The following is a 288358-nucleotide window of genomic DNA, read 5'->3' as shown; positions in this document are numbered from 1 at the left end:
CGGAATTCGGGTGAAGTTTAAAAATGCTTCGGAACTATTCTATTGTTCTCGGAATTCCGCTGAAGTTTAAAAATGCTTAAAATCTCTACCATTGTTCTCGTAATTCTGCTCATGTTTAAAAATGCTTCGGAACTCTTCCATTGTTCTCGTAATTCCGCTGAAGTTTAAAAATGCTTCGGAACTCTTCCATTGTTCTCGGAATTCCGCTGACGCTTAAAAATGCTTCACAACTCTTCCATTGTTCTCGGAATTCCGCTGACTTTTAAAAATGCTTTGGAACTCTTCCATTGTTCTCCAAATTCCGCTGAAGTTTAAAAATGCTTCGGAACCCTTCCATTGTTCTCGGAATTCTGCTGAAGTTTAAAAATGCTTCAGAACTCTTCCATTGTTCTCAGAATTCCGCTGACGTTTAAAAATGCTTCAGAAATCTTCCATTGTTTTCAAAATTCCGCTGACGCTTAAAAATGCTTCAGAACTCTTCCATTGTTCTCGGAATTCCGCTGACGTTTAATAATGCTTCGCAACTCTTTCATTGTTCTCGGAATTCCGCTGACGTTTAAAAATGCTTCGGAACTCTTCCATTGTTCTCGGAATTCCGTTGAAGATTAAAAATGCTTCGAAACTCTTTCAATGTTCTCGGAATTCTGCTGAAGTTTAAAAATGCTTCAGAACTCTTCCATTGCTCTCGGAATTCCGCTGACGTTTAATAATGCTTCGCAACTCTTCCAGTGTTCTCGGAATTCCGTTGAAGTTTAAAAATGCTTCGAAACTCTTCCATTGTTCTCGGAATTCTGCTGAAGTTTAAAAATGCTTCGGTACTCTTCCATTGTTCTCGGCATTCCGCTGACATTTAAAAATGCTTCGGAACTCTTCAATTGTTCTCGGAATTCTGCTGAACTTTTAAAATGCTTTGGAACTCTTCCATTGCTCTCGGAATTCGGGTGAAGTTTAAAAATGCTTCGGAAATCTTCTATTGTTCTCGGAATTCCGCTGAAGTTTAAAAATGCTTAAAATCTCTTCCATTGTTCTCGTAATTCTGCTCATGTTTAAAAATGCTTCGGAACTCTTCCATTGTTCTCGTAATTCCGCTGAAGTTTAAAAATGGTTCGGAACTCTTCCATTGTTCTCGGAATTCCGATGACGTTTTAAAATGCTTCGGTACTCTTCCATTGTTCTCGGAATTCCGCTGACGTTTAAAAATGCTTCGGAACTCTTCCATTGTTATCGGAATTCCGCTGAAGTTTAAAAATGCTTCGGAACTCTTCCATTGTTCTAGGAATTCTGCTGAAGTCTAAAAATTCATCTGAACTCTTTCATTATTCTCGGAATTCGTGTGAATTTTAAAAATGCTTCGGAACTCTTCTATTGTTCTCGGAATTCCGCTGAAGTTTAAAAATGCTTAAAATCTCTTACATTGTTCTCGGAATTCCGCTGAAGTTTAAAAATGCTTCGGAACTCTTCCATTTTTCTCGGAAATCTGCTGAAGTTTAAAAATGCTTCAGAACTCTTCCATTGTTCTCAGAATTCTGCTGAAGTTTAAAAATGCTTCAGAACTGTTCCATTGTTCTCAGAATTCTGCTGACGTTTAAAAATGCTTCGGTACTCTTCCATTGTTCTGGGAATTCTGCTGAAGTTTAAAAATGCTTCGGTACTCTTCCATTGTTCTCGGAATTCCGCTGACATATAAAAATGCTTCGGAAATCTTGCATTGTTCTCGGCATTCCGCTGACATTTAAAAATGCTTCGGAACTCTTCAATTGTTCTCGGAATTCTGCTGAACTTTTAAAATGCTTTGGAACTCTTCCATTGCTCTCGGAATTCGGGTGAAGTTTAAAAATGCTTCGGAACTCTTCTATTGTTCTCGGAATTCCGCTGAAGTTTAAAAATGCTTAAAATCTCTTCCATTGTTCTCGTAATTCTGCTCATGTTTAAAAATGCTTCGGAACTCTTCCATTGTTCTCGTAATTCCGCTGAAGTTTAAAAATGGTTCGGAACTCTTCCATTGTTCTCGGAATTCCGATGACGTTTTAAAATGCTTCGGTACTCTTCCATTGTTCTCGGAATTCCGCTGACGTTTAAAAATGCTTCGGAACTCTTCCATTGTTATCGGAATTCCGCTGAAGTTTAAAAATGCTTCAGAACTTTTCCATTGTTCTCCGAATTCTGCTGACGTTTAAAAATGCTTCGGAACTCCTCCATTGTTATCGGAATTCTGCTGAAGTTTAAAAATGCTTCGGAACTCTTCCATTGTTCTAGGAATTCTGCTGAAGTCTAAAAATTCATGTGAACTCTTCCATTATTCTCGGAATTCGTGTGAATTTTAAAAATGCTTTGGAACTCTTCTATTGTTCTCGGAATTCCGCTGAAATTTAAAAATGCTTAAAATCTCTTACATTGTTCTCGGAATTCCGCTGAAGTTTAAAAATGCTTCGGAACTCTTCCATTGTTCTCGGAATTCTGCTGAAGTTTAAAAATGCTTCAGAACTCTTCCATTGTTCTCAGAATTCCGCTGACGTTTAAAAATGCTTCGGAAATCTTCCATTGTTTTCAAAATTCCGCTGACGTTTAAAAATGCTTCAGAACTTTTCCATTGTTCTCCGAATTCTGCTGAGGTTTAAAAATGCTTCGGAACTCTTCCATTGTTCTCGGAATTCCGCTGACATTTAAAAATGCTTCACAACTCTTCCATTGTTCTCGGAATTCCTCTGACTTTTAAAAATGCTTCGTAACTCTTCCATTGTTCTCAGAATTCCGCTGAAGTTTAAAAATGCTTCGGAACCCTTCCATTGTTCTCGGAATTCTGCTGAAGTTTAAAAATGCTTCGGAACTCTTCCATTGTTCTCAGAATTCTGCTGACGTTTAAAAATGCTTCGGAAATCTTCCATTGTTTTCAAAATTCCGCTGACGCTTAAAAATGCTTCAGAACTCTTCCATTGTTCTCGGAATTCCGCTGGCGTTTAATAATGCTTCGCAACTCTTTCATTGTTCTCGGAATTCCGCTGAAGTTTAAAAATGCTTCGGAACTCTTCCATTGTTCTCGGAATTCTGCTGACGTTTAAAAATGCTTCGGAACTCTTCCATTGTTCTCGGAATTCCGTTGAAGTTTAAAAATGCTTCGAAACTCTTCCATTGTTCTCGGAATTCTGCTGAAGTTTAAAAATGCTTTGAAACTCTTTCATTGTTCTCGGAATTCTGCTGAAGTTTAAAAATGCTTCAGAACTCTTCCATTGCTCTCGGAATTCCGCTGACGTTTAATAATGCTTCGGAACTCTTCTATTGTTCTCGGAATTCCGCTGAAGTTTAAAAATGCTTAAAATCTCTTACATTGTTCTCGGAATTCCGCTGAAGTTTAAAAATGCTTCGGAACTCTTCCATTTTTCTCGGAAATCTGCTGAAGTTTAAAAATGCTTCAGAACTCTTCCATTGTTCTCAGAATTCTGCTGAAGTTTAAAAATGCTTCAGAACTCTTCCATTGTTCTCAGAATTCTGCTGACGTTTAAAAATGCTTCGGTACTCTTCCATTGTTCTGTGAATTCTGCTGAAGTTTAAAAATGCTTCGGTACTCTTCCATTGTTCTCGGAATTCCGCTGACATATAAAAATGCTTCGGAAATCTTGCATTGTTCTCGGCATTCCGCTGACATTTAAAAATGCTTCGGAACTCTTCAATTGTTCTCGGAATTCTGCTGAACTTTTAAAATGCTTTGGAACTCTTCCATTGCTCTCGGAATTCGGGTGAAGTTTAAAAATGCTTCGGAACTCTTCTATTGTTCTCGGAATTCCGCTGAAGTTTAAAAATGCTTAAAATCTCTTCCATTGTTCTCGTAATTCTGCTCATGTTTAAAAATGCTTCGGAACTCTTCCATTGTTCTCGTAATTCCGCTGAAGTTTAAAAATGGTTCGGAACTCTTCCATTGTTCTCGGAATTCCGCTGACATATAAAAATGCTTCGGAAATCTTGCATTGTTCTCGGCATTCCGCTGACGTTTAAAAATGCTTCGGAACTCTTCAATTGTTCTCGGAATTCTGCTGAACTTTTAAAATGCTTTGGAACTCTTCCATTGCTCTCGGAATTCGGGTGAAGTTTAAAAATGCTTCGGAACTATTCTATTGTTCTCGGAATTCCGCTGAAGTTTAAAAATGCTTAAAATCTCTACCATTGTTCTCGTAATTCTGCTCATGTTTAAAAATGCTTCGGAACTCTTCCATTGTTCTCGTAATTCCGCTGAAGTTTAAAAATGCTTCGGAACTCTTCCATTGTTCTCGGAATTCCGCTGACGCTTAAAAATGCTTCACAACTCTTCCATTGTTCTCGGAATTCCGCTGACTTTTAAAAATGCTTTGGAACTCTTCCATTGTTCTCCAAATTCCGCTGAAGTTTAAAAATGCTTCGGAACCCTTCCATTGTTCTCGGAATTCTGCTGAAGTTTAAAAATGCTTCAGAACTCTTCCATTGTTCTCAGAATTCCGCTGACGTTTAAAAATGCTTCAGAAATCTTCCATTGTTTTCAAAATTCCGCTGACGCTTAAAAATGCTTCAGAACTCTTCCATTGTTCTCGGAATTCCGCTGACGTTTAATAATGCTTCGCAACTCTTTCATTGTTCTCGGAATTCCGCTGACGTTTAAAAATGCTTCGGAACTCTTCCATTGTTCTCGGAATTCCGTTGAAGATTAAAAATGCTTCGAAACTCTTCCATTGTTCTCGGAATTCTGCTGAAGTTTAAAAATGCTTCGAAACTCTTTCATTGTTCTCGGAATTCTGCTGAAGTTTAAAAATGCTTCAGAACTCTTCCATTGCTCTCGGAATTCCGCTGACGTTTAATAATGCTTCGCAACTCTTCCAGTGTTCTCGGAATTCCGTTGAAGTTTAAAAATGCTTCGAAACTCTTCCATTGTTCTCGGAATTCTGCTGAAGTTTAAAAATGCTTCGGTACTCTTCCATTGTTCTCGGAATTCCGCTGACATATAAAAATGCTTCGGAAATCTTGCATTGTTCTCGGCATTCCGCTGACATTTAAAAATGCTTCGGAACTCTTCAATTGTTCTCGGAATTCTGCTGAACTTTTAAAATGCTTTGGAACTCTTCCATTGCTCTCGGAATTCGGGTGAAGTTTAAAAATGCTTCGGAAATCTTCTATTGTTCTCGGAATTCCGCTGAAGTTTAAAAATGCTTAAAATCTCTTCCATTGTTCTCGTAATTCTGCTCATGTTTAAAAATGCTTCGGAACTCTTCCATTGTTCTCGTAATTCCGCTGAAGTTTAAAAATGGTTCGGAACTCTTCCATTGTTCTCGGAATTCCGATGACGTTTTAAAATGCTTCGGTACTCTTCCATTGTTCTCGGAATTCCGCTGACGTTTAAAAATGCTTCGGAACTCTTCCATTGTTATCGGAATTCCGCTGAAGTTTAAAAATGCTTCGGAACTCTTCCATTGTTCTAGGAATTCTGCTGAAGTCTAAAAATTCATCTGAACTCTTTCATTATTCTCGGAATTCGTGTGAATTTTAAAAATGCTTCGGAACTCTTCTATTGTTCTCGGAATTCCGCTGAAGTTTAAAAATGCTTAAAATCTCTTACATTGTTCTCGGAATTCCGCTGAAGTTTAAAAATGCTTCGGAACTCTTCCATTTTTCTCGGAAATCTGCTGAAGTTTAAAAATGCTTCAGAACTCTTCCATTGTTCTCAGAATTCTGCTGAAGTTTAAAAATGCTTCAGAACTGTTCCATTGTTCTCAGAATTCTGCTGACGTTTAAAAATGCTTCGGTACTCTTCCATTGTTCTGGGAATTCTGCTGAAGTTTAAAAATGCTTCGGTACTCTTCCATTGTTCTCGGAATTCCGCTGACATATAAAAATGCTTCGGAAATCTTGCATTGTTCTCGGCATTCCGCTGACATTTAAAAATGCTTCGGAACTCTTCAATTGTTCTCGGAATTCTGCTGAACTTTTAAAATGCTTTGGAACTCTTCCATTGCTCTCGGAATTCGGGTGAAGTTTAAAAATGCTTCGGAACTCTTCTATTGTTCTCGGAATTCCGCTGAAGTTTAAAAATGCTTAAAATCTCTTCCATTGTTCTCGTAATTCTGCTCATGTTTAAAAATGCTTCGGAACTCTTCCATTGTTCTCGTAATTCCGCTGAAGTTTAAAAATGGTTCGGAACTCTTCCATTGTTCTCGGAATTCCGATGACGTTTTAAAATGCTTCGGTACTCTTCCATTGTTCTCGGAATTCCGCTGACGTTTAAAAATGCTTCGGAACTCTTCCATTGTTATCGGAATTCCGCTGAAGTTTAAAAATGCTTCAGAACTTTTCCATTGTTCTCCGAATTCTGCTGACGTTTAAAAATGCTTCGGAACTCCTCCATTGTTATCGGAATTCTGCTGAAGTTTAAAAATGCTTCGGAACTCTTCCATTGTTCTAGGAATTCTGCTGAAGTCTAAAAATTCATGTGAACTCTTCCATTATTCTCGGAATTCGTGTGAATTTTAAAAATGCTTTGGAACTCTTCTATTGTTCTCGGAATTCCGCTGAAATTTAAAAATGCTTAAAATCTCTTACATTGTTCTCGGAATTCCGCTGAAGTTTAAAAATGCTTCGGAACTCTTCCATTGTTCTCGGAATTCTGCTGAAGTTTAAAAATGCTTCAGAACTCTTCCATTGTTCTCAGAATTCCGCTGACGTTTAAAAATGCTTCGGAAATCTTCCATTGTTTTCAAAATTCCGCTGACGTTTAAAAATGCTTCAGAACTTTTCCATTGTTCTCGGAATTCCTCTGACTTTTAAAAATGCTTCGTAACTCTTCCATTGTTCTCAGAATTCCGCTGAAGTTTAAAAATGCTTCGGAACCCTTCCATTGTTCTCGGAATTCTGCTGAAGTTTAAAAATGCTTCGGAACTCTTCCATTGTTCTCAGAATTCTGCTGACGTTTAAAAATGCTTCGGAAATCTTCCATTGTTTTCAAAATTCCGCTGACGCTTAAAAATGCTTCAGAACTCTTCCATTGTTCTCGGAATTCCGCTGGCGTTTAATAATGCTTCGCAACTCTTTCATTGTTCTCGGAATTCCGCTGAAGTTTAAAAATGCTTCGGAACTCTTCCATTGTTCTCGGAATTCTGCTGACGTTTAAAAATGCTTCGGAACTCTTCCATTGTTCTCGGAATTCCGTTGAAGTTTAAAAATGCTTCGAAACTCTTCCATTGTTCTCGGAATTCTGCTGAAGTTTAAAAATGCTTTGAAACTCTTTCATTGTTCTCGGAATTCTGCTGAAGTTTAAAAATGCTTCAGAACTCTTCCATTGCTCTCGGAATTCCGCTGACGTTTAATAATGCTTCGGAACTCTTCTATTGTTCTCGGAATTCCGCTGAAGTTTAAAAATGCTTAAAATCTCTTACATTGTTCTCGGAATTCCGCTGAAGTTTAAAAATGCTTCGGAACTCTTCCATTTTTCTCGGAAATCTGCTGAAGTTTAAAAATGCTTCAGAACTCTTCCATTGTTCTCAGAATTCTGCTGAAGTTTAAAAATGCTTCAGAACTCTTCCATTGTTCTCAGAATTCTGCTGACGTTTAAAAATGCTTCGGTACTCTTCCATTGTTCTGTGAATTCTGCTGAAGTTTAAAAATGCTTCGGTACTCTTCCATTGTTCTCGGAATTCCGCTGACATATAAAAATGCTTCGGAAATCTTGCATTGTTCTCGGCATTCCGCTGACATTTAAAAATGCTTCGGAACTCTTCAATTGTTCTCGGAATTCTGCTGAACTTTTAAAATGCTTTGGAACTCTTCCATTGCTCTCGGAATTCGGGTGAAGTTTAAAAATGCTTCGGAACTCTTCTATTGTTCTCGGAATTCCGCTGAAGTTTAAAAATGCTTAAAATCTCTTCCATTGTTCTCGTAATTCTGCTCATGTTTAAAAATGCTTCGGAACTCTTCCATTGTTCTCGTAATTCCGCTGAAGTTTAAAAATGGTTCGGAACTCTTCCATTGTTCTCGGAATTCCGATGACGTTTTAAAATGCTTCGGTACTCTTCCATTGTTCTCGGAATTCCGCTGACGTTTAAAAATGCTTCGGAACTCTTCCATTGTTATCGGAATTCCGCTGAAGTTTAAAAATGCTTCGGAACTCTTCCATTGTTCTAGGAATTCTGCTGAAGTCTAAAAATTCATCTGAACTCTTCCATTATTCTCGGAATTCGTGTGAATTTTAAAAATGCTTTGTAACTCTTCTATTGTTCTCGGAATTCCGCTGAAGTTTAAAAATGCTTAAAATCTCTTACATTGTTCTCGGAATTCCGCTGAAGTTTAAAAATGCTTCGGAACTCTTCCATTGTTCTCGGAATTCTGCTGAAGTTTAAAAATGCTTCAGAACTCTTCCATTGTTCTCAGAATTCCGCTGATGTTTAAAAATGCTTCGGTACTCTTCCATTGTTCTCGGAATACCGCTGACGTTTAAAAATGCTTCGGTACTCTTCCATTGTTCTCGGAATTCCGCTGACATATAAAAATGCTTCGGAAATCTTGCATTGTTCTCGGCATTCCGCTGACGTTTAAAAATGCTTCGGAACTCTTCAATTGTTCTCGGAATTCTGCTGAACTTTTAAAATGCTTTGGAACTCTTCCATTGCTCTCGGAATTCGGGTGAAGTTTAAAAATGCTTCGGAACTATTCTATTGTTCTCGGAATTCCGCTGAAGTTTAAAAATGCTTAAAATCTCTACCATTGTTCTCGTAATTCTGCTCATGTTTAAAAATGCTTCGGAACTCTTCCATTGTTCTCGTAATTCCGCTGAAGTTTAAAAATGCTTCGGAACTCTTCCATTGTTCTCGGAATTCCGCTGACGCTTAAAAATGCTTCACAACTCTTCCATTGTTCTCGGAATTCCGCTGACTTTTAAAAATGCTTTGGAACTCTTCCATTGTTCTCCAAATTCCGCTGAAGTTTAAAAATGCTTCGGAACCCTTCCATTGTTCTCGGAATTCTGCTGAAGTTTAAAAATGCTTCAGAACTCTTTAATTGTTCTCAGAATTCCGCTGACGTTTAAAAATGCTTCAGAAATCTTCCATTGTTTTCAAAATTCCGCTGACGCTTAAAAATGCTTCAGAACTCTTCCATTGTTCTCGGAATTCCGCTGACGTTTAATAATGCTTCGCAACTCTTTCATTGTTCTCGGAATTCCGCTGACGTTTAAAAATGCTTCGGAACTCTTCCATTGTTCTCGGAATTCCGTTGAAGATTAAAAATGCTTCGAAACTCTTCCATTGTTCTCGGAATTCTGCTGAAGTTTAAAAATGCTTCGAAACTCTTTCATTGTTCTCGGAATTCTGCTGAAGTTTAAAAATGCTTCAGAACTCTTCCATTGCTCTCGGAATTCCGCTGACGTTTAATAATGCTTCGCAACTCTTCCAGTGTTCTCGGAATTCCGTTGAAGTTTAAAAATGCTTCGAAACTCTTCCATTGTTCTCGGAATTCTGCTGAAGTTTAAAAATGCTTCGGTACTCTTCCATTGTTCTCGGAATTCCGCTGACATATAAAAATGCTTCGGAAATCTTGCATTGTTCTCGGCATTCCGCTGACATTTAAAAATGCTTCGGAACTCTTCAATTGTTCTCGGAATTCTGCTGAACTTTTAAAATGCTTTGGAACTCTTCCATTGCTCTCGGAATTCGGGTGAAGTTTAAAAATGCTTCGGAAATCTTCTATTGTTCTCGGAATTCCGCTGAAGTTTAAAAATGCTTAAAATCTCTTCCATTGTTCTCGTAATTCTGCTCATGTTTAAAAATGCTTCGGAACTCTTCCATTGTTCTCGTAATTCCGCTGAAGTTTAAAAATGGTTCGGAACTCTTCCATTGTTCTCGGAATTCCGATGACGTTTTAAAATGCTTCGGTACTCTTCCATTGTTCTCGGAATTCCGCTGACGTTTAAAAATGCTTCGGAACTCTTCCATTGTTATCGGAATTCCGCTGAAGTTTAAAAATGCTTCGGAACTCTTCCATTGTTCTAGGAATTCTGCTGAAGTCTAAAAATTCATCTGAACTCTTTCATTATTCTCGGAATTCGTGTGAATTTTAAAAATGCTTCGGAACTCTTCTATTGTTCTCGGAATTCCGCTGAAGTTTAAAAATGCTTAAAATCTCTTACATTGTTCTCGGAATTCTGCTGAAGTTTAAAAATGCTTCGGAACTCTTCCATTTTTCTCGGAAATCTGCTGAAGTTTAAAAATGCTTCAGAACTCTTCCATTGTTCTCAGAATTCTGCTGAAGTTTAAAAATGCTTCAGAACTCTTCCATTGTTCTCAGAATTCTGCTGACGTTTAAAAATGCTTCGGTACTCTTCCATTGTTCTGGGAATTCTGCTGAAGTTTAAAAATGCTTCGGTACTCTTCCATTGTTCTCGGAATTCCGCTGACATATAAAAATGCTTCGGAAATCTTGCATTGTTCTCGGCATTCCGCTGACATTTAAAAATGCTTCGGAACTCTTCAATTGTTCTCGGAATTCTGCTGAACTTTTAAAATGCTTTGGAACTCTTCCATTGCTCTCGGAATTCGGGTGAAGTTTAAAAATGCTTCGGAACTCTTCTATTGTTCTCGGAATTCCGCTGAAGTTTAAAAATGCTTAAAATCTCTTCCATTGTTCTCGTAATTCTGCTCATGTTTAAAAATGCTTCGGAACTCTTCCATTGTTCTCGTAATTCCGCTGAAGTTTAAAAATGGTTCGGAACTCTTCCATTGTTCTCGGAATTCCGATGACGTTTTAAAATGCTTCGGTACTCTTCCATTGTTCTCGGAATTCCGCTGACGTTTAAAAATGCTTCGGAACTCTTCCATTGTTATCGGAATTCCGCTGAAGTTTAAAAATGCTTCGGAACTCTTCCATTGTTCTAGGAATTCTGCTGAAGTCTAAAAATTCATCTGAACTCTTCCATTATTCTCGGAATTCGTGTGAATTTTAAAAATGCTTCGTAACTCTTCTATTGTTCTCGGAATTCCGCTGAAGTTTAAAAATGCTTAAAATCTCTTACATTGTTCTCGGAATTCTGCTGAAGTTTAAAAATGCTTCGGAACTCTTCCATTTTTCTTGGAATTCTGCTGAAGTTTAAAAATGCTTCAGAACTCTTCCATTGTTCTCAGAATTCCGCTGACGTTTAAAAATGCTTCGGTACTCTTCCATTGTTCTCGGAATTCCGCTGACGTTTAAAAATGCTTCGGTACTCTTCCATTGTTCTCGGAATTCCGCTGACATATAAAAATGCTTCGGAAATCTTGCATTGTTCTCGGCATTCCGCTGACATTTAAAAATGCTTCGGAACTCTTCAATTGTTCTCGGAATTCTGCTGAACTTTTAAAATGCTTTGGAACTCTTCCATTGCTCTCGGAATTCGGGTGAAGTTTAAAAATGCTTCGGAACTCTTCTATTGTTCTCGGAATTCCGCTGAAGTTTAAAAATGCTTAAAATCTCTTCCATTGTTCTCGTAATTCTGCTCATGTTTAAAAATGCTTCGGAACTCTTCCATTGTTCTCGTAATTCCGCTGAAGTTTAAAAATGCTTCGGAACTCTTCCATTGTTCTCGGAATTCCGCTGAGGTTTAAAAATGCTTCACAACTCTTCCATTGTTCTCGGAATTCCGCTGACTTTTAAAAATGCTTCGGAACTCTTCCATTGTTCTCCAAATTCCGCTGAAGTTTAAAAATGCTTCGGAACCCTTCCATTGTTCTCGGAATTCTGCTGAAGTTTAAAAATGCTTCAGAACTCTTCCATTGTTCTCAGAATTCCGCTGACGTTTAAAAATGCTTCGGAAATCTTCCATTGTTCTCGGAATTCCGCTGAGGTTTAAAAATGCTTCACAACTCTTCCATTGTTCTCGGAATTCCGCTGACGTTTAATAATGCTTCGCAACTCTTTCATTGTTCTCGGAATTCCGCTGACGTTTAATAATGCTTCGCAACTCTTTCATTGTTCTCGGAATTCCGCTGACGTTTAAAAATGCTTCGGAACTCTTCCATTGTTTTCGGAATTCCGTTGAAGTTTAAAAATGCTTCGAAACTCTTCCATTGTTCTCGTAATTCTGCTCATGTTTAAAAATGCTTCGGAACTCTTCCATTGTTCTCGTAATTCCGCTGAAGTTTAAAAATGGTTCGGAACTCTTCCATTGTTCTCGGAATTCCGATGACGTTTTAAAATGCTTCGGTACTCTTCCATTGTTCTCGGAATTCCGCTGACGTTTAAAAATGCTTCGGAACTCCTCCATTGTTATCGGAATTCTGCTGAAGTTTAAAAATGCTTCGGAACTCTTCCATTGTTCTAAGAATTCTGCTGAAGTCTAAAAATTCATGTGAACTCTTCCATTATTCTCGAAATTCGTGTGAATTTTAAAAATGCTTCGGAACTCTTCTATTGTTCTCGGAATTCCGCTGAAATTTAAAAATGCTTAAAATCTCTTACATTGTTCTCGGAATTCCGCTGAAGTTTAAAAATGCTTCGGAACTCTTCCATTGTTCTCGGAATTCTGCTGAAGTTTAAAAATGCTTCAGAACTCTTCCATTGTTCTCAGAATTCCGCTGACGTTTAAAAATGCTTCGGAAATCTTCCATTGTTTTCAAAATTCCGCTGACGTTTAAAAATGCTTCAGAACTTTTCCATTGTTCTCCGAATTCTGCTGACGTTTAAAAATGCTTCGGAACTCCTCCATTGTTATCGGAATTCTGCTGAAGTTTAAAAATGCTTCGGAACTCTTCCATTGTTCTAGGAATTCTGCTGAAGTCTAAAAATTCATGTGAAATCTTCCATTATTCTCGGAATTCGTGTGAATTTTAAAAATGCTTTGGAACTCTTCTATTGTTCTTGGAATTCCGCTGAAATTTAAAAATGCTTAAAATCTCTTACATTGTTCTCGGAATTCCGCTGAAGTTTAAAAATGCTTCGGAACTCTTCCATTGTTCTCGGAATTCCGCTGACATTTAAAAATGCTTCACAACTCTTCCATTGTTCTCGGAATTCCTCTGACTTTTAAAAATGCTTCGTAACTCTTCCATTGTTCTCAGAATTCCGCTGAAGTTTAAAAATGCTTCGGAACCCTTCCATTGTTCTCGGAATTCTGCTGAAGTTTAAAAATGCTTCGGAACTCTTCCATTGTTCTCAGAATTCTGCTGACGTTTAAAAATGCTTCGGAAATCTTCCATTGTTTTCAAAATTCCGCTGACGCTTAAAAATGCTTCAGAACTCTTCCATTGTTCTCGGAATTCCGCTGGCGTTTAATAATGCTTCGCAACTCTTTCATTGTTCTCGGAATTCCGCTGAAGTTTAAAAATGCTTCGGAACTCTTCCATTGTTCTCGGAATTCTGCTGACGTTTAAAAATGCTTCGGAACGCTTCCATTGTTCTCGGAATTCCGTTGAAGTTTAAAAATGCTTCGAAACTCTTCCATTGTTCTCGGAATTCTGCTGAAGTTTAAAAATGCTTTGAAACTCTTTCATTGTTCTCGGAATTCTGCTGAAGTTTAAAAATGCTTAAAATCTCTTACATTGTTCTCGGAATTCCGCTGAAGTTTAAAAATGCTTCGGAACTCTTCCATTTTTCTCGGAAATCTGCTGAAGTTTAAAAATGCTTCAGAACTCTTCCATTGTTCTCAGAATTCTGCTGAAGTTTAAAAATGCTTCAGAACTCTTCCATTGTTCTCAGAATTCTGCTGACGTTTAAAAATGCTTCGGTACTCTTCCATTGTTCTGTGAATTCTGCTGAAGTTTAAAAATGCTTCGGTACTCTTCCATTGTTCTCGGAATTCCGCTGACATATAAAAATGCTTCGGAAATCTTGCATTGTTCTCGGCATTCCGCTGACATTTAAAAATGCTTCGGAACTCTTCAATTGTTCTCGGAATTCTGCTGAACTTTTAAAATGCTTTGGAACTCTTCCATTGCTCTCGGAATTCGGGTGAAGTTTAAAAATGCTTCGGAAATCTTCTATTGTTCTCGGAATTCCGCTGAAGATTAAAAATGCTTAAAATCTCTTCCATTGTTCTCGTAATTCTGCACATGTTTAAAAATGCTTCGGAACTCTTCCATTGTTCTCGTAATTCCGCTGAAGTTTAAAAATGGTTCGGAACTCTTCCATTGTTCTCGGAATTCCGATGACGTTTTAAAATGCTTCGGTACTCTTCCATTGTTCTCGGAATTCCGCTGACGTTTAAAAATGCTTCGGAACTCTTCCATTGTTCTCGGAATTCCGCTGACGCTTAAAAATGCTTCACAACTCTTCCATTGTTCTCGGAATTCCGCTGACTTTTAAAAATGCTTTGGAACTCTTCCATTGTTCTCCAAATTCCGCTGAAGTTTAAAAATGCTTCGGAACCCTTCCATTGTTCTCGGAATTCTGCTGAAGTTTAAAAATGCTTCAGAACTCTTCCATTGTTCTCAGAATTCCGCTGACGTTTAAAAATGCTTCAGAAATCTTCCATTGTTTTCAAAATTCCGCTGACGTTTAAAAATGCTTCAGAACTCTTCCATTGTTCTCGGAATTCCGCTGACGTTTAATAATGCTTCGCAACTCTTTCATTGTTCTCGGAATTCCGCTGACGTTTAAAAATGCTTCGGAACTCTTCCATTGTTCTCGGAATTCCGTTGAAGATTAAAAATGCTTCGAAACTCTTCCATTGTTCTCGGAATTCTGCTGAAGTTTAAAAATGCTTCGAAACTCTTTCATTGTTATCGGAATTCTGCTGAAGTTTAAAAATGCTTCAGAACTCTTCCATTGCTCTCGGAATTCCGCTGACGTTTAATAATGCTTCGGAACTCTTCTATTGTTCTCGGAATTCCGCTGAAGTTTAAAAATGCTTAAAATCTCTTACATTGTTCTCGGAATTCCGCTGAAGTTTAAAAATGCTTCGGAACTCTTCCATTTTTCTCGGAAATCTGCTGAAGTTTAAAAATGCTTCAGAACTCTTCCATTGTTCTCAGAATTCTGCTGAAGTTTAAAAATGCTTCAGAACTCTTCCATTGTTCTCAGAATTCTGCTGACGTTTAAAAATGCTTCGGTACTCTTCCATTGTTCTGTGAATTCTGCTGAAGTTTAAAAATGCTTCGGTACTCTTCCATTGTTCTCGGAATTCCGCTGACATATAAAAATGCTTCGGAAATCTTGCATTGTTCTCGGCATTCCGCTGACATTTAAAAATGCTTCGGAACTCTTCAATTGTTCTCGGAATTCTGCTGAACTTTTAAAATGCTTTGGAACTCTTCCATTGCTCTCGGAATTCGGGTGAAGTTTAAAAATGCTTCGGAACTCTTCTATTGTTCTCGGAATTCCGCTGAAGTTTAAAAATGCTTAAAATCTCTTCCATTGTTCTCGTAATTCTGCTCATGTTTAAAAATGCTTCGGAACTCTTCCATTGTTCTCGTAATTCCGCTGAAGTTTAAAAATGGTTCGGAACTCTTCCATTGTTCTCGGAATTCCGATGACGTTTTAAAATGCTTCGGTACTCTTCCATTGTTCTCGGAATTCCGATGACGTTTTAAAATGCTTCGGAACTCTTCCATTGTTCTCGGAATTCCGATGACGTTTTAAAATGCTTCGGTACTCTTCCATTGTTCTCGGAATTCCGCTGACGTTTAAAAATGCTTCGGAACTCTTCCATTGTTCTCGGAATTCCGCTGACGCTTAAAAATGCTTCACAACTCTTCCATTGTTCTCGGAATTCCGCTGACTTTTAAAAATGCTTTGGAACTCTTCCATTGTTCTCCAAATTCCGCTGAAGTTTAAAAATGCTTCGGAACCCTTCCATTGTTCTCGGAATTCTGCTGAAGTTTAAAAATGCTTCAGAACTCTTCCATTGTTCTCAGAATTCCGCTGACGTTTAAAAATGCTTCAGAAATCTTCCATTGTTTTCAAAATTCCGCTGACGCTTAAAAATGCTTCAGAACTCTTCCATTGTTCTCGGAATTCCGCTGACGTTTAATAATGCTTCGCAACTCTTTCATTGTTCTCGGAATTCCGCTGACGTTTAAAAATGCTTCGGAACTCTTCCATTGTTCTCGGAATTCCGTTGAAGATTAAAAATGCTTCGAAACTCTTCCATTGTTCTCGGAATTCTGCTGAAGTTTAAAAATGCTTCGAAACTCTTTCATTGTTATCGGAATTCTGCTGAAGTTTAAAAATGCTTCAGAACTCTTCCATTGCTCTCGGAATTCCGCTGACGTTTAATAATGCTTCGGAACTCTTCTATTGTTCTCGGAATTCCGCTGAAGTTTAAAAATGCTTAAAATCTCTTACATTGTTCTCGGAATTCCGCTGAAGTTTAAAAATGCTTCGGAACTCTTCCATTTTTCTCGGAAATCTGCTGAAGTTTAAAAATGCTTCAGAACTCTTCCATTGTTCTCAGAATTCTGCTGAAGTTTAAAAATGCTTCAGAACTCTTCCATTGTTCTCAGAATTCTGCTGACGTTTAAAAATGCTTCGGTACTCTTCCATTGTTCTGTGAATTCTGCTGAAGTTTAAAAATGCTTCGGTACTCTTCCATTGTTCTCGGAATTCCGCTGACATATAAAAATGCTTCGGAAATCTTGCATTGTTCTCGGCATTCCGCTGACATTTAAAAATGCTTCGGAACTCTTCAATTGTTCTCGGAATTCTGCTGAACTTTTAAAATGCTTTGGAACTCTTCCATTGCTCTCGGAATTCGGGTGAAGTTTAAAAATGCTTCGGAACTCTTCTATTGTTCTCGGAATTCCGCTGAAGTTTAAAAATGCTTAAAATCTCTTCCATTGTTCTCGTAATTCTGCTCATGTTTAAAAATGCTTCGGAACTCTTCCATTGTTCTCGTAATTCCGCTGAAGTTTAAAAATGGTTCGGAACTCTTCCATTGTTCTCGGAATTCCGATGACGTTTTAAAATGCTTCGGTACTCTTCCATTGTTCTCGGAATTCCGCTGACGTTTAAAAATGCTTCGGAACTCTTCCATTGTTATCGGAATTCCGCTGAAGTTTAAAAATGCTTCGGAACTCTTCCATTGTTCTAGGAATTCTGCTGAAGTCTAAAAATTCATCTGAACTCTTCCATTATTCTCGGAATTCGTGTGAATTTTAAAAATGCTTTGTAACTCTTCTATTGTTCTCGGAATTCCGCTGAAGTTTAAAAATGCTTAAAATCTCTTACATTGTTCTCGGAATTCCGCTGAAGTTTAAAAATGCTTCGGAACTCTTCCATTGTTCTCGGAATTCTGCTGAAGTTTAAAAATGCTTCAGAACTCTTCCATTGTTCTCAGAATTCCGCTGATGTTTAAAAATGCTTCGGTACTCTTCCATTGTTCTCGGAATACCGCTGACGTTTAAAAATGCTTCGGTACTCTTCCATTGTTCTCGGAATTCCGCTGACATATAAAAATGCTTCGGAAATCTTGCATTGTTCTCGGCATTCCGCTGACGTTTAAAAATGCTTCGGAACTCTTCAATTGTTCTCGGAATTCTGCTGAACTTTTAAAATGCTTTGGAACTCTTCCATTGCTCTCGGAATTCGGGTGAAGTTTAAAAATGCTTCGGAACTATTCTATTGTTCTCGGAATTCCGCTGAAGTTTAAAAATGCTTAAAATCTCTACCATTGTTCTCGTAATTCTGCTCATGTTTAAAAATGCTTCGGAACTCTTCCATTGTTCTCGTAATTCCGCTGAAGTTTAAAAATGCTTCGGAACTCTTCCATTGTTCTCGGAATTCCGCTGACGCTTAAAAATGCTTCACAACTCTTCCATTGTTCTCGGAATTCCGCTGACTTTTAAAAATGCTTTGGAACTCTTCCATTGTTCTCCAAATTCCGCTGAAGTTTAAAAATGCTTCGGAACCCTTCCATTGTTCTCGGAATTCTGCTGAAGTTTAAAAATGCTTCAGAACTCTTCCATTGTTCTCAGAATTCCGCTGACGTTTAAAAATGCTTCAGAAATCTTCCATTGTTTTCAAAATTCCGCTGACGCTTAAAAATGCTTCAGAACTCTTCCATTGTTCTCGGAATTCCGCTGACGTTTAATAATGCTTCGCAACTCTTTCATTGTTCTCGGAATTCCGCTGACGTTTAAAAATGCTTCGGAACTCTTCCATTGTTCTCGGAATTCCGTTGAAGATTAAAAATGCTTCGAAACTCTTCCATTGTTCTCGGAATTCTGCTGAAGTTTAAAAATGCTTCGAAACTCTTTCATTGTTCTCGGAATTCTGCTGAAGTTTAAAAATGCTTCAGAACTCTTCCATTGCTCTCGGAATTCCGCTGACGTTTAATAATGCTTCGCAACTCTTCCAGTGTTCTCGGAATTCCGTTGAAGTTTAAAAATGCTTCGGTACTCTTCCATTGTTCTCGGAATTCCGCTGACATATAAAAATGCTTCGGAAATCTTGCATTGTTCTCGGCATTCCGCTGACATTTAAAAATGCTTCGGAACTCTTCAATTGTTCTCGGAATTCTGCTGAACTTTTAAAATGCTTTGGAACTCTTCCATTGCTCTCGGAATTCGGGTGAAGTTTAAAAATGCTTCGGAACTCTTCTATTGTTCTCGGAATTCCGCTGAAGTTTAAAAATGCTTAAAATCTCTTCCATTGTTCTCGTAATTCTGCTCATGTTTAAAAATGCTTCGGAACTCTTCCATTGTTCTCGTAATTCCGCTGAAGTTTAAAAATGCTTCGGAACTCTTCCATTGTTCTCGGAATTCCGCTGAGGTTTAAAAATGCTTCACAACTCTTCCATTGTTCTCGGAATTCCGCTGACTTTTAAAAATGCTTCGGAACTCTTCCATTGTTCTCCAAATTCCGCTGAAGTTTAAAAATGCTTCGGAACCCTTCCATTGTTCTCGGAATTCTGCTGAAGTTTAAAAATGCTTCAGAACTCTTCCATTGTTCTCAGAATTCCGCTGACGTTTAAAAATGCTTCGGAAATCTTCCATTGTTTTCAAAATTCCGCTGACGCTTAAAAATGCTTCAGAACTCTTCCATTGTTCTCGGAATTCCGCTGACGTTTAATAATGCTTCGCAACTCTTTCATTGTTCTCGGAATTCCGCTGACGTTTAATAATGCTTCGCAACTCCTTCATTGTTCTCGGAATTCCGCTGACGTTTAAAAATGCTTCGGAACTCTTCCATTGTTTTCGGAATTCCGTTGAAGTTTAAAAATGCTTCGAAACTCTTCCATTGTTCTCGTAATTCTGCTCATGTTTAAAAATGCTTCGGAACTCTTCCATTGTTCTCGTAATTCCGCTGAAGTTTAAAAATGGTTCGGAACTCTTCCATTGTTCTCGGAATTCCGATGACGTTTTAAAATGCTTCGGTACTCTTCCATTGTTCTCGGAATTCCGCTGACGTTTAAAAATGCTTCGGAACTCCTCCATTGTTATCGGAATTCTGCTGAAGTTTAAAAATGCTTCGGAACTCTTCCATTGTTCTAAGAATTCTGCTGAAGTCTAAAAATTCATGTGAACTCTTCCATTATTCTCGAAATTCGTGTGAATTTTAAAAATGCTTCGGAACTCTTCTATTGTTCTCGGAATTCCGCTGAAATTTAAAAATGCTTAAAATCTCTTACATTGTTCTCGGAATTCCGCTGAAGTTTAAAAATGCTTCGGAACTCTTCCATTGTTCTCGGAATTCTGCTGAAGTTTAAAAATGCTTCAGAACTCTTCCATTGTTCTCAGAATTCCGCTGACGTTTAAAAATGCTTCGGAAATCTTCCATTGTTTTCAAAATTCCGCTGACGTTTAAAAATGCTTCAGAACTTTTCCATTGTTCTCCGAATTCTGCTGACGTTTAAAAATGCTTCGGAACTCCTCCATTGTTATCGGAATTCTGCTGAAGTTTAAAAATGCTTCGGAACTCTTCCATTGTTCTAGGAATTCTGCTGAAGTCTAAAAATTCATGTGAAATCTTCCATTATTATCGGAATTCGTGTGAATTTTAAAAATGCTTTGGAACTCTTCTATTGTTCTCGGAATTCCGCTGAAATTTAAAAATGCTTAAAATCTCTTACATTGTTCTCGGAATTCCGCTGAAGTTTAAAAATGCTTCGGAACTCTTCCATTGTTCTCGGAATTCCGCTGACATTTAAAAATGCTTCACAACTCTTCCATTGTTCTCGGAATTCCTCTGACTTTTAAAAATGCTTCGTAACTATTCCATTGTTCTCAGAATTCCGCTGAAGTTTAAAAATGCTTCGGAACCCTTCCATTGTTCTCGGAATTCTGCTGAAGTTTAAAAATGCTTCGGAACTCTTCCATTGTTCTCAGAATTCTGCTGACGTTTAAAAATGCTTCGGAAATCTTCCATTGTTTTCAAAATTCCGCTGACGCTTAAAAATGCTTCAGAACTCTTCCATTGTTCTCGGAATTCCGCTGGCGTTTAATAATGCTTCGCAACTCTTTCATTGTTCTCGGAATTCCGCTGAAGTTTAAAAATGCTTCGGAACTCTTCCATTGTTCTCGGAATTCTGCTGACGTTTAAAAATGCTTCGGAACGCTTCCATTGTTCTCGGAATTCCGTTGAAGTTTAAAAATGCTTCGAAACTCTTCCATTGTTCTCGGAATTCTGCTGAAGTTTAAAAATGCTTTGAAACTCTTTCATTGTTCTCGGAATTCTGCTGAAGTTTAAAAATGCTTAAAATCTCTTACATTGTTCTCGGAATTCCGCTGAAGTTTAAAAATGCTTCGGAACTCTTCCATTTTTCTCGGAAATCTGCTGAAGTTTAAAAATGCTTCAGAACTCTTCCATTGTTCTCAGAATTCTGCTGAAGTTTAAAAATGCTTCAGAACTCTTCCATTGTTCTCAGAATTCTGCTGACGTTTAAAAATGCTTCGGTACTCTTCCATTGTTCTGTGAATTCTGCTGAAGTTTAAAAATGCTTCGGTACTCTTCCATTGTTCTCGGAATTCCGCTGACATATAAAAAAGCTTCGGAAATCTTGCATTGTTCTCGGCATTCCGCTGACATTTAAAAATGCTTCGGAACTCTTCAATTGTTCTCGGAATTCTGCTGAACTTTTAAAATGCTTTGGAACTCTTCCATTGCTCTCGGAATTCGGGTGAAGTTTAAAAATGCTTCGGAAATCTTCTATTGTTCTCGGAATTCCGCTGAAGATTAAAAATGCTTAAAATCTCTTCCATTGTTCTCGTAATTCTGCACATGTTTAAAAATGCTTCGGAACTCTTCCATTGTTCTCGTAATTCCGCTGAAGTTTAAAAATGGTTCGGAACTCTTCCATTGTTCTCGGAATTCCGATGACGTTTTAAAATGCTTCGGTACTCTTCCATTGTTCTCGGAATTCCGCTGACGTTTAAAAATGCTTCGGAACTCTTCCATTGTTCTCGGAATTCCGCTGACGCTTAAAAATGCTTCACAACTCTTCCATTGTTCTCGGAATTCCGCTGACTTTTAAAAATGCTTTGGAACTCTTCCATTGTTCTCCAAATTCCGCTGAAGTTTAAAAATGCTTCGGAACCCTTCCATTGTTCTCGGAATTCTGCTGAAGTTTAAAAATGCTTCAGAACTCTTCCATTGTTCTCAGAATTCCGCTGACGTTTAAAAATGCTTCAGAAATCTTCCATTGTTTTCAAAATTCCGCTGACGCTTAAAAATGCTTCAGAACTCTTCCATTGTTCTCGGAATTCCGCTGACGTTTAATAATGCTTCGCAACTCTTTCATTGTTCTCGGAATTCCGCTGACGTTTAAAAATGCTTCGGAACTCTTCCATTGTTCTCGGAATTCCGTTGAAGATTAAAAATGCTTCGAAACTCTTCCATTGTTCTCGGAATTCTGCTGAAGTTTAAAAATGCTTCGAAACTCTTTCATTGTTATCGGAATTCTGCTGAAGTTTAAAAATGCTTCAGAACTCTTCCATTGCTCTCGGAATTCCGCTGACGTTTAATAATGCTTCGCAACTCTTCCAGTGTTCTCGGAATTCCGTTGAAGTTTAAAAATGCTTCGAAACTCTTCCATTGTTCTCGGAATTCTGCTGAAGTTTAAAAATGCTTCGGTACTTTTCCATTGTTCTCGGAATTCCGCTGACATATAAAAATGCTTCGGAAATCTTGCATTGTTCTCGGCATTCCGCTGACATTTAAAAATGCTTCGGAACTCTTCAATTGTTCTCGGAATTCTGCTGAAGTTTAAAAATGCTTCAGAACTCTTCCATTGTTCTCAGAATTCCGCTGACGTTTAAAAATGCTTCAGAAATCTTCCATTGTTTTCAAAATTCCGCTGACGCTTAAAAATGCTTCAGAACTCTTCCATTGTTCTCGGAATTCCGCTGACGTTTAATAATGCTTCGCAACTCTTTCATTGTTCTCGGAATTCCGCTGACGTTTAAAAATGCTTCGGAACTCTTCCATTGTTCTCGGAATTCCGTTGAAGATTAAAAATGCTTCGAAACTCTTCCATTGTTCTCGGAATTCTGCTGAAGTTTAAAAATGCTTCGAAACTCTTTCATTGTTCTCGGAATTCTGCTGAAGTTTAAAAATGCTTCAGAACTCTTCCATTGCTCTCGGAATTCCGCTGACGTTTAATAATGCTTCGCAACTCTTCCAGTGTTCTCGGAATTCCGTTGAAGTTTAAAAATGCTTCGAAACTCTTCCATTGTTCTCGGAATTCTGCTGAAGTTTAAAAATGCTTCGGTACTCTTCCATTGTTCTCGGAATTCCGCTGACATATAAAAATGCTTCGGAAATCTTGCATTGTTCTCGGCATTCCGCTGACATTTAAAAATGCTTCGGAACTCTTCAATTGTTCTCGGAATTCTGCTGAACTTTTAAAATGCTTTGGAACTCTTCCATTGCTCTCGGAATTCGGGTGAAGTTTAAAAATGCTTCGGAACTCTTCTATTGTTCTCGGAATTCCGCTGAAGTTTAAAAATGCTTAAAATCTCTTCCATTGTTCTCGTAATTCTGCTCATGTTTAAAAATGCTTCGGAACTCTTCCATTGTTCTCGTAATTCCGCTGAAGTTTAAAAATGGTTCGGAACTCTTCCATTGTTCTCGGAATTCCGATGACGTTTTAAAATGCTTCGGTACTCTTCCATTGTTCTCGGAATTCCGCTGACGTTTAAAAATGCTTCGGAACTCTTCCATTGTTATCGGAATTCCGCTGAAGTTTAAAAATGCTTCGGAACTCTTCCATTGTTCTAGGAATTCTGCTGAAGTCTAAAAATTCATCTGAACTCTTTCATTATTCTCGGAATTCGTGTGAATTTTAAAAATGCTTCGGAACTCTTCTATTGTTCTCGGAATTCCGCTGAAGTTTAAAAATGCTTAAAATCTCTTACATTGTTCTCGGAATTCCGCTGAAGTTTAAAAATGCTTCGGAACTCTTCCATTTTTCTCGGAAATCTGCTGAAGTTTAAAAATGCTTCAGAACTCTTCCATTGTTCTCAGAATTCTGCTGAAGTTTAAAAATGCTTCAGAACTCTTCCATTGTTCTCAGAATTCTGCTGACGTTTAAAAATGCTTCGGTACTCTTCCATTGTTCTGGGAATTCTGCTGAAGTTTAAAAATGCTTCGGTACTCTTCCATTGTTCTCGGAATTCCGCTGACATATAAAAATGCTTCGGAAATCTTGCATTGTTCTCGGCATTCCGCTGACATTTAAAAATGCTTCGGAACTCTTCAATTGTTCTCGGAATTCTGCTGAACTTTTAAAATGCTTTGGAACTCTTCCATTGCTCTCGGAATTCGGGTGAAGTTTAAAAATGCTTCGGAACTCTTCTATTGTTCTCGGAATTCCGCTGAAGTTTAAAAATGCTTAAAATCTCTTCCATTGTTCTCGTAATTCTGCTCATGTTTAAAAATGCTTCGGAACTCTTCCATTGTTCTCGTAATTCCGCTGAAGTTTAAAAATGGTTCGGAACTCTTCCATTGTTCTCGGAATTCCGATGACGTTTTAAAATGCTTCGGTACTCTTCCATTGTTCTCGGAATTCCGCTGACGTTTAAAAATGCTTCGGAACTCTTCCATTGTTATCGGAATTCCGCTGAAGTTTAAAAATGCTTCGGAACTCTTCCATTGTTCTAGGAATTCTGCTGAAGTCTAAAAATTCATCTGAACTCTTCCATTATTCTCGGAATTCGTGTGAATTTTAAAAATGCTTCGTAACTCTTCTATTGTTCTCGGAATTCCGCTGAAGTTTAAAAATGCTTAAAATCTCTTACATTGTTCTCGGAATTCTGCTGAAGTTTAAAAATGCTTCGGAACTCTTCCATTTTTCTTGGAATTCTGCTGAAGTTTAAAAATACTTCAGAACTCTTCCATTGTTCTCAGAATTCCGCTGACGTTTAAAAATGCTTCGGTACTCTTCCATTGTTCTCGGAATTCCGCTGACATATAAAAATGCTTCGGAAATCTTGCATTGTTCTCGGCATTCCGCTGACATTTAAAAATGCTTCGGAACTCTTCAATTGTTCTCGGAATTCTGCTGAACTTTTAAAATGCTTTGGAACTCTTCCATTGCTCTCGGAATTCGGGTGAAGTTTAAAAATGCTTCGGAACTCTTCTATTGTTCTCGGAATTCCGCTGAAGTTTAAAAATGCTTAAAATCTCTTCCATTGTTCTCGTAATTCTGCTCATGTTTAAAAATGCTTCGGAACTCTTCCATTGTTCTCTTAATTCCGCTGAAGTTTAAAAATGCTTCGGAACTCTTCCATTGTTCTCGGAATTCCGCTGAGGTTTAAAAATGCTTCACAACTCTTCCATTGTTCTCGGAATTCCGCTGACTTTTAAAAATGCTTCGGAACTCTTCCATTGTTCTCCAAATTCCGCTGAAGTTTAAAAATGCTTCGGAACCCTTCCATTGTTCTCGGAATTCTGCTGAAGTTTAAAAATGCTTCAGAACTCTTCCATTGTTCTCAGAATTCCGCTGACGTTTAAAAATGCTTCGGAAATCTTCCATTGTTTTCAAAATTCCGCTGACGCTTAAAAATGCTTCAGAACTCTTCCATTGTTCTCGGAATTCCGCTGACGTTTAATAATGCTTCGCAACTCTTTCATTGTTCTCGGAATTCCGCTGACGTTTAAAAATGCTTCGGAACTCTTCCATTGTTTTCGGAATTCCGTTGAAGTTTAAAAATGCTTCGAAACTCTTCCATTGTTCTCGGAATTCTGCTGAAGTTTAAAAATGCTTCGAAACTCTTTCATTGTTCTCGGAACTCTGCTGAAGTTTAAAAATGCTTCAGAACTCTTCCATTGCTCTCGGAATTACACTGACGTTTAATAATGCTTCGCAACTCTTCCATTGTTCTCGGAATTCCGTTGAAGTTTAAAAATGCTTCGAAACTCTTCCATTGTTCTCGGAATTCTGCTGAAGTTTAAAAATGCTTCGGTACTCTTCCATTGTTCTCGGAATTCCGCTGACATATAAAAATGCTTCGGAAATCTTGCATTGTTCTCGGCATTCCGCTGACGTTTAAAAATGCTTCGGAACTCTTCAATTGTTCTCGGAATTCTGCTGAACTTTTAAAATGCTTTGGAACTCTTCCATTGCTCTCGGAATTCGGGTGAAGTTTAAAAATGCTTTGGAACTCTTCTATTGTTCTCGGAATTCCGCTGAAGTTTAAAAATGCTTAAAATCTCTTCCATTGTTCTCGTAATTCTGCTCATGTTTAAAAATGCTTCGGAACTCTTCCATTGTTCTCGTAATTCCGCTGAAGTTTAAAAATGGTTCGGAACTCTTCCATTGTTCTCGGAATTCCGATGACGTTTTAAAATGCTTCGGTACTCTTCCATTGTTCTCGGAATTCCGCTGACGTTTAAAAATGCTTCGGAACTCCTCCATTGTTATCGGAATTCTGCTGAAGTTTAAAAATGCTTCGGAACTCTTCCATTGTTCTAAGAATTCTGCTGAAGTCTAAAAATTCATGTGAACTCTTCCATTATTCTCGAAATTCGTGTGAATTTTAAAAATGCTTCGGAACTCTTCTATTGTTCTCGGAATTCCGCTGAAATTTAAAAATGCTTAAAATCTCTTACATTGTTCTCGGAATTCCGCTGAAGTTTAAAAATGCTTCGGAACTCTTCCATTGTTCTCGGAATTCTGCTGAAGTTTAAAAATGCTTCAGAACTCTTCCATTGTTCTCAGAATTCCGCTGACGTTTAAAAATGCTTCGGAAATCTTCCATTGTTTTCAAAATTCCGCTGACGTTTAAAAATGCTTCAGAACTTTTCCATTGTTCTCCGAATTCTGCTGACGTTTAAAAATGCTTCGGAACTCCTCCATTGTTATCGGAATTCTGCTGAAGTTTAAAAATGCTTCGGAACTCTTCCATTGTTCTAGGAATTCTGCTGAAGTCTAAAAATTCATGTGAAATCTTCCATTATTCTCGGAATTCGTGTGAATTTTAAAAATGCTTTGGAACTCTTCTATTGTTCTCGGAATTCCGCTGAAATTTAAAAATGCTTAAAATCTCTTACATTGTTCTCGGAATTCCGCTGAAGTTTAAAAATGCTTCGGAACTCTTCCATTGTTCTCGGAATTCCGCTGACATTTAAAAATGCTTCACAACTCTTCCATTGTTCTCGGAATTCCTCTGACTTTTAAAAATGCTTCGTAACTCTTCCATTGTTCTCAGAATTCCGCTGAAGTTTAAAAATGCTTCGGAACCCTTCCATTGTTCTCGGAATTCTGCTGAAGTTTAAAAATGCTTCGGAACTCTTCCATTGTTCTCAGAATTCTGCTGACGTTTAAAAATGCTTCGGAAATCTTCCATTGTTTTCAAAATTCCGCTGACGCTTAAAAATGCTTCAGAACTCTTCCATTGTTCTCGGAATTCCGCTGGCGTTTAATAATGCTTCGCAACTCTTTCATTGTTCTCGGAATTCCGCTGAAGTTTAAAAATGCTTCGGAACTCTTCCATTGTTCTCGGAATTCTGCTGACGTTTAAAAATGCTTCGGAACGCTTCCATTGTTCTCGGAATTCCGTTGAAGTTTAAAAATGCTTCGAAACTCTTCCATTGTTCTCGGAATTCTGCTGAAGTTTAAAAATGCTTTGAAACTCTTTCTTTGTTCTCGGAATTCTGCTGAAGTTTAAAAATGCTTAAAATCTCTTACATTGTTCTCGGAATTCCGCTGAAGTTTAAAAATGCTTCGGAACTCTTCCATTTTTCTCGGAAATCTGCTGAAGTTTAAAAATGCTTCAGAACTCTTCCATTGTTCTCAGAATTCTGCTGAAGTTTAAAAATGCTTCAGAACTCTTCCATTGTTCTCAGAATTCTGCTGACGTTTAAAAATGCTTCGGTACTCTTCCATTGTTCTGTGAATTCTGCTGAAGTTTAAAAATGCTTCGGTACTCTTCCATTGTTCTCGGAATTCCGCTGACATATAAAAATGCTTCGGAAATCTTGCATTGTTCTCGGCATTCCGCTGACATTTAAAAATGCTTCGGAACTCTTCAATTGTTCTCGGAATTCTGCTGAACTTTTAAAATGCTTTGGAACTCTTCCATTGCTCTCGGAATTCGGGTGAAGTTTAAAAATGCTTCGGAAATCTTCTATTGTTCTCGGAATTCCGCTGAAGTTTAAAAATGCTTAAAATCTCTTCCATTGTTCTCGTAATTCTGCACATGTTTAAAAATGCTTCGGAACTCTTCCATTGTTCTCGTAATTCCGCTGAAGTTTAAAAATGGTTCGGAACTCTTCCATTGTTCTCGGAATTCCGATGACGTTTTAAAATGCTTCGGTACTCTTCCATTGTTCTCGGAATTCCGCTGACGTTTAAAAATGCTTCGGAACTCTTCCATTGTTCTCGGAATTCCGCTGACGCTTAAAAATGCTTCACAACTCTTCCATTGTTCTCGGAATTCCGCTGACTTTTAAAAATGCTTTGGAACTCTTCCATTGTTCTCCAAATTCCGCTGAAGTTTAAAAATGCTTCGGAACCCTTCCATTGTTCTCGGAATTCTGCTGAAGTTTAAAAATGCTTCAGAACTCTTCCATTGTTCTCAGAATTCCGCTGACGTTTAAAAATGCTTCAGAAATCTTCCATTGTTTTCAAAATTCCGCTGACGCTTAAAAATGCTTCAGAACTCTTCCATTGTTCTCGGAATTCCGCTGACGTTTAATAATGCTTCGCAACTCTTTCATTGTTCTCGGAATTCCGCTGACGTTTAAAAATGCTTCGGAACTCTTCCATTGTTCTCGGAATTCCGTTGAAGATTAAAAATGCTTCGAAACTCTTCCATTGTTCTCGGAATTCTGCTGAAGTTTAAAAATGCTTCGAAACTCTTTCATTGTTATCGGAATTCTGCTGAAGTTTAAAAATGCTTCAGAACTCTTCCATTGCTCTCGGAATTCCGCTGACGTTTAATAATGCTTCGCAACTCTTCCAGTGTTCTCGGAATTCCGTTGAAGTTTAAAAATGCTTCGAAACTCTTCCATTGTTCTCGGAATTCTGCTGAAGTTTAAAAATGCTTCGGTACTTTTCCATTGTTCTCGGAATTCCGCTGACATATAAAAATGCTTCGGAAATCTTGCATTGTTCTCGGCATTCCGCTGACATTTAAAAATGCTTCGGAACTCTTCAATTGTTCTTGGAATTCTGCTGAAGTTTAAAAATGCTTCAGAACTCTTCCATTGTTCTCAGAATTCCGCTGACGTTTAAAAATGCTTCAGAAATCTTCCATTGTTTTCAAAATTCCGCTGACGCTTAAAAATGCTTCAGAACTCTTCCATTGTTCTCGGAATTCCGCTGACGTTTAATAATGCTTCGCAACTCTTTCATTGTTCTCGGAATTCCGCTGACGTTTAAAAATGCTTCGGAACTCTTCCATTGTTCTCGGAATTCCGTTGAAGATTAAAAATGCTTCGAAACTCTTCCATTGTTCTCGGAATTCTGCTGAAGTTTACAAATGCTTCGAAACTCTTTCATTGTTCTCGGAATTCTGCTGAAGTTTAAAAATGCTTCAGAACTCTTCCATTGCTCTCGGAATTCCGCTGACGTTTAATAATGCTTCGCAACTCTTCCAGTGTTCTCGGAATTCCGTTGAAGTTTAAAAATGCTTCGAAACTCTTCCATTGTTCTCGGAATTCTGCTGAAGTTTAAAAATGCTTCGGTACTCTTCCATTGTTCTCGGAATTCCGCTGACATATAAAAATGCTTCGGAAATCTTGCATTGTTCTCGGCATTCCGCTGACATTTAAAAATGCTTCGGAACTCTTCAATTGTTCTCGGAATTCTGCTGAACTTTTAAAATGCTTTGGAACTCTTCCATTGCTCTCGGAATTCGGGTGAAGTTTAAAAATGCTTAAAATCTCTTCCATTGTTCTCGTAATTCTGCTCATGTTTAAAAATGCTTCGGAACTCTTCCATTGTTCTCGTAATTCCGCTGAAGTTTAAAAATGGTTCGGAACTCTTCCATTGTTCTCGGAATTCCGATGACGTTTTAAAATGCTTCGGTACTCTTCCATTGTTCTCGGAATTCCGCTGACGTTTAAAAATGCTTCGGAACTCTTCCATTGTTATCGGAATTCCGCTGAAGTTTAAAAATGCTTCGGAACTCTTCCATTGTTCTAGGAATTCTGCTGAAGTCTAAAAATTCATCTGAACTCTTTCATTATTCTCGGAATTCGTGTGAATTTTAAAAATGCTTCGGAACTCTTCTATTGTTCTCGGAATTCCGCTGAAGTTTAAAAATGCTTAAAATCTCTTACATTGTTCTCGGAATTCCGCTGAAGTTTAAAAATGCTTCGGAACTCTTCCATTTTTCTCGGAAATCTGCTGACGTTTAAAAATGCTTCGGTACTCTTCCATTGTTCTGGGAATTCTGCTGAAGTTTAAAAATGCTTCGGTACTCTTCCATTGTTCTCGGAATTCCGCTGACATATAAAATGCTTCGGAAATCTTGCATTGTTCTCGGCATTCCGCTGACATTTAAAAATGCTTCGGAACTCTTCAATTGTTCTCGGAATTCTGCTGAACTTTTAAAATGCTTTGGAACTCTTCCATTGCTCTCGGAATTCGGGTGAAGTTTAAAAATGCTTCGGAACTCTTCTATTGTTCTCGGAATTCCGCTGAAGTTTAAAAATGCTTAAAATCTCTTCCATTGTTCTCGTAATTCTGCTCATGTTTAAAAATGCTTCGGAACTCTTCCATTGTTCTCGTAATTCCGCTGAAGTTTAAAAATGGTTCGGAACTCTTCCATTGTTCTCGGAATTCCGATGACGTTTTAAAATGCTTCGGTACTCTTCCATTGTTCTCGGAATTCCGCTGACGTTTAAAAATGCTTCGGAACTCTTCCATTGTTATCGGAATTCCGCTGAAGTTTAAAAATGCTTCGGAACTCTTCCATTGTTCTAGGAATTCTGCTGAAGTCTAAAAATTCATCTGAACTCTTCCATTATTCTCGGAATTCGTGTGAATTTTAAAAATGCTTCGTAACTCTTCTATTGTTCTCGGAATTCCGCTGAAGTTTAAAAATGCTTAAAATCTCTTACATTGTTCTCGGAATTCTGCTGAAGTTTAAAAATGCTTCGGAACTCTTCCATTTTTCTTGGAATTCTGCTGAAGTTTAAAAATGCTTCAGAACTCTTCCATTGTTCTCAGAATTCCGCTGACGTTTAAAAATGCTTCGGTACTCTTCCATTGTTCTCGGAATTCCGCTGACGTTTAAAAATGCTTCGGTACTCTTCCATTGTTCTCGGAATTCCGCTGACATATAAAAATGCTTCGGAAATCTTGCATTGTTCTCGGCATTCCGCTGACATTTAAAAATGCTTCGGAACTCTTCAATTGTTCTCGGAATTCTGCTGAACTTTTAAAATGCTTTGGAACTCTTCCATTGCTCTCGGAATTCGGGTGAAGTTTAAAAATGCTTCGGAACTCTTCTATTGTTCTCGGAATTCCGCTGAAGTTTAAAAATGCTTAAAATCTCTTCCATTGTTCTCGTAATTCTGCTCATGTTTAAAAATGCTTCGGAACTCTTCCATTGTTCTCGTAATTCCGCTGAAGTTTAAAAATGCTTCGGAACTCTTCCATTGTTCTCGGAATTCCGCTGAGGTTTAAAAATGCTTCACAACTCTTCCATTGTTCTCGGAATTCCGCTGACTTTTAAAAATGCTTCGGAACTCTTCCATTGTTCTCCAAATTCCGCTGAAGTTTAAAAATGCTTCGGAACCCTTCCATTGTTCTCGGAATTCTGCTGAAGTTTAAAAATGCTTCAGAACTCTTCCATTGTTCTCAGAATTCCGCTGACGTTTAAAAATGCTTCGGAAATCTTCCATTGTTTTCAAAATTCCGCTGACGCTTAAAAATGCTTCAGAACTCTTCCATTGTTCTCGTAATTCCGCTGAAGTTTAAAAATGGTTCGGAACTCTTCCATTGTTCTCGGAATTCCGATGACGTTTTAAAATGCTTCGGTACTCTTCCATTGTTCTCGGAATTCCGCTGACGTTTAAAAATGCTTCGGAACTCCTCCATTGTTATCGGAATTCTGCTGAAGTTTAAAAATGCTTCGGAACTCTTCCATTGTTCTAAGAATTCTGCTGAAGTCTAAAAATTCATGTGAACTCTTCCATTATTCTCGAAATTCGTGTGAATTTTAAAAATGCTTCGGAACTCTTCTATTGTTCTCGGAATTCCGCTGAAATTTAAAAATGCTTAAAATCTCTTACATTGTTCTCGGAATTCCGCTGAAGTTTAAAAATGCTTCGGAACTCTTCCATTGTTCTCGGAATTCTGCTGAAGTTTAAAAATGCTTCAGAACTCTTCCATTGTTCTCAGAATTCCGCTGACGTTTAAAAATGCTTCGGAAATCTTCCATTGTTTTCAAAATTCCGCTGACGTTTAAAAATGCTTCAGAACTTTTCCATTGTTCTCCGAATTCTGCTGACGTTTAAAAATGCTTCGGAACTCCTCCATTGTTATCGGAATTCTGCTGAAGTTTAAAAATGCTTCGGAACTCTTCCATTGTTCTAGGAATTCTGCTGAAGTCTAAAAATTCATGTGAAATCTTCCATTATTCTCGGAATTCGTGTGAATTTTAAAAATGCTTTGGAACTCTTCTATTGTTCTCGGAATTCCGCTGAAATTTAAAAATGCTTAAAATCTCTTACATTGTTCTCGGAATTCCGCTGAAGTTTAAAAATGCTTCGGAACTCTTCCATTTTTCTTGGAATTCTGCTGAAGTTTAAAAATACTTCAGAACTCTTCCATTGTTCTCAGAATTCCGCTGACGTTTAAAAATGCTTCGGTACTCTTCCATTGTTCTCGGAATTCCGCTGACATATAAAAATGCTTCGGAAATCTTGCATTGTTCTCGGCATTCCGCTGACATTTAAAAATGCTTCGGAACTCTTCAATTGTTCTCGGAATTCTGCTGAACTTTTAAAATGCTTTGGAACTCTTCCATTGCTCTCGGAATTCGGGTGAAGTTTAAAAATGCTTCGGAACTCTTCTATTGTTCTCGGAATTCCGCTGAAGTTTAAAAATGCTTAAAATCTCTTCCATTGTTCTCGTAATTCTGCTCATGTTTAAAAATGCTTCGGAACTCTTCCATTGTTCTCTTAATTCCGCTGAAGTTTAAAAATGCTTCGGAACTCTTCCATTGTTCTCGGAATTCCGCTGAGGTTTAAAAATGCTTCACAACTCTTCCATTGTTCTCGGAATTCCGCTGACTTTTAAAAATGCTTCGGAACTCTTCCATTGTTCTCCAAATTCCGCTGAAGTTTAAAAATGCTTCGGAACCCTTCCATTGTTCTCGGAATTCTGCTGAAGTTTAAAAATGCTTCAGAACTCTTCCATTGTTCTCAGAATTCCGCTGACGTTTAAAAATGCTTCGGAAATCTTCCATTGTTTTCAAAATTCCGCTGACGCTTAAAAATGCTTCAGAACTCTTCCATTGTTCTCGGAATTCCGCTGACGTTTAATAATGCTTCGCAACTCTTTCATTGTTCTCGGAATTCCGCTGACGTTTAAAAATGCTTCGGAACTCTTCCATTGTTTTCGGAATTCCGTTGAAGTTTAAAAATGCTTCGAAACTCTTCCATTGTTCTCGGAATTCTGCTGAAGTTTAAAAATGCTTCGAAACTCTTTCATTGTTCTCGGAACTCTGCTGAAGTTTAAAAATGCTTCAGAACTCTTCCATTGCTCTCGGAATTACACTGACGTTTAATAATGCTTCGCAACTCTTCCATTGTTCTCGGAATTCCGTTGAAGTTTAAAAATGCTTCGAAACTCTTCCATTGTTCTCGGAATTCTGCTGAAGTTTAAAAATGCTTCGGTACTCTTCCATTGTTCTCGGAATTCCGCTGACATATAAAAATGCTTCGGAAATCTTGCATTGTTCTCGGCATTCCGCTGACGTTTAAAAATGCTTCGGAACTCTTCAATTGTTCTCGGAATTCTGCTGAACTTTTAAAATGCTTTGGAACTCTTCCATTGCTCTCGGAATTCGGGTGAAGTTTAAAAATGCTTTGGAACTCTTCTATTGTTCTCGGAATTCCGCTGAAGTTTAAAAATGCTTAAAATCTCTTCCATTGTTCTCGTAATTCTGCTCATGTTTAAAAATGCTTCGGAACTCTTCCATTGTTCTCGTAATTCCGCTGAAGTTTAAAAATGGTTCGGAACTCTTCCATTGTTCTCGGAATTCCGATGACGTTTTAAAATGCTTCGGTACTCTTCCATTGTTCTCGGAATTCCGCTGACGTTTAAAAATGCTTCGGAACTCCTCCATTGTTATCGGAATTCTGCTGAAGTTTAAAAATGCTTCGGAACTCTTCCATTGTTCTAAGAATTCTGCTGAAGTCTAAAAATTCATGTGAACTCTTCCATTATTCTCGAAATTCGTGTGAATTTTAAAAATGCTTCGGAACTCTTCTATTGTTCTCGGAATTCCGCTGAAATTTAAAAATGCTTAAAATCTCTTACATTGTTCTCGGAATTCCGCTGAAGTTTAAAAATGCTTCGGAACTCTTCCATTGTTCTCGGAATTCTGCTGAAGTTTAAAAATGCTTCAGAACTCTTCCATTGTTCTCAGAATTCCGCTGACGTTTAAAAATGCTTCGGAAATCTTCCATTGTTTTCAAAATTCCGCTGACGTTTAAAAATGCTTCAGAACTTTTCCATTGTTCTCCGAATTCTGCTGACGTTTAAAAATGCTTCGGAACTCCTCCATTGTTATCGGAATTCTGCTGAAGTTTAAAAATGCTTCGGAACTCTTCCATTGTTCTAGGAATTCTGCTGAAGTCTAAAAATTCATGTGAAATCTTCCATTATTCTCGGAATTCGTGTGAATTTTAAAAATGCTTTGGAACTCTTCTATTGTTCTCGGAATTCCGCTGAAATTTAAAAATGCTTAAAATCTCTTACATTGTTCTCGGAATTCCGCTGAAGTTTAAAAATGCTTCGGAACTCTTCCATTGTTCTCGGAATTCCGCTGACATTTAAAAATGCTTCACAACTCTTCCATTGTTCTCGGAATTCCTCTGACTTTTAAAAATGCTTCGTAACTCTTCCATTGTTCTCAGAATTCCGCTGAAGTTTAAAAATGCTTCGGAACCCTTCCATTGTTCTCGGAATTCTGCTGAAGTTTAAAAATGCTTCGGAACTCTTCCATTGTTCTCAGAATTCTGCTGACGTTTAAAAATGCTTCGGAAATCTTCCATTGTTTTCAAAATTCCGCTGACGCTTAAAAATGCTTCAGAACTCTTCCATTGTTCTCGGAATTCCGCTGGCGTTTAATAATGCTTCGCAACTCTTTCATTGTTCTCGGAATTCCGCTGAAGTTTAAAAATGCTTCGGAACTCTTCCATTGTTCTCGGAATTCTGCTGACGTTTAAAAATGCTTCGGAACGCTTCCATTGTTCTCGGAATTCCGTTGAAGTTTAAAAATGCTTCGAAACTCTTCCATTGTTCTCGGAATTCTGCTGAAGTTTAAAAATGCTTTGAAACTCTTTCTTTGTTCTCGGAATTCTGCTGAAGTTTAAAAATGCTTAAAATCTCTTACATTGTTCTCGGAATTCCGCTGAAGTTTAAAAATGCTTCGGAACTCTTCCATTTTTCTCGGAAATCTGCTGAAGTTTAAAAATGCTTCAGAACTCTTCCATTGTTCTCAGAATTCTGCTGAAGTTTAAAAATGCTTCAGAACTCTTCCATTGTTCTCAGAATTCTGCTGACGTTTAAAAATGCTTCGGTACTCTTCCATTGTTCTGTGAATTCTGCTGAAGTTTAAAAATGCTTCGGTACTCTTCCATTGTTCTCGGAATTCCGCTGACATATAAAAATGCTTCGGAAATCTTGCATTGTTCTCGGCATTCCGCTGACATTTAAAAATGCTTCGGAACTCTTCAATTGTTCTCGGAATTCTGCTGAACTTTTAAAATGCTTTGGAACTCTTCCATTGCTCTCGGAATTCGGGTGAAGTTTAAAAATGCTTCGGAAATCTTCTATTGTTCTCGGAATTCCGCTGAAGTTTAAAAATGCTTAAAATCTCTTCCATTGTTCTCGTAATTCTGCACATGTTTAAAAATGCTTCGGAACTCTTCCATTGTTCTCGTAATTCCGCTGAAGTTTAAAAATGGTTCGGAACTCTTCCATTGTTCTCGGAATTCCGATGACGTTTTAAAATGCTTCGGTACTCTTCCATTGTTCTCGGAATTCCGCTGACGTTTAAAAATGCTTCGGAACTCTTCCATTGTTCTCGGAATTCCGCTGACGCTTAAAAATGCTTCACAACTCTTCCATTGTTCTCGGAATTCCGCTGACTTTTAAAAATGCTTTGGAACTCTTCCATTGTTCTCCAAATTCCGCTGAAGTTTAAAAATGCTTCGGAACCCTTCCATTGTTCTCGGAATTCTGCTGAAGTTTAAAAATGCTTCAGAACTCTTCCATTGTTCTCAGAATTCCGCTGACGTTTAAAAATGCTTCAGAAATCTTCCATTGTTTTCAAAATTCCGCTGACGCTTAAAAATGCTTCAGAACTCTTCCATTGTTCTCGGAATTCCGCTGACGTTTAATAATGCTTCGCAACTCTTTCATTGTTCTCGGAATTCCGCTGACGTTTAAAAATGCTTCGGAACTCTTCCATTGTTCTCGGAATTCCGTTGAAGATTAAAAATGCTTCGAAACTCTTCCATTGTTCTCGGAATTCTGCTGAAGTTTAAAAATGCTTCGAAACTCTTTCATTGTTATCGGAATTCTGCTGAAGTTTAAAAATGCTTCAGAACTCTTCCATTGCTCTCGGAATTCCGCTGACGTTTAATAATGCTTCGCAACTCTTCCAGTGTTCTCGGAATTCCGTTGAAGTTTAAAAATGCTTCGAAACTCTTCCATTGTTCTCGGAATTCTGCTGAAGTTTAAAAATGCTTCGGTACTTTTCCATTGTTCTCGGAATTCCGCTGACATATAAAAATGCTTCGGAAATCTTGCATTGTTCTCGGCATTCCGCTGACATTTAAAAATGCTTCGGAACTCTTCAATTGTTCTTGGAATTCTGCTGAAGTTTAAAAATGCTTCAGAACTCTTCCATTGTTCTCAGAATTCCGCTGACGTTTAAAAATGCTTCAGAAATCTTCCATTGTTTTCAAAATTCCGCTGACGCTTAAAAATGCTTCAGAACTCTTCCATTGTTCTCGGAATTCCGCTGACGTTTAATAATGCTTCGCAACTCTTTCATTGTTCTCGGAATTCCGCTGACGTTTAAAAATGCTTCGGAACTCTTCCATTGTTCTCGGAATTCCGTTGAAGATTAAAAATGCTTCGAAACTCTTCCATTGTTCTCGGAATTCTGCTGAAGTTTACAAATGCTTCGAAACTCTTTCATTGTTCTCGGAATTCTGCTGAAGTTTAAAAATGCTTCAGAACTCTTCCATTGCTCTCGGAATTCCGCTGACGTTTAATAATGCTTCGCAACTCTTCCAGTGTTCTCGGAATTCCGTTGAAGTTTAAAAATGCTTCGAAACTCTTCCATTGTTCTCGGAATTCTGCTGAAGTTTAAAAATGCTTCGGTACTCTTCCATTGTTCTCGGAATTCCGCTGACATATAAAAATGCTTCGGAAATCTTGCATTGTTCTCGGCATTCCGCTGACATTTAAAAATGCTTCGGAACTCTTCAATTGTTCTCGGAATTCTGCTGAACTTTTAAAATGCTTTGGAACTCTTCCATTGCTCTCGGAATTCGGGTGAAGTTTAAAAATGCTTAAAATCTCTTCCATTGTTCTCGTAATTCTGCTCATGTTTAAAAATGCTTCGGAACTCTTCCATTGTTCTCGTAATTCCGCTGAAGTTTAAAAATGGTTCGGAACTCTTCCATTGTTCTCGGAATTCCGATGACGTTTTAAAATGCTTCGGTACTCTTCCATTGTTCTCGGAATTCCGCTGACGTTTAAAAATGCTTCGGAACTCTTCCATTGTTATCGGAATTCCGCTGAAGTTTAAAAATGCTTCGGAACTCTTCCATTGTTCTAGGAATTCTGCTGAAGTCTAAAAATTCATCTGAACTCTTTCATTATTCTCGGAATTCGTGTGAATTTTAAAAATGCTTCGGAACTCTTCTATTGTTCTCGGAATTCCGCTGAAGTTTAAAAATGCTTAAAATCTCTTACATTGTTCTCGGAATTCCGCTGAAGTTTAAAAATGCTTCGGAACTCTTCCATTTTTCTCGGAAATCTGCTGACGTTTAAAAATGCTTCGGTACTCTTCCATTGTTCTGGGAATTCTGCTGAAGTTTAAAAATGCTTCGGTACTCTTCCATTGTTCTCGGAATTCCGCTGACATATAAAATGCTTCGGAAATCTTGCATTGTTCTCGGCATTCCGCTGACATTTAAAAATGCTTCGGAACTCTTCAATTGTTCTCGGAATTCTGCTGAACTTTTAAAATGCTTTGGAACTCTTCCATTGCTCTCGGAATTCGGGTGAAGTTTAAAAATGCTTCGGAACTCTTCTATTGTTCTCGGAATTCCGCTGAAGTTTAAAAATGCTTAAAATCTCTTCCATTGTTCTCGTAATTCTGCTCATGTTTAAAAATGCTTCGGAACTCTTCCATTGTTCTCGTAATTCCGCTGAAGTTTAAAAATGGTTCGGAACTCTTCCATTGTTCTCGGAATTCCGATGACGTTTTAAAATGCTTCGGTACTCTTCCATTGTTCTCGGAATTCCGCTGACGTTTAAAAATGCTTCGGAACTCTTCCATTGTTATCGGAATTCCGCTGAAGTTTAAAAATGCTTCGGAACTCTTCCATTGTTCTAGGAATTCTGCTGAAGTCTAAAAATTCATCTGAACTCTTCCATTATTCTCGGAATTCGTGTGAATTTTAAAAATGCTTCGTAACTCTTCTATTGTTCTCGGAATTCCGCTGAAGTTTAAAAATGCTTAAAATCTCTTACATTGTTCTCGGAATTCTGCTGAAGTTTAAAAATGCTTCGGAACTCTTCCATTTTTCTTGGAATTCTGCTGAAGTTTAAAAATGCTTCAGAACTCTTCCATTGTTCTCAGAATTCCGCTGACGTTTAAAAATGCTTCGGTACTCTTCCATTGTTCTCGGAATTCCGCTGACGTTTAAAAATGCTTCGGTACTCTTCCATTGTTCTCGGAATTCCGCTGACATATAAAAATGCTTCGGAAATCTTGCATTGTTCTCGGCATTCCGCTGACATTTAAAAATGCTTCGGAACTCTTCAATTGTTCTCGGAATTCTGCTGAACTTTTAAAATGCTTTGGAACTCTTCCATTGCTCTCGGAATTCGGGTGAAGTTTAAAAATGCTTCGGAACTCTTCTATTGTTCTCGGAATTCCGCTGAAGTTTAAAAATGCTTAAAATCTCTTCCATTGTTCTCGTAATTCTGCTCATGTTTAAAAATGCTTCGGAACTCTTCCATTGTTCTCGTAATTCCGCTGAAGTTTAAAAATGCTTCGGAACTCTTCCATTGTTCTCGGAATTCCGCTGAGGTTTAAAAATGCTTCACAACTCTTCCATTGTTCTCGGAATTCCGCTGACTTTTAAAAATGCTTCGGAACTCTTCCATTGTTCTCCAAATTCCGCTGAAGTTTAAAAATGCTTCGGAACCCTTCCATTGTTCTCGGAATTCTGCTGAAGTTTAAAAATGCTTCAGAACTCTTCCATTGTTCTCAGAATTCCGCTGACGTTTAAAAATGCTTCGGAAATCTTCCATTGTTTTCAAAATTCCGCTGACGCTTAAAAATGCTTCAGAACTCTTCCATTGTTCTCGTAATTCCGCTGAAGTTTAAAAATGGTTCGGAACTCTTCCATTGTTCTCGGAATTCCGATGACGTTTTAAAATGCTTCGGTACTCTTCCATTGTTCTCGGAATTCCGCTGACGTTTAAAAATGCTTCGGAACTCCTCCATTGTTATCGGAATTCTGCTGAAGTTTAAAAATGCTTCGGAACTCTTCCATTGTTCTAAGAATTCTGCTGAAGTCTAAAAATTCATGTGAACTCTTCCATTATTCTCGAAATTCGTGTGAATTTTAAAAATGCTTCGGAACTCTTCTATTGTTCTCGGAATTCCGCTGAAATTTAAAAATGCTTAAAATCTCTTACATTGTTCTCGGAATTCCGCTGAAGTTTAAAAATGCTTCGGAACTCTTCCATTGTTCTCGGAATTCTGCTGAAGTTTAAAAATGCTTCAGAACTCTTCCATTGTTCTCAGAATTCCGCTGACGTTTAAAAATGCTTCGGAAATCTTCCATTGTTTTCAAAATTCCGCTGACGTTTAAAAATGCTTCAGAACTTTTCCATTGTTCTCCGAATTCTGCTGACGTTTAAAAATGCTTCGGAACTCCTCCATTGTTATCGGAATTCTGCTGAAGTTTAAAAATGCTTCGGAACTCTTCCATTGTTCTAGGAATTCTGCTGAAGTCTAAAAATTCATGTGAAATCTTCCATTATTCTCGGAATTCGTGTGAATTTTAAAAATGCTTTGGAACTCTTCTATTGTTCTCGGAATTCCGCTGAAATTTAAAAATGCTTAAAATCTCTTACATTGTTCTCGGAATTCCGCTGAAGTTTAAAAATGCTTCGGAACTCTTCCATTGTTCTCGGAATTCCGCTGACATTTAAAAATGCTTCACAACTCTTCCATTGTTCTCGGAATTCCTCTGACTTTTAAAAATGCTTCGTAACTCTTCCATTGTTCTCAGAATTCCGCTGAAGTTTAAAAATGCTTCGGAACCCTTCCATTGTTCTCGGAATTCTGCTGAAGTTTAAAAATGCTTCGGAACTCTTCCATTGTTCTCAGAATTCTGCTGACGTTTAAAAATGCTTCGGAAATCTTCCATTGTTTTCAAAATTCCGCTGACGCTTAAAAATGCTTCAGAACTCTTCCATTGTTCTCGGAATTCCGCTGGCGTTTAATAATGCTTCGCAACTCTTTCATTGTTCTCGGAATTCCGCTGAAGTTTAAAAATGCTTCGGAACTCTTCCATTGTTCTCGGAATTCTGCTGACGTTTAAAAATGCTTCGGAACGCTTCCATTGTTCTCGGAATTCCGTTGAAGTTTAAAAATGCTTCGAAACTCTTCCATTGTTCTCGGAATTCTGCTGAAGTTTAAAAATGCTTTGAAACTCTTTCTTTGTTCTCGGAATTCTGCTGAAGTTTAAAAATGCTTAAAATCTCTTACATTGTTCTCGGAATTCCGCTGAAGTTTAAAAATGCTTCGGAACTCTTCCATTTTTCTCGGAAATCTGCTGAAGTTTAAAAATGCTTCAGAACTCTTCCATTGTTCTCAGAATTCTGCTGAAGTTTAAAAATGCTTCAGAACTCTTCCATTGTTCTCAGAATTCTGCTGACGTTTAAAAATGCTTCGGTACTCTTCCATTGTTCTGTGAATTCTGCTGAAGTTTAAAAATGCTTCGGTACTCTTCCATTGTTCTCGGAATTCCGCTGACATATAAAAATGCTTCGGAAATCTTGCATTGTTCTCGGCATTCCGCTGACATTTAAAAATGCTTCGGAACTCTTCAATTGTTCTCGGAATTCTGCTGAACTTTTAAAATGCTTTGGAACTCTTCCATTGCTCTCGGAATTCGGGTGAAGTTTAAAAATGCTTCGGAAATCTTCTATTGTTCTCGGAATTCCGCTGAAGTTTAAAAATGCTTAAAATCTCTTCCATTGTTCTCGTAATTCTGCACATGTTTAAAAATGCTTCGGAACTCTTCCATTGTTCTCGTAATTCCGCTGAAGTTTAAAAATGGTTCGGAACTCTTCCATTGTTCTCGGAATTCCGATGACGTTTTAAAATGCTTCGGTACTCTTCCATTGTTCTCGGAATTCCGCTGACGTTTAAAAATGCTTCGGAACTCTTCCATTGTTCTCGGAATTCCGCTGACGCTTAAAAATGCTTCACAACTCTTCCATTGTTCTCGGAATTCCGCTGACTTTTAAAAATGCTTTGGAACTCTTCCATTGTTCTCCAAATTCCGCTGAAGTTTAAAAATGCTTCGGAACCCTTCCATTGTTCTCGGAATTCTGCTGAAGTTTAAAAATGCTTCAGAACTCTTCCATTGTTCTCAGAATTCCGCTGACGTTTAAAAATGCTTCAGAAATCTTCCATTGTTTTCAAAATTCCGCTGACGCTTAAAAATGCTTCAGAACTCTTCCATTGTTCTCGGAATTCCGCTGACGTTTAATAATGCTTCGCAACTCTTTCATTGTTCTCGGAATTCCGCTGACGTTTAAAAATGCTTCGGAACTCTTCCATTGTTCTCGGAATTCCGTTGAAGATTAAAAATGCTTCGAAACTCTTCCATTGTTCTCGGAATTCTGCTGAAGTTTAAAAATGCTTCGAAACTCTTTCATTGTTATCGGAATTCTGCTGAAGTTTAAAAATGCTTCAGAACTCTTCCATTGCTCTCGGAATTCCGCTGACGTTTAATAATGCTTCGCAACTCTTCCAGTGTTCTCGGAATTCCGTTGAAGTTTAAAAATGCTTCGAAACTCTTCCATTGTTCTCGGAATTCTGCTGAAGTTTAAAAATGCTTCGGTACTTTTCCATTGTTCTCGGAATTCCGCTGACATATAAAAATGCTTCGGAAATCTTGCATTGTTCTCGGCATTCCGCTGACATTTAAAAATGCTTCGGAACTCTTCAATTGTTCTTGGAATTCTGCTGAAGTTTAAAAATGCTTCAGAACTCTTCCATTGTTCTCAGAATTCCGCTGACGTTTAAAAATGCTTCAGAAATCTTCCATTGTTTTCAAAATTCCGCTGACGCTTAAAAATGCTTCAGAACTCTTCCATTGTTCTCGGAATTCCGCTGACGTTTAATAATGCTTCGCAACTCTTTCATTGTTCTCGGAATTCCGCTGACGTTTAAAAATGCTTCGGAACTCTTCCATTGTTCTCGGAATTCCGTTGAAGATTAAAAATGCTTCGAAACTCTTCCATTGTTCTCGGAATTCTGCTGAAGTTTACAAATGCTTCGAAACTCTTTCATTGTTCTCGGAATTCTGCTGAAGTTTAAAAATGCTTCAGAACTCTTCCATTGCTCTCGGAATTCCGCTGACGTTTAATAATGCTTCGCAACTCTTCCAGTGTTCTCGGAATTCCGTTGAAGTTTAAAAATGCTTCGAAACTCTTCCATTGTTCTCGGAATTCTGCTGAAGTTTAAAAATGCTTCGGTACTCTTCCATTGTTCTCGGAATTCCGCTGACATATAAAAATGCTTCGGAAATCTTGCATTGTTCTCGGCATTCCGCTGACATTTAAAAATGCTTCGGAACTCTTCAATTGTTCTCGGAATTCTGCTGAACTTTTAAAATGCTTTGGAACTCTTCCATTGCTCTCGGAATTCGGGTGAAGTTTAAAAATGCTTAAAATCTCTTCCATTGTTCTCGTAATTCTGCTCATGTTTAAAAATGCTTCGGAACTCTTCCATTGTTCTCGTAATTCCGCTGAAGTTTAAAAATGGTTCGGAACTCTTCCATTGTTCTCGGAATTCCGATGACGTTTTAAAATGCTTCGGTACTCTTCCATTGTTCTCGGAATTCCGCTGACGTTTAAAAATGCTTCGGAACTCTTCCATTGTTATCGGAATTCCGCTGAAGTTTAAAAATGCTTCGGAACTCTTCCATTGTTCTAGGAATTCTGCTGAAGTCTAAAAATTCATCTGAACTCTTTCATTATTCTCGGAATTCGTGTGAATTTTAAAAATGCTTCGGAACTCTTCTATTGTTCTCGGAATTCCGCTGAAGTTTAAAAATGCTTAAAATCTCTTACATTGTTCTCGGAATTCCGCTGAAGTTTAAAAATGCTTCGGAACTCTTCCATTTTTCTCGGAAATCTGCTGACGTTTAAAAATGCTTCGGTACTCTTCCATTGTTCTGGGAATTCTGCTGAAGTTTAAAAATGCTTCGGTACTCTTCCATTGTTCTCGGAATTCCGCTGACATATAAAATGCTTCGGAAATCTTGCATTGTTCTCGGCATTCCGCTGACATTTAAAAATGCTTCGGAACTCTTCAATTGTTCTCGGAATTCTGCTGAACTTTTAAAATGCTTTGGAACTCTTCCATTGCTCTCGGAATTCGGGTGAAGTTTAAAAATGCTTCGGAACTCTTCTATTGTTCTCGGAATTCCGCTGAAGTTTAAAAATGCTTAAAATCTCTTCCATTGTTCTCGTAATTCTGCTCATGTTTAAAAATGCTTCGGAACTCTTCCATTGTTCTCGTAATTCCGCTGAAGTTTAAAAATGGTTCGGAACTCTTCCATTGTTCTCGGAATTCCGATGACGTTTTAAAATGCTTCGGTACTCTTCCATTGTTCTCGGAATTCCGCTGACGTTTAAAAATGCTTCGGAACTCTTCCATTGTTATCGGAATTCCGCTGAAGTTTAAAAATGCTTCGGAACTCTTCCATTGTTCTAGGAATTCTGCTGAAGTCTAAAAATTCATCTGAACTCTTCCATTATTCTCGGAATTCGTGTGAATTTTAAAAATGCTTCGTAACTCTTCTATTGTTCTCGGAATTCCGCTGAAGTTTAAAAATGCTTAAAATCTCTTACATTGTTCTCGGAATTCTGCTGAAGTTTAAAAATGCTTCGGAACTCTTCCATTTTTCTTGGAATTCTGCTGAAGTTTAAAAATGCTTCAGAACTCTTCCATTGTTCTCAGAATTCCGCTGACGTTTAAAAATGCTTCGGTACTCTTCCATTGTTCTCGGAATTCCGCTGACGTTTAAAAATGCTTCGGTACTCTTCCATTGTTCTCGGAATTCCGCTGACATATAAAAATGCTTCGGAAATCTTGCATTGTTCTCGGCATTCCGCTGACATTTAAAAATGCTTCGGAACTCTTCAATTGTTCTCGGAATTCTGCTGAACTTTTAAAATGCTTTGGAACTCTTCCATTGCTCTCGGAATTCGGGTGAAGTTTAAAAATGCTTCGGAACTCTTCTATTGTTCTCGGAATTCCGCTGAAGTTTAAAAATGCTTAAAATCTCTTCCATTGTTCTCGTAATTCTGCTCATGTTTAAAAATGCTTCGGAACTCTTCCATTGTTCTCGTAATTCCGCTGAAGTTTAAAAATGCTTCGGAACTCTTCCATTGTTCTCGGAATTCCGCTGAGGTTTAAAAATGCTTCACAACTCTTCCATTGTTCTCGGAATTCCGCTGACTTTTAAAAATGCTTCGGAACTCTTCCATTGTTCTCCAAATTCCGCTGAAGTTTAAAAATGCTTCGGAACCCTTCCATTGTTCTCGGAATTCTGCTGAAGTTTAAAAATGCTTCAGAACTCTTCCATTGTTCTCAGAATTCCGCTGACGTTTAAAAATGCTTCGGAAATCTTCCATTGTTTTCAAAATTCCGCTGACGCTTAAAAATGCTTCAGAACTCTTCCATTGTTCTCGGAATTCCGCTGACGTTTAATAATGCTTCGCAACTCTTTCATTGTTCTCGGAATTCCGCTGACGTTTAAAAATGCTTCGGAACTCTTCCATTGTTTTCGGAATTCCGTTGAAGTTTAAAAATGCTTCGAAACTCTTCCATTGTTCTCGGAATTCTGCTGAAGTTTAAAAATGCTTCGAAACTCTTTCATTGTTCTCGGAACTCTGCTGAAGTTTAAAAATGCTTCAGAACTCTTCCATTGCTCTCGGAATTCCACTGACGTTTAATAATGCTTCGCAACTCTTCCATTGTTCTCGGAATTCCGTTGAAGTTTAAAAATGCTTCGAAACTCTTCCATTGTTCTCGGAATTCTGCTGAAGTTTAAAAATGCTTCGGTACTCTTCCATTGTTCTCGGAATTCCGCTGACATATAAAAATGCTTCGGAAATCTTGCATTGTTCTCGGCATTCCGCTGACGTTTAAAAATGCTTCGGAACTCTTCAATTGTTCTCGGAATTCTGCTGAACTTTTAAAATGCTTTGGAACTCTTCCATTGCTCTCGGAATTCGGGTGAAGTTTAAAAATGCTTTGGAACTCTTCTATTGTTCTCGGAATTCCGCTGAAGTTTAAAAATGCTTAAAATCTCTTCCATTGTTCTCGTAATTCTGCTCATGTTTAAAAATGCTTCGGAACTCTTCCATTGTTCTCGTAATTCCGCTGAAGTTTAAAAATGGTTCGGAACTCTTCCATTGTTCTCGGAATTCCGATGACGTTTTAAAATGCTTCGGTACTCTTCCATTGTTCTCGGAATTCCGCTGACGTTTAAAAATGCTTCGGAACTCTTCCATTGTTATCGGAATTCCGCTGAAGTTTAAAAATGCTTCGGAACTCTTCCATTGTTCTAGGAATTCTGCTGAAGTCTAAAAATTCATCTGAACTCTTCCATTATTCTCGGAATTCGTGTGAATTTTAAAAATGCTTCGTAACTCTTCTATTGTTCTCGGAATTCCGCTGAAGTTTAAAAATGCTTAAAATCTCTTACATTGTTCTCGGAATTCTGCTGAAGTTTAAAAATGCTTCGGAACTCTTCCATTTTTCTTGGAATTCTGCTGAAGTTTAAAAATGCTTCAGAACTCTTCCATTGTTCTCAGAATTCCGCTGACGTTTAAAAATGCTTCGGTACTCTTCCATTGTTCTCGGAATTCCGCTGACGTTTAAAAATGCTTCGGTACTCTTCCATTGTTCTCGGAATTCCGCTGACATATAAAAATGCTTCGGAAATCTTGCATTGTTCTCGGCATTCCGCTGACATTTAAAAATGCTTCGGAACTCTTCAATTGTTCTCGGAATTCTGCTGAACTTTTAAAATGCTTTGGAACTCTTCCATTGCTCTCGGAATTCGGGTGAAGTTTAAAAATGCTTCGGAACTCTTCTATTGTTCTCGGAATTCCGCTGAAGTTTAAAAATGCTTAAAATCTCTTCCATTGTTCTCGTAATTCTGCTCATGTTTAAAAATGCTTCGGAACTCTTCCATTGTTCTCGTAATTCCGCTGAAGTTTAAAAATGCTTCGGAACTCTTCCATTGTTCTCGGAATTCCGCTGAGGTTTAAAAATGCTTCACAACTCTTCCATTGTTCTCGGAATTCCGCTGACTTTTAAAAATGCTTCGGAACTCTTCCATTGTTCTCCAAATTCCGCTGAAGTTTAAAAATGCTTCGGAACCCTTCCATTGTTCTCGGAATTCTGCTGAAGTTTAAAAATGCTTCAGAACTCTTCCATTGTTCTCAGAATTCCGCTGACGTTTAAAAATGCTTCGGAAATCTTCCATTGTTTTCAAAATTCCGCTGACGCTTAAAAATGCTTCAGAACTCTTCCATTGTTCTCGGAATTCCGCTGACGTTTAATAATGCTTCGCAACTCTTTCATTGTTCTCGGAATTCCGCTGACGTTTAAAAATGCTTCGGAACTCTTCCATTGTTTTCGGAATTCCGTTGAAGTTTAAAAATGCTTCGAAACTCTTCCATTGTTCTCGGAATTCTGCTGAAGTTTAAAAATGCTTCGAAACTCTTTCATTGTTCTCGGAACTCTGCTGAAGTTTAAAAATGCTTCAGAAATCTTCCATTGCTCTCGGAATTCCACTGACGTTTAATAATGCTTCGCAACTCTTCCATTGTTCTCGGAATTCCGTTGAAGTTTAAAAATGCTTCGAAACTCTTCCATTGTTCTCGGAATTCTGCTGAAGTTTAAAAATGCTTCGGTACTCTTCCATTGTTCTCGGAATTCCGCTGACATATAAAAATGCTTCGGAAATCTTGCATTGTTCTCGGCATTCCGCTGACGTTTAAAAATGCTTCGGAACTCTTCAATTGTTCTCGGAATTCTGCTGAACTTTTAAAATGCTTTGGAACTCTTCCATTGCTCTCGGAATTCGGGTGAAGTTTAAAAATGCTTTGGAACTCTTCTATTGTTCTCGGAATTCCGCTGAAGTTTAAAAATGCTTAAAATCTCTTCCATTGTTCTCGTAATTCTGCTCATGTTTAAAAATGCTTCGGAACTCTTCCATTGTTCTCGTAATTCCGCTGAAGTTTAAAAATGGTTCGGAACTCTTCCATTGTTCTCGGAATTCCGATGACGTTTTAAAATGCTTCGGTACTCTTCCATTGTTCTCGGAATTCCGCTGACGTTTAAAAATGCTTCGGAACTCCTCCATTGTTATCGGAATTCTGCTGAAGTTTAAAAATGCTTCGGAACTCTTCCATTGTTCTAAGAATTCTGCTGAAGTCTAAAAATTCATGTGAACTCTTCCATTATTCTCGAAATTCGTGTGAATTTTAAAAATGCTTCGGAACTCTTCTATTGTTCTCGGAATTCCGCTGAAATTTAAAAATGCTTAAAATCTCTTACATTGTTCTCGGAATTCCGCTGAAGTTTAAAAATGCTTCGGAACTCTTCCATTGTTCTCGGAATTCTGCTGAAGTTTAAAAATGCTTCAGAACTCTTCCATTGTTCTCAGAATTCCGCTGACGTTTAAAAATGCTTCGGAAATCTTCCATTGTTTTCAAAATTCCGCTGACGTTTAAAAATGCTTCAGAACTTTTCCATTGTTCTCCGAATTCTGCTGACGTTTAAAAATGCTTCGGAACTCCTCCATTGTTATCGGAATTCTGCTGAAGTTTAAAAATGCTTCGGAACTCTTCCATTGTTCTAGGAATTCTGCTGAAGTCTAAAAATTCATGTGAAATCTTCCATTATTCTCGGAATTCGTGTGAATTTTAAAAATGCTTTGGAACTCTTCTATTGTTCTCGGAATTCCGCTGAAATTTAAAAATGCTTAAAATCTCTTACATTGTTCTCGGAATTCCGCTGAAGTTTAAAAATGCTTCGGAACTCTTCCATTGTTCTCGGAATTCTGCTGAAGTTTAAAAATGCTTCAGAACTCTTCCATTGTTCTCAAAATTCCGCTGACGCTTAAAAATGCTTCAGAACTCTTCCATTGTTCTCGGAATTCCGCTGGCGTTTAATAATGCTTCGCAACTCTTTCATTGTTCTCGGAATTCCGCTGAAGTTTAAAAATGCTTCGGAACTCTTCCATTGTTCTCGGAATTCTGCTGACGTTTAAAAATGCTTCGGAACGCTTCCATTGTTCTCGGAATTCCGTTGAAGTTTAAAAATGCTTCGAAACTCTTCCATTGTTCTCGGAATTCTGCTGAAGTTTAAAAATGCTTTGAAACTCTTTCATTGTTCTCGGAATTCTGCTGAAGTTTAAAAATGCTTAAAATCTCTTACATTGTTCTCGGAATTCCGCTGAAGTTTAAAAATGCTTCGGAACTCTTCCATTTTTCTCGGAAATCTGCTGAAGTTTAAAAATGCTTCAGAACTCTTCCATTGTTCTCAGAATTCTGCTGAAGTTTAAAAATGCTTCAGAACTCTTCCATTGTTCTCAGAATTCTGCTGACGTTTAAAAATGCTTCGGTACTCTTCCATTGTTCTGTGAATTCTGCTGAAGTTTAAAAATGCTTCGGTACTCTTCCATTGTTCTCGGAATTCCGCTGACATATAAAAATGCTTCGGAAATCTTGCATTGTTCTCGGCATTCCGCTGACATTTAAAAATGCTTCGGAACTCTTCAATTGTTCTCGGAATTCTGCTGAACTTTTAAAATGCTTTGGAACTCTTCCATTGCTCTCGGAATTCGGGTGAAGTTTAAAAATGCTTCGGAAATCTTCTATTGTTCTCGGAATTCCGCTGAAGTTTAAAAATGCTTAAAATCTCTTCCATTGTTCTCGTAATTCTGCACATGTTTAAAAATGCTTCGGAACTCTTCCATTGTTCTCGTAATTCCGCTGAAGTTTAAAAATGGTTCGGAACTCTTCCATTGTTCTCGGAATTCCGATGACGTTTTAAAATGCTTCGGTACTCTTCCATTGTTCTCGGAATTCCGCTGACGTTTAAAAATGCTTCGGAACTCTTCCATTGTTCTCGGAATTCCGCTGACGCTTAAAAATGCTTCACAACTCTTCCATTGTTCTCGGAATTCCGCTGACTTTTAAAAATGCTTTGGAACTCTTCCATTGTTCTCCAAATTCCGCAGAAGTTTAAAAATGCTTCGGAACCCTTCCATTGTTCTCGGAATTCTGCTGAAGTTTAAAAATGCTTCAGAACTCTTCCATTGTTTTCAAAATTCCGCTGACGCTTAAAAATGCTTCAGAACTCTTCCATTGTTCTCGGAATTCCGCTGACGTTTAATAATGCTTCGCAACTCTTTCATTGTTCTCGGAATTCCGCTGACGTTTAAAAATGCTTCGGAACTCTTCCATTGTTCTCGGAATTCCGTTGAAGATTAAAAATGCTTCGAAACTCTTCCATTGTTCTCGGAATTCTGCTGAAGTTTAAAAATGCTTCGAAACTCTTTCATTGTTATCGGAATTCTGCTGAAGTTTAAAAATGCTTCAGAACTCTTCCATTGCTCTCGGAATTCCGCTGATGTTTAATAATGCTTCGCAACTCTTCCAGTGTTCTCGGAATTCCGTTGAAGTTTAAAAATGCTTCGAAACTCTTCCATTGTTCTCGGAATTCTGCTGAAGTTTAAAAATGCTTCGGTACTTTTCCATTGTTCTCGGAATTCCGCTGACATATAAAAATGCTTCGGAAATCTTGCATTGTTCTCGGCATTCCGCTGACATTTAAAAATGCTTCGGAACTCTTCAATTGTTCTCGGAATTCTGCTGAACTTTTAAAATGCTTTGGAACTCTTCCATTGCTCTCGGAATTCGGGTGAAGTTTAAAAATGCTTCGGAAATCTTCTATTGTTCTCGGAATTCCGCTGAAGTTTAAAAATGCTTAAAATCTCTTCCATTGTTCTCGTAATTCTGCTCATGTTTAAAAATGCTTCGGAACTCTTCCATTGTTCTCGTAATTCCGCTGAAGTTTAAAAATGGTTCGGAACTCTTCCATTGTTCTCGGAATTCCGATGACGTTTTAAAATGCTTCGGTACTCTTCCATTGTTCTCGGAATTCCGCTGACGTTTAAAAATGCTTCGGAACTCTTCCATTGTTATCGGAATTCCGCTGAAGTTTAAAAATGCTTCGGAACTCTTCCATTGTTCTAGGAATTCTGCTGAAGTCTAAAAATTCATCTGAACTCTTTCATTATTCTCGGAATTCGTGTGAATTTTAAAAATGCTTCGGAACTCTTCTATTGTTCTCGGAATTCCGCTGAAGTTTAAAAATGCTTAAAATCTCTTACATTGTTCTCGGAATTCCGCTGAAGTTTAAAAATGCTTCGGAACTCTTCCATTTTTCTCGGAAATCTGCTGAAGTTTAAAAATGCTTCAGAACTCTTCCATTGTTCTCAGAATTCTGCTGAAGTTTAAAAATGCTTCAGAACTCTTCCATTGTTCTCAGAATTCTGCTGACGTTTAAAAATGCTTCGGTACTCTTCCATTGTTCTGGGAATTCTGCTGAAGTTTAAAAATGCTTCGGTACTCTTCCATTGTTCTCGGAATTCCGCTGACATATAAAAATGCTTCGGAAATCTTGCATTGTTCTCGGCATTCTGCTGACATTTAAAAATGCTTCGGAACTCTTCAATTGTTCTCGGAATTCTGCTGAACTTTTAAAATGCTTTGGAACTCTTCCATTGCTCTCGGAATTCGGGTGAAGTTTAAAAATGCTTCGGAACTCTTCTATTGTTCTCGGAATTCCGCTGAAGTTTAAAAATGCTTAAAATCTCTTCCATTGTTCTCGTAATTCTGCTCATGTTTAAAAATGCTTCGGAACTCTTCCATTGTTCTCGTAATTCCGCTGAAGTTTAAAAATGGTTCGGAACTCTTCCATTGTTCTCGGAATTCCGATGACGTTTTAAAATGCTTCGGTACTCTTCCATTGTTCTCGGAATTCCGCTGACGTTTAAAAATGCTTCGGAACTCTTCCATTGTTATCGGAATTCCGCTGAAGTTTAAAAATGCTTCGGAACTCTTCCATTGTTCTAGGAATTCTGCTGAAGTCTAAAAATTCATCTGAACTCTTCCATTATTCTCGGAATTCGTGTGAATTTTAAAAATGCTTCGTAACTCTTCTATTGTTCTCGGAATTCCGCTGAAGTTTAAAAATGCTTAAAATCTCTTACATTGTTCTCGGAATTCTGCTGAAGTTTAAAAATGCTTCGGAACTCTTCCATTTTTCTTGGAATTCTGCTGAAGTTTAAAAATGCTTCAGAACTCTTCCATTGTTCTCAGAATTCCGCTGACGTTTAAAAATGCTTCGGTACTCTTCCATTGTTCTCGGAATTCCGCTGACGTTTAAAAATGCTTCGGTACTCTTCCATTGTTCTCGGAATTCCGCTGACATATAAAAATGCTTCGGAAATCTTGCATTGTTCTCGGCATTCCGCTGACATTTAAAAATGCTTCGGAACTCTTCAATTGTTCTCGGAATTCTGCTGAACTTTTAAAATGCTTTGGAACTCTTCCATTGCTCTCGGAATTCGGGTGAAGTTTAAAAATGCTTCGGAACTCTTCTATTGTTCTCGGAATTCCGCTGAAGTTTAAAAATGCTTAAAATCTCTTCCATTGTTCTCGTAATTCTGCTCATGTTTAAAAATGCTTCGGAACTCTTCCATTGTTCTCGTAATTCCGCTGAAGTTTAAAAATGCTTCGGAACTCTTCCATTGTTCTCGGAATTCCGCTGAGGTTTAAAAATGCTTCACAACTCTTCCATTGTTCTCGGAATTCCGCTGACTTTTAAAAATGCTTCGGAACTCTTCCATTGTTCTCCAAATTCCGCTGAAGTTTAAAAATGCTTCGGAACCCTTCCATTGTTCTCGGAATTCTGCTGAAGTTTAAAAATGCTTCAGAACTCTTCCATTGTTCTCAGAATTCCGCTGACGTTTAAAAATGCTTCGGAAATCTTCCATTGTTTTCAAAATTCCGCTGACGCTTAAAAATGCTTCAGAACTCTTCCATTGTTCTCGGAATTCCGCTGACGTTTAATAATGCTTCGCAACTCTTTCATTGTTCTCGGAATTCCGCTGACGTTTAAAAATGATTCGGAACTCTTCCATTCTTTTCGGAATTCCGTTGAAGTTTAAAAATGCTTCGAAACTCTTCCATTGTTCTCGGAATTCTGCTGAAGTTTAAAAATGCTTCGAAACTCTTTCATTGTTCTCGGAACTCTGCTGAAGTTTAAAAATGCTTCAGAACTCTTCCATTGCTCTCGGAATTCCACTGACGTTTAATAATGCTTCGCAACTCTTCCATTGTTCTCGGAATTCCGTTGAAGTTTAAAAATGCTTCGAAACTCTTCCATTGTTCTCGGAATTCTGCTGAAGTTTAAAAATGCTTCGGTACTCTTACATTGTTCTCGGAATTCCGCTGACATATAAAAATGCTTCGGAACTCTTCAATTGTTCTCGGAATTCTGCTGAACTTTTAAAATGCTTCAGAACTCTTCCATTGTTCTCGGAATTCCGCTGGCGTTTAATAATGCTTCGCAACTCTTTCATTGTTCTCGGAATTCCGCTGAAGTTTAAAAATGCTTCGGAACTCTTCCATTGTTCTCGGAATTCTGCTGACGTTTAAAAATGCTTCGGAACGCTTCCATTGTTCTCGGAATTCCGTTGAAGTTTAAAAATGCTTCGAAACTCTTCCATTGTTCTCGGAATTCTGCTGAAGTTTAAAAATGCTTTGAAACTCTTTCATTGTTCTCGGAATTCTGCTGAAGTTTAAAAATGCTTAAAATCTCTTACATTGTTCTCGGAATTCCGCTGAAGTTTAAAAATGCTTCGGAACTCTTCCATTTTTCTCGGAAATCTGCTGAAGTTTAAAAATGCTTCAGAACTCTTCCATTGTTCTCAGAATTCTGCTGAAGTTTAAAAATGCTTCAGAACTCTTCCATTGTTCTCAGAATTCTGCTGACGTTTAAAAATGCTTCGGTACTCTTCCATTGTTCTGTGAATTCTGCTGAAGTTTAAAAATGCTTCGGTACTCTTCCATTGTTCTCGGAATTCCGCTGACATATAAAAATGCTTCGGAAATCTTGCATTGTTCTCGGCATTCCGCTGACATTTAAAAATGCTTCGGAACTCTTCAATTGTTCTCGGAATTCTGCTGAACTTTTAAAATGCTTTGGAACTCTTCCATTGCTCTCGGAATTCGGGTGAAGTTTAAAAATGCTTCGGAAATCTTCTATTGTTCTCGGAATTCCGCTGAAGTTTAAAAATGCTTAAAATCTCTTCCATTGTTCTCGTAATTCTGCACATGTTTAAAAATGCTTCGGAACTCTTCCATTGTTCTCGTAATTCCGCTGAAGTTTAAAAATGGTTCGGAACTCTTCCATTGTTCTCGGAATTCCGATGACGTTTTAAAATGCTTCGGTACTCTTCCATTGTTCTCGGAATTCCGCTGACGTTTAAAAATGCTTCGGAACTCTTCCATTGTTCTCGGAATTCCGCTGACGCTTAAAAATGCTTCACAACTCTTCCATTGTTCTCGGAATTCCGCTGACTTTTAAAAATGCTTTGGAACTCTTCCATTGTTCTCCAAATTCCGCTGAAGTTTAAAAATGCTTCGGAACCCTTCCATTGTTCTCGGAATTCTGCTGAAGTTTAAAAATGCTTCAGAACTCTTCCATTGTTTTCAAAATTCCGCTGACGCTTAAAAATGCTTCAGAACTCTTCCATTGTTCTCGGAATTCCGCTGACGTTTAATAATGCTTCGCAACTCTTTCATTGTTCTCGGAATTCCGCTGACGTTTAAAAATGCTTCGGAACTCTTCCATTGTTCTCGGAATTCCGTTGAAGATTAAAAATGCTTCGAAACTCTTCCATTGTTCTCGGAATTCTGCTGAAGTTTAAAAATGCTTCGAAACTCTTTCATTGTTATCGGAATTCTGCTGAAGTTTAAAAATGCTTCAGAACTCTTCCATTGCTCTCGGAATTCCGCTGACGTTTAATAATGCTTCGCAACTCTTCCAGTGTTCTCGGAATTCCGTTGAAGTTTAAAAATGCTTCGAAACTCTTCCATTGTTCTCGGAATTCTGCTGAAGTTTAAAAATGCTTCGGTACTTTTCCATTGTTCTCGGAATTCCGCTGACATATAAAAATGCTTCGGAAATCTTGCATTGTTCTCGGCATTCCGCTGACATTTAAAAATGCTTCGGAACTCTTCAATTGTTCTCGGAATTCTGCTGAACTTTTAAAATGCTTTGGAACTCTTCCATTGCTCTCGGAATTCGGGTGAAGTTTAAAAATGCTTCGGAAATCTTCTATTGTTCTCGGAATTCCGCTGAAGTTTAAAAATGCTTAAAATCTCTTCCATTGTTCTCGTAATTCTGCTCATGTTTAAAAATGCTTCGGAACTCTTCCATTGTTCTCGTAATTCCGCTGAAGTTTAAAAATGGTTCGGAACTCTTCCATTGTTCTCGGAATTCCGATGACGTTTTAAAATGCTTCGGTACTCTTCCATTGTTCTCGGAATTCCGCTGACGTTTAAAAATGCTTCGGAACTCTTCCATTGTTATCGGAATTCCGCTGAAGTTTAAAAATGCTTCGGAACTCTTCCATTGTTCTAGGAATTCTGCTGAAGTCTAAAAATTCATCTGAACTCTTTCATTATTCTCGGAATTCGTGTGAATTTTAAAAATGCTTCGGAACTCTTCTATTGTTCTCGGAATTCCGCTGAAGTTTAAAAATGCTTAAAATCTCTTACATTGTTCTCGGAATTCCGCTGAAGTTTAAAAATGCTTCGGAACTCTTCCATTTTTCTCGGAAATCTGCTGAAGTTTAAAAATGCTTCAGAACTCTTCCATTGTTCTCAGAATTCTGCTGAAGTTTAAAAATGCTTCAGAACTCTTCCATTGTTCTCAGAATTCTGCTGACGTTTAAAAATGCTTCGGTACTCTTCCATTGTTCTGGGAATTCTGCTGAAGTTTAAAAATGCTTCGGTACTCTTCCATTGTTCTCGGAATTCCGCTGACATATAAAAATGCTTCGGAAATCTTGCATTGTTCTCGGCATTCTGCTGACATTTAAAAATGCTTCGGAACTCTTCAATTGTTCTCGGAATTCTGCTGAACTTTTAAAATGCTTTGGAACTCTTCCATTGCTCTCGGAATTCGGGTGAAGTTTAAAAATGCTTCGGAACTCTTCTATTGTTTTCAAAATTCCGCTGACGTTTAAAAATGCTTCAGAACTTTTCCATTGTTCTCCGAATTCTGCTGACGTTTAAAAATGCTTCGGAACTCTTCCATTGTTCTCGGAATTCCGCTGACATTTAAAAATGCTTCACAACTCTTCCATTGTTCTCGGAATTCCTCTGACTTTTAAAAATGCTTCGTAACTCTTCCATTGTTCTCAGAATTCCGCTGAAGTTTAAAAATGCTTCGGAACCCTTCCATTGTTCTCGGAATTCTGCTGAAGTTTAAAAATGCTTCGGAACTCTTCCATTGTTCTCAGAATTCTGCTGACGTTTAAAAATGCTTCGGAAATCTTCCATTGTTTTCAAAATTCCGCTGACGCTTAAAAATGCTTCAGAACTCTTCCATTGTTCTCGGAATTCCGCTGGCGTTTAATAATGCTTCGCAACTCTTTCATTGTTCTCGGAATTCCGCTGAAGTTTAAAAATGCTTCGGAACTCTTCCATTGTTCTCGGAATTCTGCTGACGTTTAAAAATGCTTCGGAACGCTTCCATTGTTCTCGGAATTCCGTTGAAGTTTAAAAATGCTTCGAAACTCTTCCATTGTTCTCGGAATTCTGCTGAAGTTTAAAAATGCTTTGAAACTCTTTCATTGTTCTCGGAATTCTGCTGAAGTTTAAAAATGCTTAAAATCTTTTACATTGTTCTCGGAATTCCGCTGAAGTTTAAAAATGCTTCGGAACTCTTCCATTTTTCTCGGAAATCTGCTGAAGTTTAAAAATGCTTCAGAACTCTTCCATTGTTCTCAGAATTCTGCTGAAGTTTAAAAATGCTTCAGAACTCTTCCATTGTTCTCAGAATTCTGCTGACGTTTAAAAATGCTTCGGTACTCTTCCATTGTTCTGTGAATTCTGCTGAAGTTTAAAAATGCTTCGGTACTCTTCCATTGTTCTCGGAATTCCGCTGACATATAAAAATGCTTCGGAAATCTTGCATTGTTCTCGGCATTCCGCTGACATTTAAAAATGCTTCGGAACTCTTCAATTGTTCTCGGAATTCTGCTGAACTTTTAAAATGCTTTGGAACTCTTCCATTGCTCTCGGAATTCGGGTGAAGTTTAAAAATGCTTCGGAAATCTTCTATTGTTCTCGGAATTCCGCTGAAGTTTAAAAATGCTTAAAATCTCTTCCATTGTTCTCGTAATTCTGCACATGTTTAAAAATGCTTCGGAACTCTTCCATTGTTCTCGTAATTCCGCTGAAGTTTAAAAATGGTTCGGAACTCTTCCATTGTTCTCGGAATTCCGATGACGTTTTAAAATGCTTCGGTACTCTTCCATTGTTCTCGGAATTCCGCTGACGTTTAAAAATGCTTCGGAACTCTTCCATTGTTCTCGGAATTCCGCTGACGCTTAAAAATGCTTCACAACTCTTCCATTGTTCTCGGAATTCCGCTGACTTTTAAAAATGCTTTGGAACTCTTCCATTGTTCTCCAAATTCCGCTGAAGTTTAAAAATGCTTCGGAACCCTTCCATTGTTCTCGGAATTCTGCTGAAGTTTAAAAATGCTTCAGAACTCTTCCATTGTTCTCAGAATTCCGCTGACGTTTAAAAATGCTTCAGAAATCTTCCATTGTTTTCAAAATTCCGCTGACGCTTAAAAATGCTTCAGAACTCTTCCATTGTTCTCGGAATTCCGCTGACGTTTAATAATGCTTCGCAACTCTTTCATTGTTCTCGGAATTCCGCTGACGTTTAAAAATGCTTCGGAACTCTTCCATTGTTCTCGGAATTCCGTTGAAGATTAAAAATGCTTCGAAACTCTTCCATTGTTCTCGGAATTCTGCTGAAGTTTAAAAATGCTTCGAAACTCTTTCATTGTTATCGGAATTCTGCTGAAGTTTAAAAATGCTTCAGAACTCTTCCATTGCTCTCGGAATTCCGCTGACGTTTAATAATGCTTCGCAACTCTTCCAGTGTTCTCGGAATTCCGTTGAAGTTTAAAAATGCTTCGAAACTCTTCCATTGTTCTCAGAATTCTGCTGAAGTTTAAAAATGCTTCGGTACTTTTCCATTGTTCTCGGAATTCCGCTGACATATAAAAATGCTTCGGAAATCTTGCATTGTTCTCGGCATTCCGCTGACATTTAAAAATGCTTCGGAACTCTTCAATTGTTCTCGGAATTCTGCTGAACTTTTAAAATGCTTTGGAACTCTTCCATTGCTCTCGGAATTCGGGTGAAGTTTAAAAATGCTTCGGAAATCTTCTATTGTTCTCGGAATTCCGCTGAAGTTTAAAAATGCTTAAAATCTCTTCCATTGTTCTCGTAATTCTGCTCATGTTTAAAAATGCTTCGGAACTCTTCCATTGTTCTCGTAATTCCGCTGAAGTTTAAAAATGGTTCGGAACTCTTCCATTGTTCTCGGAATTCCGATGACGTTTTAAAATGCTTCGGTACTCTTCCATTGTTCTCGGAATTCCGCTGACGTTTAAAAATGCTTCGGAACTCTTCCATTGTTATCGGAATTCCGCTGAAGTTTAAAAATGCTTCGGAACTCTTCCATTGTTCTAGGAATTCTGCTGAAGTCTAAAAATTCATCTGAACTCTTCCATTATTCTCGGAATTCGTGTGAATTTTAAAAATGCTTCGTAACTCTTCTATTGTTCTCGGAATTCCGCTGAAGTTTAAAAATGCTTAAAATCTCTTACATTGTTCTCGGAATTCTGCTGAAGTTTAAAAATGCTTCGGAACTCTTCCATTTTTCTTGGAATTCTGCTGAAGTTTAAAAATGCTTCAGAACTCTTCCATTGTTCTCAGAATTCCGCTGACGTTTAAAAATGCTTCGGTACTCTTCCATTGTTCTCGGAATTCCGCTGACGTTTAAAAATGCTTCGGTACTCTTCCATTGTTCTCGGAATTCCGCTGACATATAAAAATGCTTCGGAAATCTTGCATTGTTCTCGGCATTCCGCTGACATTTAAAAATGCTTCGGAACTCTTCAATTGTTCTCGGAATTCTGCTGAACTTTTAAAATGCTTTGGAACTCTTCCATTGCTCTCGGAATTCGGGTGAAGTTTAAAAATGGTTCGGAACTCTTCTATTGTTCTCGGAATTCCGCTGAAGTTTAAAAATGCTTAAAATCTCTTCCATTGTTCTCGTAATTCTGCTCATGTTTAAAAATGCTTCGGAACTCTTCCATTGTTCTCGTAATTCCGCTGAAGTTTAAAAATGCTTCGGAACTCTTCCATTGTTCTTGGAATTCCGCTGAGGTTTAAAAATGCTTCACAACTCTTCCATTGTTCTCGGAATTCCGCTGACTTTTAAAAATGCTTCGGAACTCTTCCATTGTTCTCCAAATTCCGCTGAAGTTTAAAAATGCTTCGGAACCCTTCCATTGTTCTCGGAATTCTGCTGAAGTTTAAAAATGCTTCAGAACTCTTCCATTGTTCTCAGAATTCCGCTGACGTTTAAAAATGCTTCGGAAATCTTCCATTGTTTTCAAAATTCCGCTGACGCTTAAAAATGCTTCAGAACTCTTCCATTGTTCTCGGAATTCCGCTGACGTTTAATAATGCTTCGCAACTCTTTCATTGTTCTCGGAATTCCGCTGACGTTTAAAAATGCTTCGGAACTCTTCCATTGTTTTCGGAATTCCGTTGAAGTTTAAAAATGCTTCGAAACTCTTCCATTGTTCTCGGAATTCTGCTGAAGTTTAAAAATGCTTCGAAACTCTTTCATTGTTCTCGGAACTCTGCTGAAGTTTAAAAATGCTTCAGAACTCTTCCATTGCTCTCGGAATTCCACTGACGTTTAATAATGCTTCGCAACTCTTCCATTGTTCTCGGAATTCCGTTGAAGTTTAAAAATGCTTCGAAACTCTTCCATTGTTCTCGGAATTCTGCTGAAGTTTAAAAATGCTTCGGTACTCTTCCATTGTTCTCGGAATTCCGCTGACATATAAAAATGCTTCGGAAATCTTGCATTGTTCTCGGCATTCCGCTGACGTTTAAAAATGCTTCGGAACTCTTCAATTGTTCTCGGAATTCTGCTGAACTTTTAAAATGCTTTGGAACTCTTCCATTGCTCTCGGAATTCGGGTGAAGTTTAAAAATGCTTTGGAACTCTTCTATTGTTCTCGGAATTCCGCTGAAGTTTAAAAATGCTTAAAATCTCTTCCATTGTTCTCGTAATTCTGCTCATGTTTAAAAATGCTTCGGAACTCTTCCATTGTTCTCGTAATTCCGCTGAAGTTTAAAAATGGTTCGGAACTCTTCCATTGTTCTCGGAATTCCGATGACGTTTTAAAATGCTTCGGTACTCTTCCATTGTTCTCGGAATTCCGCTGACGTTTAAAAATGCTTTGGAACTCTTCCATTGTTATCGGAATTCCGCTGAAGTTTAAAAATGCTTCGGAACTCTTCCATTGTTCTAGGAATTCTGCTGAAGTCTAAAAATTCATCTGAACTCTTCCATTATTCTCGGAATTCGTGTGAATTTTAAAAATGCTTCGTAACTCTTCTATTGTTCTCGGAATTCCGCTGAAGTTTAAAAATGCTTAAAATCTCTTACATTGTTCTCGGAATTCTGCTGAAGTTTAAAAATGCTTCGGAACTCTTCCATTTTTCTTGGAATTCTGCTGAACTTTTAAAATGCTTTGGAACTCTTCCATTGCTCTCGGAATTCGGGTGAAGTTTAAAAATGCTTTGGAACTCTTCTATTGTTCTCGGAATTCCGCTGAAGTTTAAAAATGCTTAAAATCTCTTCCATTGTTCTCGTAATTCTGCTCATGTTTAAAAATGCTTCGGAACTCTTCCATTGTTCTCGTAATTCCGCTGAAGTTTAAAAATGGTTCGGAACTCTTCCATTGTTCTCGGAATTCCGATGACGTTTTAAAATGCTTCGGTACTCTTCCATTGTTCTCGGAATTCCGCTGACGTTTAAAAATGCTTCGGAACTCTTCCATTGTTATCGGAATTCCGCTGAAGTTTAAAAATGCTTCGGAACTCTTCCATTGTTCTAGGAATTCTGCTGAAGTCTAAAAATTCATCTGAACTCTTCCATTATTCTCGGAATTCGTGTGAATTTTAAAAATGCTTCGTAACTCTTCTATTGTTCTCGGAATTCCGCTGAAGTTTAAAAATGCTTAAAATCTCTTACATTGTTCTCGGAATTCTGCTGAAGTTTAAAAATGCTTCGGAACTCTTCCATTTTTCTTGGAATTCTGCTGAAGTTTAAAAATGCTTCAGAACTCTTCCATTGTTCTCAGAATTCCGCTGACGTTTAAAAATGCTTCGGTACTCTTCCATTGTTCTCGGAATTCCGCTGACGTTTAAAAATGCTTCGGTACTCTTCCATTGTTCTCGGAATTCCGCTGACATATAAAAATGCTTCGGAAATCTTGCATTGTTCTCGGCATTCCGCTGACATTTAAAAATGCTTCGGAACTCTTCAATTGTTCTCGGAATTCTGCTGAACTTTTAAAATGCTTTGGAACTCTTCCATTGCTCTCGGAATTCGGGTGAAGTTTAAAAATGGTTCGGAACTCTTCTATTGTTCTCGGAATTCCGCTGAAGTTTAAAAATGCTTAAAATCTCTTCCATTGTTCTCGTAATTCTGCTCATGTTTAAAAATGCTTCGGAACTCTTCCATTGTTCTCGTAATTCCGCTGAAGTTTAAAAATGCTTCGGAACTCTTCCATTGTTCTCGGAATTCCGCTGAGGTTTAAAAATGCTTCACAACTCTTCCATTGTTCTCGGAATTCCGCTGACTTTTAAAAATGCTTCGGAACTCTTCCATTGTTCTCCAAATTCCGCTGAAGTTTAAAAATGCTTCGGAACCCTTCCATTGTTCTCGGAATTCTGCTGAAGTTTAAAAATGCTTCAGAACTCTTCCATTGTTCTCAGAATTCCGCTGACGTTTAAAAATGCTTCGGAAATCTTCCATTGTTTTCAAAATTCCGCTGACGCTTAAAAATGCTTCAGAACTCTTCCATTGTTCTCGGAATTCCGCTGACGTTTAATAATGCTTCGCAACTCTTTCATTGTTCTCGGAATTCCGCTGACGTTTAAAAATGCTTCGGAACTCTTCCATTGTTTTCGGAATTCCGTTGAAGTTTAAAAATGCTTCGAAACTCTTCCATTGTTCTCGGAATTCTGCTGAAGTTTAAAAATGCTTCGAAACTCTTTCATTGTTCTCGGAACTCTGCTGAAGTTTAAAAATGCTTCAGAACTCTTCCATTGCTCTCGGAATTCCACTGACGTTTAATAATGCTTCGCAACTCTTCCATTGTTCTCGGAATTCCGTTGAAGTTTAAAAATGCTTCGAAACTCTTCCATTGTTCTCGGAATTCTGCTGAAGTTTAAAAATGCTTCGGTACTCTTCCATTGTTCTCGGAATTCCGCTGACATATAAAAATGCTTCGGAAATCTTGCATTGTTCTCGGCATTCCGCTGACGTTTAAAAATGCTTCGGAACTCTTCAATTGTTCTCGGAATTCTGCTGAACTTTTAAAATGCTTTGGAACTCTTCCATTGCTCTCGGAATTCGGGTGAAGTTTAAAAATGCTTTGGAACTCTACTATTGTTCTCGGAATTCCGATGAAGTTTAAAAATGCTTAAAATCTCTTCCATTGTTCTCGTAATTCTGCTCATGTTTAAAAATGCTTCGGAACTCTTCCATTGTTCTCGTAATTCCGCTGAAGTTTAAAAATGGTTCGGAACTCTTCCATTGTTCTCGGAATTCCGATGACGTTTTAAAATGCTTCGGTACTCTTCCATTGTTCTCGGAATTCCGCTGACGTTTAAAAATGCTTCGGAACTCCTCCATTGTTATCGGAATTCCGCTGAAGTTTAAAAATGCTTCGGAACTCTTCCATTGTTCTAGGAATTCTGCTGAAGTCTAAAAATTCATCTGAACTCTTTCATTATTCTCGGAATTCGTGTGAATTTTAAAAATGCTTCGGAACTCTTCTATTGTTCTCGGAATTCCGCTGAAGTTTAAAAATGCTTAAAATCTCTTACATTGTTCTCGGAATTCCGCTGAAGTTTAAAAATGCTTCGGAACTCTTCCATTTTTCTCGGAAATCTGCTGAAGTTTAAAAATGCTTCAGAACTCTTCCATTGTTCTCAGAATTCTGCTGAAGTTTAAAAATGCTTCAGAACTCTTCCATTGTTCTCAGAATTCTGCTGACGTTTAAAAATGCTTCGGTACTCTTCCATTGTTCTGGGAATTCTGCTGAAGTTTAAAAATGCTTCGGTACTCTTCCATTGTTCTCGGAATTCCGCTGACATATAAAAATGCTTCGGAAATCTTGCATTGTTCTCGGCATTCTGCTGACATTTAAAAATGCTTCGAAACTCTTCCATTGTTCTCGGAATTCTGCTGAAGTTTAAAAATGCTTCGGTACTCTTCCATTGTTCTCGGAATTCCGCTGACATATAAAAATGCTTCGGAACTCTTCAATTGTTCTCGGAATTCTGCTGAACTTTTAAAATGCTTTGGAACTCTTCCATTGCTCTCGGAATTCGGGTGAAGTTTAAAAATGCTTTGGAACTCTTCTATTGTTCTCGGAATTCCGCTGAAGTTTAAAAATGCTTAAAATCTCTTCCATTGTTCTCGTAATTCTGCTCATGTTTAAAAATGCTTCGGAACTCTTCCATTGTTCTCGTAATTCCGCTGAAGTTTAAAAATGGTTCGGAACTCTTCCATTGTTCTCAGAATTCCGATGACGTTTTAAAATGCTTCGGTACTCTTCCATTGTTCTCGGAATTCCGCTGACGTTTAAAAATGCTTCGGAACTCCTCCATTGTTATCGGAATTCTGCTGAAGTTTAAAAATGCTTCGGAACTCTTCCATTGTTCTAAGAATTCTGCTGAAGTCTAAAAATTCATGTGAACTCTTCCATTATTCTCGAAATTCGTGTGAATTTTAAAAATGCTTCGGAACTCTTCTATTGTTCTCGGAATTCCGCTGAAATTTAAAAATGCTTAAAATCTCTTACATTGTTCTCGGAATTCCGCTGAAGTTTAAAAATGCTTCGGAACTCTTCCATTGTTCTCGGAATTCTGCTGAAGTTTAAAAATGCTTCAGAACTCTTCCATTGTTCTCAGAATTCCGCTGACGTTTAAAAATGCTTCGGAAATCTTCCATTGTTTTCAAAATTCCGCTGACGTTTAAAAATGCTTCAGAACTTTTCCATTGTTCTCCGAATTCTGCTGACATTTAAAAATGCTTCGGAACTCCTCCATTGTTATCGGAATTCTGCTGAAGTTTAAAAATGCTTCGGAACTCTTCCATTGTTCTAGGAATTCTGCTGAAGTCTAAAAATTCATGTGAAATCTTCCATTATTCTCGGAATTCGTGTGAATTTTAAAAATGCTTTGGAACTCTTCTATTGTTCTCGGAATTCCGCTGAAATTTAAAAATGCTTAAAATCTCTTACATTGTTCTCGGAATTCCGCTGAAGTTTAAAAATGCTTCGGAACTCTTCCATTGTTCTCGGAATTCTGCTGAAGTTTAAAAATGCTTCAGAACTCTTCCATTGTTCTCAGAATTCCGCTGACGTTTAAAAATGCTTCGGAAATCTTCCATTGTTTTCAAAATTCCGCTGACGTTTAAAAATGCTTCAGAACTTTTCCATTGTTCTCCGAATTCTGCTGACGTTTAAAAATGCTTCGGAACTCTTCCATTGTTCTCGGAATTCCGCTGACATTTAAAAATGCTTCACAACTCTTCCATTGTTCTCGGAATTCCTCTGACTTTTAAAAATGCTTCGTAACTCTTCCATTGTTCTCAGAATTCCGCTGAAGTTTAAAAATGCTTCGGAACCCTTCCATTGTTCTCGGAATTCTGCTGAAGTTTAAAAATGCTTCGGAACTCTTCCATTGTTCTCAGAATTCTGCTGACGTTTAAAAATGCTTCGGAAATCTTCCATTGTTTTCAAAATTCCGCTGACGCTTAAAAATGCTTCAGAACTCTTCCATTGTTCTCGGAATTCCGCTGGCGTTTAATAATGCTTCGCAACTCTTTCATTGTTCTCGGAATTCCGCTGAAGTTTAAAAATGCTTCGGAACTCTTCCATTGTTCTCGGAATTCTGCTGACGTTTAAAAATGCTTCGGAACGCTTCCATTGTTCTCGGAATTCCGTTGAAGTTTAAAAATGCTTCGAAACTCTTCCATTGTTCTCGGAATTCTGCTGAAGTTTAAAAATGCTTTGAAACTCTTTCATTGTTCTCGGAATTCTGCTGAAGTTTAAAAATGCTTAAAATCTCTTACATTGTTCTCGGAATTCCGCTGAAGTTTAAAAATGCTTCGGAACTCTTCCATTTTTCTCGGAAATCTGCTGAAGTTTAAAAATGCTTCAGAACTCTTCCATTGTTCTCAGAATTCTGCTGAAGTTTAAAAATGCTTCAGAACTCTTCCATTGTTCTCAGAATTCTGCTGACGTTTAAAAATGCTTTGGTACTCTTCCATTGTTCTGTGAATTCTGCTGAAGTTTAAAAATGCTTCGGTACTCTTCCTTTGTTCTCGGAATTCCGCTGACATATAAAAATGCTTCGGAAATCTTGCATTGTTCTCGGCATTCCGCTGACATTTAAAAATGCTTCGGAACTCTTCAATTGTTCTCGGAATTCTGCTGAACTTTTAAAATGCTTTGGAACTCTTCCATTGCTCTCGGAATTCGGGTGAAGTTTAAAAATGCTTCGGAAATCTTCTATTGTTCTCGGAATTCCGCTGAAGTTTAAAAATGCTTAAAATCTCTTCCATTGTTCTCGTAATTCTGCACATGTTTAAAAATGCTTCGGAACTCTTCCATTGTTCTCGTAATTCCGCTGAAGTTTAAAAATGGTTCGGAACTCTTCCATTGTTCTCGGAATTCCGATGACGTTTTAAAATGCTTCGGTACTCTTCCATTGTTCTCGGAATTCCGCTGACGTTTAAAAATGCTTCGGAACTCTTCCATTGTTCTCGGAATTCCGCTGACGCTTAAAAATGCTTCACAACTCTTCCATTGTTCTCGGAATTCCGCTGACTTTTAAAAATGCTTTGGAACTCTTCCATTGTTCTCCAAATTCCGCTGAAGTTTAAAAATGCTTCGGAACCCTTCCATTGTTCTCGGAATTCTGCTGAAGTTTAAAAATGCTTCAGAACTCTTCCATTGTTCTCAGAATTCCGCTGACGCTTAAAAATGCTTCAGAACTCTTCCATTGTTCTCGGAATTCCGCTGACGTTTAATAATGCTTCGCAACTCTTTCATTGTTCTCGGAATTCCGCTGACGTTTAAAAATGCTTCGGAACTCTTCCATTGTTCTCGGAATTCCGTTGAAGATTAAAAATGCTTCGAAACTCTTCCATTGTTCTCGGAATTCTGCTGAAGTTTAAAAATGCTTCGAAACTCTTTCATTGTTATCGGAATTCTGCTGAAGTTTAAAAATGCTTCAGAACTCTTCCATTGCTCTCGGAATTCCGCTGACGTTTAATAATGCTTCGCAACTCTTCCAGTGTTCTCGGAATTCCGTTGAAGTTTAAAAATGCTTCGAAACTCTTCCATTGTTCTCAGAATTCTGCTGAAGTTTAAAAATGCTTCGGTACTTTTCCATTGTTCTCGGAATTCCGCTGACATATAAAAATGCTTCGGAAATCTTGCATTGTTCTCGGCATTCCGCTGACATTTAAAAATGCTTCGGAACTCTTCAATTGTTCTCGGAATTCTGCTGAACTTTTAAAATGCTTTGGAACTCTTCCATTGCTCTCGGAATTCGGGTGAAGTTTAAAAATGCTTCGGAACTCTTCTATTGTTCTCGGAATTCCGCTGAAGTTTAAAAATGCTTAAAATCTCTTCCATTGTTCTCGTAATTCTGCTCATGTTTAAAAATGCTTCGGAACTCTTCCATTGTTCTCGTAATTCCGCTGAAGTTTAAAAATGGTTCGGAACTCTTCCATTGTTCTCGGAATTCCGATGACGTTTTAAAATGCTTCGGTACTCTTCCATTGTTCTCGGAATTCCGCTGACGTTTAAAAATGCTTCGGAACTCTTCCATTGTTATCGGAATTCCGCTGAAGTTTAAAAATGCTTCGGAACTCTTCCATTGTTCTAGGAATTCTGCTGAAGTCTAAAAATTCATCTGAACTCTTCCATTATTCTCGGAATTCGTGTGAATTTTAAAAATGCTTCGTAACTCTTCTATTGTTCTCGGAATTCCGCTGAAGTTTAAAAATGCTTAAAATCTCTTACATTGTTCTCGGAATTCTGCTGAAGTTTAAAAATGCTTCGGAACTCTTCCATTTTTCTTGGAATTCTGCTGAAGTTTAAAAATGCTTCAGAACTCTTCCATTGTTCTCAGAATTCCGCTGACGTTTAAAAATGCTTCGGTACTCTTCCATTGTTCTCGGAATTCCGCTGACGTTTAAAAATGCTTCGGTACTCTTCCATTGTTCTCGGAATTCCGCTGACATATAAAAATGCTTCGGAAATCTTGCATTGTTCTCGGCATTCCGCTGACATTTAAAAATGCTTCGGAACTCTTCAATTGTTCTCGGAATTCTGCTGAACTTTTAAAATGCTTTGGAACTCTTCCATTGCTCTCGGAATTCGGGTGAAGTTTAAAAATGGTTCGGAACTCTTCTATTGTTCTCGGAATTCCGCTGAAGTTTAAAAATGCTTAAAATCTCTTCCATTGTTCTCGTAATTCTGCTCATGTTTAAAAATGCTTCGGAACTCTTCCATTGTTCTCGTAATTCCGCTGAAGTTTAAAAATGCTTCGGAACTCTTCCATTGTTCTCGGAATTCCGCTGAGGTTTAAAAATGCTTCACAACTCTTCCATTGTTCTCGGAATTCCGCTGACTTTTAAAAATGCTTCGGAACTCTTCCATTGTTCTCCAAATTCCGCTGAAGTTTAAAAATGCTTCGGAACCCTTCCATTGTTCTCGGAATTCTGCTGAAGTTTAAAAATGCTTCAGAACTCTTCCATTGTTCTCAGAATTCCGCTGACGTTTAAAAATGCTTCGGAAATCTTCCATTGTTTTCAAAATTCCGCTGACGCTTAAAAATGCTTCAGAACTCTTCCATTGTTCTCGGAATTCCGCTGACGTTTAATAATGCTTCGCAACTCTTTCATTGTTCTCGGAATTCCGCTGACGTTTAAAAATGCTTCGGAACTCTTCCATTGTTTTCGGAATTCCGTTGAAGTTTAAAAATGCTTCGAAACTCTTCCATTGTTCTCGGAATTCTGCTGAAGTTTAAAAATGCTTCGAAACGCTTTCATTGTTCTCGGAACTCTGCTGAAGTTTAAAAATGCTTCAGAACTCTTCCATTGCTCTCGGAATTCCACTGACGTTTAATAATGCTTCGCAACTCTTCCATTGTTCTCGGAATTCCGTTGAAGTTTAAAAATGCTTCGAAACTCTTCCATTGTTCTCGGAATTCTGCTGAAGTTTAAAAATGCTTCGGTACTCTTCCATTGTTCTCGGAATTCCGCTGACATATAAAAATGCTTCGGAAATCTTGCATTGTTCTCGGCATTCCGCTGACGTTTAAAAATGCTTCGGAACTCTTCAATTGTTCTCGGAATTCTGCTGAACTTTTAAAATGCTTTGGAACTCTTCCATTGCTCTCGGAATTCGGGTGAAGTTTAAAAATGCTTTGGAACTCTTCTATTGTTCTCGGAATTCCGCTGAAGTTTAAAAATGCTTAAAATCTCTTCCATTGTTCTCGTAATTCTGCTCATGTTTAAAAATGCTTCGGAACTCTTCCATTGTTCTCGTAATTCCGCTGAAGTTTAAAAATGGTTCGGAACTCTTCCATTGTTCTCGGAATTCCGATGACGTTTTAAAATGCTTCGGTACTCTTCCATTGTTCTCGGAATTCCGCTGACGTTTAAAAATGCTTCGGAACTCCTCCATTGTTATCGGAATTCTGCTGAAGTTTAAAAATGCTTCGGAACTCTTCCATTGTTCTAAGAATTCTGCTGAAGTCTAAAAATTCATGTGAACTCTTCCATTATTCTCGAAATTCGTGTGAATTTTAAAAATGCTTCGGAACTCTTCTATTGTTCTCGGAATTCCGCTGAAATTTAAAAATGCTTAAAATCTCTTACATTGTTCTCGGAATTCCGCTGAAGTTTAAAAATGCTTCGGAACTCTTCCATTGTTCTCGGAATTCTGCTGAAGTTTAAAAATGCTTCAGAACTCTTCCATTGTTCTGAGAATTCCGCTGACGTTTAAAAATGCTTCGGAAATCTTCCATTGTTTTCAAAATTCCGCTGACGTTTAAAAATGCTTCAGAACTTTTCCATTGTTCTCCGAATTCTGCTGACGTTTAAAAATGCTTCGGAACTCCTCCATTGTTATCGGAATTCTGCTGAAGTTTAAAAATGCTTCGGAACTCTTCCATTGTTCTAGGAATTCTGCTGAAGTCTAAAAATTCATGTGAAATCTTCCATTATTCTCGGAATTCGTGTGAATTTTAAAAATGCTTTGGAACTCTTCTATTGTTCTCGGAATTCCGCTGAAATTTAAAAATGCTTAAAATCTCTTACATTGTTCTCGGAATTCCGCTGAAGTTTAAAAATGCTTCGGAACTCTTCCATTGTTCTCGGAATTCTGCTGAAGTTTAAAAATGCTTCAGAACTCTTCCATTGTTCTCAGAATTCCGCTGACGTTTAAAAATGCTTCGGAAATCTTCCATTGTTTTCAAAATTCCGCTGACGTTTAAAAATGCTTCAGAACTTTTCCATTGTTCTCCGAATTCTGCTGACGTTTAAAAATGCTTCGGAACTCTTCCATTGTTCTCGGAATTCCGCTGACATTTAAAAATGCTTCACAACTCTTCCATTGTTCTCGGAATTCCTCTGACTTTTAAAAATGCTTCGTAACTCTTCCATTGTTCTCAGAATTCCGCTGAAGTTTAAAAATGCTTCGGAACCCTTCCATTGTTCTCGGAATTCTGCTGAAGTTTAAAAATGCTTCGGAACTCTTCCATTGTTCTCAGAATTCTGCTGACGTTTAAAAATGCTTCGGAAATCTTCCATTGTTTTCAAAATTCCGCTGACGCTTAAAAATGCTTCAGAACTCTTCCATTGTTCTCGGAATTCCGCTGGCGTTTAATAATGCTTCGCAACTCTTTCATTGTTCTCGGAATTCCGCTGAAGTTTAAAAATGCTTCGGAACTCTTCCATTGTTCTCGGAATTCTGCTGACGTTTAAAAATGCTTCGGAACGCTTCCATTGTTCTCGGAATTCCGTTGAAGTTTAAAAATGCTTCGAAACTCTTCCATTGTTCTCGGAATTCTGCTGAAGTTTAAAAATGCTTTGAAACTCTTTCATTGTTCTCGGAATTCTGCTGAAGTTTAAAAATGCTTAAAATCTCTTACATTGTTCTCGGAATTCCGCTGAAGTTTAAAAATGCTTCGGAACTCTTCCATTTTTCTCGGAAATCTGCTGAAGTTTAAAAATGCTTCAGAACTCTTCCATTGTTCTCAGAATTCTGCTGAAGTTTAAAAATGCTTCAGAACTCTTCCATTGTTCTCAGAATTCTGCTGACGTTTAAAAATGCTTCGGTACTCTTCCATTGTTCTGTGAATTCTGCTGAAGTTTAAAAATGCTTCGGTACTCTTCCATTGTTCTCGGAATTCCGCTGACATATAAAAATGCTTCGGAAATCTTGCATTGTTCTCGGCATTCCGCTGACATTTAAAAATGCTTCGGAACTCTTCAATTGTTCTCGGAATTCTGCTGAACTTTTAAAATGCTTTGGAACTCTTCCATTGCTCTCGGAATTCGGGTGAAGTTTAAAAATGCTTCGGAAATCTTCTATTGTTCTCGGAATTCCGCTGAAGTTTAAAAATGCTTAAAATCTCTTCCATTGTTCTCGTAATTCTGCACATGTTTAAAAATGCTTCGGAACTCTTCCATTGTTCTCGTAATTCCGCTGAAGTTTAAAAATGGTTCGGAACTCTTCCATTGTTCTCGGAATTCCGATGACGTTTTAAAATGCTTCGGTACTCTTCCATTGTTCTCGGAATTCCGCTGACGTTTAAAAATGCTTTGGTACTCTTCCATTGTTCTCGGAATTCCGCTGACGCTTAAAAATGCTTCACAACTCTTCCATTGTTCTCGGAATTCCGCTGACTTTTAAAAATGCTTTGGAACTCTTCCATTGTTCTCCAAATTCCGCTGAAGTTTAAAAATGCTTCGGAACCCTTCCATTGTTCTCGGAATTCTGCTGAAGTTTAAAAATGCTTCAGAACTCTTCCATTGTTCTCAGAATTCCGCTGACGTTTAAAAATGCTTCAGAAATCTTCCATTGTTTTCAAAATTCCGCTGACGCTTAAAAATGCTTCAGAACTCTTCCATTGTTCTCGGAATTCCGCTGACGTTTAATAATGCTTCGCAACTCTTTCATTGTTCTCGGAATTCCGCTGACGTTTAAAAATGCTTCGGAACTCTTCCATTGTTCTCGGAATTCCGTTGAAGATTAAAAATGCTTCGAAACTCTTCCATTGTTCTCGGAATTCTGCTGAAGTTTAAAAATGCTTCGAAACTCTTTCATTGTTATCGGAATTCTGCTGAAGTTTAAAAATGCTTCAGAACTCTTCCATTGCTCTCGGAATTCCGCTGACGTTTAATAATGCTTCGCAACTCTTCCAGTGTTCTCGGAATTCCGTTGAAGTTTAAAAATGCTTCGAAACTCTTCCATTGTTCTCGGAATTCTGCTGAAGTTTAAAAATGCTTCGGTACTTTTCCATTGTTCTCGGAATTCCGCTGACATATAAAAATGCTTCGGAAATCTTGCATTGTACTCGGCATTCCGCTGACATTTAAAAATGCTTCGGAACTCTTCAATTGTTCTCGGAATTCTGCTGAACTTTTAAAATGCTTTGGAACTCTTCCATTGCTCTCGGAATTCGGGTGAAGTTTAAAAATGCTTCGGAAATCTTCTATTGTTCTCGGAATTCCGCTGAAGTTTAAAAATGCTTAAAATCTCTTCCATTGTTCTCGTAATTCTGCTCATGTTTAAAAATGCTTCGGAACTCTTCCATTGTTCTCGTAATTCCGCTGAAGTTTAAAAATGGTTCGGAACTCTTCCATTGTTCTCGGAATTCCGATGACGTTTTAAAATGCTTCGGTACTCTTCCATTGTTCTCGGAATTCCGCTGACGTTTAAAAATGCTTCGGAACTCTTCCATTGTTATCGGAATTCCGCTGAAGTTTAAAAATGCTTCGGAACTCTTCCATTGTTCTAGGAATTCTGCTGAAGTCTAAAAATTCATCTGAACTCTTTCATTATTCTCGGAATTCGTGTGAATTTTAAAAATGCTTCGGAACTCTTCTATTGTTCTCGGAATTCCGCTGAAGTTTAAAAATGCTTAAAATCTCTTACATTGTTCTCGGAATTCCGCTGAAGTTTAAAAATGCTTCGGAACTCTTCCATTTTTCTCGGAAATCTGCTGAAGTTTAAAAATGCTTCAGAACTCTTCCATTGTTCTCAGAATTCTGCTGAAGTTTAAAAATGCTTCAGAACTCTTCCATTGTTCTCAGAATTCTGCTGACGTTTAAAAATGCTTCGGTACTCTTCCATTGTTCTGGGAATTCTGCTGAAGTTTAAAAATGCTTCGGTACTCTTCCATTGTTCTCGGAATTCCGCTGACATATAAAAATGCTTCGGAAATCTTGCATTGTTCTCGGCATTCCGCTGACATTTAAAAATGCTTCGGAACTCTTCAATTGTTCTCGGAATTCTGCTGAACTTTTAAAATGCTTTGGAACTCTTCCATTGCTCTCGGAATTCGGGTGAAGTTTAAAAATGCTTCGGAACTCTTCTATTGTTCTCGGAATTCCGCTGAAGTTTAAAAATGCTTAAAATCTCTTCCATTGTTCTCGTAATTCTGCTCATGTTTAAAAATGCTTCGGAACTCTTCCATTGTTCTCGTAATTCCGCTGAAGTTTAAAAATGGTTCGGAACTCTTCCATTGTTCTCGGAATTCCGATGACGTTTTAAAATGCTTCGGTACTCTTCCATTGTTCTCGGAATTCCGCTGACGTTTAAAAATGCTTCGGAACTCTTCCATTGTTATCGGAATTCCGCTGAAGTTTAAAAATGCTTCGGAACTCTTCCATTGTTCTAGGAATTCTGCTGAAGTCTAAAAATTCATCTGAACTCTTCCATTATTCTCGGAATTCGTGTGAATTTTAAAAATGCTTCGTAACTCTTCTATTGTTCTCGGAATTCCGCTGAAGTTTAAAAATGCTTAAAATCTCTTACATTGTTCTCGGAATTCTGCTGAAGTTTAAAAATGCTTCGGAACTCTTCCATTTTTCTTGGAATTCTGCTGAAGTTTAAAAATGCTTCAGAACTCTTCCATTGTTCTCAGAATTCCGCTGACGTTTAAAAATGCTTCGGTACTCTTCCATTGTTCTCGGAATTCCGCTGACGTTTAAAAATGCTTCGGTACTCTTCCATTGTTCTCGGAATTCCGCTGACATATAAAAATGCTTCGGAAATCTTGCATTGTTCTCGGCATTCCGCTGACATTTAAAAATGCTTCGGAACTCTTCAATTGTTCTCGGAATTCTGCTGAACTTTTAAAATGCTTTGGAACTCTTCCATTGCTCTCGGAATTCGGGTGAAGTTTAAAAATGCTTCGGAACTCTTCTATTGTTCTCGGAATTCCGCTGAAGTTTAAAAATGCTTAAAATCTCTTCCATTGTTCTCGTAATTCTGCTCATGTTTAAAAATGCTTCGGAACTCTTCCATTGTTCTCGTAATTCCGCTGAAGTTTAAAAATGCTTCGGAACTCTTCCATTGTTCTCGGAATTCCGCTGAGGTTTAAAAATGCTTCACAACTCTTCCATTGTTCTCGGAATTCCGCTGACTTTTAAAAATGCTTCGGAACTCTTCCATTGTTCTCCAAATTCCGCTGAAGTTTAAAAATGCTTCGGAACCCTTCCATTGTTCTCGGAATTCTGCTGAAGTTTAAAAATGCTTCAGAACTCTTCCATTGTTCTCAGAATTCCGCTGACGTTAAAAAATGCTTCGGAAATCTTCCATTGTTTTCAAAATTCCGCTGACGCTTAAAAATGCTTCAGAACTCTTCCATTGTTCTCGGAATTCCGCTGACGTTTAATAATGCTTCGCAACTCTTTCATTGTTCTCGGAATTCCGCTGACGTTTAAAAATGCTTCGGAACTCTTCCATTGTTTTCGGAATTCCGTTGAAGTTTAAAAATGCTTCGAAACTCTTCCATTGTTCTCGGAATTCTGCTGAAGTTTAAAAATGCTTCGAAACTCTTTCATTGTTCTCGGAACTCTGCTGAAGTTTAAAAATGCTTCAGAACTCTTCCATTGCTCTCGGAATTCCACTGACGTTTAATAATGCTTCGCAACTCTTCCATTGCTCTCGGAATTCGGGTGAAGTTTAAAAATGCTTTGGAACTCTTCTATTGTTCTCGGAATTCCGCTGAAGTTTAAAAATGCTTAAAATCTCTTCCATTGTTCTCGTAATTCTGCTCATGTTTAAAAATGCTTCGGAACTCTTCCATTGTTCTCGTAATTCCGCTGAAGTTTAAAAATGGTTCGGAACTCTTCCATTGTTCTCGGAATTCCGATGACGTTTTAAAATGCTTCGGTACTCTTCCATTGTTCTCGGAATTCCGCTGAAGTTTAAAAATGCTTAAAATCTTTTCCATTGTTCTCGTAATTCTGCTCATGTTTAAAAATGCTTCGGAACTCCTCCATTGTTATCGGAATTCTGCTGAAGTTTAAAAATGCTTCGGAACTCTTCCATTGTTCTAAGAATTCTGCTGAAGTCTAAAAATTCATGTGAACTCTTCCATTATTCTCGAAATTCGTGTGAATTTTAAAAATGCTTCGGAACTCTTCTATTGTTCTCGGAATTCCGCTGAAATTTAAAAATGCTTAAAATCTCTTACATTGTTCTCGGAATTCCGCTGAAGTTTAAAAATGCTTCGGAACTCTTCCATTGTTCTCGGAATTCTGCTGAAGTTTAAAAATGCTTCAGAACTCTTCCATTGTTCTCAGAATTCCGCTGACGTTTAAAAATGCTTCGGAAATCTTCCATTGTTTTCAAAATTCCGCTGACGTTTAAAAATGCTTCAGAACTTTTCCATTGTTCTCCGAATTCTGCTGACGTTTAAAAATGCTTCGGAACTCTTCCATTGTTCTCGGAATTCCGCTGACATTTAAAAATGCTTCACAACTCTTCCATTGTTCTCGGAATTCCTCTGACTTTTAAAAATGCTTCGTAACTCTTCCATTGTTCTCAGAATTCCGCTGAAGTTTAAAAATGCTTCGGAACCCTTCCATTGTTCTCGGAATTCTGCTGAAGTTTAAAAATGCTTCGGAACTCTTCCATTGTTCTCGGAATTCCGCTGGCGTTTAATAATGCTTCGCAACTCTTTCATTGTTCTCGGAATTCCGCTGAAGTTTAAAAATGCTTCGGAACTCTTCCATTGTTCTCGGAAGTCTGCTGACGTTTAAAAATGCTTCGGAACTCTTCCATTGTTCTCGGAATTCCGTTGAAGTTTAAAAATGCTTCGAAACTCTTCCATTGTTCTCGGAATTCTGCTGAAGTTTAAAAATGCTTCAGAACTCTTCCATTGTTCTCAGAATTCTGCTGAAGTTTAAAAATGCTTCAGAACTCTTCCATTGTTCTCAGAATTCTGCTGACGTTTAAAAATGCTTCGGTACTCTTCCATTGTTCTGTGAATTCTGCTGAAGTTTAAAAATGCTTCGGTACTCTTCCATTGTTCTCGGAATTCCGCTGACATATAAAAATGCTTCGGAAATCTTGCATTGTTCTCGGCATTCCGCTGACATTTAAAAATGCTTCGGAACTCTTCAATTGTTCTCGGAATTCTGCTGAACTTTTAAAATGCTTTGGAACTCTTCCATTGCTCTCGGAATTCGGGTGAAGTTTAAAAATGCTTCGGAAATCTTCTATTGTTCTCGGAATTCCGCTGAAGTTTAAAAATGCTTAAAATCTCTTCCATTGTTCTCGTAATTCTGCACATGTTTAAAAATGCTTCGGAACTCTTCCATTGTTCTCGTAATTCCGCTGAAGTTTAAAAATGGTTCGGAACTCTTCCATTGTTCTCGGAATTCCGATGACGTTTTAAAATGCTTCGGTACTCTTCCATTGTTCTCGGAATTCCGCTGACGTTTAAAAATGCTTCGGAACTCTTCCATTGTTATCGGAATTCCGCTGAAGTTTAAAAATGCTTCGGAACTCTTCCATTGTTCTAGGAATGCTGCTGAAGTCTAAAAATTCATCTGAACTCTTTCATTATTCTCGGAATTCGTGTGAATTTTAAAAATGCTTCGGAACTCTTCTATTGTTCTCGGAATTCCGCTGAAGTTTAAAAATGCTTAAAATCTCTTACATTGTTCTCGGAATTCCGCTGAAGTTTAAAAATGCTTCGGAACACTTCCATTTTTCTCGGAATTCTGCTGAACTTTAAAAATGCTTCAGAACTCTTCCATTGTTCTCAGAATTCTGCTGACGTTTAAAAATGCTTCGGTACTCTTCCATTGTTCTGGGAATTCTGCTGAAGTTTAAAAATGCTTCGGTACTCTTCCATTGTTCTCGGAATTCCGCTGACATATAAAAATGCTTCGGAAATCTTGCATTGTTCTCGGCATTCCGCTGACATTTAAAAATGCTTCGGAACTCTTCAATTGTTCTCGGAATTCTGCTGAACTTTTAAAATGCTTTGGAACTCTTCCATTGCTCTCGCAATTCGGGTGAAGTTTAAAAATGCTTCGGAACTCTTCTATTGTTCTCGGAATTCCGCTGAAGTTTAAAAATGCTTAAAATCTCTTCCATTGTTCTCGTAATTCTGCTCATGTTTAAAAATGCTTCGGAACTCTTCCATTGTTCTCGTAATTCCGCTGAAGTTTAAAAATGGTTCGGAACTCTTCCATTGTTATCGGAATTCCGATGACGTTTTAAAATGCTTCGGTACTCTTCCATTGTTCTCGGAATTCCGCTGACGTTTAAAAATGCTTCGGAACTCTTCCATTGTTATCGGAATTCCGCTGAAGTTTAAAAATGCTTCGGAACTCTTCCATTGTTCTAGGAATTCTGCTGAAGTCTAAAAATTCATCTGAACTCTTTCATTATTCTCGGAATTCGTGTGAATTTTAAAAATGCTTCGGAACTCTTCTATTGTTCTCGGAATTCCGCTGAAGTTTAAAAATGCTTAAAATCTCTTACATTGTTCTCGGAATTCTGCTGAAGTTTAAAAATGCTTCGGAACTCTTCCATTTTTCTTGGAATTCTGCTGAAGTTTAAAAATGCTTCAGAACTCTTCCATTGTTCTCAGAATTCCGCTGACGTTTAAAAATGCTTCGGTACTCTTCCATTGTTCTCGGAATTCTGCTGAAGTCTAAAAATTCATGTGAACTCTTCCATTATTCTCGGAATTCGTGTGAATTTTAAAAATGCTTCGGAACTCTTCTATTGTTCTCGGAATTCCGCTGAAATTTAAAAATGCTTAAAATCTCTTACATTGTTCTCGGAATTCCGCTGAAGTTTAAAAATGCTTCGGAACTCTTCCATTGTTCTCGGAATTCTGCTGAAGTTTAAAAATGCTTCAGAACTCTTCCATTGTTCTCAGAATTCCGCTGACGTTTAAAAATGCTTCGGAAATCTTCCATTGTTTTCAAAATTCCGCTGACGTTTAAAAATGCTTCAGAACTTTTCCATTGTTCTCTGAATTCTGCTGACGTTTAAAAATGCTTCGGAACTCTTCCATTGTTCTCGGAATTCCGCTGACATTTAAAAATGCTTCACAACTCTTCCATTGTTCTCGGAATTCCTCTGACTTTTAAAAATGCTTCGGAACTCTTCCATTGTTCTAGGAATTCTGCTGAAGTCTAAAAATTCATCTGAACTCTTCCATTATTCTCGGAATTCGTGTGAATTTTAAAAATGCTTCGTAACTCTTCTATTGTTCTCGGAATTCCGCTGAAGTTTAAAAATGCTTAAAATCTCTTACATTGTTCTCGGAATTCTGCTGAAGTTTAAAAATGCTTCGGAACTCTTCCATTTTTCTTGGAATTCTGCTGAAGTTTAAAAATGCTTCAGAACTCTTCCATTGTTCTCAGAATTCCGCTGACGTTTAAAAATGCTTCGGTACTCTTCCATTGTTCTCGGAATTCCGCTGACGTTTAAAAATGCTTCGGTACTCTTCCATTGTTCTCGGAATTCCGCTGACATATAAAAATGCTTCGGAAATCTTGCATTGTTCTCGGCATTCCGCTGACATTTAAAAATGCTTCGGAACTCTTCAATTGTTCTCGGAATTCTGCTGAACTTTTAAAATGCTTTGGAACTCTTCCATTGCTCTCGGAATTCGGGTGAAGTTTAAAAATGCTTCGGAACTCTTCTATTGTTCTCGGAATTCCGCTGAAGTTTAAAAATGCTTAAAATCTCTTCCATTGTTCTCGTAATTCTGCTCATGTTTAAAAATGCTTCGGAACTCTTCCATTGTTCTCGTAATTCCGCTGAAGTTTAAAAATGCTTCGGAACTCTTCCATTGTTCTCGGAATTCCGCTGAGGTTTAAAAATGCTTCACAACTCTTCCATTGTTCTCGGAATTCCGCTGACTTTTAAAAATGCTTCGGAACTCTTCCATTGTTCTCCAAATTCCGCTGAAGTTTAAAAATGCTTCGGAACCCTTCCATTGTTCTCGGAATTCTGCTGAAGTTTAAAAATGCTTCAGAACTCTTCCATTGTTCTCAGAATTCCGCTGACGTTAAAAAATGCTTCGGAAATCTTCCATTGTTTTCAAAATTCCGCTGACGCTTAAAAATGCTTCAGAACTCTTCCATTGTTCTCGGAATTCCGCTGACGTTTAATAATGCTTCGCAACTCTTTCATTGTTCTCGGAATTCCGCTGACGTTTAAAAATGCTTCGGAACTCTTCCATTGTTTTCGGAATTCCGTTGAAGTTTAAAAATGCTTCGAAACTCTTCCATTGTTCTCGGAATTCTGCTGAAGTTTAAAAATGCTTCGAAACTCTTTCATTGTTCTCGGAACTCTGCTGAAGTTTAAAAATGCTTCAGAACATTTCCATTGCTCTCGGAATTCCACTGACGTTTAATAATGCTTCGCAACTCTTCCATTGCTCTCGGAATTCGGGTGAAGTTTAAAAATGCTTTGGAACTCTTCTATTGTTCTCGGAATTCCGCTGAAGTTTAAAAATGCTTAAAATCTCTTCCATTGTTCTCGTAATTCTGCTCATGTTTAAAAATGCTTCGGAACTCTTCCATTGTTCTCGTAATTCCGCTGAAGTTTAAAAATGGTTCGGAACTCTTCCATTGTTCTCGGAATTCCGATGACGTTTTAAAATGCTTCGGTACTCTTCCATTGTTCTCGGAATTCCGCTGAAGTTTAAAAATGCTTAAAATCTTTTCCATTGTTCTCGTAATTCTGCTCATGTTTAAAAATGCTTCGGAACTCCTCCATTGTTATCGGAATTCTGCTGAAGTTTAAAAATGCTTCGGAACTCTTCCATTGTTCTAAGAATTCTGCTGAAGTCTAAAAATTCATGTGAACTCTTCCATTATTCTCGAAATTCGTGTGAATTTTAAAAATGCTTCGGAACTCTTCTATTGTTCTCAGAATTCCGCTGAAATTTAAAAATGCTTAAAATCTCTTACATTGTTCTCGGAATTCCGCTGAAGTTTAAAAATGCTTCGGAACTCTTCCATTGTTCTCGGAATTCTGCTGAAGTTTAAAAATGCTTCAGAACTCTTCCATTGTTCTCAGAATTCCGCTGACGTTTAAAAATGCTTCGGAAATCTTCCATTGTTTTCAAAATTCCGCTGACGTTTAAAAATGCTTCAGAACTTTTCCATTGTTCTCCGAATTCTGCTGACGTTTAAAAATGCTTCGGAACTCCTCCATTGTTATCGGAATTCTGCTGAAGTTTAAAAATGCTTCGGAACTCTTCCATTGTTCTAGGAATTCTGCGGAAGTCTAAAAATTCATGTGAACTCTTCCATTATTCTCGGAATTCGTGTGAATTTTAAAAATGCTTTGGAACTCTTCTATTGTTCTCGGAATTCCGCTGAAATTTAAAAATGCTTAAAATCTCTTACATTGTTCTCGGAATTCCGCTGAAGTTTAAAAATGCTTCGGAACTCTTCCATTGTTCTCGGAATTCTGCTGAAGTTTAAAAATGCTTCAGAACTCTTCCATTGTTCTCAGAATTCCGCTGACGTTTAAAAATGCTTCGGAAATCTTCCATTGTTTTCAAAATTCCGCTGACGTTTAAAAATGCTTCAGAACTTTTCCATTGTTCTCCGAATTCTGCTGACGTTTAAAAATGCTTCGGAACTCTTCCATTGTTCTCGGAATTCCGCTGACATTTAAAAATGCTTCACAACTCTTCCATTGTTCTCGGAATTCCTCTGACTTTTAAAAATGCTTCGTAACTCTTCCATTGTTCTCAGAATTCCGCTGAAGTTTAAAAATGCTTCGGAACCCTTCCATTGTTCTCGGAATTCTGCTGAAGTTTAAAAATGCTTCGGAACTCTTCCATTGTTCTCAGAATTCTGCTGACGTTTAAAAATGCTTCGGAAATCTTCCATTGTTTTCAAAATTCCGCTGACGCTTAAAAATGCTTCAGAACTCTTCCATTGTTCTCGGAATTCCGCTGGCGTTTAATAATGCTTCGCAACTCTTTCATTGTTCTCGGAATTCCGCTGAAGTTTAAAAATGCTTCGGAACTCTTCCATTGTTCTCGGAAGTCTGCTGACGTTTAAAAATGCTTCGGAACTCTTCCATTGTTCTCGGAATTCCGTTGAAGTTTAAAAATGCTTCGAAACTCTTCCATTGTTCTCGGAATTCTGCTGAAGTTTAAAAATGCTTCAGAACTCTTCCATTGTTCTCAGAATTCTGCTGAAGTTTAAAAATGCTTCAGAACTCTTCCATTGTTCTCAGAATTCTGCTGACGTTTAAAAATGCTTCGGTACTCTTCCATTGTTCTGTGAATTCTGCTGAAGTTTAAAAATGCTTCGGTACTCTTCCATTGTTCTCGGAATTCCGCTGACATATAAAAATGCTTCGGAAATCTTGCATTGTTCTCGGCATTCCGCTGACATTTAAAAATGCTTCGGAACTCTTCAATTGTTCTCGGAATTCTGCTGAACTTTTAAAATGCTTTGGAACTCTTCCATTGCTCTCGGAATTCGGGTGAAGTTTAAAAATGCTTCGGAAATCTTCTATTGTTCTCGGAATTCCGCTGAAGTTTAAAAATGCTTAAAATCTCTTCCATTGTTCTCGTAATTCTGCACATGTTTAAAAATGCTTCGGAACTCTTCCATTGTTCTCGTAATTCCGCTGAAGTTTAAAAATGGTTCGGAACTCTTCCATTGTTCTCGGAATTCCGATGACGTTTTAAAATGCTTCGGTACTCTTCCATTGTTCTCGGAATTCCGCTGACGTTTAAAAATGCTTCGGAACTCTTCCATTGTTATCGGAATTCCGCTGAAGTTTAAAAATGCTTCGGAACTCTTCCATTGTTCTAGGAATGCTGCTGAAGTCTAAAAATTCATCTGAACTCTTTCATTATTCTCGGAATTCGTGTGAATTTTAAAAATGCTTCGGAACTCTTCTATTGTTCTCGGAATTCCGCTGAAGTTTAAAAATGCTTAAAATCTCTTACATTGTTCTCGGAATTCCGCTGAAGTTTAAAAATGCTTCGGAACACTTCCATTTTTCTCGGAATTCTGCTGAACTTTAAAAATGCTTCAGAACTCTTCCATTGTTCTCAGAATTCTGCTGACGTTTAAAAATGCTTCGGTACTCTTCCATTGTTCTGGGAATTCTGCTGAAGTTTAAAAATGCTTCGGTACTCTTCCATTGTTCTCGGAATTCCGCTGACATATAAAAATGCTTCGGAAATCTTGCATTGTTCTCGGCATTCCGCTGACATTTAAAAATGCTTCGGAACTCTTCAATTGTTCTCGGAATTCTGCTGAACTTTTAAAATGCTTTGGAACTCTTCCATTGCTCTCGCAATTCGGGTGAAGTTTAAAAATGCTTCGGAACTCTTCTATTGTTCTCGGAATTCCGCTGAAGTTTAAAAATGCTTAAAATCTCTTCCATTGTTCTCGTAATTCTGCTCATGTTTAAAAATGCTTCGGAACTCTTCTATTGTTCTCGGAATTCCGCTGAAATTTAAAAATGCTTAAAATCTCTTACATTGTTCTCGGAATTCCGCTGAAGTTTAAAAATGCTTCGGAACTCTTCCATTGTTCTCGGAATTCTGCTGAAGTTTAAAAATGCTTCAGAACTCTTCCATTGTTCTCAGAATTCCGCTGACGTTTAAAAATGCTTCGGAAATCTTCCATTGTTTTCAAAATTCCGCTGACGTTTAAAAATGCTTCAGAACTTTTCCATTGTTCTCTGAATTCTGCTGACGTTTAAAAATGCTTCGGAACTCTTCCATTGTTCTCGGAATTCCGCTGACATTTAAAAATGCTTCACAACTCTTCCATTGTTCTCGGAATTCCTCTGACTTTTAAAAATGCTTCGGAACTCTTCCATTGTTCTCCAAATTCCGCTGAAGTTTAAAAATGCTTCGGAACCCTTCCATTGTTCTCGGAATTCTGCTGAAGTTTAAAAATGCTTCGGAACTCTTCCATTGTTCTCAGAATTCTGCTGACGTTTAAAAATGCTTCGGAAATCTTCCATTGTTTTCAAAATTCCGCTGACGCTTAAAAATGCTTCAGAACTCTTCCATTGTTCTCGGAATTCCGCTGGCGTTTAATAATGCTTCGCAACTCTTTCATTGTTCTCGGAATTCCGCTGACGTTTAAAAATGCTTCGGAACTCTTCCATTGTTCTCGGAATTCCGTTGAAGTTTAAAAATGCTTCGAAACTCTTCCATTGTTCTCGGAATTCTGCTGAAGTTTAAAAATGCTTTGAAACTCTTTCATTGTTCTCGGAATTCTGCTGAAGTTTAAAAATGCTTCAGAACTCTTCCATTGCTCTCGGAATTCCGCTGACGTTTAATAATGCTTCGCAACTCTTCCATTGTTCTCGGAATTCCGTTGAAGTTTAAAAATGGTTCGAAACTCTTCCATTGTTCTCGGAATTCTGCTGAAGTTTAAAAATGCTTCGGTACTCTTCCATTGTTCTCGGACTTCCGCTGACATATAAAAATGCTTCGGAAATCTTGCATTGTTCTCGGCATTCCGCTGACATTTAAAAATGCTTTGAAACTCTTTCATTGTTCTCGGAATTCCGCTGAAGTTTAAAAATGCTTCGGAACTCTTCCATTGTTCTAGGAATTCTGCTGAAGTCTAAAAATTCATCTGAACTCTTCCATTATTCTCGGAATTCGTGTGAATTTTAAAAATGCTTCGGAACTCTTCTATTGTTCTCGGAATTCCGCTGAAGTTTAAAAATTCTTAAAATCTCTTACATTGTTCTCGGAATTCCGCTGAAGTTTAAAAATGCTTCGGAACTCTTCCATTTTTCTCGGAATTCTGCTGAAGTTTAAAAATGCTTCAGAACTCTTCCATTGTTCTCAGAATTCTGCTGACGTTTAAAAATGCTTCGGTACTCTTCCATTGTTCTGGGAATTCTGCTGAAGTTTAAAAATGCTTCAGTACTCTTCCATTGTTCTCGGAATTCCGCTGACATATAAAAATGCTTCAGAAATCTTGCATTGTTCTCGGCATTCCGCTGACATTTAAAAATGCTTCGGAACTCTTCAATTGTTCTCGGAATTCTGCTGAACTTTTAAAATGCTTTGGAACTCTTCCATTGCTCTCGGAATTCGGGTGAAGTTTAAAAATGCTTCGGAACTCTTCTATTGTTCTCGGAATTCCGCTGAAGTTTAAAAATGCTTAAAATCTCTTCCATTGTTCTCGTAATTCTGCTCATGTTTAAAAATGCTTCGGAACTCTTCCATTGTTCTCGTAATTCCGCTGAAGTTTAAAAATGGTTCGGAACTCTTCCATTGTTATCGGAATTCTGATGACGTTTTAAAATGCTTCGGTACTCTTCCATTGTTCTCGGAATTCCGCTGACGTTTAAAAATGCTTCGGAACTCTTCCATTGTTATCGGAATTCCGCTGAAGTTTAAAAATGCTTCGGAACTCTTCCATTGTTCTAGGAATTCTGCTGAAGTCTAAAAATTCATCTGAACTCTTTCATTATTCTCGGAATTCGTGTGAATTTTAAAAATGCTTCGGAACTCTTCTATTGTTCTCGGAATTCCGCTGAAGTTTAAAAATGCTTAAAATCTCTTACATTGTTCTCGGAATTCTGCTGAAGTTTAAAAATGCTTCGGAACTCTTCCATTTTTCTTGGAATTCTGCTGAAGTTTAAAAATGCTTCAGAACTCTTCCATTGTTCTCAGAATTCCGCTGACGTTTAAAAATGCTTCGGTACTCTTCCATTGTTCTCGGAATTCTGCTGAAGTCTAAAAATTCATGTGAACTCTTCCATTATTCTCGGAATTCGTGTGAATTTTAAAAATGCTTCGGAACTCTTCTATTGTTCTCGGAATTCCGCTGAAATTTAAAAATGCTTAAAATCTCTTACATTGTTCTCGGAATTCCGCTGAAGTTTAAAAATGCTTCGGAACTCTTCCATTGTTCTCGGAATTCTGCTGAAGTTTAAAAATGCTTCAGAACTCTTCCATTGTTCTCAGAATTCCGCTGACGTTTAAAAATGCTTCGGAAATCTTCCATTGTTTTCAAAATTCCGCTGACGTTTAAAAATGCTTCAGAACTTTTCCATTGTTCTCTGAATTCTGCTGACGTTTAAAAATGCTTCGGAACTCTTCCATTGTTCTCGGAATTCCGCTGACATTTAAAAATGCTTCACAACTCTTCCATTGTTCTCGGAATTCCTCTGACTTTTAAAAATGCTTCGGAACTCTTCCATTGTTCTCCAAATTCCGCTGAAGTTTAAAAATGCTTCGGAACCCTTCCATTGTTCTCGGAATTCTGCTGAAGTTTAAAAATGCTTCGGAACTCTTCCATTGTTCTCAGAATTCTGCTGACGTTTAAAAATGCTTCGGAAATCTTCCATTGTTTTCAAAATTCCGCTGACGCTTAAAAATGCTTCAGAACTCTTCCATTGTTCTCGGAATTCCGCTGGCGTTTAATAATGCTTCGCAACTCTTTCATTGCTCTCGGAATTCCGCTGAAGTTTAAAAATGCTTCGGAACTCTTCCATTGTTCTCGGAATTCTGCTGACGTTTAAAAATGCTTCGGAACTCTTCCATTGTTCTCGGAATTCCGTTGAAGTTTAAAAATGCTTCGAAACTCTTCCATTGTTCTCGGAATTCTGCTGAAGTTTAAAAATGCTTTGAAACTCTTTCATTGTTCTCGGAATTCTGCTGAAGTTTAAAAATGCTTCAGAACTCTTCCATTGCTCTCGGAATTCCGCTGACGTTTAATAATGCTTCGCAACTCTTCCATTGTTCTCGGAATTCCGTTGAAGTTTAAAAATGGTTCGAAACTCTTCCATTGTTCTCGGAATTCTGCTGAAGTTTAAAAATGCTTCGGTACTCTTCCATTGTTCTCGGACTTCCGCTGACATATAAAAATGCTTCGGAAATCTTGCATTGTTCTCGGCATTCCGCTGACATTTAAAAATGCTTTGAAACTCTTTCATTGTTCTCGGAATTCCGCTGAAGTTTAAAAATGCTTTGGAACTCTTCCATTGTTCTAGGAATTCTGCTGAAGTCTAAAAATTCATCTGAACTCTTCCATTATTCTCGGAATTCGTGTGAATTTTAAAAATGCTTCGGAACTCTTCTATTGTTCTCGGAATTCCGCTGAAGTTTAAAAATTCTTAAAATCTCTTACATTGTTCTCGGAATTCCGCTGAAGTTTAAAAATGCTTCGGAACTCTTCCATTTTTCTCGGAATTCTGCTGAAGTTTAAAAATGCTTCAGAACTCTTCCATTGTTCTCAGAATTCTGCTGACGTTTAAAAATGCTTCGGTACTCTTCCATTGATCTGGGAATTCTGCTGAAGTTTAAAAATGCTTCGGTACTCTTCCATTGTTCTCGGAATTCCGCTGACATATAAAAATGCTTCGGAAATCTTGCATTGTTCTCGGCATTCCGCTGACATTTAAAAATGCTTCGGAACTCTTCAATTGTTCTCGGAATTCTGCTGAACTTTTAAAATGCTTTGGAACTCTTCCATTGCTCTCGGAATTCGGGTGAAGTTTAAAAATGCTTCGGAACTCTTCTATTGTTCTCGGAATTCCGCTGAAGTTTAAAAATGCTTAAAATCTCTTCCATTGTTCTCGTAATTCTGCTCATGTTTAAAAATGCTTCGGAACTCTTCCATTGTTCTCGTAATTCCGCTGAAGTTTAAAAATGGTTCGGAACTCTTCCATTGTTATCGGAATTCCGATGACGTTTTAAAATGCTTCGGTACTCTTCCATTGTTCTCGGAATTCCGCTGACGTTTAAAAATGCTTCGGAACTCTTCCATTGTTATCGGAATTCCGCTGAAGTTTAAAAATGCTTCGGAACTCTTCCATTGTTCTAGGAATTCTGCTGAAGTCTAAAAATTCATCTGAACTCTTTCATTATTCTCGGAATTCGTGTGAATTTTAAAAATGCTTCGGAACTCTTCTATTGTTCTCGGAATTCCGCTGAAGTTTAAAAATGCTTAAAATCTCTTACATTGTTCTCGGAATTCTGCTGAAGTTTAAAAATGCTTCGGAACTCTTCCATTTTTCTTGGAATTCTGCTGAAGTTTAAAAATGCTTCAGAACTCTTCCATTGTTCTCAGAATTCCGCTGACGTTTAAAAATGCTTCGGTACTCTTCCATTGTTCTCGGAATTCTGCTGAAGTCTAAAAATTCATGTGAACTCTTCCATTATTCTCGGAATTCGTGTGAATTTTAAAAATGCTTCGGAACTCTTCTATTGTTCTCGGAATTCCGCTGAAATTTAAAAATGCTTAAAATCTCTTACATTGTTCTCGGAATTCCGCTGAAGTTTAAAAATGCTTCGGAACTCTTCCATTGTTCTCGGAATTCTGCTGAAGTTTAAAAATGCTTCAGAACTCTTCCATTGTTCTCAGAATTCCGCTGACGTTTAAAAATGCTTCGGAAATCTTCCATTGTTTTCAAAATTCCGCTGACGTTTAAAAATGCTTCAGAACTTTTCCATTGTTCTCCGAATTCTGCTGACGTTTAAAAATGCTTCGGAACTCTTCCATTGTTCTCGGAATTCCTCTGACTTTTAAAAATGCTTCGGAACTCTTCCATTGTTCTCCAAATTCCGCTGAAGTTTAAAAATGCTTCGGAACCCTTCCATTGTTCTCGGAATTCTGCTGAAGTTTAAAAATGCTTCGGAACTCTTCCATTGTTCTCAGAATTCTGCTGACGTTTAAAAATTCTTCGGAAATCTTCCATTGTTTTCAAAATTCCGCTGACGCTTAAAAATGCTTCAGAACTCTTCCATTGTTCTCGGAATTCCGCTGGCGTTTAATAATGCTTCGCAACTCTTTCATTGTTCTCGGAATTCCGCTGAAGTTTAAAAATGCTTCGGAACTCTTCCATTGTTCTCGGAATTCTGCTGACGTTTAAAAATGCTTCGGAACTCTTCCATTGTTCTCGGAATTCCGTTGAAGTTTAAAAATGCTTCGAAACTCTTCCATTGTTCTCGGAATTCTGCTGAAGTTTAAAAATGCTTCAGAACTCTTCCATTGTTCTCGGAATTCCGCTGACGTTTAATAATGCTTCGCAACTCTTTCATTGTTCTCGGAATTCCGCTGACGTTTAAAAATGCTTCGGAACTCTTCCATTGTTCTCGGAATTCTGCTGACGTTTAAAAATGCTTCGGAACTCTTCCATTGTTCTCGGAATTCCGTTGAAGTTTAAAAATGCTTCGAAACTCTTCCATTGTTCTCGGAATTCTGCTGAAGTTTAAAAATGCTTCAGAACTCTTCCATTGTTCTCGGAATTCCGCTGACGTTTAATAATGCTTCGCAACTCTTTCATTGTTCTCGGAATTCCGCTGACGTTTAAAAATGCTTCGGAACTCTTCCATTGTTCTCGGAATTCCGTTGAAGTTTAAAAATGCTTCGAAACTCTTCCATTGTTCTCGGAATTCTGCTGAAGTTTAAAAATGCTTCAGAACTCTTCCATTGTTCTCGGAATTCCGCTGACGTTTAATAATGCTTCGCAACTCTTTCATTGTTCTCGGAATTCCGCTGACGTTTAAAAATGCTTCGGAACTCTTCCATTGTTCTCGGAATTCCGTTGAAGTTTAAAAATGCTTCGAAACTCTTCCATTGTTCTCGGAATTCTGCTGAAGTTTAAAAATGCTTTGAAACTCTTTCATTGTTCTCGGAATTCTGCTGAAGTTTAAAAATGCTTCAGAACTCTTCCATTGCTCTCGGAATTCCGCTGACGTTTAATAATGCTTCGCAACTCTTCCATTGTTCTCGGAATTCCGTTGAAGTTTAAAAATGGTTCGAAACTCTTCCATTGTTCTCGGAATTCTGCTGAAGTTTAAAAATGCTTCGGTACTCTTCCATTGTTCTCGGACTTCCGCTGACATATAAAAATGCTTCGGAAATCTTGCATTGTTCTCGGCATTCCGCTGACATTTAAAAATGCTTTGAAACTCTTTCATTGTTCTCGGAATTCCGCTGAAGTTTAAAAATGCTTCGGAACTCTTCCATTGTTCTAGGAATTCTGCTGAAGTCTAAAAATTCATCTGAACTCTTCCATTATTCTCGGAATTCGTGTGAATTTTAAAAATGCTTCGGAACTCTTCTATTGTTCTCGGAATTCCGCTGAAGTTTAAAAATTCTTAAAATCTCTTACATTGTTCTCGGAATTCCGCTGAAGTTTAAAAATGCTTCGGAACTCTTCCATTTTTCTCGGAATTCTGCTGAAGTTTAAAAATGCTTCAGAACTCTTCCATTGTTCTCAGAATTCTGCTGACGTTTAAAAATGCTTCGGTACTCTTCCATTGTTCTGGGAATTCTGCTGAAGTTTAAAAATGCTTCAGTACTCTTCCATTGTTCTCGGAATTCCGCTGACATATAAAAATGCTTCAGAAATCTTGCATTGTTCTCGGCATTCCGCTGACATTTAAAAATGCTTCGGAACTCTTCAATTGTTCTCGGAATTCTGCTGAACTTTTAAAATGCTTTGGAACTCTTCCATTGCTCTCGGAATTCGGGTGAAGTTTAAAAATGCTTCGGAACTCTTCTATTGTTCTCGGAATTCCGCTGAAGTTTAAAAATGCTTAAAATCTCTTCCATTGTTCTCGTAATTCTGCTCATGTTTAAAAATGCTTCGGAACTCTTCCATTGTTCTCGTAATTCCGCTGAAGTTTAAAAATGGTTCGGAACTCTTCCATTGTTATCGGAATTCCGATGACGTTTTAAAATGCTTCGGTACTCTTCCATTGTTCTCGGAATTCCGCTGACGTTTAAAAATGCTTCGGAACTCTTCCATTGTTATCGGAATTCCGCTGAAGTTTAAAAATGCTTCGGAACTCTTCCATTGTTCTAGGAATTCTGCTGAAGTCTAAAAATTCATCTGAACTCTTTCATTATTCTCGGAATTCGTGTGAATTTTAAAAATGCTTCGGAACTCTTCTATTGTTCTCGGAATTCCGCTGAAGTTTAAAAATGCTTAAAATCTCTTACATTGTTCTCGGAATTCTGCTGAAGTTTAAAAATGCTTCGGAACTCTTCCATTTTTCTTGGAATTCTGCTGAAGTTTAAAAATGCTTCAGAACTCTTCCATTGTTCTCAGAATTCCGCTGACGTTTAAAAATGCTTCGGTACTCTTCCATTGTTCTCGGAATTCTGCTGAAGTCTAAAAATTCATGTGAACTCTTCCATTATTCTCGGAATTCGTGTGAATTTTAAAAATGCTTCGGAACTCTTCTATTGTTCTCGGAATTCCGCTGAAATTTAAAAATGCTTAAAATCTCTTACATTGTTCTCGGAATTCCGCTGAAGTTTAAAAATGCTTCGGAACTCTTCCATTGTTCTCGGAATTCTGCTGAAGTTTAAAAATGCTTCAGAACTCTTCCATTGTTCTCAGAATTCCGCTGACGTTTAAAAATGCTTCGGAAATCTTCCATTGTTTTCAAAATTCCGCTGACGTTTAAAAATGCTTCAGAACTTTTCCATTGTTCTCTGAATTCTGCTGACGTTTAAAAATGCTTCGGAACTCTTCCATTGTTCTCGGAATTCCGCTGACATTTAAAAATGCTTCACAACTCTTCCATTGTTCTCGGAATTCCTCTGACTTTTAAAAATGCTTCGGAACTCTTCCATTGTTCTCCAAATTCCGCTGAAGTTTAAAAATGCTTCGGAACCCTTCCATTGTTCTCGGAATTCTGCTGAAGTTTAAAAATGCTTCGGAACTCTTCCATTGTTCTCAGAATTCTGCTGACGTTTAAAAATGCTTCGGAAATCTTCCATTGTTTTCAAAATTCCGCTGACGCTTAAAAATGCTTCAGAACTCTTCCATTGTTCTCGGAATTCCGCTGGCGTTTAATAATGCTTCGCAACTCTTTCATTGCTCTCGGAATTCCGCTGAAGTTTAAAAATGCTTCGGAACTCTTCCATTGTTCTCGGAATTCTGCTGACGTTTAAAAATGCTTCGGAACTCTTCCATTGTTCTCGGAATTCCGTTGAAGTTTAAAAATGCTTCGAAACTCTTCCATTGTTCTCGGAATTCTGCTGAAGTTTAAAAATGCTTTGAAACTCTTTCATTGTTCTCGGAATTCTGCTGAAGTTTAAAAATGCTTCAGAACTCTTCCATTGCTCTCGGAATTCCGCTGACGTTTAATAATGCTTCGCAACTCTTCCATTGTTCTCGGAATTCCGTTGAAGTTTAAAAATGGTTCGAAACTCTTCCATTGTTCTCGGAATTCTGCTGAAGTTTAAAAATGCTTCGGTACTCTTCCATTGTTCTCGGACTTCCGCTGACATATAAAAATGCTTCGGAAATCTTGCATTGTTCTCGGCATTCCGCTGACATTTAAAAATGCTTTGAAACTCTTTCATTGTTCTCGGAATTCCGCTGAAGTTTAAAAATGCTTCGGAACTCTTCCATTGTTCTAGGAATTCTGCTGAAGTCTAAAAATTCATCTGAACTCTTCCATTATTCTCGGAATTCGTGTGAATTTTAAAAATGCTTCGGAACTCTTCTATTGTTCTCGGAATTCCGCTGAAGTTTAAAAATTCTTAAAATCTCTTACATTGTTCTCGGAATTCCGCTGAAGTTTAAAAATGCTTCGGAACTCTTCCATTTTTCTCGGAATTCTGCTGAAGTTTAAAAATGCTTCAGAACTCTTCCATTGTTCTCAGAATTCTGCTGACGTTTAAAAATGCTTCGGTACTCTTCCATTGATCTGGGAATTCTGCTGAAGTTTAAAAATGCTTCGGTACTCTTCCATTGTTCTCGGAATTCCGCTGACATATAAAAATGCTTCGGAAATCTTGCATTGTTCTCGGCATTCCGCTGACATTTAAAAATGCTTCGGAACTCTTCAATTGTTCTCGGAATTCTGCTGAACTTTTAAAATGCTTTGGAACTCTTCCATTGCTCTCGGAATTCGGGTGAAGTTTAAAAATGCTTCGGAACTCTTCTATTGTTCTCGGAATTCCGCTGAAGTTTAAAAATGCTTAAAATCTCTTCCATTGTTCTCGTAATTCTGCTCATGTTTAAAAATGCTTCGGAACTCTTCCATTGTTCTCGTAATTCCGCTGAAGTTTAAAAATGGTTCGGAACTCTTCCATTGTTATCGGAATTCCGATGACGTTTTAAAATGCTTCGGTACTCTTCCATTGTTCTCGGAATTCCGCTGACGTTTAAAAATGCTTCGGAACTCTTCCATTGTTATCGGAATTCCGCTGAAGTTTAAAAATGCTTCGGAACTCTTCCATTGTTCTAGGAATTCTGCTGAAGTCTAAAAATTCATCTGAACTCTTTCATTATTCTCGGAATTCGTGTGAATTTTAAAAATGCTTCGGAACTCTTCTATTGTTCTCGGAATTCCGCTGAAGTTTAAAAATGCTTAAAATCTCTTACATTGTTCTCGGAATTCTGCTGAAGTTTAAAAATGCTTCGGAACTCTTCCATTTTTCTTGGAATTCTGCTGAAGTTTAAAAATGCTTCAGAACTCTTCCATTGTTCTCAGAATTCCGCTGACGTTTAAAAATGCTTCGGTACTCTTCCATTGTTCTCGGAATTCTGCTGAAGTCTAAAAATTCATGTGAACTCTTCCATTATTCTCGGAATTCGTGTGAATTTTAAAAATGCTTCGGAACTCTTCTATTGTTCTCGGAATTCCGCTGAAATTTAAAAATGCTTAAAATCTCTTACATTGTTCTCGGAATTCCGCTGAAGTTTAAAAATGCTTCGGAACTCTTCCATTGTTCTCGGAATTCTGCTGAAGTTTAAAAATGCTTCAGAACTCTTCCATTGTTCTCAGAATTCCGCTGACGTTTAAAAATGCTTCGGAAATCTTCCATTGTTTTCAAAATTCCGCTGACGTTTAAAAATGCTTCAGAACTTTTCCATTGTTCTCCGAATTCTGCTGACGTTTAAAAATGCTTCGGAACTCTTCCATTGTTCTCGGAATTCCGCTGACATTTAAAAATGCTTCACAACTCTTCCATTGTTCTCGGAATTCCTCTGACTTTTAAAAATGCTTCGGAACTCTTCCATTGTTCTCCAAATTCCGCTGAAGTTTAAAAATGCTTCGGAACCCTTCCATTGTTCTCGGAATTCTGCTGAAGTTTAAAAATGCTTCGGAACTCTTCCATTGTTCTCAGAATTCTGCTGACGTTTAAAAATTCTTCGGAAATCTTCCATTGTTTTCAAAATTCCGCTGACGCTTAAAAATGCTTCAGAACTCTTCCATTGTTCTCGGAATTCCGCTGGCGTTTAATAATGCTTCGCAACTCTTTCATTGTTCTCGGAATTCCGCTGAAGTTTAAAAATGCTTCGGAACTCTTCCATTGTTCTCGGAATTCTGCTGACGTTTAAAAATGCTTCGGAACTCTTCCATTGTTCTCGGAATTCCGTTGAAGTTTAAAAATGCTTCGAAACTCTTCCATTGTTCTCGGAATTCTGCTGAAGTTTAAAAATGCTTCAGAACTCTTCCATTGTTCTCGGAATTCCGCTGACGTTTAATAATGCTTCGCAACTCTTTCATTGTTCTCGGAATTCCGCTGACGTTTAAAAATGCTTCGGAACTCTTCCATTGTTCTCGGAATTCTGCTGACGTTTAAAAATGCTTCGGAACTCTTCCATTGTTCTCGGAATTCCGTTGAAGTTTAAAAATGCTTCGAAACTCTTCCATTGTTCTCGGAATTCTGCTGAAGTTTAAAAATGCTTCAGAACTCTTCCATTGTTCTCGGAATTCCGCTGACGTTTAATAATGCTTCGCAACTCTTTCATTGTTCTCGGAATTCCGCTGACGTTTAAAAATGCTTCGGAACTCTTCCATTGTTCTCGGAATTCCGTTGAAGTTTAAAAATGCTTCGAAACTCTTCCATTGTTCTCGGAATTCTGCTGAAGTTTAAAAATGCTTTGAAACTCTTTCATTGTTCTCGGAATTCTGCTGAAGTTTAAAAATGCTTCAGAACTCTTCCATTGCTCTCGGAATTCCGCTGACGTTTAATAATGCTTCGCAACTCTTCCATTGTTCTCGGAATTCCGTTGAAGTTTAAAAATGGTTCGAAACTCTTCCATTGTTTTCGGAATTCTGCTGAAGTTTAAAAATGCTTCGGTACTCTTCCATTGTTCTCGGAATTCTGCTGAAGTTTAAAAATGCTTCAGAACTCTTCCATTGTTCTCAGAATTCCGCTGACGTTTAAAAATGCTTCGGTACTCTTCCATTGTTCTCGGAATTCCGCTGACATTTAAAAATGCTTCGGTACTCTTCCATTGTTTTCGGAATTCCGCTGACATATAAAAATGCTTCTGAAATCTTGCATTGTTCTCGGCATTCCGCTGACGTTTAAAAATGCTTCGGAACTCTTCAATTGTTCTCGGAATTCCGCTAACGTTTAAAAATGCTTCGGAACTCTTCCATTGTTCTCAGAATTCCGTTGAAGTTTAAAAATGCTTCGAAACTCTTCCATTGTTCTCGGAATTCCGCTGACATATAAAAATGCTTCGGAACTCTTCCATTGTTCTAGGAATTCTGCTGAAGTCTAAAGATTCATCTGAACTCTTTCATTATTCTCGGAATTCGTGTGAATTTTAAAAATGCTTCGGAACTCTTCTATTGTTCTCGGAATTCTGCTGAAGTTTAAAAATGCTTCGGAACTCTTCCATTGTTATCGGAATTCCGCTGAAGTTTAAAAATGCTTCGGAACTCTTCCATTGTTCTAGGAATTCTGCTGAAGTCTAAAGATTCATCTGAACTCTTTCATTATTCTCGGAATTCGTGTGAATTTTAAAAATGCTTCGGAACTCTTCTATTGTTCTCGGAATTCTGCTGAAGTTTAAAAATGCTTCGGAACTCTTCCATTTTTCTTGGAATTCTTCTGAAGTTTAAAAATGCTTCAGAACTCTTCCATTGTTCTCAGAATTCCGCTGACGTTTAAAAATGCTTCGGTACTCTTCCATTGTTCTCGGAATTCCGCTGACGTTTAAAAATGCTTCGGTACTCTTCCATTGTTCTCGGAATTCCGCTGACATATAAAAATGCTTCGGAAATCTTGCATTGTTCTCGGCATTCCGCTGACATTTAAAAATGCTTCGGAACTCTTCAATTGTTCTCGGAATTCTGCTGAACTTTTAAAATGCTTTGGAACTCTTCCATTGCTCTCGGAATTCGGGTGAAGTTTAAAAATGCTTCGGAACTCTTCTATTGTTCTCGGAATTCCGCTGAAGTTTAAAAATGCTTAAAATGTCTTCCATTGTTCTCGTAATTCTGCTCATGTTTAAAAATGCTTCGGAACTCTTCCATTGTTCTCGTAATTCCGCTGAAGTTTAAAAATGCTTCGGAACTCTTCCATTGTTCTCGGAATTCCGCTGACGTTTAAAAATGCTTAAAATCTCTTACATTGTTCTCGGAATTCTGCTGAAGTTTAAAAATGCTTCGGAACTCTTCCATTTTTCTTGGAATTCTGCTGAAGTTTAAAAATGCTTCAGAACTCTTCCATTGTTCTCAGAATTCCGCTGACGTTTAAAAATGCTTCGGTACTCTTCCATTGTTCTCGGAATTCTGCTGAAGTCTAAAAATTCATGTGAACTCTTCCATTATTCTCGGAATTCGTGTGAATTTTAAAAATGCTTCGGAACTCTTCTATTGTTCTCGGAATTCCGCTGAAATTTAAAAATGCTTAAAATCTCTTACATTGTTCTCGGAATTCCGCTGAAGTTTAAAAATGCTTCGGAACTCTTCCATTGTTCTCGGAATTCTGCTGAAGTTTAAAAATGCTTCAGAACTCTTCCATTGTTCTCAGAATTCCGCTGACGTTTAAAAATGCTTCGGAAATCTTCCATTGTTTTCAAAATTCCGCTGACGTTTAAAAATGCTTCAGAACTTTTCCATTGTTCTCCGAATTCTGCTGACGTTTAAAAATGCTTCGGAACTCTTCCATTGTTCTCGGAATTCCGCTGACATTTAAAAATGCTTCACAACTCTTCCATTGTTCTCGGAATTCCTCTGACTTTTAAAAATGCTTCGGAACTCTTCCATTGTTCTCCAAATTCCGCTGAAGTTTAAAAATGCTTCGGAACCCTTCCATTGTTCTCGGAATTCTGCTGACGCTTAAAAATGCTTCAGAACTCTTCCATTGTTCTCGGAATTCCGCTGGCGTTTAATAATGCTTCGCAACTCTTTCATTGTTCTCGGAATTCCGCTGAAGTTTAAAAATGCTTCGGAACTCTTCCATTGTTCTCGGAATTCCGTTGAAGTTTAAAAATGCTTCGAAACTCTTCCATTGTTCTCGGAATTCTGCTGAAGTTTAAAAATGCTTCGAAACTCTTCCATTGTTCTCGGAATTCCGCTGACGTTTAATAATGCTTCGCAACTCTTTCATTGTTCTCGGAATTCCGTTGAAGTTTAGAAATGCTTCGAAACTCTTCCATTGTTCTCGGAATTCTGCTGAAGTTTAAAAATGCTTTGAAACTCTTTCATTGTTCTCGGAATTCTGCTGAAGTTTAAAAATGCTTCAGAACTTTTCCATTGCTCTCGGAATTCCGCTGACGTTTAATAATGCTTCGCAACTCTTCCATTGTTCTCGGAATTCCGTTGAAGTTTAAAAATGGTTCGAAACTCTTCCATTGTTCTCGGAATTCTGCTGAAGTTTAAAAATGCTTCGGTACTCTTCCATTGTTCTCGGACTTCCGCTGACATATAAAAATGCTTCGGAAATCTTGCATTGTTCTCGGCATTCCGCTGACATTTAAAAATGCTTTGAAACTCTTTCATTGTTTTCTGAATTCCGCTGAAGTTTAAAAATGCTTCGGAACTCTTCCATTGTTCTAGGAATTCTGCTGAAGTCTAAAAATTCATCTGAACTCTTCCATTATTCTCGGAATTCTTGTGAATTTTAAAAATGCTTCGTAACTCTTCTATTGTTCTCGGAATTCCGCTGAAGTTTAAAAATGCTTAAAATCTCTTACATTGTTCTCGGAATTCCGCTGAAGTTTAAAAATGCTTCGGAACTCTTCCATTGTTCTCGGAATTCTTCTGAAGTTTAAAAATGCTTCAGAACTCTTCCATTGTTCTCAGAATTCCGCTGACGTTTAAAAATGCTTCGGTACTCTTCCATTGTTCTCGGAATTCCGCTGACATATAAAAATGCTTCTGAAATCTTGCATTGTTCTCGGCATTCCGCTGACGTTTAAAAATGCTTCGGAACTCTTCAATTGTTCTCGGAATTCTGCTGACGTTTAAAAATGCTTCGGAACTCTTCCATTGTTCTCGGAATTCCGTTCAAGTTTAAAAATGCTTCGAAACTCTTCCATTGTTCTCGGAATTCTGCTGAAGTTTAAAAATGCTTCAGAACTCTTCCATTGTTCTCGGAATTCCGCTGACGTTTAATAATGCTTCGCAACTCTTTCATTGTTCTCGGAATTCCGCTGACGTTTAAAAATGCTTCGGAACTCTTCCATTGTTCTCGGAATTCCGTTGATGTTTAAAAATGCTTCGAAACTCTTCCATTGTTCTCGGAATTCTGCTGAAGTTTAAAAATGCTTTGAAACTCTTTCATTGTTCTCGGAATTCTGCTGAAGTTTAAAAATGCTTCAGAACTCTTCCATTGCTCTCGGAATTCCGCTGACGTTTAATAATGCTTCGCAACTCTTCCATTGTTCTCGGAATTCCGTTGAAGTTTAAAAATGGTTCGAAACTCTTCCATTGTTCTCGGAATTCTGCTGAAGTTTAAAAATGCTTCGGTACTCTTCCATTGTTCTCGGACTTCCGCTGACATATAAAAATGCTTCGGAAATCTTGCATTGTTCTCGGCATTCCGCTGACATTTAAAAATGCTTTGAAACTCTTTCATTGTTCTCGGAATTCCGCTGAAGTTTAAAAATGCTTCGGAACTCTTCCATTGTTCTAGGAATTCTGCTGAAGTCTAAAAATTCTTCTGAACTCTTCCATTATTCTCGGAATTCTTGTGAATTTTAAAAATGCTTCGTAACTCTTCTATTGTTCTCGGAATTCCGCTGAAGTTTAAAAATGCTTAAAATCTCTTACATTGTTCTCGGAATTCCGCTGAAGTTTAAAAATGCTTCGGAACTCTTCCATTGTTCTCGGAATTCTGCTGAAGTTTAAAAATGCTTCAGAACTCTTCCATTGTTCTCAGAATTCCGCTGACGTTTAAAAATGCTTCGGTACTCTTCCATTGTTCTCGGAATTCCGCTGACATTTAAAAATGCTTCGGTACTCTTCCATTGTTCTCGGAATTCCGCTGACATATAAAAATGCTTCTGAAATCTTGCATTGTTCTCGGCATTCCGCTGACCTTTAAAAATGCTTCGGAACTCTTCAATTGTTCTCGGAATTCCGCTAACGTTTAAAAATGCTTCGGAACTCTTCCATTGTTCTCAGAATTCCGTTGAAGTTTAAAAATGCTTCGAAACTCTTCCATTGTTCTCGGAATTCTGCTGAAGTTTAAAAATGCTTCGAAACTCTTTCATTGTTCTCGGAATTCTGCTGAAGTTTAAAAATGCTTCAGAACTCTTCCATTGCTCTCGGAATTCCGCTGACGTTTAATAATGCTTCGCAACTCTTCCATTGTTCTCGGAATTCCGCTGACATATAAAAATGCTTCGGAACTCTTCCATTGTTCTAGGAATTCTGCTGAAGTCTAAAGATTCATCTGAACTCTTTCATTATTCTCGGAATTCGTGTGAATTTTAAAAATGCTTCGGAACTCTTCTATTGTTCTCGGAATTCTGCTGAAGTTTAAAAATGCTTCGGAACTCTTCCATTGTTATCGGAATTCCGCTGAAGTTTAAAAATGCTTCGGAACTCTTCCATTGTTCTAGGAATTCTGCTGAAGTCTAAAGATTCATCTGAACTCTTTCATTATTCTCGGAATTCGTGTGAATTTTAAAAATGCTTCGGAACTCTTCTATTGTTCTCGGAATTCTGCTGAAGTTTAAAAATGCTTCGGAACTCTTCCATTTTTCTTGGAATTCTTCTGAAGTTTAAAAATGCTTCAGAACTCTTCCATTGTTCTCAGAATTCCGCTGACGTTTAAAAATGCTTCGGTACTCTTCCATTGTTCTCGGAATTCCGCTGACGTTTAAAAATGCTTCGGTACTCTTCCATTGTTCTCGGAATTCCGCTGACATATAAAAATGCTTCGGAAATCTTGCATTGTTCTCGGCATTCCGCTGACATTTAAAAATGCTTCGGAACTCTTCAATTGTTCTCGGAATTCTGCTGAACTTTTAAAATGCTTTGGAACTCTTCCATTGCTCTCGGAATTCGGGTGAAGTTTAAAAATGCTTCGGAACTCTTCTATTGTTCTCGGAATTCCGCTGAAGTTTAAAAATGCTTAAAATGTCTTCCATTGTTCTCGTAATTCTGCTCATGTTTAAAAATGCTTCGGAACTCTTCCATTGTTCTCGGAATTCCGCTGACGTTTAAAAATGCTTAAAATCTCTTACATTGTTCTCGGAATTCTGCTGAAGTTTAAAAATGCTTCGGAACTCTTCCATTTTTCTTGGAATTCTGCTGAAGTTTAAAAATGCTTCAGAACTCTTCCATTGTTCTCAGAATTCCGCTGACGTTTAAAAATGCTTCGGTACTCTTCCATTGTTCTCGGAATTCTGCTGAAGTCTAAAAATTCATGTGAACTCTTCCATTATTCTCGGAATTCGTGTGAATTTTAAAAATGCTTCGGAACTCTTCTATTGTTCTCGGAATTCCGCTGAAATTTAAAAATGCTTAAAATCTCTTACATTGTTCTCGGAATTCCGCTGAAGTTTAAAAATGCTTCGGAACTCTTCCATTGTTCTCGGAATTCTGCTGAAGTTTAAAAATGCTTCAGAACTCTTCCATTGTTCTCAGAATTCCGCTGACGTTTAAAAATGCTTCGGAAATCTTCCATTGTTTTCAAAATTCCGCTGACGTTTAAAAATGCTTCAGAACTTTTCCATTGTTCTCCGAATTCTGCTGACGTTTAAAAATGCTTCGGAACTCTTCCATTGTTCTCGGAATTCCGCTGACATTTAAAAATGCTTCACAACTCTTCCATTGTTCTCGGAATTCCTCTGACTATTAAAAATGCTTCGGAACTCTTCCATTGTTCTCCAAATTCCGCTGAAGTTTAAAAATGCTTCGGAACCCTTCCATTGTTCTCGGAATTCTGCTGACGCTTAAAAATGCTTCAGAACTCTTCCATTGTTCTCGGAATTCCGCTGGCGTTTAATAATGCTTCGCAACTCTTTCATTGTTCTCGGAATTCCGCTGAAGTTTAAAAATGCTTCGGAACTCTTCCATTGTTCTCGGAATTCCGTTGAAGTTTAAAAATGCTTCGAAACTCTTCCATTGTTCTCGGAATTCTGCTGAAGTTTAAAAATGCTTCGAAACTCTTCCATTGTTCTCGGAATTCCGCTGACGTTTAATAATGCTTCGCAACTCTTTCATTGTTCTCGGAATTCCGTTGAAGTTTAGAAATGCTTCGAAACTCTTCCATTGTTCTCGGAATTCTGCTGAAGTTTAAAAATGCTTTGAAACTCTTTCATTGTTCTCGGAATTCTGCTGAAGTTTAAAAATGCTTCAGAACTTTTCCATTGCTCTCGGAATTCCGCTGACGTTTAATAATGCTTCGCAACTCTTCCATTGTTCTCGGAATTCCGTTGAAGTTTAAAAATGGTTCGAAACTCTTCCATTGTTCTCGGAATTCTGCTGAAGTTTAAAAATGCTTCGGTACTCTTCCATTGTTCTCGGACTTCCGCTGACATATAAAAATGCTTCGGAAATCTTGCATTGTTCTCGGCATTCCGCTGACATTTAAAAATGCTTTGAAACTCTTTCATTGTTCTCTGAATTCCGCTGAAGTTTAAAAATGCTTCGGAACTCTTCCATTGTTCTAGGAATTCTGCTGAAGTCTAAAAATTCATCTGAACTCTTCCATTATTCTCGGAATTCTTGTGAATTTTAAAAATGCTTCGTAACTCTTCTATTGTTCTCGGAATTCCGCTGAAGTTTAAAAATGCTTAAAATCTCTTACATTGTTCTCGGAATTCCGCTGAAGTTTAAAAATGCTTCGGAACTCTTCCATTGTTCTCGGAATTCTGCTGAAGTTTAAAAATGCTTCAGAACTCTTCCATTGTTCTCAGAATTCCGCTGACGTTTAAAAATGCTTCGGTACTCTTCCATTGTTCTCGGAATTCCGCTGACATATAAAAATGCTTCTGAAATCTTGCATTGTTCTCGGCATTCCGCTGACGTTTAAAAATGCTTCGGAACTCTTCAATTGTTCTCGGAATTCTGCTGACGTTTAAAAATGCTTCGGAACTCTTCCATTGTTCTCGGAATTCCGTTGAAGTTTAAAAATGCTTCGAAACTCTTCCATTGTTCTCGGAATTCTGCTGAAGTTTAAAAATGCTTCAGAACTCTTCCATTGTTCTCGGAATTCCGCTGACGTTTAATAATGCTTCGCAACTCTTTCATTGTTCTCGGAATTCCGCTGACGTTTAAAAATGCTTCGGAACTCTTCCATTGTTCTCGGAATTCCGTTGATGTTTAAAAATGCTTCGAAACTCTTCCATTGTTCTCGGAATTCTGCTGAAGTTTAAAAATGCTTTGAAACTCTTTCATTGTTCTCGGAATTCTGCTGAAGTTTAAAAATGCTTCAGAACTCTTCCATTGCTCTCGGAATTCCGCTGACGTTTAATAATGCTTCGCAACTCTTCCATTGTTCTCGGAATTCCGTTGAAGTTTAAAAATGGTTCGAAACTCTTCCATTGTTCTCGGAATTCTGCTGAAGTTTAAAAATGCTTCGGTACTCTTCCATTGTTCTCGGACTTCCGCTGACATATAAAAATGCTTCGGAAATCTTGCATTGTTCTCGGCATTCCGCTGACATTTAAAAATGCTTTGAAACTCTTTCATTGTTCTCGGAATTCCGCTGAAGTTTAAAAATGCTTCGGAACTCTTCCATTGTTCTAGGAATTCTGCTGAAGTCTAAAAATTCTTCTGAACTCTTCCATTATTCTCGGAATTCTTGTGAATTTTAAAAATGCTTCGTAACTCTTCTATTGTTCTCGGAATTCCGCTGAAGTTTAAAAATGCTTAAAATCTCTTACATTGTTCTCGGAATTCCGCTGAAGTTTAAAAATGCTTCGGAACTCTTCCATTGTTCTCGGAATTCTGCTGAAGTTTAAAAATGCTTCAGAACTCTTCCATTGTTCTCAGAATTCCGCTGACGTTTAAAAATGCTTCGGTACTCTTCCATTGTTCTCGGAATTCCGCTGACATTTAAAAATGCTTCGGTACTCTTCCATTGTTCTCGGAATTCCGCTGACATATAAAAATGCTTCTGAAATCTTGCATTGTTCTCGGCATTCCGCTGACGTTTAAAAATGCTTCGGAACTCTTCAATTGTTCTCGGAATTCCGCTAACGTTTAAAAATGCTTCGGAACTCTTCCATTGTTCTCAGAATTCCGTTGAAGTTTAAAAATGCTTCGAAACTCTTCCATTGTTCTCGGAATTCTGCTGAAGTTTAAAAATGCTTCGAAACTCTTTCATTGTTCTCGGAATTCTGCTGAAGTTTAAAAATGCTTCAGAACTCTTCCATTGCTCTCGGAATTCCGCTGACGTTTAATAATGCTTCGCAACTCTTCCATTGTTCTCGGAATTCCGCTGACATATAAAAATGCTTCGGAACTCTTCCATTGTTCTAGGAATTCTGCTGAAGTCTAAAGATTCATCTGAACTCTTTCATTATTCTCGGAATTCGTGTGAATTTTAAAAATGCTTCGGAACTCTTCTATTGTTCTCGGAATTCTGCTGAAGTTTAAAAATGCTTCGGAACTCTTCCATTGTTATCGGAATTCCGCTGAAGTTTAAAAATGCTTCGGAACTCTTCCATTGTTCTAGGAATTCTGCTGAAGTCTAAAGATTCATCTGAACTCTTTCATTATTCTCGGAATTCGTGTGAATTTTAAAAATGCTTCGGAACTCTTCTATTGTTCTCGGAATTCTGCTGAAGTTTAAAAATGCTTCGGAACTCTTCCATTTTTCTTGGAATTCTTCTGAAGTTTAAAAATGCTTCAGAACTCTTCCATTGTTCTCAGAATTCCGCTGACGTTTAAAAATGCTTCGGTACTCTTCCATTGTTCTCGGAATTCCGCTGACGTTTAAAAATGCTTCGGTACTCTTCCATTGTTCTCGGAATTCCGCTGACATATAAAAATGCTTCGGAAATCTTGCATTGTTCTCGGCATTCCGCTGACATTTAAAAATGCTTCGGAACTCTTCAATTGTTCTCGGAATTCTGCTGAACTTTTAAAATGCTTTGGAACTCTTCCATTGCTCTCGGAATTCGGGTGAAGTTTAAAAATGCTTCGGAACTCTTCTATTGTTCTCGGAATTCCGCTGAAGTTTAAAAATGCTTAAAATGTCTTCCATTGTTCTCGTAATTCTGCTCATGTTTAAAAATGCTTCGGAACTCTTCCATTGTTCTCGGAATTCCGCTGACGTTTAAAAATGCTTAAAATCTCTTACATTGTTCTCGGAATTCTGCTGAAGTTTAAAAATGCTTCGGAACTCTTCCATTTTTCTTGGAATTCTGCTGAAGTTTAAAAATGCTTCAGAACTCTTCCATTGTTCTCAGAATTCCGCTGACGTTTAAAAATGCTTCGGTACTCTTCCATTGTTCTCGGAATTCTGCTGAAGTCTAAAAATTCATGTGAACTCTTCCATTATTCTCGGAATTCGTGTGAATTTTAAAAATGCTTCGGAACTCTTCTATTGTTCTCGGAATTCCGCTGAAATTTAAAAATGCTTAAAATCTCTTACATTGTTCTCGGAATTCCGCTGAAGTTTAAAAATGCTTCGGAACTCTTCCATTGTTCTCGGAATTCTGCTGAAGTTTAAAAATGCTTCAGAACTCTTCCATTGTTCTCAGAATTCCGCTGACGTTTAAAAATGCTTCGGAAATCTTCCATTGTTTTCAAAATTCCGCTGACGTTTAAAAATGCTTCAGAACTTTTCCATTGTTCTCCGAATTCTGCTGACGTTTAAAAATGCTTCGGAACTCTTCCATTGTTCTCGGAATTCCGCTGACATTTAAAAATGCTTCACAACTCTTCCATTGTTCTCGGAATTCCTCTGACTATTAAAAATGCTTCGGAACTCTTCCATTGTTCTCCAAATTCCGCTGAAGTTTAAAAATGCTTCGGAACCCTTCCATTGTTCTCGGAATTCTGCTGACGCTTAAAAATGCTTCAGAACTCTTCCATTGTTCTCGGAATTCCGCTGGCGTTTAATAATGCTTCGCAACTCTTTCATTGTTCTCGGAATTCCGCTGAAGTTTAAAAATGCTTCGCAACTCTTTCATTGTTCTCGGAATTCCGCTGAAGTTTAAAAATGCTTCGAAACTCTTCCATTGTTCTCGGAATTCCGCTGACGTTTAATAATGCTTCGCAACTCTTTCATTGTTCTCGGAATTCCGTTGAAGTTTAGAAATGCTTCGAAACTCTTCCATTGTTCTCGGAATTCTGCTGAAGTTTAAAAATGCTTTGAAACTCTTTCATTGTTCTCGGAATTCTGCTGAAGTTTAAAAATGCTTCAGAACTTTTCCATTGCTCTCGGAATTCCGCTGACGTTTAATAATGCTTCGCAACTCTTCCATTGTTCTCGGAATTCCGTTGAAGTTTAAAAATGGTTCGAAACTCTTCCATTGTTCTCGGAATTCTGCTGAAGTTTAAAAATGCTTCGGTACTCTTCCATTGTTCTCGGACTTCCGCTGACATATAAAAATGCTTCGGAAATCTTGCATTGTTCTCGGCATTCCGCTGACATTTAAAAATGCTTTGAAACTCTTTCATTGTTCTCTGAATTCCGCTGAAGTTTAAAAATGCTTCGGAACTCTTCCATTGTTCTAGGAATTCTGCTGAAGTCTAAAAATTCATCTGAACTCTTCCATTATTCTCGGAATTCTTGTGAATTTTAAAAATGCTTCGTAACTCTTCTATTGTTCTCGGAATTCCGCTGAAGTTTAAAAATGCTTAAAATCTCTTACATTGTTCTCGGAATTCCGCTGAAGTTTAAAAATGCTTCGGAACTCTTCCATTGTTCTCGGAATTCTGCTGAAGTTTAAAAATGCTTCAGAACTCTTCCATTGTTCTCAGAATTCCGCTGACGTTTAAAAATGCTTCGGTACTCTTCCATTGTTCTCGGAATTCCGCTGACATATAAAAATGCTTCTGAAATCTTGCATTGTTCTCGGCATTCCGCTGACGTTTAAAAATGCTTCGGAACTCTTCAATTGTTCTCGGAATTCTGCTGACGTTTAAAAATGCTTCGGAACTCTTCCATTGTTCTCGGAATTCCGTTGAAGTTTAAAAATGCTTCGAAACTCTTCCATTGTTCTCGGAATTCTGCTGAAGTTTAAAAATGCTTCAGAACTCTTCCATTGTTCTCGGAATTCCGCTGACGTTTAATAATGCTTCGCAACTCTTTCATTGTTCTCGGAATTCCGCTGACGTTTAAAAATGCTTCGGAACTCTTCCATTGTTCTCGGAATTCCGTTGATGTTTAAAAATGCTTCGAAACTCTTCCATTGTTCTCGGAATTCTGCTGAAGTTTAAAAATGCTTTGAAACTCTTTCATTGTTCTCGGAATTCTGCTGAAGTTTAAAAATGCTTCAGAACTCTTCCATTGCTCTCGGAATTCCGCTGACGTTTAATAATGCTTCGCAACTCTTCCATTGTTCTCGGAATTCCGTTGAAGTTTAAAAATGGTTCGAAACTCTTCCATTGTTCTCGGAATTCTGCTGAAGTTTAAAAATGCTTCGGTACTCTTCCATTGTTCTCGGACTTCCGCTGACATATAAAAATGCTTCGGAAATCTTGCATTGTTCTCGGCATTCCGCTGACATTTAAAAATGCTTTGAAACTCTTTCATTGTTCTCGGAATTCCGCTGAAGTTTAAAAATGCTTCGGAACTCTTCCATTGTTCTAGGAATTCTGCTGAAGTCTAAAAATTCTTCTGAACTCTTCCATTATTCTCGGAATTCTTGTGAATTTTAAAAATGCTTCGTAACTCTTCTATTGTTCTCGGAATTCCGCTGAAGTTTAAAAATGCTTAAAATCTCTTACATTGTTCTCGGAATTCCGCTGAAGTTTAAAAATGCTTCGGAACTCTTCCATTGTTCTCGGAATTCTGCTGAAGTTTAAAAATGCTTCAGAACTCTTCCATTGTTCTCAGAATTCCGCTGACGTTTAAAAATGCTTCGGTACTCTTCCATTGTTCTCGGAATTCCGCTGACATTTAAAAATGCTTCGGTACTCTTCCATTGTTCTCGGAATTCCGCTGACATATAAAAATGCTTCTGAAATCTTGCATTGTTCTCGGCATTCCGCTGACGTTTAAAAATGCTTCGGAACTCTTCAATTGTTCTCGGAATTCCGCTAACGTTTAAAAATGCTTCGGAACTCTTCCATTGTTCTCAGAATTCCGTTGAAGTTTAAAAATGCTTCGAAACTCTTCCATTGTTCTCGGAATTCTGCTGAAGTTTAAAAATGCTTCGAAACTCTTTCATTGTTCTCGGAATTCTGCTGAAGTTTAAAAATGCTTCAGAACTCTTCCATTGCTCTCGGAATTCCGCTGACGTTTAATAATGCTTCGCAACTCTTCCATTGTTCTCGGAATTCCGCTGACATATAAAAATGCTTCGGAACTCTTCCATTGTTCTAGGAATTCTGCTGAAGTCTAAAGATTCATCTGAACTCTTTCATTATTCTCGGAATTCGTGTGAATTTTAAAAATGCTTCGGAACTCTTCTATTGTTCTCGGAATTCTGCTGAAGTTTAAAAATGCTTCGGAACTCTTCCATTGTTATCGGAATTCCGCTGAAGTTTAAAAATGCTTCGGAACTCTTCCATTGTTCTAGGAATTCTGCTGAAGTCTAAAGATTCATCTGAACTCTTTCATTATTCTCGGAATTCGTGTGAATTTTAAAAATGCTTCGGAACTCTTCTATTGTTCTCGGAATTCTGCTGAAGTTTAAAAATGCTTCGGAACTCTTCCATTTTTCTTGGAATTCTTCTGAAGTTTAAAAATGCTTCAGAACTCTTCCATTGTTCTCAGAATTCCGCTGACGTTTAAAAATGCTTCGGTACTCTTCCATTGTTCTCGGAATTCCGCTGACGTTTAAAAATGCTTCGGTACTCTTCCATTGTTCTCGGAATTCCGCTGACATATAAAAATGCTTCGGAAATCTTGCATTGTTCTCGGCATTCCGCTGACATTTAAAAATGCTTCGGAACTCTTCAATTGTTCTCGGAATTCTGCTGAACTTTTAAAATGCTTTGGAACTCTTCCATTGCTCTCGGAATTCGGGTGAAGTTTAAAAATGCTTCGGAACTCTTCTACTGTTCTCGGAATTCCGCTGAAGTTTAAAAATGCTTAAAATGTCTTCCATTGTTCTCGTAATTCTGCTCATGTTTAAAAATGCTTCGGAACTCTTCCATTGTTCTCGTAATTCCGCTGAAGTTTAAAAATGCTTCGGAACTCTTCCATTGTTCTCGGAATTCCGCTGACGTTTAAAAATGCTTAAAATCTCTTACATTGTTCTCGGAATTCTGCTGAAGTTTAAAAATGCTTCGGAACTCTTCCATTTTTCTTGGAATTCTGCTGAAGTTTAAAAATGCTTCAGAACTCTTCCATTGTTCTCAGAATTCCGCTGACGTTTAAAAATGCTTCGGTACTCTTCCATTGTTCTCGGAATTCTGCTGAAGTCTAAAAATTCATGTGAACTCTTCCATTATTCTCGGAATTCGTGTGAATTTTAAAAATGCTTCGGAACTCTTCTATTGTTCTCGGAATTCCGCTGAAATTTAAAAATGCTTAAAATCTCTTACATTGTTCTCGGAATTCCGCTGAAGTTTAAAAATGCTTCGGAACTCTTCCATTGTTCTCAGAATTCTGCTGAAGTTTAAAAATGCTTCAGAACTCTTCCATTGTTCTCAGAATTCCGCTGACGTTTAAAAATGCTTCGGAAATCTTCCATTGTTTTCAAAATTCCGCTGACGTTTAAAAATGCTTCAGAACTTTTCCATTGTTCTCCGAATTCTGCTGACGTTTAAAAATGCTTCGGAACTCTTCCATTGTTCTCGGAATTCCGCTGACATTTAAAAATGCTTCACAACTCTTCCATTGTTCTCGGAATTCCTCTGACTTTTAAAAATGCTTCGGAACTCTTCCATTGTTCTCCAAATTCCGCTGAAGTTTAAAAATGCTTCGGAACCCTTCCATTGTTCTCGGAATTCTGCTGACGCTTAAAAATGCTTCAGAACTCTTCCATTGTTCTCGGAATTCCGCTGGCGTTTAATAATGCTTCGCAACTCTTTCATTGTTCTCGGAATTCCGCTGAAGTTTAAAAATGCTTCGGAACTCTTCCATTGTTCTCGGAATTCCGTTGAAGTTTAAAAATGCTTCGAAACTCTTCCATTGTTCTCGGAATTCTGCTGAAGTTTAAAAATGCTTCGAAACTCTTCCATTGTTCTCGGAATTCTGCTGAAGTTTAAAAATGCTTCAGAACTCTTCCATTGTTCTCGGAATTCCGCTGACGTTTAATAATGCTTCGCAACTCTTTCATTGTTCTCGGAATTCCGTTGAAGTTTAGAAATGCTTCGAAACTCTTCCATTGTTCTCGGAATTCTGCTGAAGTTTAAAAATGCTTTGAAACTCTTTCATTGTTCTCGGAATTCTGCTGAAGTTTAAAAATGCTTCAGAACTTTTCCATTGCTCTCGGAATTCCGCTGACGTTTAATAATGCTTCGCAACTCTTCCATTGTTCTCGGAATTCCGTTGAAGTTTAAAAATGGTTCGAAACTCTTCCATTGTTCTCGGAATTCTGCTGAAGTTTAAAAATGCTTCGGTACTCTTCCATTGTTCTCGGACTTCCGCTGACATATAAAAATGCTTCGGAAATCTTGCATTGTTCTCGGCATTCCGCTGACATTTAAAAATGCTTTGAAACTCTTTCATTGTTCTCTGAATTCCGCTGAAGTTTAAAAATGCTTCGGAACTCTTCCATTGTTCTAGGAATTCTGCTGAAGTCTAAAAATTCATCTGAACTCTTCCATTATTCTCGGAATTCTTGTGAATTTTAAAAATGCTTCGTAACTCTTCTATTGTTCTCGGAATTCCGCTGAAGTTTAAAAATGCTTAAAATCTCTTACATTGTTCTCGGAATTCCGCTGAAGTTTAAAAATGCTTCGGAACTCTTCCATTGTTCTCGGAATTCTGCTGAAGTTTAAAAATGCTTCAGAACTCTTCCATTGTTCTCAGAATTCCGCTGACGTTTAAAAATGCTTCGGTACTCTTCCATTGTTCTCGGAATTCCGCTGACATATAAAAATGCTTCTGAAATCTTGCATTGTTCTCGGCATTCCGCTGACGTTTAAAAATGCTTCGGAACTCTTCAATTGTTCTCGGAATTCTGCTGACGTTTAAAAATGCTTCGGAACTCTTCCATTGTTCTCGGAATTACGTTGAAGTTTAAAAATGCTTCGAAACTCTTCCATTGTTCTCGGAATTCTGCTGAAGTTTAAAAATGCTTCAGAACTCTTCCATTGTTCTCGGAATTCCGCTGACGTTTAATAATGCTTCGCAACTCTTTCATTGTTCTCGGAATTCCGCTGACGTTTAAAAATGCTTCGGAACTCTTCCATTGTTCTCGGAATTCCGTTGATGTTTAAAAATGCTTCGAAACTCTTCCATTGTTCTCGGAATTCTGCTGAAGTTTAAAAATGCTTTGAAACTCTTTCATTGTTCTCGGAATTCTGCTGAAGTTTAAAAATGCTTCAGAACTCTTCCATTGCTCTCGGAATTCCGCTGACGTTTAATAATGCTTCGCAACTCTTCCATTGTTCTCGGAATTCCGTTGAAGTTTAAAAATGGTTCGAAACTCTTCCATTGTTCTCGGAATTCTGCTGAAGTTTAAAAATGCTTCGGTACTCTTCCATTGTTCTCGGACTTCCGCTGACATATAAAAATGCTTCGGAAATCTTGCATTGTTCTCGGCATTCCGCTGACATTTAAAAATGCTTTGAAACTCTTTCATTGTTCTCGGAATTCCGCTGAAGTTTAAAAATGCTTCGGAACTCTTCCATTGTTCTAGGAATTCTGCTGAAGTCTAAAAATTCTTCTGAACTCTTCCATTATTCTCGGAATTCTTGTGAATTTTAAAAATGCTTCGTAACTCTTCTATTGTTCTCGGAATTCCGCTGAAGTTTAAAAATGCTTAAAATCTCTTACATTGTTCTCGGAATTCCGCTGAAGTTTAAAAATGCTTCGGAACTCTTCCATTGTTCTCGGAATTCTGCTGAAGTTTAAAAATGCTTCAGAACTCTTCCATTGTTCTCAGAATTCCGCTGACGTTTAAAAATGCTTCGGTACTCTTCCATTGTTCTCGGAATTCCGCTGACATTTAAAAATGCTTCGGTACTCTTCCATTGTTCTCGGAATTCCGCTGACATATAAAAATGCTTCTGAAATCTTGCATTGTTCTCGGCATTCCGCTGACGTTTAAAAATGCTTCGAAACTCTTCAATTGTTCTCGGAATTCCGCTAACGTTTAAAAATGCTTCGGAACTCTTCCATTGTTCTCAGAATTCCGTTGAAGTTTAAAAATGCTTCGAAACTCTTCCATTGTTCTCGGAATTCTGCTGAAGTTTAAAAATGCTTCGAAACTCTTTCATTGTTCTCGGAATTCTGCTGAAGTTTAAAAATGCTTCAGAACTCTTCCATTGCTCTCGGAATTCCGCTGACGTTTAATAATGCTTCGCAACTCTTCCATTGTTCTCGGAATTCCGCTGACATATAAAAATGCTTCGGAACTCTTCCATTGTTCTAGGAATTCTGCTGAAGTCTAAAGATTCATCTGAACTCTTTCATTATTCTCGGAATTCGTGTGAATTTTAAAAATGCTTCGGAACTCTTCTATTGTTCTCGGAATTCTGCTGAAGTTTAAAAATGCTTCGGAACTCTTCCATTGTTATCGGAATTCCGCTGAAGTTTAAAAATGCTTCGGAACTCTTCCATTGTTCTAGGAATTCTGCTGAAGTCTAAAGATTCATCTGAACTCTTTCATTATTCTCGGAATTCGTGTGAATTTTAAAAATGCTTCGGAACTCTTCTATTGTTCTCGGAATTCTGCTGAAGTTTAAAAATGCTTCGGAACTCTTCCATTTTTCTTGGAATTCTTCTGAAGTTTAAAAATGCTTCAGAACTCTTCCATTGTTCTCAGAATTCCGCTGACGTTTAAAAATGCTTCGGTACTCTTCCATTGTTCTCGGAATTCCGCTGACGTTTAAAAATGCTTCGGTACTCTTCCATTGTTCTCGGAATTCCGCTGACATATAAAAATGCTTCGGAAATCTTGCATTGTTCTCGGCATTCCGCTGACATTTAAAAATGCTTCGGAACTCTTCAATTGTTCTCGGAATTCTGCTGAACTTTTAAAATGCTTTGGAACTCTTCCATTGCTCTCGGAATTCGGGTGAAGTTTAAAAATGCTTCGGAACTCTTCTATTGTTCTCGGAATTCCGCTGAAGTTTAAAAATGCTTAAAATGTCTTCCATTGTTCTCGTAATTCTGCTCATGTTTAAAAATGCTTCGGAACTCTTCCATTGTTCTCGTAATTCCGCTGAAGTTTAAAAATGCTTCGGAACTCTTCCATTGTTCTCGGAATTCCGCTGACGTTTAAAAATGCTTAAAATCTCTTACATTGTTCTCGGAATTCTGCTGAAGTTTAAAAATGCTTCGGAACTCTTCCATTTTTCTTGGAATTCTGCTGAAGTTTAAAAATGCTTCAGAACTCTTCCATTGTTCTCAGAATTCCGCTGACGTTTAAAAATGCTTCGGTACTCTTCCATTGTTCTCGGAATTCTGCTGAAGTCTAAAAATTCATGTGAACTCTTCCATTATTCTCGGAATTCGTGTGAATTTTAAAAATGCTTCGGAACTCTTCTATTGTTCTCGGAATTCCGCTGAAATTTAAAAATGCTTAAAATCTCTTACATTGTTCTCGGAATTCCGCTGAAGTTTAAAAATGCTTCGGAACTCTTCCATTGTTCTCAGAATTCTGCTGAAGTTTAAAAATGCTTCAGAACTCTTCCATTGTTCTCAGAATTCCGCTGACGTTTAAAAATGCTTCGGAAATCTTCCATTGTTTTCAAAATTCCGCTGACGTTTAAAAATGCTTCAGAACTTTTCCATTGTTCTCCGAATTCTGCTGACGTTTAAAAATGCTTCGGAACTCTTCCATTGTTCTCGGAATTCCGCTGACATTTAAAAATGCTTCACAACTCTTCCATTGTTCTCGGAATTCCTCTGACTTTTAAAAATGCTTCGGAACTCTTCCATTGTTCTCCAAATTCCGCTGAAGTTTAAAAATGCTTCGGAACCCTTCCATTGTTCTCGGAATTCTGCTGACGCTTAAAAATGCTTCAGAACTCTTCCATTGTTCTCGGAATTCCGCTGGCGTTTAATAATGCTTCGCAACTCTTTCATTGTTCTCGGAATTCCGCTGAAGTTTAAAAATGCTTCGGAACTCTTCCATTGTTCTCGGAATTCCGTTGAAGTTTAAAAATGCTTCGAAACTCTTCCATTGTTCTCGGAATTCTGCTGAAGTTTAAAAATGCTTCGAAACTCTTCCATTGTTCTCGGAATTCTGCTGAAGTTTAAAAATGCTTCAGAACTCTTCCATTGTTCTCGGAATTCCGCTGACGTTTAATAATGCTTCGCAACTCTTTCATTGTTCTCGGAATTCCGTTGAAGTTTAGAAATGCTTCGAAACTCTTCCATTGTTCTCGGAATTCTGCTGAAGTTTAAAAATGCTTTGAAACTCTTTCATTGTTCTCGGAATTCTGCTGAAGTTTAAAAATGCTTCAGAACTTTTCCATTGCTCTCGGAATTCCGCTGACGTTTAATAATGCTTCGCAACTCTTCCATTGTTCTCGGAATTCCGTTGAAGTTTAAAAATGGTTCGAAACTCTTCCATTGTTCTCGGAATTCTGCTGAAGTTTAAAAATGCTTCGGTACTCTTCCATTGTTCTCGGACTTCCGCTGACATATAAAAATGCTTCGGAAATCTTGCATTGTTCTCGGCATTCCGCTGACATTTAAAAATGCTTTGAAACTCTTTCATTGTTCTCGGAATTCCGCTGAAGTTTAAAAATGCTTCGGAACTCTTCCATTGTTCTAGGAATTCTGCTGAAGTCTAAAAATTCATCTGAACTCTTCCATTATTCTCGGAATTCTTGTGAATTTTAAAAATGCTTCGTAACTCTTCTATTGTTCTCGGAATTCCGCTGAAGTTTAAAAATGCTTAAAATCTCTTACATTGTTCTCGGAATTCCGCTGAAGTTTAAAAATGCTTCGGAACTCTTCCATTGTTCTCGGAATTCTGCTGAAGTTTAAAAATGCTTCAGAACTCTTCCATTGTTCTCAGAATTCCGCTGACGTTTAAAAATGCTTCGGTACTCTTCCATTGTTCTCGGAATTCCGCTGACATATAAAAATGCTTCTGAAATCTTGCATTGTTCTCGGCATTCCGCTGACGTTTAAAAATGCTTCGGAACTCTTCAATTGTTCTCGGAATTCCGCTGACGTTTAAAAATGCTTCGGAACTCTACCATTGTTCTCAGAATTCCGTTGAAGTTTAAAAATGCTTCGAAACTCTTCCATTGTTCTCGGAATTCTGCTGAAGTTTAAAAATGCTTCGAAACTCTTTCATTGTTCTCGGAACTCTGCTGAAGTTTAAAAATGCTTCAGAACTCTTCCATTGCTCTCGGAATTCCGCTGACGTTTAATAATGCTTCGCAACTCTTCCATTGTTCTCGGAATTCCGCTGACATATAAAAATGCTTCGGAAATCTTGCATTGTTCTCGGCATTCCGCTGACATTTAAAAATGCTTCGGAACTCTTCAATTGTTCTCGGAATTCTGCTGAACTTTTAAAATGCTTTGGAACTCTTCCATTGCTCTCGGAATTCGGGTGAAGTTTAAAAATGCTTCGGAAATCTTCTATTGTTCTCGGAATTCCGCTGAAGTTTAAAAATGCTTAAAATCTCTTCCATTGTTCTCGTAATTCTGCTCATGTTTAAAAATGCTTCGGAACTCATCCATTGTTCTCGTAATTCCGCTGAAGTTTAAAAATGGTTCGGAACTCTTCCATTGTTCTCGGAATTCCGATGACGTTTTAAAATGCTTCGGTACTCTTCCATTGTTCTCGGAATTCCGCTGACGTTTAAAAATGCTTCGGAACTCTTCCATTTTTCTCGGAATTCTGCTGAAGTTTAAAAATGCTTCAGAACTCTTCCATTGTTCTCAGAATTCTGCTGACGTTTAAAAATGCTTCGGTACTCTTCCATTGTTCTGGGAATTCTGCTGAAGTTTAAAAATGCTTCAGTACTCTTCCATTGTTCTTGGAATTCCGCTGACATATAAAAATGCTTCGGAAATCTTGCATTGTTCTCGGCATTCCGCTGACATTTAAAAATGCTTCGGAACTCTTCAATTGTTCTCGGAATTCTGCTGAACTTTTAAAATGCTTTGGAACTCTTCCATTGCACTCGGAATTCGGGTGAAGTTTAAAAATGCTTCGGAACTCTTCTATTGTTCTCGGAATTCCGCTGAAGTTTAAAAATGCTTAAAATCTCTTCCATTGTTCTCGTAATTCTGCTCATGTTTAAAAATGCTTCGGAACTCATCCATTGTTCTCGTAATTCCACTGAAGTTTAAAAATGGTTCGGAACTCTTCCATTGTTCTCGGAATTCCGATGACGTTTTAAAATGCTTCGGTACTCTTCCATTGTTCTCGGAATTCCGCTGACGTTTAAAAATGCTTCGGAACTCTTCCATTGTTATCGGAATTCCGCTGAAGTTTAAAAATGCTTCGGAACTCTTCCATTGTTCTAGGAATGCTGCTGAAGTCTAAAAATTCATCTGAACTCTTTCATTATTCTCGGAATTCGTGTGAATTTTAAAAATGCTTCGGAACTCTTCTATTGTTCTCGGAATTCCGCTGAAGTTTAAAAATTCTTAAAATCTCTTACATTGTTCTCGGAATTCCGCTGAAGTTTAAAAATGCTTCGGAACTCTTCCATTTTTCTCGGAATTCTGCTGAAGTTTAAAAATGCTTCAGAACTCTTCCATTGTTCTCAGAATTCTGCTGACGTTTAAAAATGCTTCGGTACTCTTCCATTGTTCTGGGAATTCTGCTGAAGTTTAAAAATGCTTCGGTACTCTTCCATTGTTCTCGGAATTCCGCTGACATATAAAAATGCTTCGGAAATCTTGCATTGTTCTCGGCATTCCGCTGACATTTAAAAATGCTTCGGAACTCTTCAATTGTTCTCGGAATTCTGCTGAACTTTTAAAATGCTTTGGAACTCTTCCATTGCTCTCGGAATTCGGGTGAAGTTTAAAAATGCTTCGGAACTCTTCTATTGTTCTCGGAATTCCGCTGAAGTTTAAAAATGCTTAAAATCTCTTCCATTGTTCTCGTAATTCTGCTCATGTTTAAAAATGCTTCGGAACTCTTCCATTGTTATCGGAATTCCGATGACGTTTTAAAATGCTTCGGTACTCTTCCATTGTTCTCGGAATTCCGCTGACGTTTAAAAATGCTTTGGAACTCTTCCATTGCTCTCGGAATTCGGGTGAAGTTTAAAAATGCTTCGGAACTCTTCTATTGTTCTCGGAATTCCGCTGAAGTTTAAAAATGCTTAAAATCTCTTCCATTGTTATCGGAATTCCGCTGAAGTTTAAAAATGCTTCGGAACTCTTCCATTGTTATCGGAATTCCGATGACGTTTTAAAATGCTTCGGTACTCTTCCATTGTTCTCGGAATTCCGCTGACGTTTAAAAATGCTTCGGAACTCTTCCATTGTTATCGGAATTCCGCTGAAGTTTAAAAATGCTTCGGAACTCTTCCATTGTTCTAGGAATTCTGCTGAAGTCTAAAAATTCATCTGAACTCTTTCATTATTCTCGGAATTCGTGTGAATTTTAAAAATGCTTCGGAACTCTTCTATCGTTCTCGGAATTCCGCTGAAGTTTAAAAATGCTTAAAATCTCTTACATTGTTCTCGGAATTCTGCTGAAGTTTAAAAATGCTTCGGAACTCTTCCATTTTTCTTGGAATTCTTCTGAAGTTTAAAAATGCTTCAGAACTCTTCCACTGTTCTCAGAATTCCGCTGACGTTTAAAAATGCTTCGGTACTCTTCCATTGTTCTCGGAATTCCGCTGACGTTTAAAAATGCTTCGGTACTCTTCCATTGTTCTCGGAATTCCGCTGACATATAAAAATGCTTCGGAAATCTTGCATTGTTCTCGGCATTCCGCTGACATTTAAAAATGATTCGGAACTCTTCAATTGTTCTCGGAATTCTGCTGAACTTTTAAAATGCTTTGGAACTCTTCCATTGCTCTCGGAATTCGGGTGAAGTTTAAAAATGCTTCGGAACTCTTCTATTGTTCTCGGAATTCCGCTGAAGTTTAAAAATGCTTAAAATCTCTTCCATTGTTCTCGTAATTCTGCTCATGTTTAAAAATGCTTCGGAACTCTTCCATTGTTCTCGTAATTCCGCTGAAGTTTAAAAATGCTTCGGAACTCTTCCATTGTTCTCGGAATTCCGCTGACGTTTAAAAATGCTTCACAACTCTTCCATTGTTCTCGGAATTCCGCTGACTTTTAAAAATGCTTCGGAACTCTTCCATTGTTCTCCAAATTTCGCTGAAGTTTAAAAATGCTTCGGAACCCTTCCATTGTTCTCGGAATTCTGCTGAAGTTTAAAAATGCTTCAGAACTCTTCCATTGTTCTCAGAATTCCGCTGACGTTTAAAAATGCTTCGGAAATCTTCCATTGTTTTCAAAATTCCGCTGACGCTTAAAAATGCTTCAGAACTCTTCCATTGTTCTCGGAATTCCGCTGACGTTTAATAATGCTTCGCAACTCTTTCATTGTTCTCGGAATTCCGCTGACGTTTAAAAATGCTTCGGAACTCTTCCATTGTTTTCGGAATTCCGTTGAAGTTTAAAAATGCTTCGAAACTCTTCCATTGTTCTCGGAATTCTGCTGAAGTTTAAAAATGCTTCGAAACTCTTTCATTGTTCTCGGAATTCTGCTGAAGTTTAAAAATGCTTCAGAACTCTTCCATTGCTCTCGGAATTCCACTGACGTTTAATAATGCTTCGCAACTCTTCCATTGTTCTCGGAATTCCGTTGAAGTTTAAAAATGCTTCGAAACTCTTCCATTGTTCTCGGAATTCTGCTGAAGTTTAAAAATGCTTCGGAACTCTTCTATTGTTCTCGGAATTCCGCTGAAATTTAAAAATGCTTAAAATCTCTTACATTGTTCTCGGAATTCCGCTGAAGTTTAAAAATGCTTCGGAACTCTTCCATTGTTCTCAGAATTCTGCTGAAGTTTAAAAATGCTTCAGAACTCTTCCATTGTTCTCAGAATTCCGCTGACGTTTAAAAATGCTTCGGAAATCTTCCATTGTTTTCAAAATTCCGCTGACGTTTAAAAATGCTTCAGAACTTTTCCATTGTTCTCCGAATTCTGCTGACGTTTAAAAATGCTTCGGAACTCTTCCATTTTTCTCGGAATTCCGCTGACATTTAAAAATGCTTCACAACTCTTCCATTGTTCTCGGAATTCCTCTGACTTTTAAAAATGCTTCGGAACTCTTCCATTGTTCTCCAAATTCCGCTGAAGTTTAAAAATGCTTCGGAACCCTTCCATTGTTCTCGGAATTCTGCTGACGCTTAAAAATGCTTCAGAACTCTTCCATTGTTCTCGGAATTCCGCTGGCGTTTAATAATGCTTCGCAACTCTTTCATTGTTCTCGGAATTCCGCTGAAGTTTAAAAATGCTTCGGAACTCTTCCATTGTTCTCGGAATTCCGTTGAAGTTTAAAAATGCTTCGAAACTCTTCCATTGTTCTCGGAATTCTGCTGAAGTTTAAAAATGCTTCGAAACTCTTCCATTGTTCTCGGAATTCTGCTGAAGTTTAAAAATGCTTCAGAACTCTTCCATTGTTCTCGGAATTCCGCTGACGTTTAATAATGCTTCGCAACTCTTTCATTGTTCTCGGAATTCCGTTGAAGTTTAGAAATGCTTCGAAACTCTTCCATTGTTCTCGGAATTCTGCTGAAGTTTAAAAATGCTTTGAAACTCTTTCATTGTTCTCGGAATTCTGCTGAAGTTTAAAAATGCTTCAGAACTTTTCCATTGCTCTCGGAATTCCGCTGACGTTTAATAATGCTTCGCAACTCTTCCATTGTTCTCGGAATTCCGTTGAAGTTTAAAAATGGTTCGAAACTCTTCCATTGTTCTCGGAATTCTGCTGAAGTTTAAAAATGCTTCGGTACTCTTCCATTGTTCTCGGACTTCCGCTGACATATAAAAATGCTTCGGAAATCTTGCATTGTTCTCGGCATTCCGCTGACATTTAAAAATGCTTTGAAACTCTTTCATTGTTCTCGGAATTCCGCTGAAGTTTAAAAATGCTTCGGAACTCTTCCATTGTTCTAGGAATTCTGCTGAAGTCTAAAAATTCATCTGAACTCTTCCATTATTCTCGGAATTCTTGTGAATTTTAAAAATGCTTCGTAACTCTTCTATTGTTCTCGGAATTCCGCTGAAGTTTAAAAATGCTTAAAATCTCTTACATTGTTCTCGGAATTCCGCTGAAGTTTAAAAATGCTTCGGAACTCTTCCATTGTTCTCGGAATTCTGCTGAAGTTTAAAAATGCTTCAGAACTCTTCCATTGTTCTCAGAATTCCGCTGACGTTTAAAAATGCTTCGGTACTCTTCCATTGTTCTCGGAATTCCGCTGACATATAAAAATGCTTCTGAAATCTTGCATTGTTCTCGGCATTCCGCTGACGTTTAAAAATGCTTCGGAACTCTTCAATTGTTCTCGGAATTCCGCTGACGTTTAAAAATGCTTCGGAACTCTACCATTGTTCTCAGAATTCCGTTGAAGTTTAAAAATGCTTCGAAACTCTTCCATTGTTCTCGGAATTCTGCTGAAGTTTAAAAATGCTTCGAAACTCTTTCATTGTTCTCGGAACTCTGCTGAAGTTTAAAAATGCTTCAGAACTCTTCCATTGCTCTCGGAATTCCGCTGACGTTTAATAATGCTTCGCAACTCTTCCATTGTTCTCGGAATTCCGCTGACATATAAAAATGCTTCGGAAATCTTGCATTGTTCTCGGCATTCCGCTGACATTTAAAAATGCTTCGGAACTCTTCAATTGTTCTCGGAATTCTGCTGAACTTTTAAAATGCTTTGGAACTCTTCCATTGCTCTCGGAATTCGGGTGAAGTTTAAAAATGCTTCGGAAATCTTCTATTGTTCTCGGAATTCCGCTGAAGTTTAAAAATGCTTAAAATCTCTTCCATTGTTCTCGTAATTCTGCTCATGTTTAAAAATGCTTCGGAACTCATCCATTGTTCTCGTAATTCCGCTGAAGTTTAAAAATGGTTCGGAACTCTTCCATTGTTCTCGGAATTCCGATGACGTTTTAAAATGCTTCGGTACTCTTCCATTGTTCTCGGAATTCCGCTGACGTTTAAAAATGCTTCGGAACTCTTCCATTTTTCTCGGAATTCTGCTGAAGTTTAAAAATGCTTCAGAACTCTTCCATTGTTCTCAGAATTCTGCTGACGTTTAAAAATGCTTCGGTACTCTTCCATTGTTCTGGGAATTCTGCTGAAGTTTAAAAATGCTTCAGTACTCTTCCATTGTTCTTGGAATTCCGCTGACATATAAAAATGCTTCGGAAATCTTGCATTGTTCTCGGCATTCCGCTGACATTTAAAAATGCTTCGGAACTCTTCAATTGTTCTCGGAATTCTGCTGAACTTTTAAAATGCTTTGGAACTCTTCCATTGCACTCGGAATTCGGGTGAAGTTTAAAAATGCTTCGGAACTCTTCTATTGTTCTCGGAATTCCGCTGAAGTTTAAAAATGCTTAAAATCTCTTCCATTGTTCTCGTAATTCTGCTCATGTTTAAAAATGCTTCGGAACTCATCCATTGTTCTCGTAATTCCACTGAAGTTTAAAAATGGTTCGGAACTCTTCCATTGTTCTCGGAATTCCGATGACGTTTTAAAATGCTTCGGTACTCTTCCATTGTTCTCGGAATTCCGCTGACGTTTAAAAATGCTTCGGAACTCTTCCATTGTTATCGGAATTCCGCTGAAGTTTAAAAATGCTTCGGAACTCTTCCATTGTTCTAGGAATGCTGCTGAAGTCTAAAAATTCATCTGAACTCTTTCATTATTCTCGGAATTCGTGTGAATTTTAAAAATGCTTCGGAACTCTTCTATTGTTCTCGGAATTCCGCTGAAGTTTAAAAATTCTTAAAATCTCTTACATTGTTCTCGGAATTCCGCTGAAGTTTAAAAATGCTTCGGAACTCTTCCATTTTTCTCGGAATTCTGCTGAAGTTTAAAAATGCTTCAGAACTCTTCCATTGTTCTCAGAATTCTGCTGACGTTTAAAAATGCTTCGGTACTCTTCCATTGTTCTGGGAATTCTGCTGAAGTTTAAAAATGCTTCGGTACTCTTCCATTGTTCTCGGAATTCCGCTGACATATAAAAATGCTTCGGAAATCTTGCATTGTTCTCGGCATTCCGCTGACATTTAAAAATGCTTCGGAACTCTTCAATTGTTCTCGGAATTCTGCTGAACTTTTAAAATGCTTTGGAACTCTTCCATTGCTCTCGGAATTCGGGTGAAGTTTAAAAATGCTTCGGAACTCTTCTATTGTTCTCGGAATTCCGCTGAAGTTTAAAAATGCTTAAAATCTCTTCCATTGTTCTCGTAATTCTGCTCATGTTTAAAAATGCTTCGGAACTCTTCCATTGTTATCGGAATTCCGATGACGTTTTAAAATGCTTCGGTACTCTTCCATTGTTCTCGGAATTCCGCTGACGTTTAAAAATGCTTTGGAACTCTTCCATTGCTCTCGGAATTCGGGTGAAGTTTAAAAATGCTTCGGAACTCTTCTATTGTTCTCGGAATTCCGCTGAAGTTTAAAAATGCTTAAAATCTCTTCCATTGTTATCGGAATTCCGCTGAAGTTTAAAAATGCTTCGGAACTCTTCCATTGTTATCGGAATTCCGATGACGTTTTAAAATGCTTCGGTACTCTTCCATTGTTCTCGGAATTCCGCTGACGTTTAAAAATGCTTCGGAACTCTTCCATTGTTATCGGAATTCCGCTGAAGTTTAAAAATGCTTCGGAACTCTTCCATTGTTCTAGGAATTCTGCTGAAGTCTAAAAATTCATCTGAACTCTTTCATTATTCTCGGAATTCGTGTGAATTTTAAAAATGCTTCGGAACTCTTCTATCGTTCTCGGAATTCCGCTGAAGTTTAAAAATGCTTAAAATCTCTTACATTGTTCTCGGAATTCTGCTGAAGTTTAAAAATGCTTCGGAACTCTTCCATTTTTCTTGGAATTCTTCTGAAGTTTAAAAATGCTTCAGAACTCTTCCACTGTTCTCAGAATTCCGCTGACGTTTAAAAATGCTTCGGTACTCTTCCATTGTTCTCGGAATTCCGCTGACGTTTAAAAATGCTTCGGTACTCTTCCATTGTTCTCGGAATTCCGCTGACATATAAAAATGCTTCGGAAATCTTGCATTGTTCTCGGCATTCCGCTGACATTTAAAAATGATTCGGAACTCTTCAATTGTTCTCGGAATTCTGCTGAACTTTTAAAATGCTTTGGAACTCTTCCATTGCTCTCGGAATTCGGGTGAAGTTTAAAAATGCTTCGGAACTCTTCTATTGTTCTCGGAATTCCGCTGAAGTTTAAAAATGCTTAAAATCTCTTCCATTGTTCTCGTAATTCTGCTCATGTTTAAAAATGCTTCGGAACTCTTCCATTGTTCTCGTAATTCCGCTGAAGTTTAAAAATGCTTCGGAACTCTTCCATTGTTCTCGGAATTCCGCTGACGTTTAAAAATGCTTCACAACTCTTCCATTGTTCTCGGAATTCCGCTGACTTTTAAAAATGCTTCGGAACTCTTCCATTGTTCTCCAAATTTCGCTGAAGTTTAAAAATGCTTCGGAACCCTTCCATTGTTCTCGGAATTCTGCTGAAGTTTAAAAATGCTTCAGAACTCTTCCATTGTTCTCAGAATTCCGCTGACGTTTAAAAATGCTTCGGAAATCTTCCATTGTTTTCAAAATTCCGCTGACGCTTAAAAATGCTTCAGAACTCTTCCATTGTTCTCGGAATTCCGCTGACGTTTAATAATGCTTCGCAACTCTTTCATTGTTCTCGGAATTCCGCTGACGTTTAAAAATGCTTCGGAACTCTTCCATTGTTTTCGGAATTCCGTTGAAGTTTAAAAATGCTTCGAAACTCTTCCATTGTTCTCGGAATTCTGCTGAAGTTTAAAAATGCTTCGAAACTCTTTCATTGTTCTCGGAATTCTGCTGAAGTTTAAAAATGCTTCAGAACTCTTCCATTGCTCTCGGAATTCCACTGACGTTTAATAATGCTTCGCAACTCTTCCATTGTTCTCGGAATTCCGTTGAAGTTTAAAAATGCTTCGAAACTCTTCCATTGTTCTCGGAATTCTGCTGAAGTTTGAAAATGCTTCGGTACTCTTCCATTGTTCTCGGAATTCCGCTGACATATAAAAATGCTTCGGAAATCTTGCATTGTTCTCGGCATTCCGCTGACGTTTAAAAATGCTTCGGAACTCTTCAATTGTTTTCGGAATTCTGCTGAACTTTTAAAATGCTTTGGAACTCTTCCATTGCTCTCGGAATTCGGGTGAAGTTTAAAAATGCTTTGGAACTCTTGTATTGTTCTCGGAATTCCGCTGAAGTTTAAAAATGCTTAAAATCTCTTCCATTGTTCTCGTAATTCTGCTCATGTTTAAAAATGCTTCGGAACTCTTCCATTGTTCTCGTAATTCCGCTGAAGTTTAAAAATGGTTCGGAACTCTTCCATTGTTCTCGGAATTCCGATGACGTTTTAAAATGCTTCGGTACTCTTCCATTGTTCTCGGAATTCCGCTGACGTTTAAAAATGCTTCGGAACTCCTCCATTGTTATCGGAATTCTGCTGAAGTTTAAAAATGCTTCGGAACTCTTCCATTGTTCTAAGAATTCTGCTGAAGTCTAAAAATTCATGTGAACTCTTCCATTATTCTCGGAATTCGTGTGAATTTTAAAAATGCTTCGGAACTCTTCTATTGTTCTCGGAATTCCGCTGAAATTTAAAAATGCTTAAAATCTCTTACATTGTTCTCGGAATTCTGCTGAAGTTTAAAAATGCTTCAGAACTCTTCCATTGTTCTCAGAATTCCGCTGACGTTTAAAAATGCTTCGGAAATCTTCCATTGTTTTCAAAATTCCGCTGACGTTTAAAAATGCTTCAGAACTTTTCCATTGTTCTCCGAATTCTGCTGACGTTTAAAAATGCTTCGGAACTCCTCCATTGTTATCGGAATTCTGCTGAAGTTTAAAAATGCTTCGGAACTCTTCCATTGTTCTAGGAATTCTGCTGAAGTCTAAAAATTCATGTGAACTCTTACATTATTCTCGGAATTCGTGTGAATTTTAAAAATGCTTCGGAACTCTTCTATTGTTCTCGGAATTCCGCTGAAATTTAAAAATGCTTAAAATCTCTTACATTGTTCTCGGAATTCCGCTGAAGTTTAAAAATGCTTCGGAACTCTTCCATTGTTCTCGGAATTCTGCTGAAGTTTAAAAATGCTTCAGAACTCTTCCATTGTTCTCAGAATTCCGCTGACGTTTAAAAATGCTTCGGAAATCTTCCATTGTTTTCAAAATTCCGCTGACGTTTAAAAATGCTTCAGAACTTTTCCATTGTTCTCCGAATTCTGCTGAAGTTTAAAAATGCTTCGGAACTCTTCCATTGTTCTCGGAATTCCGCTGACATTTAAAAATGCTTCACAACTCTTCCATTGTTCTCGGAATTCCTCTGACTTTTAAAAATGCTTCGGAACTCTTCCATTGTTCTCCAAATTCCGCTGAAGTTTAAAAATGCTTCGGAACCCTTCCATTGTTCTCGGAATTCTGCTGAAGTTTAAAAATGCTTCGGAACTCTTCCATTGTTCTCAGAATTCTGCTGACGTTTAAAAATGCTTCGGAAATCTTCCATTGTTTTCAAAATTCCGCTGACGCTTAAAAATGCTTCAGAACTCTTCCATTGTTCTCGGAATTCTGCTGAAGTTTAAAAATGCTTCAGAACTCTTCCATTGTTCTCGGAATTCCGCTGACGTTTAATAATGCTTCGCAACTCTTTCATTGTTCTCGGAATTCCGCTGACGTTTAAAAATGCTTCGGAACTCTTCCATTGTTCTCGGAATTCCGTTGAAGTTTAAAAATTCTTCGAAACTCTTCCATTGTTCTCGGAATTCTGCTGAAGTTTAAAAATGCTTTGAAACTCTTTCATTGTTCTCAGAATTCTGCTGAAGTTTAAAAATGCTTCAGAACTCTTCCATTGCTCTCGGAATTCCGCTGACGTTTAATAATGCTTCGCAACTCTTCCATTGTTCTCGGAATTCCGTTGAAGTTTAAAAATGGTTCGAAACTCTTCCATTGTTCTCGGAATTCTGCTGAAGTTTAAAAATGCTTCGGTACTCTTCCATTGTTCTCGGAATTCCGCTGACATATAAAAATGCTTCGGAAATCTTGCATTGTTCTCGGCATTCCGCTGACATTTAAAAATGCTTTGAAACTCTTTCATTGTTCTCGGCATTCCGCTGACATTTAAAAATGCTTTGAAACTCTTTCATTGTTCTCGGAATTCCGCTGAATTTTAAAAATGCTTCGTAACTCTTCCATTGTTCTCGGAATTCCGCTGAAGTTTAAAAATGCTTAAAATCTCTTCCATTGTTCTCGTAATTCTGCTCATGTTTAAAAATGCTTCGGAACTCTTCCATTGTTCTCGTAATTCCGCTGAAGTTTAAAAATGGTTCGGAACTCTTCCATTGTTCTCGGAATTCCGATGACGTTTTAAAATGCTTCGGTACTCTTCCATTGTTCTCGGAATTCCGCTGACGTTTAAAAATGCTTCGGAACTCTTCCATTGTTATCGGAATTCCGCTGAAGTTTAAAAATGCTTCGGAACTCTTCCATTGTTCTAGGAATGCTGCTGAAGTCTAAAAATTCATCTGAACTCTTTCATTATTCTCGGAATTCGTGTGAATTTTAAAAATGCTTCGGAACTCTTCTATTGTTCTCGGAATTCCGCTGAAGTTTAAAAATGCTTAAAATCTCTTACATTGTTCTCGGAATTCCGCTGAAGTTTAAAAATGCTTCGGAACTCTTCCATTTTTCTCGGAATTCTGCTGAAGTTTAAAAATGCTTCAGAACTCTTCCATTGCTCTCGGAATTCCGCTGACGTTTAATAATGCTTCGCAACTCTTCCATTGTTCTCGGAATTCCGCTGACATATAAAAATGCTTCGGAAATCTAGCATTGTTCTCGGCATTCCGCTGACATTTAAAAATGCTTCGGAACTCTTCAATTGTTCTCGGAATTCTGCTGAACTTTTAAAATGCTTTGGAACTCTTCCATTGCTCTCGGAATTCGGGTGAAGTTTAAAAATGCTTCGGAACTCTTCTATTGTTCTCGGAATTCCGCTGAAGTTTAAAAATGCTTAAAATCTCTTCCATTGTTCTCGTAATTCTGCTGACTTTTAAAAATGCTTCGGAACTCTTCCATTGTTCTCGTAATTCCGCTGAAGTTTAAAAATGCTTCGGAACTCTTCCATTGTTATCGGAATTCCGCTGAAGTTTAAAAATGCTTCGGAACTCTTCCATTGTTATCGGAATTCCGATGACGTTTTAAAATGCTTCGGTACTCTTCCATTGTTCTCGGAATTCCGCTGACGTTTAAAAATGCTTCGGAACTCTTCCATTGTTATCGGAATTCCGCTGAAGTTTAAAAATGCTTCGGAACTCTTCCATTGTTCTAGGAATTCTGCTGAAGTCTAAAAATTCATCTGAACTCTTTCATTATTCTCGGAATTCGTGTGAATTTTAAAAATGCTTCGGAACTCTTCTATCGTTCTCGGAATTCCGCTGAAGTTTAAAAATGCTTAAAATCTCTTACATTGTTCTCGGAATTCTGCTGAAGTTTAAAAATGCTTCGGAACTCTTCCATTTTTCTTGGAATTCTTCTGAAGTTTAAAAATGCTTCAGAACTCTTCCACTGTTCTCAGAATTCCGCTGACGTTTAAAAATGCTTCGGTACTCTTCCATTGTTCTCGGAATTCCGCTGACGTTTAAAAATGCTTCGGTACTCTTCCATTGTTCTCGGAATTCCGCTGACATATAAAAATGCTTCGGAAATCTTGCATTGTTCTCGGCATTCCGCTGACATTTAAAAATGATTCGGAACTCTTCAATTGTTCTCGGAATTCTGCTGAACTTTTAAAATGCTTTGGAACTCTTCCATTGCTCTCGGAATTCGGGTGAAGTTTAAAAATGCTTCGGAACTCTTCTATTGTTCTCGGAATTCCGCTGAAGTTTAAAAATGCTTAAAATCTCTTCCATTGTTCTCGTAATTCTGCTCATGTTTAAAAATGCTTCGGAACTCTTCCATTGTTCTCGTAATTCCGCTGAAGTTTAAAAATGCTTCGGAACTCTTCCATTGTTCTCGGAATTCCGCTGACGTTTAAAAATGCTTCACAACTCTTCCATTGTTCTCGCAATTCCGCTGACTTTTAAAAATGCTTCGGAACTCTTCCATTGTTCTCCAAATTTCGCTGAAGTTTAAAAATGCTTCGGAACCCTTCCATTGTTCTCGGAATTCTGCTGAAGTTTAAAAATGCTTCAGAACTCTTCCATTGTTCTCAGAATTCCGCTGACGTTTAAAAATGCTTCGGAAATCTTCCATTGTTTTCAAAATTCCGCTGACGCTTAAAAATGCTTCAGAACTCTTCCATTGTTCTCGGAATTCCGCTGACGTTTAATAATGCTTCGCAACTCTTTCATTGTTCTCGGAATTCCGCTGACGTTTAAAAATGCTTCGGAACTCTTCCATTGTTTTCGGAATTCCGTTGAAGTTTAAAAATGCTTCGAAACTCTTCCATTGTTCTCGGAATTCTGCTGAAGTTTAAAAATGCTTCGAAACTCTTTCATTGTTCTCGGAATTCTGCTGAAGTTTAAAAATGCTTCAGAACTCTTTCATTGCTCTCGGAATTCCACTGACGTTTAATAATGCTTCGCAACTCTTCCATTGTTCTCGGAATTCCGTTGAAGTTTAAAAATGCTTCGAAACTCTTCCATTGTTCTCGGAATTCTGCTGAAGTTTAAAAATGCTTCGGTACTCTTCCATTGTTCTCGGAATTCCGCTGACATATAAAAATGCTTCGGAAATCTTGCATTGTTCTCGGCATTCCGCTGACGTTTAAAAATGCTTCGGAACTCTTCAATTGTTTTCGGAATTCTGCTGAACTTTTAAAATGCTTTGGAACTCTTCCATTGCTCTCGGAATTCGGGTGAAGTTTAAAAATGCTTTGGAACTCTTGTATTGTTCTCGGAATTCCGCTGAAGTTTAAAAATGCTTAAAATCTCTTCCATTGTTCTCGTAATTCTGCTCATGTTTAAAAATGCTTCGGAACTCTTCCATTGTTCTCGTAATTCCGCTGAAGTTTAAAAATGGTTCGGAACTCTTCCATTGTTCTCGGAATTCCGATGACGTTTTAAAATGCTTCGGTACTCTTCCATTGTTCTCGGAATTCCGCTGACGTTTAAAAATGCTTCGGAACTCCTCCATTGTTATCGGAATTCTGCTGAAGTTTAAAAATGCTTCGGAACTCTTCCATTGTTCTAAGAATTCTGCTGAAGTCTAAAAATTCATGTGAACTCTTCCATTATTCTCGGAATTCGTGTGAATTTTAAAAATGCTTCGGAACTCTTCTATTGTTCTCGGAATTCCGCTGAAATTTAAAAATGCTTAAAATCTCTTACATTGTTCTCGGAATTCTGCTGAAGTTTAAAAATGCTTCAGAACTCTTCCATTGTTCTCAGAATTCCGCTGACGTTTAAAAATGCTTCGGAAATCTTCCATTGTTTTCAAAATTCCGCTGACGTTTAAAAATGCTTCAGAACTTTTCCATTGTTCTCCGAATTCTGCTGACGTTTAAAAATGCTTCGGAACTCCTCCATTGTTATCGGAATTCTGCTGAAGTTTAAAAATGCTTCGGAACTCTTCCATTGTTCTAGGAATTCTGCTGAAGTCTAAAAATTCATGTGAACTCTTACATTATTCTCGGAATTCGTGTGAATTTTAAAAATGCTTCGGAACTCTTCTATTGTTCTCGGAATTCCGCTGAAATTTAAAAATGCTTAAAATCTCTTACATTGTTCTCGGAATTCCGCTGAAGTTTAAAAATGCTTCGGAACTCTTCCATTGTTCTCGGAATTCTGCTGAAGTTTAAAAATGCTTCAGAACTCTTGCATTGTTCTCAGAATTCCGCTGACGTTTAAAAATGCTTCGGAAATCTTCCATTGTTTTCAAAATTCCGCTGACGTTTAAAAATGCTTCAGAACTTTTCCATTGTTCTCCGAATTCTGCTGAAGTTTAAAAATGCTTCGGAACTCTTCCATTGTTCTCAGAATTCTGCTGACGTTTAAAAATGCTTCGGAAATCTTCCATTGTTTTCAAAATTCCGCTGACGCTTAAAAATGCTTCAGAACTCTTCCATTGTTCTCGGAATTCCGCTGGCGTTTAATAATGCTTCGCAACTCTTTCATTGTTCTCGGAATTCCGCTGAAGTTTAAAAATGCTTCGGAACTCTTCCATTGTTCTCGGAATTCTGCTGACGTTTAAAAATGCTTCGGAACTCTTCCATTGTTCTCGGAATTCCGTTGAAGTTTAAAAATGCTTCGAAACTCTTCCATTGTTCTCGGAATTCTGCTGAAGTTTAAAAATGCTTCAGAACTCTTCCATTGTTCTCGGAATTCCGCTGACGTTTAATAATGCTTCGCAACTCTTTCATTGTTCTCGGAATTCCGCTGACGTTTAAAAATGCTTCGGAACTCTTCCATTGTTCTCGGAATTCCGTTGAAGTTTAAAAATTCTTCGAAACTCTTCCATTGTTCTCGGAATTCTGCTGAAGTTTAAAAATGCTTTGAAACTCTTTCATTGTTCTCAGAATTCTGCTGAAGTTTAAAAATGCTTCAGAACTCTTCCATTGCTCTCGGAATTCCGCTGACGTTTAATAATGCTTCGCAACTCTTCCATTGTTCTCGGAATTCCGTTGAAGTTTAAAAATGGTTCGAAACTCTTCCATTGTTCTCGGAATTCTGCTGAAGTTTAAAAATGCTTCGGTACTCTTCCATTGTTCTCGGAATTCCGCTGACATATAAAAATGCTTCGGAAATCTTGCATTGTTCTCGGCATTCCGCTGACATTTAAAAATGCTTTGAAACTCTTTCATTGTTCTCGGAATTCCGCTGAAGTTTAAAAATGCTTCGGAACTCTTCCATTGTTCTAGGAATTCTGCTGAAGTCTAAAAATTCATCTGAACTCTTCCATTATTCTCGGAATTCTTGTGAATTTTAAAAATGCTTCGTAACTCTTCCATTGTTCTCGGAATTCCGCTGAAGTTTAAAAATGCTTAAAATCTCTTCCATTGTTCTCGTAATTCTGCTCATGTTTAAAAATGCTTCGGAACTCTTCCATTGTTCTCGTAATTCCGCTGAAGTTTAAAAATGGTTCGGAACTCTTCCATTGTTCTCGGAATTCCGATGACGTTTTAAAATGCTTCGGTACTCTTCCATTGTTCTCGGAATTCCGCTGACGTTTAAAAATGCTTCGGAACTCTTCCATTGTTCTCAGAATTCCGCTGACGTTTAAAAATGCTTCGGAAATCTTCCATTGTTTTCAAAATTCCGCTGACGTTTAAAAATGCTTCAGAACTTTTCCATTGTTCTCCGAATTCTGCTGACGTTTAAAAATGCTTCGGAACTCCTCCATTGTTATCGGAATTCTGCTGAAGTTTAAAAATGCTTCGGAACTCTTCCATTGTTCTAGGAATTCTGCTGAAGTCTAAAAATTCATGTGAACTCTTACATTATTCTCGGAATTCGTGTGAATTTTAAAAATGCTTCGGAACTCTTCTATTGTTCTCGGAATTCCGCTGAAATTTAAAAATGCTTAAAATCTCTTACATTGTTCTCGGAATTCCGCTGAAGTTTAAAAATGCTTCGGAACTCTTCCATTGTTCTCGGAATTCTGCTGAAGTTTAAAAATGCTTCAGAACTCTTCCATTGTTCTCAGAATTCCGCTGACGTTTAAAAATGCTTCGGAAATCTTCCATTGTTTTCAAAATTCCGCTGACGTTTAAAAATGCTTCAGAACTTTTCCATTGTTCTCCGAATTCTGCTGAAGTTTAAAAATGCTTCGGAACTCTTCCATTGTTCTCAGAATTCTGCTGACGTTTAAAAATGCTTCGGAAATCTTCCATTGTTTTCAAAATTCCGCTGACGCTTAAAAATGCTTCAGAACTCTTCCATTGTTCTCGGAATTCCGCTGGCGTTTAATAATGCTTCGCAACTCTTTCATTGTTCTCGGAATTCCGCTGAAGTTTAAAAATGCTTCGGAACTCTTCCATTGTTCTCGGAATTCTGCTGACGTTTAAAAATGCTTCGGAACTCTTCCATTGTTCTCGGAATTCCGTTGAAGTTTAAAAATGCTTCGAAACTCTTCCATTGTTCTCGGAATTCTGCTGAAGTTTAAAAATGCTTCAGAACTCTTCCATTGTTCTCGGAATTCCGCTGACGTTTAATAATGCTTCGCAACTCTTTCATTGTTCTCGGAATTCCGCTGACGTTTAAAAATGCTTCGGAACTCTTCCATTGTTCTCGGAATTCCGTTGAAGTTTAAAAATTCTTCGAAACTCTTCCATTGTTCTCGGAATTCTGCTGAAGTTTAAAAATGCTTTGAAACTCTTTCATTGTTCTCAGAATTCTGCTGAAGTTTAAAAATGCTTCAGAACTCTTCCATTGCTCTCGGAATTCCGCTGACGTTTAATAATGCTTCGCAACTCTTCCATTGTTCTCGGAATTCCGTTGAAGTTTAAAAATGGTTCGAAACTCTTCCATTGTTCTCGGAATTCTGCTGAAGTTTAAAAATGCTTCGGTACTCTTCCATTGTTCTCGGAATTCCGCTGACATATAAAAATGCTTCGGAAATCTTGCATTGTTCTCGGCATTCCGCTGACATTTAAAAATGCTTTGAAACTCTTTCATTGTTCTCGGAATTCCGCTGAAGTTTAAAAATGCTTCGGAACTCTTCCATTGTTCTAGGAATTCTGCTGAAGTCTAAAAATTCATCTGAACTCTTCCATTATTCTCGGAATTCTTGTGAATTTTAAAAATGCTTCGTAACTCTTCCATTGTTCTCGGAATTCCGCTGAAGTTTAAAAATGCTTAAAATCTCTTCCATTGTTCTCGTAATTCTGCTCATGTTTAAAAATGCTTCGGAACTCTTCCATTGTTCTCGTAATTCCGCTGAAGTTTAAAAATGGTTCGGAACTCTTCCATTGTTCTCGGAATTCCGATGACGTTTTAAAATGCTTCGGTACTCTTCCATTGTTCTCGGAATTCCGCTGACGTTTAAAAATGCTTCGGAACTCTTCCATTGTTATCGGAATTCCGCTGAAGTTTAAAAATGCTTCGGAACTCTTCCATTGTTCTAGGAATGCTGCTGAAGTCTAAAAATTCATCTGAACTCTTTCATTATTCTCGGAATTCGTGTGAATTTTAAAAATGCTTCGGAACTCTTCTATTGTTCTCGGAATTCCGCTGAAGTTTAAAAATGCTTAAAATCTCTTACATTGTTCTCGGAATTCCGCTGAAGTTTAAAAATGCTTCGGAACTCTTCCATTTTTCTCGGAATTCTGCTGAAGTTTAAAAATGCTTCAGAACTCTTCCATTGCTCTCGGAATTCCGCTGACGTTTAATAATGCTTCGCAACTCTTCCATTGTTCTCGGAATTCCGCTGACATATAAAAATGCTTCGGAAATCTAGCATTGTTCTCGGCATTCCGCTGACATTTAAAAATGCTTCGGAACTCTTCAATTGTTCTCGGAATTCTGCTGAACTTTTAAAATGCTTTGGAACTCTTCCATTGCTCTCGGAATTCGGGTGAAGTTTAAAAATGCTTCGGAAATCTTCTATTGTTCTCGGAATTCCGCTGAAGTTTAAAAATGCTTAAAATCTCTTCCATTGTTCTCGTAATTCTGCTCATGTTTAAAAATGCTTCGGAACTCTTCCATTGTTCTCGTAATTCCGCTGAAGTTTAAAAATGGTTCGGAACTCTTCCATTGTTCTCGGAATTCTGATGACGTTTTAAAATGCTTCGGTACTCTTCCATTGTTCTCGGAATTCCGCTGACGTTTAAAAATGCTTCGGAACTCTTCCATTGTTCTCGTAATTCCGCTGAAGTTTAAAAATGGTTCGGAACTCTTCCATTGTTCTAGGAATGCTGCTGAAGTCTAAAAATTCATCTGAACTCTTTCATTATTCTCGGAATTCGTGTGAATTTTAAAAATGCTTCGGAACTCTTCTATTGTTCTCGGAATTCCGCTGAAGTTTAAAAATGCTTCGGAACTCTTCCATTTTTCTCGGAATTCTGCTGAAGTTTAAAAATGCTTCAGAACTCTTCCATTGTTCTCAGAATTCTGCTGACGTTTAAAAATGCTTCGGTACTCTTCCATTGTTCTGGGAATTCTGCTGAAGTTTAAAAATGCTTCGGTACTCTTCCATTGTTCTCGGAATTCCGCTGACATATAAAAATGCTTCGGAAATCTTGCATTGTTCTCGGCATTCCGCTGACATTTAAAAATGCTTCGGAACTCTTCAATTGTTCTCGGAATTCTGCTGAACTTTTAAAATGCTTTGGAACTCTTCCATTGCTCTCGGAATTCGGGTGAAGTTTAAAAATGCTTCAGAACTCTTCTATTGTTCTCGGAATTCCGCTGAAGTTTAAAAATGCTTAAAATCTTTTCCATTGTTCTCGTAATTCTGCTCATGTTTAAAAATGCTTCGGAACTCCTCCATTGTTATCGGAATTCTGCTGAAGTTTAAAAATGCTTCGGAACTCTTCCATTGTTCTAAGAATTCCGCTGAAGTCTAAAAATTCATCTGAACTCTTTCATTATTCTCGGAATTCGTGTGAATTTTAAAAATGCTTCGGAACTCTTCTATCGTTCTCGGAATTCCGCTGAAGTTTAAAAATGCTTAAAATCTCTTACATTGTTCTCGGAATTCTGCTGAAGTTTAAAAATGCTTCGGAACTCTTCCATTTTTCTTGGAATTCTTCTGAAGTTTAAAAATGCTTCAGAACTCTTCCACTGTTCTCAGAATTCCGCTGACGTTTAAAAATGCTTCGGTACTCTTCCATTGTTCTCGGAATTCCGCTGACGTTTAAAAATGCTTCGGTACTCTTCCATTGTTCTCGGAATTCCGCTGACATATAAAAATGCTTCGGAAATCTTGCATTGTTCTCGGCATTCCGCTGACATTTAAAAATGATTCGGAACTCTTCAATTGTTCTCGGAATTCTGCTGAACTTTTAAAATGCTTTGGAACTCTTCCATTGCTCTCGGAATTCGGGTGAAGTTTAAAAATGCTTCGGAACTCTTCTATTGTTCTCGGAATTCCGCTGAAGTTTAAAAATGCTTAAAATCTCTTCCATTGTTCTCGTAATTCTGCTCATGTTTAAAAATGCTTCGGAACTCTTCCATTGTTCTCGTAATTCCGCTGAAGTTTAAAAATGCTTCGGAACTCTTCCATTGTTCTCGGAATTCCGCTGACGTTTAAAAATGCTTCACAACTCTTCCATTGTTCTCGGAATTCCGCTGACTTTTAAAAATGCTTCGGAACTCTTCCATTGTTCTCCAAATTTCGCTGAAGTTTAAAAATGCTTCGGAACCCTTCCATTGTTCTCGGAATTCTGCTGAAGTTTAAAAATGCTTCAGAACTCTTCCATTGTTCTCAGAATTCCGCTGACGTTTAAAAATGCTTCGGAAATCTTCCATTGTTTTCAAAATTCCGCTGACGCTTAAAAATGCTTCAGAACTCTTCCATTGTTCTCGGAATTCCGCTGACGTTTAATAATGCTTCGCAACTCTTTCATTGTTCTCGGAATTCCGCTGACGTTTAAAAATGCTTCGGAACTCTTCCATTGTTTTCGGAATTCCGTTGAAGTTTAAAAATGCTTCGAAACTCTTCCATTGTTCACGGAATTCTGCTGAAGTTTAAAAATGCTTCGAAACTCTTTCATTGTTCTCGGAATTCTGCTGAAGTTTAAAAATGCTTCAGAACTCTTCCATTGCTCTCGGAATTCCACTGACGTTTAATAATGCTTCGCAACTCTTCCATTGTTCTCGGAATTCCGTTGAAGTTTAAAAATGCTTCGAAACTCTTCCATTGTTCTCGGAATTCTGCTGAAGTTTAAAAATGCTTCGGTACTCTTCCATTGTTCTCGGAATTCCGCTGACATATAAAAATGCTTCGGAAATCTTGCATTGTTCTCGGCATTCCGCTGACGTTTAAAAATGCTTCGGAACTCTTCAATTGTTTTCGGAATTCTGCTGAACTTATAAAATGCTTTGGAACTCTTCCATTGCTCTCGGAATTCGGGTGAAGTTTAAAAATGCTTTGGAACTCTTGTATTGTTCTCGGAATTCCGCTGAAGTTTAAAAATGCTTAAAATCTCTTCCATTGTTCTCGTAATTCTGCTCATGTTTAAAAATGCTTCGGAACTCTTCCATTGTTCTCGTAATTCCGCTGAAGTTTAAAAATGGTTCGGAACTCTTCCATTGTTCTCGGAATTCCGATGACGTTTTAAAATGCTTCGGTACTCTTCCATTGTTCTCGGAATTCCGCTGACGTTTAAAAATGCTTCGGAACTCCTCCATTGTTATCGGAATTCTGCTGAAGTTTAAAAATGCTTCGGAACTCTTCCATTGTTCTAAGAATTCTGCTGAAGTCTAAAAATTCATGTGAACTCTTCCATTATTCTCGGAATTCGTGTGAATTTTAAAAATGCTTCGGAACTCTTCTATTGTTCTCGGAATTCCGCTGAAATTTAAAAATGCTTAAAATCTCTTACATTGTTCTCGGAATTCTGCTGAAGTTTAAAAATGCTTCAGAACTCTTCCATTGTTCTCAGAATTCCGCTGACGTTTAAAAATGCTTCGGAAATCTTCCATTGTTTTCAAAATTCCGCTGACGTTTAAAAATGCTTCAGAACTTTTCCATTGTTCTCCGAATTCTGCTGACGTTTAAAAATGCTTCGGAACTACTCCATTGTTATCGGAATTCTGCTGAAGTTTAAAAATGCTTCGGAACTCTTCCATTGTTCTAGGAATTCTGCTGAAGTCTAAAATTCATGTGAACTCTTACATTATTCTCGGAATTCGTGTGAATTTTAAAAATGCTTCGGAACTCTTCTATTGTTCTCGGAATTCCGCTGAAATTTAAAAATGCTTAAAATCTCTTACATTGTTCTCGGAATTCCGCTGAAGTTTAAAAATGCTTCGGAACTCTTCCATTGTTCTCGGAATTCTGCTGAAGTTTAAAAATGCTTCAGAACTCTTCCATTGTTCTCAGAATTCCGCTGACGTTTAAAAATGCTTCGGAAATCTTCCATTGTTTTCAAAATTCCGCTGACGTTTAAAAATGCTTCAGAACTTTTCCATTGTTCTCCGAATTCTGCTGAAGTTTAAAAATGCTTCGGAACTCTTCCATTGTTCTCGGAATTCCGCTGACATTTAAAAATGCTTCACAACTCTTCCATTGTTCTCGGAATTCCTCTGACTTTTAAAAATGCTTCGGAACTCTTCCATTGTTCTCCAAATTCCGCTGAAGTTTAAAAATGCTTCGGAACCCTTCCATTGTTCTCGGAATTCTGCTGAAGTTTAAAAATGCTTCGGAACTCTTCCATTGTTCTCAGAATTCTGCTGACGTTTAAAAATGCTTCGGAAATCTTCCATTGTTTTCAAAATTCCGCTGACGCTTAAAAATGCTTCAGAACTCTTCCATTGTTCTCGGAATTCCGCTGGCGTTTAATAATGCTTCGCAACTCTTTCATTGTTCTCGGAATTCCGCTGAAGTTTAAAAATGCTTCGGAACTCTTCCATTGTTCTCGGAATTCTGCTGACGTTTAAAAATGCTTCGGAACTCTTCCATTGTTCTCGGAATTCCGTTGAAGTTTAAAAATGCTTCGAAACTCTTCCATTGTTCTCGGAATTCTGCTGAAGTTTAAAAATGCTTCAGAACTCTTCCATTGTTCTCGGAATTCCGCTGACGTTTAATAATGCTTCGCAACTCTTTCATTGTTCTCGGAATTCCGCTGACGTTTAAAAATGCTTCGGAACTCTTCCATTGTTCTCGGAATTCCGTTGAAGTTTAAAAATTCTTCGAAACTCTTCCATTGTTCTCGGAATTCTGCTGAAGTTTAAAAATGCTTTGAAACTCTTTCATTGTTCTCAGAATTCTGCTGAAGTTTAAAAATGCTTCAGAACTCTTCCATTGCTCTCGGAATTCCGCTGACGTTTAATAATGCTTCGCAACTCTTCCATTGTTCTCGGAATTCCGTTGAAGTTTAAAAATGGTTCGAAACTCTTCCATTGTTCTCGGAATTCTGCTGAAGTTTAAAAATGCTTCGGTACTCTTCCATTGTTCTCGGAATTCCGCTGACATATAAAAATGCTTCGGAAATCTTGCATTGTTCTCGGCATTCCGCTGACATTTAAAAATGCTTTGAAACTCTTTCATTGTTCTCGGAATTCCGCTGAAGTTTAAAAATGCTTCGGAACTCTTCCATTGTTCTAGGAATTCTGCTGAAGTCTAAAAATTCATCTGAACTCTTCCATTATTCTCGGAATTCTTGTGAATTTTAAAAATGCTTCGTAACTCTTCCATTGTTCTCGGAATTCCGCTGAAGTTTAAAAATGCTTAAAATCTCTTCCATTGTTCTCGTAATTCTGCTCATGTTTAAAAATGCTTCGGAACTCTTCCATTGTTCTCGTAATTCCGCTGAAGTTTAAAAATGGTTCGGAACTCTTCCATTGTTCTCGGAATTCCGATGACGTTTTAAAATGCTTCGGTACTCTTCCATTGTTCTCGGAATTCCGCTGACGTTTAAAAATGCTTCGGAACTCTTCCATTGTTATCGGAATTCCGCTGAAGTTTAAAAATGCTTCGGAACTCTTCCATTGTTCTAGGAATGCTGCTGAAGTCTAAAAATTCATCTGAACTCTTTCATTATTCTCGGAATTCGTGTGAATTTTAAAAATGCTTCGGAACTCTTCTATTGTTCTCGGAATTCCGCTGAAGTTTAAAAATGCTTAAAATCTCTTACATTGTTCTCGGAATTCCGCTGAAGTTTAAAAATGCTTCGGAACTCTTCCATTTTTCTCGGAATTCTGCTGAAGTTTAAAAATGCTTCAGAACTCTTCCATTGCTCTCGGAATTCCGCTGACGTTTAATAATGCTTCGCAACTCTTCCATTGTTCTCGGAATTCCGCTGACATATAAAAATGCTTCGGAAATCTAGCATTGTTCTCGGCATTCCGCTGACATTTAAAAATGCTTCGGAACTCTTCAATTGTTCTCGGAATTCTGCTGAACTTTTAAAATGCTTTGGAACTCTTCCATTGCTCTCGGAATTCGGGTGAAGTTTAAAAATGCTTCGGAAATCTTCTATTGTTCTCGGAATTCCGCTGAAGTTTAAAAATGCTTAAAATCTCTTCCATTGTTCTCGTAATTCTGCTCATGTTTAAAAATGCTTCGGAACTCTTCCATTGTTCTCGTAATTCCGCTGAAGTTTAAAAATGGTTCGGAACTCTTCCATTGTTCTCGGAATTCTGATGACGTTTTAAAATGCTTCGGTACTCTTCCATTGTTCTCGGAATTCCGCTGACGTTTAAAAATGCTTCGGAACTCTTCCATTGTTATCGGAATTCCGCTGAAGTTTAAAAATGCTTCGGAACTCTTCCATTGTTCTAGGAATGCTGCTGAAGTCTAAAAATTCATCTGAACTCTTTCATTATTCTCGGAATTCGTGTGAATTTTAAAAATGCTTCGGAACTCTTCTATTGTTCTCGGAATTCCGCTGAAGTTTAAAAATGCTTAAAATCTCTTACATTGTTCTCGGAATTCCGCTGAAGTTTAAAAATGCTTCGGAACTCTTCCATTTTTCTCGGAATTCTGCTGAAGTTTAAAAATGCTTCAGAACTCTTCCATTGTTCTCAGAATTCTGCTGACGTTTAAAAATGCTTCGGTACTCTTCCATTGTTCTGGGAATTCTGCTGAAGTTTAAAAATGCTTCGGTACTCTTCCATTGTTCTCGGAATTCCGCTGACATATAAAAATGCTTCGGAAATCTTGCATTGTTCTCGGCATTCTGCTGACATTTAAAAATGCTTCGGAACTCTTCAATTGTTCTCGGAATTCTGCTGAACTTTTAAAATGCTTTGGAACTCTTCCATTGCTCTCGGAATTCGGGTGAAGTTTAAAAATGCTTCAGAACTCTTCTATTGTTCTCGGAATTCCGCTGAAGTTTAAAAATGCTTAAAATCTTTTCCATTGTTCTCGTAATTCTGCTCATGTTTAAAAATGCTTCGGAACTCCTCCATTGTTATCGGAATTCTGCTGAAGTTTAAAAATGCTTCGGAACTCTTCCATTGTTCTAAGAATTCCGCTGAAGTCTAAAAATTCATCTGAACTCTTTCATTATTCTCGGAATTCGTGTGAATTTTAAAAATGCTTCGGAACTCTTCTATCGTTCTCGGAATTCCGCTGAAGTTTAAAAATGCTTAAAATCTCTTACATTGTTCTCGGAATTCTGCTGAAGTTTAAAAATGCTTCGGAACTCTTCCATTTTTCTTGGAATTCTTCTGAAGTTTAAAAATGCTTCAGAACTCTTCCACTGTTCTCAGAATTCCGCTGACGTTTAAAAATGCTTCGGTACTCTTCCATTGTTCTCGGAATTCCGCTGACGTTTAAAAATGCTTCGGTACTCTTCCATTGTTCTCGGAATTCCGCTGACATATAAAAATGCTTCGGAAATCTTGCATTGTTCTCGGCATTCCGCTGACATTTAAAAATGATTCGGAACTCTTCAATTGTTCTCGGAATTCTGCTGAACTTTTAAAATGCTTTGGAACTCTTCCATTGCTCTCGGAATTCGGGTGAAGTTTAAAAATGCTTCGGAACTCTTCTATTGTTCTCGGAATTCCGCTGAAGTTTAAAAATGCTTAAAATCTCTTCCATTGTTCTCGTAATTCTGCTCATGTTTAAAAATGCTTCGGAACTCTTCCATTGTTCTCGTAATTCCGCTGAAGTTTAAAAATGCTTCGGAACTCTTCCATTGTTCTCGGAATTCCGCTGACGTTTAAAAATGCTTCACAACTCTTCCATTGTTCTCGGAATTCCGCTGACTTTTAAAAATGCTTCGGAACTCTTCCATTGTTCTCCAAATTTCGCTGAAGTTTAAAAATGCTTCGGAACCCTTCCATTGTTCTCGGAATTCTGCTGAAGTTTAAAAATGCTTCAGAACTCTTCCATTGTTCTCAGAATTCCGCTGACGTTTAAAAATGCTTCGGAAATCTTCCATTGTTTTCAAAATTCCGCTGACGCTTAAAAATGCTTCAGAACTCTTCCATTGTTCTCGGAATTCCGCTGACGTTTAATAATGCTTCGCAACTCTTTCATTGTTCTCGGAATTCCGCTGACGTTTAAAAATGCTTCGGAACTCTTCCATTGTTTTCGGAATTCCGTTGAAGTTTAAAAATGCTTCGAAACTCTTCCATTGTTCTCGGAATTCTGCTGAAGTTTAAAAATGCTTCGAAACTCTTTCATTGTTCTCGGAATTCTGCTGAAGTTTAAAAATGCTTCAGAACTCTTCCATTGCTCTCGGAATTCCACTGACGTTTAATAATGCTTCGCAACTCTTCCATTGTTCTCGGAATTCCGTTGAAGTTTAAAAATGCTTCGAAACTCTTCCATTGTTCTCGGAATTCTGCTGAAGTTTAAAAATGCTTCGGTACTCTTCCATTGTTCTCGGAATTCCGCTGACATATAAAAATGCTTCGGAAATCTTGCATTGTTCTCGGCATTCCGCTGACGTTTAAAAATGCTTCGGAACTCTTCAATTGTTTTCGGAATTCTGCTGAACTTTTAAAATGCTTTGGAACTCTTCCATTGCTCTCGGAATTCGGGTGAAGTTTAAAAATGCTTTGGAACTCTTGTATTGTTCTCGGAATTCCGCTGAAGTTTAAAAATGCTTAAAATCTCTTCCATTGTTCTCGTAATTCTGCTCATGTTTAAAAATGCTTCGGAACTCTTCCATTGTTCTCGTAATTCCGCTGAAGTTTAAAAATGGTTCGGAACTCTTCCATTGTTCTCGGAATTCCGATGACGTTTTAAAATGCTTCGGTACTCTTCCATTGTTCTCGGAATTCCGCTGACGTTTAAAAATGCTTCGGAACTCCTCCATTGTTATCGGAATTCTGCTGAAGTTTAAAAATGCTTCGGAACTCTTCCATTGTTCTAAGAATTCTGCTGAAGTCTAAAAATTCATGTGAACTCTTCCATTATTCTCGGAATTCGTGTGAATTTTAAAAATGCTTCGGAACTCTTCTATTGTTCTCGGAATTCCGCTGAAATTTAAAAATGCTTAAAATCTCTTACATTGTTCTCGGAATTCTGCTGAAGTTTAAAAATGCTTCAGAACTCTTCCATTGTTCTCAGAATTCCGCTGACGTTTAAAAATGCTTCGGAAATCTTCCATTGTTTTCAAAATTCCGCTGACGTTTAAAAATGCTTCAGAACTTTTCCATTGTTCTCCGAATTCTGCTGACGTTTAAAAATGCTTCGGAACTCCTCCATTGTTATCGGAATTCTGCTGAAGTTTAAAAATGCTTCGGAACTCTTCCATTGTTCTAGGAATTCTGCTGAAGTCTAAAAATTCATGTGAACTCTTACATTATTCTCGGAATTCGTGTGAATTTTAAAAATGCTTCGGAACTCTTCTATTGTTCTCGGAATTCCGCTGAAATTTAAAAATGCTTAAAATCTCTTACATTGTTCTCGGAATTCCGCTGAAGTTTAAAAATGCTTCGGAACTCTTCCATTGTTCTCGGAATTCTGCTGAAGTTTAAAAATGCTTCAGAACTCTTCCATTGTTCTCAGAATTCCGCTGACGTTTAAAAATGCTTCGGAAATCTTCCATTGTTTTCAAAATTCCGCTGACGTTTAAAAATGCTTCAGAACTTTTCCATTGTTCTCCGAATTCTGCTGAAGTTTAAAAATGCTTCGGAACTCTTCCATTGTTCTCGGAATTCCGCTGACATTTAAAAATGCTTCACAACTCTTCCATTGTTCTCGGAATTCCTCTGACTTTTAAAAATGCTTCGGAACTCTTCCATTGTTCTCCAAATTCCGCTGAAGTTTAAAAATGCTTCGGAACCCTTCCATTGTTCTCGGAATTCTGCTGAAGTTTAAAAATGCTTCGGAACTCTTCCATTGTTCTCAGAATTCTGCTGACGTTTAAAAATGCTTCGGAAATCTTCCATTGTTTTCAAAATTCCGCTGACGCTTAAAAATGCTTCAGAACTCTTCCATTGTTCTCGGAATTCCGCTGGCGTTTAATAATGCTTCGCAACTCTTTCATTGTTCTCGGAATTCCGCTGAAGTTTAAAAATGCTTCGGAACTCTTCCATTGTTCTCGGAATTCTGCTGACGTTTAAAAATGCTTCGGAACTCTTCCATTGTTCTCGGAATTCCGTTGAAGTTTAAAAATGCTTCGAAACTCTTCCATTGTTCTCGGAATTCTGCTGAAGTTTAAAAATGCTTCAGAACTCTTCCATTGTTCTCGGAATTCCGCTGACGTTTAATAATGCTTCGCAACTCTTTCATTGTTCTCGGAATTCCGCTGACGTTTAAAAATGCTTCGGAACTCTTCCATTGTTCTCGGAATTCCGTTGAAGTTTAAAAATTCTTCGAAACTCTTCCATTGTTCTCGGAATTCTGCTGAAGTTTAAAAATGCTTTGAAACTCTTTCATTGTTCTCGGAATTCTGCTGAAGTTTAAAAATGCTTCAGAACTCTTCCATTGCTCTCGGAATTCCGCTGACGTTTAATAATGCTTCGCAACTCTTCCATTGTTCTCGGAATTCCGTTGAAGTTTAAAAATGGTTCGAAACTCTTCCATTGTTCTCGGAATTCTGCTGAAGTTTAAAAATGCTTCGGTACTCTTCCATTGTTCTCGGAATTCCGCTGACATATAAAAATGCTTCGGAAATCTTGCATTGTTCTCGGCATTCCGCTGACATTTAAAAATGCTTTGAAACTCTTTCATTGTTCTCGGAATTCCGCTGAAGTTTAAAAATGCTTCGGAACTCTTCCATTGTTCTAGGAATTCTGCTGAAGTCTAAAAATTCATCTGAACTCTTCCATTATTCTCGGAATTCTTGTGAATTTTAAAAATGCTTCGTAACTCTTCCATTGTTCTCGGAATTCCGCTGAAGTTTAAAAATGCTTAAAATCTCTTCCATTGTTCTCGTAATTCTGCTCATGTTTAAAAATGCTTCGGAACTCTTCCATTGTTCTCGTAATTCCGCTGAAGTTTAAAAATGGTTCGGAACTCTTCCATTGTTCTCGGAATTCCGATGACGTTTTAAAATGCTTCGGTACTCTTCCATTGTTCTCGGAATTCCGCTGACGTTTAAAAATGCTTCGGAACTCTTCCATTGTTATCGGAATTCCGCTGAAGTTTAAAAATGCTTCGGAACTCTTCCATTGTTCTAGGAATGCTGCTGAAGTCTAAAAATTCATCTGAACTCTTTCATTATTCTCGGAATTCGTGTGAATTTTAAAAATGCTTCGGAACTCTTCTATTGTTCTCGGAATTCCGCTGAAGTTTAAAAATGCTTAAAATCTCTTACATTGTTCTCGGAATTCCGCTGAAGTTTAAAAATGCTTCGGAACTCTTCCATTTTTCTCGGAATTCTGCTGAAGTTTAAAAATGCTTCAGAACTCTTCCATTGCTCTCGGAATTCCGCTGACGTTTAATAATGCTTCGCAACTCTTCCATTGTTCTCGGAATTCCGCTGACATATAAAAATGCTTCGGAAATCTAGCATTGTTCTCGGCATTCCGCTGACATTTAAAAATGCTTCGGAACTCTTCAATTGTTCTCGGAATTCTGCTGAACTTTTAAAATGCTTTGGAACTCTTCCATTGCTCTCGGAATTCGGGTGAAGTTTAAAAATGCTTCGGAAATCTTCTATTGTTCTCGGAATTCCGCTGAAGTTTAAAAATGCTTAAAATCTCTTCCATTGTTCTCGTAATTCTGCTCATGTTTAAAAATGCTTCGGAACTCTTCCATTGTTCTCGTAATTCCGCTGAAGTTTAAAAATGGTTCGGAACTCTTCCATTGTTCTCGGAATTCTGATGACGTTTTAAAATGCTTCGGTACTCTTCCATTGTTCTCGGAATTCCGCTGACGTTTAAAAATGCTTCGGAACTCTTCCATTGTTATCGGAATTCCGCTGAAGTTTAAAAATGCTTCGGAACTCTTCCATTGTTCTAGGAATGCTGCTGAAGTCTAAAAATTCATCTGAACTCTTTCATTATTCTCGGAATTCGTGTGAATTTTAAAAATGCTTCGGAACTCTTCTATTGTTCTCGGAATTCCGCTGAAGTTTAAAAATGCTTAAAATCTCTTACATTGTTCTCGGAATTCCGCTGAAGTTTAAAAATGCTTCGGAACTCTTCCATTTTTCTCGGAATTCTGCTGAAGTTTAAAAATGCTTCAGAACTCTTCCATTGTTCTCAGAATTCTGCTGACGTTTAAAAATGCTTCGGTACTCTTCCATTGTTCTGGGAATTCTGCTGAAGTTTAAAAATGCTTCGGTACTCTTCCATTGTTCTCGGAATTCCGCTGACATATAAAAATGCTTCGGAAATCTTGCATTGTTCTCGGCATTCCGCTGACATTTAAAAATGCTTCGGAACTCTTCAATTGTTCTCGGAATTCTGCTGAACTTTTAAAATGCTTTGGAACTCTTCCATTGCTCTCGGAATTCGGGTGAAGTTTAAAAATGCTTCAGAACTCTTCTATTGTTCTCGGAATTCCGCTGAAGTTTAAAAATGCTTAAAATCTTTTCCATTGTTCTCGTAATTCTGCTCATGTTTAAAAATGCTTCGGAACTCCTCCATTGTTATCGGAATTCTGCTGAAGTTTAAAAATGCTTCGGAACTCTTCCATTGTTCTAAGAATTCTGCTGAAGTCTAAAAATTCATGTGAACTCTTCCATTATTCTCGGAATTCGTGTGAATTTTAAAAATGCTTCGGAACTCTTCTATTGTTCTCGGAATTCCGCTGAAATTTAAAAATGCTTAAAATCTCTTACATTGTTCTCGGAATTCCGCTGAAGTTTAAAAATGCATCGGAACTCTTCCATTGTTCTCGGAATTCTGCTGAAGTTTAAAAATGCTTCAGAACTCTTCCATTGTTCTCAGAATTCCGCTGACGTTTAAAAATGCTTCGGAAATCTTCCATTGTTTTCAAAATTCCGCTGACGTTTAAAAATGCTTCAGAACTTTTCCATTGTTCTCCGAATTCTGCTGACGTTTAAAAATGCTTCGGAACTCCTCCATTGTTATCGGAATTCTGCTGAAGTTTAAAAATGCTTCGGAACTCTTCCATTGTTCTAGGAATTCTGCTGAAGTCTAAAAATTCATGTGAACTCTTACATTATTCTCGGAATTCGTGTGAATTTTAAAAATGCTTCGGAACTCTTCTATTGTTCTCGGAATTCCGCTGAAATTTAAAAATGCTTAAAATCTCTTACATTGTTCTCGGAATTCCGCTGAAGTTTAAAAATGCTTCGGAACTCTTCCATTGTTCTCGGAATTCTGCTGAAGTTTAAAAATGCTTCAGAACTCTTCCATTGCTCTCGGAATTCCGCTGACGTTTAATAATGCTTCGCAACTCTTCCATTGTTCTCGGAATTCCGCTGACATATAAAAATGCTTCGGAAATCTAGCATTGTTCTCGGCATTCCGCTGACATTTAAAAATGCTTCGGAACTCTTCAATTGTTCTCGGAATTCTGCTGAACTTTTAAAATGCTTTGGAACTCTTCCATTGCTCTCGGAATTCGGGTGAAGTTTAAAAATGCTTCGGAAATCTTCTATTGTTCTCGGAATTCCGCTGAAGTTTAAAAATGCTTAAAATCTCTTCCATTGTTCTCGTAATTCTGCTCATGTTTAAAAATGCTTCGGAACTCTTCCATTGTTCTCGTAATTCCGCTGAAGTTTAAAAATGGTTCGGAACTCTTCCATTGTTCTCGGAATTCTGATGACGTTTTAAAATGCTTCGGTACTCTTCCATTGTTCTCGGAATTCCGCTGACGTTTAAAAATGCTTCGGAACTCTTCCATTGTTATCGGAATTCCGCTGAAGTTTAAAAATGCTTCGGAACTCTTCCATTGTTCTAGGAATGCTGCTGAAGTCTAAAAATTCATCTGAACTCTTTCATTATTCTCGGAATTCGTGTGAATTTTAAAAATGCTTCGGAACTCTTCTATTGTTCTCGGAATTCCGCTGAAGTTTAAAAATGCTTAAAATCTCTTACATTGTTCTCGGAATTCCGCTGAAGTTTAAAAATGCTTCGGAACTCTTCCATTTTTCTCGGAATTCTGCTGAAGTTTAAAAATGCTTCAGAACTCTTCCATTGTTCTCAGAATTCTGCTGACGTTTAAAAATGCTTCGGTACTCTTCCATTGTTCTGGGAATTCTGCTGAAGTTTAAAAATGCTTCGGTACTCTTCCATTGTTCTCGGAATTCCGCTGACATATAAAAATGCTTCGGAAATCTTGCATTGTTCTCGGCATTCCGCTGACATTTAAAAATGCTTCGGAACTCTTCAATTGTTCTCGGAATTCTGCTGAACTTTTAAAATGCTTTGGAACTCTTCCATTGCTCTCGGAATTCGGGTGAAGTTTAAAAATGCTTCAGAACTCTTCTATTGTTCTCGGAATTCCGCTGAAGTTTAAAAATGCTTAAAATCTTTTCCATTGTTCTCGTAATTCTGCTCATGTTTAAAAATGCTTCGGAACTCCTCCATTGTTATCGGAATTCTGCTGAAGTTTAAAAATGCTTCGGAACTCTTCCATTGTTCTAAGAATTCTGCTGAAGTCTAAAAATTCATGTGAACTCTTCCATTATTCTCGGAATTCGTGTGAATTTTAAAAATGCTTCGGAACTCTTCTATTGTTCTCGGAATTCCGCTGAAATTTAAAAATGCATAAAATCTCTTACATTGTTCTCGGAATTCCGCTGAAGTTTAAAAATGCTTCGGAACTCTTCCATTGTTCTCGGAATTCTGCTGAAGTTTAAAAATGCTTCAGAACTCTTCCATTGTTCTCAGAATTCCGCTGACGTTTAAAAATGCTTCGGAAATCTTCCATTGTTTTCAAAATTCCGCTGACGTTTAAAAATGCTTCAGAACTTTTCCATTGTTCTCCGAATTCTGCTGACGTTTAAAAATGCTTCGGAACTCCTCCATTGTTATCGGAATTCTGCTGAAGTTTAAAAATGCTTCGGAACTCTTCCATTGTTCTAGGATTTCTGCTGAAGTCTAAAAATTCATGTGAACTCTTACATTATTCTCGGAATTCGTGTGAATTTTAAAAATGCTTCGGAACTCTTCTATTGTTCTCGGAATTCCGCTGAAATTTAAAAATGCTTAAAATCTCTTACATTGTTCTCGGAATTCCGCTGAAGTTTAAAAATGCTTCGGAACTCTTCCATTGTTCTCGGAATTCTGCTGAAGTTTAAAAATGCTTCAGAACTCTTCCATTGTTCTCAGAATTCCGCTGACGTTTAAAAATGCTTCGGAAATCTTCCATTGTTTTCAAAATTCCGCTGACGTTTAAAAATGCTTCAGAACTTTTCCATTGTTCTCCGAATTCTGCTGACGTTTAGAAATGCTTCGGAACTCTTCCATTGTTCTAGGAATTCCGCTGACATTTAAAAATGCTTCACAACTCTTCCATTGTTCTCGGAATTCCTCTGACTTTTAAAAATGCTTCGGAACTCTTCCATTGTTCTCCAAATTCCGCTGAAGTTTAAAAATGCTTCGGAACCCTTCCATTGTTCTCGGAATTCTGCTGAAGTTTAAAAATGCTTCGGAACTCTTCCATTGTTCTCAGAATTCTGCTGACGTTTAAAAATGCTTCGGAAATCTTCCATTGTTTTCAAAATTCCGCTGACGCTTAAAAATGCTTCATAACTCTTCCATTGTTCTCGGAATTCCGCTGGCGTTTAATAATGCTTCGCAACTCTTTCATTGTTCTCGGAATTCCGCTGAAGTTTAAAAATGCTTCGGAACTCTTCCATTGTTCTCGGAATTCTGCTGACGTTTAAAAATGCTTCGGAACTCTTCCATTGTTCTCGGAATTCCGTTGAAGTTTAAAAATGCTTCGAAACTCTTCCATTGTTCTCGGAATTCTGCTGAAGTTTAAAAATGCTTCAGAACTCTTCCATTGTTCTCGGAATTCCGCTGACGTTTAATAATGCTTCGCAACTCTTTCATTGTTCTCGGAATTCCGCTGACGTTTAAAAATGCTTCGGAACTCTTCCATTGTTCTCGGAATTCCGTTGAAGTTTAAAAATGCTTCGAAACTCTTCCATTGTTCTCGGAATTCTGCTGAAGTTTAAAAATGCTTTGAAACTCTTCCATTGCTCTCGGAATTCCGCTGACGTTTAATAATGCTTCGCAACTCTTCCATTGTTCTCGGAATTCCGTTGAAGTTTAAAAATGCTTCGGTACTCTTCTATTGTTCTCGGAATTCCGCTGAAGTTTAAAAATGCTTAAAATCTCTTACATTGTTCTCGGAATTCCGCTGAAGTTTAAAAATGCTTCGGAACTCTTCCATTGTTCTCGGAATTCTGCTGAAGTTTAAAAATGCTTCAGAACTCTTCCATTGTTCTCAGAATTCTGCTGACGTTTAAAAATGCTTCGGTACTCTTCCATTGTTCTCGGAATTCCGCTGACGTTTAAAAATGCTTCGGTACTCTTCCATTGTTCTCGGAATTCCGCTGACATATAAAAATGCTTCTGAAATCTTGCATTGTTCTCGGCATTCCGCTGACGTTTAAAAATGCTTCGGTACTCTTCCATTGTTCTCGGAATTCCGCTGACATATAAAAATGCTTCGGAAATCTTGCATTGTTCTCGGCATTCCGCTGACATTTAAAAATGCTTCGGAACTCTTCAATTGTTCTCGGAATTCTGCTGAACTTTTAAAATGCTTTGGAACTCTTCCATTGCTCTCGGAATTCGGGTGAAGTTTAAAAATGCTTCGGAACTCTTCTATTGTTCTCGGAATTCCGCTGAAGTTTAAAAATGCTTAAAATCTCTTCCATTGTTCTCGTAATTCTGCTCATGTTTAAAAATGCTTCGGAACTCTTCCATTGTTCTCGTAATTCCGCTGAAGTTTAAAAATGGTTCGGAACTCTTCCATTGTTCTCGGAATTCCGATGACGTTTTAAAATGCTTCGGTACTCTTCCATTGTTCTCGGAATTCCGCTGACGTTTAAAAATGCTTCGGAACTCTTCCATTGTTATCGGAATTCCGCTGAAGTTTAAAAATGCTTCGGAACTCTTCCATTGTTCTAGGAATTCTGCTGAAGTATAAAAATTCATCTGAACTCTTCCATTATTCTCGGAATTCGTGTGAATTTTAAAAATGCTTCGTAACTCTTCTATTGTTCTCGGAATTCCGCTGAAGTTTAAAAATGCTTAAAATCTCTTACATTGTTCTCGGAATTCCGCTGAAGTTTAAAAATGCTTCGGAACTCTTCCATTGTTCTCGGAATTCTGCTGAAGTTTAAAAATGCTTCAGAACTCTTCCATTGTTCTCAGAATTCCGCTGATGTTTAAAAATGCTTCGGTACTCTTCCATTGTTCTCGGAATTCCGCTGACATATAAAAATGCTTCGGAAATCTTGCATTGTTCTCGGCATTCCGCTGACATTTAAAAATGCTTTGAAACTCTTTCATTGTTCTCGGAATTCCGCTGAAGTTTAAAAATGCTTCGGAACTCTTCCATTGTTCTAGGAATTCTGCTGAAGTCTAAAAATTCATCTGAACTCTTCCATTATTCTCGGAATTCTTGTGAATTTTAAAAATGCTTCGTAACTCTTCTATTGTTCTCGGAATTCCGCTGAAGTTTAAAAATGCTTAAAATCTCTTACATTGTTCTCGGAATTCCGCTGAAGTTTAAAAATGCTTCGGAACTCTTTCATTGTTCTCGGAATTCTGCTGAAGTTTAAAAATGCTTAAAATCTCTTCCATTGTTCTCGTAATTCTGCTCATGTTTAAAAATGCTTCGGAACTCTTCCATTGTTCTCGTAATTCCGCTGAAGTTTAAAAATGGTTCGGAACTCTTCCATTGTTCTCGGAATTCCGATGACGTTTTAAAATGCTTCGGTACTCTTCCATTGTTCTCGGAATTCCGCTGACGTTTAAAAATGCTTCGGAACTCTTCCATTGTTATCGGAATTCCGCTGAAGTTTAAAAATGCTTCGGAACTCTTCCATTGTTCTAGGAATGCTGCTGAAGTCTAAAAATTCATCTGAACTCTTTCATTATTCTCGGAATTCGTGTGAATTTTAAAAATGCTTCGGAACTCTTCTATTGTTCTCGGAATTCCGCTGAAGTTTAAAAATGCTTAAAATCTCTTACATTGTTCTCGGAATTCCGCTGAAGTTTAAAAATGCTTCGGAACTCTTCCATTTTTCTCGGAATTCTGCTGAAGTTTAAAAATGCTTCAGAACTCTTCCATTGTTCTCAGAATTCTGCTGACGTTTAAAAATGCTTCGGTACTCTTCCATTGTTCTGGGAATTCTGCTGAAGTTTAAAAATGCTTCGGTACTCTTCCATTGTTCTCGGAATTCCGCTGACATATAAAAATGCTTCGGAAATCTTGCATTGTTCTCGGCATTCCGCTGACATTTAAAAATGCTTCGGAACTCTTCAATTGTTCTCGGAATTCTGCAGAACTTTTAAAATGCTTTGGAACTCTTCCATTGCTCTCGGAATTCGGGTGAAGTTTAAAAATGCTTCGGAACTCTTCTATTGTTCTCGGAATTCCGCTGAAGTTTAAAAATGCTTAAAATCTTTTCCATTGTTCTCGTAATTCTGCTCATGTTTAAAAATGCTTCGGAACTCCTCCATTGTTATCGGAATTCTGCTGAAGTTTAAAAATGCTTCGGAACTCTTCCATTGTTCTAAGAATTCTGCTGAAGTCTAAAAATTCATGTGAACTCTTCCATTATTCTCGGAATTCGTGTGAATTTTAAAAATGCTTCGGAACTCTTCCATTGTTCTAGGAATTCTGCTGAAGTCTAAAAATTCATGTGAACTCTTACATTATTCTCGGAATTCGTGTGAATTTTAAAAATGCTTCGGAACTCTTCTATTGTTCTCGGAATTCCGCTGAAATTTAAAAATGCTTAAAATCTCTTACATTGTTCTCGGAATTCCGCTGAAGTTTAAAAATGCTTCGGAACTCTTCCATTGTTCTCGGAATTCTGCTGAAGTTTAAAAATGCTTCAGAACTCTTCCATTGTTCTCAGAATTCCGCTGACGTTTAAAAATGCTTCGGAAATCTTCCATTGTTTTCAAAATTCCGCTGACGTTTAAAAATGCTTCAGAACTTTTCCATTGTTCTCCGAATTCTGCTGACGTTTAAAAATGCTTCGGAACTCTTCCATTGTTCTAGGAATTCCGCTGACATTTAAAAATGCTTCACAACTCTTCCATTGTTCTCGGAATTCCTCTGACTTTTAAAAATGCTTTGGAACTCTTCCATTGTTCTCCAAATTCCGCTGAAGTTTAAAAATGCTTCGGAACCCTTCCATTGTTCTCGGAATTCTGCTGAAGTTTAAAAATGCTTCGGAACTCTTCCATTGTTCTCAGAATTCTGCTGACGTTTAAAAATGCTTCGGAAATCTTACATTGTTTTCAAAATTCCGCTGACGCTTAAAAATGCTTCAGAACTCTTCCATTGTTCTCGGAATTCCGCTGGCGTTTAATAATGCTTCGCAACTCTTTCATTGTTCTCGGAATTCCGCTGAAGTTTAAAAATGCTTCGGAACTCTTCCATTGTTCTCGGAATTCTGCTGACGTTTAAAAATGCTTCGGAACTCTTCCATTGTTCTCGGAATTCCGTTGAAGTTTAAAAATGCTTCGAAACTCTTCCATTGTTCTCGGAATTCTGCTGAAGTTTAAAAATGCTTCAGAACTCTTCCATTGTTCTCGGAATTCCGCTGACGTTTAATAATGCTTCGCAACTCTTTCATTGTTCTCGGAATTCCGCTGACGTTTAAAAATGCTTCGGAACTCTTCCATTGTTCTCGGAATTCCGTTGAAGTTTAAAAATGCTTCGAAACTCTTCCATTGTTCTCGGAATTCTGCTGAAGTTTAAAAATGCTTTGAAACTCTTTCATTGTTCTCGGAATTCTGCTGAAGTTTAAAAATGCTTCAGAACTCTTCCATTGCTCTCGGAATTCCGCTGACGTTTAATAATGCTTCGCAACTCTTCCATTGTTCTCGGAATTCCGTTGAAGTTTAAAAATGCTTCGGTACTCTTCTATTGTTCTCGGAATTCCGCTGAAGTTTAAAAATGCTTAAAATCTCTTACATTGTTCTCGGAATTCCGCTGAAGTTTAAAAATGCTTCGGAACTCTTCCATTGTTCTCGGAATTCTGCTGAAGTTTAAAAATGCTTCAGAACTCTTCCATTGTTCTCAGAATTCTGCTGACGTTTAAAAATGCTTCGGTACTCTTCCATTGTTCTCGGAATTCCGCTGACATATAAAAATGCTTCTGAAATCTTGCATTGTTCTCGGCATTCCGCTGACGTTTAAAAATGCTTCGGTACTCTTCCATTGTTATCGGAAATCCGCTGAAGTTTAAAAATGCTTCGGAACTCTTCCATTTTTCTCGGAATTCTGCTGAAGTTTAAAAATGCTTCAGAACTCTTCCATTTTTCTCAGAATTCTGCTGACGTTTAAAAATGCTTCGGTACTCTTCCATTGTTCTGGGAATTCTGCTGAAGTTTAAAAAAGCTTCGGTACTCTTCCATTGTTCTCGGAATTCCGCTGACATATAAAAATGCTTCGGAAATCTTGCATTGTTCTCGGCATTCCGCTGACATTTAAAAATGCTTCGGAACTCTTCAATTGTTCTCGGAATTCTGCTGAACTTTTAAAATGCTTTGGAACTCTTTCATTGCTCTCGGAATTCGGGTGAAGTTTAAAAATGCTTCGGAACTCTTCTATTGTTCTCGGAATTCCGCTGAAGTTTAAAAATGCTTAAAATCTCTTCCATTGTTCTCGTAATTCTGCTCATGTTTAAAAATGCTTCGGAACTCTTCCATTGTTCTCGTAATTCCGCTGAAGTTTAAAAATGGTTCGGAACTCTTCCATTGTTCTCGGAATTCCGATGACGTTTTAAAATGCTTCGGTACTCTTCCATTGTTCTCGGAATTCCGCTGACGTTTAAAAATGCTTCGGAACTCTTCCATTGTTATCGGAATTCCGCTGAAGTTTAAAAATGCTTCGGAACTCTTCCATTGTTCTAGGAATTCTGCTGAAGTCTAAAAATTCATCTGAACTCTTCCATTATTCTCGGAATTCGTGTGAATTTTAAAAATGCTTCGTAACTCTTCTATTGTTCTCGGAATTCCGCTGAAGTTTAAAAATGCTTAAAATCTCTTACATTGTTCTCGGAATTCCGCTGAAGTTTAAAAATGCTTCGGAACTCTTCCATTGTTCTCGGAATTCTGCTGAAGTTTAAAAATGCTTCAGAACTCTTCCATTGTTCTCGGAATTCCGCTGACATATAAAAATGCTTCGGAAATCTTGCATTGTTCTCGGCATTCCGCTGACATTTAAAAATGCTTTGAAACTCTTTCATTGTTCTCGGAATTCCGCTGAAGTTTAAAAATGCTTCGGAACTCTTCCATTGTTCTAGGAATTCTGCTGAAGTCTAAAAATTCATCTGAACTCTTCCATTATTCTCGGAATTCTTGTGAATTTTAAAAATGCTTCGTAACTCTTCTATTGTTCTCGGAATTCCGCTGAAGTTTAAAAATGCTTAAAATCTCTTACATTGTTCTCGGAATTCCGCTGAAGTTTAAAAATGCTTCGGAACTCTTCCATTGTTCTCGGAATTCTGCTGAAGTTTAAAAATGCTTCAGAACTCTTCCATTGTTCTCAGAATTCCGCTGACGTTTAAAAATGCTTCGGTACTCTTCCATTGTTCTCGGAATTCCGCTGACGTTTAAAAATGCTTCGGTACTCTTCCATTGTTCTCGGAATTCCGCTGACATATAAAAATGCTTCTGAAATCTTACATTGTTCTCGGCATTCCGCTGACGTTTAAAAATGCTTCGGAACTCTTCAATTCTTCTCGGAATTCCGCTGACGTTTAAAAATGCTTCGGAACTCTTCCATTGTTCTCAGAATTCCGTTGAAGTTTAAAAATGCTTCGAAACTCTTCCATTGTTCTCGGAATTCTGCTGAAGTTTAAAAATGCTTCGAAACTCTTTCATTGTTCTCGGAATTCTGCTGAAGTTTAAAAATGCTTCAGAACTCTTCCATTGCTCTCGGAATTCCGCTGACGTTTAATAATGCTTCGCAACTCTTCCATTGTTCTCGGAATTCCGCTGACATATAAAAATGCTTCGGAAATCTTGCATTGTTCTCGGCATTCCGCTGACATTTAAAAATGCTTCGGAACTCTTCAATTGTTCTCGGAATTCTGCTGAACTTTTAAAATGCTTTGGAACTCTTCCATTGCTCTCGGAATTCGGGTGAAGTTTAAAAATGCTTCGGAAATCTTCTATTGTTCTCGGAATTCCGCTGACGTTTAAAAATGCTTCGGAACTCTTCCATTGTTATCGGAATTCCGCTGAAGTTTAAAAATGCTTCGGAACTCTTCCATTGTTCTAGGAATTCTGCTGAAGTCTAAAAATTCATCTGAACTCTTTCATTATTCTCGGAATTCGTGTGAATTTTAAAAATGCTTCGGAACTCTTCTATTGTTATCGGAATTCCGCTGAAGTTTAAAAATGCTTCGGTACTCTTCCATTGTTCTCGGAATTCCGCTGACATATAAAAATGCTTCGGAAATCTTGCATTGTTCTCGGCATTCCGCTGACATTTAAAAATGCTTCGGAACTCTTCAATTGTTCTCGGAATTCTGCTGAACTTTTAAAATGCTTTGGAACTCTTCCATTGCTCTCGGAATTCGGGTGAAGTTTAAAAATGCTTCAGAACTCTTCTATTGTTCTCGGAATTCCGCTGAAGTTTAAAAATGCTTAAAATCTTTTCCATTGTTCTCGTAATTCTGCTCATGTTTAAAAATGCTTCGGAACTCCTCCATTGTTATCGGAATTCTGCTGAAGTTTAAAAATGCTTCGGAACTCTTCCATTGTTCTAAGAATTCCGCTGAAGTCTAAAAATTCATCTGAACTCTTTCATTATTCTCGGAATTCGTGTGAATTTTAAAAATGCTTCGGAACTCTTCTATCGTTCTCGGAATTCCGCTGAAGTTTAAAAATGCTTAAAATCTCTTACATTGTTCTCGGAATTCTGCTGAAGTTTAAAAATGCTTCGGAACTCTTCCATTTTTCTTGGAATTCTTCTGAAGTTTAAAAATGCTTCAGAACTCTTCCACTGTTCTCAGAATTCCGCTGACGTTTAAAAATGCTTCGGTACTCTTCCATTGTTCTCGGAATTCCGCTGACGTTTAAAAATGCTTCGGTACTCTTCCATTGTTCTCGGAATTCCGCTGACATATAAAAATGCTTCGGAAATCTTGCATTGTTCTCGGCATTCCGCTGACATTTAAAAATGATTCGGAACTCTTCAATTGTTCTCGGAATTCTGCTGAACTTTTAAAATGCTTTGGAACTCTTCCATTGCTCTCGGAATTCGGGTGAAGTTTAAAAATGCTTCGGAACTCTTCTATTGTTCTCGGAATTCCGCTGAAGTTTAAAAATGCTTAAAATCTCTTCCATTGTTCTCGTAATTCTGCTCATGTTTAAAAATGCTTCGGAACTCTTCCATTGTTCTCGTAATTCCGCTGAAGTTTAAAAATGCTTCGGAACTCTTCCATTGTTCTCGGAATTCCGCTGACGTTTAAAAATGCTTCACAACTCTTCCATTGTTCTCGGAATTCCGCTGACTTTTAAAAATGCTTCGGAACTCTTCCATTGTTCTCCAAATTTCGCTGAAGTTTAAAAATGCTTCGGAACCCTTCCATTGTTCTCGGAATTCTGCTGAAGTTTAAAAATGCTTCAGAACTCTTCCATTGTTCTCAGAATTCCGCTGACGTTTAAAAATGCTTCGGAAATCTTCCATTGTTTTCAAAATTCCGCTGACGCTTAAAAATGCTTCAGAACTCTTCCATTGTTCTCGGAATTCCGCTGACGTTTAATAATGCTTCGCAACTCTTTCATTGTTCTCGGAATTCCGCTGACGTTTAAAAATGCTTCGGAACTCTTCCATTGTTTTCGGAATTCCGTTGAAGTTTAAAAATGCTTCGAAACTCTTCCATTGTTCTCGGAATTCTGCTGAAGTTTAAAAATGCTTCGAAACTCTTTCATTGTTCTCGGAATTCTGCTGAAGTTTAAAAATGCTTCAGAACTCTTCCATTGCTCTCGGAATTCCACTGACGTTTAATAATGCTTCGCAACTCTTCCATTGTTCTCGGAATTCCGTTGAAGTTTAAAAATGCTTCGAAACTCTTCCATTGTTCTCGGAATTCTGCTGAAGTTTAAAAATGCTTCGGTACTCTTCCATTGTTCTCGGAATTCCGCTGACATATAAAAATGCTTCGGAAATCTTGCATTGTTCTCGGCATTCCGCTGACGTTTAAAAATGCTTCGGAACTCTTCAATTGTTTTCGGAATTCTGCTGAACTTTTAAAATGCTTTGGAACTCTTCCATTGCTCTCGGAATTCGGGTGAAGTTTAAAAATGCTTTGGAACTCTTGTATTGTTCTCGGAATTCCGCTGAAGTTTAAAAATGCTTAAAATCTCTTCCATTGTTCTCGTAATTCTGCTCATGTTTAAAAATGCTTCGGAACTCTTCCATTGTTCTCGTAATTCCGCTGAAGTTTAAAAATGGTTCGGAACTCTTCCATTGTTCTCGGAATTCCGATGACGTTTTAAAATGCTTCGGTACTCTTCCATTGTTCTCGGAATTCCGCTGACGTTTAAAAATGCTTCGGAACTCCTCCATTGTTATCGGAATTCTGCTGAAGTTTAAAAATGCTTCGGAACTCTTCCATTGTTCTAAGAATTCTGCTGAAGTCTAAAAATTCATGTGAACTCTTCCATTATTCTCGGAATTCGTGTGAATTTTAAAAATGCTTCGGAACTCTTCTATTGTTCTCGGAATTCCGCTGAAATTTAAAAATGCTTAAAATCTCTTACATTGTTCTCGGAATTCTGCTGAAGTTTAAAAATGCTTCAGAACTCTTCCATTGTTCTCAGAATTCCGCTGACGTTTAAAAATGCTTCGGAAATCTTCCATTGTTTTCAAAATTCCGCTGACGTTTAAAAATGCTTCAGAACTTTTCCATTGTTCTCCGAATTCTGCTGACGTTTAAAAATGCTTCGGAACTCCTCCATTGTTATCGGAATTCTGCTGAAGTTTAAAAATGCTTCGGAACTCTTCCATTGTTCTAGGAATTCTGCTGAAGTCTAAAAATTCATGTGAACTCTTACATTATTCTCGGAATTCGTGTGAATTTTAAAAATGCTTCGGAACTCTTCTATTGTTCTCGGAATTCCGCTGAAATTTAAAAATGCTTAAAATCTCTTACATTGTTCTCGGAATTCCGCTGAAGTTTAAAAATGCTTCGGAACTCTTCCATTGTTCTCGGAATTCTGCTGAAGTTTAAAAATGCTTCAGAACTCTTCCATTGTTCTCAGAATTCCGCTGACGTTTAAAAATGCTTCGGAAATCTTCCATTGTTTTCAAAATTCCGCTGACGTTTAAAAATGCTTCAGAACTTTTCCATTGTTCTCCGAATTCTGCTGAAGTTTAAAAATGCTTCGGAACTCTTCCATTGTTCTCGGAATTCCGCTGACATTTAAAAATGCTTCACAACTCTTCCATTGTTCTCGGAATTCCTCTGACTTTTAAAAATGCTTCGGAACTCTTCCATTGTTCTCCAAATTCCGCTGAAGTTTAAAAATGCTTCGGAACCCTTCCATTGTTCTCGGAATTCTGCTGAAGTTTAAAAATGCTTCGGAACTCTTCCATTGTTCTCAGAATTCTGCTGACGTTTAAAAATGCTTCGGAAATCTTCCATTGTTTTCAAAATTCCGCTGACGCTTAAAAATGCTTCAGAACTCTTCCATTGTTCTCGGAATTCCGCTGGCGTTTAATAATGCTTCGCAACTCTTTCATTGTTCTCGGAATTCCGCTGAAGTTTAAAAATGCTTCGGAACTCTTCCATTGTTCTCGGAATTCTGCTGACGTTTAAAAATGCTTCGGAACTCTTCCATTGTTCTCGGAATTCCGTTGAAGTTTAAAAATGCTTCGAAACTCTTCCATTGTTCTCGGAATTCTGCTGAAGTTTAAAAATGCTTCAGAACTCTTCCATTGTTCTCGGAATTCCGCTGACGTTTAATAATGCTTCGCAACTCTTTCATTGTTCTCGGAATTCCGCTGACGTTTAAAAATGCTTCGGAACTCTTCCATTGTTCTCGGAATTCCGTTGAAGTTTAAAAATTCTTCGAAACTCTTCCATTGTTCTCGGAATTCTGCTGAAGTTTAAAAATGCTTTGAAACTCTTTCATTGTTCTCGGAATTCTGCTGAAGTTTAAAAATGCTTCAGAACTCTTCCATTGCTCTCGGAATTCCGCTGACGTTTAATAATGCTTCGCAACTCTTCCATTGTTCTCGGAATTCCGTTGAAGTTTAAAAATGGTTCGAAACTCTTCCATTGTTCTCGGAATTCTGCTGAAGTTTAAAAATGCTTCGGTACTCTTCCATTGTTCTCGGAATTCCGCTGACATATAAAAATGCTTCGGAAATCTTGCATTGTTCTCGGCATTCCGCTGACATTTAAAAATGCTTTGAAACTCTTTCATTGTTCTCGGAATTCCGCTGAAGTTTAAAAATGCTTCGGAACTCTTCCATTGTTCTAGGAATTCTGCTGAAGTCTAAAAATTCATCTGAACTCTTCCATTATTCTCGGAATTCTTGTGAATTTTAAAAATGCTTCGTAACTCTTCCATTGTTCTCGGAATTCCGCTGAAGTTTAAAAATGCTTAAAATCTCTTCCATTGTTCTCGTAATTCTGCTCATGTTTAAAAATGCTTCGGAACTCTTCCATTGTTCTCGTAATTCCGCTGAAGTTTAAAAATGGTTCGGAACTCTTCCATTGTTCTCGGAATTCCGATGACATTTTAAAATGCTTCGGTACTCTTCCATTGTTCTCGGAATTCCGCTGACGTTTAAAAATGCTTCGGAACTCTTCCATTGTTATCGGAATTCCGCTGAAGTTTAAAAATGCTTCGGAACTCTTCCATTGTTCTAGGAATGCTGCTGAAGTCTAAAAATTCATCTGAACTCTTTCATTATTCTCGGAATTCGTGTGAATTTTAAAAATGCTTCGGAACTCTTCTATTGTTCTCGGAATTCCGCTGAAGTTTAAAAATGCTTAAAATCTCTTACATTGTTCTCGGAATTCCGCTGAAGTTTAAAAATGCTTCGGAACTCTTCCATTTTTCTCGGAATTCTGCTGAAGTTTAAAAATGCTTCAGAACTCTTCCATTGCTCTCGGAATTCCGCTGACGTTTAATAATGCTTCGCAACTCTTCCATTGTTCTCGGAATTCCGCTGACATATAAAAATGCTTCGGAAATCTAGCATTGTTCTCGGCATTCCGCTGACATTTAAAAATGCTTCGGAACTCTTCAATTGTTCTCGGAATTCTGCTGAACTTTTAAAATGCTTTGGAACTCTTCCATTGCTCTCGGAATTCGGGTGAAGTTTAAAAATGCTTCGGAAATCTTCTATTGTTCTCGGAATTCCGCTGAAGTTTAAAAATGCTTAAAATCTCTTCCATTGTTCTCGTAATTCTGCTCATGTTTAAAAATGCTTCGGAACTCTTCCATTGTTCTCGTAATTCCGCTGAAGTTTAAAAATGGTTCGGAACTCTTCCATTGTTCTCGGAATTCTGATGACGTTTTAAAATGCTTCGGTACTCTTCCATTGTTCTCGGAATTCCGCTGACGTTTAAAAATGCTTCGGAACTCTTCCATTGTTATCGGAATTCCGCTGAAGTTTAAAAATGCTTCGGAACTCTTCCATTGTTCTAGGAATGCTGCTGAAGTCTAAAAATTCATCTGAACTCTTTCATTATTCTCGGAATTCGTGTGAATTTTAAAAATGCTTCGGAACTCTTCTATTGTTCTCGGAATTCCGCTGAAGTTTAAAAATGCTTAAAATCTCTTACATTGTTCTCGGAATTCCGCTGAAGTTTAAAAATGCTTCGGAACTCTTCCATTTTTCTCGGAATTCTGCTGAAGTTTAAAAATGCTTCAGAACTCTTCCATTGTTCTCAGAATTCTGCTGACGTTTAAAAATGCTTCGGTACTCTTCCATTGTTCTGGGAATTCTGCTGAAGTTTAAAAATGCTTCGGTACTCTTCCATTGTTCTCGGAATTCCGCTGACATATAAAAATGCTTCGGAAATCTTGCATTGTTCTCGGCATTCCGCTGACATTTAAAAATGCTTCGGAACTCTTCAATTGTTCTCGGAATTCTGCTGAACTTTTAAAATGCTTTGGAACTCTTCCATTGCTCTCGGAATTCGGGTGAAGTTTAAAAATGCTTCAGAACTCTTCTATTGTTCTCGGAATTCCGCTGAAGTTTAAAAATGCTTAAAATCTTTTCCATTGTTCTCGTAATTCTGCTCATGTTTAAAAATGCTTCGGAACTCCTCCATTGTTATCGGAATTCTGCTGAAGTTTAAAAATGCTTCGGAACTCTTCCATTGTTCTAAGAATTCTGCTGAAGTCTAAAAATTCATGTGAACTCTTCCATTATTCTCGGAATTCGTGTGAATTTTAAAAATGCTTCGGAACTCTTCTATTGTTCTCGGAATTCCGCTGAAATTTAAAAATGCTTAAAATCTCTTACATTGTTCTCGGAATTCCGCTGAAGTTTAAAAATGCATCGGAACTCTTCCATTGTTCTCGGAATTCTGCTGAAGTTTAAAAATGCTTCAGAACTCTTCCATTGTTCTCAGAATTCCGCTGACGTTTAAAAATGCTTCGGAAATCTTCCATTGTTTTCAAAATTCCGCTGACGTTTAAAAATGCTTCAGAACTTTTCCATTGTTCTCCGAATTCTGCTGACGTTTAAAAATGCTTCGGAACTCCTCCATTGTTATCGGAATTCTGCTGAAGTTTAAAAATGCTTCGGAACTCTTCCATTGTTCTAGGAATTCTGCTGAAGTCTAAAAATTCATGTGAACTCTTACATTATTCTCGGAATTCGTGTGAATTTTAAAAATGCTTCGGAACTCTTCTATTGTTCTCGGAATTCCGCTGAAATTTAAAAATGCTTAAAATCTCTTACATTGTTCTCGGAATTCCGCTGAAGTTTAAAAATGCTTCGGAACTCTTCCATTGTTCTCGGAATTCTGCTGAAGTTTAAAAATGCTTCAGAACTCTTCCATTGCTCTCGGAATTCCGCTGACGTTTAATAATGCTTCGCAACTCTTCCATTGTTCTCGGAATTCCGCTGACATATAAAAATGCTTCGGAAATCTAGCATTGTTCTCGGCATTCCGCTGACATTTAAAAATGCTTCGGAACTCTTCAATTGTTCTCGGAATTCTGCTGAACTTTTAAAATGCTTTGGAACTCTTCCATTGCTCTCGGAATTCGGGTGAAGTTTAAAAATGCTTCGGAAATCTTCTATTGTTCTCGGAATTCCGCTGAAGTTTAAAAATGCTTAAAATCTCTTCCATTGTTCTCGTAATTCTGCTCATGTTTAAAAATGCTTCGGAACTCTTCCATTGTTCTCGTAATTCCGCTGAAGTTTAAAAATGGTTCGGAACTCTTCCATTGTTCTCGGAATTCTGATGACGTTTTAAAATGCTTCGGTACTCTTCCATTGTTCTCGGAATTCCGCTGACGTTTAAAAATGCTTCGGAACTCTTCCATTGTTATCGGAATTCCGCTGAAGTTTAAAAATGCTTCGGAACTCTTCCATTGTTCTAGGAATGCTGCTGAAGTCTAAAAATTCATCTGAACTCTTTCATTATTCTCGGAATTCGTGTGAATTTTAAAAATGCTTCGGAACTCTTCTATTGTTCTCGGAATTCCGCTGAAGTTTAAAAATGCTTAAAATCTCTTACATTGTTCTCGGAATTCCGCTGAAGTTTAAAAATGCTTCGGAACTCTTCCATTTTTCTCGGAATTCTGCTGAAGTTTAAAAATGCTTCAGAACTCTTCCATTGTTCTCAGAATTCTGCTGACGTTTAAAAATGCTTCGGTACTCTTCCATTGTTCTGGGAATTCTGCTGAAGTTTAAAAATGCTTCGGTACTCTTCCATTGTTCTCGGAATTCCGCTGACATATAAAAATGCTTCGGAAATCTTGCATTGTTCTCGGCATTCCGCTGACATTTAAAAATGCTTCGGAACTCTTCAATTGTTCTCGGAATTCTGCTGAACTTTTAAAATGCTTTGGAACTCTTCCATTGCTCTCGGAATTCGGGTGAAGTTTAAAAATGCTTCAGAACTCTTCTATTGTTCTCGGAATTCCGCTGAAGTTTAAAAATGCTTAAAATCTTTTCCATTGTTCTCGTAATTCTGCTCATGTTTAAAAATGCTTCGGAACTCCTCCATTGTTATCGGAATTCTGCTGAAGTTTAAAAATGCTTCGGAACTCTTCCATTGTTCTAAGAATTCTGCTGAAGTCTAAAAATTCATGTGAACTCTTCCATTATTCTCGGAATTCGTGTGAATTTTAAAAATGCTTCGGAACTCTTCTATTGTTCTCGGAATTCCGCTGAAATTTAAAAATGCTTAAAATCTCTTACATTGTTCTCGGAATTCCGCTGAAGTTTAAAAATGCTTCGGAACTCTTCCATTGTTCTCGGAATTCTGCTGAAGTTTAAAAATGCTTCAGAACTCTTCCATTGTTCTCAGAATTCCGCTGACGTTTAAAAATGCTTCGGAAATCTTCCATTGTTTTCAAAATTCCGCTGACGTTTAAAAATGCTTCAGAACTTTTCCATTGTTCTCCGAATTCTGCTGACGTTTAAAAATGCTTCGGAACTCCTCCATTGTTATCGGAATTCTGCTGAAGTTTAAAAATGCTTCGGAACTCTTCCATTGTTCTAGGAATTCTGCTGAAGTCTAAAAATTCATGTGAACTCTTACATTATTCTCGGAATTCGTGTGAATTTTAAAAATGCTTCGGAACTCTTCTATTGTTCTCGGAATTCCGCTGAAATTTAAAAATGCTTAAAATCTCTTACATTGTTCTCGGAATTCCGCTGAAGTTTAAAAATGCTTCGGAACTCTTCCATTGTTCTCGGAATTCTGCTGAAGTTTAAAAATGCTTCAGAACTCTTCCATTGTTCTCAGAATTCCGCTGACGTTTAAAAATGCTTCGGAAATCTTCCATTGTTTTCAAAATTCCGCTGACGTTTAAAAATGCTTCAGAACTTTTCCATTGTTCTCCGAATTCTGCTGACTTTTAAAAATGCTTCGGAACTCTTCCATTGTTCTAGGAATTCCGCTGACATTTAAAAATGCTTCACAACTCTTCCATTGTTCTCGGAATTCCTCTGACTTTTAAAAATGCTTCGGAACTCTTCCATTGTTCTCCAAATTCCGCTGAAGTTTAAAAATGCTTCGGAACCCTTCCATTGTTCTCGGAATTCTGCTGAAGTTTAAAAATGCTTCGGAACTCTTCCATTGTTCTCAGAATTCTGCTGACGTTTAAAAATGCTTCGGAAATCTTCCATTGTTTTCAAAATTCCGCTGACGCTTAAAAATGCTTCATAACTCTTCCATTGTTCTCGGAATTCCGCTGGCGTTTAATAATGCTTCGCAACTCTTTCATTGTTCTCGGAATTCCGCTGAAGTTTAAAAATGCTTCGGAACTCTTCCATTGTTCTCGGAATTCTGCTGACGTTTAAAAATGCTTCGGAACTCTTCCATTGTTCTCGGAATTCCGTTGAAGTTTAAAAATGCTTCGAAACTCTTCCATTGTTCTCGGAATTCTGCTGAAGTTTAAAAATGCTTCAGAACTCTTCCATTGTTCTCGGAATTCCGCTGACGTTTAATAATGCTTCGCAACTCTTTCATTGTTCTCGGAATTCCGCTGACGTTTAAAAATGCTTCGGAACTCTTCCATTGTTCTCGGAATTCCGTTGAAGTTTAAAAATGCTTCGAAACTCTTCCATTGTTCTCGGAATTCTGCTGAAGTTTAAAAATGCTTTGAAACTCTTCCATTGCTCTCGGAATTCCGCTGACGTTTAATAATGCTTCGCAACTCTTCCATTGTTCTCGGAATTCCGTTGAAGTTTAAAAATGCTTCGGTACTCTTCTATTGTTCTCGGAATTCCGCTGAAGTTTAAAAATGCTTAAAATCTCTTACATTGTTCTCGGAATTCCGCTGAAGTTTAAAAATGCTTCGGAACTCTTCCATTGTTCTCGGAATTCTGCTGAAGTTTAAAAATGCTTCAGAACTCTTCCATTGTTCTCAGAATTCTGCTGACGTTTAAAAATGCTTCGGTACTCTTCCATTGTTCTCGGAATTCCGCTGACGTTTAAAAATGCTTCGGTACTCTTCCATTGTTCTCGGAATTCCGCTGACATATAAAAATGCTTCTGAAATCTTGCATTGTTCTCGGCATTCCGCTGACGTTTAAAAATGCTTCGGTACTCTTCCATTGTTCTCGGAATTCCGCTGACATATAAAAATGCTTCGGAAATCTTGCATTGTTCTCGGCATTCCGCTGACATTTAAAAATGCTTCGGAACTCTTCAATTGTTCTCGGAATTCTGCTGAACTTTTAAAATGCTTTGGAACTCTTCCATTGCTCTCGGAATTCGGGTGAAGTTTAAAAATGCTTCGGAACTCTTCTATTGTTCTCGGAATTCCGCTGAAGTTTAAAAATGCTTAAAATCTCTTCCATTGTTCTCGTAATTCTGCTCATGTTTAAAAATGCTTCGGAACTCTTCCATTGTTCTCGTAATTCCGCTGAAGTTTAAAAATGGTTCGGAACTCTTCCATTGTTCTCGGAATTCCGATGACGTTTTAAAATGCTTCGGTACTCTTCCATTGTTCTCGGAATTCCGCTGACGTTTAAAAATGCTTCGGAACTCTTCCATTGTTATCGGAATTCCGCTGAAGTTTAAAAATGCTTCGGAACTCTTCCATTGTTCTAGGAATTCTGCTGAAGTATAAAAATTCATCTGAACTCTTCCATTATTCTCGGAATTCGTGTGAATTTTAAAAATGCTTCGTAACTCTTCTATTGTTCTCGGAATTCCGCTGAAGTTTAAAAATGCTTAAAATCTCTTACATTGTTCTCGGAATTCCGCTGAAGTTTAAAAATGCTTCGGAACTCTTCCATTGTTCTCGGAATTCTGCTGAAGTTTAAAAATGCTTCAGAACTCTTCCATTGTTCTCAGAATTCCGCTGATGTTTAAAAATGCTTCGGTACTCTTCCATTGTTCTCGGAATTCCGCTGACATATAAAAATGCTTCGGAAATCTTGCATTGTTCTCGGCATTCCGCTGACATTTAAAAATGCTTTGAAACTCTTTCATTGTTCTCGGAATTCCGCTGAAGTTTAAAAATGCTTCGGAACTCTTCCATTGTTCTAGGAATTCTGCTGAAGTCTAAAAATTCATCTGAACTCTTCCATTATTCTCGGAATTCTTGTGAATTTTAAAAATGCTTCGTAACTCTTCTATTGTTCTCGGAATTCCGCTGAAGTTTAAAAATGCTTAAAATCTCTTACATTGTTCTCGGAATTCCGCTGAAGTTTAAAAATGCTTCGGAACTCTTTCATTGTTCTCGGAATTCTGCTGAAGTTTAAAAATGCTTAAAATCTCTTCCATTGTTCTCGTAATTCTGCTCATGTTTAAAAATGCTTCGGAACTCTTCCATTGTTCTCGTAATTCCGCTGAAGTTTAAAAATGGTTCGGAACTCTTCCATTGTTCTCGGAATTCCGATGACGTTTTAAAATGCTTCGGTACTCTTCCATTGTTCTCGGAATTCCGCTGACGTTTAAAAATGCTTCGGAACTCTTCCATTGTTATCGGAATTCCGCTGAAGTTTAAAAATGCTTCGGAACTCTTCCATTGTTCTAGGAATGCTGCTGAAGTCTAAAAATTCATCTGAACTCTTTCATTATTCTCGGAATTCGTGTGAATTTTAAAAATGCTTCGGAACTCTTCTATTGTTCTCGGAATTCCGCTGAAGTTTAAAAATGCTTAAAATCTCTTACATTGTTCTCGGAATTCCGCTGAAGTTTAAAAATGCTTCGGAACTCTTCCATTTTTCTCGGAATTCTGCTGAAGTTTAAAAATGCTTCAGAACTCTTCCATTGTTCTCAGAATTCTGCTGACGTTTAAAAATGCTTCGGTACTCTTCCATTGTTCTGGGAATTCTGCTGAAGTTTAAAAATGCTTCGGTACTCTTCCATTGTTCTCGGAATTCCGCTGACATATAAAAATGCTTCGGAAATCTTGCATTGTTCTCGGCATTCCGCTGACATTTAAAAATGCTTCGGAACTCTTCAATTGTTCTCGGAATTCTGCAGAACTTTTAAAATGCTTTGGAACTCTTCCATTGCTCTCGGAATTCGGGTGAAGTTTAAAAATGCTTCGGAACTCTTCTATTGTTCTCGGAATTCCGCTGAAGTTTAAAAATGCTTAAAATCTTTTCCATTGTTCTCGTAATTCTGCTCATGTTTAAAAATGCTTCGGAACTCCTCCATTGTTATCGGAATTCTGCTGAAGTTTAAAAATGCTTCGGAACTCTTCCATTGTTCTAAGAATTCTGCTGAAGTCTAAAAATTCATGTGAACTCTTCCATTATTCTCGGAATTCGTGTGAATTTTAAAAATGCTTCGGAACTCTTCCATTGTTCTAGGAATTCTGCTGAAGTCTAAAAATTCATGTGAACTCTTACATTATTCTCGGAATTCGTGTGAATTTTAAAAATGCTTCGGAACTCTTCTATTGTTCTCGGAATTCCGCTGAAATTTAAAAATGCTTAAAATCTCTTACATTGTTCTCGGAATTCCGCTGAAGTTTAAAAATGCTTCGGAACTCTTCCATTGTTCTCGGAATTCTGCTGAAGTTTAAAAATGCTTCAGAACTCTTCCATTGTTCTCAGAATTCCGCTGACGTTTAAAAATGCTTCGGAAATCTTCCATTGTTTTCAAAATTCCGCTGACGTTTAAAAATGCTTCAGAACTTTTCCATTGTTCTCCGAATTCTGCTGACGTTTAAAAATGCTTCGGAACTCTTCCATTGTTCTAGGAATTCCGCTGACATTTAAAAATGCTTCGGAACTCTTCCATTGTTCTCAGAATTCTGCTGACGTTTAAAAATGCTTCGGAAATCTTACATTGTTTTCAAAATTCCGCTGACGCTTAAAAATGCTTCAGAACTCTTCCATTGTTCTCGGAATTCCGCTGGCGTTTAATAATGCTTCGCAACTCTTTCATTGTTCTCGGAATTCCGCTGAAGTTTAAAAATGCTTCGGAACTCTTCCATTGTTCTCGGAATTCTGCTGACGTTTAAAAATGCTTCGGAACTCTTCCATTGTTCTCGGAATTCCGTTGAAGTTTAAAAATGCTTCGAAACTCTTCCATTGTTCTCGGAATTCTGCTGAAGTTTAAAAATGCTTCAGAACTCTTCCATTGTTCTCGGAATTCCGCTGACGTTTAATAATGCTTCGCAACTCTTTCATTGTTCTCGGAATTCCGCTGACGTTTAAAAATGCTTCGGAACTCTTCCATTGTTCTCGGAATTCCGTTGAAGTTTAAAAATGCTTCGAAACTCTTCCATTGTTCTCGGAATTCTGCTGAAGTTTAAAAATGCTTTGAAACTCTTCCATTGCTCTCGGAATTCCGCTGACGTTTAATAATGCTTCGCAACTCTTCCATTGTTCTCGGAATTCCGTTGAAGTTTAAAAATGCTTCGGTACTCTTCTATTGTTCTCGGAATTCCGCTGAAGTTTAAAAATGCTTAAAATCTCTTACATTGTTCTCGGAATTCCGCTGAAGTTTAAAAATGCTTCGGAACTCTTCCATTGTTCTCGGAATTCTGCTGAAGTTTAAAAATGCTTCAGAACTCTTCCATTGTTCTCAGAATTCTGCTGACGTTTAAAAATGCTTCGGTACTCTTCCATTGTTCTCGGAATTCCGCTGACGTTTAAAAATGCTTCGGTACTCTTCCATTGTTCTCGGAATTCCGCTGACATATAAAAATGCTTCTGAAATCTTGCATTGTTCTCGGCATTCCGCTGACGTTTAAAAATGCTTCGGTACTCTTCCATTGTTCTCGGAATTCCGCTGACATATAAAAATGCTTCGGAAATCTTGCATTGTTCTCGGCATTCCGCTGACATTTAAAAATGCTTCGGAACTCTTCAATTGTTCTCGGAATTCTGCTGAACTTTTAAAATGCTTTGGAACTCTTCCATTGCTCTCGGAATTCGGGTGAAGTTTAAAAATGCTTCGGAACTCTTCTATTGTTCTCGGAATTCCGCTGAAGTTTAAAAATGCTTAAAATCTCTTCCATTGTTCTCGTAATTCTGCTCATGTTTAAAAATGCTTCGGAACTCTTCCATTGTTCTCGTAATTCCGCTGAAGTTTAAAAATGGTTCGGAACTCTTCCATTGTTCTCGGAATTCCGATGACGTTTTAAAATGCTTCGGTACTCTTCCATTGTTCTCGGAATTCCGCTGACGTTTAAAAATGCTTCGGAACTCTTCCATTGTTATCGGAATTCCGCTGAAGTTTAAAAATGCTTCGGAACTCTTCCATTGTTCTAGGAATTCTGCTGAAGTATAAAAATTCATCTGAACTCTTCCATTATTCTCGGAATTCGTGTGAATTTTAAAAATGCTTCGTAACTCTTCTATTGTTCTCGGAATTCCGCTGAAGTTTAAAAATGCTTAAAATCTCTTACATTGTTCTCGGAATTCCGCTGAAGTTTAAAAATGCTTCGGAACTCTTCCATTGTTCTCGGAATTCTGCTGAAGTTTAAAAATGCTTCAGAACTCTTCCATTGTTCTCAGAATTCCGCTGATGTTTAAAAATGCTTCGGTACTCTTCCATTGTTCTCGGAATTCCGCTGACATATAAAAATGCTTCGGAAATCTTGCATTGTTCTCGGCATTCCGCTGACATTTAAAAATGCTTTGAAACTCTTTCATTGTTCTCGGAATTCCGCTGAAGTTTAAAAATGCTTCGGAACTCTTCCATTGTTCTAGGAATTCTGCTGAAGTCTAAAAATTCATCTGAACTCTTCCATTATTCTCGGAATTCTTGTGAATTTTAAATATGCTTCGTAACTCTTCTATTGTTCTCGGAATTCCGCTGAAGTTTAAAAATGCTTAAAATCTCTTACATTGTTCTCGGAATTCCGCTGAAGTTTAAAAATGCTTCGGAACTCTTTCATTGTTCTCGGAATTCTGCTGAAGTTTAAAAATGCTTAAAATCTCTTCCATTGTTCTCGTAATTCTGCTCATGTTTAAAAATGCTTCGGAACTCTTCCATTGTTCTCGTAATTCCGCTGAAGTTTAAAAATGGTTCGGAACTCTTCCATTGTTCTCGGAATTCCGATGACGTTTTAAAATGCTTCGGTACTCTTCCATTGTTCTCGGAATTCCGCTGACGTTTAAAAATGCTTCGGAACTCTTCCATTGTTATCGGAATTCCGCTGAAGTTTAAAAATGCTTCGGAACTCTTCCATTGTTCTAGGAATGCTGCTGAAGTCTAAAAATTCATCTGAACTCTTTCATTATTCTCGGAATTCGTGTGAATTTTAAAAATGCTTCGGAACTCTTCTATTGTTCTCGGAATTCCGCTGAAGTTTAAAAATGCTTAAAATCTCTTACATTGTTCTCGGAATTCCGCTGAAGTTTAAAAATGCTTCGGAACTCTTCCATTTTTCTCGGAATTCTGCTGAAGTTTAAAAATGCTTCAGAACTCTTCCATTGTTCTCAGAATTCTGCTGACGTTTAAAAATGCTTCGGTACTCTTCCATTGTTCTGGGAATTCTGCTGAAGTTTAAAAATGCTTCGGTACTCTTCCATTGTTCTCGGAATTCCGCTGACATATAAAAATGCTTCGGAAATCTTGCATTGTTCTCGGCATTCCGCTGACATTTAAAAATGCTTCGGAACTCTTCAATTGTTCTCGGAATTCTGCAGAACTTTTAAAATGCTTTGGAACTCTTCCATTGCTCTCGGAATTCGGGTGAAGTTTAAAAATGCTTCGGAACTCTTCTATTGTTCTCGGAATTCCGCTGAAGTTTAAAAATGCTTAAAATCTTTTCCATTGTTCTCGTAATTCTGCTCATGTTTAAAAATGCTTCGGAACTCCTCCATTGTTATCGGAATTCTGCTGAAGTTTAAAAATGCTTCGGAACTCTTCCATTGTTCTAAGAATTCTGCTGAAGTCTAAAAATTCATGTGAACTCTTCCATTATTCTCGGAATTCGTGTGAATTTTAAAAATGCTTCGGAACTCTTCCATTGTTCTAGGAATTCTGCTGAAGTCTAAAAATTCATGTGAACTCTTACATTATTCTCGGAATTCGTGTGAATTTTAAAAATGCTTCGGAACTCTTCTATTGTTCTCGGAATTCCGCTGAAATTTAAAAATGCTTAAAATCTCTTACATTGTTCTCGGAATTCCGCTGAAGTTTAAAAATGCTTCGGAACTCTTCCATTGTTCTCGGAATTCTGCTGAAGTTTAAAAATGCTTCAGAACTCTTCCATTGTTCTCAGAATTCCGCTGACGTTTAAAAATGCTTCGGAAATCTTCCATTGTTTTCAAAATTCCGCTGACGTTTAAAAATGCTTCAGAACTTTTCCATTGTTCTCCGAATTCTGCTGACGTTTAAAAATGCTTCGGAACTCTTCCATTGTTCTAGGAATTCCGCTGACATTTAAAAATGCTTCACAACTCTTCCATTGTTCTCGGAATTCCTCTGACTTTTAAAAATGCTTTGGAACTCTTCCATTGTTCTCCAAATTCCGCTGAAGTTTAAAAATGCTTCGGAACCCTTCCATTGTTCTCGGAATTCTGCTGAAGTTTAAAAATGCTTCGGAACTCTTCCATTGTTCTCAGAATTCTGCTGACGTTTAAAAATGCTTCGGAAATCTTACATTGTTTTCAAAATTCCGCTGACGCTTAAAAATGCTTCAGAACTCTTCCATTGTTCTCGGAATTCCGCTGGCGTTTAATAATGCTTCGCAACTCTTTCATTGTTCTCGGAATTCCGCTGAAGTTTAAAAATGCTTCGGAACTCTTCCATTGTTCTCGGAATTCTGCTGACGTTTAAAAATGCTTCGGAACTCTTCCATTGTTCTCGGAATTCCGTTGAAGTTTAAAAATGCTTCGAAACTCTTCCATTGTTCTCGGAATTCTGCTGAAGTTTAAAAATGCTTCAGAACTCTTCCATTGTTCTCGGAATTCCGCTGACGTTTAATAATGCTTCGCAACTCTTTCATTGTTCTCGGAATTCCGCTGACGTTTAAAAATGCTTCGGAACTCTTCCATTGTTCTCGGAATTCCGTTGAAGTTTAAAAATGCTTCGAAACTCTTCCATTGTTCTCGGAATTCTGCTGAAGTTTAAAAATGCTTTGAAACTCTTTCATTGTTCTCGGAATTCTGCTGAAGTTTAAAAATGCTTCAGAACTCTTCCATTGCTCTCGGAATTCCGCTGACGTTTAATAATGCTTCGCAACTCTTCCATTGTTCTCGGAATTCCGTTGAAGTTTAAAAATGCTTCGGTACTCTTCTATTGTTCTCGGAATTCCGCTGAAGTTTAAAAATGCTTAAAATCTCTTACATTGTTCTCGGAATTCCGCTGAAGTTTAAAAATGCTTCGGAACTCTTCCATTGTTCTCGGAATTCTGCTGAAGTTTAAAAATGCTTCAGAACTCTTCCATTGTTCTCAGAATTCTGCTGACGTTTAAAAATGCTTCGGTACTCTTCCATTGTTCTCGGAATTCCGCTGACATATAAAAATGCTTCTGAAATCTTGCATTGTTCTCGGCATTCCGCTGACGTTTAAAAATGCTTCGGTACTCTTCCATTGTTATCGGAAATCCGCTGAAGTTTAAAAATGCTTCGGAACTCTTCCATTTTTCTCGGAATTCTGCTGAAGTTTAAAAATGCTTCAGAACTCTTCCATTTTTCTCAGAATTCTGCTGACGTTTAAAAATGCTTCGGTACTCTTCCATTGTTCTGGGAATTCTGCTGAAGTTTAAAAAAGCTTCGGTACTCTTCCATTGTTCTCGGAATTCCGCTGACATATAAAAATGCTTCGGAAATCTTGCATTGTTCTCGGCATTCTGCTGACATTTAAAAATGCTTCGGAACTCTTCAATTGTTCTCGGAATTCTGCTGAACTTTTAAAATGCTTTGGAACTCTTCCATTGCTCTCGGAATTCGGGTGAAGTTTAAAAATGCTTCGGAACTCTTCTATTGTTCTCGGAATTCCGCTGAAGTTTAAAAATGCTTAAAATCTCTTCCATTGTTCTCGTAATTCTGCTCATGTTTAAAAATGCTTCGGAACTCTTCCATTGTTCTCGTAATTCCGCTGAAGTTTAAAAATGGTTCGGAACTCTTCCATTGTTCTCGGAATTCCGATGACGTTTTAAAATGCTTCGGTACTCTTCCATTGTTCTCGGAATTCCGCTGACGTTTAAAAATGCTTCGGAACTCTTCCATTGTTATCGGAATTCCGCTGAAGTTTAAAAATGCTTCGGAACTCTTCCATTGTTCTAGGAATTCTGCTGAAGTCTAAAAATTCATCTGAACTCTTCCATTATTCTCGGAATTCGTGTGAATTTTAAAAATGCTTCGTAACTCTTCTATTGTTCTCGGAATTCCGCTGAAGTTTAAAAATGCTTAAAATCTCTTACATTGTTCTCGGAATTCCGCTGAAGTTTAAAAATGCTTCGGAACTCTTCCATTGTTCTCGGAATTCTGCTGAAGTTTAAAAATGCTTCAGAACTCTTCCATTGTTCTCGGAATTCCGCTGACATATAAAAATGCTTCGGAAATCTTGCATTGTTCTCGGCATTCCGCTGACATTTAAAAATGCTTTGAAACTCTTTCATTGTTCTCGGAATTCCGCTGAAGTTTAAAAATGCTTCGGAACTCTTCCATTGTTCTAGGAATTCTGCTGAAGTCTAAAAATTCATCTGAACTCTTCCATTATTCTCGGAATTCTTGTGAATTTTAAAAATGCTTCGTAACTCTTCTATTGTTCTCGGAATTCCGCTGAAGTTTAAAAATGCTTAAAATCTCTTACATTGTTCTCGGAATTCCGCTGAAGTTTAAAAATGCTTCGGAACTCTTCCATTGTTCTCGGAATTCTGCTGAAGTTTAAAAATGCTTCAGAACTCTTCCATTGTTCTCAGAATTCCGCTGACGTTTAAAAATGCTTCGGTACTCTTCCATTGTTCTCGGAATTCCGCTGACGTTTAAAAATGCTTCGGTACTCTTCCATTGTTCTCGGAATTCCGCTGACATATAAAAATGCTTCTGAAATCTTACATTGTTCTCGGCATTCCGCTGACGTTTAAAAATGCTTCGGAACTCTTCAATTCTTCTCGGAATTCCGCTGACGTTTAAAAATGCTTCGGAACTCTTCCATTGTTCTCAGAATTCCGTTGAAGTTTAAAAATGCTTCGAAACTCTTCCATTGTTCTCGGAATTCTGCTGAAGTTTAAAAATGCTTCGAAACTCTTTCATTGTTCTCGGAATTCTGCTGAAGTTTAAAAATGCTTCAGAACTCTTCCATTGCTCTCGGAATTCCGCTGACGTTTAATAATGCTTCGCAACTCTTCCATTGTTCTCGGAATTCCGCTGACATATAAAAATGCTTCGGAAATCTTGCATTGTTCTCGGCATTCCGCTGACATTTAAAAATGCTTCGGAACTCTTCAATTGTTCTCGGAATTCTGCTGAACTTTTAAAATGCTTTGGAACTCTTCCATTGCTCTCGGAATTCGGGTGAAGTTTAAAAATGCTTCGGAAATCTTCTATTGTTCTCGGAATTCCGCTGACGTTTAAAAATGCTTCGGAACTCTTCCATTGTTATCGGAATTCCGCTGAAGTTTAAAAATGCTTCGGAACTCTTCCATTGTTCTAGGAATTCTGCTGAAGTCTAAAAATTCATCTGAACTCTTTCATTATTCTCGGAATTCGTGTGAATTTTAAAAATGCTTCGGAACTCTTCTATTGTTCTCGGAATTCCGCTGAAGTTTAAAAATGCTTAAAATCTCTTACATTGTTCTCGGAATTCCGCTGAAGTTTAAAAATGCTTCGGAACTCTTCCATTTTTCTCAGAATTCTGCTGACGTTTAAAAATGCTTCGGTACTCTTCCATTGTTCTCGGAATTCCGCTGACATATAAAAATGCTTCTGAAATCTTGCATTGTTCTCGGCATTCCGCTGACGTTTAAAAATGCTTCGGAACTCTTCAATTGTTCTCGGAATTCCGCTGACGTTTAAAAATGCTTCGGAACTCTTCCATTGTTCTCAGAATTCCGTTGAAGTTTAAAAATGCTTCGAAACTCTTCCATTGTTCTCGGAATTCTGCTGAAGTTTAAAAATGCTTCAGAACTCTTCCATTGTTCTCGGAATTCCGCTGACGTTTAATAATGCTTCGCAACTCTTTCATTGTTCTCGGAATTCCGCTGACGTTTAAAAATGCTTCGGAACTCTTCCATTGTTCTCGGAATTCCGTTGAAGTTTAAAAATGCTTCGAAACTCTTCCATTGTTCTCGGAATTCTGCTGAAGTTTAAAAATGCTTTGAAACTCTTTCATTGTTCTCGGAATTCTGCTGAAGTTTAAAAATGCTTCAGAACTCTTCCATTGCTCTCGGAATTCCGCTGACGTTTAATAATGCTTCGCAACTCTTCCATTGTTCTCGGAATTCCGTTGAAGTTTAAAAATGCTTCGGTACTCTTCTATTGTTCTCGGAATTCCGCTGAAGTTTAAAAATGCTTAAAATCTCTTACATTGTTCTCGGAATTCCGCTGAAGTTTAAAAATGCTTCGGAACTCTTCCATTGTTCTCGGAATTCTGCTGAAGTTTAAAAATGCTTCAGAACTCTTCCATTGTTCTCAGAATTCTGCTGACGTTTAAAAATGCTTCGGTACTCTTCCATTGTTCTCGGAATTCCGCTGACGTTTAAAAATGCTTCGGTACTCTTCCATTGTTCTCGGAATTCCGCTGACATATAAAAATGCTTCTGAAATCTTGCATTGTTCTCGGCATTCCGCTGACGTTTAAAAATGCTTCGGTACTCTTCCATTGTTATCGGAATTCCGCTGAAGTTTAAAAATGCTTCGGAACTCTTCCATTTTTCTCGGAATTCTGCTGAAGTTTAAAAATGCTTCAGAACTCTTCCATTTTTCTCAGAATTCTGCTGACGTTTAAAATTGCTTCGGTACTCTTCCATTGTTCTGGGAATTCTGCTGAAGTTTAAAAAAGCTTCGGTACTCTTCCATTGTTCTCGGAATTCCGCTGACATATAAAAATGCTTTGGAAATCTTGCATTGTTCTCGGCATTCCGCTGACATTTAAAAATGCTTCGGAACTCTTCAATTGTTCTCGGAATTCTGCTGAACTTTTAAAATGCTTTGGAACTCTTCCATTGCTCTCGCAATTCGGGTGAAGTTTAAAAATGCTTCGGAACTCTTCTATTGTTCTCGGAATTCCGCTGAAGTTTAAAAATGCTTAAAATCTCTTCCATTGTTCTCGTAATTCTGCTCATGTTTAAAAATGCTTCGGAACTCTTCCATTGTTCTCGTAATTCCGCTGAAGTTTAAAAATGGTTCGGAACTCTTCCATTGTTCTCGGAATTCCGATGACGTTTTAAAATGCTTCGGTACTCTTCCATTGTTCTCGGAATTCCGCTGACGTTTAAAAATGCTTCGGAACTCTTCCATTGTTATCGGAATTCCGCTGAAGTTTAAAAATGCTTCGGAACTCTTCCATTGTTCTAGGAATTCTGCTGAAGTCTAAAAATTCATCTGAACTCTTCCATTATTCTCGGAATTCGTGTGAATTTTAAAAATGCTTCGTAACTCTTCTATTGTTCTCGGAATTCCGCTGAAGTTTAAAAATGCTTAAAATCTCTTACATTGTTCTCGGAATTCCGCTGAAGTTTAAAAATGCTTCGGAACTCTTCCATTGTTCTCGGAATTCTGCTGAAGTTTAAAAATGCTTCAGAACTCTTCCATTGTTCTCAGAATTCCGCTGATGTTTAAAAATGCTTCGGTACTCTTCCATTGTTCTCGGAATTCCGCTGACATATAAAAATGCTTCGGAAATCTTGCATTGTTCTCGGCATTCCGCTGACATTTAAAAATGCTTTGAAACTCTTTCATTGTTCTCGGAATTCCGCTGAAGTTTAAAAATGCTTCGGAACTCTTCCATTGTTCTAGGAATTCTGCTGAATTCTAAAAATTCATCTGAACTCTTCCATTATTCTCGGAATTCTTGTGAATTTTAAAAATGCTTCGTAACTCTTCTATTGTTCTCGGAATTCCGCTGAAGTTTAAAAATGCTTAAAATCTCTTACATTGTTCTCGGAATTCCGCTGAAGTTTAAAAATGCTTCGGAACTCTTCCATTGTTCTCGGAATTCTGCTGAAGTTTAAAAATGCTTCAGAACTCTTCCATTGTTCTCAGAATTCCGCTGACGTTTAAAAATGCTTCGGTACTCTTCCATTGTTCTCGGAATTCCGCTGACGTTTAAAAATGCTTCGGTACTCTTCCATTGTTCTCGGAATTCCGCTGACATATAAAAATGCTTCTGAAATCTTACATTGTTCTCGGCATTCCGCTGACGTTTAAAAATGCTTCGGAACTCTTCAATTGTTCTCGGAATTCCGCTGACGTTTAAAAATGCTTCGGAACTCTTCCATTGTTCTCAGAATTCCGTTGAAGTTTAAAAATGCTTCGAAACTCTTCCATTGTTCTCGGAATTCTGCTGAAGTTTAAAAATGCTTCGAAACTCTTTCATTGTTCTCGGAATTCTGCTGAAGTTTAAAAATGCTTCAGAACTCTTCCATTGCTCTCGGAATTCCGCTGACGTTTAATAATGCTTCGCAACTCTTCCATTGTTCTCGGAATTCCGCTGACATATAAAAATGCTTCGGAAATCTTGCATTGTTCTCGGCATTCCGCTGACATTTAAAAATGCTTCGGAACTCTTCAATTGTTCTCGGAATTCTGCTGAACTTTTAAAATGCTTTGGAACTCTTCCATTGCTCTCGGAATTCGGGTGAAGTTTAAAAATGCTTCGGAAATCTTCTATTGTTCTCGGAATTCCGCTGAAGTTTAAAAATGCTTAAAATCTCTTCCATTGTTCTCGTAATTCTGCTCATGTTTAAAAATGCTTCGGAACTCTTCCATTGTTCTCATAATTCCGCTGAAGTTTAAAAATGGTTCGGAACTCTTCCATTGTTCTCGGAATTCCGATGACGTTTTAAAATGCTTCGGTACTCTTCCATTGTTCTCGGAATTCCGCTGACGTTTAAAAATGCTTCGGAACTCTTCCATTGTTATCGGAATTCCGCTGAAGTTTAAAAATGCTTCGGAACTCTTCCATTGTTCTAGGAATTCTGCTGAAGTCTAAAAATTCATCTGAACTCTTTCATTATTCTCGGAATTCGTGTGAATTTTAAAAATGCTTCGGAACTCTTCTATTGTTCTCGGAATTCCGCTGAAGTTTAAAAATGCTTAAAATCTCTTACATTGTTCTCGGAATTCCGCTGAAGTTTAAAAATGCTTCGGAACTCTTCCATTTTTCTCGGAATTCTGCTGAAGTTTAAAAATGCTTCAGAACTCTTCCATTTTTCTCAGAATTCTGCTGACGTTTAAAAATGCTTCGGTACTCTTCCATTGTTCTCGGAATTCCGCTGACATATAAAAATGCTTCTGAAATCTTGCATTGTTCTCGGCATTCCGCTGACGTTTAAAAATGCTTCGGAACTCTTCAATTGTTCTCGGAATTCCGCTGACGTTTAAAAATGCTTCGGAACTCTTCCATTGTTCTCAGAATTCCGTTGAAGTTTAAAAATGCTTCGAAACTCTTCCATTGTTCTCGGAATTCTGCTGAAGTTTAAAAATGCTTTGAAACTCTTTCATTGTTCTCGGAATTCTGCTGAAGTTTAAAAATGCTTCAGAACTCTTCCATTGCTCTCGGAATTCCGCTGACGTTTAATAATGCTTCGCAACTCTTCCATTGTTCTCGGAATTCCGCTGACATATAAAAATGCTTCGGAAATCTTGCATTGTTCTCGGCATTCCGCTGACATTTAAAAATGCTTCGGAACTCTTCAATTGTTCTCGGAATTCTGCTGAACTTTTAAAATGCTTTGGAACTCTTCCATTGCTCTCGGAATTCGGGTGAAGTTTAAAAATGCTTCGGAAATCTTCTATTGTTCTCGGAATTCCGCTGAAGTTTAAAAATGCTTAAAATCTCTTCCATTGTTCTCGTAATTCTGCTCATGTTTAAAAATGCTTCGGAACTCTTCCATTGTTCTCATAATTCCGCTGAAGTTTAAAAATGGTTCGGAACTCTTCCATTGTTCTCGGAATTCCGATGACGTTTTAAAATGCTTCGGTACTCTTCCATTGTTCTCGGAATTCCGCTGACGTTTAAAAATGCTTCGGAACTCTTCCATTGTTATCGGAATTCCGCTGAAGTTTAAAAATGCTTCGGAACTCTTCCATTGTTCTAGGAATTCTGCTGAAGTCTAAAAATTCATCTGAACTCTTTCATTATTCTCGGAATTCGTGTGAATTTTAAAAATGCTTCGGAACTCTTCTATTGTTCTCGGAATTCCGCTGAAGTTTAAAAATGCTTAAAATCTCTTACATTGTTCTCGGAATTCCGCTGAAGTTTAAAAATGCTTCGGAACTCTTCCATTTTTCTCGGAATTCTGCTGAAGTTTAAAAATGCTTCAGAACTCTTCCATTTTTCTCAGAATTCTGCTGACGTTTAAAAATGCTTCGGTACTCTTCCATTGTTCTCGGAATTCCGCTGACATATAAAAATGCTTCTGAAATCTTGCATTGTTCTCGGCATTCCGCTGACGTTTAAAAATGCTTCGGAACTCTTCAATTGTTCTCGGAATTCCGCTGACGTTTAAAAATGCTTCGGAACTCTTCCATTGTTCTCAGAATTCCGTTGAAGTTTAAAAATGCTTCGAAACTCTTCCATTGTTCTCGGAATTCTGCTGAAGTTTAAAAATGCTTTGAAACTCTTTCATTGTTCTCGGAATTCTGCTGAAGTTTAAAAATGCTTCAGAACTCTTCCATTGCTCTCGGAATTCCGCTGACGTTTAATAATGCTTCGCAACTCTTCCATTGTTCTCGGAATTCCGCTGACATATAAAAATGCTTCGGAAATCTAGCATTGTTCTCGGCATTCCGCTGACATTTAAAAATGCTTCGGAACTCTTCAATTGTTCTCGGAATTCTGCTGAACTTTTAAAATGCTTTGGAACTCTTCCATTGCTCTCGGAATTCGGGTGAAGTTTAAAAATGCTTCGGAACTCTTCTATTGTTCTCGGAATTCCGCTGAAGTTTAAAAATGCTTAAAATCTTTTCCATTGTTCTCGTAATTCTGCTCATGTTTAAAAATGCTTCGGAACTCTTCCATTGTTCTCGTAATTCCGCTGAAGTTTAAAAATGGTTCGGAACTCTTCCATTGTTCTCGGAATTCCGATGACGTTTTAAAATGCTTCGGTACTCTTCCATTGTTCTCGGAATTCCGCTGACGTTTAAAAATGCTTCGGAACTCTTCCATTGTTATCGGAATTCCGCTGACATATAAAAATGCTTCGGAACTCTTCCATTGTTCTAGGAATGCTGCTGAAGTCTAAAAATTCATCTGAACTCTTTCATTATTCTCGGAATTCGTGTGAATTTTAAAAATGCTTCGGAACTCTTCTATTGTTCTCGGAATTCCGCTGAAGTTTAAAAATGCTTAAAATCTCTTACATTGTTCTCGGAATTCCGCTGAAGTTTAAAAATGCTTCGGAACTCTTCCATTTTTCTCGGAATTCTGCTGAAGTTTAAAAATGCTTCAGAACTCTTCCATTGCTCTCGGAATTCCGCTGACATTTAATAATGCTTCGCAACTCTTCCATTGTTCTCGGAATTCCGCTGACATATAAAAATGCTTCGGAAATCTAGCATTGTTCTCGGCATTCCGCTGACATTTAAAAATGCTTCGAACTCTTCAATTGTTCTCGGAATTCTGCTGAACTTTTAAAATGCTTTGGAACTCTTCCATTGCTCTCGGAATTCGGGTGAAGTTTAAAAATGCTTCGGAAATCTTCTATTGTTCTCGGAATTCCGCTGAAGTTTAAAAATGCTTAAAATCTCTTCCATTGTTCTCGTAATTCTGCTCATGTTTAAAAATGCTTCGGAACTCTTCCATTGTTCTCGTAATTCCGCTGAAGTTTAAAAATGGTTCGGAACTCTTCCATTGTTCTCGGAATTCCGCTGACGTTTAAAAATGCTTCGGAACTCTTCCATTGTTCTCAGAATTCTGCTGACGTTTAAAAATGCTTCGGAAATCTTCCATTGTTTTCAAAATTCCGCTGACGCTTAAAAATGCTTCAGAACTCTTCCATTGTTCTCGGAATTCCGCTGGCGTTTAATAATGCTTCGCAACTCTTTCATTGTTCTCGGAATTCCGCTGAAGTTTAAAAATGCTTCGGAACTCTTCCATTGTTCTCGGAATTCTGCTGACGTTTAAAAATGCTTCGGAACTCTTCCATTGTTCTCGGAATTCTGCTGAAGTTTAAAAATGCTTCAGAACTCTTCCATTGTTCTCAGAATTCCGCTGACGTTTAAAAATGCTTCGGAAATCTTCCATTGTTTTCAAAATTCCGCTGACGTTTAAAAATGCTTCAGAACTTTTCCATTGTTCTCCGAATTCTGCTGACGTTTAAAAATGCTTCGGAACTCCTCCATTGTTATCGGAATTCTGCTGAAGTTTAAAAATGCTTCGGAACTCTTCCATTGTTCTAGGAATTCTGCTGAAGTCTAAAAATTCATGTGAACTCTTACATTATTCTCGGAATTCGTGTGAATTTTAAAAATGCTTCGGAACTCTTCTATTGTTCTCGGAATTCCGCTGAAATTTAAAAATGCTTAAAATCTCTTACATTGTTCTCGGAATTCCGCTGAAGTTTAAAAATGCTTCGGAACTCTTCCATTGTTCTCGGAATTCTGCTGAAGTTTAAAAATGCTTCAGAACTCTTCCATTGTTCTCAGAATTCCGCTGACGTTTAAAAATGCTTCGGAAATCTTCCATTGTTTTCAAAATTCCGCTGACGTTTAAAAATGCTTCAGAACTTTTCCATTGTTCTCCGAATTCTGCTGACGTTTAAAAATGCTTCGGAACTCTTCCATTGTTCTAGGAATTCCGCTGACATTTAAAAATGCTTCACAACTCTTCCATTGTTCTCGGAATTCCTCTGACTTTTAAAAATGCTTCGGAACTCTTCCATTGTTCTCCAAATTCCGCTGAAGTTTAAAAATGCTTCGGAACCCTTCCATTGTTCTCGGAATTCTGCTGAAGTTTAAAAATGCTTCGGAACTCTTCCATTGTTCTCAGAATTCTGCTGACGTTTAAAAATGCTTCGGAAATCTTCCATTGTTTTCAAAATTCCGCTGACGCTTAAAAATGCTTCAGAACTCTTCCATTGTTCTCGGAATTCCGCTGGCGTTTAATAATGCTTCGCAACTCTTTCATTGTTCTCGGAATTCCGCTGAAGTTTAAAAATGCTTCGGAACTCTTCCATTGTTCTCGGAATTCTGTGACGTTTAAAAATGCTTCGGAACTCTTCCATTGTTCTCGGAATTCCGTTGAAGTTTAAAAATGCTTCGAAACTCTTCCATTGTTCTCGGAATTCTGCTGAAGTTTAAAAATGCTTCAGAACTCTTCCATTGTTCTCGGAATTCCGCTGACGTTTAATAATGCTTCGCAACTCTTTCATTGTTCTCGGAATTCCGCTGACGTTTAAAAATGCTTCGGAACTCTTCCATTGTTCTCGGAATTCCGTTGAAGTTTAAAAATGCTTCGAAACTCTTCCATTGTTCTCGGAATTCTGCTGAAGTTTAAAAATGCTTTGAAACTCTTTCATTGTTCTCGGAATTCTGCTGAAGTTTAAAAATGCTTCAGAACTCTTCCATTGCTCTCGGAGTTCCGCTGACGTTTAATAATGCTTCGCAACTCTTCCATTGTTCTCGGAATTCCGTTGAAGTTTAAAAATGCTTCGGTACTCTTCTATTGTTCTCGGAATTCCGCTGAAGTTTAAAAATGCTTAAAATCTCTTACATTGTTCTCGGAATTCCGCTGAAGTTTAAAAATGCTTCGGAACTCTTCCATTGTTCTCGGAATTCTGCTGAAGTTTAAAAATGCTTCAGAACTCTTCCATTGTTCTCAGAATTCTGCTGACGTTTAAAAATGCTTCGGTACTCTTCCATTGTTCTCGGAATTCCGCTGACGTTTAAAAATGCTTCGGTACTCTTCCATTGTTCTCGGAATTCCGCTGACATATAAAAATGCTTCTGAAATCTTGCATTGTTCTCGGCATTCCGCTGACGTTTAAAAATGCTTCGGTACTCTTCCATTGTTCTCGGAATTCCGCTGACATATAAAAATGCTTCGGAAATCTTGCATTGTTCTCGGCATTCCGCTGACATTTAAAAATGCTTCGGAACTCTTCAATTGTTCTCGGAATTCTGCTGAACTTTTAAAATGCTTTGGAACTCTTCCATTGCTCTCGGAATTCGGGTGAAGTTTAAAAATGCTTCGGAACTCTTCTATTGTTCTCGGAATTCCGCTGAAGTTTAAAAATGCTTAAAATCTCTTCCATTGTTCTCGTAATTCTGCTCATGTTTAAAAATGCTTCGGAACTCTTCCATTGTTCTCGTAATTCCGCTGAAGTTTAAAAATGGTTCGGAACTCTTCCATTGTTCTCGGAATTCCGATGACGTTTTAAAATGCTTCGGTACTCTTCCATTGTTCTCGGAATTCCGCTGACGTTTAAAAATGCTTCGGAACTCTTCCATTGTTATCGGAATTCCGCTGAAGTTTAAAAATGCTTCGGAACTCTTCCATTGTTCTAGGAATTCTGCTGAAGTCTAAAAATTCATCTGAACTCTTCCATTATTCTCGGAATTCGTGTGAATTTTAAAAATGCTTCGTAACTCTTCTATTGTTCTCGGAATTCCGCTGAAGTTTAAAAATGCTTAAAATCTCTTACATTGTTCTCGGAATTCCGCTGAAGTTTAAAAATGCTTCGGAACTCTTCCATTGTTCTCGGAATTCTGCTGAAGTTTAAAAATGCTTAAAATCTCTTCCATTGTTCTCGTAATTCTGCTCATGTTTAAAAATGCTTCGGAACTCTTCCATTGTTCTCGTAATTCCGCTGAAGTTTAAAAATGGTTCGGAACTCTTCCATTGTTCTCGGAATTCCGATGACGTTTTAAAATGCTTCGGTACTCTTCCATTGTTCTCGGAATTCCGCTGACGTTTAAAAATGCTTCGGAACTCTTCCATTGTTATCGGAATTCCGCTGAAGTTTAAAAATGCTTCGGAACTCTTCCATTGTTCTAGGAATGCTGCTGAAGTCTAAAAATTCATCTGAACTCTTTCATTATTCTCGGAATTCGTGTGAATTTTAAAAATGCTTCGGAACTCTTCTATTGTTCTCGGAATTCCGCTGAAGTTTAAAAATGCTTAAAATCTCTTACATTGTTCTCGGAATTCCGCTGAAGTTTAAAAATGCTTCGGAACTCTTCCATTTTTCTCGGAATTCTGCTGAAGTTTAAAAATGCTTCAGAACTCTTCCATTGTTCTCAGAATTCTGCTGACGTTTAAAAATGCTTCGGTACTCTTCCATTGTTCTGGGAATTCTGCTGAAGTTTAAAAATGCTTCGGTACTCTTCCATTGTTCTCGGAATTCCGCTGACATATAAAAATGCTTCGGAAATCTTGCATTGTTCTCGGCATTCCGCTGACATTTAAAAATGCTTCGGAACTCTTCAATTGTTCTCGGAATTCTGCAGAACTTTTAAAATGCTTTGGAACTCTTCCATTGCTCTCGGAATTCGGGTGAAGTTTAAAAATGCTTCGGAACTCTTCTATTGTTCTCGGAATTCCGCTGAAGTTTAAAAATGCTTAAAATCTTTTCCATTGTTCTCGTAATTCTGCTCATGTTTAAAAATGCTTCGGAACTCCTCCATTGTTATCGGAATTCTGCTGAAGTTTAAAAATGCTTCGGAACTCTTCCATTGTTCTAAGAATTCTGCTGAAGTCTAAAAATTCATGTGAACTCTTCCATTATTCTCGGAATTCGTGTGAATTTTAAAAATGCTTCGGAACTCTTCCATTGTTCTAGGAATTCTGCTGAAGTCTAAAAATTCATGTGAACTCTTACATTATTCTCGGAATTCGTGTGAATTTTAAAAATGCTTCGGAACTCTTCTATTGTTCTCGGAATTCCGCTGAAATTTAAAAATGCTTAAAATCTCTTACATTGTTCTCGGAATTCCGCTGAAGTTTAAAAATGCTTCGGAACTCTTCCATTGTTCTCGGAATTCTGCTGAAGTTTAAAAATGCTTCAGAACTCTTCCATTGTTCTCAGAATTCCGCTGACGTTTAAAAATGCTTCGGAAATCTTCCATTGTTTTCAAAATTCCGCTGACGTTTAAAAATGCTTCAGAACTTTTCCATTGTTCTCCGAATTCTGCTGACGTTTAAAAATGCTTCGGAACTCTTCCATTGTTCTAGGAATTCCGCTGACATTTAAAAATGCTTCACAACTCTTCCATTGTTCTCGGAATTCCTCTGACTTTTAAAAATGCTTTGGAACTCTTCCATTGTTCTCCAAATTCCGCTGAAGTTTAAAAATGCTTCGGAACCCTTCCATTGTTCTCGGAATTCTGCTGAAGTTTAAAAATGCTTCGGAACTCTTCCATTGTTCTCAGAATTCTGCTGACGTTTAAAAATGCTTCGGAAATCTTCCATTGTTTTCAAAATTCCGCTGACGCTTAAAAATGCTTCAGAACTCTTCCATTGTTCTCGGAATTCCACTGGCGTTTAATAATGCTTCGCAACTCTTTCATTGTTCTCGGAATTCCGCTGAAGTTTAAAAATGCTTCGGAACTCTTCCATTGTTCTCGGAATTCTGCTGACGTTTAAAAATGCTTCGGAACTCTTCCATTGTTCTCGGAATTCCGTTGAAGTTTAAAAATGCTTCGAAACTCTTCCATTGTTCTCGGAATTCTGCTGAAGTTTAAAAATGCTTCAGAACTCTTCCATTGTTCTCGGAATTCCGCTGACGTTTAATAATGCTTCGCAACTCTTTCATTGTTCTCGGAATTCCGCTGACATTTAAAAATGCTTCGGAACTCTTCCATTGTTCTCGGAATTCCGTTGAAGTTTAAAAATGCTTCGAAACTCTTCCATTGTTCTCGGAATTCTGCTGAAGTTTAAAAATGCTTTGAAACTCTTTCATTGTTCTCGGAATTCTGCTGAAGTTTAAAAATGCTTCAGAACTCTTCCATTGCTCTCGGAATTCCGCTGACGTTTAATAATGCTTCGCAACTCTTCCATTGTTCTCGGAATTCCGTTGAAGTTTAAAAATGCTTCGGTACTCTTCTATTGTTCTCGGAATTCCGCTGAAGTTTAAAAATGCTTCAGAACTCTTCCATTGTTCTCAGAATTCTGCTGACGTTTAAAAATGCTTCGGTACTCTTCCATTGTTCTCGGAATTCCGCTGACGTTTAAAAATGCTTCGGTACTCTTCCATTGTTCTCGGAATTCCGCTGACATATAAAAATGCTTCTGAAATCTTGCATTGTTCTCGGCATTCCGCTGACGTTTAAAAATGCTTCGGTACTCTTCCATTGTTATCGGAATTCCGCTGAAGTTTAAAAATGCTTCGGAACTCTTCCATTTTTCTCGGAATTCTGCTGAAGTTTAAAAATGCTTCAGAACTCTTCCATTTTTCTCAGAATTCTGCTGACGTTTAAAAATGCTTCGGTACTCTTCCATTGTTCTGGGAATTCTGCTATAGTTTAAAAAAGCTTCGGTACTCTTCCATTGTTCTCGGAATTCCGCTGACATATAAAAATGCTTCGGAAATCTTGCATTGTTCTCGGCATTCCGCTGACATTTAAAAATGCTTCGGAACTCTTCAATTGTTCTAGGAATTCTGCTGAACTTTTAAAATGCTTTGGAACTCTTCCATTGCTCTCGGAATTCGGGTGAAGTTTAAAAATGCTTCGGAACTCTTCTATTGTTCTCGGAATTCCGCTGAAGTTTAAAAATGCTTAAAATCTCTTCCATTGTTCTCGTAATTCTGCTCATGTTTAAAAATGCTTCGGAACTCTTCCATTGTTCTCGTAATTCCGCTGAAGTTTAAAAATGGTTCGGAACTCTTCCATTGTTCTCGGAATTCCGATGACGTTTTAAAATGCTTCGGTACTCTTCCATTGTTCTCGGAATTCCGCTGACGTTTAAAAATGCTTCGGAACTCTTCCATTGTTATCGGAATTCCGCTGAAGTTTAAAAATGCTTCGGAACTCTTCCATTGTTCTAGGAATTCTGCTGAAGTCTAAAAATTCATCTGAACTCTTCCATTATTCTCGGAATTCGTGTGAATTTTAAAAATGCTTCGTAACTCTTCTATTGTTCTCGGAATTCCGCTGAAGTTTAAAAATGCTTAAAATCTCTTACATTGTTCTCGGAATTCCGCTGAAGTTTAAAAATGCTTCGGAACTCTTCCATTGTTCTCGGAATTCTGCTGAAGTTTAAAAATGCTTCAGAACTCTTCCATTGTTCTCAGAATTCCGCTGATGTTTAAAAATGCTTCGGTACTCTTCCATTGTTCTCGGAATTCCGCTGACATATAAAAATGCTTCGGAAATCTTGCATTGTTCTCGGCATTCCGCTGACATTTAAAAATGCTTTGAAACTCTTTCATTGTTCTCGGAATTCCGCTGAAGTTTAAAAATGCTTCGGAACTCTTCCATTGTTCTAGGAATTCTGCTGAAGTCTAAAAATTCATCTGAACTCTTCCATTATTCTCGGAATTCTTGTGAATTTTAAAAATGCTTCGTAACTCTTCTATTGTTCTCGGAATTCCGCTGAAGTTTAAAAATGCTTAAAATCTCTTACATTGTTCTCGGAATTCCGCTGAAGTTTAAAAATGCTTCGGAACTCTTCCATTGTTCTCGGAATTCTGCTGAAGTTTAAAAATGCTTAAAATCTCTTCCATTGTTCTCGTAATTCTGCTCATGTTTAAAAATGCTTCGGAACTCTTCCATTGTTCTCGTAATTCCGCTGAAGTTTAAAAATGGTTCGGAACTCTTCCATTGTTCTCGGAATTCCGATGACGTTTTAAAATGCTTCGGTACTCTTCCATTGTTCTCGGAATTCCGCTGACGTTTAAAAATGCTTCGGAACTCTTCCATTGTTATCGGAATTCCGCTGAAGTTTAAAAATGCTTCGGAACTCTTCCATTGTTCTAGGAATGCTGCTGAAGTCTAAAAATTCATCTGAACTCTTTCATTATTCTCGGAATTCGTGTGAATTTTAAAAATGCTTCGGAACTCTTCTATTGTTCTCGGAATTCCGCTGAAGTTTAAAAATGTTTAAAATCTCTTACATTGTTCTCGGAATTCCGCTGAAGTTTAAAAATGCTTCGGAACTCTTCCATTTTTCTCGGAATTCTGCTGAAGTTTAAAAATGCTTCAGAACTCTTCCATTGTTCTCAGAATTCTGCTGACGTTTAAAAATGCTTCGGTACTCTTCCATTGTTCTGGGAATTCTGCTGAAGTTTAAAAATGCTTCGGTACTCTTCCATTGTTCTCGGAATTCCGCTGACATATAAAAATGCTTCGGAAATCTTGCATTGTTCTCGGCATTCCGCTGACATTTAAAAATGCTTCGGAACTCTTCAATTGTTCTCGGAATTCTGCAGAACTTTTAAAATGCTTTGGAACTCTTCCATTGCTCTCGGAATTCGGGTGAAGTTTAAAAATGCTTCGGAACTCTTCTATTGTTCTCGGAATTCCGCTGAAGTTTAAAAATGCTTAAAATCTTTTCCATTGTTCTCGTAATTCTGCTCATGTTTAAAAATGCTTCGGAACTCCTCCATTGTTATCGGAATTCTGCTGAAGTTTAAAAATGCTTCGGAACTCTTCCATTGTTCTAAGAATTCTGCTGAAGTCTAAAAATTCATGTGAACTCTTCCATTATTCTCGGAATTCGTGTGAATTTTAAAAATGCTTCGGAACTCTTCCATTGTTCTAGGAATTCTGCTGAAGTCTAAAAATTCATGTGAACTCTTACATTATTCTCGGAATTCGTGTGAATTTTAAAAATGCTTCGGAACTCTTCTATTGTTCTCGGAATTCCGCTGAAATTTAAAAATGCTTAAAATCTCTTACATTGTTCTCGGAATTCCGCTGAAGTTTAAAAATGCTTCGGAACTCTTCCATTGTTCTCGGAATTCTGCTGAAGTTTAAAAATGCTTCAGAACTCTTCCATTGTTCTCAGAATTCCGCTGACGTTTAAAAATGCTTCGGAAATCTTCCATTGTTTTCAAAATTCCGCTGACGTTTAAAAATGCTTCAGAACTTTTCCATTGTTCTCCGAATTCTGCTGACGTTTAAAAATGCTTCGGAACTCTTCCATTGTTCTAGGAATTCCGCTGACATTTAAAAATGCTTCACAACTCTTCCATTGTTCTCGGAATTCCTCTGACTTTTAAAAATGCTTTGGAACTCTTCCATTGTTCTCCAAATTCCGCTGAAGTTTAAAAATGCTTCGGAACCCTTCCATTGTTCTCGGAATTCTGCTGAAGTTTAAAAATGCTTCGGAACTCTTCCATTGTTCTCAGAATTCTGCTGACGTTTAAAAATGCTTCGGAAATCTTCCATTGTTTTCAAAATTCCGCTGACGCTTAAAAATGCTTCAGAACTCTTCCATTGTTCTCGGAATTCCACTGGCGTTTAATAATGCTTCGCAACTCTTTCATTGTTCTCGGAATTCCGCTGAAGTTTAAAAATGCTTCGGAACTCTTCCATTGTTCTCGGAATTCTGCTGACGTTTAAAAATGCTTCGGAACTCTTCCATTGTTCTCGGAATTCCGTTGAAGTTTAAAAATGCTTCGAAACTCTTCCATTGTTCTCGGAATTCTGCTGAAGTTTAAAAATGCTTCAGAACTCTTCCATTGTTCTCGGAATTCCGCTGACGTTTAATAATGCTTCGCAACTCTTTCATTGTTCTCGGAATTCCGCTGACATTTAAAAATGCTTCGGAACTCTTCCATTGTTCTCGGAATTCCGTTGAAGTTTAAAAATGCTTCGAAACTCTTCCATTGTTCTCGGAATTCTGCTGAAGTTTAAAAATGCTTTGAAACTCTTTCATTGTTCTCGGAATTCTGCTGAAGTTTAAAAATGCTTCAGAACTCTTCCATTGCTCTCGGAATTCCGCTGACGTTTAATAATGCTTCGCAACTCTTCCATTGTTCTCGGAATTCCGTTGAAGTTTAAAAATGCTTCGGTACTCTTCTATTGTTCTCGGAATTCCGCTGAAGTTTAAAAATGCTTAAAATCTCTTACATTGTTCTCGGAATTCCGCTGAAGTTTAAAAATGCTTCGGAACTCTTCCATTGTTCTCGGAATTCTGCTGAAGTTTAAAAATGCTTCAGAACTCTTCCATTGTTCTCAGAATTCTGCTGACGTTTAAAAATGCTTCGGTACTCTTCCATTGTTCTCGGAATTCCGCTGACGTTTAAAAATGCTTCGGTACTCTTCCATTGTTCTCGGAATTCCGCTGACATATAAAAATGCTTCTGAAATCTTGCATTGTTCTCGGCATTCCGCTGACGTTTAAAAATGCTTCGGTACTCTTCCATTGTTATCGGAATTCCGCTGAAGTTTAAAAATGCTTCGGAACTCTTCCATTTTTCTCGGAATTCTGCTGAAGTTTAAAAATGCTTCAGAACTCTTCCATTTTTCTCAGAATTCTGCTGACGTTTAAAAATGCTTCGGTACTCTTCCATTGTTCTGGGAATTCTGCTATAGTTTAAAAAAGCTTCGGTACTCTTCCATTGTTCTCGGAATTCCGCTGACATATAAAAATGCTTCGGAAATCTTGCATTGTTCTCGGCATTCCGCTGACATTTAAAAATGCTTCGGAACTCTTCAATTGTTCTCGGAATTCTGCTGAACTTTTAAAATGCTTTGGAACTCTTCCATTGCTCTCGGAATTCGGGTGAAGTTTAAAAATGCTTCGGAACTCTTCTATTGTTCTCGGAATTCCGCTGAAGTTTAAAAATGCTTAAAATCTCTTCCATTGTTCTCGTAATTCTGCTCATGTTTAAAAATGCTTCGGAACTCTTCCATTGTTCTCGTAATTCCGCTGAAGTTTAAAAATGGTTCGGAACTCTTCCATTGTTCTCGGAATTCCGATGACGTTTTAAAATGCTTCGGTACTCTTCCATTGTTCTCGGAATTCCGCTGACGTTTAAAAATGCTTCGGAACTCTTCCATTGTTATCGGAATTCCGCTGAAGTTTAAAAATGCTTCGGAACTCTTCCATTGTTCTAGGAATTCTGCTGAAGTCTAAAAATTCATCTGAACTCTTCCATTATTCTCGGAATTCGTGTGAATTTTAAAAATGCTTCGTAACTCTTCTATTGTTCTCGGAATTCCGCTGAAGTTTAAAAATGCTTAAAATCTCTTACATTGTTCTCGGAATTCCGCTGAAGTTTAAAAATGCTTCGGAACTCTTCCATTGTTCTCGGAATTCTGCTGAAGTTTAAAAATGCTTCAGAACTCTTCCATTGTTCTCAGAATTCCGCTGATGTTTAAAAATGCTTCGGTACTCTTCCATTGTTCTCGGAATTCCGCTGACATATAAAAATGCTTCGGAAATCTTGCATTGTTCTCGGCATTCCGCTGACATTTAAAAATGCTTTGAAACTCTTTCATTGTTCTCGGAATTCCGCTGAAGTTTAAAAATGCTTCGGAACTCTTCCATTGTTCTAGGAATTCTGCTGAAGTCTAAAAATTCATCTGAACTCTTCCATTATTCTCGGAATTCTTGTGAATTTTAAAAATGCTTCGTAACTCTTCTATTGTTCTCGGAATTCCGCTGAAGTTTAAAAATGCTTAAAATCTCTTACATTGTTCTCGGAATTCCGCTGAAGTTTAAAAATGCTTCGGAACTCTTCCATTGTTCTCGGAATTCTGCTGAAGTTTAAAAATGCTTAAAATCTCTTCCATTGTTCTCGTAATTCTGCTCATGTTTAAAAATGCTTCGGAACTCTTCCATTGTTCTCGTAATTCCGCTGAAGTTTAAAAATGGTTCGGAACTCTTCCATTGTTCTCGGAATTCCGATGACGTTTTAAAATGCTTCGGTACTCTTCCATTGTTCTCGGAATTCCGCTGACGTTTAAAAATGCTTCGGAACTCTTCCATTGTTATCGGAATTCCGCTGAAGTTTAAAAATGCTTCGGAACTCTTCCATTGTTCTAGGAATGCTGCTGAAGTCTAAAAATTCATCTGAACTCTTTCATTATTCTCGGAATTCGTGTGAATTTTAAAAATGCTTCGGAACTCTTCTATTGTTCTCGGAATTCCGCTGAAGTTTAAAAATGCTTAAAATCTCTTACATTGTTCTCGGAATTCCGCTGAAGTTTAAAAATGCTTCGGAACTCTTCCATTTTTCTCGGAATTCTGCTGAAGTTTAAAAATGCTTCAGAACTCTTCCATTGTTCTCAGAATTCTGCTGACGTTTAAAAATGCTTCGGTACTCTTCCATTGTTCTGGGAATTCTGCTGAAGTTTAAAAATGCTTCGGTACTCTTCCATTGTTCTCGGAATTCCGCTGACATATAAAAATGCTTCGGAAATCTTGCATTGTTCTCGGCATTCCGCTGACATTTAAAAATGCTTCGGAACTCTTCAATTGTTCTCGGAATTCTGCAGAACTTTTAAAATGCTTTGGAACTCTTCCATTGCTCTCGGAATTCGGGTGAAGTTTAAAAATGCTTCGGAACTCTTCTATTGTTCTCGGAATTCCGCTGAAGTTTAAAAATGCTTAAAATCTTTTCCATTGTTCTCGTAATTCTGCTCATGTTTAAAAATGCTTCGGAACTCCTCCATTGTTATCGGAATTCTGCTGAAGTTTAAAAATGCTTCGGAACTCTTCCATTGTTCTAAGAATTCTGCTGAAGTCTAAAAATTCATGTGAACTCTTCCATTATTCTCGGAATTCGTGTGAATTTTAAAAATGCTTCGGAACTCTTCCATTGTTCTAGGAATTCTGCTGAAGTCTAAAAATTCATGTGAACTCTTACATTATTCTCGGAATTCGTGTGAATTTTAAAAATGCTTCGGAACTCTTCTATTGTTCTCGGAATTCCGCTGAAATTTAAAAATGCTTAAAATCTCTTACATTGTTCTCGGAATTCCGCTGAAGTTTAAAAATGCTTCGGAACTCTTCCATTGTTCTCGGAATTCTGCTGAAGTTTAAAAATGCTTCAGAACTCTTCCATTGTTCTCAGAATTCCGCTGACGTTTAAAAATGCTTCGGAAATCTTCCATTGTTTTCAAAATTCCGCTGACGTTTAAAAATGCTTCAGAACTTTTCCATTGTTCTCCGAATTCTGCTGACGTTTAAAAATGCTTCGTAACTCTTCTATTGTTCTCGGAATTCCGCTGAAGTTTAAAAATGCTTAAAATCTCTTACATTGTTCTCGGAATTCCGCTGAAGTTTAAAAATGCTTCGGAACTCTTCCATTGTTCTCGGAATTCTGCTGAAGTTTAAAAATGCTTCAGAACTCTTCCATTGTTCTCAGAATTCCGCTGATGTTTAAAAATGCTTCGGTACTCTTCCATTGTTCTCGGAAATCCGCTGACATATAAAAATGCTTCGGAAATCTTGCATTGTTCTCGGCATTCCGCTGACATTTAAAAATGCTTTGAAACTCTTTCATTGTTCTCGGAATTCCGCTGAAGTTTAAAAATGCTTCGGAACTCTTCCATTGTTCTAGGAATTCTGCTGAAGTCTAAAAATTCATCTGAACTCTTCCATTATTCTCGGAATTCTTGTGAATTTTAAAAATGCTTCGTAACTCTTCTATTGTTCTCGGAATTCCGCTGAAGTTTAAAAATGCTTAAAATCTCTTACATTGTTCTCGGAATTCCGCTGAAGTTTAAAAATGCTTCGGAACTCTTCCATTGTTCTCGGAATTCTGCTGAAGTTTAAAAATGCTTAAAATCTCTTCCATTGTTCTCGTAATTCTGCTCATGTTTAAAAATGCTTCGGAACTCTTCCATTGTTCTCGTAATTCCGCTGAAGTTTAAAAATGGTTCGGAACTCTTCCATTGTTCTCGGAATTCCGATGACGTTTTAAAATGCTTCGGTACTCTTCCATTGTTCTCGGAATTCCGCTGACGTTTAAAAATGCTTCGGAACTCTTCCATTGTTATCGGAATTCCGCTGAAGTTTAAAAATGCTTCGGAACTCTTCCATTGTTCTAGGAATGCTGCTGAAGTCTAAAAATTCATCTGAACTCTTTCATTATTCTCGGAATTCGTGTGAATTTTAAAAATGCTTCGGAACTCTTCTATTGTTCTCGGAATTCCGCTGAAGTTTAAAAATGCTTAAAATCTCTTACATTGTTCTCGGAATTCCGCTGAAGTTTAAAAATGCTTCGGAACTCTTCCATTTTTCTCGGAATTCTGCTGAAGTTTAAAAATGCTTCAGAACTCTTCCATTGTTCTCAGAATTCTGCTGACGTTTAAAAATGCTTCGGTACTCTTCCATTGTTCTGGGAATTCTGCTGAAGTTTAAAAATGCTTCGGTACTCTTCCATTGTTCTCGGAATTCCGCTGACATATAAAAATGCTTCGGAAATCTTGCATTGTTCTCGGCATTCCGCTGACATTTAAAAATGCTTCGGAACTCTTCAATTGTTCTCGGAATTCTGCAGAACTTTTAAAATGCTTTGGAACTCTTCCATTGCTCTCGGAATTCGGGTGAAGTTTAAAAATGCTTCGGAACTCTTCTATTGTTCTCGGAATTCCGCTGAAGTTTAAAAATGCTTAAAATCTTTTCCATTGTTCTCGTAATTCTGCTCATGTTTAAAAATGCTTCGGAACTCCTCCATTGTTATCGGAATTCTGCTGAAGTTTAAAAATGCTTCGGAACTCTTCCATTGTTCTAAGAATTCTGCTGAAGTCTAAAAATTCATGTGAACTCTTCCATTATTCTCGGAATTCGTGTGAATTTTAAAAATGCTTCGGAACTCTTCCATTGTTCTAGGAATTCTGCTGAAGTCTAAAAATTCATGTGAACTCTTACATTATTCTCGGAATTCGTGTGAATTTTAAAAATGCTTCGGAACTCTTCTATTGTTCTCGGAATTCCGCTGAAATTTAAAAATGCTTAAAATCTCTTACATTGTTCTCGGAATTCCGCTGAAGTTTAAAAATGCTTCGGAACTCTTCCATTGTTCTCGGAATTCTGCTGAAGTTTAAAAATGCTTCAGAACTCTTCCATTGTTCTCAGAATTCCGCTGACGTTTAAAAATGCTTCGGAAATCTTCCATTGTTTTCAAAATTCCGCTGACGTTTAAAAATGCTTCAGAACTTTTCCATTGTTCTCCGAATTCTGCTGACGTTTAAAAATGCTTCGGAACTCTTCCATTGTTCTAGGAATTCCGCTGACATTTAAAAATGCTTCACAACTCTTCCATTGTTCTCGGAATTCCTCTGACTTTTAAAAATGCTTTGGAACTCTTCCATTGTTCTCCAAATTCCGCTGAAGTTTAAAAATGCTTCGGAACCCTTCCATTGTTCTCGGAATTCTGCTGAAGTTTAAAAATGCTTCGGAACTCTTCCATTGTTCTCAGAATTCTGCTGACGTTTAAAAATGCTTCGGAAATCTTCCATTGTTTTCAAAATTCCGCTGACGCTTAAAAATGCTTCAGAACTCTTCCATTGTTCTCGGAATTCCACTGGCGTTTAATAATGCTTCGCAACTCTTTCATTGTTCTCGGAATTCCGCTGAAGTTTAAAAATGCTTCGGAACTCTTCCATTGTTCTCGGAATTCTGCTGACGTTTAAAAATGCTTCGGAACTCTTCCATTGTTCTCGGAATTCCGTTGAAGTTTAAAAATGCTTCGAAACTCTTCCATTGTTCTCGGAATTCTGCTGAAGTTTAAAAATGCTTCAGAACTCTTCCATTGTTCTCGGAATTCCGCTGACGTTTAATAATGCTTCGCAACTCTTTCATTGTTCTCGGAATTCCGCTGACATTTAAAAATGCTTCGGAACTCTTCCATTGTTCTCGGAATTCCGTTGAAGTTTAAAAATGCTTCGAAACTCTTCCATTGTTCTCGGAATTCTGCTGAAGTTTAAAAATGCTTTGAAACTCTTTCATTGTTCTCGGAATTCTGCTGAAGTTTAAAAATGCTTCAGAACTCTTCCATTGCTCTCGGAATTCCGCTGACGTTTAATAATGCTTCGCAACTCTTCCATTGTTCTCGGAATTCCGTTGAAGTTTAAAAATGCTTCGGTACTCTTCTATTGTTCTCGGAATTCCGCTGAAGTTTAAAAATGCTTAAAATCTCTTACATTGTTCTCGGAATTCCGCTGAAGTTTAAAAATGCTTCGGAACTCTTCCATTGTTCTCGGAATTCTGCTGAAGTTTAAAAATGCTTCAGAACTCTTCCATTGTTCTCAGAATTCTGCTGACGTTTAAAAATGCTTCGGTACTCTTCCATTGTTCTCGGAATTCCGCTGACGTTTAAAAATGCTTCGGTACTCTTCCATTGTTCTCGGAATTCCGCTGACATATAAAAATGCTTCTGAAATCTTGCATTGTTCTCGGCATTCCGCTGACGTTTAAAAATGCTTCGGTACTCTTCCATTGTTATCGGAATTCCGCTGAAGTTTAAAAATGCTTCGGAACTCTTCCATTTTTCTCGGAATTCTGCTGAAGTTTAAAAATGCTTCAGAACTCTTCCATTTTTCTCAGAATTCTGCTGACGTTTAAAAATGCTTCGGTACTCTTCCATTGTTCTGGGAATTCTGCTATAGTTTAAAAAAGCTTCGGTACTCTTCCATTGTTCTCGGAATTCCGCTGACATATAAAAATGCTTCGGAAATCTTGCATTGTTCTCGGCATTCCGCTGACATTTAAAAATGCTTCGGAACTCTTCAATTGTTCTCGGAATTCTGCTGAACTTTTAAAATGCTTTGGAACTCTTCCATTGCTCTCGGAATTCGGGTGAAGTTTAAAAATGCTTCGGAACTCTTCTATTGTTCTCGGAATTCCGCTGAAGTTTAAAAATGCTTCGGAACTCTTCCATTGTTATCGGAATTCCGCTGAAGTTTAAAAATGCTTCGGAACTCTTCCATTGTTCTAGGAATTCTGCTGAAGTCTAAAAATTCATCTGAACTCTTCCATTATTCTCGGAATTCGTGTGAATTTTAAAAATGCTTCGTAACTCTTCTATTGTTCTCGGAATTTCGCTGAAGTTTAAAAATGCTTAAAATCTCTTACATTGTTCTCGGAATTCCGCTGAAGTTTAAAAATGCTTCGGAACTCTTCCATTGTTCTCGGAATTCTGCTGAAGTTTAAAAATGCTTCAGAACTCTTCCATTGTTCTCAGAATTCCGCTGATGTTTAAAAATGCTTCGGTACTCTTCCATTGTTCTCGGAATTCCGCTGACATATAAAAATGCTTCGGAAATCTTGCATTGTTCTCGGCATTCCGCTGACATTTAAAAATGCTTTGAAACTCTTTCATTGTTCTCGGAATTCCGCTGAAGTTTAAAAATGCTTCGGAACTCTTCCATTGTTCTAGGAATTCTGCTGAAGTCTAAAAATTCATCTGAACTCTTCCATTATTCTCGGAATTCTTGTGAATTTTAAAAATGCTTCGTAACTCTTCTATTGTTCTCGGAATTCCGCTGAAGTTTAAAAATGCTTAAAATCTCTTACATTGTTCTCGGAATTCCGCTGAAGTTTAAAAATGCTTCGGAACTCTTCCATTGTTCTCGGAATTCTGCTGAAGTTTAAAAATGCTTAAAATCTCTTCCATTGTTCTCGTAATTCTGCTCATGTTTAAAAATGCTTCGGAACTCTTCCATTGTTCTCGTAATTCCGCTGAAGTTTAAAAATGGTTCGGAACTCTTCCATTGTTCTCGGAATTCCGATGACGTTTTAAAATGCTTCGGTACTCTTCCATTGTTCTCGGAATTCCGCTGACGTTTAAAAATGCTTCGGAACTCTTCCATTGTTATCGGAATTCCGCTGAAGTTTAAAAATGCTTCGGAACTCTTCCATTTTTCTCGGAATTCTGCTGAAGTTTAAAAATGCTTCAGAACTCTTCCATTGTTCTCAGAATTCTGCTGACGTTTAAAAATGCTTCGGTACTCTTCCATTGTTCTGGGAATTCTGCTGAAGTTTAAAAATGCTTCGGTACTCTTCCATTGTTCTCGGAATTCCGCTGACATATAAAAATGCTTCGGAAATCTTGCATTGTTCTCGGCATTCCGCTGACATTTAAAAATGCTTCGGAACTCTTCAATTGTTCTCGGAATTCTGCAGAACTTTTAAAATGCTTTGGAACTCTTCCATTGCTCTCGGAATTCGGGTGAAGTTTAAAAATGCTTCGGAACTCTTCTATTGTTCTCGGAATTCCGCTGAAGTTTAAAAATGCTTAAAATCTTTTCCATTGTTCTCGTAATTCTGCTCATGTTTAAAAATGCTTCGGAACTCCTCCATTGTTATCGGAATTCTGCTGAAGTTTAAAAATGCTTCGGAACTCTTCCATTGTTCTAAGAATTCTGCTGAAGTCTAAAAATTCATGTGAACTCTTCCATTATTCTCGGAATTCGTGTGAATTTTAAAAATGCTTCGGAACTCTTCCATTGTTCTAGGAATTCTGCTGAAGTCTAAAAATTCATGTGAACTCTTACATTATTCTCGGAATTCGTGTGAATTTTAAAAATGCTTCGGAACTCTTCTATTGTTCTCGGAATTCCGCTGAAATTTAAAAATGCTTAAAATCTCTTACATTGTTCTCGGAATTCCGCTGAAGTTTAAAAATGCTTCGGAACTCTTCCATTGTTCTCGGAATTCTGCTGAAGTTTAAAAATGCTTCAGAACTCTTCCATTGTTCTCAGAATTCCGCTGACGTTTAAAAATGCTTCGGAAATCTTCCATTGTTTTCAAAATTCCGCTGACGTTTAAAAATGCTTCAGAACTTTTCCATTGTTCTCCGAATTCTGCTGACGTTTAAAAATGCTTCGGAACTCTTCCATTGTTCTAGGAATTCCGCTGACATTTAAAAATGCTTCACAACTCTTCCATTGTTCTCGGAATTCCTCTGACTTTTAAAAATGCTTTGGAACTCTTCCATTGTTCTCCAAATTCCGCTGAAGTTTAAAAATGCTTCGGAACCCTTCCATTGTTCTCGGAATTCTGCTGAAGTTTAAAAATGCTTCGGAACTCTTCCATTGTTCTCAGAATTCTGCTGACGTTTAAAAATGCTTCGGAAATCTTCCATTGTTTTCAAAATTCCGCTGACGCTTAAAAATGCTTCAGAACTCTTCCATTGTTCTCGGAATTCCGCTGGCGTTTAATAATGCTTCGCAACTCTTTCATTGTTCTCGGAATTCCGCTGAAGTTTAAAAATGCTTCGGAACTCTTCCATTGTTCTCGGAATTCTGCTGACGTTTAAAAATGCTTCGGAACTCTTCCATTGTTCTCGGAATTCCGTTGAAGTTTAAAAATGCTTCGAAACTCTTCCATTGTTCTCGGAATTCTGCTGAAGTTTAAAAATGCTTCAGAACTCTTCCATTGTTCTCGGAATTCCGCTGACGTTTAATAATGCTTCGCAACTCTTTCATTGTTCTCGGAATTCCGCTGACGTTTAAAAATGCTTCGGAACTCTTCCATTGTTCTCGGAATTCCGTTGAAGTTTAAAAATGCTTCGAAACTCTTCCATTGTTCTCGGAATTCTGCTGAAGTTTAAAAATGCTTTGAAACTCTTTCATTGTTCTCGGAATTCTGCTGAAGTTTAAAAATGCTTCAGAACTCTTCCATTGCTCTCGGAATTCCGCTGACGTTTAATAATGCTTCGCAACTCTTCCATTGTTCTCGGAATTCCGTTGAAGTTTAAAAATGCTTCGGTACTCTTCTATTGTTCTCGGAATTCCGCTGAAGTTTAAAAATGCTTAAAATCTCTTACATTGTTCTCGGAATTCCGCTGAAGTTTAAAAATGCTTCGGAACTCTTCCATTGTTCTCGGAATTCTGCTGAAGTTTAAAAATGCTTCAGAACTCTTCCATTGTTCTCAGAATTCTGCTGACGTTTAAAAATGCTTCGGTACTCTTCCATTGTTCTCGGAATTCCGCTGACGTTTAAAAATGCTTCGGTACTCTTCCATTGTTCTCGGAATTCCGCTGACATATAAAAATGCTTCTGAAATCTTGCATTGTTCTCGGCATTCCGCTGACGTTTAAAAATGCTTCGGTACTCTTCCATTGTTATCGGAATTCCGCTGAAGTTTAAAAATGCTTCGGAACTCTTCCATTTTTCTCGGAATTCTGCTGAAGTTTAAAAATGCTTCAGAACTCTTCCATTTTTCTCAGAATTCTGCTGACGTTTAAAAATGCTTCGGTACTCTTCCATTGTTCTGGGAATTCTGCTGAAGTTTAAAAAAGCTTCGGTACTCTTCCATTGTTCTCGGAATTCCGCTGACATATAAAAATGCTTCGGAAATCTTGCATTGTTCTCGGCATTCCGCTGACATTTAAAAATGCTTCGGAACTCTTCAATTGTTCTCGGAATTCTGCTGAACTTTTAAAATGCTTTGGAACTCTTCCATTGCTCTCGGAATTCGGGTGAAGTTTAAAAATGCTTCGGAACTCTTCTATTGTTCTCGGAATTCCGCTGAAGTTTAAAAATGCTTAAAATCTCTTCCATTGTTCTCGTAATTCTGCTCATGTTTAAAAATGCTTCGGAACTCTTCCATTGTTCTCGTAATTCCGCTGAAGTTTAAAAATGGTTCGGAACTCTTCCATTGTTCTCGGAATTCCGATGACGTTTTAAAATGCTTCGGTACTCTTCCATTGTTCTCGGAATTCCGCTGACGTTTAAAAATGCTTCGGAACTCTTCCATTGTTATCGGAATTCCGCTGAAGTTTAAAAATGCTTCGGAACTCTTCCATTGTTCTAGGAATTCTGCTGAAGTCTAAAAATTCATCTGAACTCTTCCATTATTCTCGGAATTCGTGTGAATTTTAAAAATGCTTCGTAACTCTTCTATTGTTCTCGGAATTCCGCTGAAGTTTAAAAATGCTTAAAATCTCTTACATTGTTCTCGGAATTCCGCTGAAGTTTAAAAATGCTTCGGAACTCTTCCATTGTTCTCGGAATTCTGCTGAAGTTTAAAAATGCTTCAGAACTCTTCCATTGTTCTCAGAATTCCGCTGATGTTTAAAAATGCTTCGGTACTCTTCCATTGTTCTCGGAATTCCGCTGACATATAAAAATGCTTCGGAAATCTTGCATTGTTCTCGGCATTCCGCTGACATTTAAAAATGCTTTGAAACTCTTTCATTGTTCTCGGAATTCCGCTGAAGTTTAAAAATGCTTCGGAACTCTTCCATTGTTCTAGGAATTCTGCTGAAGTCTAAAAATTCATCTGAACTCTTCCATTATTCTCGGAATTCTTGTGAATTTTAAAAATGCTTCGTAACTCTTCTATTGTTCTCGGAATTCCGCTGAAGTTTAAAAATGCTTAAAATCTCTTACATTGTTCTCGGAATTCCGCTGAAGTTTAAAAATGCTTCGGAACTCTTCCATTTTTCTCGGAATTCTGCTGAAGTTTAAAAATGCTTCAGAACTCTTCCATTGTTCTCAGAATTCTGCTGACGTTTAAAAATGCTTCGGTACTCTTCCATTGTTCTGGGAATTCTGCTGAAGTTTAAAAATGCTTCGGTACTCTTCCATTGTTCTCGGAATTCCGCTGACATATAAAAATGCTTCGGAAATCTTGCATTGTTCTCGGCATTCCGCTGACATTTAAAAATGCTTCGGAACTCTTCAATTGTTCTCGGAATTCTGCAGAACTTTTAAAATGCTTTGGAACTCTTCCATTGCTCTCGGAATTCGGGTGAAGTTTAAAAATGCTTCGGAACTCTTCTATTGTTCTCGGAATTCCGCTGAAGTTTAAAAATGCTTAAAATCTTTTCCATTGTTCTCGTAATTCTGCTCATGTTTAAAAATGCTTCGGAACTCCTCCATTGTTATCGGAATTCTGCTGAAGTTTAAAAATGCTTCGGAACTCTTCCATTGTTCTAAGAATTCTGCTGAAGTCTAAAAATTCATGTGAACTCTTCCATTATTCTCGGAATTCGTGTGAATTTTAAAAATGCTTCGGAACTCTTCCATTGTTCTAGGAATTCTGCTGAAGTCTAAAAATTCATGTGAACTCTTACATTATTCTCGGAATTCGTGTGAATTTTAAAAATGCTTCGGAACTCTTCTATTGTTCTCGGAATTCCGCTGAAATTTAAAAATGCTTAAAATCTCTTACATTGTTCTCGGAATTCCGCTGAAGTTTAAAAATGCTTCGGAACTCTTCCATTGTTCTCGGAATTCTGCTGAAGTTTAAAAATGCTTCAGAACTCTTCCATTGTTCTCAGAATTCCGCTGACGTTTAAAAATGCTTCGGAAATCTTCCATTGTTTTCAAAATTCCGCTGACGTTTAAAAATGCTTCAGAACTTTTCCATTGTTCTCCGAATTCTGCTGACGTTTAAAAATGCTTCGGAACTCTTCCATTGTTCTAGGAATTCCGCTGACATTTAAAAATGCTTCACAACTCTTCCATTGTTCTCGGAATTCCTCTGACTTTTAAAAATGCTTTGGAACTCTTCCATTGTTCTCCAAATTCCGCTGAAGTTTAAAAATGCTTCGGAACCCTTCCATTGTTCTCGGAATTCTGCTGAAGTTTAAAAATGCTTCGGAACTCTTCCATTGTTCTCAGAATTCTGCTGACGTTTAAAAATGCTTCGGAAATCTTCCATTGTTTTCAAAATTCCGCTGACGCTTAAAAATGCTTCAGAACTCTTCCATTGTTCTCGGAATTCCGCTGGCGTTTAATAATGCTTCGCAACTCTTTCATTGTTCTCGGAATTCCGCTGAAGTTTAAAAATGCTTCGGAACTCTTCCATTGTTCTCGGAATTCTGCTGACGTTTAAAAATGCTTCGGAACTCTTCCATTGTTCTCGGAATTCCGTTGAAGTTTAAAAATGCTTCGAAACTCTTCCATTGTTCTCGGAATTCTGCTGAAGTTTAAAAATGCTTCAGAACTCTTCCATTGTTCTCGGAATTCCGCTGACGTTTAATAATGCTTCGCAACTCTTTCATTGTTCTCGGAATTCCGCTGACGTTTAAAAATGCTTCGGAACTCTTCCATTGTTCTCGGAATTCCGTTGAAGTTTAAAAATGCTTCGAAACTCTTCCATTGTTCTCGGAATTCTGCTGAAGTTTAAAAATGCTTTGAAACTCTTTCATTGTTCTCGGAATTCTGCTGAAGTTTAAAAATGCTTCAGAACTCTTCCATTGCTCTCGGAATTCCGCTGACGTTTAATAATGCTTCGCAACTCTTCCATTGTTCTCGGAATTCCGTTGAAGTTTAAAAATGCTTCGGTACTCTTCTATTGTTCTCGGAATTCCGCTGAAGTTTAAAAATGCTTAAAATCTCTTACATTGTTCTCGGAATTCCGCTGAAGTTTAAAAATGCTTCGGAACTCTTCCATTGTTCTCGGAATTCTGCTGAAGTTTAAAAATGCTTCAGAACTCTTCCATTGTTCTCAGAATTCTGCTGACGTTTAAAAATGCTTCGGTACTCTTCCATTGTTCTCGGAATTCCGCTGACGTTTAAAAATGCTTCGGTACTCTTCCATTGTTCTCGGAATTCCGCTGACATATAAAAATGCTTCTGAAATCTTGCATTGTTCTCGGCATTCCGCTGACGTTTAAAAATGCTTCGGTACTCTTCCATTGTTATCGGAATTCCGCTGAAGTTTAAAAATGCTTCGGAACTCTTCCATTTTTCTCGGAATTCTGCTGAAGTTTAAAAATGCTTCAGAACTCTTCCATTTTTCTCAGAATTCTGCTGACGTTTAAAAATGCTTCGGTACTCTTCCATTGTTCTGGGAATTCTGCTGAAGTTTAAAAAAGCTTCGGTACTCTTCCATTGTTCTCGGAATTCCGCTGACATATAAAAATGCTTCGGAAATCTTGCATTGTTCTCGGCATTCCGCTGACATTTAAAAATGCTTCGGAACTCTTCAATTGTTCTCGGAATTCTGCTGAACTTTTAAAATGCTTTGGAACTCTTCCATTGCTCTCGGAATTCGGGTGAAGTTTAAAAATGCTTCGGAACTCTTCTATTGTTCTCGGAATTCCGCTGAAGTTTAAAAATGCTTAAAATCTCTTCCATTGTTCTCGTAATTCTGCTCATGTTTAAAAATGCTTCGGAACTCTTCCATTGTTCTCGTAATTCCGCTGAAGTTTAAAAATGGTTCGGAACTCTTCCATTGTTCTCGGAATTCCGATGACGTTTTAAAATGCTTCGGTACTCTTCCATTGTTCTCGGAATTCCGCTGATGTTTAAAAATGCTTCGGAACTCTTCCATTGTTATCGGAATTCCGCTGAAGTTTAAAAATGCTTCGGAACTCTTCCATTGTTCTAGGAATTCTGCTGAAGTCTAAAAATTCATCTGAACTCTTCCATTATTCTCGGAATTCGTGTGAATTTTAAAAATGCTTCGTAACTCTTCTATTGTTCTCGGAATTCCGCTGAAGTTTAAAAATGCTTAAAATCTCTTACATTGTTCTCTGAATTCCGCTGAAGTTTAAAAATGCTTCGGAACTCTTCCATTGTTCTCGGAATTCTGCTGAAGTTTAAAAATGCTTCAGAACTCTTCCATTGTTCTCAGAATTCCGCTGATGTTTAAAAATGCTTCGGTACTCTTCCATTGTTCTCGGAATTCCGCTGACATATAAAAATGCTTCGGAAATCTTGCATTGTTCTCGGCATTCCGCTGACATTTAAAAATGCTTTGAAACTCTTTCATTGTTCTCGGAATTCCGCTGAAGTTTAAAAATGCTTCGGAACTCTTCCATTGTTCTAGGAATTCTGCTGAAGTCTAAAAATTCATCTGAACTCTTCCATTATTCTCGGAATTCTTGTGAATTTTAAAAATGCTTCGTAACTCTTCTATTGTTCTCGGAATTCCGCTGAAGTTTAAAAATGCTTCGGAACTCTTCCATTGTTCTCGGAATTCTGCTGAAGTTTAAAAATGCTTAAAATCTCTTCCATTGTTCTCGTAATTCTGCTCATGTTTAAAAATGCTTCGGAACTCTTCCATTGTTCTCGTAATTCCGCTGAAGTTTAAAAATGGTTCGGAACTCTTCCATTGTTCTCGGAATTCCGATGACGCTTTAAAATGCTTCGGTACTCTTCCATTGTTCTCGGAATTCCGCTGACGTTTAAAAATGCTTCGGAACTCTTCCATTGTTATCGGAATTCCGCTGAAGTTTAAAAATGCTTCGGAACTCTTCCATTGTTCTAGGAATGCTGCTGAAGTCTAAAAATTCATCTGAACTCTTTCATTATTCTCGGAATTCGTGTGAATTTTAAAAATGCTTCGGAACTCTTCTATTGTTCTCGGAATTCCGCTGAAGTTTAAAAATGCTTAAAATCTCTTACATTGTTCTCGGAATTCCGCTGAAGTTTAAAAATGCTTCGGAACTCTTCCATTTTTCTCGGAATTCTGCTGAAGTTTAAAAATGCTTCAGAACTCTTCCATTGTTCTCAGAATTCTGCTGACGTTTAAAAATGCTTCGGTACTCTTCCATTGTTCTGGGAATTCTGCTGAAGTTTAAAAATGCTTCGGTACTCTTCCATTGTTCTCGGAATTCCGCTGACATATAAAAATGCTTCGGAAATCTTGCATTGTTCTCGGCATTCCGCTGACATTTAAAAATGCTTCGGAACTCTTCAATTGTTCTCGGAATTCTGCAGAACTTTTAAAATGCTTTGGAACTCTTCCATTGCTCTCGGAATTCGGGTGAAGTTTAAAAATGCTTCGGAACTCTTCTATTGTTCTCGGAATTCCGCTGAAGTTTAAAAATGCTTAAAATCTTTTCCATTGTTCTCGTAATTCTGCTCATGTTTAAAAATGCTTCGGAACTCCTCCATTGTTATCGGAATTCTGCTGAAGTTTAAAAATGCTTCGGAACTCTTCCATTGTTCTAAGAATTCTGCTGAAGTCTAAAAATTCATGTGAACTCTTCCATTATTCTCGGAATTCGTGTGAATTTTAAAAATGCTTCGGAACTCTTCCATTGTTCTAGGAATTCTGCTGAAGTCTAAAAATTCATGTGAACTCTTACATTATTCTCGGAATTCGTGTGAATTTTAAAAATGCTTCGGAACTCTTCTATTGTTCTCGGAATTCCGCTGAAATTTAAAAATGCTTAAAATCTCTTACATTGTTCTCGGAATTCCGCTGAAGTTTAAAAATGCTTCGGAACTCTTCCATTGTTCTCGGAATTCTGCTGAAGTTTAAAAATGCTTCAGAACTCTTCCATTGTTCTCAGAATTCCGCTGACGTTTAAAAATGCTTCGGAAATCTTCCATTGTTTTCAAAATTCCGCTGACGTTTAAAAATGCTTCAGAACTTTTCCATTGTTCTCCGAATTCTGCTGACGTTTAAAAATGCTTCGGAACTCTTCCATTGTTCTAGGAATTCCGCTGACATTTAAAAATGCTTCACAACTCTTCCATTGTTCTCGGAATTCCTCTGACTTTTAAAAATGCTTTGGAACTCTTCCATTGTTCTCCAAATTCCGCTGAAGTTTAAAAATGCTTCGGAACCCTTCCATTGTTCTCGGAATTCTGCTGAAGTTTAAAAATGCTTCGGAACTCTTCCATTGTTCTCAGAATTCTGCTGACGTTTAAAAATGCTTCGGAAATCTTCCATTGTTTTCAAAATTCCGCTGACGCTTAAAAATGCTTCAGAACTCTTCCATTGTTCTCGGAATTCCGCTGGCGTTTAATAATGCTTCGCAACTCTTTCATTGTTCTCGGAATTCCGCTGAAGTTTAAAAATGCTTCGGAACTCTTCCATTGTTCTCGGAATTCTGCTGACGTTTAAAAATGCTTCGGAACTCTTCCATTGTTCTCGGAATTCCGTTGAAGTTTAAAAATGCTTCGAAACTCTTCCATTGTTCTCGGAATTCTGCTGAAGTTTAAAAATGCTTCAGAACTCTTCCATTGTTCTCGGAATTCCGCTGACGTTTAATAATGCTTCGCAACTCTTTCATTGTTCTCGGAATTCCGCTGACGTTTAAAAATGCTTCGGAACTCTTCCATTGTTCTCGGAATTCCGTTGAAGTTTAAAAATGCTTCGAAACTCTTCCATTGTTCTCGGAATTCTGCTGAAGTTTAAAAATGCTTTGAAACTCTTTCATTGTTCTCGGAATTCTGCTGAAGTTTAAAAATGCTTCAGAACTCTTCCATTGCTCTCGGAATTCCGCTGACGTTTAATAATGCTTCGCAACTCTTCCATTGTTCTCGGAATTCCGTTGAAGTTTAAAAATGCTTCGGTACTCTTCTATTGTTCTCGGAATTCCGCTGAAGTTTAAAAATGCTTAAAATCTCTTACATTGTTCTCGGAATTCCGCTGAAGTTTAAAAATGCTTCGGAACTCTTCCATTGTTCTCGGAATTCTGCTGAAGTTTAAAAATGCTTCAGAACTCTTCCATTGTTCTCAGAATTCTGCTGACGTTTAAAAATGCTTCGGTACTCTTCCATTGTTCTCGGAATTCCGCTGACGTTTAAAAATGCTTCGGTACTCTTCCATTGTTCTCGGAATTCCGCTGACATATAAAAATGCTTCTGAAATCTTGCATTGTTCTCGGCATTCCGCTGACGTTTAAAAATGCTTCGGTACTCTTCCATTGTTATCGGAATTCCGCTGAAGTTTAAAAATGCTTCGGAACTCTTCCATTTTTCTCGGAATTCTGCTGAAGTTTAAAAATGCTTCAGAACTCTTCCATTTTTCTCAGAATTCTGCTGACGTTTAAAAATGCTTCGGTACTCTTCCATTGTTCTGGGAATTCTGCTGAAGTTTAAAAAAGCTTCGGTACTCTTCCATTGTTCTCGGAATTCCGCTGACATATAAAAATGCTTCGGAAATCTTGCATTGTTCTCGGCATTCCGCTGACATTTAAAAATGCTTCGGAACTCTTCAATTGTTCTCGGAATTCTGCTGAACTTTTAAAATGCTTTGGAACTCTTCCATTGCTCTCGGAATTCGGGTGAAGTTTAAAAATGCTTCGGAACTCTTCTATTGTTCTCGGAATTCCGCTGAAGTTTAAAAATGCTTAAAATCTCTTCCATTGTTCTCGTAATTCTGCTCATGTTTAAAAATGCTTCGGAACTCTTCCATTGTTCTCGTAATTCCGCTGAAGTTTAAAAATGGTTCGGAACTCTTCCATTGTTCTCGGAATTCCGATGACGTTTTAAAATGCTTCGGTACTCTTCCATTGTTCTCGGAATTCCGCTGACGTTTAAAAATGCTTCGGAACTCTTCCATTGTTATCGGAATTCCGCTGAAGTTTAAAAATGCTTCGGAACTCTTCCATTGTTCTAGGAATTCTGCTGAAGTCTAAAAATTCATCTGAACTCTTCCATTATTCTCGGAATTCGTGTGAATTTTAAAAATGCTTCGTAACTCTTCTATTGTTCTCGGAATTCCGCTGAAGTTTAAAAATGCTTAAAATCTCTTACATTGTTCTCGGAATTCCGCTGAAGTTTAAAAATGCTTCGGAACTCTTCCATTGTTCTCGGAATTCTGCTGAAGTTTAAAAATGCTTCAGAACTCTTCCATTGTTCTCAGAATTCCGCTGATGTTTAAAAATGCTTCGGTACTCTTCCATTGTTCTCGGAATTCCGCTGACATATAAAAATGCTTCGGAAATCTTGCATTGTTCTCGGCATTCCGCTGACATTTAAAAATGCTTTGAAACTCTTTCATTGTTCTCGGAATTCCGCTGAAGTTTAAAAATGCTTCGGAACTCTTCCATTGTTCTAGGAATTCTGCTGAAGTCTAAAAATTCATCTGAACTCTTCCATTATTCTCGGAATTCTTGTGAATTTTAAAAATGCTTCGTAACTCTTCTATTGTTCTCGGAATTCCGCTGAAGTTTAAAAATGCTTAAAATCTCTTACATTGTTCTCGGAATTCCGCTGAAGTTTAAAAATGCTTCGGAACTCTTCCATTGTTCTCGGAATTCTGCTGAAGTTTAAAAATGCTTCAGAACTCTTCCATTGTTCTCAGAATTCCGCTGACGTTTAAAAATGCTTCGGTACTCTTCCATTGTTCTCGGAATTCCGCTGACGTTTAAAAATGCTTCGGTACTCTTCCATTGTTCTCGGAATTCCGCTGACATATAAAAATGCTTCTGAAATCTTACATTGTTCTCGGCATTCCGCTGACGTTTAAAAATGCTTCGGAACTCTTCAATTGTACTCGGAATTCCGCTGACGTTTAAAAATGCTTCGGAACTCTTCCATTGTTCTCAGAATTCCGTTGAAGTTTAAAAATGCTTCGAAACTCTTCCATTGTTCTCGGAATTCTGCTGAAGTTTAAAAATGCTTCGAAACTCTTTCATTGTTCTCGGAATTCTGCTGAAGTTTAAAAATGCTTCAGAACTCTTCCATTGCTCTCGGAATTCCGCTGACGTTTAATAATGCTTCGCAACTCTTCCATTGTTCTCGGAATTCCGCTGATGTTTAAAAATGCTTCGGTACTCTTCCATTGTTCTCGGAATTCCGCTGACATATAAAAATGCTTCGGAAATCTTGCATTGTTCTCGGCATTCCGCTGACATTTAAAAATGCTTTGAAACTCTTTCATTGTTCTCGGAATTCCGCTGAAGTTTAAAAATGCTTCGGAACTCTTCCATTGTTCTCGGAATTCTGCTGAAGTTTAAAAATGCTTAAAATCTCTTCCATTGTTCTCGTAATTCTGCTCATGTTTAAAAATGCTTCGGAACTCTTCCATTGTTCTCGTAATTCCGCTGAAGTTTAAAAATGGTTCGGAACTCTTCCATTGTTCTCGGAATTCCGATGACGTTTTAAAATGCTTCGGTACTCTTCCATTGTTCTCGGAATTCCGCTGACGTTTAAAAATGCTTCGGAACTCTTCCATTGTTATCGGAATTCCGCTGAAGTTTAAAAATGCTTCGGAACTCTTCCATTGTTCTAGGAATGCTGCTGAAGTCTAAAAATTCATCTGAACTCTTTCATTATTCTCGGAATTCGTGTGAATTTTAAAAATGCTTCGGAACTCTTCTATTGTTCTCGGAATTCCGCTGAAGTTTAAAAATGCTTAAAATCTCTTACATTGTTCTCGGAATTCCGCTGAAGTTTAAAAATGCTTCGGAACTCTTCCATTTTTCTCGGAATTCTGCTGAAGTTTAAAAATGCTTCAGAACTCTTCCATTGTTCTCAGAATTCTGCTGACGTTTAAAAATGCTTCGGTACTCTTCCATTGTTCTGGGAATTCTGCTGAAGTTTAAAAATGCTTCGGTACTCTTCCATTGTTCTCGGAATTCCGCTGACATATAAAAATGCTTCGGAAATCTTGCATTGTTCTCGGCATTCCGCTGACATTTAAAAATGCTTCGGAACTCTTCAATTGTTCTCGGAATTTTGCAGAACTTTTAAAATGCTTTGGAACTCTTCCATTGCTCTCGGAATTCGGGTGAAGTTTAAAAATGCTTCGGAACTCTTCTATTGTTCTCGGAATTCCGCTGAAGTTTAAAAATGCTTAAAATCTTTTCCATTGTTCTCGTAATTCTGCTCATGTTTAAAAATGCTTCGGAACTCCTCCATTGTTATCGGAATTCTGCTGAAGTTTAAAAATGCTTCGGAACTCTTCCATTGTTCTAAGAATTCTGCTGAAGTCTAAAAATTCATGTGAACTCTTCCATTATTCTCGGAATTCGTGTGAATTTTAAAAATGCTTCGGAACTCTTCCATTGTTCTAGGAATTCTTCTGAAGTCTAAAAATTCATGTGAACTCTTACATTATTCTCGGAATTCGTGTGAATTTTAAAAATGCTTCGGAACTCTTCTATTGTTCTCGGAATTCCGCTGAAATTTAAAAATGCTTAAAATCTCTTACATTGTTCTCGGAATTCCGCTGAAGTTTAAAAATGCTTCGGAACTCTTCCATTGTTCTCGGAATTCTGCTGAAGTTTAAAAATGCTTCAGAACTCTTCCATTGTTCTCAGAATTCCGCTGACGTTTAAAAATGCTTCGGAAATCTTCCATTGTTTTCAAAATTCCGCTGACGTTTAAAAATGCTTCAGAACTTTTCCATTGTTCTCCGAATTCTGCTGACGTTTAAAAATGCTTCGGAACTCTTCCATTGTTCTAGGAATTCCGCTGACATTTAAAAATGCTTCACAACTCTTCCATTGTTCTCGGAATTCCTCTGACTTTTAAAAATGCTTTGGAACTCTTCCATTGTTCTCCAAATTCCGCTGAAGTTTAAAAATGCTTCGGAACCCTTCCATTGTTCTCGGAATTCTGCTGAAGTTTAAAAATGCTTCGGAACTCTTCCATTGTTCTCAGAATTCTGCTGACGTTTAAAAATGCTTCGGAAATCTTCCATTGTATTCAAAATTCCGCTGACGCTTAAAAATGCTTCAGAACTCTTCCATTGTTCTCGGAATTCCGCTGGCGTTTAATAATGCTTCGCAACTCTTTCATTGTTCTCGGAATTCCGCTGAAGTTTAAAAATGCTTCGGAACTCTTCCATTGTTCTCGGAATTCTGCTGACGTTTAAAAATGCTTCGGAACTCTTCCATTGTTCTCGGAATTCCGTTGAAGTTTAAAAATGCTTCGGTACTCTTCCATTGTTCTCGGAATTCCGCTGACGTTTAAAAATGCTTCGGTACTCTTCCATTGTTCTCGGAATTCCGCTGACATATAAAAATGCTTCTGAAATCTTGCATTGTTCTCGGCATTCCGCTGACGTTTAAAAATGCTTCGGTACTCTTCCATTGTTATCGGAATTCCGCTGAAGTTTAAAAATGCTTCGGAACTCTTCCATTTTTCTCGGAATTCTGCTGAAGTTTAAAAATGCTTCAGAACTCTTCCATTTTTCTCAGAATTCTGCTGACGTTTAAAAATGCTTCGGTACTCTTCCATTGTTCTGGGAATTCTGCTGAAGTTTAAAAAAGCTTCGGTACTCTTCCATTGTTCTCGGAATTCCGCTGACATATAAAAATGCTTCGGAAATCTTGCATTGTTCTCGGCATTCCGCTGACATTTAAAAATGCTTCGAAACTCTTCCATTGCTCTCGGAATTCGGGTGAAGTTTAAAAATGCTTCGGAACTCTTCTATTGTTCTCGGAATTCCGCTGAAGTTTAAAAATGCTTAAAATCTCTTCCAATGTTCTCGTAATTCTGCTCATGTTTAAAAATGCTTCGGAACTCTTCCATTGTTCTCGTAATTCCGCTGAAGTTTAAAAATGGTTCGGAACTCTTCCATTGTTCTCGGAATTCCGATGACGTTTTAAAATGCTTCGGTACTCTTCCATTGTTCTCGGAATTCCGCTGACGTTTAAAAATGCTTCGGAACTCTTCCATTGTTATCGGAATTCCGCTGAAGTTTAAAAATGCTTCGGAACTCTTCCATTGTTCTAGGAATTCTGCTGAAGTCTAAAAATTCATCTGAACTCTTCCATTATTCTCGGAATTCGTGTGAATTTTAAAAATGCTTCGTAACTCTTCTATTGTTCTCGGAATTCCGCTGAAGTTTAAAAATGCTTAAAATCTCTTACATTGTTCTCGGAATTCCGCTGAAGTTTAAAAATGCTTCGGAACTCTTCCATTGTTCTCGGAATTCTGCTGAAGTTTAAAAATGCTTCAGAACTCTTCCATTGTTCTCAGAATTCCGCTGATGTTTAAAAATGCTTCGGTACTCTTCCATTGTTCTCGGAATTCCGCTGACATATAAAAATGCTTCGGAAATCTTGCATTGTTCTCGGCATTCCGCTGACATTTAAAAATGCTTTGAAACTCTTTCATTGTTCTCGGAATTCCGCTGAAGTTTAAAAATGCTTCGGAACTCTTCCATTGTTCTAGGAATTCTGCTGAAGTCTAAAAATTCATCTGAACTCTTCCATTATTCTCGGAATTCTTGTGAATTTTAAAAATGCTTCGTAACTCTTCTATTGTTCTCGGAATTCCGCTGAAGTTTAAAAATGCTTCGGAACTCTTCCATTGTTCTAGGAATTCTGCTGAAGTCTAAAAATTCATCTGAACTCTTTCATTATTCTCAGAATTCGTGTGAATTTTAAAAATGCTTCGGAACTCTTCTATTGTTCTCGGAATTCCGCTGAAGTTTAAAAATGCTTAAAATCTCTTACATTGTTCTCGGAATTCCGCTGAAGTTTAAAAATGCTTCGGAACTCTTCCATTTTTCTCGGAATTCTGCTGAAGTTTAAAAATGCTTCAGAACTCTTCCATTTTTCTCAGAATTCTGCTGACGTTTAAAAATGCTTCGGTACTCTTCCATTGTTCTCGGAATTCCGCTGACATATAAAAATGCTTCTGAAATCTTGCATTGTTCTCGGCATTCCGCTGACGTTTAAAAATGCTTCGGAACTCTTCAATTGTTCTCGGAATTCCGCTGACGTTTAAAAATGCTTCGGAACTCTTCCATTGTTCTCAGAATTCCGTTGAAGTTTAAAAATGCTTCGAAACTCTTCCATTGTTCTCGGAATTCTGCTGAAGTTTAAAAATGCTTCAGAACTCTTCCATTGTTCTCGGAATTCCGCTGACGTTTAATAATGCTTCGCAACTCTTTCATTGTTCTCGGAATTCCGCTGACGTTTAAAAATGCTTCGGAACTCTTCCATTGTTCTCGGAATTCCGTTGAAGTTTAAAAATGCTTCGAAACTCTTCCATTGTTCTCGGAATTCCGCTGACATATAAAAATGCTTCGGAAATCTTGCATTGTTCTCGGCATTCCGCTGACATTTAAAAATGCTTTGAAACTCTTTCATTGTTCTCGGAATTCCGCTGAAGTTTAAAAATGCTTCGGAACTCTTCCATTGTTCTAGGAATTCTGCTGAAGTCTAAAAATTCATCTGAACTCTTCCATTATTCTCGGAATTCTTGTGAATTTTAAAAATGCTTCGTAACTCTTCTATTGTTCTCGGAATTCCGCTGAAGTTTAAAAATGCTTAAAATCTCTTACATTGTTCTCGGAATTCCGCTGAAGTTTAAAAATGCTTCGGAACTCTTCCATTGTTCTCGGAATTCTGCTGAAGTTTAAAAATGCTTCAGAACTCTTCCATTGTTCTCAGAATTCCGCTGACGTTTAAAAATGCTTCGGTACTCTTCCATTGTTCTCGGAATTCCGCTGACGTTTAAAAATGCTTCGGTACTCTTCCATTGTTCTCGGAATTCCGCTGACATATAAAAATGCTTCTGAAATCTTACATTGTTCTCGGCATTCCGCTGATGTTTAAAAATGCTTCGGAACTCTTCAATTGTTCTCGGAATTCCGCTGACGTTTAAAAATGCTTCGGAACTCTTCCATTGTTCTCAGAATTCCGTTGAAGTTTAAAAATGCTTCGAAACTCTTCCATTGTTCTCGGAATTCTGCTGAAGTTTAAAAATGCTTCGAAACTCTTTCATTGTTCTAGGAATTCTGCTGAAGTTTAAAAATGCTTCAGAACTCTTCCATTGCTCTCGGAATTCCGCTGACGTTTAATAATGCTTCGCAACTCTTCCATTGTTCTCGGAATTCCGCTGACATATAAAAATGCTTCGGAAATCTTGCATTGTTCTCGGCATTCCGCTGACATTTAAAAATGCTTCGGAACTCTTCAATTGTTCTCGGAATTCTGCTGAACTTTTAAAATGCTTTGGAACTCTTCCATTGCTCTCGGAATTCGGGTGAAGTTTAAAAATGCTTCGGAAATCTTCTATTGTTCTCGGAATTCCGCTGAAGTTTAAAAATGCTTAAAATCTCTTCCATTGTTCTCGTAATTCTGCTCATGTTTAAAAATGCTTCGGAACTCTTCCATTGTTCTCATAATTCCGCTGAAGTTTAAAAATGGTTCGGAACTCTTCCATTGTTCTCGGAATTCCGATGACGTTTTAAAATGCTTCGGTACTCTTCCATTGTTCTCGGAATTCCGCTGACGTTTAAAAATGCTTCGGAACTCTTCCATTGTTATCGAAATTCCGCTGAAGTTTAAAAATGCTTCGGAACTCTTCCATTGTTCTAGGAATTCTGCTGAAGTCTAAAAATTCATCTGAACTCTTTCATTATTCTCGGAATTCGTGTGAATTTTAAAAATGCTTCGGAACTCTTCTATTGTTCTCGGAATTCCGCTGAAGTTTAAAAATGCTTAAAATCTCTTACATTGTTCTCGGAATTCCGCTGAAGTTTAAAAATGCTTCGGAACTCTTCCATTTTTCTCGGAATTCTGCTGAAGTTTAAAAATGCTTCAGAACTCTTCCATTTTTCTCAGAATTCTGCTGACGTTTAAAAATGCTTCGGTACTCTTCCATTGTTCTCGGAATTCCGCTGACATATAAAAATGCTTCTGAAATCTTGCATTGTTCTCGGCATTCCGCTGACGTTTAAAAATGCTTCGGAACTCTTCAATTGTTCTCGGAATTCCGCTGACGTTTAAAAATGCTTCGGAACTCTTCCATTGTTCTCAGAATTCCGTTGAAGTTTAAAAATGCTTCGAAACTCTTCCATTGCTCTCGGAATTCTGCTGAAGTTTAAAAATGCTTCAGAACTCTTCCATTGTTCTCGGAATTCCGCTGACGTTTAATAATGCTTCGCAACTCTTTCATTGTTCTCGGAATTCCGCTGACGTTTAAAAATGCTTCGGAACTCTTCCATTGTTCTCGGAATTCCGTTGAAGTTTAAAAATGCTTCGAAACTCTTCCATTGTTCTCGGAATTCTGCTGAAGTTTAAAAATGCTTTGAAACTCTTTCATTGTTCTCGGAATTCTGCTGAAGTTTAAAAATGCTTCAGAACTCTTCCATTGCTCTCGGAATTCCGCTGACGTTTAATAATGCTTCGCAACTCTTCCATTGTTCTCGGAATTCCGTTGAAGTTTAAAAATGCTTCGGTACTCTTCTATTGTTCTCGGAATTCCGCTGAAGTTTAAAAATGCTTCGGAACTCTTCCATTGTTCTCGGAATTCTGCTGAAGTTTAAAAATGCTTCAGAACTCTTCCATTGTTCTCAGAATTCTGCTGACGTTTAAAAATGCTTCGGTACTCTTCCATTGTTCTCGGAATTCCGCTGACGTTTAAAAATGCTTCGGTACTCTTCCATTGTTCTCGGAATTCCGCTGACATATAAAAATGCTTCTGAAATCTTGCATTGTTCTCGGCATTCCGCTGACGTTTAAAAATGCTTCGGTACTCTTCCATTGTTATCGGAATTCCGCTGAAGTTTAAAAATGCTTCGGAACTCTTCCATTTTTCTCGGAATTCTGCTGAAGTTTAAAAATGCTTCAGAACTCTTCCATTTTTCTCAGAATTCTGCTGACGTTTAAAAATGCTTCGGTACTCTTCCATCGTTCTGGGAATTCTGCTGAAGTTTAAAAAAGCTTCGGTACTCTTCCATTGTTCTCGGAATTCCGCTGACATATAAAAATGCTTCGGAAATCTTGCATTGTTCTCGGCATTCCGCTGACATTTAAAAATGCTTCGGAACTCTTCAATTGTTCTCGGAATTCTGCTGAACTTTTAAAATGCTTTGGAACTCTTCCATTGCTCTCGGAATTCGGGTGAAGTTTAAAAATGCTTCGGAACTCTTCTATTGTTCTCGGAATTCCGCTGAAGTTTAAAAATGCTTAAAATCTCTTCCATTGTTCTCGTAATTCTGCTCATGTTTAAAAATGCTTCGGAACTCTTCCATTGTTCTCGTAATTCCGCTGAAGTTTAAAAATGGTTCGGAACTCTTCCATTGTTCTCGGAATTCCGATGACGTTTTAAAATGCTTCGGTACTCTTCCATTGTTCTCGGAATTCCGCTGACGTTTAAAAATGCTTCGGAACTCTTCCATTGTTTTCGGAATTCCGCTGAAGTTTAAAAATGCTTCGGAACTCTTCCATTGTTCTAGGAATTCTGCTGAAGTCTAAAAATTCATCTGAACTCTTCCATTATTCTCGGAATTCGTGTGAATTTTAAAAATGCTTCGTAACTCTTCTATTGTTCTCGGAATTCCGCTGAAGTTTAAAAATGCTTAAAATCTCTTACATTGTTCTCGGAATTCCGCTGAAGTTTAAAAATGCTTCGGAACTCTTCCATTGTTCTCGGAATTCTGCTGAAGTTTAAAAATGCTTCAGAACTCTTCCATTGTTCTCAGAATTCCGCTGATGTTTAAAAATGCTTCGGTACTCTTCCATTGTTCTCGGAATTCCGCTGACATATAAAAATGCTTCGGAAATCTTGCATTGTTCTCGGCTTTCCGCTGACATTTAAAAATGCTTTGAAACTCTTTCATTGTTCTCGGAATTCCGCTGAAGTTTAAAAATGCTTCGGAACTCTTCCATTGTTCTAGGAATTCTGCTGAAGTCTAAAAATTCATCTGAACTCTTCCATTATTCTCGGAATTCTTGTGAATTTTAAAAATGCTTCGTAACTCTTCTATTGTTCTCGGAATTCCGCTGAAGTTTAAAAATGCTTAAAATCTCTTACATTGTTCTCGGAATTCCGCTGAAGTTTAAAAATGCTTCGGAACTCTTCCATTGTTCTCGGAATTCTGCTGAAGTTTAAAAATGCTTCAGAACTCTTCCATTGTTCTCAGAATTCCGCTGACGTTTAAAAATGCTTCGGTACTCTTCCATTGTTCTCGGAATTCCGCTGACGTTTAAAAATGCTTCGGTACTCTTCCATTGTTCTCGGAATTCCGCTGACATATAAAAATGCTTCTGAAATCTTACATTGTTCTCGGCATTCCGCTGACGTTTAAAAATGCTTCGGAACTCTTCAATTGTTCTCGGAATTCCGCTGACGTTTAAAAATGCTTCGGAACTCTTCCATTGTTCTCAGAATTCCGTTGAAGTTTAAAAATGCTTCGAAACTCTTCCATTGTTCTCGGAATTCTGCTGAAGTTTAAAAATGCTTCGAAACTCTTTCATTGTTCTCGGAATTCTGCTGAAGTTTAAAAATGCTTCAGAACTCTTCCATTGCTCTCGGAATTCCGCTGACGTTTAATAATGCTTCGCAACTCTTCCATTGTTCTCGGAATTCCGCTGACATATAAAAATGCTTCGGAAATCTTGCATTGTTCTCGGCATTCCGCTGACATTTAAAAATGCTTCGGAACTCTTCAATTGTTCTCGGAATTCTGCTGAACTTTTAAAATGCTTTGGAACTCTTCCATTGCTCTCGGAATTTGGGTGAAGTTTAATAATGCTTCGGAAATCTTCTATTGTTCTCGGAATTCCGCTGAAGTTTAAAAATGCTTAAAATCTCTTCCATTGTTCTCGTAATTCTGCTGATGTTTAAAAATGCTTCGGAACTCTTCCATTGTTCTCATAATTCCGCTGAAGTTTAAAAATGGTTCGGAACTCTTCCATTGTTCTCGGAATTCCGATGACGTTTTAAAATGCTTCGGTACTCTTCCATTGTTCTCGGAATTCCGCTGACGTTTAAAAATGCTTCGGAACTCTTCCATTGTTATCGGAATTCCGCTGAAGTTTAAAAATGCTTCGGAACTCTTCCATTGTTCTAGGAATTCTGCTGAAGTCTAAAAATTCATCTGAACTCTTTCATTATTCTCGGAATTCGTGTGAATTTTAAAAATGCTTCGGAACTCTTCTATTGTTCTCGGAATTCCGCTGAAGTTTAAAAATGCTTAAAATCTCTTACATTGTTCTCGGAATTCCGCTGAAGTTTAAAAATGCTTCGGAACTCTTCCATTTTTCTCGGAATTCTGCTGAAGTTTAAAAATGCTTCAGAACTCTTCCATTTTTCTCAGAATTCTGCTGACGTTTAAAAATGCTTCGGTACTCTTCCATTGTTCTCGGAATTCCGCTGACATATAAAAATGCTTCTGAAATCTTGCATTGTTCTCGGCATTCCGCTGACGTTTAAAAATGCTTCGGAACTCTTCAATTGTTCTCGGAATTCCGCTGACGTTTAAAAATGCTTCGGAACTCTTCCATTGTTCTCAGAATTCCGTTGAAGTTTAAAAATGCTTCGAAACTCTTCCATTGTTCTCGGAATTCTGCTGAAGTTTAAAAATGCTTCGAAACTCTTTCATTGTTCTCGGAATTCTGCTGAAGTTTAAAAATGCTTCAGAACTCTTCCATTGCTCTCGGAATTCCGCTGACGTTTAATAATGCTTCGCAACTCTTCCATTGTTCTCGGAATTCCGCTGACATATAAAAATGCTTCGGAAATCTAGCATTGTTCTCGGCATTCCGCTGACATTTAAAAATGCTTCGGAACTCTTCAATTGTTCTCGGAATTCTGCTGAACTTTTAAAATGCTTTGGAACTCTTCCATTGCTCTCGGAATTCGGGTGAAGTTTAAAAATGCTTCGGAACTCTTCTATTGTTCTCGGAATTCCGCTGAAGTTTAAAAATGCTTAAAATCTTTTCCATTGTTCTCGTAATTCTGCTCATGTTTAAAAATGCTTCGGAACTCTTCCATTGTTCTCGTAATTCCGCTGAAGTTTAAAAATGGTTCGGAACTCTTCCATTGTTCTCGGAATTCCGATGACGTTTTAAAATGCTTTGGTACTCTTCCATTGTTCTCGGAATTCCGCTGACGTTTAAAAATGCTTCGGAACTCTTCCATTGTTATCGGAATTCCGCTGACATATAAAAATGCTTCGGAACTCTTCCATTGTTCTAGGAATGCTGCTGAAGTCTAAAAATTCATCTGAACTCTTTCATTATTCTCGGAATTCGTGTGAATTTTAAAAATGCTTCGGAACTCTTCTATTGTTCTCGGAATTCCGCTGAAGTTTAAAAATGCTTAAAATCTCTTACATTGTTCTCGGAATTCCGCTGAAGTTTAAAAATGCTTCGGAACTCTTCCATTTTTCTCGGAATTCTGCTGAAGTTTAAAAATGCTTCAGAACTCTTCCATTGCTCTCGGAATTCCGCTGACATTTAATAATGCTTCGCAACTCTTCCATTATTCTCGGAATTCCGCTGACATATAAAAATGCTTCGGAAATCTAGCATTGTTCTCGGCATTCCGCTGACATTTAAAAATGCTTCGAACTCTTCAATTGTTCTCGGAATTCTGCTGAACTTTTAAAATGCTTTGGAACTCTTCCATTGCTCTCGGAATTCGGGTGAAGTTTAAAAATGCTTCGGAAATCTTCTATTGTTCTCGGAATTCCGCTGAAGTTTAAAAATGCTTAAAATCTCTTCCATTGTTCTCGTAATTCTGCTCATGTTTAAAAATGCTTCGGAACTCTTCCATTGTTCTCGTAATTCCGCTGAAGTTTAAAAATGGTTCGGAACTCTTCCATTGTTCTCGGAATTCCGCTGACGTTTAAAAATGCTTCGGAACTCTTCCATTGTTCTCAGAATTCTGCTGACGTTTAAAAATGCTTCGGAAATCTTCCATTGTTTTCAAAATTCCGCTGACGCTTAAAAATGCTTCAGAACTCTTCCATTGTTCTCGGAATTCCGCTGGCGTTTAATAATGCTTCGCAACTCTTTCATTGTTCTCGGAATTCCGCTGAAGTTTAAAAATGCTTCGGAACTCTTCCATTGTTCTCGGAATTCTGCTGACGTTTAAAAATGCTTCGTAACTCTTCCATTGTTCTCGGAATTCCGTTGAAGTTTAAAAATGCTTCGAAACTCTTCCATTGTTCTCGGAATTCTGCTGAAGTTTAAAAATGCTTCAGAACTCTTCCATTGTTCTCGGAATTCCGCTGACGTTTAATAATGCTTCGCAACTCTTCCATTGTTCTCAGAATTCCGCTGACATATAAAAATGCTTCGGAAATCTAGCATTGTTCTCGGCATTCCGCTGACATTTAAAAATGCTTCGGAACTCTTCAATTGTTCTCGGAATTCTGCTGAACTTTTAAAATGCTTTGGAACTCTTCCATTGCTCTCGGAATTCGGGTGAAGTTTAAAAATGCTTCGGAAATCTTCTATTGTTCTCGGAATTCCGCTGAAGTTTAAAAATGCTTAAAATCTCTTCCATTGTTCTCGTAATTCTGCTCATGTTTAAAAATGCTTCGGAACTCTTCCATTGTTCTCGTAATTCCGCTGAAGTTTAAAAATGGTTCGGAACTCTTCCATTGTTCTCGGAATTCCGCTGACGTTTAAAAATGCTTCGGAACTCTTCCATTGTTATCGGAATTCCGCTGAAGTTTAAAAATGCTTCGGAACTCTTCCATTGTTCTAGGAATGCTGCTGAAGTCTAAAAATTCATCTGAACTCTTTCATTATTCTCGGAATTCGTGTGAATTTTAAAAATGCTTCGGAACTCTTCTATTGTTCTCGGAATTCCGCTGAAGTTTAAAAATGCTTAAAATCTCTTACATTGTTCTCGGAATTCCGCTGAAGTTTAAAAATGTTTCAGAACTCTTCCATTGTTCTCAGAATTCTGCTGACGTTTAAAAATGCTTCGGTACTCTTCCATTGTTCTGGGAATTCTGCTGAAGTTTAAAAATGCTTCGGTACTCTTCCATTGTTCTCGGAATTCCGCTGACATATAAAAATGCTTCGGAAATCTTGCATTGTTCTCGGCATTCCGCTGACATTTAAAAATGCTTCGGAACTCTTCAATTGTTCTCGGAATTCTGCTGAACTTTTAAAATGCTTTGGAACTCTTCCATTGCTCTCGGAATTCGGGTGAAGTTTAAAAATGCTTCGGAACTCTTCTATTGTTCTCGGAATTCCGCTGAAGTTTAAAAATGCTTAAAATCTTTTCCATTGTTCTCGTAATTCTGCTCATGTTTAAAAATGCTTCGGAACTCTTCCATTGTTCTCGTAATTCCGCTGAAGTTTAAAAATGGTTCGGAACTCTTCCATTGTTATCGGAATTCCGATGACGTTTTAAAATGCTTCGGTACTCTTCCATTGTTCTCGGAATTCCGCTGACGTTTAAAAATGCTTCGGAACTCTTCCATTGTTATCGGAATTCCGCTGAAGTTTAAAAATGCTTCGGAACTCTTCCATTGTTCTAGGAATTCTGCTGAAGTCTAAAAATTCATCTGAACTCTTTCATTATTCTCGGAATTCGTGTGAATTTTAAAAATGCTTCGGAACTCTTCTATTGTTCTCGGAATTCCGCTGAAGTTTAAAAATGCTTAAAATCTCTTACATTGTTCTCGGAATTCCGCTGAAGTTTAAAAATGCTTCGGAACTCTTCCATTTTTCTCGGAATTCTGCTGAAGTTTAAAAATGCTTCAGAACTCTTCCATTTTTCTCAGAATTCTGCTGACGTTTAAAAATGCTTCGGTACTCTTCCATTGTTCTGGGAATTCTGCTGAAGTTTAAAAAAGCTTCGGTACTCTTCCATTGTTCTCGGAATTCCGCTGACATATAAAAATGCTTCGGAAATCTTGCATTGTTCTCGGCTTTCCGCTGACATTTAAAAATGCTTCGGAACTCTTCAATTGTTCTCGGAATTCTGCTGAACTTTTAAAATGCTTTGGAACTCTTCCATTGCTCTCGGAATTCGGGTGAAGTTTAAAAATGCTTCGGAACTCTTCTATTGTTCTCGGAATTCCGCTAAAGTTTAAAAATGCTTAAAATCTCTTCCATTGTTCTCGTAATTCTGCTCATGTTTAAAAATGCTTCAGAACTCTTCCATTGTTCTCAGAATTCCGCTGACGTTTAAAAATGCTTCGGAACTCTTCCATTTTTCTCGGAATTCTGCTGAAGTTTAAAAATGCTTCAGAACTCTTCCATTGCTCTCGGAATTCCGCTGACGTTTAATAATGCTTCGCAACTCTTCCATTGTTCTCGGAATTCCGCTGACATATAAAAATGCTTCGGAAATCTAGCATTGTTCTCGGCATTCCGCTGACATTTAAAAATGCTTCGGAACTCTTCAATTGTTCTCGGAATTCTGCTGAACTTTTAAAATGCTTTGGAACTCTTCCATTGCTCTCGGAATTCGGGTGAAGTTTAAAAATGCTTCGGAAATCTTCTATTGTTCTCGGAATTCCGCTGAAGTTTAAAAATGCTTAAAATCTCTTCCATTGTTCTCGTAATTCTGCTCATGTTTAAAAATGCTTCGGAACTCTTCCATTGTTATCGGAATTCCGCTGAAGTTTAAAAATGCTTCGGAACTCTTCCATTGTTCTAGGAATGCTGCTGAAGTCTAAAAATTCATCTGAACTCTTTCATTATTCTCGGAATTCGTGTGAATTTTAAAAATGCTTCGGAACTCTTCTATTGTTCTCGGAATTCCGCTGAAGTTTAAAAATGCTTAAAATCTCTTACATTGTTCTCGGAATTCCGCTGAAGTTTAAAAATGCTTCGGAACTCTTCCATTTTTCTCGGAATTCTGCTGAAGTTTAAAAATGCTTCAGAACTCTTCCATTGTTCTCAGAATTCTGCTGACGTTTAAAAATGCTTCGGTACTCTTCCATTGTTCTGGGAATTCTGCTGAAGTTTAAAAATGCTTCGGTACTCTTCCATTGTTCTCGGAATTCCGCTGACATATAAAAATGCTTCGGAAATCTTGCATTGTTCTCGGCATTCCGCTGACATTTAAAAATGCTTCGGAACTCTTCAATTGTTCTCGGAATTCTGCTGAACTTTTAAAATGCTTTGGAACTCTTCCATTGCTCTCGGAATTCGGGTGAAGTTTAAAAATGCTTCGGAACTCTTCTATTGTTCTCGGAATTCCGCTGAAGTTTAAAAATGCTTAAAATCTTTTCCATTGTTCTCGTAATTCTGCTCATGTTTAAAAATGCTTCGGAACTCCTCCATTGTTATCGGAATTCTGCTGAAGTTTAAAAATGCTTCGGAACTCTTCCATTGTTCTAAGAATTCTGCTGAAGTCTAAAAATTCATGTGAACTCTTCCATTATTCTCGGAATTCGTGTGAATTTTAAAAATGCTTCGGAACTCTTCTATTGTTCTCGGAATTCCGCTGAAATTTAAAAATGCTTAAAATCTCTTACATTGTTCTCGGAATTCCGCTGAAGTTTAAAAATGCTTCAGAACTCTTCCATTGTTCTCAGAATTCCGCTGACGTTTAAAAATGCTTCGGAAATCTTCCATTGTTTTCAAAATTCCGCTGACGTTTAAAAATGCTTCAGAACTTTTCCATTGTTCTCCGAATTCTGCTGACGTTTAAAAATGCTTCGGAAATCTTCCATTGTTTTCAAAATTCCGCTGACGTTTAAAAATGCTTCAGAACTTTTCCATTGTTCTCCGAATTCTGCTGACGTTTAAAAATGCTTCGGAACTCCTCCATTGTTATCGGAATTCTGCTGAAGTTTAAAAATGCTTCGGAACTCTTCCATTGTTCTAGGAATTCTGCTGAAGTCTAAAAATTCATGTGAACTCTTACATTATTCTCGGAATTCGTGTGAATTTTAAAAATGCTTCGGAACTCTTCTATTGTTCTCGGAATTCCGCTGAAGTTTAAAAATGCTTAAAATCTCTTACATTGTTCTCGGAATTCCGCTGAAGTTTAAAAATGTTTCAGAACTCTTCCATTGTTCTCAGAATTCTGCTGACGTTTAAAAATGCTTCGGTACTCTTCCATTGTTCTGGGAATTCTGCTGAAGTTTAAAAATGCTTCGGTACTCTTCCATTGTTCTCGGAATTCCGCTGACATATAAAAATGCTTCGGAAATCTTGCATTGTTCTCGGCATTCCGCTGACATTTAAAAATGCTTCGGAACTCTTCAATTGTTCTCGGAATTCTGCTGAACTTTTAAAATGCTTTGGAACTCTTCCATTGCTCTCGGAATTCGGGTGAAGTTTAAAAATGCTTCGGAACTCTTCTATTGTTCTCGGAATTCCGCTGAAGTTTAAAAATGCTTAAAATCTTTTCCATTGTTCTCGTAATTCTGCTCATGTTTAAAAATGCTTCGGAACTCTTCCATTGTTCTCGTAATTCCGCTGAAGTTTAAAAATGGTTCGGAACTCTTCCATTGTTATCGGAATTCCGATGACGTTTTAAAATGCTTCGGTACTCTTCCATTGTTCTCGGAATTCCGCTGACGTTTAAAAATGCTTCGGAACTCTTCCATTGTTATCGGAATTCCGCTGAAGTTTAAAAATGCTTCGGAACTCTTCCATTGTTCTAGGAATTCTGCTGAAGTCTAAAAATTCATCTGAACTCTTTCATTATTCTCGGAATTCGTGTGAATTTTAAAAATGCTTCGGAACTCTTCTATTGTTCTCGGAATTCCGCTGAAGTTTAAAAATGCTTAAAATCTCTTACATTGTTCTCGGAATTCCGCTGAAGTTTAAAAATGCTTCGGAACTCTTCCATTTTTCTCGGAATTCTGCTGAAGTTTAAAAATGCTTCAGAACTCTTCCATTTTTCTCAGAATTCTGCTGACGTTTAAAAATGCTTCGGTACTCTTCCATTGTTCTGGGAATTCTGCTGAAGTTTAAAAAAGCTTCGGTACTCTTCCATTGTTCTCGGAATTCCGCTGACATATAAAAATGCTTCGGAAATCTTGCATTGTTCTCGGCTTTCCGCTGACATTTAAAAATGCTTCGGAACTCTTCAATTGTTCTCGGAATTCTGCTGAACTTTTAAAATGCTTTGGAACTCTTCCATTGCTCTCGGAATTCGGGTGAAGTTTAAAAATGCTTCGGAACTCTTCTATTGTTCTCGGAATTCCGCTAAAGTTTAAAAATGCTTAAAATCTCTTCCATTGTTCTCGTAATTCTGCTCATGTTTAAAAATGCTTCAGAACTCTTCCATTGTTCTCAGAATTCCGCTGACGTTTAAAAATGCTTCGGAACTCTTCCATTTTTCTCGGAATTCTGCTGAAGTTTAAAAATGCTTCAGAACTCTTCCATTGCTCTCGGAATTCCGCTGACGTTTAATAATGCTTCGCAACTCTTCCATTGTTCTCGGAATTCCGCTGACATATAAAAATGCTTCGGAAATCTAGCATTGTTCTCGGCATTCCGCTGACATTTAAAAATGCTTCGGAACTCTTCAATTGTTCTCGGAATTCTGCTGAACTTTTAAAATGCTTTGGAACTCTTCCATTGCTCTCGGAATTCGGGTGAAGTTTAAAAATGCTTCGGAAATCTTCTATTGTTCTCGGAATTCCGCTGAAGTTTAAAAATGCTTAAAATCTCTTCCATTGTTCTCGTAATTCTGCTCATGTTTAAAAATGCTTCGGAACTCTTCCATTGTTATCGGAATTCCGCTGAAGTTTAAAAATGCTTCGGAACTCTTCCATTGTTCTAGGAATGCTGCTGAAGTCTAAAAATTCATCTGAACTCTTTCATTATTCTCGGAATTCGTGTGAATTTTAAAAATGCTTCGGAACTCTTCTATTGTTCTCGGAATTCCGCTGAAGTTTAAAAATGCTTAAAATCTCTTACATTGTTCTCGGAATTCCGCTGAAGTTTAAAAATGCTTCGGAACTCTTCCATTTTTCTCGGAATTCTGCTGAAGTTTAAAAATGCTTCAGAACTCTTCCATTGTTCTCAGAATTCTGCTGACGTTTAAAAATGCTTCGGTACTCTTCCATTGTTCTGGGAATTCTGCTGAAGTTTAAAAATGCTTCGGTACTCTTCCATTGTTCTCGGAATTCCGATGACGTTTTAAAATGCTTTGGTACTCTTCCATTGTTCTCGGAATTCCGCTGACGTTTAAAAATGCTTCGGAACTCTTCCATTGTTCTCGGAATTCCGCTGAAGTTTAAAAATGCTTAAAATCTCTTACATTGTTCTCGGAATTCCGCTGAAGTTTAAAAATGCTTCGGAACTCTTCCATTTTTCTCGGAATTCTGCTGAAGTTTAAAAATGCTTCAGAACTCTTCCATTGTTCTCAGAATTCTGCTGACGTTTAAAAATGCTTCGGTACTCTTCCATTGTTCTGGGAATTCTGCTGAAGTTTAAAAATGCTTCGGTACTCTTCCATTGTTCTCGGAATTCCGCTGACATATAAAAATGCTTCGGAAATCTTGCATTGTTCTCGGCATTCCGCTGACATTTAAAAATGCTTCGGAACTCTTCAATTGTTCTCGGAATTCTGCTGAACTTTTAAAATGCTTTGGAACTCTTCCATTGCTCTCGGAATTCGGGTGAAGTTTAAAAATGCTTCGGAACTCTTCTATTGTTCTCGGAATTCCGCTGAAGTTTAAAAATGCTTAAAATCTTTTCCATTGTTCTCGTAATTCTGCTCATGTTTAAAAATGCTTCGGAACTCCTCCATTGTTATCGGAATTCTGCTGAAGTTTAAAAATGCTTCGGAACTCTTCCATTGTTCTAAGAATTCTGCTGAAGTCTAAAAATTCATGTGAACTCTTCCATTATTCTCGGAATTCGTGTGAATTTTAAAAATGCTTCGGAACTCTTCTATTGTTCTCGGAATTCCGCTGAAATTTAAAAATGCTTAAAATCTCTTACATTGTTCTCGGAATTCCGCTGAAGTTTAAAAATGCTTCGGAACTCTTCCATTGTTCTCGGAATTCTGCTGAAGTTTAAAAATGCTTCAGAACTCTTCCATTGTTCTCAGAATTCCGCTGACGTTTAAAAATGCTTCGGAAATCTTCCATTGTTTTCAAAATTCCGCTGACGTTTAAAAATGCTTCAGAACTTTTCCATTGTTCTCGGAATTCCTCTGACTTTTAAAAATGCTTCGGAACTCTTCCATTGTTCTCCAAATTCCGCTGAAGTTTAAAAATGCTTCGGAACCCTTCCATTGTTCTCGGAATTCTGCTGAAGTTTAAAAATGCTTCGGAACCCTTCCATTGTTCTCGGAATTCCGCTGAAGTTTAAAAATGCTTCGGAACTCTTCCATTGTTCTAGGAATGCTGCTGAAGTCTAAAAATTCATCTGAACTCTTTCATTATTCTCGGAATTCGTGTGAATTTTAAAAATGCTTCGGAACTCTTCTATTGTTCTCGGAATTCCGCTGAAGTTTAAAAATGCTTAAAATCTCTTACATTGTTCTCGGAATTCCGCTGAAGTTTAAAAATGCTTCGGAACTCTTCCATTTTTCTCGGAATTCTGCTGAAGTTTAAAAATGCTTCAGAACTCTTCCATTGCTCTCGGAATTCCGCTGACATTTAATAATGCTTCGCAACTCTTCCATTGTTCTCGGAATTCCGCTGACATATAAAAATGCTTCGGAAATCTAGCATTGTTCTCGGCATTCCGCTGACATTTAAAAATGCTTCGAACTCTTCAATTGTTCTCGGAATTCTGCTGAACTTTTAAAATGCTTTGGAACTCTTCCATTGCTCTCGGAATTCGGGTGAAGTTTAAAAATGCTTCGGAAATCTTCTATTGTTCTCGGAATTCCGCTGAAGTTTAAAAATGCTTAAAATCTCTTCCATTGTTCTCGTAATTCTGCTCATGTTTAAAAATGCTTCGGAACTCTTCCATTGTTCTCGTAATTCCGCTGAAGTTTAAAAATGGTTCGGAACTCTTCCATTGTTCTCGGAATTCCGCTGACGTTTAAAAATGCTTCGGAACTCTTCCATTGTTCTCAGAATTCCGCTGACGTTTAAAAATGCTTCGGAAATCTTCCATTGTTTTCAAAATTCCGCTGACGCTTAAAAATGCTTCGGAACTCTTCCATTGTTCTCGGAATTCTGCTGACGTTTAAAAATGCTTCGTAACTCTTCCATTGTTCTCGGAATTCCGTTGAAGTTCAAAAATGCTTCGAAACTCTTCCATTGTTCTCGGAATTCTGCTGAAGTTTAAAAATGGTTCGGAACTCTTCCATTGTTCTCGGAATTCCGCTGACGTTTAAAAATGCTTCGGAACTCTTCCATTGTTCTCGGAATTCCGCTGGCGTTTAATAATGCTTCGCAACTCTTTCATTGTTCTCGGAATTCCGCTGAAGTTTAAAAATGCTTCGGAACTCTTCCATTGTTCTCGGAATTCTGCTGACGTTTAAAAATGCTTCGTAACTCTTCCATTGTTCTCGGAATTCCGTTGAAGTTTAAAAATGCTTCGAAACTCTTCCATTGTTCTCGGAATTCTGCTGAAGTTTAAAAATGCTTCAGAACTCTTCCATTGTTCTCGGAATTCCGCTGACGTTTAATAATGCTTCGCAACTCTTCCATTGTTCTCGGAATTCCGCTGACATATAAAAATGCTTCGGAAATCTAGCATTGTTCTCGGCATTCCGCTGACATTTAAAAATGCTTCGGAACTCTTCAATTGTTCTCGGAATTCTGCTGAACTTTTAAAATGCTTTGGAACTCTTCCATTGCTCTCGGAATTCGGGTGAAGTTTAAAAATGCTTCGGAAATCTTCTATTGTTCTCGGAATTCCGCTGAAGTTTAAAAACGCTTAAAATCTCTTCCATTGTTCTCGTAATTCTGCTCATGTTTAAAAATGCTTCGGAACTCTTCCATTGTTCTCGTAATTCCGCTGAAGTTTAAAAATGGTTCGGAACTCTTCCATTGTTCTCGGAATTCCGCTGACGTTTAAAAATGCTTCGGAACTCTTCCATTGTTATCGGAATTCCGCTGAAGTTTAAAAATGCTTCGGAACTCTTCCATTGTTCTAGGAATGCTGCTGAAGTCTAAAAATTCATCTGAACTCTTTCATTATTCTCGGAATTCGTGTGAATTTTAAAAATGCTTCGGAACTCTTCTATTGTTCTCGGAATTCCGCTGAAGTTTAAAAATGCTTAAAATCTCTTACATTGTTCTCGGAATTCCGCTGAAGTTTAAAAATGTTTCAGAACTCTTCCATTGTTCTCAGAATTCTGCTGACGTTTAAAAATGCTTCGGTACTCTTCCATTGTTCTGGGAATTCTGCTGAAGTTTAAAAATGCTTCGGTACTCTTCCATTGTTCTTGGAATTCCGCTGACATATAAAAATGCTTCGGAAATCTTGCATTGTTCTCGGCATTCCGCTGACATTTAAAAATGCTTCGGAACTCTTCAATTGTTCTCGGAATTCTGCTGAACTTTTAAAATGCTTTGGAACTCTTCCATTGCTCTCGGAATTCGGGTGAAGTTTAAAAATGCTTCGGAACTCTTCTATTGTTCTCGGAATTCCTCTGAAGTTTAAAAATGCTTAAAATCTTTTCCATTGTTCTCGTAATTCTGCTCATGTTTAAAAATGCTTCGGAACTCTTCCATTGTTCTCGTAATTCCGCTGAAGTTTAAAAATGGTTCGGAACTCTTCCATTGTTATCGGAATTCCGATGACGTTTTAAAATGCTTCGGTACTCTTCCATTGTTCTCGGAATTCCGCTGACGTTTAAAAATGCTTCGGAACTCTTCCATTGTTATCGGAATTCCGCTGAAGTTTAAAAATGCTTCGGAACTCTTCCATTGTTCTAGGAATTCTGCTGAAGTCTAAAAATTCATCTGAACTCTTTCATTATTCTCGGAATTCGTGTGAATTTTAAAAATGCTTCGGAACTCTTCTATTGTTCTCGGAATTCCGCTGAAGTTTAAAAATGCTTAAAATCTCTTACATTGTTCTCGGAATTCCGCTGAAGTTTAAAAATGCTTCGGAACTCTTCCATTTTTCTCGGAATTCTGCTGAAGTTTAAAAATGCTTCAGAACTCTTCCATTTTTCTCAGAATTCTGCTGACGTTTAAAAATGCTTCGGTACTCTTCCATTGTTCTGGGAATTCTGCTGAAGTTTAAAAAAGCTTCGGTACTCTTCCATTGTTCTCGGAATTCCGCTGACATATAAAAATGCTTCGGAAATCTTGCATTGTTCTCGGCTTTCCGCTGACATTTAAAAATGCTTTGGAACTCTTCAATTGTTCTCGGAATTCTGCTGAACTTTTAAAATGCTTTGGAACTCTTCCATTGCTCTCGGAATTCGGGTGAAGTTTAAAAATGCTTCGGAACTCTTCTATTGTTCTCGGAATTCCGCTAAAGTTTAAAAATGCTTAAAATCTCTTCCATTGTTCTCGTAATTCTGCTCATGTTTAAAAATGCTTCAGAACTCTTCCATTGTTCTCAGAATTCCGCTGACGTTTAAAAATGCTTCGGAACTCTTCCATTTTTCTCGGAATTCTGCTGAAGTTTTAAAATGCTTCAGAACTCTTCCATTGCTCTCGGAATTCCGCTGACGTTTAATAATGCTTCGCAACTCTTCCATTGTTCTCGGAATTCCGCTGACATATAAAAATGCTTCGGAAATCTAGCATTGTTCTCGGCATTCCGCTGACATTTAAAAATGCTTCGGAACTCTTCAATTGTTCTCGGAATTCTGCTGAACTTTTAAAATGCTTTGGAACTCTTCCATTGCTCTCGGAATTCGGGTGAAGTTTAAAAATGCTTCGGAAATCTTCTATTGTTCTCGGAATTCCGCTGAAGTTTAAAAATGCTTAAAATCTCTTCCATTGTTCTCGTAATTCTGCTCATGTTTAAAAATGCTTCGGAACTCTTCCATTGTTCTCGTAATTCCGCTGAAGTTTAAAAATGGTTCGGAACTCTTCCATTGTTCTCGGAATTCCGATGACGTTTTAAAATGCTTCGGTACTCTTCCATTGTTCTCGGAATTCCGCTGACGTTTAAAAATGCTTCGGAACTCTTCCATTGTTATCGGAATTCCGCTGAAGTTTAAAAATGCTTCGGAACTCTTCCATTGTTCTAGGAATGCTGCTGAAGTCTAAAAATTCATCTGAACTCTTTCATTATTCTCGGAATTCGTGTGAATTTTAAAAATGCTTCGGAACTCTTCTATTGTTCTCGGAATTCCGCTGAAGTTTAAAAATGCTTAAAATCTCTTACATTGTTCTCGGAATTCCGCTGAAGTTTAAAAATGCTTCGGAACTCTTCCATTTTTCTCGGAATTCTGCTGAAGTTTAAAAATGCTTCAGAACTCTTCCATTGTTCTCAGAATTCTGCTGACGTTTAAAAATGCTTCGGTACTCTTCCATTGTTCTGGGAATTCTGCTGAAGTTTAAAAATGCTTCGGTACTCTTCCATTGTTCTCGGAATTCCGCTGACATATAAAAATGCTTCGGAAATCTTGCATTGTTCTCGGCATTCCGCTGACATTTAAAAATGCTTCGGAACTCTTCAATTGTTCTCGGAATTCTGCTGAACTTTTAAAATGCTTTGGAACTCTTCCATTGCTCTCGGAATTCGGGTGAAGTTTAAAAATGCTTCGGAACTCTTCTATTGTTCTCGGAATTCCGCTGAAGTTTAAAAATGCTTAAAATCTTTTCCATTGTTCGCGTAATTCTGCTCATGTTTAAAAATGCTTCGGAACTCCTCCATTGTTATCGGAATTCTGCTGAAGTTTAAAAATGCTTCGGAACTCTTCCATTGTTCTAAGAATTCTGCTGAAGTCTAAAAATTCATGTGAACTCTTCCATTATTCTCGGAATTCGTGTGAATTTTAAAAATGCTTCGGAACTCTTCTATTGTTCTCAGAATTCCGCTGAAATTTAAAAATGCTTAAAATCTCTTACATTGTTCTCGGAATTCCGCTGAAGTTTAAAAATGCTTCGGAACTCTTCCATTGTTCTCGGAATTCTGCTGAAGTTTAAAAATGCTTCAGAACTCTTCCATTGTTCTCAGAATTCCGCTGACGTTTAAAAATGCTTCGGAAATCTTCCATTGTTTTCATAATTCCGCTGACGTTTAAAAATGCTTCAGAACTTTTCCATTGTTCTCCGAATTCTGCTGACGTTTAAAAATGCTTCGGAACTCCTCCATTGTTATCGGAATTCTGCTGAAGTTTAAAAATGCTTCGGAACTCTTCCATTGTTCTAGGAATTCTGCTGAAGTCTAAAAATTCATGTGAACTCTTACATTATTCTCGGAATTCGTGTGAATTTTAAAAATGCTTCGGAACTCTTCTATTGTTCTCGGAATTCCGCTGAAATTTAAAAATGCTTAAAATCTCTTACATTGTTCTCGGAATTCCGCTGAAGTTTAAAAATGCTTCGGAACTCTTCCATTGTTCTCGGAATTCTGCTGAAGTTTAAAAATGCTTCAGAACTCTTCCATTGTTCTCAGAATTCCGCTGACGTTTAAAAATGCTTCGGAAATCTTCCATTGTTTTCAAAATTCCGCTGACGTTTAAAAATGCTTCAGAACTTTTCCATTGTTCTCCGAATTCTGCTGACGTTTAAAAATGCTTCGGAACTCTTCCATTGTTCTAGGAATTCCGCTGACATTTAAAAATGCTTCACAACTCTTCCATTGTTCTCGGAATTCCTCTGACTTTTAAAAATGCTTCGGAACTCTTCTATTGTTCTCGGAATTCCGCTGAAGTTTAAAAATGCTTAAAATCTCTTACATTGTTCTCGGAATTCCGCTGAAGTTTAAAAATGCTTCGGAACTCTTCCATTTTTCTCGGAATTCTGCTGAAGTTTAAAAATGCTTCAGAACTCTTCCATTTTTCTCAGAATTCTGCTGACGTTTAAAAATGCTTCGGTACTCTTCCATTGTTCTGGGAATTCTGCTGAAGTTTAAAAAAGCTTCGGTACTCTTCCATTGTTCTCGGAATTCCGCTGACATATAAAAATGCTTCGGAAATCTTGCATTGTTCTCGGCTTTCCGCTGACATTTAAAAATGCTTCGGAACTCTTCAATTGTTCTCGGAATTCTGCTGAACTTTTAAAATGCTTTGGAACTCTTCCATTGCTCTCGGAATTCGGGTGAAGTTTAAAAATGCTTCGGAACTCTTCTATTGTTCTCGGAATTCCGCTAAAGTTTAAAAATGCTTAAAATCTCTTCCATTGTTCTCGTAATTCTGCTCATGTTTAAAAATGCTTCAGAACTCTTCCATTGTTCTCAGAATTCCGCTGACGTTTAAAAATGCTTCGGAACTCTTCCATTTTTCTCGGAATTCTGCTGAAGTTTAAAAATGCTTCAGAACTCTTCCATTGCTCTCGGAATTCCGCTGACGTTTAATAATGCTTCGCAACTCTTCCATTGTTCTCGGAATTCCGCTGACATATAAAAATGCTTCGGAAATCTAGCATTGTTCTCGGCATTCCGCTGACATTTAAAAATGCTTCGGAACTCTTCAATTGTTCTCGGAATTCTGCTGAACTTTTAAAATGCTTTGGAACTCTTCCATTGCTCTCGGAATTCGGGTGAAGTTTAAAAATGCTTCGGAAATTTTCTATTGTTCTCGGAATTCCGCTGAAGTTTAAAAATGCTTAAAATCTCTTCCATTGTTCTCGTAATTCTGCTCATGTTTAAAAATGCTTCGGAACTCTTCCATTGTTCTCGTAATTCCGCTGAAGTTTAAAAATGGTTCGGAACTCTTCCATTGTTCTCGGAATTCCGATGACGTTTTAAAATGCTTCGGTACTCTTCCATTGTTCTCGGAATTCCGCTGACGTTTAAAAATGCTTCGGAACTCTTCCATTGTTATCGGAATTCCGCTGAAGTTTAAAAATGCTTCGGAACTCTTCCATTGTTCTAGGAATGCTGCTGAAGTCTAAAAATTCATCTGAACTCTTTCATTATTCTCGGAATTCGTGTGAATTTTAAAAATGCTTCGGAACTCTTCTATTGTTCTCGGAATTCCGCTGAAGTTTAAAAATGCTTAAAATCTCTTACATTGTTCTCGGAATTCCGCTGAAGTTTAAAAATGCTTCGGAACTCTTCCATTTTTCTCGGAATTCTGCTGAAGTTTAAAAATGCTTCAGAACTCTTCCATTGTTCTCAGAATTCTGCTGACGTTTAAAAATGCTTCGGTACTCTTCCATTGTTCTGGGAATTCTGCTGAAGTTTAAAAATGCTTCGGTACTCTTCCATTGTTCTCGGAATTCCGCTGACATATAAAAATGCTTCGGAAATCTTGCATTGTTCTCGGCATTCCGCTGACATTTAAAAATGCTTCGGAACTCTTCAATTGTTCTCGGAATTCTGCTGAACTTTTAAAATGCTTTGGAACTCTTCCATTGCTCTCGGAATTCGGGTGAAGTTTAAAAATGCTTCGGAACTCTTCTATTGTTCTCGGAATTCCGCTGAAGTTTAAAAATGCTTAAAATCTTTTCCATTGTTCTCGTAATTCTGCTCATGTTTAAAAATGCTTCGGAACTCCTCCATTGTTATCGGAATTCTGCTGAAGTTTAAAAATGCTTCGGAACTCTTCCATTGTTCTAAGAATTCTGCTGAAGTCTAAAAATTCATGTGAACTCTTCCATTATTCTCGGAATTCGTGTGAATTTTAAAAATGCTTCGGAACTCTTCTATTGTTCTCGGAATTCCGCTGAAATTTAAAAATGCTTAAAATCTCTTACATTGTTCTCGGAATTCCGCTGAAGTTTAAAAATGCTTCGGAACTCTTCCATTGTTCTCGGAATTCTGCTGAAGTTTAAAAATGCTTCAGAACTCTTCCATTGTTCTCAGAATTCCGCTGACGTTTAAAAATGCTTCGGAAATCTTCCATTGTTTTCAAAATTCCGCTGACGTTTAAAAATGCTTCAGAACTTTTCCATTGTTCTCCGAATTCTGCTGACGTTTAAAAATGCTTCGGAACTCCTCCATTGTTATCGGAATTCTGCTGAAGTTTAAAAATGCTTCGGAACTCTTCCATTGTTCTAGGAATTCTGCTGAAGTCTAAAAATTCATGTGAACTCTTACATTATTCTCGGAATTCGTGTGAATTTTAAAAATGCTTCGGAACTCTTCTATTGTTCTCGGAATTCCGCTGAAATTTAAAAATGCTTAAAATCTCTTACATTGTTCTCGGAATTCCGCTGAAGTTTAAAAATGCTTCGGAACTCTTCCATTGTTCTCGGAATTCTGCTGAAGTTTAAAAATGCTTCAGAACTCTTCCATTGTTCTCAGAATTCCGCTGACGTTTAAAAATGCTTCGGAAATCTTCCATTGTTTTCAAAATTCCGCTGACGTTTAAAAATGCTTCAGAACTTTTCCATTGTTCTCCGAATTCTGCTGACGTTTAAAAATGCTTCGGAACTCTTCCATTGTTCTAGGAATTCCGCTGACATTTAAAAATGCTTCACAACTCTTCCATTGTTCTCGGAATTCCTCTGACTTTTAAAAATGCTTCGGAACTCTTCTATTGTTCTCGGAATTCCGCTGAAGTTTAAAAATGCTTAAAATCTCTTACATTGTTCTCGGAATTCCGCTGAAGTTTAAAAATGCTTCGGAACTCTTCCATTTTTCTCGGAATTCTGCTGAAGTTTAAAAATGCTTCAGAACTCTTCCATTTTTCTCAGAATTCTGCTGACGTTTAAAAATGCTTCGGTACTCTTCCATTGTTCTGGGAATTCTGCTGAAGTTTAAAAAAGCTTCGGTACTCTTCCATTGTTCTCGGAATTCCGCTGACATATAAAAATGCTTCGGAAATCTTGCATTGTTCTCGGCTTTCCGCTGACATTTAAAAATGCTTCGGAACTCTTCAATTGTTCTCGGAATTCTGCTGAACTTTTAAAATGCTTTGGAACTCTTCCATTGCTCTCGGAATTCGGGTGAAGTTTAAAAATGCTTCGGAAATCTTCTATTGTTCTCGGAATTCCGCTGAAGTTTAAAAATGCTTAAAATCTCTTCCATTGTTCTCGTAATTCTGCTCATGTTTAAAAATGCTTCGGAACTCTTCCATTGTTCTCGTAATTCCGCTGAAGTTTAAAAATGGTTCGGAACTCTTCCATTGTTCTCGGAATTCCGATGACGTTTTAAAATGCTTCGGTACTCTTCCATTGTTCTCGGAATTCCGCTGACGTTTAAAAATGCTTCGGAACTCTTCCATTGTTATCGGAATTCCGCTGAAGTTTAAAAATGCTTCGGAACTCTTCCATTGTTCTAGGAATGCTGCTGAAGTCTAAAAATTCATCTGAACTCTTTCATTATTCTCGGAATTCGTGTGAATTTTAAAAATGCTTCGGAACTCTTCTATTGTTCTCGGAATTCCGCTGAAGTTTAAAAATGCTTAAAATCTCTTACATTGTTCTCGGAATTCCGCTGAAGTTTAAAAATGCTTCGGAACTCTTCCATTTTTCTCGGAATTCTGCTGAAGTTTAAAAATGCTTCAGAACTCTTCCATTGTTCTCAGAATTCTGCTGACGTTTAAAAATGCTTCGGTACTCTTCCATTGTTCTGGGAATTCTGCTGAAGTTTAAAAATGCTTCGGTACTCTTCCATTGTTCTCGGAATTCCGCTGACATATAAAAATGCTTCGGAAATCTTGCATTGTTCTCGGCATTCCGCTGACATTTAAAAATGCTTCGGAACTCTTCAATTGTTCTCGGAATTCTGCTGAACTTTTAAAATGCTTTGGAACTCTTCCATTGCTCTCGGAATTCGGGTGAAGTTTAAAAATGCTTCGGAACTCTTCTATTGTTCTCGGAATTCCGCTGAAGTTTAAAAATGCTTAAAATCTTTTCCATTGTTCTCGTAATTCTGCTCATGTTTAAAAATGCTTCGGAACTCCTCCATTGTTATCGGAATTCTGCTGAAGTTTAAAAATGCTTCGGAACTCTTCCATTGTTCTAAGAATTCTGCTGAAGTCTAAAAATTCATGTGAACTCTTCCATTATTCTCGGAATTCGTGTGAATTTTAAAAATGCTTCGGAACTCTTCTATTGTTCTCGGAATTCCGCTGAAATTTAAAAATGCTTAAAATCTCTTACATTGTTCTCGGAATTCCGCTGAAGTTTAAAAATGCTTCGGAACTCTTCCATTGTTCTCGGAATTCTGCTGAAGTTTAAAAATGCTTCAGAACTCTTCCATTGTTCTCAGAATTCCGCTGACGTTTAAAAATGCTTCGGAAATCTTCCATTGTTTTCAAAATTCCGCTGACGTTTAAAAATGCTTCAGAACTTTTCCATTGTTCTCCGAATTCTGCTGACGTTTAAAAATGCTTCGGAACTCCTCCATTGTTATCGGAATTCTGCTGAAGTTTAAAAATGCTTCGGAACTCTTCCATTGTTCTAGGAATTCTGCTGAAGTCTAAAAATTCATGTGAACTCTTACATTATTCTCGGAATTCGTGTGAATTTTAAAAATGCTTCGGAACTCTTCTATTGTTCTTGGAATTCCGCTGAAATTTAAAAATGCTTAAAATCTCTTCCATTGTTCTCAGAATTCCGCTGACGTTTAAAAATGCTTCGGAACTCTTCCATTGTTCTAGGAATTCCGCTGACATTTAAAAATGCTTCACAACTCTTCCATTGTTCTCGGAATTCCTCTGACTTTTAAAAATGCTTCGGAACTCTTCCATTGTTCTCCAAATTCCGCTGAAGTTTAAAAATGCTTCGGAACCCTTCCATTGTTCTCGGAATTCTGCTGAAGTTTAAAAATGCTTCGGAACTCTTCCATTGTTCTCAGAATTCTGCTGACGTTTAAAAATGCTTCGGAAATCTTCCATTGTTTTCAAAATTCCGCTGACGCTTAAAAATGCTTCAGAACTCTTCCATTGTTCTCGGAATTCCGCTGGCGTTTAATAATGCTTCGCAACTCTTTCATTGTTCTCGGAATTCCGCTGAAGTTTAAAAATGCTTCGGAACTCTTCCATTGTTCTCGGAATTCTGCTGACGTTTAAAAATGCTTCGGAACTCTTCCATTGTTCTCGGAATTCCGTTGAAGTTTAAAAATGCTTTGAAACTCTTTCATTGTTCTCGGAATTCTGCTGAAGTTTAAAAATGCTTCAGAACTCTTCCATTGCTCTCGGAATTCCGCTGACGTTTAATAATGCTTCGCAACTCTTCCATTGTTCTCGGAATTCCGTTGAAGTTTAAAAATGCTTCGGTACTCTTCTATTGTTCTCGGAATTCCGCTGAAGTTTAAAAATGCTTAAAATCTCTTACATTGTTCTCGGAATTCCGCTGAAGTTTAAAAATGCTTCGGAACTCTTCCATTGTTCTCGGAATTCTGCTGAAGTTTAAAAATGCTTCAGAACTCTTCCATTGTTCTCAGAATTCTGCTGACGTTTAAAAATGCTTCGGTACTCTTCCATTGTTCTCGGAATTCCGCTGACGTTTAAAAATGCTTCAGTACTCTTCCATTGTTCTCGGAATTCCGCTGACATATAAAAATGCTTCTGAAATCTTGCATTGTTCTCGGCATTCCGCTGACGTTTAAAATGCTTCGGTACTCTTCCATTGTTATCGGAATTCCGCTGAAGTTTAAAAATGCTTCGGAACTCTTCCATTTTTCTCGGAATTCTGCTGAAGTTTAAAAATGCTTCAGAACTCTTCCATTTTTCTCAGAATTCTGCTGACGTTTAAAAATGCTTCGGTACTCTTCCATTGTTCTGGGAATTCTGCTGAAGTTTAAAAAAGCTTCGGTACTCTTCCATTGTTCTCGGAATTCTGCTGACATATAAAAATGCTTCGGAAATCTTGCATTGTTCTCGGCATTCCGCTGACATTTAAAAATGCTTCGGAACTCTTCAATTGTTCTCGGAATTCTGCTGAACTTTTAAAATGCTTTGGAACTCTTCCATTGCTCTCGGAATTCGGGTGAAGTTTAAAAATGCTTCGGAACTCTTCTATTGTTCTCGGAATTCCGCTGAAGTTTAAAAATGCTTAAAATCTCTTCCATTGTTCTCGTAATTCTGCTCATGTTTAAAAATGCTTCGGAACTCTTCCATTGTTCTCGTAATTCCGCTGAAGTTTAAAAATGGTTCGGAACTCTTCCATTGTTCTCGGAATTCCGATGACGTTTTAAAATGCTTCGGTACTCTTCCATTGTTCTCGGAATTCCGCTGACGTTTAAAAATGCTTCGGAACTCTTCCATTGTTATCGGAATTCCGCTGAAGTTTAAAAATGCTTCGGAACTCTTCCATTGTTCTAGGAATTCTGCTGAAGTCTAAAAATTCATCTGAACTCTTCCATTATTCTCGGAATTCGTGTGAATTTTAAAAATGCTTCGTAACTCTTCTTTTGTTCTCGGAATTCCGCTGAAGTTTAAAAATGCTTAAAATCTCTTACATTGTTCTCAGAATTCCGCTGAAGTTTAAAAATGCTTCGGAACTCTTCCATTGTTCTCGGAATTCTGCTGAAGTTTAAAAATGCTTCAGAACTCTTCCATTGTTCTCAGAATTCCGCTGATGTTTAAAAATGCTTCGGTACTCTTCCATTGTTCTCGGTATTCCGCTGACATATAAAAATGCTTCGGAAATCTTGCATTGTTCTCGGCATTCCGCTGACATTTAAAAATGCTTCAGAACTCTTCCATTGTTCTCAGAATTCCGCTGACGTTTAAAAATGCTTCGGTACTCTTCCATTGTTCTCGGAATTCCGCTGACGTTTAAAAATGCTTCGGTACTCTTCCATTGTTCTCGGAATTCCGCTGACATATAAAAATGCTTCTGAAATCTTACATTGTTCTCGGCATTCCGCTGACGTTTAAAAATGCTTCGGAACTCTTCAATTGTTCTCGGAATTCCGCTGACGTTTAAAAATGCTTCGGAACTCTTCCATTGTTCTCAGAATTCCGTTGAAGTTTAAAAATGCTTCGAAACTCTTCCATTGTTCTCGGAATTCTGCTGAAGTTTAAAAATGCTTCGAAACTCTTTCATTGTTCTCGGAATTCTGCTGAAGTTTAAAAATTCTTCAGAACTCTTCCATTGCTCTCGGAATTCCGCTGACGTTTAATAATGCTTCGCAACTCTTCCATTGTTCTCGGAATTCCGCTGACATATAAAAATGCTTCGGAAATCTTGCATTGTTCTCGGCATTCCGCTGACATTTAAAAATGCTTCGGAACTCTTCAATTGTTCTCGGAATTCTGCTGAACTTTTAAAATGCTTTGGAACTCTTCCATTGCTCTCGGAATTCGGGTGAAGTTTAAAAATGCTTCGGAAATCTTCTATTGTTCTCGGAATTCCGCTGAAGTTTAAAAATGCTTAAAATCTCTTCCATTGTTCTCGTAATTCTGCTCATGTTTAAAAATGCTTCGGAACTCTTCCATTGTTCTCATAATTCCGCTGAAGTTTAAAAATGGTTCGGAACTCTTCCATTGTTCTCGGAATTCCGATGACGTTTTAAAATGCTTCGGTACTCTTCCATTGTTCTCGGAATTCCGCTGACGTTTAAAAATGCTTCGGAACTCTTCCATTGTTATCGGAATTCCGCTGAAGTTTAAAAATGCTTCGGAACTCTTCCATTGTTCTAGGAATTCTGCTGAAGTCTAAAAATTCATCTGAACTCTTTCATTATTCTCGGAATTCGTGTGAATTTTAAAAATGCTTCGGAACTCTTCTATTGTTCTCGGAATTCCGCTGAAGTTTAAAAATGCTTAAAATCTCTTACATTGTTCTCGGAATTCCGCTGAAGTTTAAAAATGCTTCGGAACTCTTCCATTTTTCTCGGAATTCTGCTGAAGTTTAAAAATGCTTCAGAACTCTTCCATTTTTCTCAGAATTCTGCTGACGTTTAAAAATGCTTCGGTACTCTTCCATTGTTCTCGGAATTCCGCTGACATATAAAAATGCTTCTGAAATCTTGCATTGTTCTCGGCATTCCGCTGACGTTTAAAAATGCTTCGGAACTCTTCAATTGTTCTCGGAATTCCGCTGACGTTTAAAAATGCTTCGGAACTCTTCCATTGTTCTCAGAATTCCGTTGAAGTTTAAAAATGCTTCGAAACTCTTCCATTGTTCTCGGAATTCTGCTGAAGTTTAAAAATGCTTCGAAACTCTTTCATTGTTCTCGGAATTCTGCTGAAGTTTAAAAATGCTTCAGAACTCTTCCATTGCTCTCGGAATTCCGCTGACGTTTAATAATGCTTCGCAACTCTTCCATTGTTCTCGGAATTCCGCTGACATATAAAAATGCTTCGGAAATCTAGCATTGTTCTCGGCATTCCGCTGACATTTAAAAATGCTTCGGAACTCTTCAATTGTTCTCGGAATTCTGCTGAACTTTTAAAATGCTTTGGAACTCTTCCATTGCTCTCGGAATTCGGGTGAAGTTTAAAAATGCTTCGGAAATCTTCTATTGTTCTCGGAATTCCGCTGAAGTTTAAAAATGCTTAAAATCTCTTCCATTGTTCTCGTAATTCTGCTCATGTTTAAAAATGCTTCGGAACTCTTCCATTGTTCTCGTAATTCCGCTGAAGTTTAAAAATGGTTCGGAACTCTTCCATTGTTCTCGGAATTCCGATGACGTTTTAAAATGCTTCGGTACTCTTCCATTGTTCTCGGAATTCCGCTGACGTTTAAAAATGCTTCGGAACTCTTCCATTGTTATCGGAATTCCGCTGAAGTTTAAAAATGCTTCGTAACTCTTCCATTGTTCTAGGAATGCTGCTGAAGTCTAAAAATTCATCTGAACTCTTTCATTATTCTCGGAATTCGTGTGAATTTTAAAAATGCTTCGGAACTCTTCTATTGTTCTCGGAATTCCGCTGAAGTTTAAAAATGCTTAAAATCTCTTACATTGTTCTCGGAATTCCGCTGAAGTTTAAAAATGCTTCGGAACTCTTCCATTTTTCTCGGAATTCTGCTGAAGTTTAAAAATGCTTCAGAACTCTTCCATTGTTCTCAGAATTCTGCTGACGTTTAAAAATGCTTCGGTACTCTTCCATTGTTCTGGGAATTCTGCTGAAGTTTAAAAATGCTTCGGTACTCTTCCATTGTTCTCGGAATTCCGCTGACATATAAAAATGCTTCGGAAATCTTGCATTGTTCTCGGCATTCCGCTGACATTTAAAAATGCTTCGGAACTCTTCAATTGTTCTCGGAATTCTGCTGAACTTTTAAAATGCTTTGGAACTCTTCCATTGCTCTCGGAATTCGGGTGAAGTTTAAAAATGCTTCGGAACTCTTCTATTGTTCTCGGAATTCCGCTGAAGTTTAAAAATGCTTAAAATCTTTTCCATTGTTCTCGTAATTCTGCTCATGTTTAAAAATGCTTCGGAACTCTTCCATTGTTCTCGTAATTCCGCTGAAGTTTAAAAATGGTTCGGAACTCTTCCATTGTTCTCGGAATTCCGATGACGTTTTAAAATGCTTCGGTACTCTTCCATTGTTCTCGGAATTCCGCTGACGTTTAAAAATGCTTCGGAACTCTTCCATTGTTATCGGAATTCCGCTGACATATAAAAATGCTTCGGAACTCTTCCATTGTTCTAGGAATGCTGCTGAAGTCTAAAAATTCATCTGAACTCTTTCATTATTCTCGGAATTCGTGTGAATTTTAAAAATGCTTCGGAACTCTTCTATTGTTCTCGGAATTCCGCTGAAGTTTAAAAATGCTTAAAATCTCTTACATTGTTCTCGGAATTCCGCTGAAGTTTAAAAATGCTTCGGAACTCTTCCATTTTTCTCGGAATTCTGCTGAAGTTTAAAAATGCTTCAGAACTCTTCCATTGCTCTCGGAATTCCGCTGACATTTAATAATGCTTCGCAACTCTTCCATTGTTCTCGGAATTCCGCTGACATATAAAAATGCTTCGGAAATCTAGCATTGTTCTCGGCATTCCGCTGACATTTAAAAATGCTTCGAACTCTTCAATTGTTCTCGGAATTCTGCTGAACTTTTAAAATGCTTTGGAACTCTTCCATTGCTCTCGGAATTCGGGTGAAGTTTAAAAATGCTTCGGAAATCTTCTATTGTTCTCGGAATTCCGCTGAAGTTTAAAAATGCTTAAAATCTTTTCCATTGTTCTCGTAATTCTGCTCATGTTTAAAAATGCTTCGGAACTCCTCCATTGTTATCGGAATTCTGCTGAAGTTTAAAAATGCTTCGGAACTCTTCCATTGTTCTAAGAATTCTGCTGAAGTCTAAAAATTCATGTGAACTCTTCCATTATTCTCGGAATTCGTGTGAATTTTAAAAATGCTTCGGAACTCTTCTATTGTTCTCGGAATTCCGCTGAAATTTAAAAATGCTTAAAATCTCTTACATTGTTCTCGGAATTCCGCTGAAGTTTAAAAATGCTTCGGAACTCTTCCATTGTTCTCGGAATTCTGCTGAAGTTTAAAAATGCTTCAGAACTCTTCCATTGTTCTCAGAATTCCGCTGACGTTTAAAAATGCTTCGGAAATCTTCCATTGTTTTCAAAATTCCGCTGACGTTTAAAAATGCTTCAGAACTTTTCCATTGTTCTCCGAATTCTGCTGACGTTTAAAAATGCTTCGGAACTCCTCCATTGTTATCGGAATTCTGCTGAAGTTTAAAAATGCTTCGGAACTCTTCCATTGTTCTAGGAATTCTGCTGAAGTCTAAAAATTCATGTGAACTCTTACATTATTCTCGGAATTCGTGTGAATTTTAAAAATGCTTCGGAACTCTTCTATTGTTCTCGGAATTCCGCTGAAATTTAAAAATGCTTAAAATCTCTTCCATTGTTCTCAGAATTCCGCTGACGTTTAAAAATGCTTCGGAACTCTTCCATTGTTCTAGGAATTCCGCTGACATTTAAAAATGCTTCACAACTCTTCCATTGTTCTCGGAATTCCTCTGACTTTTAAAAATGCTTCGGAACTCTTCCATTGTTCTCCAAATTCCGCTGAAGTTTAAAAATGCTTCGGAACCCTTCCATTGTTCTCGGAATTCTGCTGAAGTTTAAAAATGCTTCGGAACTCTTCCATTGTTCTCAGAATTCTGCTGACGTTTAAAAATGCTTCGGAAATCTTCCATTGTTTTCAAAATTCCGCTGACGCTTAAAAATGCTTCAGAACTCTTCCATTGTTCTCGGAATTCCGCTGGCGTTTAATAATGCTTCGCAACTCTTTCATTGTTCTCGGAATTCCGCTGAAGTTTAAAAATGCTTCGGAACTCTTCCATTGTTCTCGGAATTCTGCTGACGTTTAAAAATGCTTCGGAACTCTTCAATTGTTCTCGGAATTCCGTTGAAGTTTAAAAATGCTTCGAAACTCTTCCATTGTTCTCGGAATTCTGCTGAAGTTTTAAAATGCTTCAGAACTCTTCCATTGTTCTCGGAATTCCGCTGACGTTTAATAATGCTTCGCAACTCTTTCATTGTTCTCGGAATTCCGCTGACGTTTAAAAATGCTTCGGAACTCTTCCATTGTTCTCGGAATTCCGTTGAAGTTTAAAAATGCTTCGAAACTCTTCCATTGTTCTCGGAATTCTGCTGAAGTTTAAAAATGCTTTGAAACTCTTTCATTGTTCTCGGAATTCTGCTGAAGTTTAAAAATGCTTCAGAACTCTTCCATTGCTCTCGGAATTCCGCTGACGTTTAATAATGCTTCGCAACTCCTCCATTGTTCTCGGAATTCCGTTGAAGTTTAAAAATGCTTCGGTACTCTTCTATTGTTCTCGGAATTCCGCTGAAGTTTAAAAATGCTTAAAATCTCTTACATTGTTCTCGGAATTCCGCTGAAGTTTAAAAATGCTTCGGAACTCTTCCATTGTTCTCGGAATTCTGCTGAAGTTTAAAAATGCTTCAGAACTCTTCCATTGTTCTCAGAATTCTGCTGACGTTTAAAAATGCTTCGGTACTCTTCCATTGTTCTCGGAATTCCGCTGACGTTTAAAAATGCTTCAGTACTCTTCCATTGTTCTCGGAATTCCGCTGACATATAAAAATGCTTCTGAAATCTTGCATTGTTCTCGGCATTCCGCTGACGTTTAAAATGCTTCGGTACTCTTCCATTGTTATCGGAATTCCGCTGAAGTTTAAAAATGCTTCGGAACTCTTCCATTTTTCTCGGAATTCTGCTGAAGTTTAAAAATGCTTCAGAACTCTTCCATTTTTCTCAGAATTCTGCTGACGTTTAAAAATGCTTCGGTACTCTTCCATTGTTCTGGGAATTCTGCTGAAGTTTAAAAAAGCTTCGGTACTCTTCCATTGTTCTCGGAATTCTGCTGACATATAAAAATGCTTCGGAAATCTTGCATTGTTCTCGGCATTCCGCTGACATTTAAAAATGCTTCGGAACTCTTCAATTGTTCTCGGAATTCTGCTGAACTTTTAAAATGCTTTGGAACTCTTCCATTGCTCTCGGAATTCGGGTGAAGTTTAAAAATGCTTCGGAACTCTTCTATTGTTCTCGGAATTCCGCTGAAGTTTAAAAATGCTTAAAATCTCTTCCATTGTTCTCGTAATTCTGCTCATGTTTAAAAATGCTTCGGAACTCTTCCATTGTTCTCGTAATTCCGCTGAAGTTTAAAAATGGTTCGGAACTCTTCCATTGTTCTCGGAATTCCGATGACGTTTTAAAATGCTTCGGTACTCTTCCATTGTTCTCGGAATTCCGCTGACGTTTAAAAATGCTTCGGAACTCTTCCATTGTTATCGGAATTCCGCTGAAGTTTAAAAATGCTTCGGAACTCTTCCATTGTTCTAGGAATTCTGCTGAAGTCTAAAAATTCATCTGAACTCTTCCATTATTCTCGGAATTCGTGTGAATTTTAAAAATGCTTCGTAACTCTTCTTTTGTTCTCGGAATTCCGCTGAAGTTTAAAAATGCTTAAAATCTCTTACATTGTTCTCGGAATTCCGCTGAAGTTTAAAAATGCTTCGGAACTCTTCCATTGTTCTCGGAATTCTGCTGAAGTTTAAAAATGCTTCAGAACTCTTCCATTGTTCTCAGAATTCCGCTGATGTTTAAAAATGCTTCGGTACTCTTCCATTGTTCTCGGTATTCCGCTGACATATAAAAATGCTTCGGAAATCTTGCATTGTTCTCGGCATTCCGCTGACATTTAAAAATGCTTCAGAACTCTTCCATTGTTCTCAGAATTCCGCTGACGTTTAAAAATGCTTCGGTACTCTTCCATTGTTCTCGGAATTCCGCTGACGTTTAAAAATGCTTCGGTACTCTTCCATTGTTCTCGGAATTCCGCTGACATATAAAAATGCTTCTGAAATCTTACATTGTTCTCGGCATTCCGCTGACGTTTAAAAATGCTTCGGAACTCTTCCATTGTTCTCAGAATTCCGTTGAAGTTTAAAAATGCTTCGAAACTCTTCCATTGTTCTCGGAATTCTGCTGAAGTTTAAAAATGCTTCGAAACTCTTTCATTGTTCTCGGAATTCTGCTGAAGTTTAAAAATTCTTCAGAACTCTTCCATTGCTCTCGGAATTCCGCTGACGTTTAATAATGCTTCGCAACTCTTCCATTGTTCTCGGAATTCCGCTGACATATAAAAATGCTTCGGAAATCTTGCATTGTTCTCGGCATTCCGCTGACATTTAAAAATGCTTCGGAACTCTTCAATTGTTCTCGGAATTCTGCTGAACTTTTAAAATGCTTTGGAACTCTTCCATTGCTCTCGGAATTCGGGTGAAGTTTAAAAATGCTTCGGAAATCTTCTATTGTTCTCGGAATTCCGCTGAAGTTTAAAAATGCTTAAAATCTCTTCCATTGTTCTCGTAATTCTGCTCATGTTTAAAAATGCTTCGGAACTCTTCCATTGTTCTCATAATTCCGCTGAAGTTTAAAAATGGTTCGGAACTCTTCCATTGTTCTCGGAATTCCGATGACGTTTTAAAATGCTTCGGTACTCTTCCATTGTTCTCGGAATTCCGCTGACGTTTAAAAATGCTTCGGAACTCTTCCATTGTTATCGGAATTCCGCTGAAGTTTAAAAATGCTTCGGAACTCTTCCATTGTTCTAGGAATTCTGCTGAAGTCTAAAAATTCATCTGAACTCTTTCATTATTCTCGGAATTCGTGTGAATTTTAAAAATGCTTCGGAACTCTTCTATTGTTCTCGGAATTCCGCTGAAGTTTAAAAATGCTTAAAATCTCTTACATTGTTCTCGGAATTCCGCTGAAGTTTAAAAATGCTTCGGAACTCTTCCATTTTTCTCGGAATTCTGCTGAAGTTTAAAAATGCTTCAGAACTCTTCCATTTTTCTCAGAATTCTGCTGACGTTTAAAAATGCTTCGGTACTCTTCCATTGTTCTCGGAATTCCGCTGACATATAAAAATGCTTCTGAAATCTTGCATTGTTCTCGGCATTCCGCTGACGTTTAAAAATGCTTCGGAACTCTTCAATTGTTCTCGGAATTCCGCTGACGTTTAAAAATGCTTCGGAACTCTTCCATTGTTCTCAGAATTCCGTTGAAGTTTAAAAATGCTTCGAAACTCTTCCATTGTTCTCGGAATTCTGCTGAAGTTTAAAAATGCTTCGAAACTCTTTCATTGTTCTCGGAATTCTGCTGAAGTTTAAAAATGCTTCAGAACTCTTCCATTGCTCTCGGAATTCCGCTGACGTTTAATAATGCTTCGCAACTCTTCCATTGTTCTCGGAATTCCGCTGACATATAAAAATGCTTCGGAAATCTAGCATTGTTCTCGGCATTCCGCTGACATTTAAAAATGCTTCGGAACTCTTCAATTGTTCTCGGAATTCTGCTGAACTTTTAAAATGCTTTGGAACTCTTCCATTGCTCTCGGAATTCGGGTGAAGTTTAAAAATGCTTCGGAAATCTTCTATTGTTCTCGGAATTCCGCTGAAGTTTAAAAATGCTTAAAATCTCTTCCATTGTTCTCGTAATTCTGCTCATGTTTAAAAATGCTTCGGAACTCTTCCATTGTTCTCGTAATTCCGCTGAAGTTTAAAAATGGTTCGGAACTCTTCCATTGTTCTGGGAATTCTGCTGAAGTTTAAAAATGCTTCGGTACTCTTCCATTGTTCTCGGAATTCCGCTGACATATAAAAATGCTTCGGAAATCTTGCATTGTTCTCGGCATTCCGCTGACATTTAAAAATGCTTCGGAACTCTTCAATTGTTCTCGGAATTCTGCTGAACTTTTAAAATGCTTTGGAACTCTTCCATTGCTCTCGGAATTCGGGTGAAGTTTAAAAATGCTTCGGAACTCTTCTATTGTTCTCGGAATTCCGCTGAAGTTTAAAAATGCTTAAAATCTTTTCCATTGTTCTCGTAATTCTGCTCATGTTTAAAAATGCTTCGGAACTCTTCCATTGTTCTCGTAATTCCGCTGAAGTTTAAAAATGGTTCGGAACTCTTCCATTGTTCTCGGAATTCCGATGACGTTTTAAAATGCTTCGGTACTCTTCCATTGTTCTCGGAATTCCGCTGACGTTTAAAAATGCTTCGGAACTCTTCCATTGTTATCGGAATTCCGCTGACATATAAAAATGCTTCGGAACTCTTCCATTGTTCTAGGAATGCTGCTGAAGTCTAAAAATTCATCTGAACTCTTTCATTATTCTCGGAATTCGTGTGAATTTTAAAAATGCTTCGGAACTCTTCTATTGTTCTCGGAATTCCGCTGAAGTTTAAAAATGCTTAAAATCTCTTACATTGTTCTCGGAATTCCGCTGAAGTTTAAAAATGCTTCGGAACTCTTCCATTTTTCTCGGAATTCTGCTGAAGTTTAAAAATGCTTCAGAACTCTTCCATTGCTCTCGGAATTCCGCTGACATTTAATAATGCTTCGCAACTCTTCCATTGTTCTCGGAATTCCGCTGACATATAAAAATGCTTCGGAAATCTAGCATTGTTCTCGGCATTCCGCTGACATTTAAAAATGCTTCGAACTCTTCAATTGTTCTCGGAATTCTGCTGAACTTTTAAAATGCTTTGGAACTCTTCCATTGCTCTCGGAATTCGGGTGAAGTTTAAAAATGCTTCGGAAATCTTCTATTGTTCTCGGAATTCCGCTGAAGTTTAAAAATGCTTAAAATCTCTTCCATTGTTCTCGTAATTCTGCTCATGTTTAAAAATGCTTCGGAACTCTTCCATTGTTCTCGTAATTCCGCTGAAGTTTAAAAATGGTTCGGAACTCTTCCATTGTTCTCGGAATTCCGCTGACGTTTAAAAATGCTTCGGAACTCTTCCATTGTTCTCAGAATTCTGCTGACGTTTAAAAATGCTTCGGAAATCTTCCATTGTTTTCAAAATTCCGCTGACGCTTAAAAATGCTTCAGAACTCTTCCATTGTTCTCGGAATTCCGCTGGCGTTTAATAATGCTTCGCAACTCTTTCATTGTTCTCGGAATTCCGCTGAAGTTTAAAAATGCTTCGGAACTCTTCCATTGTTCTCGGAATTCTGCTGACGTTTAAAAATGCTTCGTAACTCTTCCATTGTTCTCGGAATTCCGTTGAAGTTTAAAAATGCTTCGAAACTCTTCCATTGTTCTCGGAATTCTGCTGAAGTTTAAAAATGCTTCAGAACTCTTCCATTGTTCTCGGAATTCCGCTGACGTTTAATAATGCTTCGCAACTCTTCCATTGTTCTCGGAATTCCGCTGACATATAAAAATGCTTCGGAAATCTAGCATTGTTCTCGGCATTCCGCTGACATTTAAAAATGCTTCGGAACTCTTCAATTGTTCTCGGAATTCTGCTGAACTTTTAAAATGCTTTGGAACTCTTCCATTGCTCTCGGAATTCGGGTGAAGTTTAAAAATGCTTCGGAAATCTCCTATTGTTCTCGGAATTCCGCTGAAGTTTAAAAATGCTTAAAATCTCTTCCATTGTTCTCGTAATTCTGCTCATGTTTAAAAATGCTTCGGAACTCTTCCATTGTTCTCGTAATTCCGCTGAAGTTTAAAAATGGTTCGGAACTCTTCCATTGTTCTCGGAATTCCGCTGACGTTTAAAAATGCTTCGGAACTCTTCCATTGTTATCGGAATTCCGCTGAAGTTTAAAAATGCTTCGGAACTCTTCCATTGTTCTAGGAATGCTGCTGAAGTCTAAAAATTCATCTGAACTCTTTCATTATTCTCGGAATTCGTGTGAATTTTAAAAATGCTTCGGAACTCTTCTATTGTTCTCGGAATTCCGCTGAAGTTTAAAAATGTTTAAAATCTCTTACATTGTTCTCGGAATTCCGCTGAAGTTTAAAAATGTTTCAGAACTCTTCCATTGTTCTCAGAATTCTGCTGACGTTTAAAAATGCTTCGGTACTCTTCAATTGTTCTGGGAATTCTTCTGAAGTTTAAAAATGCTTCGGTACTCTTCCATTGTTCTCGGAATTCCGCTGACGTTTAAAAATGCTTCGGAACTCTTCCATTGTTATCGGAATTCCGCTGAAGTTTAAAAATGCTTCGGAACTCTTCCATTGTTCTAGGAATTCTGCTGAAGTCTAAAAATTCATCTGAACTCTTTCATTATTCTCGGAATTCGTGTGAATTTTAAAAATGCTTCTTAACTCTTCTATTGTTCTCGGAATTCCGCTGAAGTTTAAAAATGCTTAAAATCTCTTACATTGTTCTCGGAATTCCGCTGAAGTTTAAAAATGCTTCGGAACTCTTCCATTTTTCTCGGAATTCTGCTGAAGTTTAAAAATGCTTCAGAACTCTTCCATTTTTCTCAGAATTCTGCTGACGTTTAAAAATGCTTCGGTACTCTTCCATTGTTCTGGGAATTCTGCTGAAGTTTAAAAAAGCTTCGGTACTCTTCCATTGTTCTCGGAATTCCGCTGACATATAAAAATGCTTCGGAAATCTTGCATTGTTCTCGGCTTTCCGCTGACATTTAAAAATGCTTCGGAACTCTTCAATTGTTCTCGGAATTCTGCTGAACTTTTAAAATGCTTTGGAACTCTTCCATTGCTCTCGGAATTCGGGTGAAGTTTAAAAATGCTTCGGAACTCTTCTATTGTTCTCGGAATTCCGCTAAAGTTTAAAAATGCTTAAAATCTCTTCCATTGTTCTCGTAATTCTGCTCATGTTTAAAAATGCTTCAGAACTCTTCCATTGTTCGCAGAATTCCGCTGACGTTTAAAAATGCTTCGGTACTCTTCCATTGTTCTCGGAATTCCGCTGACGTTTAAAAATGCTTCGGTACTCTTCCATTGTTCTCGGAATTCCGCTGACATATAAAAATGCTTCTGAAATCTTGCATTGTTCTCGGCATTCCGCTGACGTTTAAAAATGCTTCGGAACTCTTCAATTGTTCTCGGAATTCCGCTGACGTTTAAAAATGCTTCGGAACTCTTCCATTGTTCTCAGAATTCCGTTGAAGTTTAAAAATGCTTCGAAACTCTTCCATTGTTCTCGGAATTCTGCTGAAGTTTAAAAATGCTTCGAAACTCTTTCATTGTTCTCGGAATTCTGCTGAAGTTTAAAAATGCTTCAGAACTCTTCCATTGCTCTCGGAATTCCGCTGACGTTTAATAATGCTTCGCAACTCTTCCATTGTTCTCGGAATTCCGCTGACATATAAAAATGCTTCGGAAATCTTGCATTGTTCTCGGCATTCCGCTGACATTTAAAAATGCTTCGGAACTCTTCAATTGTTCTCGGAATTCTGCTGAACTTTTAAAATGCTTTGGAACTCTTCCATTGCTCTCGGAATTCGGGTGAAGTTTAAAAATGCTTCGGAAATCTTCTATTGTTCTCGGAATTCCGCTGAAGTTTAAAAATGCTTAAAATCTCTTCCATTGTTCTCGTAATTCTGCTCATGTTTAAAAATGCTTCGGAACTCTTCCATTGTTCTCATAATTCCGCTGAAGTTTAAAAATGGTTCGGAACTCTTCCATTGCTCTCGGAATTCCGATGACGTTTTAAAATGCTTCGGTACTCTTCCATTGTTCTCGGAATTCCGCTGACGTTTAAAAATGCTTCGGAACTCTTCCATTGTTATCGGAATTCCGCTGAAGTTTAAAAATGCTTCGGAACTCTTCCATTGTTCTAGGAATGCTGCTGAAGTCTAAAAATTCATCTGAACTCTTTCATTATTCTCGGAATTCGTGTGAATTTCAAAAATGCTTCGGAACTCTTCTATTGTTCTCGGAATTCCGCTGAAGTTTAAAAATGCTTAAAATCTCTTACATTGTTCTCGGAATTCCGCTGAAGTTTAAAAATGCTTCGGAACTCTTCCATTTTTCTCGGAATTCTGCTGAAGTTTAAAAATGCTTCAGAACTCTTCCATTGTTCTCAGAATTCTGCTGACGTTTAAAAATGCTTCGGTACTCTTCCATTGTTCTGGGAATTCTGCTGAAGTTTAAAAATGCTTCGGTACTCTTCCATTGTTCTCGGAATTCCGCTGACATATAAAAATGCTTCGGAAATCTTGCATTGTTCTCGGCATTCCGCTGACATTTAAAAATGCTTCGGAACTCTTCAATTGTTCTCGGAATTCTGCTGAACTTTTAAAATGCTTTGGAACTCTTCCATTGCTCTCGGAATTCGGGTGAAGTTTAAAAATGCTTCGGAACTCTTCTATTGTTCTCGGAATTCCGCTGAAGTTTAAAAATGCTTAAAATCTTTTCCATTGTTCTCGTAATTCTGCTCATGTTTAAAAATGCTTCGGAACTCTTCCATTGTTCTCGTAATTCCGCTGAAGTTTAAAAATGGTTCGGAACTCTTCCATTGTTCTCGGAATTCCGATGACGTTTTAAAATGCTTCGGTACTCTTCCATTGTTCTCGGAATTCCGCTGACGTTTAAAAATGCTTCGGAACTCTTCCATTGTTATCGGAATTCCGCTGACATATAAAAATGCTTCGGAACTCTTCCATTGTTCTAGGAATGCTGCTGAAGTCTAAAAATTCATCTGAACTCTTTCATTATTCTCGGAATTCGTGTGAATTTTAAAAATGCTTCGGAACTCTTCTATTGTTCTCGGAATTCCGCTGAAGTTTAAAAATGCTTAAAATCTCTTACATTGTTCTCGGAATTCCGCTGAAGTTTAAAAATGCTTCGGAACTCTTCCATTTTTCTCGGAATTCTGCTGAAGTTTAAAAATGCTTCAGAACTCTTCCATTGCTCTCGGAATTCCGCTGACATTTAATAATGCTTCGCAACTCTTCCATTGTTCTCGGAATTCCGCTGACATATAAAAATGCTTCGGAAATCTAGCATTGTTCTCGGCATTCCGCTGACATTTAAAAATGCTTCGAACTCTTCAATTGTTCTCGGAATTCTGCTGAACTTTTAAAATGCTTTGGAACTCTTCCATTGCTCTCGGAATTCGGGTGAAGTTTAAAAATGCTTCGGAAATCTTCTATTGTTCTCGGAATTCCGCTGAAGTTTAAAAATGCTTAAAATCTTTTCCATTGTTCTCGTAATTCTGCTCATGTTTAAAAATGCTTCGGAACTCCTCCATTGTTATCGGAATTCTGCTGAAGTTTAAAAATGCTTCGGAACTCTTCCATTGTTCTAAGAATTCTGCTGAAGTCTAAAAATTCATGTGAACTCTTCCATTATTCTCGGAATTCGTGTGAATTTTAAAAATGCTTCGGAACTCTTCTATTGTTCTCGGAATTCCGCTGAAATTTAAAAATGCTTAAAATCTCTTACATTGTTCTCGGAATTCCGCTGAAGTTTAAAAATGCTTCGGAACTCTTCCATTGTTCTCGGAATTCTGCTGAAGTTTAAAAATGCTTCAGAACTCTTCCATTGTTCTCAGAATTCCGCTGACGTTTAAAAATGCTTCGGAAATCTTCCATTGTTTTCAAAATTCCGCTGACGTTTAAAAATGCTTCAGAACTTTTCCATTGTTCTCCGAATTCTGCTGACGTTTAAAAATGCTTCGGAACTCCTCCATTGTTATCGGAATTCTGCTGAAGTTTAAAAATGCTTCGGAACTCTTCCATTGTTCTAGGAATTCTGCTGAAGTCTAAAAATTCATGTGAACTCTTACATTATTCTCGGAATTCGTGTGAATTTTAAAAATGCTTCGGAACTCTTCTATTGTTCTCGGAATTCCGCTGAAATTTAAAAATGCTTAAAATCTCTTCCATTGTTCTCAGAATTCCGCTGACGTTTAAAAATGCTTCGGAACTCTTCCATTGTTCTAGGAATTCCGCTGACATTTAAAAATGCTTCACAACTCTTCCATTGTTCTCGGAATTCCTCTGACTTTTAAAAATGCTTCGGAACTCTTCCATTGTTCTCCAAATTCCGCTGAAGTTTAAAAATGCTTCGGAACCCTTCCATTGTTCTCGGAATTCTGCTGAAGTTTAAAAATGCTTCGGAACTCTTCCATTGTTCTCAGAATTCTGCTGACGTTTAAAAATGCTTCGGAAATCTTCCATTGTTTTCAAAATTCCGCTGACGCTTAAAAATGCTTCAGAACTCTTCCATTGTTCTCGGAATTCCGCTGGCGTTTAATAATGCTTCGCAACTCTTTCATTGTTCTCGGAATTCCGCTGAAGTTTAAAAATGCTTCGGAACTCTTCCATTGTTCTCGGAATTCTGCTGACGTTTAAAAATGCTTCGGAACTCTTCCATTGTTCTCGGAATTCCGTTGAAGTTTAAAAATGCTTCGAAACTCTTCCATTGTTCTCGGAATTCTGCTGAAGTTTTAAAATGCTTCAGAACTCTTCCATTGTTCTCGGAATTCCGCTGACGTTTAATAATGCTTCGCAACTCTTTCATTGTTCTCGGAATTCCGCTGACGTTTAAAAATGCTTCGGAACTCTTCCATTGTTCTCGGAATTCCGTTGAAGTTTAAAAATGCTTCGAAACTCTTCCATTGTTCTCGGAATTCTGCTGAAGTTTAAAAATGCTTTGAAACTCTTTCATTGTTCTCGGAATTCTGCTGAAGTTTAAAAATGCTTCAGAACTCTTCCATTGCTCTCGGAATTCCGCTGACGTTTAATAATGCTTCGCAACTCTTCCATTGTTCTCGGAATTCCGTTGAAGTTTAAAAATGCTTCGGTACTCTTCTATTGTTCTCGGAATTCCGCTGAAGTTTAAAAATGCTTAAAATCTCTTACATTGTTCTCGGAATTCCGCTGAAGTTTAAAAATGCTTCGGAACTCTTCCATTGTTCTCGGAATTCTGCTGAAGTTTAAAAATGCTTCAGAACTCTTCCATTGTTCTCAGAATTCTGCTGACGTTTAAAAATGCTTCGGTACTCTTCCATTGTTCTCGGAATTCCGCTGACGTTTAAAAATGCTTCAGTACTCTTCCATTGTTCTCGGAATTCCGCTGACATATAAAAATGCTTCTGAAATCTTGCATTGTTCTCGGCATTCCGCTGACGTTTAAAATGCTTCGGTACTCTTCCATTGTTATCGGAATTCCGCTGAAGTTTAAAAATGCTTCGGAACTCTTCCATTTTTCTCGGAATTCTGCTGAAGTTTAAAAATGCTTCAGAACTCTTCCATTTTTCTCAGAATTCTGCTGACGTTTAAAAATGCTTCGGTACTCTTCCATTGTTCTGGGAATTCTGCTGAAGTTTAAAAAAGCTTCGGTACTCTTCCATTGTTCTCGGAATTCTGCTGACATATAAAAATGCTTCGGAAATCTTGCATTGTTCTCGGCATTCCGCTGACATTTAAAAATGCTTCGGAACTCTTCAATTGTTCTCGGAATTCTGCTGAACTTTTAAAATGCTTTGGAACTCTTCCATTGCTCTCGGAATTCGGGTGAAGTTTAAAAATGCTTCGGAACTCTTCTATTGTTCTCGGAATTCCGCTGAAGTTTAAAAATGCTTAAAATCTCTTCCATTGTTCTCGTAATTCTGCTCATGTTTAAAAATGCTTCGGAACTCTTCCATTGTTCTCGTAATTCCGCTGAAGTTTAAAAATGGTTCGGAACTCTTCCATTGTTCTCGGAATTCCGATGACGTTTTAAAATGCTTCGGTACTCTTCCATTGTTCTCGGAATTCCGCTGACGTTTAAAAATGCTTCGGAACTCTTCCATTGTTATCGGAATTCCGCTGAAGTTTAAAAATGCTTCGGAACTCTTCCATTGTTCTAGGAATTCTGCTGAAGTCTAAAAATTCATCTGAACTCTTCCATTATTCTCGGAATTCGTGTGAATTTTAAAAATGCTTCGTAACTCTTCTTTTGTTCTCGGAATTCCGCTGAAGTTTAAAAATGCTTAAAATCTCTTACATTGTTCTCGGAATTCCGCTGAAGTTTAAAAATGCTTCGGAACTCTTCCATTGTTCTCGGAATTCTGCTGAAGTTTAAAAATGCTTCAGAACTCTTCCATTGTTCTCAGAATTCCGCTGATGTTTAAAAATGCTTCGGTACTCTTCCATTGTTCTCGGTATTCCGCTGACATATAAAAATGCTTCGGAAATCTTGCATTGTTCTCGGCATTCCGCTGACATTTAAAAATGCTTCAGAACTCTTCCATTGTTCTCAGAATTCCGCTGACGTTTAAAAATGCTTCGGTACTCTTCCATTGTTCTCGGAATTCCGCTGACGTTTAAAAATGCTTCGGTACTCTTCCATTGTTCTCGGAATTCCGCTGACATATAAAAATGCTTCTGAAATCTTACATTGTTCTCGGCATTCCGCTGACGTTTAAAAATGCTTCGGAACTCTTCAATTGTTCTCGGAATTCCGCTGACGTTTAAAAATGCTTCGGAACTCTTCCATTGTTCTCAGAATTCCGTTGAAGTTTAAAAATGCTTCGAAACTCTTCCATTGTTCTCGGAATTCTGCTGAAGTTTAAAAATGCTTCGAAACTCTTTCATTGTTCTCGGAATTCTGCTGAAGTTTAAAAATTCTTCAGAACTCTTCCATTGCTCTCGGAATTCCGCTGACGTTTAATAATGCTTCGCAACTCTTCCATTGTTCTCGGAATTCCGCTGACATATAAAAATGCTTCGGAAATCTTGCATTGTTCTCGGCATTCCGCTGACATTTAAAAATGCTTCGGAACTCTTCAATTGTTCTCGGAATTCTGCTGAACTTTTAAAATGCTTTGGAACTCTTCCATTGCTCTCGGAATTCGGGTGAAGTTTAAAAATGCTTCGGAAATCTTCTATTGTTCTCGGAATTCCGCTGAAGTTTAAAAATGCTTAAAATCTCTTCCATTGTTCTCGTAATTCTGCTCATGTTTAAAAATGCTTCGGAACTCTTCCATTGTTCTCATAATTCCGCTGAAGTTTAAAAATGGTTCGGAACTCTTCCATTGTTCTCGGAATTCCGATGACGTTTTAAAATGCTTCGGTACTCTTCCATTGTTCTCGGAATTCCGCTGACGTTTAAAAATGCTTCGGAACTCTTCCATTGTTATCGGAATTCCGCTGAAGTTTAAAAATGCTTCGGAACTCTTCCATTGTTCTAGGAATTCTGCTGAAGTCTAAAAATTCATCTGAACTCTTTCATTATTCTCGGAATTCGTGTGAATTTTAAAAATGCTTCGGAACTCTTCTATTGTTCTCGGAATTCCGCTGAAGTTTAAAAATGCTTAAAATCTCTTACATTGTTCTCGGAATTCCGCTGAAGTTTAAAAATGCTTCGGAACTCTTCCATTTTTCTCGGAATTCTGCTGAAGTTTAAAAATGCTTCAGAACTCTTCCATTTTTCTCAGAATTCTGCTGACGTTTAAAAATGCTTCGGTACTCTTCCATTGTTCTCGGAATTCCGCTGACATATAAAAATGCTTCTGAAATCTTGCATTGTTCTCGGCATTCCGCTGACGTTTAAAAATGCTTCGGAACTCTTCAATTGTTCTCGGAATTCCGCTGACGTTTAAAAATGCTTCGGAACTCTTCCATTGTTCTCAGAATTCCGTTGAAGTTTAAAAATGCTTCGAAACTCTTCCATTGTTCTCGGAATTCTGCTGAAGTTTAAAAATGCTTCGAAACTCTTTCATTGTTCTCGGAATTCTGCTGAAGTTTAAAAATGCTTCAGAACTCTTCCATTGCTCTCGGAATTCCGCTGACGTTTAATAATGCTTCGCAACTCTTCCATTGTTCTCAGAATTCCGCTGACATATAAAAATGCTTCGGAAATCTAGCATTGTTCTCGGCATTCCGCTGACATTTAAAAATGCTTCGGAACTCTTCAATTGTTCTCGGAATTCTGCTGAACTTTTAAAATGCTTTGGAACTCTTCCATTGCTCTCGGAATTCGGGTGAAGTTTAAAAATGCTTCGGAAATCTTCTATTGTTCTCGGAATTCCGCTGAAGTTTAAAAATGCTTAAAATCTCTTCCATTGTTCTCGTAATTCTGCTCATGTTTAAAAATGCTTCGGAACTCTTCCATTGTTCTCGTAATTCCGCTGAAGTTTAAAAATGGTTCGGAACTCTTCCATTGTTCTCGGAATTCCGATGACGTTTTAAAATGCTTCGGTACTCTTCCATTGTTCTCGGAATTCCGCTGACGTTTAAAAATGCTTCGGAACTCTTCCATTGTTATCGGAATTCCGCTGAAGTTTAAAAATGCTTCGGAACTCTTCCATTGTTCTAGGAATGCTGCTGAAGTCTAAAAATTCATCTGAACTCTTTCATTATTCTCGGAATTCGTGTGAATTTTAAAAATGCTTCGGAACTCTTCTATTGTTCTCGGAATTCCGCTGAAGTTTAAAAATGCTTAAAATCTCTTACATTGTTCTCGGAATTCCGCTGAAGTTTAAAAATGCTTCGGAACTCTTCCATTTTTCTCGGAATTCTGCTGAAGTTTAAAAATGCTTCAGAACTCTTCCATTGTTCTCAGAATTCTGCTGACGTTTAAAAATGCTTCGGTACTCTTCCATTGTTCTGGGAATTCTGCTGAAGTTTAAAAATGCTTCGGTACTCTTCCATTGTTCTCGGAATTCCGCTGACATATAAAAATGCTTCGGAAATCTTGCATTGTTCTCGGCATTCCGCTGACATTTAAAAATGCTTCGGAACTCTTCAATTGTTCTCGGAATTCTGCTGAACTTTTAAAATGCTTTGGAACTCTTCCATTGCTCTCGGAATTCGGGTGAAGTTTAAAAATGCTTCGGAACTCTTCTATTGTTCTCGGAATTCCGCTGAAGTTTAAAAATGCTTAAAATCTTTTCCATTGTTCTCGTAATTCTGCTCATGTTTAAAAATGCTTCGGAACTCTTCCATTGTTCTCGTAATTCCGCTGAAGTTTAAAAATGGTTCGGAACTCTTCCATTGTTCTCGGAATTCCGATGACGTTTTAAAATGCTTCGGTACTCTTCCATTGTTCTCGGAATTCCGCTGACGTTTAAAAATGCTTCGGAACTCTTCCATTGTTATCGGAATTCCGCTGAAGTTTAAAAATGCTTCGGAACTCTTCCATTGTTCTAGGAATGCTGCTGAAGTCTAAAAATTCATCTGAACTCTTTCATTATTCTCGGAATTCGTGTGAATTTCAAAAATGCTTCGGAACTCTTCTATTGTTCTCGGAATTCCGCTGAAGTTTAAAAATGCTTAAAATCTCTTACATTGTTCTCGGAATTCCGCTGAAGTTTAAAAATGGTTCGGAACTCTTCCATTGTTCTCGGAATTCCGATGACGTTTTAAAATGCTTCGGTACTCTTCCATTGTTCTCGGAATTCCGCTGACATATAAAAATGCTTCTGAAATCTTGCATTGTTCTCGGCATTCCGCTGACGTTTAAAAATGCTTCGGAACTCTTCAATTGTTCTCGGAATTCCGCTGACGTTTAAAAATGCTTCGGAACTCTTCCATTGTTCTCAGAATTCCGTTGAAGTTTAAAAATGCTTCGAAACTCTTCCATTGTTCTCGGAATTCTGCTGAAGTTTAAAAATGCTTCGAAACTCTTTCATTGTTCTCGGAATTCTGCTGAAGTTTAAAAATGCTTCAGAACTCTTCCATTGCTCTCGGAATTCCGCTGACGTTTAATAATGCTTCGCAACTCTTCCATTGTTCTCGGAATTCCGCTGACATATAAAAATGCTTCGGAAATCTTGCATTGTTCTCGGCATTCCGCTGACGTTTAAAAATGCTTCGGAACTCTTCAATTGTTCTCGGAATTCTGCTGAACTTTTAAAATGCTTTGGAACACTTCCATTGCTCTCGGAATTCGGGTGAAGTTTAAAAATGCTTCGGAACTCTTCTATTGTTCTCGGAATTCCGCTGAAGTTTAAAAATGCTTAAAATCTCTTCCATTGTTCTCGTAATTCTGCTCATGTTTAAAAATGCTTCACAACTCTTCCATTGTTCTCGGAATTCCGCTGACTTTTAAAAATGCTTCGGAACTCTTCCATTGTTCTCCAAATTCCGCTGAAGTTTAAAAATGCTTCGGAACCGTTCCATTGTTCTCGGAATTCTGCTGAAGTTTTAAAATGCTTCAGAACTCTTCCATTGTTCTCAGAATTCCGCTGACGTTTAAAAATGCTTCGGAAATCTTCCATTGTTTTCAAAATTCCGCTGATGCTTAAAAATGCTTCAGAACTCTTCCATTGTTCTCGGAATTCCGCTGACGTTTAATAATGCTTTTCAACTCTTTCATTGTTCTTGGAATTCCGCTGACGTTTAAAAATGCTTCGGAACTCTTCCATTGTTCTCGGAATTCCGTTGAAGTTTAAAAATGCTTCGAAACTCTTCCATTGCTCTCGGAATTCGGGTGAAGTTTAAAAATGCTTCGGAAATCTTCTATTGTTCTCGGAATTCCGCTGAAGTTTAAAAATGCTTAAAATCTCTTCCATTGTTCTCGTAATTCTGCTCATGTTTAAAAATGCTTCGGAACTCTTCCATTGTTCTCGTAATTCCGCTGAAGTTTAAAAATGGTTCGGAACTCTTCCATTGTTCTCGGAATTCCGATGACGTTTTAAAATGCTTCGGTACTCTTCCATTGTTCTCGGAATTCCGCTGACGTTTAAAAATGCTTCGGAACTCCTCCATTGTTATCGGAATTCTGCTGAAGTTTAAAAATGCTTCGGAACTCTTCCATTGTTCTAAGAATTCTGCTGAAGTCTAAAAATTCAAGTGAACTCTTCCATTATTCTCGGAATTCGTGTGAATTTTAAAAATGCTTCGGAACTCTTCTATTGTTCTCGGAATTCCGCTGAAATTTAAAAATGCTTAAAATCTCTTACATTGTTCTCGGAATTCCGCTGAAGTTTAAAAATGCTTCGGAACTCTTCCATTGTTGTCGGAATTCTGCTGAAGTTTAAAAATGCTTCAGAACTCTTCCATTGTTCTCAGAATTCCGCTGACGTTTAAAAATGCTTCGGAAATCTTCCATTGTTTTCAAAATTCCGCTGACGTTTAAAAATGCTTCAGAACTTTTCCATTGTTCTCCGAATTCTGCTGACGTTTAAAAATGCTTCGGAACTCCTCCATTGTTATCGGAATTCTGCTGAAGTTTAAAAATGCTTCGGAACTCTTCCATTGTTCTAGGAATTCTGCTGAAGTCTAAAAATTCATGTGAACTCTTACATTATTCTCGGAATTCGTGTGAATTTTAAAAATGCTTCGGAACTCTTCTATTGTTCTCGGAATTCCGCTGAAATTTAAAAATGCTTAAAATCTCTTACATTGTTCTCGGAATTCCGCTGAAGTTTAAAAATGCTTCAGAACTCTTCCATTGTTCTCAGAATTCTGCTGACGTTTAAAAATGCTTCGGAAATCTTCCATTGTTTTCAAAATTCCGCTGACGCTTAAAAATGCTTCAGAACTCTTCCATTGTTCTCGGAATTCCGCTGGCGTTTAATAATGCTTCGCAACTCTTTCATTGTTTTCGGAATTCCGCTGAAGTTTAAAAATGCTTCGGAACTCTTCCATTGTTCTCGGAATTCTGCTGACGTTTAAAAATGCTTCGGAACTCTTCCATTGTTCTCGGAATTCCGCTGAAGTTTAAAAATGCTTCGAAACTCTTCCATTGTTCTCGGAATTCTGCTGAAGTTTAAAAATGCTTCGGAACTCTTCCATTGTTCTAGGAATTCTGCTGAAGTCTAAAAATTCATGTGAACTCTTACATTATTCTCGGAATTCGTGTGAATTTTAAAAATGCTTCGGAACTCTTCTATTGTTCTCGGAATTCCGCTGAAATTTAAAAATGCTTAAAATCTCTTACATTTTTCTCGGAATTCCGCTGAAGTTTAAAAATGCTTCGGAACTCTTCCATTGTTCTCGGAATTCTGCTGAAGTTTAAAAATGCTTCAGAACTCTTCCATTGTTCTCAGAATTCCGCTGACGTTTAAAAATGCTTCGGAAATCTTCCATTGTTTTCAAAATTCCGCTGACGTTTAAAAATGCTTCAGAACTTTTCCATTGTTCTCCGAATTCTGCTGACGTTTAAAAATGCTTCGGAACTCTTCCATTGTTCTCGGAATTCCGCTGACATTTAAAAATGCTTCACAACTCTTCCATTGTTCTCGTAATTCCTCTGACTTTTAAAAATGCTTCGGAACTCTTCCATTGTTCTCCAAATTCCGCTGAAGTGTAAAAATGCTTCGGAACCCTTCCATTGTTCTCGGAATTCTGCTGAAGTTTAAAAATGCTTCGGAACTCTTCCATTGTTCTCAGAATTCTGCTGACGTTTAAAAATGCTTCGGAAATCTTCCATTGTTTTCAAAATTCCGCTGACGCTTAAAAATGCTTCAGAACTCTTCCATTGTTCTCGGAATTCCGCTGGCGTTTAATAATGCTTCGCAACTCTTTCATTGTTTTCGGAATTCCGCTGAAGTTTAAAAATGCTTCGGAACTCTTCCATTGTTCTCGGAATTCTGCTGACGTTTAAAAATGCTTCGGAACTCTTCCATTGTTCTCGGAATTCCGCTGAAGTTTAAAAATGCTTCGAAACTCTTCCATTGTTCTCGGAATTCTGCTGAAGTTTAAAAATGCTTCAGAACTCTTCCATTGTTCTCGGAATTCCGCTGACGTTTATTAATGCTTCGCAACTCTTTCATTGTTCTCAGAATTCCGCTGACGTTTAAAAATGCTTCGGAACTCTTCCATTGTTCTCGGAATTCTGTTGAAGTTTGAAAATGCTTCGAAACTCTTCCATTGTTCTCGGAATTCTGCTGAAGTTTAAAAATGCTTTGAAACTCTTTCATTGTTCTCGGAATTCTGCTGAAGTTTAAAAATGCTTCAGAACTCTTCCATTGCTCTCGGAATTCCGCTGACGTTTAATAATGCTTCGCAACTCTTCCATTGTTCTCGGAATTCCGTTGAAGTTTAAAAAAGCTTCGGAACTCTTCCATTGTTCTCGTAATTCCGCTGAAGTTTAAAAATCTTCGGAACTCTTCCATTTTTCTCGGAATTCTGCTGAAGTTTAAAAATGCTTCAGAACTCTTCCATTTTTCTCAGAATTCTGCTGACGTTTAAAAATGCTTCGGTACTCTTCCATTGTTCTGGGAATTCTGCTGAAGTTTAAAAAAGCTTCGGTACTCTTCCATTGTTCTCGGAATTCCGCTGACATATAAAAATGCTTCGGAAATCTTGCATTGTTCTCGGCTTTCCGCTGACATTTAAAAATGCTTCGGAACTCTTCAATTGTTCTCGGAATTCTGCTGAACTTTTAAAATGCTTTGGAACTCTTCCATTGCTCTCGGAATTCGGGTGAAGTTTAAAAATGCTTCGGAACTCTTCTATTGTTCTCGGAATTCCGCTAAAGTTTAAAAATGCTTAAAATCTCTTCCATTGTTCTCGTAATTCTGCTCATGTTTAAAAATGCTTCAGAACTCTTCCATTGTTCGCAGAATTCCGCTGACGTTTAAAAATGCTTCGGTACTCTTCCATTGTTCTCGGAATTCCGCTGACGTTTAAAAATGCTTCGGTACTCTTCCATTGTTCTCGGAATTCCGCTGACATATAAAAATGCTTCTGAAATCTTGCATTGTTCTCGGCATTCCGCTGACGTTTAAAAATGCTTCGGAACTCTTCAATTGTTCTCGGAATTCCGCTGACGTTTAAAAATGCTTCGGAACTCTTCCATTGTTCTCAGAATTCCGTTGAAGTTTAAAAATGCTTCGAAACTCTTCCATTGTTCTCGGAATTCTGCTGAAGTTTAAAAATGCTTCGAAACTCTTTCATTGTTCTCGGAATTCTGCTGAAGTTTAAAAATGCTTCAGAACTCTTCCATTGCTCTCGGAATTCCGCTGACGTTTAATAATGCTTCGCAACTCTTCCATTGTTCTCGGAATTCCGCTGACATATAAAAATGCTTCGGAAATCTTGCATTGTTCTCGGCATTCCGCTGACATTTAAAAATGCTTCGGAACTCTTCAATTGTTCTCGGAATTCTGCTGAACTTTTAAAATGCTTTGGAACTCTTCCATTGCTCTCGGAATTCGGGTGAAGTTTAAAAATGCTTCGGAAATCTTCTATTGTTCTCGGAATTCCGCTGAAGTTTAAAAATGCTTAAAATCTCTTCCATTGTTCTCGTAATTCTGCTCATGTTTAAAAATGCTTCGGAACTCTTCCATTGTTCTCCTAATTCCGCTGAAGTTTAAAAATGGTTCGGAACTCTTCCATTGTTCTCGGAATTCCGATGACGTTTTAAAATGCTTCGGTACTCTTCCATTGTTCTCGGAATTCCGCTGACGTTTAAAAATGCTTCGGAACTCTTCCATTGTTATCGGAATTCCGCTGAAGTTTAAAAATGCTTCGGAACTCTTCCATTGTTCTAGGAATGCTGCTGAAGTCTAAAAATTCATCTGAACTCTTTCATTATTCTCGGAATTCGTGTGAATTTCAAAAATGCTTCGGAACTCTTCTATTGTTCTCGGAATTCCGCTGAAGTTTAAAAATGCTTAAAATCTCTTACATTGTTCTCGGAATTCCGCTGAAGTTTAAAAATGCTTCGGAACTCTTCCATTTTTCTCGGAATTCTGCTGAAGTTTAAAAATGCTTCAGAACTCTTCCATTGTTCTCGGAATTCCGCTGACGTTTAAAAATGCTTCGGTACTCTTCCATTGTTCTCGGAATTCCGCTGACATATAAAAATGCTTCTGAAATCTTGCATTGTTCTCGGCATTCCGCTGACGTTTAAAAATGCTTCGGAACTCTTCAATTGTTCTCGGAATTCCGCTGACGTTTAAAAATGCTTCGGAACTCTTCCATTGTTCTCAGAATTCCGTTGAAGTTTAAAAATGCTTCGAAACTCTTCCATTGTTCTCGGAATTCTGCTGAAGTTTAAAAATGCTTCGAAACTCTTTCATTGTTCTCGGAATTCTGCTGAAGTTTAAAAATGCTTCAGAACTCTTCCATTGCTCTCGGAATTCCGCTGACGTTTAATAATGCTTCGCAACTCTTCCATTGTTCTCGGAATTCCGCTGACATATAAAAATGCTTCGGAAATCTTGCATTGTTCTCGGCATTCCGCTGACGTTTAAAAATGCTTCGGAACTCTTCAATTGTTCTCGGAATTCTGCTGAACTTTTAAAATGCTTTGGAACACTTCCATTGCTCTCGGAATTCGGGTGAAGTTTAAAAATGCTTCGGAACTCTTCTATTGTTCTCGGAATTCCGCTGAAGTTTAAAAATGCTTAAAATCTCTTCCATTGTTCTCGTAATTCTGCTCATGTTTAAAAATGCTTCACAACTCTTCCATTGTTCTCGGAATTCCGCTGACTTTTAAAAATGCTTCGGAACTCTTCCATTGTTCTCCAAATTCCGCTGAAGTTTAAAAATGCTTCGGAACCCTTCCATTGTTCTCGGAATTCTGCTGAAGTTTTAAAATGCTTCAGAACTCTTCCATTGTTCTCAGAATTCCGCTGACGTTTAAAAATGCTTCGGAAATCTTCCATTGTTTTCAAAATTCCGCTGATGCTTAAAAATGCTTCAGAACTCTTCCATTGTTCTCGGAATTCCGTTGAAGTTTAAAAATGCTTCGAAACTCTTCCATTGCTCTCGGAATTCGGGTGAAGTTTAAAAATGCTTCGGAAATCTTCTATTGTTCTCGGAATTCCGCTGAAGTTTAAAAATGCTTAAAATCTCTTCCATTGTTCTCGTAATTCTGCTCATGTTTAAAAATGCTTCGGAACTCTTCCATTGTTCTCGTAATTCCGCTGAAGTTTAAAAATGGTTCGGAACTCTTCCATTGTTCTCGGAATTCCGATGACGTTTTAAAATGCTTCGGTACTCTTCCATTGTTCTCGGAATTCCGCTGACGTTTAAAAATGCTTCGGAACTCCTCCATTGTTATCGGAATTCTGCTGAAGTTTAAAAATGCTTCGGAACTCTTCCATTGTTCTAAGAATTCTGCTGAAGTCTAAAAATTCATGTGAACTCTTCCATTATTCTCGGAATTCGTGTGAATTTTAAAAATGCTTCGGAACTCTTCTATTGTTCTCGGAATTCCGCTGAAATTTAAAAATGCTTAAAATCTCTTACATTGTTCTCGGAATTCCGCTGAAGTTTAAAAATGCTTCGGAACTCTTCCATTGTTGTCGGAATTCTGCTGAAGTTTAAAAATGCTTCAGAACTCTTCCATTGTTCTCAGAATTCCGCTGACGTTTAAAAATGCTTCGGAAATCTTCCATTGTTTTCAAAATTCCGCTGACGTTTAAAAATGCTTCAGAACTTTTCCATTGTTCTCCGAATTCTGCTGACGTTTAAAAATGCTTCGGAACTCCTCCATTGTTATCGGAATTCTGCTGAAGTTTAAAAATGCTTCGGAACTCTTCCATTGTTCTAGGAATTCTGCTGAAGTCTAAAAATTCATGTGAACTCTTACATTATTCTCGGAATTCGTGTGAATTTTAAAAATGCTTCGGAACTCTTCTATTGTTCTCGGAATTCCGCTGAAATTTAAAAATGCTTAAAATCTCTTACATTGTTCTCGGAATTCCGCTGAAGTTTAAAAATGCTTCGGAACTCTTCCATTGTTCTCGGAATTCTGCTGAAGTTTAAAAATGCTTCAGAACTCTTCCATTGTTCTCAGAATTCCGCTGACGTTTAAAAATGCTTCGGAAATCTTACATTGTTTTCAAAATTCCGCTGACGTTTAAAAATGCTTCAGAACTTTTCCATTGTTCTCCGAATTCTGCTGACGTTTAAAAATGCTTCGGAACTCTTCCATTGTTCTCGGAATTCCGCTGACATTTAAAAATGCTTCACAACTCTTCCATTGTTCTCGGAATTCCTCTGACTTTTAAAAATGCTTCGGAACTCTTCCATTGTTCTCCAAATTCCGCTGAAGTGTAAAAATGCTTCGGAACCCTTCCATTGTTCTCGGAATTCTGCTGAAGTTTAAAAATGCTTCAGAACTCTTCCATTGTTCTCAGAATTCTGCTGACGTTTAAAAATGCTTCGGAAATCTTCCATTGTTTTCAAAATTCCGCTGACGCTTAAAAATGCTTCAGAACTCTTCCATTGTTCTCGGAATTCCGCTGGCGTTTAATAATGCTTCGCAACTCTTTCATTGTTTTCGGAATTCCGCTGAAGTTTAAAAATGCTTCGGAACTCTTCCATTGTTCTCGGAATTCTGCTGACGTTTAAAAATGCTTCGGAACTCTTCCATTGTTCTCGGAATTCCGCTGAAGTTTAAAAATGCTTCGAAACTCTTCCATTGTTCTCGGAATTCTGCTGAAGTTTAAAAATGCTTCGGAACTCTTCCATTGTTCTAGGAATTCTGCTGAAGTCTAAAAATTCATGTGAACTCTTACATTATTCTCGGAATTCGTGTGAATTTTAAAAATGCTTCGGAACTCTTCTATTGTTCTCGGAATTCCGCTGAAATTTAAAAATGCTTAAAATCTCTTACATTGTTCTCGGAATTCCGCTGAAGTTTAAAAATGCTTCGGAACTCTTCCATTGTTCTCGGAATTCTGCTGAAGTTTAAAAATGCTTCAGAACTCTTCCATTGTTCTCAGAATTCCGCTGACGTTTAAAAATGCTTCGGAAATCTTCCATTGTTTTCAAAATTCCGCTGACGTTTAAAAATGCTTCAGAACTTTTCCATTGTTCTCCGAATTCTGCTGACGTTTAAAAATGCTTCGGAACTCTTCCATTGTTCTCGGAATTCCGCTGACATTTAAAAATGCTTCACAACTCTTCCATTGTTCTCGTAATTCCTCTGACTTTTAAAAATGCTTCGGAACTCTTCCATTGTTCTCCAAATTCTGCTGAAGTTTAAAAATGCTTCGAAACTCTTCCATTGTTCTCGGAATTCTGCTGAAGTTTAAAAATGCTTCAGAACTCTTCCATTGTTCTCGGAATTCCGCTGACGTTTATTAATGCTTCGCAACTCTTTCATTGTTCTCGGAATTCCGCTGACGTTTAAAAATGCTTCGGAACTCTTCCATTGTTCTCGGAATTCTGTTGAAGTTTAAAAATGCTTCGAAACTCTTCCATTGTTCTCGGAATTCTGCTGAAGTTTAAAAATGCTTTGAAACTCTTTCATTGTTCTCGGAATTCTGCTGAAGTTTAAAAATGCTTCAGAACTCTTCCATTGCTCTCGGAATTCCGCTGACGTTTAATAATGCTTCGCAACTCTTCCATTGTTCTCGGAATTCCGTTGAAGTTTAAAAAAGCTTCGGAACTCTTCCATTGTTCTCGTAATTCCGCTGAAGTTTAAAAAAGCTTCGGAACTCTTCCATTGTTCTCGGAATTCCGCTGACGTTTAAAAATGCTTCACAACTCTTCCATTGTTCTCGGAATTCCGCTGACTTTTAAAAATGCTTCGGAACTCTTCCATTGTTCTCCAAATTCCGCTGAAGTTTAAAAATGCTTCGGAATCCTTCCATTGTTCTCGGAATTCTGCTGAAGTTTTAAAATGCTTCAGAACTCTTCCATTGTTCTCAGAATTCCGCTGACGTTTAAAAATGCTTCGGAAATCTTCCATTGTTTTCAAAATTCCGCTGACGCTTAAAAATGCTTCAGAACTCTTCCATTGTTCTCGGAATTCCGCTGACATTTAATAATGCTTTGCAACTCTTTCATTGTTCTTGGAATTCCGCTGACGTTTAAAAATGCTTCGGAACTCTTCCATTGTTCTCGGAATTCCGTTGAAGTTTAAAAATGCTTCGAAACTCTTCCATTGCTCTCGGAATTCGGGTGAAGTTTAAAAATGCTTCGGAAATCTTCTATTGTTCTCGGAATTCCGCTGAAGTTTAAAAATGCTTAAAATCTCTTCCATTGTTCTCGTAATTCTGCTCATGTTTAAAAATGCTTCGGAACTCTTCCATTGTTCTCGTAATTCCGCTGAAGTTTAAAAATGGTTCGGAACTCTTCCATTGTTCTCGGAATTCCGATGACGTTTTAAAATGCTTCGGTACTCTTCCATTGTTCTCGGAATTCCGCTGACGTTTAAAAATGCTTCGGAACTCCTCCATTGTTATCGGAATTCTGCTGAAGTTTAAAAATGCTTCGGAACTCTTCCATTGTTCTAAGAATTCTGCTGATGTCTAAAAATTCATGTGAACTCTTCCATTATTCTCGGAATTCGTGTGAATTTTAAAAATGCTTCGGAACTCTTCTATTGTTCTCGGAATTCCGCTGAAATTTAAAAATGCTTAAAATCTCTTACATTGTTCTCGGAATTCCGCTGAAGTTTAAAAATGCTTCGGAACTCTTCCATTGTTCTCGGAATTCTGCTGAAGTTTAAAAATGCTTCAGAACTCTTCCATTGTTCTCAGAAGTCCGCTGACGTTTAAAAATGCTTCGGAAATCTTCCATTGTTTTCAAAATTCCGCTGACGTTTAAAAATGCTTCAGAACTTTTCCATTGTTCTCCGAATTCTGCTGACGTTTAAAAATGCTTCGGAACTCCTCCATTGTTATCGGAATTCTGCTGAAGTTTAAAAATGCTTCGGAACTCTTCCATTGTTCTAGGAATTCTGCTGAAGTCTAAAAATTCATGTGAACTCTTACATTATTCTCGGAATTCGTGTGAATTTTAAAAATGCTTCGGAACTCTTCTATTGTTCTCGGAATTCCGCTGAAATTTAAAAATGCTTAAAATCTCTTACATTGTTCTCGGAATTCCGCTGAAGTTTAAAAATGCTTCGGAACTCTTCCATTGTTCTCGGAATTCTGCTGAAGTTTAAAAATGCTTCAGAACTCTTCCATTGTTCTCAGAATTCCGCTGACGTTTAAAAATGCTTCGGAAATCTTCCATTGTTTTCAAAATTCCGCTGACGTTTAAAAATGCTTCAGAACTTTTCCATTGTTCTCCGAATTCTGCTGACGTTTAAAAATGCTTCGGAACTCTTCCATTGTTCTCGGAATTCCGCTGACATTTAAAAATGCTTCACAACTCTTCCATTGTTCTCGGAATTCCTCTGACTTTTAAAAATGCTTCGGAACTCTTCCATTGTTCTCCAAATTCCGCTGAAGTTTAAAAATGCTTCGGAACTCTTCTATTGTTCTCGGAATTCCGCTGAAATTTAAAAATGCTTAAAATCTCTTACATTGTTCTCGGAATTCCGCTGAAGTTTAAAAATGCTTCGGAACTCTTCCATTGTTCTCGGAATTCTGCTGAAGTTTAAAAATGCTTCAGAACTCTTCCATTGTTCTCAGAATTCCGCTGACGTTTAAAAATGCTTCGGAAATCTTCCATTGTTTTCAAAATTCCGCTGACGTTTAAAAATGCTTCAGAACTTTTCCATTGTTCTCCGAATTCTGCTGACGTTTAAAAATGCTTCGGAACTCTTCCATTGTTCTCGGAATTCCGCTGACATTTAAAAATGCTTCACAACTCTTCCATTGTTCTCCAAATTCCGCTGAAGTGTAAAAATGCTTCGGAACCCTTCCATTGTTCTCGGAATTCCGCTGAAGTTTAAAAATGCTTCGGAACTCTTCCATTGTTCTCGGAATTCTGCTGAAGTTTAAAAATGCTTCAGAACTCTTCCATTGTTCTCAGAATTCCGCTGACGTTTAAAAATGCTTCGGTACTCTTCCTTTGTTCTCGGAATTCCGCTGACGTTTAAAAATGCTTCGGTACTCTTCCATTGTTCTCGGAATTCCGCTGACATATAAAAATGCTTCTGAAATCTTGCATTGTTCTAGGCATTCCGCTGACGTTTAAAAATGCTTCGGAACTCTTCAATTGTTCTCGGAATTCTGCTGAAGTTTAAAAATGCTTCGAAACTCTTTCATTGTTCTCGGAATTCTGCTGAAGTTTAAAAATGCTTCAGAACTCTTCCATTGCTCTCGGAATTCCGCTGACGTTTAATAATGCTTCGCAACTCTTCCATTGTTCTCGGAATTCCGCTGACATATAAAAATGCTTCGGAAATCTTGCATTGTTCTCCAAATTCCGCTGAAGTGTAAAAATGCTTCGGAACCCTTCCATTGTTCTCAGAATTCTGCTGAAGTTTAGAAATGCTTCGGAACTCTTCCATTGTTCTCAGAATTCTGCTGACGTTTAAAAATGCTTCGGAAATCTTCCATTGTTTTCAAAATTCCGCTGACGCTTAAAAATGCTTCAGAACTCTTCCATTGTACTCGGAATTCCGCTGGCGTTTAATAATGCTTCGCAACTCTTTCATTGTTTTCGGAATTCCGCTGAAGTTTAAAAATGCTTCGGAACTCTTCCATTGTTCTCGGAATTCTGCTGACGTTTAAAAATGCTTCAGAACTCTTCCATTGTTCTCGGAATTCCGCTGACGTTTAATAATGCTTCGCAACTCTTTCATTGTTCTCGGAATTCCGCTGACGTTTAAAAATGCTTCGGAACTCTTCCATTGTTATCGGAATTCCGATGACGTTTTAAAATGCTTCGGTACTCTTCCATTGTTCTCGGAATTCCGCTGACGTTTAAAAATGCTTCGGAACTCTTCCATTGTTATCGGAATTCCGCTGAAGTTTAAAAATGCTTCGGAACTCTTCCATTGTTCTAGGAATTCTGCTGAAGTCTAAAAATTCATCTGAACTCTTCCATTATTCTCGGAATCCGTGTGAATTTTAAAAATGCTTCGTAACTCTTCTATTGTTCTCGGAATTCCGCTGAAGTTTAAAAATGCTTAAAATCTCTTACATTGTTCTCGGAATTCCGCTGAAGTTTAAAAATGCTTCGGAACTCTTCCATTGTTCTCGGAATTCTGCTGAAGTTTAAAAATGCTTCAGAACTCTTCCATTGTTCTCAGAATTCCGCTGATGTTTAAAAATGCTTCGGTACTCTTCCATTGTTCTCGGAATACCGCTGACGTTTAAAAATGCTTCGGTACTCTTCCATTGTTCTCGGAATTCCGCTGACATATAAAAATGCTTCGGAAATCTTGCATTGTTCTCGGCATTCCGCTGACGTTTAAAAATGCTTCGGAACTCTTCAATTGTTCTCGGAATTCTGCTGAGCTTTTAAAATGCTTTGGAACACTTCCATTGCTCTCGGAATTCGGGTGAAGTTTAAAAATGCTTCGGAACTCTTCTATTGTTCTCGGAATTCCGCTGAAGTTTAAAAATGCTTAAAATCTCTTCCATTGTTCTCGTAATTCTGCTCATGTTTAAAAATGCTTCGGAACTCTTCCATTGTTCTCGTAATTCCGCTGAAGTTTAAAAAAGCTTCGGAACTCTTCCATTGTTCTCGGAATTCCGCTAACGTTTAAAAATGCTTCACAACTCTTCCATTGTTCTCGGAATTCCGCTGACTTTTAAAAATGCTTCGGAACTCTTCCATTGTTCTCCAAATTCCGCTGAAGTTTAAAAATGCTTCGGAACCCTTCCATTGTTCTCGGAATTCTGCTGAAGTTTTAAAATGCTTCAGAACTCTTCCATTGTTCTCAGAATTCCGCTGACGTTTAAAAATGCTTCGGAAATCTTCCATTGTTTTCAAAATTCCGCTGATGCTTAAAAATGCTTCAGAACTCTTCCATTGTTCTCGGAATTCCGATGACGTTTTAAAATGCTTCGGTACTCTTCCATTGTTCTCGGAATTCCGCTGACGTTTAAAAATGCTTCGGAACTCCTCCATTGTTATCGGAATTCTGCTGAAGTTTAAAAATGCTTCGGAACTCTTCCATTGTTCTAAGAATTCTGCTGAAGTCTAAAAATTCATGTGAACTCTTCCATTATTCTCGGAATTCGTGTGAATTTTAAAAATGCTTCGGAACTCTTCTATTGTTCTCAGAATTCCGCTGAAATTTAAAAATGCTTAAAATCTCTTACATTGTTCTCGGAATTCCGCTGAAGTTTAAAAATGCTTCGGAACTCTTCCATTGTTGTCGGAATTCTGCTGAAGTTTAAAAATGCTTCAGAACTCTTCCATTGTTCTCAGAATTCCGCTGACGTTTAAAAATGCTTCGGAAATCTTCCATTGTTTTCAAAATTCCGCTGACGTTTAAAAATGCTTCAGAACTTTTCCATTGTTCTCCGAATTCTGCTGACGTTTAAAAATGCTTCGGAACTCCTCCATTGTTATCGGAATTCTGCTGAAGTTTAAAAATGCTTCGGAACTCTTCCATTGTTCTAAGAATTCTGCTGATGTCTAAAAATTCATGTGAACTCTTCCATTATTCTCGGAATTCGTGTGAATTTTAAAAATGCTTCGGAACTCTTCTATTGTTCTCGGAATTCCGCTGAAATTTAAAAATGCTTAAAATCTCTTACATTGTTCTCGGAATTCCGCTGAAGTTTAAAAATGCTTCGGAACTCTTCCATTGTTCTCGGAATTCTGCTGAAGTTTAAAAATGCTTCAGAACTCTTCCATTGTTCTCAGAAGTCCGCTGACGTTTAAAAATGCTTCGGAAATCTTCCATTGTTTTCAAAATTCCGCTGACGTTTAAAAATGCTTCAGAACTTTTCCATTGTTCTCCGAATTCTGCTGACGTTTAAAAATGCTTCGGAACTCCTCCATTGTTATCGGAATTCTGCTGAAGTTTAAAAATGCTTCGGAACTCTTCCATTGTTCTAGGAATTCTGCTGAAGTCTAAAAATTCATGTGAACTCTTACATTATTCTCGGAATTCGTGTGAATTTTAAAAATGCTTCGGAACTCTTCTATTGTTCTCGGAATTCCGCTGAAATTTAAAAATGCTTAAAATCTCTTACATTGTTCTCGGAATTCCGCTGAAGTTTAAAAATGCTTCGGAACTCTTCCATTGTTCTCGGAATTCTGCTGAAGTTTAAAAATGCTTCAGAACTCTTCCATTGTTCTCAGAATTCCGCTGACGTTTAAAAATGCTTCGGAAATCTTCCATTGTTTTCAAAATTCCGCTGACGTTTAAAAATGCTTCAGAACTTTTCCATTGTTCTCCGAATTCTGCTGACGTTTAAAAATGCTTCGGAACTCTTCCATTGTTCTCGGAATTCCGCTGACATTTAAAAATGCTTCACAACTCTTCCATTGTTCTCGGAATTCCTCTGACTTTTAAAAATGCTTCGGAACTCTTCCATTGTTCTCCAAATTCCGCTGAAGTTTAAAAATGCTTCGGAACTCTTCTATTGTTCTCGGAATTCCGCTGAAATTTAAAAATGCTTAAAATCTCTTACATTGTTCTCGGAATTCCGCTGAAGTTTAAAAATGCTTCGGAACTCTTCCATTGTTCTCGGAATTCTGCTGAAGTTTAAAAATGCTTCAGAACTCTTCCATTGTTCTCAGAATTCCGCTGACGTTTAAAAATGCTTCGGAAATCTTCCATTGTTTTCAAAATTCCGCTGACGTTTAAAAATGCTTCAGAACTTTTCCATTGTTCTCCGAATTCTGCTGACGTTTAAAAATGCTTCGGAACTCTTCCATTGTTCTCGGAATTCCGCTGACATTTAAAAATGCTTCACAACTCTTCCATTGTTCTCCAAATTCCGCTGAAGTGTAAAAATGCTTCGGAACCCTTCCATTGTTCTCGGAATTCCGCTGAAGTTTAAAAATGCTTCGGAACTCTTCCATTGTTCTCGGAATTCTGCTGAAGTTTAAAAATGCTTCAGAACTCTTCCATTGTTCTCAGAATTCCGCTGACGTTTAAAAATGCTTCGGTACTCTTCCTTTGTTCTCGGAATTCCGCTGACGTTTAAAAATGCTTCGGTACTCTTCCATTGTTCTCGGAATTCCGCTGACATATAAAAATGCTTCTGAAATCTTGCATTGTTCTAGGCATTCCGCTGACGTTTAAAAATGCTTCGGAACTCTTCAATTGTTCTCGGAATTCTGCTGAAGTTTAAAAATGCTTCGAAACTCTTTCATTGTTCTCGGAATTCTGCTGAAGTTTAAAAATGCTTCAGAACTCTTCCATTGCTCTCGGAATTCCGCTGACGTTTAATAATGCTTCGCAACTCTTCCATTGTTCTCGGAATTCCGCTGACATATAAAAATGCTTCGGAAATCTTGCATTGTTCTCCAAATTCCGCTGAAGTGTAAAAATGCTTCGGAACCCTTCCATTGTTCTCAGAATTCTGCTGAAGTTTAGAAATGCTTCGGAACTCTTCCATTGTTCTCAGAATTCTGATGACGTTTAAAAATGCTTCGGAAATCTTCCATTGTTTTCAAAATTCCGCTGACGCTTAAAAATGCTTCAGAACTCTTCCATTGTACTCGGAATTCCGCTGGCGTTTAATAATGCTTCGCAACTCTTTCATTGTTTTCGGAATTCCGCTGAAGTTTAAAAATGCTTCGGAACTCTTCCATTGTTCTCGGAATTCTGCTGACGTTTAAAAATGCTTCAGAACTCTTCCATTGTTCTCGGAATTCCGCTGACGTTTAATAATGCTTCGCAACTCTTTCATTGTTCTCGGAATTCCGCTGACGTTTAAAAATGCTTCGGAACTCTTCCATTGTTATCGGAATTCCGATGACGTTTTAAAATGCTTCGGTACTCTTCCATTGTTCTCGGAATTCCGCTGACGTTTAAAAATGCTTCGGAACTCTTCCATTGTTATCGGAATTCCGCTGAAGTTTAAAAATGCTTCGGAACTCTTCCATTGTTCTAGGAATTCTGCTGAAGTCTAAAAATTCATCTGAACTCTTCCATTATTCTCGGAATCCGTGTGAATTTTAAAAATGCTTCGTAACTCTTCTATTGTTCTCGGAATTCCGCTGAAGTTTAAAAATGCTTAAAATCTCTTACATTGTTCTCGGAATTCCGCTGAAGTTTAAAAATGCTTCGGAACTCTTCCATTGTTCTCGGAATTCTGCTGAAGTTTAAAAATGCTTCAGAACTCTTCCATTGTTCTCAGAATTCCGCTGATGTTTAAAAATGCTTCGGTACTCTTCCATTGTTCTCGGAATACCGCTGACGTTTAAAAATGCTTCGGTACTCTTCCATTGTTCTCGGAATTCCGCTGACATATAAAAATGCTTCGGAAATCTTGCATTGTTCTCGGCATTCCGCTGACGTTTAAAAATGCTTCGGAACTCTTCAATTGTTCTCGGAATTCTGCTGAGCTTTTAAAATGCTTTGGAACACTTCCATTGCTCTCGGAATTCGGGTGAAGTTTAAAAATGCTTCGGAACTCTTCTATTGTTCTCGGAATTCCGCTGAAGTTTAAAAATGCTTAAAATCTCTTCCATTGTTCTCGTAATTCTGCTCATGTTTAAAAATGCTTCGGAACTCTTCCATTGTTCTCGTAATTCCGCTGAAGTTTAAAAAAGCTTCGGAACTCTTCCATTGTTCTCGGAATTCCGCTAACGTTTAAAAATGCTTCACAACTCTTCCATTGTTCTCGGAATTCCGCTGACTTTTAAAAATGCTTCGGAACTCTTCCATTGTTCTCCAAATTCCGCTGAAGTTTAAAAATGCTTCGGAACCCTTCCATTGTTCTCGGAATTCTGCTGAAGTTTTAAAATGCTTCAGAACTCTTCCATTGTTCTCAGAATTCCGCTGACGTTTAAAAATGCTTCGGAAATCTTCCATTGTTTTCAAAATTCCGCTGATGCTTAAAAATGCTTCAGAACTCTTCCATTGTTCTCGGAATTCCGTTGAAGTTTAAAAATGCTTCGAAACTCTTCCATTGCTCTCGGAATTCGGGTGAAGTTTAAAAATGCTTCGGAAATCTTCTATTGTTCTCGGAATTCCGCTGAAGTTTAAAAATGCTTAAAATCTCTTCCATTGTTCTCGTAATTCTGCTCATGTTTAAAAATGCTTCGGAACTCTTCCATTGTTCTCGTAATTCCGCTGAAGTTTAAAAATGGTTCGGAACTCTTCCATTGTTCTCGGAATTCCGATGACGTTTTAAAATGCTTCGGTACTCTTCCATTGTTCTCGGAATTCCGCTGACGTTTAAAAATGCTTCGGAACTCCTCCATTGTTATCGGAATTCTGCTGAAGTTTAAAAATGCTTCGGAACTCTTCCATTGTTCTAAGAATTCTGCTGAAGTCTAAAAATTCATGTGAACTCTTCCATTATTCTCGGAATTCGTGTGAATTTTAAAAATGCTTCGGAACTCTTCTATTGTTCTCAGAATTCCGCTGAAATTTAAAAATGCTTAAAATCTCTTACATTGTTCTCGGAATTCCGCTGAAGTTTAAAAATGCTTCGGAACTCTTCCATTGTTGTCGGAATTCTGCTGAAGTTTAAAAATGCTTCAGAACTCTTCCATTGTTCTCAGAATTCCGCTGACGTTTAAAAATGCTTCGGAAATCTTCCATTGTTTTCAAAATTCCGCTGACGTTTAAAAATGCTTCAGAACTTTTCCATTGTTCTCCGAATTCTGCTGACGTTTAAAAATGCTTCGGAACTCCTCCATTGTTATCGGAATTCTGCTGAAGTTTAAAAATGCTTCGGAACTCTTCCATTGTTCTAGGAATTCTGCTGAAGTCTAAAAATTCATGTGAACTCTTACATTATTCTCGGAATTCGTGTGAATTTTAAAAATGCTTCGGAACTCTTCTATTGTTCTCGGAATTCCGCTGAAATTTAAAAATGCTTAAAATCTCTTACATTGTTCTCCGAATTCCGCTGAAGTTTAAAAATGCTTCGGAACTCTTCCATTGTTCTCGGAATTCTGCTGAAGTTTAAAAATGCTTCAGAACTCTTCCATTGTTCTCAGAATTCCGCTGACGTTTAAAAATGCTTCGGAAATCTTCCATTGTTTTCAAAATTCCGCTGACGTTTAAAAATGCTTCAGAACTTTTCCATTGTTCTCCGAATTCTGCTGACGTTTAAAAATGCTTCGGAACTCTTCCATTGTTCTCGGAATTCCGCTGACATTTAAAAATGCTTCACAACTCTTCCATTGTTCTCGGAATTCCTCTGACTTTTAAAAATGCTTCGGAACTCTTCCATTGTTCTCCAAATTCCGCTGAAGTGTAAAAATGCTTCGGAACCCTTCCATTGTTCTCGGAATTCTGCTGAAGTTTAAAAATGCTTCAGAACTCTTCCATTGTTCTCAGAATTCTGCTGACGTTTAAAAATGCTTCGGAAATCTTCCATTGTTTTCAAAATTCCGCTGACGCTTAAAAATGCTTCAGAACTCTTCCATTGTTCTCGGAATTCCGCTGGCGTTTAATAATGCTTCGCAACTCTTTCATTGTTTTCGGAATTCCGCTGAAGTTTAAAAATGCTTCGGAACTCTTCCATTGTTCTCGGAATTCTGCTGACGTTTAAAAATGCTTCGGAACTCTTCCATTGTTCTCGGAATTCCGCTGAAGTTTAAAAATGCTTCGAAACTCTTCCATTGTTCTCGGAATTCTGCTGAAGTTTAAAAATGCTTCGGAACTCTTCCATTGTTCTAGGAATTCTGCTGAAGTCTAAAAATTCATGTGAACTCTTACATTATTCTCGGAATTCGTGTGAATTTTAAAAATGCTTCGGAACTCTTCTATTGTTCTCGGAATTCCGCTGAAATTTAAAAATGCTTAAAATCTCTTACATTGTTCTCGGAATTCCGCTGAAGTTTAAAAATGCTTCGGAACTCTTCCATTGTTCTCGGAATTCTGCTGAAGTTTAAAAATGCTTCAGAACTCTTCCATTGTTCTCAGAATTCCGCTGACGTTTAAAAATGCTTCGGAAATCTTCCATTGTTTTCAAAATTCCGCTGACGTTTAAAAATGCTTCAGAACTTTTCCATTGTTCTCCGAATTCTGCTGACGTTTAAAAATGCTTCGGAACTCTTCCATTGTTCTCGGAATTCCGCTGACATTTAAAAATGCTTCACAACTCTTCCATTGTTCTCGTAATTCCTCTGACTTTTAAAAATGCTTCGGAACTCTTCCATTGTTCTCCAAATTCCGCTGAAGTGTAAAAATGCTTCGGAACCCTTCCATTGTTCTCGGAATTCTGCTGAAGTTTAAAAATGCTTCGGAACTCTTCCATTGTTCTCAGAATTCTGCTGACGTTTAAAAATGCTTCGGAAATCTTCCATTGTTTTCAAAATTCCGCTGACGCTTAAAAATGCTTCAGAACTCTTCCATTGTTCTCGGAATTCCGCTGGCGTTTAATAATGCTTCGCAACTCTTTCATTGTTTTCGGAATTCCGCTGAAGTTTAAAAATGCTTCGGAACTCTTCCATTGTTCTCGGAATTCTGCTGACGTTTAAAAATGCTTCGGAACTCTTCCATTGTTCTCGGAATTCCGCTGAAGTTTAAAAATGCTTCGAAACTCTTCCATTGTTCTCGGAATTCTGCTGAAGTTTAAAAATGCTTCAGAACTCTTCCATTGTTCTCGGAATTCCGCTGACGTTTATTAATGCTTCGCAACTCTTTCATTGTTCTCGGAATTCCGCTGACGTTTAAAAATGCTTCGGAACTCTTCCATTGTTCTCGGAATTCTGTTGAAGTTTAAAAATGCTTCGAAACTCTTCCATTGTTCTCGGAATTCTGCTGAAGTTTAAAAATGCTTTGAAACTCTTTCATTGTTCTCGGAATTCTGCTGAAGTTTAAAAATGCTTCAGAACTCTTCTATTGCTCTCGGAATTCCGCTGACGTTTAATAATGCTTCGCAACTCTTCCATTGTTCTCGGAATTCCGTTGAAGTTTAAAAAAGCTTCGGAACTCTTCCATTGTTCTCGTAATTCCGCTGAAGTTTAAAAAAGCTTCGGAACTCTTCCATTGTTCTCGGAATTCCGCTGACGTTTAAAAATGCTTCACAACTCTTCCATTGTTCTCGGAATTCCGCTGACTTTTAAAAATGCTTCGGAACTCTTCCATTGTTCTCCAAATTCCGCTGAAGTTTAAAAATGCTTCGGAACCCTTCCATTGTTCTCGGAATTCTGCTGAAGTTTTAAAATGCTTCAGAACTCTTCCATTGTTCTCAGAATTCCGCTGACGTTTAAAAATGCTTCGGAAATCTTCCATTGTTTTCAAAATTCCGCTGACGCTTAAAAATGCTTCAGAACTCTTCCATTGTTCTCGGAATTCCGCTGACATTTAATAATGCTTTGCAACTCTTTCATTGTTCTTGGAATTCCGCTGACGTTTAAAAATGCTTCGGAACTCTTCCATTGTTCTCGGAATTCCGTTGAAGTTTAAAAATGCTTCGAAACTCTTCCATTGCTCTCGGAATTCGGGTGAAGTTTAAAAATGCTTCGGAAATCTTCTATTGTTCTCGGAATTCCGCTGAAGTTTAAAAATGCTTAAAATCTCTTCCATTGTTCTCGTAATTCTGCTCATGTTTAAAAATGCTTCGGAACTCTTCCATTGTTCTCGTAATTCCGCTGAAGTTTAAAAATGGTTCGGAACTCTTCCATTGTTCTCGGAATTCCGATGACGTTTTAAAATGCTTCGGTACTGTTCCATTGTTCTCGGAATTCCGCTGACGTTTAAAAATGCTTCGGAACTCCTCCATTGTTATCGGAATTCTGCTGAAGTTTAAAAATGCTTCGGAACTCTTCCATTGTTCTAAGAATTCTGCTGATGTCTAAAAATTCATGTGAACTCTTCCATTATTCTCGGAATTCGTGTGAATTTTAAAAATGCTTCGGAACTCTTCTATTGTTCTCGGAATTCCGCTGAAATTTAAAAATGCTTAAAATCTCTTACATTGTTCTCGGAATTCCGCTGAAGTTTAAAAATGCTTCGGAACTCTTCCATTGTTCTCGGAATTCTGCTGAAGTTTAAAAATGCTTCAGAACTCTTCCATTGTTCTCAGAAGTCCGCTGACGTTTAAAAATGCTTCGGAAATCTTCCATTGTTTTCAAAATTCCGCTGACGTTTAAAAATGCTTCAGAACTTTTCCATTGTTCTCCGAATTCTGCTGACGTTTAAAAATGCTTCGGAACTCTTCCATTGTTCTAAGAATTCTGCTGATGTCTAAAAATTCATGTGAACTCTTCCATTATTCTCGGAATTCGTGTGAATTTTAAAAATGCTTCGGAACTCTTCTATTGTTCTCGGAATTCCGCTGAAATTTAAAAATGCTTAAAATCTCTTACATTGTTCTCGGAATTCCGCTGAAGTTTAAAAATGCTTCGGAACTCTTCCATTGTTCTCGGAATTCTGCTGAAGTTTAAAAATGCTTCAGAACTCTTCCATTGTTCTCAGAAGTCCGCTGACGTTTAAAAATGCTTCGGAAATCTTCCATTGTTTTCAAAATTCCGCTGACGTTTAAAAATGCTTCAGAACTTTTCCATTGTTCTCCGAATTCTGCTGACGTTTAAAAATGCTTCGGAACTCCTCCATTGTTATCGGAATTCTGCTGAAGTTTAAAAATGCTTCGGAACTCTTCCATTGTTCTAGGAATTCTGCTGAAGTCTAAAAATTCATGTGAACTCTTACATTATTCTCGGAATTCGTGTGAATTTTAAAAATGCTTCGGAACTCTTCTATTGTTCTCGGAATTCCGCTGAAATTTAAAAATGCTTAAAATCTCTTACATTGTTCTCGGAATTCCGCTGAAGTTTAAAAATGCTTCGGAACTCTTCCATTGTTCTCGGAATTCTGCTGAAGTTTAAAAATGCTTCAGAACTCTTCCATTGTTCTCAGAATTCCGCTGACGTTTAAAAATGCTTCGGAAATCTTCCATTGTTTTCAAAATTCCGCTGACGTTTAAAAATGCTTCAGAACTTTTCCATTGTTCTCCGAATTCTGCTGACGTTTAAAAATGCTTCGGAACTCTTCCATTGTTCTCGGAATTCCGCTGACATTTAAAAATGCTTCACAACTCTTCCATTGTTCTCGGAATTCCTCTGACTTTTAAAAATGCTTCGGAACTCTTCCATTGTTCTCCAAATTCCGCTGAAGTTTAAAAATGCTTCGGAACTCTTCTATTGTTCTCGGAATTCCGCTGAAATTTAAAAATGCTTAAAATCTCTTACATTGTTCTCGGAATTCCGCTGAAGTTTAAAAATGCTTCGGAACTCTTCCATTGTTCTCGGAATTCTGCTGAAGTTTAAAAATGCTTCAGAACTCTTCCATTGTTCTCAGAATTCCGCTGACGTTTAAAAATGCTTCGGAAATCTTCCATTGTTTTCAAAATTCCGCTGACGTTTAAAAATGCTTCAGAACTTTTCCATTGTTCTCCGAATTCTGCTGACGTTCAAAAATGCTTCGGAACTCTTCCATTGTTCTCGGAATTCCGCTGACATTTAAAAATGCTTCACAACTCTTCCATTGTTCTCCAAATTCCGCTGAAGTGTAAAAATGCTTCGGAACCCTTCCATTGTTCTCGGAATTCCGCTGAAGTTTAAAAATGCTTCGGAACTCTTCCATTGTTCTCGGAATTCTGCTGAAGTTTAAAAATGCTTCAGAACTCTTCCATTGTTCTCAGAATTCCGCTGACGTTTAAAAATGCTTCGGTACTCTTCCTTTGTTCTCGGAATTCCGCTGACGTTTAAAAATGCTTCGGTACTCTTCCATTGTTCTCGGAATTCCGCTGACATATAAAAATGCTTCTGAAATCTTGCATTGTTCTAGGCATTCCGCTGACGTTTAAAAATGCTTCGGAACTCTTCAATTGTTCTCGGAATTCTGCTGAAGTTTAAAAATGCTTCGAAACTCTTTCATTGTTCTCGGAATTCTGCTGAAGTTTAAAAATGCTTCAGAACTCTTCCATTGCTCTCGGAATTCCGCTGACGTTTAATAATGCTTCGCAACTCTTCCATTGTTCTCGGAATTCCGCTGACATATAAAAATGCTTCGGAAATCTTGCATTGTTCTCCAAATTCCGCTGAAGTGTAAAAATGCTTCGGAACCCTTCCATTGTTCTCGGAATTCTGCTGAAGTTTAGAAATGCTTCGGAACTCTTCCATTGTTCTCAGAATTCTGCTGACGTTTAAAAATGCTTCGGAAATCTTCCATTGTTTTCAAAATTCCGCTGACGCTTAAAAATGCTTCAGAACTCTTCCATTGTACTCGGAATTCCGCTGGCGTTTAATAATGCTTCGCAACTCTTTCATTGTTTTCGGAATTCCGCTGAAGTTTAAAAATGCTTCGGAACTCTTCCATTGTTCTCGGAATTCTGCTGACGTTTAAAAATGCTTCAGAACTCTTCCATTGTTCTCGGAATTCCGCTGACGTTTAATAATGCTTCGCAACTCTTTCATTGTTCTCGGAATTCCGCTGACGTTTAAAAATGCTTCGGAACTCTTCCATTGTTATCGGAATTCCGATGACGTTTTAAAATGCTTCGGTACTCTTCCATTGTTCTCGGAATTCCGCTGACGTTTAAAAATGCTTCGGAACTCTTCAATTGTTCTCGGAATTCTGCTGAACTTTTAAAATGCTTTGGAACACTTCCATTGCTCTCGGAATTCGGGTGAAGTTTAAAAATGCTTCGGAACTCTTCTATTGTTCTCGGAATTCCGCTGAAGTTTAAAAATGCTTAAAATCTCTTCCATTGTTCTCGTAATTCTGCTCATGTTTAAAAATGCTTCGGAACTCTTCCATTGTTCTCGTAATTCCGCTGAAGTTTAAAAAAGCTTCGGAACTCTTCCATTGTTCTCGGAATTCCGCTAACGTTTAAAAATGCTTCATAACTCTTCCATTGTTCTCGGAATTCCGCTGACTTTTAAAAATGCTTCGGAACTCTTCCATTGTTCTCCAAATTCCGCTGAAGTTTAAAAATGCTTCGGAACCCTTCCATTGTTCTCGGAATTCTGCTGAAGTTTTAAAATGCTTCAGAACTCTTCCATTGTTCTCAGAATTCCGCTGACGTTTAAAAATGCTTCGGAAATCTTCCATTGTTTTCAAAATTCCGCTGATGCTTAAAAATGCTTCAGAACTCTTCCATTGTTCTCGGAATTCCGTTGAAGTTTAAAAATGCTTCGAAACTCTTCCATTGCTCTCGGAATTCGGGTGAAGTTTAAAAATGCTTCGGAAATCTTCTATTGTTCTCGGAATTCCGCTGAAGTTTAAAAATGCATAAAATCTCTTCCATTGTTCTCGTAATTCTGCTCATGTTTAAAAATGCTTCGGAACTCTTCCATTGTTCTCGTAATTCCGCTGAAGTTTAAAAATGGTTCGGAACTCTTCCATTGTTCTCGGAATTCCGATGACGTTTTAAAATGCTTCGGTACTCTTCCATTGTTCTCGGAATTCCGCTGACGTTTAAAAATGCTTCGGAACTCCTCCATTGTTATCGGAATTCTGCTGAAGTTTAAAAATGCTTCGGAACTCTTCCATTGTTCTAAGAATTCTGCTGAAGTCTAAAAATTCATGTGAACTCTTCCATTATTCTCGGAATTCGTGTGAATTTTAAAAATGCTTCGGAACTCTTCTATTGTTCTCAGAATTCCGCTGAAATTTAAAAATGCTTAAAATCTCTTACATTGTTCTCGGAATTCCGCTGAAGTTTAAAAATGCTTCGGAACTCTTCCATTGTTGTCGGAATTCTGCTGAAGTTTAAAAATGCTTCAGAACTCTTCCATTGTTCTCAGAATTCCGCTGACGTTTAAAAATGCTTCGGAAATCTTCCATTGTTTTCAAAATTCCGCTGACGTTTAAAAATGCTTCAGAACTTTTCCATTGTTCTCCGAATTCTGCTGACGTTTAAAAATGCTTCGGAACTCCTCCATTGTTATCGGAATTCTGCTGAAGTTTAAAAATGCTTCGGAACTCTTCCATTGTTCTAGGAATTCTGCTGAAGTCTAAAAATTCATGTGAACTCTTACATTATTCTCGGAATTCGTGTGAATTTTAAAAATGCTTCGGAACTCTTCTATTGTTCTCGGAATTCCGCTGAAATTTAAAAATGCTTAAAATCTCTTACATTGTTCTCGGAATTCCGCTGAAGTTTAAAAATGCTTCGGAACTCTTCCATTGTTCTCGGAATTCTGCTGAAGTTTAAAAATGCTTCAGAACTCTTCCATTGTTCTCAGAATTCCGCTGACGTTTAAAAATGCTTCGGAAATCTTCCATTGTTTTCAAAATTCCGCTGACGTTTAAAAATGCTTCAGAACTTTTCCATTGTTCTCCGAATTCTGCTGACGTTTAAAAATGCTTCGGAACTCTTCCATTGTTCTCGGAATTCCGCTGACATTTAAAAATGCTTCACAACTCTTCCATTGTTCTCGGAATTCCTCTGACTTTTAAAAATGCTTCGGAACTCTTCCATTGTTCTCCAAATTCCGCTGAAGTGTAAAAATGCTTCGGAACCCTTCCATTGTTCTCGGAATTCTGCTGAAGTTTAAAAATGCTTCAGAACTCTTCCATTGTTCTCAGAATTCTGCTGACGTTTAAAAATGCTTCGGAAATCTTCCATTGTTTTCAAAATTCCGCTGACGCTTAAAAATGCTTCAGAACTCTTCCATTGTTCTCGGAATTCCGCTGGCGTTTAATAATGCTTCGCAACTCTTTCATTGTTTTCGGAATTCCGCTGAAGTTTAAAAATGCTTCGGAACTCTTCCATTGTTCTCGGAATTCTGCTGACGTTTAAAAATGCTTCGGAACTCTTCCATTGTTCTCGGAATTCCGCTGAAGTTTAAAAATGCTTCGAAACTCTTCCATTGTTCTCGGAATTCTGCTGAAGTTTAAAAATGCTTCGGAACTCTTCCATTGTTCTAGGAATTCTGCTGAAGTCTAAAAATTCATGTGAACTCTTACATTATTCTCGGAATTCGTGTGAATTTTAAAAATGCTTCGGAACTCTTCTATTGTTCTCGGAATTCCGCTGAAATTTAAAAATGCTTAAAATCTCTTACATTGTTCTCGGAATTCCGCTGAAGTTTAAAAATGCTTCGGAACTCTTCCATTGTTCTCGGAATTCTGCTGAAGTTTAAAAATGCTTCAGAACTCTTCCATTGTTCTCAGAATTCCGCTGACGTTTAAAAATGCTTCGGAAATCTTCCATTGTTTTCAAAATTCCGCTGACGTTTAAAAATGCTTCAGAACTTTTTCATTGTTCTCCGAATCCTGCTGACGTTTAAAAATGCTTCGGAACTCTTCCATTGTTCTCGGAATTCCGCTGACATTTAAAAATGCTTCACAACTCTTCCATTGTTCTCGTAATTCCTCTGACTTTTAAAAATGCTTCGGAACTCTTCCATTGTTCTCCAAATTCCGCTGAAGTGTAAAAATGCTTCGGAACCCTTCCATTGTTCTCGGAATTCTGCTGAAGTTTAAAAATGCTTCGGAACTCTTCCATTGTTCTCAGAATTCTGCTGACGTTTAAAAATGCTTCATTAATCTTCCATTGTTTTCAAAATTCCGCTGACGCTTAAAAATGCTTCAGAACTCTTCCATTGTTCTCGGAATTCCGCTGGCGTTTAATAATGCTTCGCAACTCTTTCATTGTTTTCGGAATTCCGCTGAAGTTTAAAAATGCTTCGGAACTCTTCCATTGTTCTCGGAATTCTGCTGACGTTTAAAAATGCTTCGAAACTCTTCCATTGTTCTCGGAATTCTGCTGAAGTTTAAAAATGCTTCAGAACTCTTCCATTGTTCTCGGAATTCCGCTGACGTTTATTAATGCTTCGCAACTCTTTCATTGTTCTCGGAATTCCGCTGACGTTTAAAAATGCTTCGGAACTCTTCCATTGTTCTCGGAATTCTGTTGAAGTTTAAAAATGCTTCGAAACTCTTCCATTGTTCTCGGAATTCTGCTGAAGTTTAAAAATGCTTTGAAACTCTTTCATTGTTCTCGGAATTCTGCTGAAGTTTAAAAATGCTTCAGAACTCTTCCATTGCTCTCGGAATTCCGTTGAAGTTTAAAAAAGCTTCGGAACTCTTCCATTGTTCTCGTAATTCCGCTGAAGTTTAAAAAAGCTTCGGAACTCTTCCATTGTTCTCGGAATTCCGCTGACTTTTAAGAATGCTTCGGAACTCTTCCATTGTTCTCCAAATTCCGCTGACGCTTAAAAATGCTTCAGAACTCTTCCATTGTTCTCGGAATTCCGCTGACGTTTAATAATGCTTTGCAACTCTTTCATTGTTCTTGGAATTCCGCTGACGTTTAAAAATGCTTCGGAACTCTTCCATTGTTCTCGGAATTCCGTTGAAGTTTAAAAATGCTTCGAAGCTCTTCCATTGCTCTCGGAATTCGGGTGAAGTTTAAAAATGCTTCGGAAATCTTCTATTGTTCTCGGAATTCCGCTGAAGTTTAAAAATGCTTAAAATCTCTTCCATTGTTCTCGTAATTCTGCTCATGTTTAAAAATGCTTCGGAACTCTTCCATTGTTCTCGTAATTCCGCTGAAGTTTAAAAATGGTTCGGAACTCTTCCATTGTTCTCGGAATTCCGATGACGTTTTAAAATGCTTCGGTACTCTTCCATTGTTCTCGGAATTCCGCTGACGTTTAAAAATGCTTCGGAACTCCTCCATTGTTATCGGAATTCTGCTGAAGTTTAAAAATGCTTCGGAACTCTTCCATTGTTCTAAGAATTCTGCTGATGTCTAAAAATTCATGTGAACTCTTCCATTATTCTCGGAATTCGTGTGAATTTTAAAAATGCTTCGGAACTCTTCTATTGTTCTCGGAATTCCGCTGAAATTTAAAAATGCTTAAAATCTCTTACATTGTTCTCGGAATTCCGCTGAAGTTTAAAAATGCTTCGGAACTCTTCCATTGTTCTCGGAATTCTGCTGAAGTTTAAAAATGCTTCAGAACTCTTCCATTGTTCTCAGAATTCCGCTGACGTTTAAAAATGCTTCGGAAATCTTCCATTGTTTTCAAAATTCCGCTGACGTTTAAAAATGCTTCAGAACTTTTCCATTGTTCTCCGAATTCTGCTGACGTTTAAAAATGCTTCGGAACTCCTCCATTGTTATCGGAATTCTGCTGAAGTTTAAAAATGCTTCGGAACTCTTCCATTGTTCTAGGAATTCTGCTGAAGTCTAAAAATTCATGTGAACTCTTACATTATTCTCGGAATTCGTGTGAATTTTAAAACTGCTTCGGAACTCTTCTATTGTTCTCGGAATTCCGCTGAAATTTAAAAATGCTTAAAATCTCTTACATTGTTCTCGGAATTCCGCTGAAGTTTAAAAATGCTTCGGAACTCTTCCATTGTTCTCGGAATTCTGCTGAAGTTTAAAAATGCTTCAGAACTCTTCCATTGTTCTCAGAATTCCGCTGACGTTTAAAAATGCTTCGGAAATCTTCCATTGTTTTCAAAATTCCGCTGACGTTTAAAAATGCTTCAGAACTTTTCCATTGTTCTCCGAATTCTGCTGACGTTTAAAAATGCTTCGGAACTCTTCCATTGTTCTCGGAATTCCGCTGACATTTAAAAATGCTTCACAACTCTTCCATTGTTCTCGGAATTCCTCTGACTTTTAAAAATGCTTCGGAACTCTTCCATTGTTCTCCAAATTCCGCTGAAGTTTAAAAATGCTTCGGAACTCTTCTATTGTTCTCGGAATTCCGCTGAAATTTAAAAATGCTTAAAATCTCTTACATTGTTCTCGGAATTCCGCTGAAGTTTAAAAATGCTTCGGAACGCTTCCATTGTTCTCGGAATTCTGCTGAAGTTTAAAAATGCTTCAGAACTCTTCCATTGTTCTCAGAATTCCGCTGACGTTTAAAAATGCTTCGGAAATCTTCCATTGTTTTCAAAATTCCGCTGACGTTTAAAAATGCTTCAGAACTTTTCCATTGTTCTCCGAATTCTGCTGACGTTTAAAAATGCTTCGGAACTCCTCCATTGTTATCGGAATTCTGCTGAAGTTTAAAAATGCTTCGGAACTCTTCCATTGTTCTAGGAATTCTGCTGAAGTCTAAAAATTCATGTGAACTCTTACATTATTCTCGGAATTCGTGTGAATTTTAAAAATGCTTCGGAACTCTTCTATTGTTCTCGGAATTCCGCTGAAATTTAAAAATGCTTAAAATCTCTTACATTGTTCTCGGAATTCCGCTGAAGTTTAAAAATGCTTCGGAACTCTTCCATTGTTCTCGGAATTCTGCTGAAGTTTAAAAAAGCTTCAGAACTCTTCCATTGTTCTCAGAATTCCGCTGACGTTTAAAAATGCTTCGGAAATCTTCCATTGTTTTCAAAATTCCGCTGACGTTTAAAAATGCTTCAGAACTTTTCCATTGTTCTCGGAATTCCGCTGACGTTTAAAAATGCTTCGGAACTCTTCCATTGTTCTCAGAATTCCGCTGACGTTTAAAAATGCTTCGGAACTCTTCCATTGTTCTCGGAATTCCGCTGACATTTAAAAATGCTTCAAAACTCTTCCATTGTTCTCGGAATTCCTCTGACTTTTAAAAATGCTTCGGAACTCTTCCATTGTTCTCCAAATTCCGCTGAAGTGTAAAAATGCTTCGGAACCCTTCCATTGTTCTCGGAATTCTGCTGAAGTTTAAAAATGCTTCGGAACTCTTCCATTGTTCTCAGAATTCTGCTGACGTTTAAAAATGCTTCGGAAATCTTCCATTGTTTTCAAAATTCCGCTGACGCTTAAAAATGCTTCAGAACTCTTCCATTGTTCTCGGAATTCCGCTGGCGTTTAATAATGCTTCGCAACTCTTTCATTGTTTTCGGAATTCCGCTGAAGTTTAAAAATGCTTCGGAACTCTTCCATTGTTCTCGGAATTCTGCTGACGTTTAAAAATGCTTCGGAACTCTTCCATTGTTCTCGGAATTCCGCTGAAGTTTAAAAATGCTTCGAAACTCTTCCATTGTTCTCGGAATTCTGCTGAAGTTTAAAAATGCTTCGGAACTCTTCCATTGTTCTAGGAATTCTGCTGAAGTCTAAAAATTCATGTGAACTCTTACATTATTCTCGGAATTCGTGTGAATTTTAAAAATGCTTCGGAACTCTTCTATTGTTCTCGGAATTCCGCTGAAATTTAAAAATGCTTAAAATCTCTTACATTGTTCTCGGAATTCCGCTGAAGTTTAAAAATGCTTCGGAACTCTTCCATTGTTCTCGGAATTATGCTGAAGTTTAAAAATGCTTCAGAACTCTTCCATTGTTCTCAGAATTC

This window comes from Phyllobates terribilis, unplaced genomic scaffold, assembly GCF_046119375.1.
Source record: "Phyllobates terribilis strain yellow unplaced genomic scaffold, ASM4611937v1 Scaffold_1__5_contigs__length_1240528914, whole genome shotgun sequence".
In the NCBI taxonomy this organism is placed as follows: Eukaryota; Metazoa; Chordata; class Amphibia; order Anura; family Dendrobatidae; genus Phyllobates; species Phyllobates terribilis.
Note: the sequence above shows the minus strand (reverse complement) of the source record.